The sequence below is a fragment of the Melospiza georgiana genome, chromosome 16 (assembly GCF_028018845.1).
Source record: "Melospiza georgiana isolate bMelGeo1 chromosome 16, bMelGeo1.pri, whole genome shotgun sequence".
Lineage (NCBI taxonomy): Eukaryota > Metazoa > Chordata > Aves > Passeriformes > Passerellidae > Melospiza > Melospiza georgiana.
In genome coordinates this window covers 1,917,579-2,162,367 of record NC_080445.1, presented here as the reverse complement: position 1 = coordinate 2,162,367, position 244,789 = coordinate 1,917,579, and the positions used below count along the sequence as shown (strand labels likewise).

The 244,789-nt window shown below is 49.5% G+C and overlaps 5 protein-coding genes across 6 annotated transcripts; 2 read left to right on the top strand and 3 right to left on the bottom strand.

The window, feature by feature from the left end:
* Nucleotides 1-6,300: 6,300 nt before the first annotated feature.
* Nucleotides 6,301-9,149, bottom strand: B9D1 (B9 domain containing 1). The gene is made up of 7 exons (XM_058035593.1): nucleotides 9,079-9,149; nucleotides 8,462-8,530; nucleotides 8,270-8,381; nucleotides 8,109-8,205; nucleotides 7,650-7,712; nucleotides 6,615-6,682; nucleotides 6,301-6,509 (listed from the first exon to the last, which is right to left on the bottom strand). The coding sequence occupies exons 1-7, from the start codon at nucleotides 9,133-9,135 to the stop codon at nucleotides 6,382-6,384; spliced, it is 594 nt and encodes a 197-aa protein (XP_057891576.1). The 5' UTR covers nucleotides 9,136-9,149; the 3' UTR covers nucleotides 6,301-6,381.
* A 5,890-nt stretch (nucleotides 9,150-15,039) lies between these two features.
* Nucleotides 15,040-123,759, bottom strand: CACNA1H (calcium voltage-gated channel subunit alpha1 H). The gene is made up of 33 exons (XM_058035191.1): nucleotides 123,653-123,759; nucleotides 123,115-123,248; nucleotides 119,841-119,938; nucleotides 115,189-115,348; nucleotides 107,708-108,020; nucleotides 96,149-96,241; nucleotides 92,936-93,713; nucleotides 88,082-88,497; nucleotides 64,084-64,235; nucleotides 62,717-62,902; nucleotides 61,585-61,702; nucleotides 60,011-60,166; nucleotides 57,069-57,159; nucleotides 55,514-55,722; nucleotides 52,426-52,851; nucleotides 51,179-51,279; nucleotides 50,718-50,841; nucleotides 50,531-50,599; nucleotides 50,237-50,421; nucleotides 48,252-48,378; nucleotides 47,806-47,931; nucleotides 47,236-47,325; nucleotides 46,302-46,494; nucleotides 37,560-37,711; nucleotides 35,301-35,410; nucleotides 34,437-34,570; nucleotides 33,642-33,712; nucleotides 28,685-28,763; nucleotides 26,787-26,908; nucleotides 25,009-25,314; nucleotides 21,842-22,025; nucleotides 18,465-18,610; nucleotides 15,040-17,791 (listed from the first exon to the last, which is right to left on the bottom strand). Exons 1-33 carry the CDS (start codon nucleotides 123,743-123,745, stop codon nucleotides 16,697-16,699), a joined length of 6,837 nt encoding a protein of 2,278 aa, XP_057891174.1. The 5' UTR covers nucleotides 123,746-123,759; the 3' UTR covers nucleotides 15,040-16,696.
* Nucleotides 123,760-177,885: 54,126 nt separating this feature from the next.
* Nucleotides 177,886-185,846, top strand: TEKT4 (tektin 4). The gene is made up of 6 exons (XM_058035700.1): nucleotides 177,886-178,404; nucleotides 180,401-180,471; nucleotides 181,690-181,833; nucleotides 183,176-183,398; nucleotides 184,740-184,894; nucleotides 185,559-185,846. The coding sequence occupies exons 1-6, from the start codon at nucleotides 177,886-177,888 to the stop codon at nucleotides 185,776-185,778; spliced, it is 1,332 nt and encodes a 443-aa protein (XP_057891683.1). The 3' UTR covers nucleotides 185,779-185,846.
* Nucleotides 185,847-195,689: 9,843 nt separating this feature from the next.
* SSTR5 (somatostatin receptor 5) lies at nucleotides 195,690-206,472 on the top strand. 2 transcript variants are annotated; one of them, XM_058035470.1, is made up of 2 exons: nucleotides 195,690-195,777; nucleotides 203,871-206,472. In XM_058035470.1, the coding sequence occupies exon 2, from the start codon at nucleotides 203,944-203,946 to the stop codon at nucleotides 205,054-205,056; it is 1,113 nt and encodes a 370-aa protein (XP_057891453.1). In that variant the 5' UTR covers nucleotides 195,690-195,777; nucleotides 203,871-203,943; the 3' UTR covers nucleotides 205,057-206,472. The 2 variants fall into 2 exon arrangements, with proteins under 2 accessions (XP_057891453.1, XP_057891452.1); XM_058035469.1 differs by lacking the exon at nucleotides 195,690-195,777 and adding an exon at nucleotides 196,455-196,526.
* Nucleotides 206,473-214,465: 7,993 nt separating this feature from the next.
* Nucleotides 214,466-215,990, bottom strand: C1QTNF8 (C1q and TNF related 8). Its single transcript, XM_058035709.1, has 2 exons — nucleotides 215,777-215,990; nucleotides 214,466-215,013 (listed from the first exon to the last, which is right to left on the bottom strand). Exons 1-2 carry the CDS (start codon nucleotides 215,988-215,990, stop codon nucleotides 214,466-214,468), a joined length of 762 nt encoding a protein of 253 aa, XP_057891692.1.
* Between the last annotated feature and the right edge of the window lie 28,799 nt (nucleotides 215,991-244,789).

Below are 244,789 nucleotides of genomic sequence, written 5' to 3'. Positions count from 1 at the left end.
CCCCCTAAATAAGCTCAATTATTTATTCAGTTTTATGCTCTAGAGAAACTCAGCTCTGTGGAGGGGGCAGGGAAGGGAAGCCCTGGTGGGTTGTGATGTTTTCAGTTTTTGGGAAGTCCCATAGCCAAGACAGCTCTTGTTCCCCTTGTGCCCCTTTGGAGGTGTGCTCTGTGCCTGACCATTGCACAGGTGGGGAGAAAGAGGAGATTTCCTTTTCCCAGCAGAATCTCACCCAACTCTTCCTCTCCGAGTGTTCCAATATTTCCCAAACTGCTCATAACCCCGGGAGCCAGCTGCTTTTTCTGGATTTGTGCTGACTATTGCCATTATTTACTGTATAAATAATTTATCATTTGTACTATTGTATCATAATGTCTGTATCTTTGTGTCATTTTTTTTTCTCCCCCCCCCCCCAGCAATGTCACAGATGTGATATTTAAACGATGCCATCAGAACAGTGGAAAGACGAGGGGTTTGGAGGTGACTGGTCAGAATTAAAATTGTATTGCTTCTATTCCAGCTGTGTTGCTTTTTCCAAGCTTCTCCATGGTGTTTGTTCTCCCATTCCCACCCAGGCCCTGCTTTGGTGGAGGTTTGCAGGAAGGGGATGGGTTTGGGGTTTGTGGCAGGAGCATTGAGGGTGCTGTGGATTCCTTGGATGCATCCAGGACTTCTCCCAGGACAGGAGAGAGGAGGGGTTTCTGTGGCTCACTGAGCTCAGGATCAGCTGAGACCTTACTGACTCAATAAAAATGGAGATTTGTTGTGTTGCAGGTGACTGAATTCCTTCTTTCAACCCTGGAACAGCCCCGTGGAGGCGGCAGTGCCTCGCTGGAGGCTCTGGATTTGTGTGCAGGCAGGAATGTGGGGAAGGTGCCTGTGGAAGGAGGGCTGGGGAGCTGGGACAGCACCTGGGGACTCCTCACTTCCCACTTCTGCAGCTCAGCCTGGGCTCTGTGCGTGGATCACGGGGCTGCTTCCAGCCTGGAGGAGATCCAGGCTCTAATCCCGGCTGTGTTAATTGAAGGGCACTTCATTAGCAGGCAGCAGCAGGAGCTGCCTCTCCAGAGCCCCTCCAGGTTCGTTTGCAGCCAATCAGGCTGATCACTAATCAATGGTCACTAATTAATGCTGGAGATGTGACTGTGGGAAAGGCAGCTTTGGGGAGAAAATCTCTGCTCTGGTTTCAGCTGGGGGAAGCTGCTGCCCCAGGAGGGCTCCAGTGTCCCTGGAGGAGCTGGGGCTGCCCTGGGAGTGTCCAGGGCCAGGCTGGGCAGGGCTGGAGCAGCCTGGGACAGGGGAAGGGGTTGGGGTTGGAAGTGGATGGGCTTTAAGGTTCAAACCATTCTGGGGCTCTGATTCCACTCCTGCCTCTTGGAATTGCACAATTGCAGCTGAATCTGCTCCCTGTGTGGAAGATGTGGGAATGGCTCAGGCTGGAAGCTGTGGGGACTCTGATCTTGTCCAGAGGAACTGGGTTCTGGTGGGTTCTGGTAAATTCTGGTGGATTCTGCTGCATTCTGGTGAATTCTGCTGGCAGTGTGAGCCAGGGGAGCCTGAGCTGCCCCAGCCCATGGTGAGCAGAGCTGTGCCTGTGGTTGAGCTTTCTGCTGACCTTGCAGAGCTGCTCCCCCATCCCACATTTCCTCTTCCTCTTCCTCTCCAGAGGAGCGAGGAGGATTTGCCTGCTCTGCAGAGGAAGATAAGGATTTATCTTTTGGCTTCCCCTTGCCCACACTGCTTTAAGATTTTGCTGAGGTTTGTGTTGCCTCTTTGTGCTGGGCTGAGGGTGCAGCTCTGCCCCTTCTGCTGTGGGGAAAGGGCAGGGCCCATCTCGTGCTCTGGCTTTGGCACTCTGCAACACCCTGCAGGCTGCATTTCAGGGCACCAGTGGGATTTATGAACCCCTCGTGTTCAAAACTCCCAAACCCTCCTCCCAATCCCACCCATCCATCCCCAACCCTCCTGGAATTCTCCACAGCACCACAGCTGAACCACCTCGAGTAATTCCTGCCATGGAAAATCATCAGACACCTTCATGTCCTTCTTCCCCTAGAACCTGTGAAAATCAGCTCCGCCTTCTTCCTAAAGGGTTTTTCCTGGCCATGGAATGAAATCCATGGATTTTCCAAGCTCCAGGAGCCAGTTCTGCCGTGCTGGAGCAGCCCTGGAGTCTGTGGGCTGCCTGGGGTTGTGTTGGGTGATGGTGGAGGAGGTTTTTTTTCTGCTTTTTTAATATCTTCATCAGCAAGTCTGGCACTAAATGGAGTGATGATATTCTCTGAGGTGAATTTGGGTACTTAAATATCCTGGCCTGAATAGGGAGCCAAAAATAGACACCTTCAGCAGTTCCATGTGTCTGCTGCTCTTCCCTCTGAAGGACGAGGCTGGATCCCTCAGATCCTGCTGGGAATGCAGCTCCTGTTGTTCCCTCCCGGGGGCCCAGCCCTGCTTTCCATGCCCCAGGGATGGGTTCTGAGGCATTTGTGCTGTCCTGTGCTCCCAAACCCACTGGGGCTGCCCTGGAGTTGGGTGGGAGCTGCAGCTTTGGGAGTTTTTGCTTCCAAAGGTGGAGGTGGCTCCTCGTGTGTCTCAGAATTTGGGGGTTTTGCTCCCCCACGTTTGCCTCCCAGAGGACTCAGCTGATGGAAAAGGCCCTCAGAGATCCCCTCTGCAGCCTGAGGGTGATGTTGGGAGGGGACAGGGTGGGATTGGGGTGGCCTTTGCCCAGCTCTGCTGGGGGTTGTGTGGCCTGGAAGACTGGCCTGGAAAACATCCCAAAAATGGCCTGGAAAACACCCCAAACTGGAGCTAAGGGGGCTCAGGTCTGAGGGACACCCTGGGCATGTCCTGGGTGGGTTCTCCAGGGCCACCAGCCCATCCAGCTGCTGCCAGCCCAGGGCACAGGCCCAGGGTTGGGGTTCTGCTGTTCCCCAGGAATAGGGAATGTCCCACGCTGTGGTGCCAGCCTGGCTGTGCCACTGCTCCCCCCACAGCTGTCCTGTGACCCCCAGATCTGTGCCCAGCACGATCCAGGGCCTTCATCCCCCCAAATCTCCAGTGGCACAAATGGGACAAAACACTACAAACCTGTCAAAAATTGGAGCTAAATCCCCAATTTTATTTTCTTCGTTTCTGCTCTGTGCTTGAGAGTTTGATTTTTTTTTTCCCTAATTTTGTTTCCTTTGGAGCATTTCACAGATCTCCTGCTCCCAGCCCGACACTGCTGCTGGGGAGAAGCTGCTGTCAGCTTGAATCCATCTCATTTTCAGATGGAGATCACTCCCAGCTGCCCCAGAGCTGCTGGTGTGAGGCAGCCTGGCAGCCTCTGTGGATGCTCAGATCCCTGGCTCAGCCCCCGATCCCCCGGAGGTGTTTGCTCCCTGCTCTGGGGACAAGGGGCACTGCCAGGGCAGCCAGCACGGAGCCACTTCCACGGAGGAACGGGAAAAACTCGGAATTCTTCATTCAGCCTCGGAGTTAATCGTTGTCATCACTTCCAGCGCTTTCCTGAGGGTTGGGAGCAGCCACGAGAGGGCAGGAGCTGCTGCTGCTGTTCGGGAGGAACGCGGTAAATGCCAATTCCTAAGGATTGCCCGAATGATTCTCCTTTTCCCGGAGGGTTTGATCCCCAAGCTGCTGTTCAGACCCCGTCCTTGGCTGTCTCCCTCCCTGGGGAACAGCAGGAAAACTCCCATGGAGTGACCCCAAAGCAGCTCCAGGCCAGGAGAGCTGCAGGGACCCCAAACATCTCCCAGGTCCCTGGTTTGTGATGGCCTTGGAGCCCCTCCTGTGCCAGCACTCGTTCTCCAGGAAGATTTTTATTTTTTATTTTTTCCCTTGCCCATCTGGAATTCAGAGGATAATGAGCAATTTCAGCATCTGGGAGAGATTTCAGGGGCAGGAAGCAGAGCTCCAGCTGAGAGCCTCGTGCTGCTGTTGTGGGATTGGGAATTTCAGAGCAGGTTTGAAGAGAAGGGAGAATGATTAACCAGGAAAGGGAGCAGGGTGTTCCAGCTGGGTGAGCCTCTGCTGCTGGGTTTTACTGGGATTTGGCTGTTCTTAAATCACTGCTGCTTCCAGGGTTTAACTTCCAGGTAACCATTAGGGATCCTAAATCCCTTCCTTGTCACTGCTCCCTGCTCACGGTGTCCTGTCCATCTTTATTCACAGGTTGTCCCCAGGTGCAAAGATTTCAACCAGGAAATGATGAAGGCAGCAGCAGGGCCATTTCTGGGAGAAGTTTGAGGGATATCAACTGCACTGGGTTTGGGAAACTGCAAACATCAGCCCCTGGTGATGCCCTGAGGTAAACACTCACAGGAAACTTGCCCAGTGAGGAAGGTAAGTGAAGCTCTTAGATGTGCTCAAGCAATTGAGGAGCCCCAAACCACCCCAAAATCCAGCTAAACCCAGAGAGAATAGGCAAAAAGTCTAATAATGCAGGAAGGAGTGTGGGATTTGCTTAGAGAGCAGCTTAAACACCTCAAGGTTCTTTAATCCTGTCTTACAGAGTTCAGGATTTTTGCTTTTCATTGTTTTTAACTTCCCCTCAGCTGTCAGGTCTGGTTGGTCCCACTGGGGTGAAACACCCACGAGTTCCTTTGGAACAGGAGGAATTCTGGAGCAGCAGGGTGAGGAGCTGGCTGTGAATAAAGCCCAGGTTTGGGCTGTGCCAGGCTCCTGTGCAGCTTTGCTGCATTGCAATGTGGGCAGGAACTGTGCTCCAGGGGAAATGGCTCTTGGGCAGCAGCAGGAGGTTCAGTGTTTGCCTCCCAAGCCTTTCAAACTCTGATATTTATCCTGCTTCCCAAACTGCTGAAAAGGAAACAAAATTCCTCAGGTCTCCTCTGGGCCAACAGGAAATGCTTCTGGATTTGGATTCCAACGTGACTCAGTTCAGAGATTACAAACGGCCAAAACAACTCCACTGAAGTGTGGAGTCAACAAAAACAAGTCAACGTTTCAAGGATAATGAAAAATTATCCTTAAATACGTTGGGAAAAGTATTTCTATGTCATATAAAAGGTGTGCTGCTCCCAGCAATGTTCTAGTGGCTACCTTATGATCTCAGAAATTAAATTTATTCCATCCCACTGTGGATCAGAACAATCTCTGCCCTGGTGTTTTGTTGAGCTGTGGCCTGGAGGATCTGTGGTTCATCCCTGGGTGTTTTTCCTGGGATTTCCACACTTGGAGGTCTTGGTAGTTCCCTTGTAGGGAGATGGTGTCGTTCTCCTGGGATTTGCAGTCAAACACAAGAGGTTACATGCCCAAAATTAAACAGGAAAATGACTCAGCAGTTAGTCACTGCATTGAAACACTTCTTTTTCTCCTCTACCTTTAAGTTTAGCAGAGCTCAGATGATTTAGGGCTTAAAAACATCCTGACACAAACAAAGAAACTCCTTTATCAGCAGAAAAACAAATGAATCCATTGACACAACAGAGTTTATTTATTCAGCCTAAAAAAGCTTAGAGGGGGATGCATTTCACAGGACCATTTTTGGAAGGTGCAATAATTTCAATTCCTCATTTGCCAAAAAAAAAAAAATATCACTGAAGAGAAACTGGGTTTGCAAAGTTTAACTGCAGGGAAACTGCTACAGCTCTAAACTTTGTGTCATTAACTCTATAAAAAGGTGTACAAAAGGCTGCTATAAAAATATTTTGTTACAGGCCTTACTCTGAGACAGCCTGACCCCTAAAAACACTGAATAAAATACAATAATTATCAATAAAACACTGAATGTTACCAATGACATCAATTGCCACAACACTTCAGCCTTGCTGGGAGGATCAGGCTTGGTTGTTACCCCAGATCCTCCTGGGCTGGTGTTTTTTGGAGTGACTGAGTTGGAGCAGCTCCTCCTTTCCCTCAGAAGGGTTTTGGGGGGCTCAGAGGCTGTGTAGGGGATTTGGGGGGCTCAGAAGCTGTGCAGCTCCTGGGGTTTGGGGGGCTCAGAAGCTGTGCAGGCCCTGGGGATTTGGGGGGCTCAGGAGTCATGTAGCCCCTCTGGGGGGTTCAGAGCCCCTGCAGCCCCTGTGCTGCCCCAGGGCTTTAGAGGTCTCAGAGGCCCTGCAGCCCCTGGGGTTTGGGGGGCTCTAGGGGGGCTCAGAGGCCCTGCAGCCCCTGGGGTTTGGGGGGTTTTGGGGGGGCTCAGAGGCCCTGCAGCCCCTGGGGTTTGGGGGGGCTCAGAGGCCCTGCAGCCCCTGGGGTTTGGGGGGTTTTGGGGGGCTCAGAGGCCCTGCAGCCCCTGGGGTTTTGGGGGGGCTCAGAAGCCCTGCAGCCCCTGGGGTTTTGGGGGGGCTCAGAAGCCCTGCAGCCCCTGGGGTTTTGGGGGGGCTCAGAGGCCCTGCAGCCCCTGGGGTTTTGGGGGGCTCAGAGGCCCTGCAGCCCCTGGGGCCCGGGGCTCTGAGCCTGGCCCACGTCATAGCCCAGCTTGTGCAGGTCCTTGGTGATCACGTTGAAGGAAATGGTGACAAAGCCCTGGGAGCGCACCCTGGTCACTGCACACAGGGGAGGGGATGGGATTAATTAAAGATTAATTAAAGATTAATGAAAGGGATTCACGAGGAGCTCTCTGGCAGCAGGCAGGAGCTGCCAGGACTCACCTTCCCTTCCCTCTCCCTGCGCCACCACCTTGGGGTCGGTGAATTCCGGGCGCCTCCCTGTGAACCAGCTTGGAGAAAAACACAAATTAACGAATGCAAAGTATAAATGAATGAATAAAAACCACAAAATATTGAATACAAAATTCAAATTAATGAATTCAAATGAATGAATACAAAACAATGAATACAAAAACAAAATAATGAATACAGAAAACATATCGTTGAATACAAAATACAAAATTATTGAATTCAAAATACAAATTAATGAATTCCAAATACAAATTATTGAGTTCACAATAATTAATTTAAAATACAAACTGAATGCAAAATACAAAATTATGAATGCAAAATAAAATCATTGAATACAAAATGCAAAATAATGAATGCAAACTACAAAATAATGAATTGGGTGGCTGAGATTGATCCAGGCTATGAGATGGATGTCAGTGAGACTGCCAGGAGGGTTTTGAAACCTGATTCTCTTTATTGATCTAATTCAATCAAAGGTAAGTTTTGCCTTAAGGAAAAAAAATGTAACTGGTTTCATACAGATTTTGTTAAATCCAGGGTTTTTTTCTGGGCTAGAAGAATCTTTCTGTGGCAAAGATATTGTTGAAAAATTCTTCCTGAATTTCTTAAAAAAAATTGGATTGGGAATTGTTTTTTAATGGGTTTGCTCTTCCTGTGGCTGTCCTTCCAAAACAGCCCCAAGAAGATTCAGGCAGTAATTTAGTGCAGTTAGCAGGTAATTAATATGTCTGTTGTATTATATATTAATATAATATGTTATATTACTATATATTATATTAATATAGTGTGTTGATATTACTGTAATATATGAATATAATTAATTTTGTTTTTAATAAGTTCAAAATACCCAGATACCTGAAAATGTGATTTTTACCCACAGAACACAAAGCTGGTTATGGCACAGAGCAGTGACACCTCTGCACCACTGAGTGGCTGCAAATGCCTTTGTGGCTGAGAACAGGAGAGAAATGAATTCCTTAATGAATGGAAGTCATTAATTGTTACCTGGTGAGCTGCTGCAGCCTCGAGGTGGACTCTGGGACAAACATGGCAATGATTCTTTTGTGCCTGAAACAAAGAGGAGAGCCCAGAACCTCAGGAATGAAAAAACCTCAGGATTTTTATATTTATGAAGGCACAGAATTCCTGACAAACCAGGAAATTTCCCTTCACATAGAAAGGGTTTGTTTGCACAGGAACAACAGATTTTCTTCTATTCCATCCTCCAATAAATGAGAATTTATTGTGTGAGGAACTGACCTTCATTTCTGGCCTTTTTCCAGGCCAGTTGGGGCTTTACAGGATGACCAAAACTTATTTAATGATGAAAGAATTCTGCCAGAAAATCTCTGTGAACCGACAGGGCACAGTGAGGAGATTTTTGGGAGTTTTTTCTGTTTCAGGAACAGCAGAACAACCGGCCCAGGATGTGTCTGAGCCCTGCCAGGCCAGGCTGGCACTCACCTGCCTGGCACGAAGGGCACGTGCACAGCTCCATAACCCCTGACCACATCGTGGCCAAAGAAGTCAGGCCCGTAGACACTGAGCACAATCTGGGGCCCTGCAAGGAAACGGGGGTCAGGGGGGGCTTTGGCACCAGGGCCAGACCCCCCCCCAGCACTCACAGCCGAAGGGGTTGGTGCTCTTGAAGGTGATGTCGATGGGGAAGTTCCAGACCAGCGTGGTGGGCGAGACGCTGCTCTTGGAGGTGATCTGCGAGATTCCCTCCTCCAGGCCCTGCGGGGAGCAGGGGGTGAGCCTGGGGCCGAGCCCGGGGGTGGGGACAGCGGGACACGGGGGGGGGACAGGTGCGGTACCGCCGTGGGGACCCAGTCCTGGCCGTAGACAAAGGAGAACTTGCAGTAGAGGTCATCGAATCCCGGGAACTGCGGGAGAGAGAGAGAGAGGGAGGGATTACTGGGAATTCACTGGGAATTTCTGGGGGTGAGGATCTGCCCGAGTCAGGGTGCTGAGGGCAGATGTGCCAGCGAGACTGGGACAGACTCGATGGGCTTGGGGAATGAGGCTGGGATGAGTTTGGGAGGGGTTAAGACAGGGATGGGTTAAGGGAGATGAAGCCAGGCAGGGTTATGGGGGTGCTGAGGGTGTGCAGGGTCGGGCGGGATGAGGATGGGTTGGGTTTGGGGCTCAGGGTGTGCAGGGTCGGGCAGGATGAGGATGGGTTGAATTTGGGGCTCAGGGTGTGCAGGGTCGGGCGGGATGAGGATGGGTTGAATTTGGGGCTCAGGGTGTGCAGGGTCGGGCAGGATGAGGATGGGTTGGGTTTGGGGCTGAGGCCGGCCAGGATCATGGGAGGAGATTCTCATCCCGCGCGGGCGGCCGCAGCACCGGGACCGAGACCGGCCCAGGGCGATCCCCCCTCCCTCCGCGCTGTCCCGGTGTGTGTCCCGCGGTGTCCCCGGCTCTCCCGCACCTCCCCGCTCTCGATCTCGCCGCTCACGGCCAGCAGGAACACGCTGGGCGCCGCCATGGCGGGCGCGCCGGTTGCCGTGGCGACGGACGGGGCGGCGCAGCGGCCAAACTTCCCCGGCGCCGCGCTTCGCTTCTCTTCGCGGGGCTCCCGGTCCGCGAAACGCCCCCAAATCACCCTAAAATCGCCCCAAAACGTGGCCGCCCCACCTCTGGAGCTCCCGGCAGCCCCGGCACGGGTGTTTCCGGGCGGATCCTCCTCGTTCCCCTCAGCCGCACAGCCCGCCCGGCGCTGCCCCGTTATCCTCGCACCGCCACGTGTCCAGAACTTTATTTATCATTATTATCATTTAATATCAGCCTGAAGCAACCCCAACCGGTGCTCGGCCTGCCCACAGGATGGGCACGACCCCAAAGCTGCCGGACTATAGGGACAGCGCTCTGAGGGATGCCCAGGGCGGGGGTTTGGGGTGTTTGGAGCCGGGCGGGATCCCAGGACGGGCTGGGATGATCCAGCTCGGGATATTCCCGATCCTACAATTCCATGTGTGGAGGCCATGGCCACTAGATGATGCTGCCGGGCAAGGGCCAGAGCAGCTGGTGTTGGCAGGGAGAAGGAGGGAAATGGTGGATTTTGTGCTCTCTGGAGGCTCAGCCCCAGCGCTGAGGAGAGGGTCCCGCGGTGCCCTCAGCAGGGCGGGTGTTGATCATGGCCAGCGGGAGAAACGCCCTCACACCGCTGGTGTGGATGGGGGCGGGAAAAGGAGGGAACAGCACGGTGCTGCGTTAATTATCCTGCTCTAATTAAAAAAGGAAAGGGGGAGTTTGGTGTGTAAATAAGGATGGATGTGCTGGGGCTTTCTAAGAGCTGCACCCGCTGAGATCTGCTGAGGGTGACTTGTTCTGAAGATGGCCACGGTGTGAGGGTGACAGGATGGGGCTGGCCCAGAAGAATTAATTTGTATTAAAACTCGTTATCGTTGGTGAGATTTCTTTTGGTTAACGAGCAAAATGAATTAATGAGCCAGTCAGAATAAATTGACACAGAGGCAAGGAGGGGAGAGGGTGAGGCAGACCCTGGGAGATGGTGCCCAGAGGGACAGCTGGATTTGATGGGGACATAAGGAATAAAAGCAGGAGAAGAGGGGAGGGTAAACAAGCTCCTTCTCCGGCTGGCCTGGTGCTGGGAGAGTTCTGGCCCGGTGCTGTGACAGTTCTGGACTGGTGACACCGTGATGGCCCATCAGGACTGTGGTTGTGCCAGGGAATTTGCTGCCCACACACCATGTCAGTGCCATGGAGGCTGTCCAGCCTGGCTGTGGTTCATGCTTCTCCTCCTTTCCACATCCCCGGCCACCTTCCCCTCTCCCTGAGGAATTTCTGGGGTGGTTCATTGCTGCCAGACCCTCTGGGGAAGTGTGGGAGGAGTGGAGGGAGCCCTTCCACATTTCAGTAGATGTGTTCTCTGTCAGTGCCTATTTCAACTCAGTTTTTCAGGCCAAACAAATTTGGCTGAGAGAAGAATGGGACAGGGAAGCAGGAGGGATGGGAGAGAATGCCTGAAATGTTATCCTTTCTCCACAGCCCTTCAGAAATGCTTCAGGGAAAAGAATTCATTTGAACTGAAAATGATCAGGGTTGGGGGGGGGGGGGGGGGGGGGGAAGTAGAGCAGTTCTGGAGCAGCTGTCTGGAGCAGCTAGTGAGGCTGTTTAATTAACACTGCACTTGGCTACCAGCTACCTTGGAGCCAATTTCAGGACATTTTTGTTGCCTGGCAGGTGATATACAGCTGCTGGAGGAGTTCTCCCAGCAATAGGAGACCTTCCCCATGGCAGAGAGACGGCAGGGGGGTTATTCGGCAGCCATGAGTCATCTGTACCTGCATCTGGAAGGACTCTGTCCCCTCCCAGCCATAGCAAGACTTTTTATTCCTCCCTTCTTTGCATGCCAGCCTTGTTTTAATTAGCTGTATTTTTAATCTTTGTGAGCAGAGTGAAATCCCAAGCAAGGGAGTAGTTTTATCCTGCTGGAAAACTTAATTAATGCTCCATCAGAGAGTTTGATTTCCAAGCATGATGAAGGTTTGTGGATGGTGGTGACCCCATGGGTGTTATTTAGCAATGCTGCTGTTTCTCCTGGCTGTTTAAAACATTCTCCTCTTCTCCAGGACTGTGATTTTTACAGGAATCCTCCCTGGGATGTTTGGATGGAGGGTTCCTGTAAAAAAGGAGGAAGGACAGGCTCCTGTTGATCACTGACTTGTCACCTCTTCCAGGTTGGATCCCAGCTCCTGGAGAGCCATTCCCAGTGTCCCTGCAGCACTGACCTCTGTGCTGGAGTCACAGAGTGGAACAGCTGAGGGAATTATGTTTGCTTCATTCCCAGCAAGAGCCAAGGGCTGGAAAAATGGAAAAAAAATTTCCAAAACTGCTGAGAAATGTCACTGGGAGCTCCTGAATCCGACCCAGGCGCTGTGACCTGCCCAGGCTGCCTGGCTCTGGGTCCAGGGGCTCCCAGGGACCCTGGAGAGTTGTGCTGAGCCCTTTCCCTGGGTTTCCCCTGGAATCACCTCTGGATGAGCCCTGGGGAGGGCAGGCAGGGGCTGTATCTCCTGCCCATCAGCCCAGCTCTGGGCTCATCCCCTGCAGGAGCAGCAGATCCCTGGAGAACAGAGTGCAAGGACACCCTGTGCTGCAGGGAGGGAGCAGGAGCAGCTCCTTTGTCTCCATTACCTGCTCAAGCCCCAGGGCCGATCCAGGGAGGGTGGCAGGGACACAAAAAACACCACGGTAGCACAGCAAAAACGTTTATTTTGAATCCCAAATATTTATGATCAACACCTGGTAAATGGCCAGTGAAATACATTTGACGGTGTCATTAATCTGCTATAAAGCTTTTGTATTTTTAGAGTTGTTTGCACAGCGTTGACTCATCCCTGCCTGCCAGGAGGCTGCAGGAGGCTCCCCTGCCCTTTGTCTTCCCTGCCTTTTGCTCCTGCTGCTCAAATCCAACCGGGGCTGAGTGGGATCTCACAGCAGAACACCCAGGGGGACATTCCTGCTGTAATTCCTGCTGAATACAGGTGGGAATGTGGGAATTACCTGGTGGTGGGAATGCACCTGGGTGAGGCTGGGTGGGTTTTGTGTTCCGTGGCTGAATCCCAGAATGGTTTATCTTGGAAAGGACCTTAAAGCTCATCCAGTTCCACCCCCTGCCATGGGCAGGGACACCTTCCACCGTCCCAGCTTGCTGTCCAGCCTGTCCTTGGACACTTCCAGGGATGATCCCTGTGTCCATGTGGCCGCCAGCCCCATGCCAGGGGCCCTGCTGGGCACAGACCTGTCACTGCCAAGGAGCTGTGAAGTGCCTGGTCTTCCCTGAAGAATTAATTTGTATTAGAACTCATTATCATTGGTGAGGTTTCTTTTAGTTAACGAGAAAAATGAATTAATGAGCCAGTCAGAATAAATTGACACAGAGTCAGGGAGGGGAGAGGGTGAGGCAGACCCTGGGAGATGGTGCCCAGAGGGACAGCTGGATTTGATGGGGACATAAGGAATAAAAGCAGGAGATGGGGAGGGTAAACAAGCTCCTTCTCCTGCCAGGCATGGAGCCCTCCTGCTTGTGTCCAGGGGTGGCTGCATTTTTAGGGAATAACTCAGGTGGGAGCTCTGTTTTCCATGCATCCAACAGACCCTGCAGACGTGGCCACGGGCCCTCGGCAGCTTGTGCCTCCACGTGGGGCAAAGCAGAATCAGAAGCTGCTCCAGGGGACTTCAATCAAATATTCAAATCATTAATCTGGATCTTCCCTGTGGTGTGACTTAATGAGGGTCCTTGGCATTTTCTCCCTCTCATTGTGAACAGATTTATTTTTCACTAGATAGCCCAACATCCACATTTGGAAAAAACCAACCCAGCGCTGAGCTGCAAGTGAGGGACACAGGTGAGGGGTCCTGGCATGAGGAGCAGCCCCAGCTGGGTGTGGGACACTCCTGGTGACATCTCTGCATCAGTGAATTCCAGGGAATTGTGGAATTGTAGAATATCCTGAGTTGGAAGGGACCCACAGAATCATCGAGTGGTGCCAAAATCCAGGGGATGCATCAGTGCCACTGCAGATCCCCCATCCCAAACAGCCCCTCAGCACCTTCCCAACCTCCAGAGAGAAGCTGACCCCATGGAAAGAAAGGGCTAAAGCATTCTGTGACAGCACCATAATGCTGGGAGAGGATGGAGCACTCACCTGGTGTGAGCTGGAGTTATTCCAGGGGCTCAGCAGGGCTCCAGCAGAGACACGAGCTGCTCAAAACCCAAAGAGCCACAGAGATTTCAGCTCCTGTGGCTCTGTCAGGGTGTGCTAAAATTCCTAATTAAGCCCCCTCGTCTGGAGGATGAGGTGGCCCCAGCCATTAAAACCCAGCCATGGTTTGAAAACTTAATAGGGGAAATTTAATGGATGAAGTCAATTGAATTATTCATCCCCAGAAAGCTTGTACAAATATCAAATGCTTATTAGCATTCATGCAACCTGTATGATCTCACAGCTCTGACAGATTAAGGTTGGGGCTAATTGCACCCAGGATGGCGTCAGATTTGGTGCTTGGGATTTTTTAAAGCTTTTTTTCCCTCCCCAGCGCGACAAAGAGAATTTCAGATCGATGCCATCTGAGATTTACCCTTGAAGCACAGCCCCGATGATGGTTTCCTTCCTCAGCATGGTGGTTTTTAATCCCTGCTTGGTTCCTGCTCCTCCAGGGGTGCTGAGGTGGCACTGGGCCAGCCCAGATGGACACAGCCCCCATCCCTGTGAGCTGTGGCTTTGCTGGGATGGAGAGTGCTGGGGCAGAGTCTGGCTGATTAATGGACAGGACTGAATGGCCATTAAAAATGCAAAATAGAAATCGATCCAATTAAATAATCATGACTTGCATTTAGCCCGTGCTTTTCACTTCCGATCTTAAGCGAGCCTTGCAGACGGTCCGGGGGGAAATTGCTTAATGCTGCAGAGATTTAATCAACAAAATTAACACTGCTGATGTTAAATAGTTTCTCTGGTCATGGCCGGGTTTGGGGATGCAGCTGGGGGGGTTTTGCACCTGCAATCCAGGTGAGTGTCTCCAAAAGAGACATCAGGGAGCAATCCATGGTCACTCTCTGCTCTTGGGAAATTCAGTCTGAGCTTGATTCTCCCCATGCTGCCAGGGTGTTCGTGCAGGCCCATGGGGTTGGTTTGGGTCCTGATGAGCTTTGAGGGGTTTGGGAAGGGCTTTGGGAAGGGTGGCAGGCTGAGAGAGAACCAGGAGCAAATATCCCAACTTATTCTTGACACTGCCATGGCCTCAAGCCCTTCCAAGTTGTTCCACCCCTCTCCATCACCACCATCAGCCACCAACCCTGTGGCAAGAGGATTTTCCCCCTGAAGGGAATTCAGGCACAGGGCCAGAAGGAAATTCAGGCTTTTTCCAGCAAAGCTAAATAATCCCAGCAGTAAATGACACCCTGAGTGTCCCCTGATGCTGAGGGACGCCCCAGGGCATCCCCCACCCCTCCAGGCAGCACTCAGCCTGGAGCAGAGGGATTCACCTCCCCTCCTTAAACTGCAGCAAAAGCAGCTCGCCATCCTCCCCAAAGCACTGTTAATCATGGATTTCGTGGCTCTTTTCTGGAATTCCTCGCTATCCCACCGAGACAGAATCATTATTTACAATAATTCTAAATGACTCTTAATTACAGCGGCGCAGGTGCTCCTCGGAAGCAGCCGGATCAACATATGGAGGAGAGGTGAGGGATTCTCTGAGCTCAGGGGGAGGTGGGAGAAGCCTCCAGATCCAGCAGGGACGGTTCCCACCTGGGGGGCTGCAGCTCAGAGAGGCTAAGGAAGGAATTTTCAGGGAATGCCGAGCTCTGGGAGCGGGAGGGACAGCTGGGCTCCCCCCGCTGCGGCACAAAGGGAGGCCACGCTTCCAGTTTATACAGTTTAATAGATGTGAAACAAGATACATTTCCTTTGGAGTAATGGATGCATCGATAACAGAAGATAAATGTGAAGGCATAAATATGAGGCGGCACGGAAGGAACCAAACGGAAACGATTGCATGGGTTTGTTCCCCCCTGGGTGTCCACGGGCTCCTTCCTGCTCCAATTTCCCGTGGCCAAGCTGGGCCATGGACACAGGGCCTGCAGGAGGGGTGGGGAAGGAGGGTAAAAACAAAACAAAGCTGCAAAAAAACCCCCCCAAAATGGTGTTAAAAGGTGACCTGGATTCCTCTAGAGGCTTCTGGAAGGGCCTTGGGAAGGGAACGTGTCCAGGGATGGGGAGGGAGGGACAGGGAGTGCAAACTGCCCCCAGGGGTCGGAGTTGTTCTGTCACAAGGAGGACAAATCGTCACCTTAAATGCTCACAAAGAACATCACCTACGACAGCTCTTTACACCTTTACACACTGTATCAATAATTTACTTAGAACTGCAGTAAACAAAATACATTTCTTAAATAATTTACTATTTATTTGTTCAGTTTTTTTTAATCTCTCTGTAAATGTAGTTATTTTCCCTTTTTTTCATTAGTTTTTTTCTCTTTGTAACACAAGAAACTGTCTTTGTGCACGTTAGTTCAGATTATTGCGACGTTTAACCTGAATTTCAGTTAAAAAAAAAAGGGGGAAAAAAGCAACAGGACAGTTGGACAGACAAGAAGAATGAATAACTTATTATTGCACTGGCTACAATTCAGTAGTGATTTGGTTTTTTTGTCTGTAATTAGGACAACCTCTAAAGTACAAAAGAAAATGAGCGAGACGTCAGAAGCATCAGCTGTGAGAAGAAGCTGGTGGGGTGATGGTGGAGGGCAGGGAAGCGAGGAGAGAGGAGAAACATTTGGAAAATGAATGGCTGGAATAATTAATTCCACAGAAAACCCAAGGAAACACCACCCATGTAATGCAAAAAACAGCATCTCTGTTTCTCTATAAAAATATGTGCATTATGAAGAGAGAGTTTTTGTGGGTCTATTTTTTTTCCCAGGTTTTTTGTTTGTTGTTTGTTTCCTCATTTTGTAGCTCACAAATACAGAATTTTTATTTATAGAACTGCTGATATACAGACAATGTCCAGCTCCCAGGCACTCCAGCGTAACGTGACAGCTCAAAAAGGTGCCTCAGGAAAAGTTGAGCATCTTTAAAATAAAAATAAAATTAAAAAAAAAAACAAAACAAAAAACAAACCAAACAAAACAACAAAACCCCAAGAGAATCCCACCACCACCTCAGACCCGAATCAATGTGATCGAGGCCACAGAGAGGGGTGGGAGGAACAAAGCCACCCCTGCATCAATCCACCTTCCCCTTAGAAAAGAAACCCCAAAACCTCTCGCCAAATCCCCCAAAACCCCATCCCCAGTTTCATCCAGCCGCTTGTTTGGTTTCTTTTTCCTTTTTTCACGTGTGTGTGTGTGTGTGTTTGTGTGGTTTTTTTGCAAACTTCCACAGCTCCTCCCAACGAGTGCCCGCAGCGAGGGGATGGCCCCGGTGACGGCCACCCCTGACGGCTGGGTCCCCTCGCTTTGGAACCCCCACACTGGTGACAGCCCTTGAGACCCCCCCTGTCCCCCATCCCAGCAGCTATACTGGCTCATCCGTGCCTTCTTCTGTGGCAACAGTCACGGGGCCCAAGTCCTGCTTGCGCGGGGGGCTCTTGGCAGTGCCCAGCAGCTCTTTGCCCCCCTCTTTGCCGTTGTTGCCCCGCTGAGTCTTTAAGTGCTCCTGTTTCCTCTGCTCAGCGTCCGGCCGCGAGTCCAGGGAGGCCGGCGTGGGCTGCCCGCTGTCCCGCAGCTCCGAGAGGCTGCTCAAGGAGCCGCCGCCGTCCAGCTGCTCGAAGGAGAAGTTGGGGATGCTGAGGTGCTCCCCCCCTCGGCTCTCCGGGAGCTCCAGGGATTCTCGGTAGGCCGGGAACTCGCAGGACGGGGTTCTCCTCCGCAGCAGGGTGTTCTCGGAGGGTTTGGTGCGCGGGGCCGCCGCTCCCTCGTCCTCCATGGGAGGATCTATAGAAATGCAGGGCGGGCTCATCTTCTTCTTCCTCCGGGCTCCGTGGATGTAGTCGGCCTCCGGCTGGATGTGGCCAGGGGGCCGCTGCTTGTCCTCGGCGGGCTCGGGGGCGCCGCCGGAGGGGCAGATCTCGATGGAATGCCGCCGCTGCTCGTCGGCCCAGCTGGGCTTGCTGAGGAAGCCCTTGGTGTCGGTGCTGTAGAACTTCTTCAAGTCCTTCTCCCTGCGGGAGAGGCTGCTTGTGCTGCAGTTCTTGAGGGGCACGGGGGACGGGGCCGGGGACGTGAAGGGCGAGGTGGAGCGGCTGCCGGGGTCCGAGTGCTCCTCCGCCCAGTCTTTGGCCGAGCTGTTGATGTGCCGAACCTCCTCGTCAGCCAGGTCTGAGGGCTCGGCCTGGCAGCCCTCGGGGCCGGGGGGGCTGCTGGGGCTGGGTGGCCGGCTGGGAACGCCGTGCTGGCCACACGTGTGCTTCCGTGCCAGGGGGCCCAGGGCCCGCTGTGGGGAGGATGGGGGAGAGCGTGGAGGGGTGGCTGGGAGCGGGGAATGGAGAGGGCTGGCGGTGAGGGTGCTCTGGGGCTGCTTTGCTGATGGTTGGGGCTCTCCAGGCTCTGCTTGCTGGCTGTCTTTGTGCTCTGGAGTCTGTCCGTCTACTGAGTCTGTCCGAACGGCCTCCTGGAAGGGGAGAGAAGTGGGGTGAGAGCCTGGGGATGTGCTGGGCAGCAGCACCTCCAGTGATGGACACAGAATTATAGAACCACGCTGTGTTGGAAGGGGTCTTAAAGCTCATCTCCTTCCACACCCTGCCACGGGCACCTTCCACCAGTCTAGGCTGCTCCAAGCCCCATCTGAGCTGGCCTTGGACACTCACAGGGATGGGGAGCCCATGGCACGAGGCAAAGGGGTTTGTGAGTCTAACACAGCCCACCCCATCCCTCCCTCATTGTGCCAGTCCTGTCAGACCCTCCTGTACAACAGGATAAACTTTAGCTGGCAGGAACCTTCATGTTCAGGGCTGGCATCTGCTGGGCCTTGGTCTTGTTCCAGCCCCAAATCATGAGCCAGCACACCCCATCATGGTGGAGGGCTCTCCCAAATGGAGATTGGGCACCTACTCCCCACAGTTTAGCTCTTATTTCCTGGAACAGCACAGCCATGAAGATGTAAGCAGGGAAAAAAGGGCCTTCCCACATTTGCTGGGAATATATTAAAATTTACGGCGCGTTTTGTTCTGAAACAGGAATTCCACTTTAGCTCCAAGCGCAGAAACACGAGAGAGGGCTGGGGAAGAAGGGAAGGAACCGGGTGACAAGACAGGAGTTACCTCTGTGTGCTGGTGGCCCCTCACCTGTCTGCAGAGCAGCTTGCTGAGAGCAGGGGAGCGGGGGCTGCCAGGGGGGACCAGCCCCTTCCAGCGGTGCCGCCCGTCCTCCGCGGGCACCCTCAGCGAGGAGCTGCCCCCCACGGGCTGCGAGCGCGTGGAGCTGATGGACCCTAGGGCAGGAGAGAGGAGCAGTCACTGCTGGGCACCGGGGCTCTCAGGGCTTGGGGCAGAAGCTTCAAGAGGGGAGCGAACACAGGAGGGAGAAGGGAAAACCTGTTGGGCCTGGGTGGAATGCCAAATCTTGGCATAAACCTTGGATTAAAAACCTTGTCCCTTGTGCTGTCTGCTGCTTTGAAGCTCAGCAGGGATGGCAGGGAGCTCACAGATGTTGGGGTGTCTGTGTAGGGCTCTGATCCTTGTGGGTCCCTTCTAACTCAAGATATTCTACAAATTCTGCAGGCCCAGGGCAGTTCTCCCACCCAGCCCAGCCCAGCCAGCACCAGGGGCTGTCCCCAAGGCTCAGCTCAGCTCAGCTCAGCTCAGCTCAGCTCAGCATGGTCCCACCAGGAGCTGCTCCAAGTGCTCTGACAGCCTGAGCCATGGACAGGCTGGAATCTCTCTCTTCCCAAAGCCTCCCAGGCTGGGTTTGAAGGCCATCCCTCCTCCCCAGCCCATCCGTGGTGCTGCTTTACTGCACTTGGGAGTTGTTTGAAAGATCTTCTCTGGTTTCTGGCTGCAGGATTTATTGTCCTCATTAGTTTGAAACCCAGCGTCTGTTCCTGCAGCGCTGCCCAGCTCCGTGTTACAAACACCCTTATCCATCACTCCAAGAGATCTCACCCGGGGGTCAGGGAACTTGAACCCCTGACAAAAGCCATCCAGACACATCACAGTTGCATTTCACAGACAGATTTGTTGGTGGGGACAAAGAAAAGTGAGTGTTTAATAATTTTTCTTCTGGAGCTTTTCTCGAGAACACACAGAAGGAATTCCCGCCCCCACCCTGCTTCTCCCCAGGTTTTTTTTGGGCTCTCTTACACCCAGAGTTTCAGACTGAGCCTGCGCTGTTCATGTGCTATTCCAGGCTTTATAAAGTGCTTTTTATGGTGCAGAAAAACTCTGGCATAAAGTCTGTCACAAACATGGTCATAAAATCCAGACCCAATGCTCTACTCCCTGTCCTCAGCTGGAATTTCCTCCTGTTGGACACTTTCCATTGAGCTCTCATATAGGAAACCCAAACCCCCTCCAAACTGGATGCTCAGGAGCACTGAGGATTTCTGGAGCTGGATGCTTTTTCTCTTGCTTTTCTAGGAAATCAGCAAACTGCATCTAAAACCAAAATATCCTGAGATCTGCTCATCCCACAGGATTTTCACTGTGTGGTCAGTGGAGAAGATCAGACATCCTGAAGCCCATGGAAACACTCATGGGAGTCTCCATGGGCTCAGTTTTATTTGGATATAATTTCTGGATCTGTGACTTGAAGGAGAGTTTGGGCAGCTCAGGAGCAGCACAGCTCAGGGTGCTGCTGGTTTTACCACCAGGTAAAAAGTCATATCCATCATATCCATCCCTCCAGTGGTCTTGGAGAGAAATTTAGGAATTTAGAAAACATCAGAGAATCCTTGGTGGGCTCTACCCACCCCTGCCAACGCCCCAGCAGTTTTATATGGATATAAATCCTCCTTTACAGCCTCTCCAGGGATGAAAAGCAGCCCCAGGAGGCTGCCTCTGAAACTCAACCTCTGTTTTCTTTCCCTCACCAGGAATTTGCAGGTGAAATAATAATAAACACTGAGCAGAGAACATGACCTGGCTCCCAGAGAGTCTGAACAAACACAGAGTTCCTTCTTCCAAGGAAATCAGGGTGTGCAAACCCACTGGGCAGTTCTGGCATTTCAAACCATGCTGGATCAAAGGGAACCTGGCTGGGAAGAGTTCTAGGGAGCCCCTCCAGGAGCACGTGTGCTTTTAGGGAGGCAGAATTGTGTTTCAGATCAATTTCCTGTTGTATTTTTACTTTTAACCTAATAATGAATCCCTCATATCCCACAATACAAACTTTTCTATCTAATTATAGAATACTACCCAAACCCATAAAAATAAATTTTAAAAAACCCAACCTCCACCCTAAAACCTCTATTTTACTTTACATAGATCACTATATTTTAAAACCTTAAGCTCTAAATTTACCACTACATAATATTATACACTTCTAATCCAACTACACACTCATAATCTCAATTCTATAATTTACTTTTAAAAACTTCCTCTACAACTTCAAATTAAATACAATACTCTCTTAAAAATCAAAATCAACATAAAAAATCTAAAATTCTCAGCATCCAAAATTCCAACAATTTTCCCTTCAAAGCAGCTCAAGAGAAGAGACAGAAATGCATTTTCAGGGAAATGTGCTGGGATGCAGAGGATGAATGCCCCCTCAAAGGCTCTGTGATTCCTGGATTTTGGGGTCTCTCCATGACATTCATTACAAGGCTGGACCAAGGCTGGACTCTCAGGAAGAACCAGAGAGTGGTTTCTGATCTTTCTGCTGCCAAAGAATCTCCTGCAGCTCTGAGCTCCAGGTGTGCTGCTGAAAGGCACTGCCCTGAGGCTGCAGCCTGCCTGAAACATGAGGAATTGTGCTGGAAGCAATCCCAACTCTGGCTTTTATTCCTGGGGATGTTATTGATCAGAGGGAATGCACAGCTCCCTTCCCTCAGCTAAAAACCTCTACCTGTGCCTGGGAGCTTTGTTCCTCCCCAGACACCTGAGGTTGCCTCTGGGGAGGTGATGGAAAGGTGGGATTTTGCAGGATGTGGGGAATGTGGAATTTTGCAGGATGTGGGGAAGGAAGCACTGTGGTGCTGTGGAACCACTCGGGAGCCAGCCCTGCTCAGGCCACGCTTGCTCCCCACTGAACCCCCTGTGGGTGTAACCATGGAGTTGTAAAGATTGGAAAAGGCCATGGATCCCAAGCATTAATCCTGCACTGCCAAGGCCAGTGCTAAATCAAGTCCCCAGGTGCCAGATCCACAGGGTTTGTGAACACTCCCAGGGATGATGGCCCCACCACTGCCCTGGGAACCTGTTCTGATGCTTGAACACCTTCCAGTGAAGAAATTTTCCCTGATATCCAATCCAAACCTCTCCTGGCACAACCTGAGGCTGTTTCCTCTCATCCTGACCGTGTTCCCTGAGAGCAGAGCCCAACCCTGCCCCATCCTATCAGGGATTTGTGGAGAATGAGAAGTTTCCCCCTGAGCTTCTCCAGGCCGAGCCCCCCAAGCTGCATCCCCTTCCCTGGCCATACTCCAACCCTTCCACATCCTTCTCATGGTGAGGAACCCAAACCTTTTCCCCAGAGCAGAGGAATCTGTGAGGGTGGCAGGTACCTCTTTGGGCTTTGCAGGGGTAGGTTTCCATCTCCACCTCGTGCAGGGGCAGGGGGGCCGTGGCGGGGGCCACGGGCCGGAACATGTAGCTGTCGTTGGGCAGGGAATGCATCCGGGACACCGAGATCTTCCTCACTGTCAGCAGGTTCTGGGAGTCCTGGGCCCTCAGCGAGCCCACACTGCCCTGCAGAGCAACAGGAGAGAGAGGGGGCATCACCCCTGTGGCAGCAGCAGCTCCCTGGCCACAGAGAGAGGCACAGATTTCCCAGGCATGGTCCTGGGAGAAGTCTGTGAGGAGATAAGGATGATTGTGTTTTATAAAAAATCCTTTCATTAGGATTTTTCTCCTGAGAAGCTGAGGCCTCAGAAATGATATGTAAACAATAATTATCTGCTGCTGTGGAATGCAACAGGTGCATCTGTGATTGGTCTCATGTGGTTGTTTTTAATTAATGGCCAATCACAGTCAGGTGGCTTGGACTCTCTGGTCAGCCACAAGATTTTATTATCATTCCTTTCTATTCCTTTCAAGCCTTCTGATGAAATCCTTCTTCTATTCTTTTAGTATAGTTTTAGTATATAATTTTCTTTTAATATAATATATATAATCAAATAATAAATCAGCCTTCTAAAACATGGAGTCAAGATTCTCATCTCTTCCCTTGTCCTGGCTGGACACATTCCCCTCCCAGTTTCCCCTTTTATCTCAAACACAGTGAATCCCTCTGGTTCTCCCTTCACATCAGCCTCCCAGTGACTGATTGAAAACATTTTCCCAGCTGCATGTCTTAAATTAAATGTATTTTGCTTTGCTCTCCCAGCAAACCCTGTCCCTGAGATCCCTCAGGTTTGGAGCTCACCAAGGATCTGGTTAAATCTGGTTTTTAACTTGTGTTTCTGGCTTGGAAGTATCTTCCCTCAGCTCCCCGAAGGTGCACACCCCAAGATGAATTACTCCATGCTTTTACCCTGTGGAGCTTGGCTGGGAAGAAGGGACCAGCAGGTATTTACAGATTGTTGGCATCCAGCCGTGCCAGCTGTGGCTGTGCCCAGGAGCCACCAGGGCTCTCAGCTGATGGATGAAAGCCTCAGCAGCCAGTGCCAGCTGGTCCTTGGCCATCCCAGCTCATCAGCCCCACCTGGGCTGGGGGACAGCCAGGGGCTCCTGCTCACCCTGAGCCACAAGGAGAACAAAAGGTCTCAGCACCTGAACAGGAGGATCTTGGAATTTGGCTCCTAAAGCTCAGCTTGGCCGTGGCTGGAACAAATGAACAGAAAGCCCTTCTTGACATCAGCCACTTCAATTTTTTAAAGGTTCAGCTGTTGAGAGCTGACTGAATTAGGGACGTGGGCAAATTTCAAATGAAATAAAGGCTTGAAATATGAATCATGGATGGGAAATTTGTTGGAGAGCTGCTCTGGACTGTGAGGATGGTTTGGAGGCATCACTGCTGCTTCTCCTCTTGCTGGGAAACACCTGCTGCACTCCAGAGCCTGATCCCATGCCCTGGAAATTGGGATGGGACCTGGGCATGGGGGTGAGTGGGAGCAGAGGGGGTTGAAGCCATTCTGGTTTGTTGGGAATTTCCCTGGAGCATTCCCTGAATCCCCAGCTCTGGGGATTGCTGGAAGCCTGAGGTGTTGATCCCTCCCTGCCTCAGTTTCCTCAGCATCACAAACAAATTCTTGCAATAACAACAATAAAATCAAACCTGACACTGTTTTCTCCACGAACTCTGCCTGCAGCTCTGGGTTTAACACTTGAAGTCACACCAAATGCACATTTTAAAGGCTAAAAAGAGGATTTCACTCCTATGCCACACAGGGCTGATTGCTGTGGGATTTCCCAGCTGGCAAGGTTGTGGTTGTGAAGGGACAGGTTGGGGACAGCTCTGACACAGTCCCAGAGCACAGCACCACGATGGGTGGGACATCAGCCACCCCAGTCTGGTGGCCTGGGCTTTTGTGGGGTGGTGGCAGGACATGGTGGAAGGATGAAAGGGACACTTCACCCCCTCATCACCCCCAGGGTTAAAGGGAGGCTCTGATGTGCTTGGGAAGTGTTGGAGGATGAGGAAAGCCCAAGGAGAATGAACAGTTTGCACTCCCAGCCTGTGTGAAGGGAGGTGCCCTCTCCTCCCTCAATTAGAAAAGCAACCTGTGCAGTTCCCTGCAGGAATGTTTGTCAGGAGCAACATTCAAACAGCCAATTCCCCAGCCCTGTGGAACCAAATCTTTCTCCTCGCCCTGATGGAGCCTGATGGATTTCACAAAAATCTAATTTAGTGTAATTTAATCTCAAAGCCCCCACTGATTTCGCGGTAGATTTATTTGTGATCGTGGTGACAAAGCAGTTCCATGTTCACTCTTAATCACAGGCTGCTGACATGGGGTGAGACAATTATCTCACACCCTCCCTCCCCCTGCACTTCTGATTCTTTTCCTGGAAGACTGGCAGGGATCAGAGAGCAGGCAGTGTCCCAAAAATCAACCCAGGAACCTCCAAAAATCAACCCAGGGACCTCCAAAAAATCAACACAGGGACCTCCAAAAATCCACCCAGGATCTCCAAAAATCAACACAGGGACCTCCAAAAATCCACCCAGGATCTCCAAAAATCAACCCAGGAACCTCCAAAAACCCAGGGACCTGCAGCTCCTTGCTGAGGGGCTCTGATAATTCCCAAGTTCTCCATGTCCTAAGCAGAGCCATGGGGAGCTGCAGCACTGAATTGCTGGAGGATCCTCTGGAAATCCCAAAGTGGGATTAAACAGAACCTGTGAAGGGAATTTATCCCATCCCATGCTGCAGGTGCCAGGGCTCCCAGTGCCAGCACTCCCAGGATTTCTGGGATTGCTTGTTGTTTTTGCTGCCCTGAAAAATGACAAGGACTGGCTGGGACAGCAGGACAGGGACTTTTATGGCTCTGAACTTAAAATCCACAACCTGAGAACGAGGTGGAGAGATGGTCTTTGAGCTCTCCTCTGGAATAATGGCCAGGATAGCTTTTCAACCTTGAGGAGCTCTCGGGGCTGCCTCAGGACATGGGGTGGTGGTGACATCCCTGGGGTAGGGGCTGGGACAGCTCCTTGTCTCCCTCTCTGGCTCTGTGTGGGATCTGCTGGTCAGGCTGGTGGGATCCATCCCCTCCCCAGCCCAGCTCTCACCAGGCCTTGGTGCTTCTCCTTGGGGTGCTCCAGGTTCCCGTGCAGCGCCCGGCTCTCCCCGGCCACGGCCCCGCTCCTGCTCCCGCCGGTTCCTCTGGACATCTCCAGCTCGATCTCGGCGTCCATCTCAGCGTCCTCCTTGGCCTCCTTGTTGCTCTCCTCCAGGTGCTTCATCAGCACTGCCACCACCACGTTGACCAGCACGAACTGGGCGATGAGGACGAAGGTGACGAAGTAGACGGGGGAGATGACGGGCAGGTAGCTGAGGCAGTGCTTGTCCTCCCGCGTGCACTCCCGCAGCGTGTCCTGCACCAGGGGACAGGCAGACATTACAGAGCTTTCCAGGGGCAGAAAGGGATTTATTGAAAATATGGATATTGATCTAGTACCCATATCCAACTGTGAGGGATAAAAACCCTCTAACAGTTTAAAGTTAGAAAGTTTATTGTGATGCTGGGCAGCGTGCGGGATAGCTCCCCAATACACACTGTGATTTACAGGTGATTGCAGAGCCCTTTTATCTATGCAAGTATTGAATACCCAAAATACAAATCCATATTCAGAACTTTGGTAGATCCCATTCCCAGTATGGATATTGATCTAGTACTGGTATCCAAAAACTCTCTAACGATTTAAAGTTAGAAAGTGTTTGTTTATTGTGGGATAGCTCCCAAATACACACCACAATTTACAGCTGATTACAGAGTCCTTTTATCTATGTAAGTATTGAATACCCAAAATACAAATCCATATTCATAACTTTGGTACATCTCATTCCTCGCTTTGTATAGTAATTACTTCAAAAGCTATTAAGCATGGTAATTAGTTCAAAAGCTATTAAGCATGCACAGTTTGCCCCTTGAACTGGGTTGGTGGTCCCTTTCATGGGGAGGGGTCCCAAAATGAGGAAATAAATGAAGTCTTCTCGTTCAGACCTTTCTATCTTTTCAATGCAAATATGACAAATGAACCCTTGGTAGAACTCCCATTCCCCATCTTCAGTTGGTTTCAGAATAGAGGAGGCTACAATTGTCTTATGTTCCTAAAAGCTATTTATCAGTTTCTATATTCTTCATTTTAAACCCAGCTAACCAAACATTGTGTTGACAAGCAGTCAATTATTAAACTACTAATTCTTAACTTCATCAAGGCCTATCTATTTATTTTAATTAACTCCGATAAAGCTTATCTCTAACTAAAATCTTAGCTCCTCTAAAATCTCTAAATTCCTTAAAGTTTATGTCTCAAAACACCAAAAGAACACAAAGTGGGTACAACCGAAACAGCTAAAAGGAAATATGGGGGTCATGGATTACCAGCACCTACAATAGAGGGGGATGGAATGCCCAGAAGTTTTGGATTTCTCATCTCCTGGAGTGTTCCAGGCCAGGTTGGACAGAGCATGGAGCTCTGGGGTAGTGGAAGATGTCCCTGCCCATGGCAGGGGTGGCACTGGATGAGCTTTAAGGTCCCTTCCAGCCCAAAGCATTCCATGATCCTGTGATTCTATGGCACAGCACCCGAGCACAGCATGGTTACTCCTCCCAGTCAAAAACCTGGCATCATTTTCCTTCAATATTACATCCAGGAACAAAGCTTCAGGCTGGGTGAGACTTAGGACAAATCTTGAAAACACACCTGGTTTTTCTATTAGGAAATCCCGTTTCTATATTTTAAGAGGAAACGTTTTTGTTGGCACCCAAGAGTTGCCCAAATCCATTTGAAAACTGTACCCACAGCCCTCCAGAGAGGAGGAATCCCCCAGAGACTGCACACACCTTCATGATGCCGTTCCAGTTGTCCCCCGTGGACACCCTGAAGAGGGTGAGGAAGGCCATGCCGAAGTTGGTGAAGGTGGCGTGGCGGCTCAGGCCCTCACAGGGATTCTCCTCACTGCAATCTGTGGGGCAGGGAAGGAGCAGCACATCAGCCAAGCCATGCTGGAGAACCCACAGCAGCCCCCAGAGCCACGTCCCATGGATTTATGGCACCAGGGGGTGGTGACATCCTGCTCAGGAGGAACAGGAGGGACAGGGAAAGGTGTTTTCACCTCGAGAACCCTGGCACAGGACAGCAGGAGATGTGGAAATGGTGGTGGTGGAATTCTCATCCCTGGAAACATTCAAGGCCACGTTGGACAGGGTTTGGAGCAAGCTGGGGTAGTGGAAGGCATCCCTGCCCATGGCAAGGGGTGGCACTGGATGGGCTTTAAAGTCCTTTTCAACCAAAACCATTCCTTCTGATTTCTGTGATTTTCTTTGCTCCTGTTCTACAGCCTCCTTTGTCTGTTTTCCTGTTGATTGCGCCCTTGCCTTGATGATTTTTTACATCCACCACGAGGGATATTTTCACTGAGATAAAGTGGAGCAATTTGACATTTTCCCCCTGAGAATTAATAGCCTAATGAATGCAAATTGAACATATGAAATATTCGTCTTCCCATAAAACACAGCCTCGTTAAATATCCATTAGGACAGGCAGCAATGGCTCTTGGTTGGGCATTTCGGTCTTAGGTAATTATTCTGAGGTAAATTGGAAGGAAAAACAAAAAAGTTCCAAGAAAAACCCACAAATGACCAGTCCTGAGGGAGAAAGGGCTGATGGTTCTTGTGGCTGGCATGGGCTGATCAGGAAAAAGGAAGGAATATTCCCATTAAATTGGGCTGGGAAGCAGAGTCCTGCCCCAGTGGGGTCCCCTGGGCTGGCATTGCCCAGGTGTGGGTGGAAACACCAGAAGAACCATTTTTCACCCCTGTGACTGAACAAATACACCCATAACTCCAGGGGTGGAATATAAACCCTCACTGTCTCATTCAGGGTGGGTGCAGAACTCAGTCCTTCCCCAGAATTTGTGAGAGACTGAAAAATAATTTGGTTTTGGTTGAAAGAATTATTCTGCTCTCAGGCACTTGTAATCTGAGCAGAGGGCTGGGCTCATAAAGGGGATTAATGACGGCCATAAACTCTGCTCAGGAAGGGCCTTCTGGTGCTCCTGGAGCTCTAATTGGGATGGAAATGTTGAGGATGCAGACACAGCTCCCTCCAACAGCATTTTCCAGGCTGGGCAAGGCTGGGGTTTGCTCTGATTTTAGTGATGGGCACATTCTTGAGCAGCTGCTGTCTCCTCACACTGGAGGATTAATTAATGCTGGACAAGCAGGAAGCACTGGATGCCTCCTGGTTGATGGAGAGAGGGGAAGGTGGTGCTGAGAGCAGGGGACAGAGGAGCCCTGGGAGCTGCAGGAGCAGTGGCAGCCAAGTGCACAGAACTGATGGGCTGTGGGGAAGCTGTGAGCAGGGACATGTTTATGGTGGCATCTCTCCAGCAGGAATCTGACCCCCATCCAGCTCTGCAGGCTCGTGTTCTGTCTCCAGTAGCAAACTTGAACAAATCCATGCTGGGGCAATGATATTTAAAAAGTAAAGAGTTCCTCTCCAGCCAAGGCTGGCGTTGGCCAGAGCCCTGAATGTGTGTGTGTGAGTGTCAGAAAGGTTCTGTGTTACATCCTCGTGTGTCAGCTGTGACCCTGAGATCAAGAGAAAACTTCATCTTCCAGAACATGAGTGTGAAGCTAAGGAAGGTCCAGGAATGAGAGGGAGAGGGAGAAAAGGAAGCAGGCAGATAGCAAATAAACACCAACCGGATGGAGCCAGCGGCCTGGGGCCCATTACTCACCCAGCTTGCCAAACAATTCCACTCCCAGGGCAGCATAGATAAAAAACAGGAGCATAAAAAGTAGGCCAAGGTTCCCTACCTACACAAGGAGAAAGCAGAACAAGGGTCAGGCAAGTCGAGGTCATGAATGAAATCACTCCATCACATTTTCAACACAAGCACAGCAGGGATGGGGGGCCAGAGGGAAATCAGATTTCCCCTGGGACCAGCAGCCTGGTCCCTCTCTGAGTTCTGCTTCAGGGGGCCCAGGGAGGCCTTTGTGTGGGGAAAGGAGCAGAAATGCCCTTGGGGGAAGCAGCAGCTTCTCCATCACCCTGCTCTCTGGAATTTGGCCACTTCAGGGCAGTTTGTGGGGCAGGGCTGCTTTGGGACCTGGGCTTTGGGTTGGGTTTGGGGCCTTTCCCTTTCCCTTTCCCCTTTCCCTTTCCCTTTCCCTTTCCCTTTCCCTTTCCCTTTCCCTTTCCCTTTCCCTTTTCCTTCCTGGGACTCTGAGACAGCAGCAAGCCAGGAGAGGAGCTGTTCCCAAAGGTTTCACAGGCATGGAGGGCTTGCAGTGCTCCAGGGAGATGAGAACCCCCTGAGCCTTTTCCTTTGCAGGCCCTTCTCAACCAGAGCTTCCCAGATTTCAGCTTTCTGTGTCCCACAGGAAGATCCTGATCCCAAACACCAGCACTGGCAGCTCCAGGTGCTGCTGGAGGTGTTCCAAGCCCCCAGGGTGGCTGAAGGGGGTGACAAGTGACATGAGAACACCACAAAAGTTCTTCACACCACCAGCATCACAGCTCTCCGTGCTGGATCTCATCCCAGCACAGAATCCAAGCCTCAAAAACGTCCCCTGGAGCAGATTTTTGGTGATTCAGGCAGAGAACACGAAGGGCAGAGTGACCTGACCTGCTGCCACCTGCTCCCATTTATCTCTGCTGCCACTTTAATCTCTCTGTTTGCAGCTCCTAACTGAGACAAAGTGAGTTCTCTACACCACCAGCAGGATTTTGTCCCTAAAAACAAGGAGCTGGGAGGTGATCCAGGCAGTCAGGCCCAGGGATTCCTGATCTCTGAGGTGCATTTTGGTGAACTCTGACTTTGGGAGAGTTTTCTTCTCTGAGGTGGCACAGCCACAGATCTTTTGGTTATTTGTACTGTGCTTAATTTAATCAGAAAGTTTATCAGTGTGATATCTGTCATTATGAAATTAACACAGCTCTTGCTGATGAAAGAGGGGATTTTTTATATTAAAGAAATGGGAATAGTCCAATCACCCAGTGCAGGCTGTAATTGCTATAAAGCCTAAACTGGCTCTGCAATTTCCCTAACATTATTACAATCCTCCAGGGAATAATAAAGATAAAACAGGGATGTGGATGGCTGGGCTGGGTTATTTCATCTGCCTCTGCTGCCTTCTGGAACAGCTTTTGCTGCTCCTGTCTGCTGGACCACTGATGCTTTGGGAGCCATTAGAAACGAGCAGGCACAAGCACAAGCACACCCCACACACACTGCTGGGGAGGCAAATGAGCAAATAATTACAGGGAATTAAAATAAAAGGGATAAACAAACTTTCGAGGTTGAGGCAACAGAAGAGGCTGTTGGGTTTTGCTCTAAGCCGCCTGAGTGTTTTTGCTGCCTGAAAAGTCAGCCTGGAAACTTATGGCATTGATGAAATCCCAAAGAATTTGGGGTAATGTGGGAGTTATTACCAGGTTATGTGCAAAAGGTGTTATCTGGATTTCCACAAAGGGGAGGGGGAAGAGGGAATGGGGAAGGGAAAGAAGGAGATGGAGAAGGAGAAGGAGAAGGAGAAGGAGAAGGAGAAGGAGAAGGAGAAGGAGAAGGAGAAGGAGAAGGAGAAGGAGAAGGAGAAGGAGAAGGAGAAGGAGAAGGAGAAGGAGAAGGAGAAGGAGAAGGAGAAGGAGAAGGAGAAGGAGAAGGAGAAGGAGAGGAGAAGGAGAAGGAGAAGGAGAAGGAGAAGGAGAAAGAGAAAGAAGAGGGAAAGGGAAAGGGAAAGGGAAAGGGAAAGGGAAAGGGAAAGGGAAAGGGAAAGGAAAAGGAAAAGGAAAAGGAAAAGAAAAAGAAAAAGGAAAAGGAAAAGGAAAAGGAAAAGGAAAAGGAAAAGGAAAAGGAAAAGGAAAAAGGAAAAGGAAAAGGAAAAGGAAAAGGAAAAGGAAAAGGAAAAGGAAAAGGAAAAGGAAAAGGAAAAGGAAAAGGAAAAGGAAAAAGGAGAAGGAGCCCCTGTGGGGGCAGTTCCAAGCTGTTGAAGACAGAGGAGTCTCTTGTGCAGGGAATTAATGTTCCATTCATGGATCAAGTGAGACCAGAGAAAGGAAAACAACCCAAATCTTCTGATAGGGAAGTTCCACATCTTATTGCTGTTGGAGAGTGGTATTGGGCTGGACTCCAGTTGTGCTCCCCACCAGGAAGAGCTGAGGCAGCTCAGCAGTGACTGCTGGGGGATTTGCTTCCACCAGGAACATTTGAACCCAGATCTGATGCAGGAAAGGACTTTGGAAAATATCCCAAATCTGATCCAAAAAGGGACTTTGGAAAGCTGGGAATGGGAAAAGGGAAAAATGGGAAAAGGACTAAAGAAAAACCATCAAACAGGAGCTTTAGAGAGCAGCCCTTGCTTCCAAACCCAGCAGCCACCAGACTTAGGAGCAAGGAAATGATCAGTGATGGATGAGTGGTGTAATTCATTATGGAGCCTTAACGAGCAGGAGCTCAGAAAGAAGAGGAAAACACTTGAAGCAGGTCTTGAAAAGCTGCTCTACACCAAGAGATTAAAGGAGTTCACTGCTCTCCTGTTCTCCAGACTGCAGGAGATTACTTTATCTACCACTGCTCCAAAAAGGAGAAGTGCTACAAGAAAAAAGCAAAATTACATCCAGTGAAAAACCAAACCTTTCTAATTCAGACTAAACTCACCAGATATTTTCTTAGTAAGAAGAGTAAACATAAATGTATTCCATCAACAGGAGATGGCTGATTCCCTAACACTTAGTCCTTAAAACAAGAACCAGGGACTGGGAGGAGATGGAGAAGGTGGGCAGAGAATCTGAGATCATTCCCCGACCATTCTTTCTATCTCTGTGGCCTCTCATTTTTTTTCTCTTCTCAATCTCATTTTTGCCCACAGATCAGGTGGAGGAGAAGGTTTTTGGCCTGGCAGGCAGAGGTCACCACACAAGGAGCAGGGCAGGGACACTTTGAAAAGAGCAGCTCAAGCTCAGCCTGAAATCCCAAAAGAGGAGATTAATCCTGTGACAGTCCTGGATCAAAATGCTGCATTCCCCCAAATTTGGGGATAATTGGTTCTCCAAGTGTTACTCAAATTGCTGAATAAAAACCAAATCCAAAGCTGATGAAAATCACCCCCCAGAAATGCAGTGACAGCTCCTTGTCATCGTCAGCCCATAAATGGGCATTCTCCACACACCAGACAAAGAATTTCCCCCCAAACCTGAATGAATAAACATTAAATTAGCTCTTTTTTGTCACTTAGAAACCACATTCTACAATGATTTTCCAGCTGTGGTTTTAGGATGCTAATTTAATTAGGGTAGGAACTCGTGCCCTGCCTTGGAAATGAAAGCTGCAGCTTTATGAAGAGTGATGGTTGTCAGAGAGCTCTTCTTAAAATTCCCTTCTCATTTTCTGAGATTCACTGGAGACCAAAGTGGCATTTTTTTATCTGCATGAGATCTGCTTGGAACATCCCAGGGGTTTTCCCTTGACAAGAGACCCTGCTGGGAATGCAAACTGCAGGAACACCCCAAGGAACCCAAACCCTGGCCAGGAGCCACCCTATTGTTTGGGGGGTGGGGACAGAAAACAAGGAGGGAGAGAAAATATGGGCTGTGGTGACGATGCTTTGTAAACTGAAAACCAGACACAAATCCAAGGATTTCTTGAAATGCCAGTCCAGGGGTCAGGTTGGGAAATCCCTGCTTCAGCCTCAGCCCAAATCCTTAAGGAAATCTGGATGCCAAAGGGCAAATGCTGGGATTAGAGATGTGTTCATGGCAATGATGAAGATCAAAGCAAAGGGGTCTTTGCAAAGAAAAGAAATTCCCCATTTTCCAGCTCTCCTGGAATAGATGGTGGGTTGATTTGCACTTAGGAACTGAGTCCCTGGGGTGTATTTGGGTAATTCCATGTTTTCTGCTGGTTCTCTTGTGGCCACTCATCCTCTGGAGGAGACTCCCACCCATGTGGGGTCTGCCCTTGGCTGCTCCAGGGAATTGGGATGGGCAGGGTTAATCTGAGTTAACTCCCACACTGAACAATCAGAGCTCACACCAGCACACCCACAAACGAGCAGAACACACCTTAAAAAGGATAACATTAAAAATAAAAAACCCAAACACCTTGGAATTCTGATGGAGGACTGAAAGCCAGCAAAAAGCTTCTTCCTTTCCTTTTCTCAGAGCCATAAAAAAGGGATCCCAGGAAGTGAACCTGGCAGGATCCTATCAAATTCCCTGAGTCTGGAAGTGTTCTTGTTTCTCTTGCAGCTCAGGAGAATTTGGTGATTGGTGTCCCCAAATCAAGATTTTAACCCTTAGAAGCCTCTCCCCAATTTGCCTTTCCAAGGCTGCAGCACCCCTGTCAATAACTGTGGCTGTTCCTGCCTCCCAAATTCAACTCCTGAGCTGGGAGCTCCCAGTGCTTTCTCCAAGATCCTTCTCTGTCCCTCCTGGTGTTTCCCCAACTTGCCAGTGAGATCTGGGGTTTGCACAAGCTCTGCTTACAGGAATTTGCTCTCTGGGAACTCTTCCCATCATTTTGCTTCTCCTATCAAACACACTCCAGGATGAGCCACAAAAAACTCCACTCCCAAGGCCTGGAGAAAGCTGAGACCCTCCCCAGGTGGCTTCTGGAGGCCACCAAACCCAGAGCTGTCCCCAGGCCCCAAAGGCACTCCTGTCCCCAAGGGGATGCAGGAATTTTGGGGGCTTACCTGGGGCAGGGCTTGCACCACCGTGTCCAGCAGAGCTCTCATGCCCGTGGCCATTTTCAGCAGTTTCAGCACTGAAATGAGGAGCAAAACCTGCTCAGCAGGGCTGGGGGGAATTGCAGGCAAAATCCAGGAGGGAAATCGAGGTTTAGGTCTTGCAGGGAGGGTTTAAATCTCCCTTAATGCTGTTTGGACATGTGGGGAGCTCTCTGCTGAAAACCAGGATCTCCCTGATCCCAGCAGGGCTGAACATCCCCCTGTCAGTCCCAAGGGGAATGCATTCCCACTGCCAGAGGGTTATGGGATTTTGGGAAGGAATTCCTCCCTGGGAGGGTGGAAAGGGGCTGGGATGGAATTCCCAGAGAATCTGGGGCTGCCCCTGCATCCCTGGAAGTGTCCAAGGCCAGGCTGGGATGGTGGAAGGTGTCCCTGCCATGGCAGGGGTAGGATAGGATGGGCTTTAAGGTCCCTTCCAACACAAACCATCCTGGAATTCTATGAAAATGGACAAAAACCTATGAGAACCCCAACATGCCCAGGCAGGAAAATGGGAGGCATCTCACCAGTGAGGAGCATCTTCCCAAGCCCTAATTGCCATCACTCCCCACCCTGCTCTGGACCTGGATAAAAGCTCAGTGATCCCAGGCTGGAATCAGGACCCAGCCCCAGAAGGAAACCCCATGGAACCCCCAGCTGCTCTCTGAGCTTCCATTCCATGTTCCCCACTGGAAATGAACCAGCAGGGCTGGAAGGACAAACATCCAAAGGATTTCCTGGAGAGCCCAGAGCAGGACCCACCTCTGGCTATCCTGAGCACCCTCATGATGCGGATGATGGTGGGGTTGATGGGAAGGGCAGCGTTCATCTCGATCTCCTCCAGAGTGATGCCCACAATGGACAGCAGGACTATGGCCAAGTCCAGCTGGTTCCACCTACCCAGACACGCAGGACAAACAAAATTCAAATTATACATATTTCATCTTAATGACAGGCACCAGCAAATCCCAAATGCATCTTTGTCAAATTAATTATCTAAAATTACTCCTCTTGAGTTTTAATACAATATGTCTTTTATAGTTCCAAAGTATTTAGTTTGTTTTTTTTTTTATAAAACCATCCTTTAAAACTTATTTTTATTTCTATTTTACTCTCCACAATATCTACCTTATTCTATAATATTTCCAAATCAATATTTCTTATCTTGAAGTTTATATACAAATATATACTGTATAAACTTTGTTAAGTTTTTAAAGTTTTCTACAAATTTATTTCCCACACATCTCTTCACTCTCATCTGGGCCTGTGATTTTTAGTGGTACAAAACCAGCTCAGAGCAGCTTGTACAGACATCCTTGAGCCACAAAATATGGGAGCTGACTGGGAAGGGTTTCTGACCTCTAGGCTGAGCTGCTCAGGTCTGGTGGAAAGGGAAATCCTGGGGGAAAAGATGGATCTGGAATTTGGGGACATTTCCTGAATTCCTCCTGCAAAGCACCGCCAGCAGTTCTCAGGATTTTCAGTTCTCACACTACAAAGTTTGCAAAGTTTGCACCCACTGAGAGCAAGCCCTGGACTCCTCTTGTGTCACCACAGAATCTGGCTCTGAAATTGGGTCAGTCCAGCCCTGAATCCCAAATCCACAGGGGTCCAAAATGTTCTCACCTGTCCTTAAAAAACCTCCGGAAACCAAAGGCCACCAGCTTGAGCAGTGCCTCGAACACGAAGACGATGGTGAACACGTAGTTGCAGTACTTGAGGGCTTCATCCAGGGACTGGAAAGACAGATCCCAGTTAGGCCAGCCCAGTTATCCCTTCCCAGACCCCCATGCAGGGACTGGCAGGGAGCAGGGTGAGAGCAGCTCAGAAATTTCAGGAATAAAGTCATAAAGGCTCGTGGAGCTCACTAAATCATCCAGCAGAACTCAAATAAAGGCTTAGCCCCTGAGTCAAACAAAACCCTCCAAAGCACTGAGATTAGTTCTGCTAAAAATGTCAGGTTCAAGCTCGGTGCACAAATTGTTCAGTCTGGGCCAGACAGGAAAAAATTCCCCCCTTCCCCATCTCCTGAAGATTCCTTGGTCTGAAGTGGGGAGAAGAAAAGCCTTGATGGATCATTTCTTGATCCCAGCCCTGGGGACAAAGGCTTTGCTTAAAAAGCTGAGGAAAATAAATAAACCTTGGAGAGATGGATGGAACCTTTCCTTGCTGAAAAATGGGGCATCTCCAGAGCTGGGCAAAGCGTGTCCATATTTGGTGCAGCGCTGCCGCTGTCCCCGGAGCCGCCCTCGGAAGTCAGGAATCCACAGTGTTTATACTCGGGCATGATGAGTGTTTATAATGGATTTCATTGGAGCTGGGGGCCAACAATAGCAAAGGAATCTTGTGGGGAGTCTTAAAATAGACAAGCTGGGAGAGGGGGGAGCAGCTCTTGGGGTGGGGAGGGATTGGGGGGTTTAGTTTAGTGTAGAGCAGGATTCTGAATTTTCAATTAAAAATGGGAATTGTGAGCATCAAACTGGACAAAAATGGAAATAAATGGGACAGAGGAGGCTGCAGGAAACCCCAGGGCACAGGAAAGCTCTTTTTGTCCCTCTGTGGGGTGCCTGGCTTTGCTGACCCCACACACAGTGAGGTCACCAGGGCATGGCCATGCCCTGATTTTTTGGGAATGGGAGCTGGAAGTTTCTTAGGTGTTGGCAACAACCCCTATTTTTGTACCAGTACCTAAAATAAAATGGCAGCTTAAAAAACACAGCACAATTCCCTGTTCCATCCAAAGCCCGAGCCTGACTTCTGCCATTGTTTGTGACCGTTTGCATTTGGATTTACAACTCTGCGTTAAGTGAACGTAAACCAAGAGTAAATAAAACCTAACCTGGATAAACAACATTTCCATGGAATTACCCTGGTGTAAAACACACACACACACATTACCCTCTGGCTCAGCATCCAGGAGGCATTTGCAGGTTACCATGGAATGCTGGAAAAGCAAATGCTGAGCCAGAGCTTCGTAAATGATAATGAAATGGAAAATTTATAGATGGAAAATGTATAAATTGATATAAATTTATCTATCAGCCCCTCTGATTTATGTCAAAGGTGTTCTGAGGAGAAAATGATTTTATAATACATTAAAAAAAAGTGAGGATTGTACTTTTAAATTTGGTTTATTCAGAATCCATTGAGGAAAAGAAACACTCTGCATGCCGTAACTCAGAGTTTATATCTGTTAATGGAATGTTCTAAAACTCTGGACTGGTTTCCAGTGTGAGGCTCAGTCAGGTTTGGGATCAGGGCAGGAAATATTTAGATTGGCCTTTTCCTGGTAAAAGCCTAATTAACTCTCCATTAGCTGAGGTTTTTTTACCCAAAGCAGGGAAATGGAAGTTTTGCCTGAGGCAGAGCTGGACCAGAATGCTGAGGCTCCCCAAAAACTGGGGGTGCCTTTTTGGGACTACCTAAAAACAGAGGCTAGACAAAATTAGGGGATAAAAAGTGTTTGTATTTATTGAAGGCCCTTCAGGTACATTTAGCGCGGACAAAGGCTACACCCAAAATTGGAGCACAGGTCAGGGGTTTTCACACTTTTATAAGTTTGGGCCATTTGCATATTGGGGGTTAATCTGCCAATTACAGCTTCAGGTAATGAAGTAATTTTCCTCAAGTTTGCACTTTTGTTTACATTTCTGGGGCCTGAGCCAATGAGGTGTCCTTGATTGCCAGGCCTGGAGAGGAATTGTTGTGTCTGCCCAAAATGGGAAAGCAGCAGCTCACACTGCACATGGAGTTTAGAGTTCTACACTAAAGAACTGCAGCATTACAAATACATTAAAATAATAAAATACAAACCCTAAAACATCACTAAGAGCGTCCCCATGGCCAATTTCCTCTCAAGGCAACTCTTCTGGGGGCAGCTCCTACCTTGGGCTGGTTGTAGTGCTCCATGGACATGGTGATGACGTTGACGCCGATGATGAAGGTGATGAAGAGGTCCAGGTAGTGGCTGGTGCACAGGCTGTGGATGTACCTCCTGGCCGGGGAGTAGTCGGCGTAGTAGGGCCTGCGCTGGGCCTCTGTGGGGACACGGGGGACAGCCATGAGCCGAGGGGGCTGCAGGGCTGAGGGCCACCAGCACGGGGGCTGGAGTCACCTCCCAGCTGGACACGGGTGGGGAACAAAGGTGACAAAATGTGGGGAGTGGCTGAGTGATCCCTGAGTGATTGCTGAGTGATTCCTGTGTGATCCCTGAGTGAGGCCTGAGGGATTCCTGTGGGATCCCTGTGATCCCTGATTGATTCCTATGTAATTCCTGAGTGATCCCTGAATGGCCCCCGAGTGACCCCTGAATGATTCCTGTGGGATCTCTGAGTGATCCCTGAGTGATCCCTGTGTAATTTCTGAGTAATTCCTGAATGATTTCTGTGTTATCCCTGTGTGACCCCTGAGAGTCTCTGTGTGATTCCTGAGAGATTTATGAGTGATTTCTGTGATATCCCTGAATGATCCCAGAATCATTCCTGTGTGATCCCTGAGCGATCCCTGATTGATTCCTGTGTAATTCCTGAGTGTTTCCTGAGTGATTCCTGTGTGATCCCTGTGTAATTCTTGAGTGATCCCTGATTGATTCTTGTGTAATTCCTGAGATTCTTGAGTGATTTCTGAAATACTCCTCTGTGATCCCCAGATTCCTGATTCTTGTGTAATTCCCGAAATACTCCTGTGTGATACCTGAGCGATCCCCGAGTGATCCCTGTATAATTTTTGAGTGATCCCTGTGTGATCCTGCCTCCCACCACAGCCTGAGTGGGTTTTTGGGATGAGCAGCCTCTGGTGCCAGCCAGGTCCTTCCCTCTGTCCCTGAGTCTCCTCCTGGCAGGGGCAGCAGGGGAGGAGCAGGATGGACACAGGACCCCAAGGCCAAAGGAAAAGCTCCAAACCCAGCAGAGCTGGGGCAGCACTCATCTCTCCCAGTCCTGCAGTGCCAGGATCATCCCAGCTGGCAGGAGAACATGCCCTGAGCTCCAGAAGGTTTTTTGGGACCTTTGGAAGGTTTAAGGAAAAGCAGCAGAGCATTCCTGAGGGATGGGAGCACACAGGACACAGCCACAAAGTGCTTGGCTCCGCCACGACAAGCTCCTCTGGAAAAAGAAATATACATTTGTATTTATAAAATAGGTAATTAAACAATAGATCTAGGGCTCAGGGCATGGCTGCTTCCAAATGCATGAATTTTATATCTCTGCCTCTGGCTGGGATTCCTCCTTTTTTTTTCTCTTCAAAATGTGGAAATTTCTGCCTGTGACCAAATTGCATGGAGTGCTCCAAGGAGAGTGTTTGGACCCCAGGACTGCATTTACTGCCTCTCTCCAGTGAAAGTGTGACCACAGGGATGCCTGTGGGCACTCCAATTCCTTTCAAACTGCAGCAATGTAAATATTCTGGGTTTACACAAGGCCAAGGCAGCATTACTGTGGATTTCACAAGTGGAGAGACACTGAGGTCACACTAAGGCAGAGCAGGATGGTTCCTCACAGAGAGGGGATTTTACAAATATATCAGCAAATTCAGCTTTTAATGCTTCAAGAGCTCAGAAAAAGTTGCTTCACCTTGAAATAAGGAGGGAAATCAGTTCAGAAGCACTCAGTGCCCTCCTGAAATCCATCTCCCACTCCTCTCATCCTGCTAATACCTTTCAGATGGAAGGACTCTTGAAATGTGGGAGGTTTTTTTGGGGTTTTTTTTGGTGCAACTGATGCCAGATCAGAACCCAAACCCTTAAAATTAATTGGATAAAGGGAAACAGAATCTGCAGCTGCCTTTCAACTACATTTTTTTTTGCTGGTAGTTAAAAGTACAGTGGAGGCATTTGAAAAACATTTCCTTCTGACCAGGGTCACCAAGGCTTTTTTTTTGCTCTGCTAAGGGGTGTGGAAAAACAAGATGAAAGCAACCAGAGTTGTTTTTGAATACATTTTTTTTCCTGTTGCTTTCATGTGCCTTAATCCTACGAGTCATCTTGGACTGCTGGGGCTGTCTGTGCTACTGAGCTCAGCCTGCCTGAAAAATAATAATAAAAACATTGCAGCATAATATTTATTTCAGCCTGTACAATGTGCTTTCATGTGTTTTCAGGATTACAACATCCTTGTCCTTATTTTTTTTATTATAATTTTTAGGGAAATGTCTTCTTGGGAGTGCAGATAACTCCTTGGGAGGTCTGAGAATACCCTTAATAGTTAAATATTATATTAAGGGACTATTTATCAATGAGGATTGATTAAAGGAGATGAGCAGGGATGGGCTGGCAGCACATAAGGAAAAGAGGTTGCAGGTGGTTTTCACCACCCCTCACCTGCCCAAATGCCTGATTTATTCATTATTCAGCAAAAAAATCAGGTGTTTATTCTGTTTTATCAACTAATTCCAGAAGGAGAATCACAAGAAGACATTTTCCACTGCCAGGCACTGAGCTGAAAACTTCCTAAATTCCTAAAATCAGAGCCCCTCCTGCCCATGGGCTGGGGAGGAAAAGCCAAGGAGGAAGCAGCAGACCCAGAGGTGGCTCTGTCCCACAGCACAGAGGGGTCCCACAGGTCTCTCTCAGCCCTGCCCAAATTCCTGCTGGGAAAACCCAGGCCAGGTTTGACCCCAGGGAGTGCAGGTGCAGCCTGGCTCCTCTGGGATGCACACAGCCCACAGGCAGAGCAAGGGACAGGGGAGGGACTCCAGCAGGGGAAAACATCCAAGGAGAGCTGGCAGGGAGGTGACAGGGGTGACAATAACCACATGCAGCAGGGGGGACCCCATGCAATGTCCACTCCAGGAGATGCTGCCCGTGCCAGGCTGGCAGAGGGAGCTGGGATGGGCCCAGGAATGTGCCCAGGGATGTGCGTGGAGAGAGCTGGGATGTGCCCAGGGATGTGCCCAAGGATGTGCCCAGGGAGAGCAGTTATGTGCCTGGAGGGAGCTGGGATGTGCCCAGAGATGAGCACAGGGATAAGCCCAGAGATGTGCCTAGAGGGAGAGCAGGAATGTGCCCAGAGAGAGCAGGAATGTGCCCAGGGATGTGCCCAGAGAGAGCAAGAATGTGCCCAGGGATGTGTCCAGGGATGTGCCCAGAGGGAGCTGGGATATGCCTGGAGGGAGCCAGGATGTGCCCAAGGAGTTGGGATGTGCCCAGAGAGAACAGGGATGTGCCCAGGGATGAGCACGGAGAGAGCTGGGATTTGCCCAGAGATGTGCCCAGGGATGAGCACAGGGATGTGCCCAGGGAAAAGCCCAGGGCTGTGCCCAGGGATGAGCACAGGAATGTGCCCAGGGATGTGCCCAGGGATGTGCCCAGGGAAAAGCCCAGGGATGTGCCCAGGGAAAAGCCCAGGGATGTGCCCAGGGATGAGCACAGGGCTGTGCCCAGGGATGTGCCCAGGGCTGTGCCCAGGGATGAGCACAGGGATGTGCCCAGGAATGTGCCCAGGGATGTGCCCAGGGATGTGCCCAGGGATGTGCCCAGGGATGTGCCCAGGGATGTGTCCAGGGATGAGCACAGGGATGAGCACAGGGATGTGCCCAGGGATGTGCCCAGGGATGTGCCCAGGGATGTGCCCCAGCAGCCGGGGCAGGCTCAGTGACCCCAGGGAGGCAGAGGGGCTGCAGCAGGGTGGGGGCAGAGGGGAGCAGCCCCACACAGCTCTGCCAGGACAGGCAGAGCTCCAGGGCTCCACAGCCCTGGGCATTCCCAAACCCTCCAGGGAGTTTTACCTCTGTTGGCAGCACAGCAAGCAGCTCTGGGCTCCTCTCAGATCACTTTTTTTAACTCTTAGAGGGAATTTTAAGCCCCCAAATTGTGCTGAGGGTTCACTGCACACACCCCAATGGCTGCTGGCACAACCAGAGCTGTGGGTGTGTGGGAGAACCTGGCTGAGGAGGGTTCTGCTCCACGGGATGTGGGCACAGCCACAGGGAACCCCAGATCCACTGCTGATCCATCCCAGCAGGAAAAACACAACCTGGGCTCTCTGGGAAAATGGGCTTTGGGATCAGACTCCATCAGCCAGCTGGCAGATTCCTGTCATCATGGAATGGTTTGGGGTGGGAGGGACCTCAAAGTCCCTCCAGTGCCACCCCTGCCATGGCAGGGACACCTTCCACTGTCCCAGGCTGCTCCAAGCCCCATCCTGCCTGGACACGTTGGGGTTCTTGTGGGTTTTTGTCCATTTTCATAGAATGCCAGGATGGTTTGGGTTGGAAGGGACCTTAAAGCCCATCCCATTCTACCCCTGCCATGGCAGGGACACCTTCCACCATCCCAGCCTGGCCTTGGACCATTCCAGGGATGCAGGGGCAGCCCCAGATTCTCTGGGAATTCCATCCCAGCCCCTTTCCACCCTCCCAGGGAGGAATTAATTCCCAAAATCCCATAACCCCCTGGCTGTGGGCATGCATTCCCCTTGTCCTGGCACTCTCTAAATGCTCTCCCTCCATCAAACACAGCCAAGCTTCCCTTCAGCTGCTGGTTTGAACTGGTGGAAGTGCGAGGAGGGAGAAAAAGCAACCATCAAACAGATGAAAAAAGGAAAATCCCAGCCTTTCCTCCCCCTGCTTTTAGATGCTGGCTAACACTTGAATCTCACCTCTCTGCAGAGTATTTCAACTTTGCTTGTGCTTCTGCTGACATGGAAATTAATGAAGCCCCGTCCTCCCCTGGCTTAAAAGCATTTTTAGTTGGCATTACAATTCCCAGCCCCAGCTCCTCCATTACAATGCTCTGCATGAAACATTAGAAAGCCCTAATGGGGTTATTCATGCCTGGAACAGAGCAGCTCTGTACCTGCAGCTGCCTGGAAAAACAAATAGCAGGAGCTGAGAATTCCCTGCTTGCAAACCCTGAACACTCAGGGATGCAGCACCCAAAATTTCAGTTCCAGCTCAAGTGATTCAGCTGGATACAGAGAGGGCTGTGGCACTGAGAGGGTGTTTAAATTCAAATATCACCATGTGCCACCCTCTAGAGAAAGGTTTGCAGCCACTGCTTTGAAAGGCACCTCTGCTGGGGCTTAAAATTTCTTTGAATTTCTTTGAATTTCTTTGAATTTTGAATTTCTTAAAATTTCTTTTGCTTTGAAAGGCACCTCTGCTGGGGCTCAAAATTTCCCTCATCCTTCCACAACTCCCAGCTCTGGTGGGAAAAACCTCAGAGGAACGGATTTGTGGCCACTCTCCTCTCACAGAGCTGAAATCAGGAAAAAGTATTTCTGAATTCTCATTTTTTGGGGTCTTCCTGAAGGGACACCCCTGAAAGGCAGCTAGAGCTGGGGTTTCCAGCTTTCCCAGCTTTTCCTGCTCTGCTTTCAGTGCCACCCAGACCCTCCTGCAGCCCCTGAAGGTCAGAGCTGAGCTGACAGCTGGGTCTGGATCCCACAGGCAGAGCAGATCAAGCTGCTCCACGTGTTTTTAATGAAAACCTTCAATCTGGGGAGGCTGCTCTGGGTCTGTGTCTTCTGAGAAGCTCATTAAAAGGCTGAGAGCAGCAGGGTTGTTAAATTACCCTTGGATGGAATGGATGGAGCAGGGACAGCGGCAGGAAAAATATTCTGGTTTATCTTGATTTTTCTTCTCTGCACATAAAAAAGTTCACTGAGCTTTTAAAACCACATCAAATGCATTTCTCAGCGTCCTCACCCCTTGCCCTCTGCTCTCCTTGAGCAGAGTGAACCTGCTGCCAATCCCTGCAGCAAAGTGGCCCTCCTTCCTCAGATGGGAAAGGAGAAATGTTTTGGAAAGATCTGAGGTGGTGACAGCACAGAACTGGGCTCAGAGGGACCATTCTGCTGAAAAATCACCCCAAAGCAGGGTGGTGACTCCTCATCCACCTGAGAAGGGGCTGGGTCCTGCTGCAGGGCTGGGTCCTCCATGGAGAAATCCCTCTGCCAGGTCCTAAATCCTGGATCCAGCCTGGGATTGGTGCCTAGGACCACTCAGCTGAGGTTTATCCCATTCCCGGAGTTGTATTTTCCACACAACAACCCCTCTGACAAGTCCCAAATCCTGGATCCAGCCTGGGATTGGCACCCAGATCACCCAGCTGAGGTTTAACCCATTCCCAGCCTGCCACAGCTCCGTGGTGCATTTCTGTGTGTGCAGGAAGGGACAGATCCCCCAGGGGACACCACAGACAGGGGACAGGACACACAGACAAGGTGCCAGGCAGACAGCAAGCCCACAGGGTGCACTGGTGGCCTAGGCTGGATTTTCCTCCTGCTAAAACACAAACTCCTCCTCCTCTCCTGCTCTGCCCAGCGCTGGGCATGCTGACTGAGGTGAAAGCAGGGGTCTCTGCCAGCCTCCTCACATTCCTCCCTCCTCTCCCTGGGGGGACCAGGCTGCTCCACAGGGGTGACACGGACTGCTGGGACACATGGAAGCAGAGGAAGGGACACATGGAAGCAGAGGAAGCTGCCAGCTGCTGCCACCATGCAGATCCCCCAGCTCCACGAGCACACACACACTGCCCACAGCCACAGCTCGCATCTTTCTGAGTCTGCCACGTTTTTTTTTTTTATCAAATCCATTAGTCACCTAAACCACCCAGGAGGTTCAAACCCCTCCCAACTGAAACAAAAATACATCCCTTGAAATGGAAACAGCGATTTCCCAAAAGTGCAGCAGGTATTTGGGTTCACCTTGTTAACAGCTCCAGTTTGGATGCCAAGCTGTCCTTGCAGGTAGAGCCAGACATTTTCAGGGAACCTTCTGGAAGCCCAGCACATGGCCAAATGTTTCACTTCTCAGCTGCTCTATTGACTTGATCCCCTTCCAGAAATCTGTCCTCCTCCCTGTGTGCTCTCCATGAAATGTTACAAGGCTCATCTGTGCAATGGCTGGGCTGAAATAGCTCCTTGGAGGTGGTGGATAAAGAGGGACAATGTCACAGTGTCCATCACTTTGACAGGGACTGGCTCTTTCTGTGTCTGAGCTGTGCAGTCACAGCCAGGCTTTAATAAGATTTATTTCCTAATCAGGAACCGAGCTGTGCCTCCATACCTGTGCCTCTGCCCTCTCAAAGGATGCTTAAAATTGCCGGTTTTTTTTAATTTCATATAAACTTCAAGTTTATCTGAATGTCTTTTAGGTCAGGACATTGGGGTAGAAGCTGCACAAGGAGGACCCCTGGGACCTTAAATCTGATTCTCCTCCCTGTGCTGGAAATGCTGCCTTCTGTATTTCCACCCTCACACTCCCACAGCAAAATGGGAAAAGGGGCAGGAAATTGCATTTGAACCCTTGGAAATCTCTGGAGGGACTCAGTGTCTGAGCTGGATTTCATTTTGAGCCAGGCACTGAACTCACAACCGGCTAAAATCAAAAGGGCTTGGCCCTCCCTGCGGTGCCATTGAGGTCCTGTGGGGACAGCAGTGCCACCATTTAGTGCTGAGGTGTCCCCTGGCTCCACCAAGGAGCACCAGGGGAGCAGCAGAGGGGCTGTGAGGGACACAGCTCCTGCCCCAGGCCTGGAGGGAGGCAGGGAGTGGAATGGGATGGGATTTCTCCCAGCACAGCCTGTGCCGTGTCCTTGGAGCTGGGCTGCTTTTCCAGCTGGAAATGGATATCCATGCCTTGATGTGTGGGACACAAACAATTTGTCACAATATTTGCTCCTTCCAGGAGATGACACGGCCAGGCAGAGTCACAGCACTGCTGCAAGCAGACAGGGCCAGGAAAGCTCAGCCTTACCCCTGACTAAGCTCAGCTTTGATCTTGGTGGCCAAGCCAGGTTTGCTCACTCCACAAAAATGCCTGGCAGGCTCTCCCTGCTCACTGGAACTTCTGGGAAAGCTGGGGCTGCTTTCCTGGCAGATCTCCTGGGAATACCCTCCCAGGGGAGGTGGGAATGGGCAGGTTTGGGGCAGGAAAGGAGCACAGGCTCAGGTGGGTTTGGGGTTTGATGGTCCCTATGAGATCCACTGAGAAGGAAGTTTTGGCTAAAGGCCTTTTTTGGCTAAAGGCCTTTCTTGGCTAATGGCCCTGCCCCTGGCCAGTGTTCCAAGGACAAAAGGAGTCCCAGGACTGAGTTCCAGCCTGGAATGGGACGAGCATCTCCTGTCATGGACATGTTCCCAAGAGGAATTCTCCCTGCAGCCCCACCCTGGGGCTCCCTGCTGTCCCCAGGCTCTGTCCGTGCCCCCATGCAGTGTCTGTGGCATGCGGGGCCATGCTCCAGGACTCCCAAACAGCATCAGCACTGCTTCAGATGAGAAATGAACCCCCAAATCAAAGCCACCACCATCCTCGGATGCAGGCGGCGCGTTAAGGCATGGGGGAGCCTTGGAGTGGCCTCCAGGCACGGGGGGAGCAGGGAAATAGTTCACCCCTGTCCCTCAGTGCTTGGGACAGCATGGCCTTGCAGAGAGGACTCTGCTGGAGGAGCATTTCCCCCCCAGCCAGGTGAAAAGGTGACATTTCCCACCAGGACAATCCCAAGGCGTCACCAGCCCAAGCCTTAAGGCACCGCCAAAGAGATAATGAAACAACACAACCTCGTGAACCCGAACAAAAACCACAAAAAAACCCAAAACTAAAAAGAAATCTTGCTTTGGGAGCAGGCAGGGCTCAGAAAGATTTTGGTTTGTAAGGCACTCTACCGACCAGACAGGTACATCTCCTTACTCCTGCGCTTTTTCTCCAGGCGCCGCAGCCGCTTCTCCTCCCGGCGCCGCGCCTCCTCCGCCTCCTGGTGCTGCCGGCACTTGTGGAAGTTCTCCACCACCACCCCCACGAACATGTTGAGCACGAAGAAGCTGACGATGAGCAGGAAGGAGATGAAGTAGAGCAGCATCCAAGGGTTGTGGTTCTGGATGGGCTGGGAGGGGAGGGAAAGACGAGGGAGAAGCGGCACAGAGCGGGTGGGTTGAGTCAGTTTTTTTGGAGCAGTAAGTTGTGTGGGGAGGTGGGGAGCACTGGGAGGAGGATTTTCCCCAAGGATTTTCCTCTCATTCACCTTCTCACTGACTAAAATTTTACAGTTTGGTGCGAAACCCACCCAAAAGTGCCTTACGGGATTTGATTATTTTGGTATTTATTTCACACAGCTTCAGTTAAATCTCAGTGGTAAGCATCATCCCACCAGCAAGATTGTTTCAGCTAAAGATAAGCTCCAGATTTTTAATTTTTTCAGATGTGGGCTCCTGCCTAATGTTTCTCAGTTGTTACCAGATCTTCAGAAGTGGGGGAAATGAAGTCCAAAGTGTTACTGTGGCTCTGGGTGGGTCCTACTCATGTGAGGCTCAACTTCCCACAGAAAATGCCACAAAACTCACAAACTGAATGCCTTTTCCACAACATTCCTGGTGGTTTCCCATCCTCAAGCACCCTCATTCTAATTCATTCTACATCCCCTGATGTAGGACACGCCAGAGCTTGTCCTACATGGGAAGCAGCCATGGAGAAGCAACTCCAAAAAATGGAAAACTGGCAGCTCAATGAGCAAAAGGGCCTCAAGGAGGTTCTAGAGCTCTGCTGCTTCCTGGGATTTCAAAAACCCTGGAGTGCCCAGGCCTGAGGCTGGAGAGAGGAGCACAGGTGGGCTCTGCAGGACAGATACCTGTTGGTCAATGCCCACGGCATCCAGCCCGTCGTACATGATGTTCACCCAGCCGTCCTTGGAGGAGAGGACAAACAGGGACATCAGGGCCTGCAAAATGGACAGAAGGGGTTGGTCCTGCCTTGCAGTCCCCAGAGAAGGAGCTCCCAACTCCTCCTATGGCCTGGCCTGCTTTTCAGCCATGTAAAGCACTTTATTTTCGTCATTTGCAAACAGAACAGCAATAAATTTGGAGAATAAAAGGGGCAGTTGAGGGATTGCATCTCAAAGAACAACAACATTCCTAAAACCAAGGAATTGTACAATCATAGCAAGAGATCAAGGGTTGATCTGATCCATATTTACACATTTAGGGTAAAAGACAGAGATTTCCAGATAAAGTTATAGAATGACCAAGGATGGAAAAGCCCTCAAAGATCACCGAGTGCAAATATGAACCCACTGATAGATGATTGCAAATCAGTTTTGGAAACTTCCTATGATGGAGGCTCCACACTCTCCTGAAGCCACACATTTCAGGTGTCCATCCATGAAAACTGGCACAGAAAAGCCCTGCAGAGAGGACTTTACCTGCCCCAAATTGTCAAAGTTGTACTTCCTCCGGACCCATTTGTAGTGAGCGTTGGTGCAGTCAGCCTTCGTGGTGATGTTTTTGACATCAGGGCCATCACAGTAGTAGAACTTGCCTTTAAAAAGCTGCATTTGAGAACACAAAAAAAAAAAAAAAAAAAAAAAAAAAAAAAAAAAAGAACAAAAAAGAAGCAGCTCTGAAAAGTCTGTTCTGTGGTTTATCTTTCATTCCTGCAGCAGAGTTCAGCAGGGAGGTCTGTCTGCTCTCCTAATCCTGAGATCCTTGCTGGGAGCAGCTGCCAACCCCACCCTGGATCATTTCTGCTAAAGTCTGGCTCCTCTTCCCCTGAAATCTTCCTTTGGAGGCATTTCAGCTCATTATTTCCACCTAAACCCCAGCTTGTGAGAAAAGCAGCAGTCACTTGCAGGGGAGGGAAATACTTTACCTGGACCCCTAAAATCCCAAAGATAATGAAGAAAGCACAGCAGATGAGAACAATATTCCCAATAGGCCTCAAGGAGGAGATCAAGGTTTCCACCACCAGCTTCAGACCTGGGGCTCTGCTGATAACTCTGGAAAAAAAACCACAAGACAATTAAATTTTAATTTTTATGTATGTCCTGTTATCACCCAGCTGCTTCTCCTCTGCTCTCTGGGGCTGGCCCAAACCTCCTCTACCTGCAGGCAGGGAATTCTCCAGACAACCAGAACATTCCCAATCCCATCAGATGGAATTGTGACAGCTGGGCAGAGTGAGGAGAGAAGACTCCCTTTGGGCAGGGTATCACAGAGCTCCCACTGTGGGAGGTTTGTACCTCACTCCAGATCCCTCCAAGGGCTCTGACCCCAACCCAGGGACACAGGCAGGACCCTCCTTCCTCTCCCAACACGTGAACATCTTCCCAGTGGGCCTGGCGAGCACGTCTGGTGCTCCTCCTGCACCAGTGGCCATGACAACTTTCCAAACAGAGTAATTCCAATTTGTTTCCTAATTAGCTCCTGAGCTGGCTCTTAGCTAGCAGGAGCCTGTGATCAGCAGCTCCACAGCCAAAGGGTCAGTCCTGTTGGGAAGGAGATTCCTGGTGTGCTCTGAGGCAGGTTTGGGGTGTTGTTTCCCTGGAGGAGAGCCTGGGGCATGCACTGCCCTGCCCTGGGAAGGTGGCAGTGGAACCAGCCCAAGCCAAGCTTTCCTAGGAAGGGCCAGGTGGGAGTTTTGCCTGAAAAGCATCAAAGTTGTTTTTAGGATGGGCTTGTAAAGGGTGAGTCCTTGCAGGGAGCTGCAGCTCACGTGGATAGTGATGCCTTGTGCCTGCCAAGCCCACAGAAAAGCGTTTTGTGCTGCAGCATTTCCACAGGGTCTTGTTTGAGAGAAATCATGTGGAGAGTGAACTGCACCTCCAAAGTGTTAGGAATGGTCCCTGGAGCCATCCTGTGCTCAGTGAGGCCGTGGTGAGAGGTGATGAATTCCTTTCTATTCATAGGATCTGGCCTAGTTATTCTCAAAGACCAATTCCCCCTTTCCCCCTCCCCTTTCCTCATGAACTGCCCGTGCCCTGAATTTTGTTCCCACTTCTGTGGGTCACACATGGTGACTTGTCCAGGGTGTCCTGGGGAGCCAGCACTGCCAGGGGACACTGGTGCCACCAGCAGAACAGCAAGGAGCCAGAAACACTGATTTCCTGGTCACTAAGGGGACACAGAGCACAAAGAGCTGTTGTTCTTGTGGTATAAAAGATTCCCTCTTCCTATCACTCACAAGCACAGCTTTGTCCTAGAAAGTTTCCAGCGTTTTGGAGGTGACTGCCTCATTCCCCTGAAATTTCAGAAAAAAAGGCTCCTGTTCATTGCCAAACAGGACAAAACCAGAATAGGAGCTGATCCAAATCCCCCCCAAGCATTATCCCTCTTTATTGTGTAATCATAACCAAAACACAGATTATCTTTACTCCTGTTCTCAAACTCTGGGAGCTCTGCCCTCCTGTGCCTGGCTGAGGGAGGAGCTGCTTAGCAGGGATGTTTGGCAGGGTCGGGAGAGCAGGGAAGGATGCTGGAGCTTATCAAATCCTCAGAAGGATGCTGGAGCTTATCAAATCCTCATCAGCACCTGTTCAACTGCAAATCCCTCTTTGCTGGGGAGTGCCTGTGAAGTTGTGCAGTGGAAGAAGGATTTGGGAAGGGCTGACAAAGCTGCAGTGTGGGGGAGGCTCTGACTGCCCTCACTCTGGATTCTGACCACACCTCTCACTCCAAACTCCAGCTACACATGTCCGAGCTGAAGATGAATCTGAGCTCATTTCACTGCTTTCAAACAATTTCTCCCCGAGTTTAGAGATCCCCAAAGATGTTTCTACCCACGTTGTACTTCAGTGTTTTGTGTTATTAAGCAAGACCTCGTGCATTTCCCAGACTCTCTGATTTATCAGCCCTTACCGGAGAGGTCTCAGGGTCCGCAGAAGCCTCAGAACACGAAGGACTCCCAGGATTTTGGCTCCTCCTGCTGAAGCCATGGACACAATGATGTCAATGATGGACACAAAGACCAGCACTCCATCCAGGACGTTCCAGCTGCTCTGCAGGTACGTGTTCTCCCCAGAGAAAAAGCCAAGAGCTACCACCTGCAGCCAGGAGAAGGGAGACGTTGAAATCTTCATCCAGATCATAACTCTGGTATGGTCTGGTCTTGGCCAGAACTTGCTCTGGGCCATGGGATGAAGCTCTAATTACCTTAACCATCATTTCAACCACGAAGATGGCAGTGAAGATGTAATTAGAGACACTGAGGAATATCCTCTCCTGGAAAACACAGAACAACAAAGAGACACGAGTCAGAAATCCAACATTTATCTTGCAGGCTCTGGTCCTGAGGAAATGAAGATCTGGATGGGAGATGGAGGAAGGAAATGCCTCTCACCGTGCTCAGGGGGTCAATGTCTGGTCTCTCCAGAGCTATGGTGATGCAGTTGAGGAAGATGAAGACCAGCACCACGTGGTCAAACATTTTATGGGCAATGACCTTCTGGCATGTCACTCGGAACCTAGAGAGAGGTGGGAAAAACAGATCCTTCAGAAGTTTGGGTCAGGAACAGTCTCCTCCCCAAAAATCAGCACCAGCCCAAGTGGTGAGGCAGCATCTCCACAGGATTCGGCCATGATTATCATTAATTATTAATTATTACTAATGCTGGCTAAACCACTGACAGCAACGGGGTGAACCACACAGTTCTGCCCACACTGAACGGAAAACTTCACCTCAAAATCAGGAACTGGATCCTAAAGCTCTGAAGGATTTTTCCCAAGGGGAGGCTGGCTAGGAAGGCAATATTTCATTACCTCAAACCCCTGTTGGGCTGGAATTTCCCTGGAATTTCTTACCTGTTCTGTGGGGAGAACAAGTAGAGGGACCAGTTCTCGTGAGTCTTGCACCACTGGGGTTTGTAGGGCTCCAGGGCTTTGCGGATCCGGTAGCAATAACTCTGGGTAAAAAAGAAGGAACACCTTTTCTTCCTCTTTTATTTTCCTGCCTCTTCAACTTTCACAGTGGTTTTGTGGAAGGAGGGGGCTGTAAATGGGTTTTTATTGTGTCTGTAGGCGGTCACAGCTTTTGGGACAGAGCTGTGGTGGCCATTATCACATTTGTCCAAGAAAATAAGGAGGAAAGGGGTGGAAAAAGGGAAGAGATGGACAGGATAAAGCAAGACTTCTGGGAAGGGGTCATTTTGGAGATACAGAGTTGTGCCAAACTCAAAAAGCCCTCAAGCAACCAAAAAGTGAAGTGGAAAACATCTCTTTTTAGGCTTCCAAGCTTTCATGACACCAAACAGCTCCTGTGAGTAAAGCCTATTGTGTCAGCAGCTAATTTTGGAGAGGGACAATCCCAATTAGCCCAAATATGAGGCATTTTTGAGAAAAAAAGAAAGTTTTACCTCATGGGATTGTCACAGGCCTGTGGCATTCACATTCTCTGAAAAAATTCCTTCACTCAGGATTTTTCTCCTGGGAAGCTGAGAAGCCTCAGAGAAAAGGAAAACAATTTTTATCTCATTTGCTTCTCCTGTGTTTTGCTGCTTTGGAATGTGCTTGGAGGTTGTTTACCCACAGGCGGTTGTTTAATTGGATTCTGGTGTGAGTTGTTTTGACTCTTTGGCCAATCAGCGCCAAGCTGTGTCAAGACTTTGGAAAGAGTCACAAGTTTTCATTTTGATCTTTTTAGCATTTAGTAAGTAACCTTTCTGTATTCTTTAGTATAGTATAGCATTCTTTAATATAATATAGTATCATAAAATAATAAATTAGCCTTCTGAGAACATGGAGTCAGATTCATCATTCCTGCCTTCATTGGGGCATTTCCCTGCAAATACAACACAGGCCTAAAAAGATCTCTTAAAAAAGGGATCTTTCAGGAAGCAAAGGCCCATCCCTCAGGAAGGGATAACACGTTTCCATGTCGTATTTCCATCCATCTGGCCTAAAAAAAATCTCTTAAAAAAGGGATCTTTCAGGAAGAAAAGGCCCATCCCTCAGGAGAGGATAACACATTTCCACATCAGATTTCCATCCATCCTTTTAGGAACAGAAAACCCACTGTAAAACCACGAGCCCCCATCTCCCTCGGCACTCACATCCTCCCCGTCATCCTCGTAGTCCAGCGCGTCCTCCTTGTGCCCGTCCACCCTGAGGAAGAGCTCGGCGCCCATCTTGCCGTTGCAGCCGTGGAACTCTGCGGGCAGCAGGGCGGCGGGGCCGGGCCCAAGCTGGCGCACGGAGGGCACCCTCAGCAGCTCGGGCAGCAGCTCCTGGGAGCCGCGGCGATCCAGGGACTCGGCCCGGCGCGGCGGCGAGAGCCGGCTGGGCGAGCCGGACTTGGCGTCGTCCGAGTCGTCGTCCGTGCTGCCCTTGCCCTCTCCGGAGAGCAGCGATTCTCGCTCTCCCGACTGGTTCTTCTTCTTGAGGCTCGGCGCCCGGCCCAGGCTGTTCCAGCTGGAGCGGCGGCTGCCCCAGGTGCTGCTGGTGGCCCAGTTGGCGCAGGGGGAGCTGCGGAGGCTGGACTGGGAGAGAAGGGAGGTGTGGGAATCCGTGAAATCGGAGGGTTTTGGGAAAGGTGAGAAAGGCAGGCCTCACAGAGGGGCACCATTTGTGGCTGGCCGGGGGCTATGTACAAATCACAAACAGGACAGGGCTGCTGTGGAACGTGCCTTGAGCTGTTGTATTTTCCAGCATCAGCCTCATTACATGGTTATGACAATGGGAAGATGCCAGCAGCTCACATCCCAGGCAGCAGACAAAGAGCTTAATGTTACAACTTACTTTAAAAGTTTTTTGACCAATCACAAAAATCAAGACCATATTGACAATAGTTCCATCCAACCACTATAAGCACACGTACCTTTGCTTAACAATTTGCTTATTTCAAATACCTGCTTGTAAGCCTTGAAACACAATGCACAGAGATCCATTATTAAGCTTAGAACTCCTTAATATCTCACTAGATAAACTTTTCTGTAGCTTAGGGAGTTTATTCTAGACAAGTGTTAATACACAAACCATTGTTCTATTTGTCTTTACTTTTCTACCTATATAATTTCTCTGCTGACAAATCTCATGGCTGCTGCTTAGCTCTAATCACAGTTCTGCTGTCTCTGAGGCCTGCCTTTTGCAGCTTTCCCAAAACCCTCTGATTTTAGATTCCCACAGGGAGGGAGGGAGGGAGGGCTTGTTTATCCCCAAAGGATTGGGGAGTTTTGCCCAGATTGGTGAAAGTCACGGCCTCCCCTTCCCGCCTAGTGGTTTAAGTTGTTGATTTGAGGTTTCTTGGTTAATGTACTAATTAATGTAGTGGGTTTACCTGCTTCCAAAGCAAAAGAAAAAGAGGTAAGCTTCCAACATATATATGGTTTTATATGTGTGTTCATAAAGGACTGTTGACTTTCTCAGTATTTAACAGGTTGTTAATTCTCAAACCTAATTACTAACTGTTTTTTTGTCTAACACAAAAGAAACTGTTTGCAGCTTCTGTTAAAACATCACTTCCCTGGTGCAAAACCAACACAGCACCACTCCAGTTCCATCCTTGAGATGGGAGCACCCAGTCAGGGCCACACTGAACCTGGACCACGCCTGGAGCACAGCCTCCAACCCTCCATCTCGGTGATTCCCTGGCAACACCGACTCCTCATAAAAATGAACCCAAAGACATCAATAAGTGGCATTTTGCTGAACTTTGCTCATGTTCTGGTAGTTTCAGCTCACAACTTCCCTGCCTTCCAAAGGGAACATGAGTCACCCATGCCTGGTAGGAATTGTGCCCCTGTTTCCATTACTTTTCTCCCATTTGCTGTGAGAGAAAGTGGAGTGAATGTTCCTCCTCCACAAATTTCAGTGCCTGTCTGCACTCTTGGGCAGGTACAGGCAATTCCCAGGATGAGAGAGCTTAAGGTCAGTGCAGAAAAGCCAGGAGGAAAACTCCTTTTCCTTCCACACCCTCCTCCCAGCACAAACCAAAGCAAACTGCCTTCCTCCTCCTCCTCCTCCTCCTCACTGCAGCCCTGCCTGCTTCCCCTGCCTCTGGCTGGTGGCACTGAGAAAGGATTGGAAGGATGAACATCCCTGTCCAGCAGCTTGCAGTGCCATGAAAGCCCAAGGCAAACAGCAGTCAGCTCTGTTTGCTTTTCAAAGGCATTAGGTTGACTAAGCAGCTTAGCAAGGGGGATGGTGGCTGTGCCGGGGCGTGAGGTGCCTTCACGGTCTGCTGCCTTGATTTGAACATGATCTCGCAGCTCTGGAGCAGAGGAGTGGGATGGGTAAACAGCAGCAGAAATCCACTCTGCCTGCTGCCTCTGCTCCCTGTGTGCCCACCCAGAGCTGCCCTCCCACCCCCCTGCTGCAGGCACGGCTGCCAGAGCAGCAGCTCAGCCCGATCCTGGCACTGGGTGAATGTCACAGCCTCTGTGGGAACTCAGAGCCTTCCAAAGGAATCGTGGAATTAGCTTGGAAGGGACCTTGAGGATCATCTCATCCCATCTCCTCATTCCAAACCCCCTCATGCCTTCTTGCCCTGATTTCCCCTCCAAGAGGGCTGTGGGGCTGTCACCAGAGCTCAAGGGAAAATGCTTCATTTCCCTGACACAGTATAAATTCAAGATACAACCCCAAAACACCAAGGGGCTGCAGGTCTCATCCTCACAGAACACCTGACAGCTTCTCCAAGACATTCCAAATGTCTGGTGTGGCTGGAAAAGATTCCTGCTCCTCCTCTGAGGGGTTGGGAGTAGCTGGACTCATTCAGGTTATGGCTCTCCAGTGAGATGATTTGGCAAGGGCTTCCAGGGAGGCAGGAAAACCCTGGATCATGGTACATCCCTGTTTCCCCTTTCCATGGACTCTCTGTCCCTGGCTGTTCTGCTGTCCTGGCCCAGCTCTGTTCTCCCCCTGCCTTTCTACTCATTTCCCCCCTCCACCACCCTCCTTTTCATTTTCCAGCAGTGCCTGTCCCCAGTATCCCACACGACCCTAAGCTGATCTCAGCCGGTGCTGACAACACCAAACTTATGGGATCAACCCCTGTCAGGGCCATTCCCTCAATCCTTGTGTGTCCCTTCCACCCCAGAGCATCCCACCACCACCTGGAAACCAAGACCCCACAGTGCCCTCTGACACTTGTCGACCACAAGAACCCAGGACTGGGACCATGGACAAGGACCAAGGACTTACCAAGGACTTCTGGTCGTAGCCTGTGGGGTCCAGCGAGGCGTTGCTGCCTCTCCTTGAGTCCCCAAGGGCGTGCAGGGAGTCCAGGTGTGGGGAGCACTTTGGGGTGGGCATGGGGGTGGCGGCCGTGCGCAGGATGATGGGCGGGGGCATGGCCCCCCTGCCCTCCAGGTGCCCGTTGGGGGTGACAGCCAGCGAGTACATCTTCATCTCTGCAGGGAAAGGGGACAGGGTGGCACAGTCATGTCCTCTGAAAAATTCCCTTTGCCCAGGGTTTTGCTGCTGGGAAGCTGAGACGTCTCAGGGAAAAATGAAAACAATAATTGTCTGATTTGCTTCTCCTGTGTTTTGCTGCTTTGGAATGTGTTTAGTGATTGTCTACCACAGGTGATTATTTCATTGGTTTCATGTGAATTGTTTTGACTTATTGGCCAATCAGGGTCAAGCTATGTCAGGACTCTGGAAAGAGTCACAAGTTTTCATTATTATCTTTTTAGCCTTCTGTCTGTATCCTTTCTGTATTCTTCTGTTTAATATAATATTTTCATATTTATAACATATCTTTAATATAATATAGTATCTTAAAATAATAAATTGGCCTTCTGAGAACATGGAGTCAGATTCATCATTCCTTCCTGCCACGGGGCACCCCACAAATACAATACCAGAGGACACCACGTGAGGGGACACTGCTCCTGGGGACCTCCAGGAGCTCTGCCAGGGGGAGCTGTGGGCAGTGAGGTCCCCACAAGGTGTTGAAAGGCATTGGGTGAATGCCAGGACCTCTTAAGGGGCTTTTGGGAATTCAGTGTCCTCCAAAGGAGCCATGGAATTATGGAATGGCTTGGCTTGGAAGGGACCTCTGTGTCCCCAACAGGTGACTCTGCCCCTTCCTCAGCTTAATTCCATCTGCTCCCCACAACCAGCATCTCCTTGGCTGACACAAATCCTGGTTTAGGAGCATTTGGAGGGATCCTCACAGAGCCCAAGCTGGGAATCAAAGGAAGCAGGAACTGAAGAGGCTCCTGTTTGCCATCATTCACTGTTAAAATGTGTGATCCCTTTTTGTCACCCCTCTGGCTGCAAAGTGAAGGCTGTCACCTCCAATTCCATGTTTTTGGTACAGCAGAGCAGTGTGGGCCTCCCCTCAAACCGACTGCCAGACCCTCCTGGAACACAAATGAGCAGCAACATTTTCCATCCATCAAACCTCACCCAAATGCATTTTGTGTGGGAAACCAAAAGGAACAGATGAGATCTTGATTGATTGGAAAAGCTGCCGAGAAGTGGGGTGAGAACATTGCTGTCAGCAAAGCACTCTGTGCTAATGGTGCAGGAGGAGGGAGGAGACACGGCTAAAAATTCTTGGGGAACGTTTAAATTAGAAAAACATCTGTCTAAAGGAAATATCAGTGCTCATTTAGCCTCCCCTACACTTTGCAGAGCTGCTCTGGTGACTTTGCAGTCAGATTAATTGCTAAATTAGCTGGATTCTTCCATTGTGGAAGCAGAGCTGCAGCTCCCAGATTCCCAGGAAAATGCAGACACAAAGCCCCACCTGTTGCTCTGAGGTCTTTCAGCTTCTCAAACTCGTCCTCGAAGTTGGCAGATGTCTTGTCCTCATCTGTGTCTGACCTGTTGGCATCTCCCTGCAGAGAGGAGGAGGGTAATTAACAGACCCAAGTCATTAGGATTCCTCAGCAGCTCTGAGCTGCCTCTGCTCCCCGTGGGTGGTTTGTGCCAAATTCCCTCTGAGACCACCCTGGGAATGATCCCAGGCAAGTCCCTCTCCCTTGTTTTCACTCATTTGGACAGAAAGGACCATGCTGTGGTTGTCACCGTGTCCCTGCCGTGTCACTGTGCTTCCTACACAGCTCCAGGAACAGCAAATCCCAGGGGAAAACATCCCAGAGCAGCTGGAATTGCAGGAATGACTGAGAAACTTGGCACAGTGGGGCTCCGTGTTTGCTCTCTCTGTGATCCCTGCTGAAAGCACTTAGGGTTTGATGTCAAAGGGTGTCAGAGGGATTTAATTCTCTGTTTGACAGCACTTTCAAATTGACTTAGATCTGGAGAGCCTGATTTGCACCCTCTGTGCTGGCTGGGATTGTTTTGGGAAATCTCTTGGCAACCTGAGGCAGAGGGCACGGGGCCAGTGTGCCTGGCAGCCCTGCAGCAGCTCAGGACAGGGAACAGCCACCCTCACCCTGCCTTTCCTCCTGTGATTCCAGCTCGTTTTGGACAGATCTGCTACCAGAGATGATCAGCCTGGGACAGAGGAGCCATCCTCAGGCTCTCCTTGCTCAGGGAGGGATTCCAGCAGGATGCCAGCAGGAATCTGTCTGGATTCCTCAGCGCTGCAGAAACCTGTGCAAACTGACAGCAAAGGGCTGCATGGAAGGGCTGATCCCAGAGAAAGCAGCACAGTTCCTTGCCTGGTGCCTGGACAAACCCCCCCCAGTTTCCAGAGGCACGGTGCTGAAGTGGCAATGAGCTTCACTTTGCTGTGATTTATTGCCAAGAGCTGCAGCCAGGATGACTGAACGGCTCGAGCTCCCTGATTCATCTTTGTTTCACAGCAGAAACACCAGTGCAGAGTGGATGAAAGATCTGCACAATTTTGGGAGGTTTGCCTGCTCTCCCAGAGCAGCTCTGGGGGGGATTTCAAAATGACATGGGAACGGTGTAAACACAAATATGCAATTATGGCCCTGCTTGAAGTCTGGCTACTTGTACTAAACACAAATGTACTAAAAATGGGTTTGTGGCCATTTAAGTCTGTTCTCTTCTAGGAAAACTCCTGGCAGATTTGCTCCAGAGGCAGATCAGGAGCTGGGATCAGGCTGAGAGCGTGTGCTATGCTTCACAGGACAATTTTAGTGCCCTTGCTGAAGCCCTGCTGATGGTTCTGAGTCGAGAGCAGCTCTCAGCTGTCCCAGGAGTCCCTCTCCAGATAAATAAAAGAAACACCTGAGCAAATGGAGGAGAAATTCCCCTCAGTGCCTCCTGTGACTGCTCAGAGCAGACCCTGTCAGAGGCAAAGTCAAAGAGGTCAAACCAAGAATTCCCAGCGTAGCAGCAGAGCCAGGGATGACAAAAGCAAACCCAGCTCCACAATAATTTGTCCTTGGTTTACAACCAGAGCAGCCTGGTTTGGTGGAAGGTTCCCTAGCTGTGGCAGGGGGTTGGAACCAGAACTTTAAAGTCCCTTCCAAGCCAAAGCATTCCAGGATTTTATGATTTCCCAGTGCAAGGCTTGAGAGGAGCCCTGGCAGCTGAGAAGGGTTTTGTGTAATGCCTCTCCCTGAGACAAGTGACAAGCCCACAGGCCTGATGTCAGGATTGATAATAAATGGGAGTGGAGAGCCAAATGTGCCCTGCAAATGCCATGCCTGTGGTTGCTGGCCCTTGGGGTGAATGATCCAGGCTGGGAAAAGCAGAGCTTGCACACATTTAAATCATGGTCTGAAACAGCTCTGAAAGGAGCCATTAGGGCTGGGCAGGGAAACCACAGCTTGTCTGGAGGAGCAATCAGGCACTCAGAGAGTTCTGGCTTCACATCAGCACCGGCTTCAACCTCCCACAGGGCAGGGGAGGAACGGGAGCTGCTCCCTGCAAAGATCCCTAAAGGAGAAAACTTCCTTCCACCTCAAAGCATCGTCCTAAAGATCTGAAAATTCAATGTCAGGAACCTGGGAACGGGTTTTGAGCAGCTGTGCTCCTGGCTTTAAATATTCCAGAGGGACAGAGTCCCAAGGAAAGGACAGGGCTCATTCTGCCTGGTCCTCAGGGCTGGAACATGGGGAATCACAGGATAGAGCCATGGACAGCACGGATTCCTGAGGGGAAAGTCCTGCTTAGAGCCCTGAGCTCCCTGCAGGACAAGGTAACCAGCCCTCATCAAGGGAAGCCAGCTGGTTTAATCTGTTTGCATTTCAGTAAAACTTTTGAATGTATTGAAAGCCTGAGTTCCACCACACAGGAACACAAACCATGGGGTATATGGGAGATTTGGTGAGTAAAATTAATGCTAAATTATTTCTTCTAAATCACACAGCAGACTGTGTAGGAGATCAGAGTCCTGGTCCCCCAATTCCCAGTCCACATCCAGTTTGGCTTTAAGATTGACTCAGAAGAGCTTCACATGCCCACCACAGATCTTCTGCACCCCTTAAATTTAAATTTAGGGCTGCAAAGATTGATCTAGAAGAGCTTCAGGTGTTCACACAGATCATCTGCAGCCCTTAAATTCAAATTTAGGGCTGCAAAGATTGATCCAGAAGAGCTTCAGGTGCTCAGCCTAGCTCATCTGAACCGCTTAAATTCAAATTTAGAGCTGCAAAGATTGATCCAGAAGAGCTTCAGGTGCTCACACAGATCATCTGCAGCCCTTAAATTTAAATGTAGGGCTGCCTGCATGGGTGGATGTTTTCCCTGCCATGGATCATCCCCACACGTGTGTGTCAGGTCTCTCCCCCTCCCTCAGCCTGGATGTCTCACCTCTGCCTGGAATCCTTCCACCAGGATGGCCACCAGGAGGTTGAAGAGCACGTAATTGCCAAAGGTCATCAGGGCCACGAAGTAGAGGGCGGCCCAGGAGGAGGTGGAGGCCATCCCGTTGTAGAGCACCACGTTCCAGTCCTCCTGCGTGAGGATCTGCAGGGAAAGGGAACCCTCAGCTCCTCTGTGCACCCAATCCTGCCATTCTCCCTCTCCCCCTGACCTTTCCACTGGCAGCTCTCCTGAGATGAGGCAGCAGGAATTGCCTTTGTCCGGCTCTCTGCACGTGATGTCGGATCACGTTGTAGAAATTTGCCTTTATTTAGATCTTTGCACCTCTGCTGGCCAAGCCTGCCCTCCCTGCAGGCACTGGCCTGCCCACAGAGGACACTTTAGATCCAAGATATCCCCAGGTGAAGGATGCACTGTCCTAATCCCATTATTTCCTGGAGGTGTTGCCTCCTTTGATAACCATCAGAAGATAACAGACCTGAGGCCTCAGATCTTGTCTCCTTTCAGGCTGCTCTTTAGAAGGCAGCTGGAGCTGAAGGAAAGGGTAAGGGACAGGATATTTAATGAGATAAATGACATTGGGTGGCTCCAGAACCTCAGGGAAGTTGTTTCCTTCAGGTAAAAACATTGAGAAAAAAAAATCCCCATCACTGCAAAGCTTTGCTCTGAGGGATCTTCCTCAGGGATTTTCACTCTCCAGTTTCAAAAATCTTAGAGAAATGGATGACAGGCTGATGTTCCACATTAATTCTTGCAATGGAAACAGCCTCAAACCCCCTGAACCAAGGTGGCTTTGGGGACAGGAGTGCTGCACTGAGTCATGCTGCTCAATAACCTTCCTGGGACACAGGACTGAGCCTCTGTGCTCCGTGCCAGCTGCATTTCCCAAGGGACTGGGAGGAGAAATGCAGCAATTCATGTGTTGGGAAGGGAAAAATGGGAAGCTCTGAGGCTGGGGCTGATATTGTCCTTGTTCCTTTGTGAGAATTTATATCCACAGGGAAGGCTCTGGCCTGGTTTCCACCTTGAGTGATGCTACTCTGCCTTTAGAAACTTTATTTACACTTGTTGCACTCAGATTCTAAAGCCTGAGCTTTGAAACACAAAAGTCTAATTTTTATATTTAAAATATCCTTGAAACAGCATTAACCATGATTCCTCTGTTGTGGAACTGCCAGGAATTTCAGGCACAAACCAGGCTGCAGAGGAAACACAACTTTTTATATCAAGGCTTCCCCAGCACCTCCAGCTCTGATTTTGGAGAGGATCTGTTACTCCCAGTCACACAGAATTGTTTGCAAAAGGCAGTGAAGGAGACAGAGATCTGCAGAGTAGGAGCAGGATGGGCAGCAAAAAGGAAAATAAGAGTGGATGCCCTCCTTTTACTTACAAGAGATATGGACAGTGCTGATTTTGAGTAGATTTCTTCTCCATCAGGGCTTTTAAACCCATCTCTACCCTAATAACTCTTCACTCCAAATTTGACACCTCCTGGAAGAGTTTCATGGAATAAAAACTCCTCGTGTTCCCCCTTAAAACATCCCCGAGGACGCAGAGCTTACCTGGAACACGGTCACAATGGCCCAAAGCAAGGAATCAAAATTCTTCCTGTCTGGAACCGTGTCTCCCGTGTCGGTTTTCAGGCTGAACTTGCACCCAAAAAGGTGCATGCCAAGGATGCTGCAGTGGGGAAAGAGGCAGATGGAAGGAATACCTGGGTGAAATGTGGTTGCAGGGAGGATTGCAGGGGTTTTACGGACACTTTTCCACTCCCAGTGTTTTTTTTTTTGACCCCACAATTTGGTTCTCCTGCCTCACATTTCATTCCAGTTGTCTGCACTGAAGGAAAATCCAGGATTCTCCTTTGTCTGGAAAAATGACAAACCATGCTGCCAGCTCTCTGGTTTCCACTCGAAGGATTCTGAGGGGCATTAGAGGGTCAAACAGACAGAAATCTTGGAATCTGCACGACTTCCACCCCAAGTCTAACACTGGTATGGTCCAGTCAGTGACAGGCACAGCTCAGGAGCCTCTGAGGGGCAGTGATTGCCTGTTTGTGTCCTTAATTCACCTCTGGAATGATGGCATTCCATGAAAAACAGACCAGAAAAGGGTGAATATCCCACTGTGAGCATCCCCCCTGATGCCTCAGGTTTTGGCTTTTCTATTTTTCTGGTTCTGTGCTGCTTTAGTGGGTGGGTCTGAGCTTCACATTAGGGGATGGTGAGCTCTCTGCACAGAGCAGGGAGACAAAACAATTCCTCCTCTAGCTGGGGACCAAGGACAAATGATCCAAATCTCAGGCCCAAGAGCACAAACGTGGGCTGAGGAGAGAAAAACAAGGATGGGACTGCATAACCTGAAGCTGTAATTGGACAATTAACTCCAATATGCAAATGGAGCAGAACTTATAAAAGTGAGAGACCCCGTGAGCGGTCGTGCATTTTGGGACCATTTTGGTTCATCTTGGGTGTAGCCCTGGCCAGGCCCAAGGTGGATCCATTGAGGCCTTTTAATAAATCCCTACTTTATTCTTTAACTCTGTCCAGCCTCTGTTCTATTCTTTAATTCTTCCATCCTCTGTTCTAGCCCAGCCTTCCCAAGGCATCACCCCCACACCAGCGGCGTGTCCCCATCCCTGAAGTAGAACAGCACCTCAGGAAGAGCTGAAATACCTGAAACACCAAGAAATACCTGAAGATGAAGATGAAGAGCATGAGCAGCATGCAGAAGGTGGCCACGTTGTCCATGGTCTTCATGAGCACCACGAGCTGGCGGCGCAGGGCGGGCATGAAGCGCACGAGCTTCAGCACGCGGAGCAGCCGGAACGTCCTGAGCACGGACAGGCCCCCGTCCGACTGCCCAATGATCTCCCAGACACTGTGGGGACGTGGGGACACTGCTAGCACCAGCAGTTCTGCTCCCTGGCAGCTGATCCCCCCAAGAATCTCCCCTTTTCCTGCTTCTGGAAGCAGCTTCACTCCCAGTGGCGTGGTCGCACCTCTGGTGGCACGGTTCATCTGCTTTACAGCTGGTTTTGGGGTCAATTCCCTCCTTAATTTCCTTTTTTATCCCTGAGGTTCTCCATGTCTGCACCACGATAATAATGTGGATCACAATTTTATCCCAGGAATATCCATTCCTATGATATAGGAGTATCAGCACAGCTCTATTCATTAAAACAAAATCCAGCATCTCTTAAGGGAATTAGGGAAACAAAAACCCACTTCAAGTCAATAGGATCAATAGTTCTTATGTCTCTTGAGTTATTTATCTTCCTTCAGAACATCCAGAGGGATTTTTGGGGAGGTTGGTTTGATCAGACCACAGAATGACCTTTGTTCAGAACCTTGAACCTTGTCTGGATCAAAGGGATGTGCCAAGGGCACTCTCCTGGTTTACATCTCTGTGTTCCTGGAATTCTTTGCCCCAAATTACTGATTGAGGGGTGACCAGAAAGGATCCCAGCACTGGGACAGTGTTCCTGGGGAACACAGCAAAGCAGGGCCCTCCCTTCCCCTCCTGCTTGCCCAATTCCAGCCCAGCTGGGGTCATTTGGGAGAGGAGGGCACTGCTGGGGTATGGACACTCCCAGGACCCCTTTCCCAGGACCAGCCACGCTGCACTTGAGTGGAAAATCCACCCCAGTGCCAGATGTGTGGCATAAATAGATTTTCCTCTCCATCTGCCAGGTTGATTTACTTTGGACAGCTCTCCTAAGGACAGGAATCCAAAAGTCCAGCACAATTACAGCACACCCCAACCCTGGATTAACACATGGAATCACAGAATCACCAGGTTGGAAGAGACTTTGAAGACCATGGAGTCCAACCCAGCCCTAACACCCCCTCACCAACCAAACCATGGCACTGAGTGCCAAATCCAATCCTTTTTGAAAGACATCCAGGGATGGTGACCCCACCACCTCCCTGGACAGACAGTTCCAGTGCCCAACCACCCTTTCAGTAAAAAACCTTTACCTAACACCCATCCTGAATTTCCCTTGCCATCCCTGATCCCCACCCCACTCCCCAGCAGAAAAACCACAGTGAGGGAAGAACCTGATGACCACGATGATCCCATCAAAGATGTTGTAGGGGTTCTTGATGTAGCCAAAGATGCCGAAGGCCAGGAGCTTCAGGAGCATCTCCAGGGCAAACATGCTGGTGAAGACGATGTTGCTGATCTCCAGGGCATTGGTCAGCTCGTCTGGCTGCGGGCAGAAAAGGAAAATGGTCAGAGAAAATGGGAAATGTTCCTCCTGCTGGGATTTGTGCTCCTTCTGGAAAGCCAAGGAGGGAAAAGAAATGTCTGAGGGAACAGCAGATGAACCTTCTGGAGTTCCCTGTGAGTTTTACTGGGATCACAGGATCCCAGCCCAGCTCTGGAGCAGCTGGAGAACAATTGTGCCCAACGCAAAATAATTCAAGCTAAGCAAAGGAGAGGGTTTGTTCACTGTTCCAAGCTAGAATTACCCAGGCTGGAATCTGCCTGGATTCACATGGATCACTCACTGTTCCAAGCTAGAATTATCCAGGCTGGAATCTGCCTGGATTCACACGGATCACTCTGCTTTTACTGCATTGACTCCAGCAGAACTTTATGGGTGCTGCTATATAGGAATATAGGATATTCCTGTATGTGATATAGGAATATCAGCCCTATTCATTAAAACAAAGCATTTTTCTAATGCTCCTAAGAGCATTAGAAAAAAAATACACCTGAAGTCAGTGGGATCAATAGTTTTATGTTTTTTTAGGTACTTAACTCCCTTTGGAAATTGCCCCCCAAACCCCCAAATTGTGTTTCCTGAACCCAGCAGATTTTAAGTGCCAGCAGTGTGGCCCTGAGTGCCAGGAGTGCATTCAGGATCTCTGAGTTTCTCTGGGTGCACAAGACTTTAATGCAGCAGAAACCCAAGATTTTTCCATGCCCCTCTTCTATCCCAGCACCACATTCCCTCGGGCTTCCAGACATTCCATTCCTTTCCTGGGAAGTGCAGCAAAGCCTGCCCAGCACCCAGGCTCCCTAAACTATGGGAAAAGGTGGGATTGATCTGCTCCCTCCCTGGAGCTGCTCCTTCCAACAGCACCTGGCTCTGCAATGAGCATTTCGAGTTCCAGGCCTGCTCCTTTGTGAGACAAAATGAGTCTTTTTCATTTCCTTTTCCTCAGAGTAATAACATTGTCTGGGAAAAAGTGTGATTTTCATATCTGACTCATCTCCTGGACTGATAATAATTTCCTTTATTCCCCATCCCTCGTTAGGGGGGTAAAAATCGGCAGGTTTGGGGGATGCTGTTGCACTACTTGAGGCTCTGTAACACATCCACACTCAGCAAATCCAACCCCTGGCAGTGGAAGGAGAGGGTGAAAGAGTTAACTGGGATTTGGGAAGAGCCCACACATCCCCTCCAGCCCGTGGGCTGCTAATGAGCCATCATTCACTGCTAAATTACTCCCTGCAATCGTCTGTCTGCTGCTCAACCATTTATCCAGGGGAAGAGCACTCAGAGCTCCAGGTTCTAATCCATAAACTCGGATCGCTATGGGATACCAGGAAGGGAAGGACTGGGAAATTTGCAGGGCCCAGTTCCCTCACATCAGGCAGAGCTCATCCATCCTATTCCTTGCCAAAACTACCAGGTGTCATGGTTCGGAATGAAAAAATTAAAAATTAAATCCAAATTTTAAAAATATAAAATTATCAAATCAAAGCCACTACACAAAATTACTATTTCCACCCAGTTTCCAACTCACACCTGGGGAGAGGCAAAAAAACCCCAACCTCATCAGAGGCTCAGGGCTGCTCTGGGATGGAATTTGACCAGCTCTCCACAGAGACTGATCCCAAAACAGCCCTGCAGGCTCCCAGGCTGTCCTGCTCCAAGCCACAGGTGCTGGCAGCGTCCCCGAGCTCTCTGTCAGGAGCTGGCACGTCCAGGGTCCCCCCAGGCAGAGCTGGAGAGGGAATTCTTGACAAGGAGCAAAAGAACTCATTAAGGTCTGGGGTCCCTGCAGGCACAGCTGCTGGAGCAGGGTGTGGGTGGCAGGCTGAGGCTGGGAAATGAATGGCAACTGTCAGCAAGGAATCACACTGAATCCCAGGATCTCTGAGGTGGGAAGAGACCTCCAGGACCATCCAGTCCAGGCTGGGCCTGATCCCCACCTTGTCCCCAGCCCAGAGCACTGAGTGCCACTTCCAGTTCCAGTTCCTGACCAGGCTGGGGCAGTTCCAATGCCTGACCACCCTTTCCATGAAAAAATTCCTCCTGATGTCCAACCTGAACCTCCCCTGGCACAGCTTGAGGCCTCATCATTTCCTCTCATCCTGTTGCTGATTATCTGGGAGAAGAAGCCACCACCATTCCTGACAGCTTGCTGGGGTCGTTCTGTTTTCCCTGCTGTTCCCCAGCACTTTTTCCTGGGAAACATGGAAAACCTGCCCACTGCCATTCCCAGAACCTCATCCTCTCCCACGGAGCAGCAGCCTCATGCACTGAAGGCAAATGTAGTGTGGGGTTCTCCAAATCCCCCTTGCTGCTGCCAAGAGTCACAATTTTATCATGAAAATTGGGCTTTCTGGTGGTCGCTTCAAATCCCCAATCCTGGAAAGATGTGGATATAGAAGCACAGAATGGCTAAGGTTGGAAAAGACCTCAAAGATCATCAAGTGCATCATGATAAGACAATCTCAAAGTCATCACCAAAAAAGTCAGAGTATGAAAAGCTGAACAACCTAAACACCATAAGGCAAATAAAAGGAATCTGGACATTGTAACCCTCTAAAATCCCAAGTTCCCTTAGGCAAACCCAAGATCGTCCTGTGGAGCACTGAGCCAATCCTGAATTCATTTCCCAATTCCCTTTGACGATTTGTGCCCCTTTTTTGCTTTGTCTCCAGCTCCGTGACTTTTGCCTCCTATTGAAGTGCGGGAGAAAATCTGCAGCGATCTGTCAGGGAGGGGAGAGAGGCCACGAGGGACGGGGACAGGAGAGGACAAGGAGGTGGCCTGGAACGTCAGCAGCTGCGCCCAGGAGCTGATCCAGCAGACTGGAGCGCGGCAGGACGCCTGGGAAAGGTTGACAGACGGCTGACACTGCAAAACCTCACCTCAGGGATCTTCATTATCCTTCTGGGATGCTGTTTGGAGGCAGGCAGCGCTAATGTGATGACAGGGCCAGCTGTGAGCAGGGATGTTGGAGCGGGATCCTGCCGGGACACCGGGCAGGACCCGCCGGGCACCGACAAGGACGGATGGCCCTGAACGGCGGCCAAGCGCTGCTGGGAGCTTGGGGATTGTTGGAGAGGATGCTGAGGAGCAGATGAGCCAAACATCCACTGCTCCAGCCTTCCAGTGTAATTATCTTCCCCTGACACCAACGGGAGCCGGGGAAACGGGGATATTTTTATGCCTTCTGAAATGGTTTATTGCTCGCAGCGCAAATTTCCCGCTCGCTGACGAGCACGGATCCACGAGGAGGGTCAAGGAAGGGACACTCAAGATGGATTTGGCCATTCCCCCGCAGTCAGCCACTAGGAGCCACTGTTGATTTTGTCCGAATTAAAGGCAGTCCCAGAGCAGGAATTTTTCCAGGAGTCTTTTTCTCCGGGTGAAACAAATCGTTGATTTGCTGAAACCAAAGCTTTTCATGGCGAGGATTATTTTCGTCCAACTTTCTGGCTGGGAGAAAACGAAATTGCAACAACACTTTCAAATTGCTGCAATGTCTCGTTGTGACCTGCTCAGAGCTGGAAACTTCAGACTTTTGGCTCCAGCAGTGGTTCTGTCATGAGATGCAGCTTGGGTTGGGATGTGTAACAAAGCTTGGCAGCAAAATGAGGCACTTCCAGGAGAGTTGGTCTAAAGTGGAGATTTTTGCTTTTTGCCAATTTTTTTTTCGAAGCCTCAACAATTCTGGCAGGGTAAATACCTGCCCTCCATTGGGCTCCAAGCTGCACCAGGAAAAAATTCCTTTTCCAAACACAAAGAGGGTGAGCACGACCCCGCAGGAGCTTTGGGGATCTCCACATCTTCTGCTGATGCAATTATTGACCTTTACATCAGTCCAGGATTCCAGGGCCAAAAGGTGACCATGTGGAATTGCAGGAGGATCCAGAACGCTCAGGAATCCCCAGAATGTGGGAGAAGATTGGCAATGCTGGCCTGAGGATCCCCCAGGCTGGAATGGGAATGGTCGTGCTCGAAACTGTCACCAAAAAACAGCACAGAATGGTTTAACCCCAAGTCCCACTGGCAGATCCCAGGGAACGCTCAAAAAAGTTCAGATTTCAGTCTAAACTTTACAATTTCAGATTTAAATCGTCCTTGGGCTGCAGGGTTAAACTTCCCACTATTCGAGGGAAGGGCAGGAGCTGTGTGGGATCAGTTTGGGAGGTTTCAGCATCCTTGAGTTTAAATAAAAGCAAGCCCTGACTGCAGGCAAAACACACCCCCTCTCTGCCCATTTTCAAGGCCATTTTTATGCTGCAGAATATTCCAGCGATTCCAAACTATGCTTTTATTAGGGACAAACCTCAAACAGTTCATTCCAAGTTCAGATAAACAGACCAAAAAAAAAAAAAATCCTTTCCTAAATAATTTTGGTCTGAAAACCTCAGGAGCTGAGAATCTGCCACTTGTGGTTTTAGCAAGGACCCCAGAGCCTTCCAGGAACCACGGAATGCAATAAAAGAGAAAAAAGAGAAACCCATCACGGTCCAATTATCGATGGCTCCTCCAAGCAGACAATGAAGGGTGGAATTTGCAGCCTCAGATTGTCTTTGTGCACCTGAATTCCTGCAGTTCTCCAAGGACTGGGATCTCTTTGTGCCTCCTTTTCCTCTCGCCCACCTTCTCCCTCATCTCCTTTGATTGCTGCATCCACCAGCTGCTATTTTACATAATTTAGGCTCGGTCTCAGCAGGACAACTGAACACCTTTCTGCTCTGAAACCCAGAAATAATCACACCTGCATCCCTCACAGAGGAGAAAAGGTCTCTTCCACACCACCTCCTCCCTGCTGAATGACCAGGGAAGTTTCCAGAGTTAAAAATGTTGTTTTCCTTCAGAAATCCCCCTCCAAAGCAGCCCAACTTTTCCTGAGCTGGGAGATCTGAGAGTGGCAGAGCCCCGAGGAGCAGTAAACAAACCCAGAACATTGAGTCTCATAAACATCCTTTGCACTTGGGTTGTTTTTTCTCTTAGTCCCGAGCCTAAAGCTGTCAATGGGACTTGCAGCGCTTGTTTATGTTGGCTTTTCTGCTTTGGATGTTGCATTCAGCCCACAGAGGCTCTGACCAGGCACAATAATGATCTGTCAATCCCTGCCTGGCTCCGGGGCACTCCTGCTTCCTCCCCTCGCCTCATTTTTGGGCAATTATAATTCTCCAATTACCAGGTTTTCCAGTGCCACAGAGTTCACCTGTCTGCAGCCCCATGTCAGGGAATTAAAACCCACAGAGAATGCAGAGAAGGAACTCAGGGAATTTATGGAGCATCCAGTCCCATCTAGGGGCACTTTCCAACCATCCCAGGGGGCCCCAGCCTGGCCTGGGACACTTCCAGGGATCCACAGCTTCTCTGGGAATCTGTGCCAGGCTTCCCCACCCTGACAGGGAGGAATCTGAGCATCCCCAGGAGAATAAAGAGGGGAGGAGGGATGTGTGACAGCTCCCAGTGCTCAGTTACACGCAGCAGGGACAGGCTGCCCTGCTCTGCTCACTCTGCTGGGTTTTATTTCCAGCTGTGTCATTCCCCTGCCTCTGGAGCAGCCCGGGCTAAAATCTCCTTTTCCAGGGAGTTCCAGGAGGCAGAGGAAGCAGAGCTGTCAGGGGATGTAAGTGACACCCCAGAGAAGATGAAGGCTCCGTTTTGACCTTTATTTTTCTCTCCTTCTTTGCTTGTCAAAGATCAAACTGAGCAATTCTGATATTTCTGAGGTAAGTAAACAAGCCAGCAAAGCAAACAAGCAGAACCCCCCAAGCAATTGCAGACCTGGCTGCTTCCTCCTCTGCTTTCCCTGCCTTTAAAAAAATCAAAATCAACCCCAGGAATAACACAAGTGGCTTTTCAACTCCTGCATCTGAAAATATCTCCTGTGTAAACCATTTGGACGAAGCTTATTTACTACAAGATTGGACTCTTCATGTCTGAAAATCAACTTCAAACTGGTTTAGTCCATCTAGACCACAGGAATTGCCTTCCTTTATGTGATAAAACTGCCTAAAAAAAAAAGGGTTTGGGTGGTGTTTTCCCAGGCTCATGAGCATAGTTCAAAGTTATTTCTGCTCTCTGGCCTTGGAAAGGGATCAGGGACTTGAACCAGGATATCCCAGCCTTAGAAACGGAGATATTTTGCTATTTTGGGGTGCCACTGCCCCAAATTTAACAGCCAGACACAACCACAACCTCTCAGAAGCACAAGTCCTACTCAAGAAGGGGTTCTCTGTTATTAAAGCCTCTCCTAAAAGTCATGGCTTTAAGGAGTTTGTGCTTTCCACTGAAAAAAAAAAATAAAAAAAGTGTCACTGAGATATTTCCAAATGGGCTCTGCTTCAAAGTAGGCTGGAAACAGAAGGAAAAAGAGATCTCCTCCTTGTGCCTGCTGATGGATGTTCCCTCTCTGGGTTTGGAATGAAAAGTGGAGAATTTATTCCCTCAGTCACCTCCACTCTCAGGTTTTATGCCTCCCTCTAAATGGGATCCTTCATGTGGAGCGATAACAATTTAATTGAAGATAACTGATGGTAATTTTTCCTCCTTTCAATTGACCTGCTTGATCTCCTAATGCTCTGCAGAGTTCCTTTTAACTCTCTGCTCCATGGTTAACGATTCCATCCCCAGATGCAAAACTCTGCTCCTTCCTGGAGCTGCCAAAGGGACACTGGGGGGTGGAGGAAGCACCAAAACCCCAAACCCAGCAGAGTTCAGTGACCAGATTCCAAATTCAGGCACCCCCCAAGATTTTTGTGCCGGTCCCTCCAGTTCAGGTTGGGATATTGGGAAGGAATTGTTCCCTGTGAGGCTCTGGCAGATTCCCAGAGAAGCTGGGAGTGTCCTGGACAGGGCTTGGAGCAGCCTGGGATGGTGGAAGGTGGCACTGGATGAGCTTTAAGGTTTTTCCCAACCCAACCCATCCCAGGGCACTCTGTCTCCAGGCTGGGAGTGTTTTCTCTGCAGAAGAATCCCTGGATGCCACATTTCCCTGTCCTGCAAGAAGAGCCACAGACAGCGCAGAGTTTGTTCTCTGGGATAATCAACTTCCCTCAGAAGCTTCCCTGGCAGGAGATCCCACGTGGCAGAACATATTTGCAGTATTACTTTCCCATTTCTCAGTTTCATTCAGCAAAATGCAATTTCATTTCCAGTGACATAAATGCCAAGCAGGATTAGATCAAGTGCTGCCTGCTCCAGCCTCTGGAGGACGGGACCAGGGCAATCTGAAATGTTATCAGCAGAACAGTTTGGGAAAGCAGGGCAATCAGCTGGGTTATATCTGGGTGGAGGATCACTTGGACTGACAGATGGCTCAAAAATAAGCCTTAAAATGAGAAAAACTCACCCAAACCCTGTAAAACAACGCCCCAAAGCAGGCCAGCAGTGCTCAGGTTCAGTTATTAAATGAGAAGTCATAGCAGGAAGGAGCCAGCTCTCCAAATAAGCAGGGAATGGCTCCAGCAAAGCCCCAGGAGCAGCTGGGAGAACTGGTGCCACTGTCAGGAAAAAGAGGGAAAATGGGAAATGTCTGCTGTGCTGGGTGCAGGGATCACCCTCAGGAGCATCCCAGGAGATGCTGTGGCCCCTTCCCAACACCCCAGAACCCGTCACTGGAGCCTTTTCCCTGGAAATGGGAGCAGGTTTCTCCCTGCTGCCATCCCACCCTGCATGGCCTTGGCTCCTTTAAAAGCCTCTGGCCAAAATCCAGGGAATTCATCCAGCCTGAATCATTCCCATCCATATGCTGAGCAGCACCAGTGGATCTGCTGGCCAGGACAGCTCAGAGCAGGGCCTGGCCTGACTCTCATCCAAGAAATTTGGCTTCTCCTTCCCCATAAAAAAAAATTACATTCACACAAAGAATTTTATCCACACGGTTCCTGCCCATTGCAAAGCTGTTTTTGACCATGCTCGGTGCTGAAGTCAATAATTAATGACCCCAAAATCATCAGCACAATGCCTGAAATCAGCTTTGTTTGGCTGGTTAACCACAAAGAATTAATTTTTAAAATATAATGCAGCATTCCTACTGATTTATGGTCCTTTAAAACATATATGAATAAATACACCTTTATATTTAGGCTGAAGATATCTCAAATCTCATTAATTTGAAAGAAGAACGAGGCTCTACCTTTTCCTTTTAGGTGTGAGCTGAGTCCTGGGATATGAAGAGTTGGAATATTTAAGACTGGCATACACACAAAACCCATGGAATTTGCTACAGCCCCTTGCAGGTAAAAAGGAACAACAGAGACCCAGCCTGAAGGAATCTGCACAAGAAATGAAGGTTAATTATGGATTTTTCTTGAGAAAACCCTCCAGCCTCATCCCACAGCTGCCCAAGAGCATCACAGGTGGCACCACATGCACTGAAGGTGGCAGGACACGCACACAGAGAGAGCAAAGAACCATTTCCCAGCTCTTTGATGACACTTTAGCAACGACTCCATGATCTTTATCCAGCTCCTGGCGCTCTGAAACCCCGGGATCAAAGACCTTTGGGTTGTCATTAGCAGGCAAACCCAATAGAAGTTGTTTACTCCGGCCGAGTTAATGGCACTGGAAATATTTAATCAAAAAATGGACACACTCCCCCTATTACTGCCAAGATGATTCAGAAGGGGCCACTTAAATCTGGTTTGTCAAGCCATTACTCATCCCCTGCTAATAGAGCTTTATGGAGAGTCCCTTTGAAAAATGCACTTTGGTGATGCGCGGGCATCGGGAGATGAAACGCGTCAGGGGAGCACAGCAGGGGCTGTGCTGGGGAGGAAGGGAAGGTGGGCATATGTTTAGTCTGTGTTTCAAAAAAAAAAAAAAACCCTTGTCTTAGTCATCTGTGCAGCCCAGGAGAGGAGCTGGAGAGGCTGGAGGGGGAAATGAGTTCAAGGAGAGGGTAATTCTTGAAAAAAACACGAGCCAGCCGCTGCAGCCGACCTCTGAGTGCCCAAGTGGGATATGAGGAGATGGGAGAAGGTTGGGAGAGGTTTTAAAAGGTTCAAGGGTCTTGGAATAGGAGGAGGAAATGGAAATGTTGGAGGACAGCAGGAGAAAAGCTGGGGTTGTGTCTGGTTTGGGCACAGGGAGTTCTTTAGGGGTTTTTGTCTGGGGAACTGAATTCCAGAATGGTTTGGGTTGAAGGGACCTCAAAGCCCATCCAGTGCCACCCTTGCCCTGGGCAGGGACACCTCCCACTGTCCCAGGCTGTCCAAGCCCTGTCCAACCTGGCCTTGGACACTTCCAGGGATCCACAGCTTCTCTGGGAATTGACACAGCTCCCCACCTCACAGGGAGGAATTCCTTCCCAATATCCCATCTGTCCCTGCCCACAGTCAGTTTGGAGTCATTCCCCCTGTCCTGGCACTCCAGGCCCTTTTAGAAGATCTCTCTCCACCTTTCTTGCAGATTCCCTTCAGGCACTGAAAAGCCACAATTCACTGACCCCAAATCCTCTTTTCCAGGCTGAACAATCCCAATTCCAGCTGATCCCAATTAACCAGGGCTGTTCACCTTCTCAATGCCAGGAAACCTCTGAGCACCCTGACACGGCTACACTTGATCCTGCCTTAGAGCCTGGGCATGACCAGCTGAGTTGAGCTCTATTTATTGTGATTTTTGTGGCACTGGATCAAAAAGATCCTTTGGGATCTCAGGATCCAGGTCATTCCTAGAGGGGGTAACTCACATTTTCCACACGCTGATGAAGTTCAGGGACATCCAGTGGGGACAGCACAGCTGGAGGAACCTCCAACCCTTTTATCTCTCTAGACTGGACTGCCCCAAAGAGACACAGCTTCCCAAAGAGAGAAATGCTCCCAAACTGCTGAAGATCCCAATGTCTAACAGCACAGAAACTATCATCTGCAAACCCACATCTGGAACCCAGGCAGCAGCTCCTCCCTGCTCACACCAAACACAGAGCCAGGAGAACAAATCCAGGGGAAATCCACCTTTCCTCCCCTGCAGCAAACCCACAACAACCCCAGCAATCATCCTGAGCTGCTTTTTGTCTGGGAAAACACAAAGCAGTGAGAGCCCAGGGTGCTGCAGCCCTGAGCCAAGGCAGGCAGATGGGAACCTTGGAGCTCCCCGTGAATTATTGATCTCTCCTTTCAGCCACCAGCACCAGACTAAAGCAGCAATTAAAGCCCATCCACCGGGATCAGAAAGGGAAAGCAGAAAGACAAAAAGGTACAAAAGCAGGGGCCGTGTTTGCCAGCAGCCTCCAGCACGTGCAGCTGGCACTGGGAACCAGGGGCTCTCCTGAAGCTCCTGCTCCATTTCAGCTCGGCAATTCTGGAATCATGGAATGCCCTGAGCTGGGAGGGACACACCAGGATCAGAATCCAGATCCTGCCCTGCAAAAATCCCACCCTGTGCATCCCTGGGAGTGTTGTCCCCATGCTCTGGAGCTGTGCCATTCCCTGGGGAGCAGTTCCAGACACCCTCCAGGGAAGAACTTTTCCCTAAAATCCAAACTAAACCTCCCTGGCACAGCTCCGGCAGGGAGCAGAGCCCTCAGGAGAAGCTGCAGACCACTTGTGCCTGAGGAATTTAAAAATAAATGTTAGAAAATAACAACAGCAAAATATAAATAAAATAAAATAAATATTAGAAAATAAAAATTTAAAATATAAAATAAAATAATAATAAAGAATTAAAAAAACAACAAGCACCAACATCCCTCCTGCTCGCTGAGATGAGAGGAGCTTGTTCTGCTGAGGCAGGGAAGGACTCCAGAGGTCAGGGAGGAATTCCAAGGATACCAGAGGAATTCCAAGGCAGAGCTGCCCTTCAGCACACTGGGATTCATCTGGATCTGCACTGAGTGAAATCCTGGAATTTCCAAGTGGAACCAAAAAGCAGCAGGAGAGCTCAGTGAGTCTTGCTCCTCATCCTCTGTTTGTATCCCATAATTCTATCCAGGTCCAGGGTTTGCACCTGGCAGAATTTCAGAGTCTGGAGGTGGCCCCGAGCTCCCACATTTTCACCTTCCTGACAAAAAGAAACCTCCAATGAAATGAAATTCTATGAAACCACCGCCAATACTCACAGAAACCACTGTGCTGACTTTGCATTGTGATTCTCTTATCATATTTATTCCTAACATTGGGAAAAGAACAAAAAGGTCTGGAAAACAGGACTTCAAACTGAGGAGGTGACTTTCCACTGGATTTTCGGCTTTCCATGGGATTTTTGACTTTCCACGGGATATTTCTGATTCCTTTTGCAGGAATGATGCCTCACCCCCAAGCCTGCCCTGATTTTCAGTGTGGTTTTATTGTTATGGGAACGAAATGATACAGGAAAAAATAAAAAATCAGTGGTTCTAATTTGATATAATGACATCAAATCACTGCTAAAATACAGAAATTCAGCTGGGTTAGCCCTAATAACAGCAGCACTAATTAAAATTATTGCAGTTCACTATTACTGTGGGCTTGGTGAACACCTGAGGCTCTCCCCAGGCAGGAGTGGGTGAGTTTGGGTTTTGGGGGTCGTTAGTTCAGCCTTGGTGAGCTGGGCAAAGGGGGCTGTTAAGGAGCACTAATTACCCACCACTAATTACAGCAGCAATAACAACACCTCTGCAATCACCCTGCCAGGCTCTGCCAGCCCCTGCATGTCCCACATCCAGCTGGGGAGGAGATGGCAGCAGGGACAGCTCTGACAAATAAATAAACCAGGATTTCACTGGATTCAACCCCCTGCACATCCCACATCCAGCTGGGAGGAGATGGCAGCAGGGACAGCTCTGACAAACAAACAAAGCAGGATTTCAGTGGATTCCCCATCCCTGGCAGTGTCCAAGGCCTGGAGCAGCCTGGGGTGGTGGGAGGTCCCTGCCCATGGAACAAGATCCCTTTCAAGGCTCCTTCAACCCAAACCATTCTGGGATTATTTCTTTTGTAACTTTCTCTCTTCCATGCCCCAATCAAGTGGTTTTTTTTCCTGTTTTTTCCCAGCCCTGCTGTGGCTCTGAGTGGCAGAAGTGAAGCATGAAGGAGCAGACTCAGAACCAGAGCTGCTCCAAACCCCTGCTCAGCCCAAACCCACAGCTGCTCCAAGGCCTGGATCCACCTCCTGCCCCCAGGAAAGAACCAAACCAATCCAAATCCTCCAGGCAGGGATGGAACAGGCAACACCAGGTTGAATTTGAGAGTGGGAGTGAGAGAATTCAGACTGCAGCTCCTGCCTGGTGGCTTTCATAAACTCCTAAAGCTCCACCACCAACCAACCCTGTGCAAACCCCGAGCTCCCAAAAACTCCTTTCCTGCTGGAAATCCTCCTGGTGGGCTCCCAGAGCAGGCAGGCCATGCTGAGAGCTGCCAGATGATTTTATTTGTGGCATCCACAGCGGATCTCCAGCAATAATTTGCTGCAAGCCAGGCTGGAGGAGGTGGCGAGAGTTTCCATGGCAATGAGCTGGCATTGCCTTGGTGACCACGGGCTGCTGGCGCTGCTGAAGCACCCTGACCTCTGCACAGCTGAGCACAGCACGGAATTTCCTCCTCGCCTGCCTAATGGTGGCTTTTATTGGAGCTCAGCCCCAGCCAGGAGTTGCCTCAGGTGGTTGTGCAGAGCCAGGGAAGCATCCCTGAGCCAGCCCTGAATTAACCTGTCCCTCAGTCAGCTCCAAAGAAGCCCCAGCTCCAGTCCTGGCTGCTCCTGAGCCTCAATCCACCCAGCTAGAAAATGAAACAGAGGAGACCCAGCACTTCATTAGCCCAGACATCAAAAGCAAATTAATCCATCAGCGTTTAAAGGCTTTAAGAGAGGGCACGCTGAGAGACAGATGTGTTAACAAGGTGCAGCAGTGGCTGGCACATCAAAAAGCAGCTTTGCAGCTTCCTCTCAGGTGAGGAGTTCATGCAGATTTCTGTGGGAGAGTCAGAGCTGAGCCTGTCTCCCTCCAAACCATCTCCAGATAAAGTTTGTGTCAGCATCAAAGCCTCATCCTGAGCTCACATGGCAGGAAATTGTTGCAGCTCTGCCTTTGAGAGCTCCCAGTGCCTCCTCTCCCAACTTTTCTGGTTGGACCATTCCTGGCCCAAAACCTGACCCCACTGGAGCATCCCTTGAGCTCCTTTCCAAATCCAAGCCCTGCACTCCACAGCCCCACAGTGATTTCCATGGAGATGCTAAAAAAACCCTAAAGGCATCCTTGGGGTGCAGGGCAGAAGTTTGGGAGAGAGCAAAGGCTGGGAGAGGAGTGAGGAAGGAATTGGGGCCCTGCTGCCCCTGAGCTGCAGGGAACAGGCTCCAGTTTGGCTCCCAAAACAGAATTATGGATTTATGGGATGTCCTGGTTGGAAAGGACCCACAGGAACCATCCAGCCCTGCACAGACACCCCAACACCCCCATCCTGGGCATCTCTGGAATGGTGTCCAGACACTCCTGGAGCTGTGGCAGCCTTGGGACTGTGCCCATTCCCAGGGCAGCCTGAGCAGTGCCAGCACCCTCTGGAGAAGAACCTTTTTCTAAAATCCAGCCTGACCCTCTCTGGCACAGCTCCAGCTGTTCCCTGGTCCCGGGAGCTGCAGATCCAGAGGAGTTTCCCCTCAGCCTCCTCCTCTCCAGGCTGTGGCACAGAAAAGTCCATGGACATGGCAAAAATTTCACATCCTGTTGACAAAACTCCCTGGAGCCACACAGAGCCCAAAGCAGAGTGCAGTGACTCCAAAGACACACAGCCACATGTTCTAACAAGTCCTTCTACTCCAAGCACACCATTCCCCAGTAGATTTGATACTTTCCAGGCCAAATTCCTCATTTAAACAAAAGTCAGGAGCTATTTTGTCTCCTTTGAGCAAACCTCCCTTAAAATCACCCAGCCAGGACTTCACACTTCAGCCACACAAAGGGACAGTGCAAGCATGGCAGGGGACACTGGGCAGCCTGGGGGACAAGCAGAGCATCCCTGCCTTCAGCCACAGGAATGGGGACATCTGGAGAACACACCAGAAATGTTCTGGAGCATCCTGTGCCTCCTGGTGAGTGCTCACCCCTGGGATTTGAGCATATGGCTGCTGCAAGCCTGCCCAGTGCCACTCGGATTTTTTTAACCATCAAACCAATCCCCCAGGCTCCCCAGGCTGCATTTCCCCTCCCTATCAAACAAGGGAAAAGAATTCAATTTGGGGTTTCGAGAGTTTCCAGCTAAGAGCTACAATTAGAAAAATATTCAGTGCAGATGATGATAAATAACCCTGGGCTGGAGAACCTCAGCAAGGATCTGCTCTTCAGGCGGCTGTGATGACACAAAGTCTTCTGCAGGGCTGTTTTACAAGCTTTCCCCTGAGCCCAAACTTGTTAACCTTCATTTCCCTGCCTGTTTGCAGAGGAGTGACAGCTGCAGCCATAAATCCAGCACTCAGGTTTCCTGTCAGAGTTAAAAAATCAAATATGGATGAAACCCTCTGCTGTTACACCCTGACGAGCAAGAAGGAGGGGAAAAAAAGAAAAAAAAAAAAAAAGAAGGAGTGGGAGGAAATCCACAGCTTTAAAATAATTTCTGAAACACAAAAGGACTTGTGCAAGTCGGGTGGGAAACATGCACTGCATGGTTTCCTTCCCTCATTACCTGTCTGGAGCCTGAGCCTGCCTGTCCATCACCCTCTCCAGGTTCAGCTCAGCCTCAGGAGCAGGAAAAAAACTGTTCTGGGAAGGGAATGAGCTGAGGAACATCCCCCAACCATCAAACCCTGCAGCCAGGGAGTGATTCCTGCTGCCCCGGAGTGGCTGTGTGTGCTGGGAGCCTGGCAGGGATGTAAATCCCATCGTTCCAGCCTGGAAAGGGGGGACACAGCCAAGCAGAGAAATGGGAACAGCCTTTAGGTATCCTTCAGAAATGTTTTTGGGGGTTCTGAGTTGTTCCCTGTCACAGACATCTTTTATGGAAAATCCTTTCCTTAGGATTTTTCCTCCTGAGAAGCTGAGAGGCCTCAGGAACAAAATGTAAACATTGATTATCTGCTGCTGTGGAATGCAACAGGTGCATCTGGGATTAGCCCATGTAAGGTGTTTCTAATTAATGGCCAATCACAGTTGGCTGGCTTGGACAGGGAGTCCGAGCCACAAACCTTTGTTTTCATTCTTTGCTGTTCTATTCTTAGCCAGCCTTCTGATGAAATACTTTCTTCTATTCTTTTAGTATCGTTTTAATGTAATATATATCATAAAATAATAAATCAGCCTTCTGAAACACGGAGTCAGATCCTCGTCTCTTCCCTCATCCTCAGACCCCTGTGAGCACGGTCACAGTTCCCTGCATCACCCCTGGCTCTGATGGTTCCAGAGGCACAAACTGGGATTTCTGGGATTTCTGGCTGTGCCCACCCTGCAGCTCAGCCCCCTGGCACAGCCAGCACTGGCACCTGGCAGCAGCACCAGCAGCACATCAGGAGCTGCTCCAGAGCCTCCTGAGCTGCTGATCTGTGCTCCTGGCAGCTCCCAGCTCCAGGGAGGGCTCTGCAGCACACACAGGTCACTGGCAGGAGATAATTGCCCAGCAACCCACGCTGTTCTCTGCCTCTCTGGCCCAAAATCATCTCCACAAACGACTTTCAACTCTTTGTCCTCCCAGCAGCAGCGACCGGGACAAACGATGCCCTCAGGGTGGATGCTTTGCCCCTGAACCCTTCAGGAATGAAAGGAAAATGCTGATTTCTCTCCCATATCCTGTTCTCTCCCCGGTGGTTTCGTTTATTCCCGTTTATTGATTGGGTTTGAGGCGGCTCAGAGCTGGGAAATTCCTGCCTGGGGAGCAGAGAGGGAGGGGTTGGTGCCCCTGGTCCCAGCTCTGCCCCAGGTGCAGCTCTGGGAGCTGCCAGCACCCCCTGGCCTCCCATCCCACCCCAGCCCCAAGGAACAAACCAATCCATGTATAGTCATGTCGAGAGACAGGGAATTACAGGATCCATCTGTCTGCAGCAAAGCCAATTCCCTCTGGAGTATATAAAATTAACTCATTTCCCCCCCCCCCCCCCCCTTTTTTTTTTTTGGGTGTTGTTTTCTCTGTTTTACTACAGTCACAGCTTTCAGATCCGGGTGGGACAAGGAGAGGACAAGGACAGGGAGAGAGGAGCTGTTAATCCAGACAGGGAGAAAACTCCTGGGCGAGTGGTCTCCTGGCCCATCCTCCCTGCTCTAAAAAAGCTTTGCCACTGATGCTCCGAGGGCTGTGCTCTGTGTTTTTCCCAAATTGGGAGTCAGGCTGTCTTTAGGGCTGTAAACCAGACAGCGCAAACAAAAATAGAGCTGGAAGAAGAATCTGAGCAGGGATGCCAAAGCTCCCTCATTTCCAAGAGTCTCGCTCCTCTCACATCAGCTTTCCACCCCACTCCTAAAAAAGCATCCCCACCCTGGAGCACAAACCCCAGCAGGAGCTTGCAAGGTGACATTTTCACTTCATTCATAACTCTGGGAGATCTCCCTGGTTAAAAGCTGAGGAGAATCCACAGCTGGGATGGCAGCAGTGGGGATGGAGCCCACGGGGAGAGGCTGCATTGCCACCCTGAGCATCTTTAATCCACACCTGGCTGCTCCTTCCAGGCCTTCACAAGGATTTTCTCAGTTTCTGCTTTAGAGGTGCAAGGCTCTGTTCTCATTCCCAATTTTATCATTCCTTGCAATAACTCAAAGTCACTAAAATGGGAGAAGAATTTCAAGGTCATCAACACACCACTAACCCACACCATGAAATGCCACATCCACTGATGTTTCCAGCATTTTCAGGGATGGTGACTCCACCTTCCAGTGTTTAACCACCCCTCCAAGGAGGAAATATTTCCTAAAATGCCACCTGACACATCTGCCTGGCACAGAGCACATTGCAATCCTGGTCTCAGGGAACAAAAAAACCCCAGGAAACACAAGATGGATGCAGAAACATCCTCAGCTGATGGTGTTCCAGCAGTTCCATCCCTCCTGTCTCAACCCAAGCCTCACCTTGCTTCCCAATGTGCCAAAGCTTTCCTTCCTCAGCCTTTCACAGTCCCCTCTCTGCTCTCCCTGCTTTTCCTGGAGGCTCCTGTGAGGGACCTGGCTGGGGCACTGTGACATCCCTGGGGTCCCTGATCACAGCTGGCACCAGAGCTGTGCCTGGAACTTGTCCTTTGTCACCTGTGGGACACAGATTTGCTCTCCTGCTCAAAGCCACCCTCACTCTCTTCTCCCAAAGCCAGTCCCAGATGGAAAGCAGGGATGTGGCTGGAGGAACAGAAGGAACAGACCCCACAAAAGCCCCTCTGAGGTGTGGAAGTCACTCCATGTCCCTCTGCACAAAGTGGCCAAACGGTGCCAACCCTGCCTGGCCTGAAGCTCATCAGAGCCCCTGTCCCAGCACCAGGGGCTGGCTGGGATTTCCACACATTCCTGATGGAATGCAGCTGCCAGGAGCACTCTGCTCTCCTGCTGGGGGCTGGATGCTGCTGGGTTTATTCTACCTGCCAGCTGAAACTCAAACAATCCTGGCTGCAGCTGCCAGCCCCAGTGTCACCCCGGGGCTCTGCAGTGGGGCTGCGTGGGATCAGGGCACTGGGGATGGATGCAGATGGGCAAAAAACACATCTGGGGGTCCTGTGGAACTGAGAACACCCCCAGTTTGCAGCAGGGAAAGCTGTCACTGTCACCTGCCTGTCACTGTCACCTGCCTGTCACTGTCACCTTCTATCCCAACCCCTCACCAGAGAGAACAATTGATGGCACAAGTGAGGGGAAGCAAGCACTGGGAAACATTCCTGCAGTTCCACGGGGAATTTTGGGATATTCCCGTGGCTGATGAGCACATGCAGAGCAAGCAAAGCCCCCCCTGCTCTGGCTCTGCCCTGGGGGGAGCTATGACCTCAGCCCTGCCCTGCTGAGGTGCTGCTCCTGTCTGCTCCAAGGCCCAGGAAGGGAAGGATCTCCAGGATCTCTTTCCCTTATATAGTAAAAAAAAATATCCCAAGAGAAGGAAAACAGAGCAGGGGAGGAGCCCTTAAATTGGAGAAAAGGGGGAGAGAGGAGGTTCTGTGTGGAAGGCTGTGGTTTATCCATGACCACGGTCCAGCAGCAAGCCGGGACACCTGGATTTTCCCTGCCAGCAATTCCTGCTGCCCTGCCTTGATCCCTGATCCCCTCGAGGTGGGAATGACACTTCCAGGTGGAAATCTCCACGTGGGAGCTGCTGCTGGCTCTGCTCCCCAACCTGGTGCTGACCTGACAGCAAGAGGGCCTGGATGTGCAATAAAAACATCTTGGGGCACAAAAGATGGAAAACATCCCTTTCTTCCCAAAGTTCCCCAGGAAAAGCCCTTCCCTGAGGTGGAGACAGAATTCAGGTTGTGGAAAAAGCTGAATTTCCATCACTGATGTGTTCTCCAGTGATCCAACCAAGGCTTGGGGAATCCTCTCACTGCTGGGACCTTGAGTGGGAGAGCTCAGAGTGCAGCTGGCACAGCCCAAATGACACTGGCAAGGGGGTTTATTTACCTTACCAGAAAAAAAAAATCAAGCAATAAAATTGCCTCAACCTATATTAATATACAAAATAATATACAAATATTAAAGATGCTGCTAAAAAAGTTTTGTTTCCAGTTAAACCAACCAGTACCCATATAAATACTTATACTACTATCAGACAAAATAAAACAAAATCCTAGAATTCCTTTTTAACAATCAAAAAACCCAAAGCACTCCTGAGTCTCACACCATTCCTACCACAGCCACACACACACTGGGCTGAATTTTCACATCCCAGCCTGGGCTGGGGGAATCACTTTTCCTCAAATCCTGCCAGTGTGTGAGTCCTGAAAATTGGATCCTGTGAAAATCTGGAAGGGAGAAGAAGTTTTGCCAGCTGAAAGCGTGAACCTCAGCTCAGGGTAGTATTTTATTGACTCGCAACTCAAAAGGAATTTCAGCAATTTGCTTCAAACACTGCTGAAAAATCCTGCTCTGCTTTCTGAGTAAGTGCTGAGCTTTCCATGCCAAACCAATTTTTCAAGCCAAAATTGACAAACGCTAAAGCAGGACGTCACTGCTGAAGCGAGCGCTGCCTTCAATCACACAGAATGACTTTTACTCCACAATAATGAAATGTTCTACTCAAAACCAACACTCCTCTCACTCTGACAAGCCACGGACCACTGGGTGCACCTCAAGGTCAGCTCCTGCTCCAAAGGCAGCTGCTCCCAACGAAACATGCCATGGATGAGGGATCAGAAAAGCAATTAAAAGCTCTTTGAACAGCAATAGCTTGGAACAAATACTAATTTGTACTTCTCTGCTGAGGAGAGAATATAAAATAACGTTTCTAGTGCCATTTGATGTAAATGGAGCTTTTTATGTGGAGTCATTACAAGCACCAACAGCTCCTTCAGTGAATTCTTCTGGGAAGCTGAGTGGGGGGCTCGTGGGTCATTTCCCTCTGCAGGGACCACACCAGCACCTCTCCTGGAAAAATGAGGGGCTCTGTCCTTCTCCTGGTTAATCCCAAAGCTGGGATTTGAGGCAGGCTGTAGGAACAGCAATTATTTCCTCAGAACACTCAGAGATCCTGACTCTGGGGCAAAAAGGAATCAGTTTTCCACTTAGGAATGTTCTGGGATGGGATCCCTGTGCCAGGATCCAGCCCACCAGCCCAAGGTGGTGCCTTTGGAGTGCCCTGCTCCCTGCTCAGTGCTGCAGTGCCATGGCACATTCTCAGATCCTCTGGAGAGCTGTCAGCTGCAATGAATGCAGAACAAAACTCATCCAATGTTCTGAAATGGCCTGGAAGATTAATGCAAGGATTGCTTCTCTCTTTGTACTTGGCTCTCCTCATCCGTGGGAGCGCTCCTTGTGCTGGGGATGGATGGATTAATGAATTAATAAATAAATAAAAAACAAGTAAATAAACACAGCACTGGAGGGGAGAAATAAAAGCCAGGGAGGACTCCACAGCAGGCAATTAACCTTTGAAATCCAAGCTGAGCTGCTGCTAATGAGCAGCACCCTGGAACTCTGAGTTCCCAGCCATGCCCCAGATGGAGCTGGCTCTGAACCCTGAGGATGCCCTGGGCAGGATCTGGCTGCTCCCAACGCCTGGAATGCCAAGGAAACACTTCCCATCAGCAGCTGCCCTGATCTCCTGCCACCAGTGGGCTGTGCTGCCCTGAGAAAAGCTCTGCACAGCACTTCTGGTGTCTCCTCACCTTCCCCAGGAGCTGTCACGGGACAGGATCCCCTGGAGGGTTTGGAACAATGCTTGGAATATTTGTTAGGGAGAGATTCTCCCCTGGAGAGGCCCTGGCATGGATTCTCAGAGCAGCTGTGGCTGCCCCTGGATCCCTGGCAGTGCCCAAGGCCAGGCTGGATGAGGTTTGGAGCAGCCTGGGATGGTGGAAGGTGTCCCTGCCATGGTGAGGAGGAATGAGATGATGATGATGATGATGTTTCAAGTCCCTTCCAACCCAAACCATTCCGTGGCTCCATGACTCACCCAAGCTCTGTGCTCTAAAGGGGGTGGTGCCATTTAGCCAGGAGCAGCCAGGTGAGCAGACTGGTGGGAATCTCACATTCCCATAAAAACACAGACTGAGGTCCTGAGGGGCCTTGGGTGAGGCCAGGGCTCTCTTTGTCTGGAAGCAGCACCCGAGGCTGCGGCAGTACAGCCCCAGCTCCTCCTGACAGGATCCAGGGAATGGGATGGAGCTGTCCCACAGGAGGGTCAGGCTGGATTTTAGGGAAAGGTTGCTGGGCACTGCCCAGGCTCCCCAGGGAATGGGCACAGCCCTGAGGCTGCCAGAGCTCCAGGAAGGTTTGGACACCACTCCAGGGATGCCCAGAGTGGGATTTGGGGGTGTCTGTGCAGGGCTGGAGGGTCCCTGTGGCTCCCTCCTGACTCAGGATGTTCTGTGATTCCAAAATCCAAGCAGTCCCGGGAGCCTGGTGGGTTTTGCCTCCAGCCTGGCACCTTCCAGCCAGGATTCCCTCATCCAGCAGAGCTGGACAATGATGCTCCACTGCCTCAAGAGGGCTCCGTGAGACTTCTCTGCAGAGCTCGGCCGCGTCCCAGGATGAGAGGAGGAACAGCAGGACCAGCCTGCTCTGTTCCATCTCCCCTCACCCTCCCCACACACACAGCACCGAGGCTTTGGCTCAATAAAAATCGATTTTCTGTGTCCCTCTACCTGCAAAGCCACTGGGGACTGCGGAGAAGTTTGGGGAAAAAGAAGCAAAAAAAACATGAGTAAATTGTATAAAAGGGATGGGGCATTTCCCTATGGACACTGAGGTTTGGGATGGGTTTCCCTGGGGCTGCTGCTCTCGTTTGTTTGCAGTTTGATCCAACCAGACAATGGCCTAAAAAAAGTGGTGAAAGTCAAGAGCAGAGAAGCTGCTGAAGCTGTTTCACTCTGCAGAAATGTTGGGAAGTGTTGGTGGGACAGGTTTCCTAGAGAAGCTGTGGATGTCCCATCCCTGGATGTGTCCAAGGCCAAGTTGGATAGGGAACAACCTGGGACAGTGGAAGGTGTCCCTGCCCTTGGCAAAGTGGATGAACTTTAAAATTACAACCATTCCAGGATTCTGTGGTTGTGTCCAGCAGAGCCCTTCCAATGCTGTCACCAGCAGAGCACAGGCTCCCCTGGATTCCCTAAAAACTGCTCTTGGAGTAACACGGAACAGCAAGGAAAAGAGGAGAGCTACAGTGCAGCTCCTAAATCCTTTTAACTCGGGGAACGGCCTCTGCATTTGGCAGGATGGAGAAGACAACAACAACACCCACACCTGGTTACAGCCTAGAGAGGCTCAGAACTTCCCACCTGGAACCCTCTGGGGGCAGATGCTGGGCAGCACCCAGCAAGCTGTGATGCCACTGCTGTTCCTGCCAGGCTCACGGCCCCAGAGGAGCCATTCCCCCTCCCTCCACCCCAACACGCAGCTCTGCCTCTTTACAGACACCTCCTCCTGCTCTCCACACCAACCAGCCCCACTCTGAGCCTTGCAGCCAATTCTCACACGAGAGGGGCTCCCAAATCCCTCCCACTTTGCCCACAGAAGCCACAGAGTTTTGTGCCAAAATCCAGAGCAGTTTCCTGTTGGATTTGGGCAGTCCCTCAGCCCCTGGGACACGGCTGGGAGGTGAGGTGACACCAAGCTGGGCTCTGACACTCCACACCTCATTATCCCAGTGTCCCAGGCACGTGGGGGGAGAACTTTTCCAGGTTTCACTTCCATTTGCCTCCCTTTTTATTGGGCAGTGCCTGTGAGCAGAGCTGGCAGCAATCTGCCACTCCACAGCCAAAAAGCTTCGGAATCTTTATTGCCATTGGCTTTGAGATGCCCTAAAGCCAAGCTTTTACAAGGTAAAATCCAATAAAAGCCAGCCAGCTACAGCTCTCCTTTGTTAGCAGCAAGGCTGTAATTATCCCAGTTCGCTTTTATGGGACTGATTGGGGACACACTCCATGTGATCCTGGATTTTCTCCTGCTGCCTGCCTCAGGTTTTCCCCAAGCTCCCATCACGGCAAAATCCAAGGGCTGACAAAGCTGTATCCGCCTGACAAAAGAGTATCCATGCAGAAATGAGGGATGAATGGCCTATTCAGAAGCCACTGACAAGGTGTATTTCCCAATTTTAGAACTTCTTGTGGAACAACGAAGCAGGATTCAACAGGGAGCTGACAGGGACAGCTCAATCTCTGCTGGATTTGGACACTTTGCTGTAATTCTGATTTGTCGTTGCACGGTTGAGGTTGTTTTAGCTGAGTCCTGGTTTTTTTTTTTTGTTTTGGAAAGAAAATAAGTCTTAGCCTAAAATAGGGGAGGTTAAAGCACAGGAGTGGAGAGAAAATGAAGTAGCAGCACTCCAGAGGGTTTTTTGTCATGGTCCTGAGCAGTGCTTAATCCTGGGAAATGATGGAGAAGGAGCTGCAGAGCCTCTCTCTTGTCCTGCCTTTGGGTGGATTATGCTGCTCTGCCTTTCCTCCTCATTCCCAAACAGACAGGCCATGGAAGAGAGGAGGAGCAGCTTTAAAAATAACCCTGACCTGGTCGTGACCCTGCAGGGAAGGTTTTGGGGAAGCACTGGATGCCTTTGATCCCAGAAAAACAGACCTGGCCTCGTTGGGATGCGTTTCCTGCACCTGACACAGAGTTCAGGTGACATGAGAAATTCCCAAGCGTGCCTCGACAAAACAGCAGAAAATCCCCAATTATTCCAAGATAGGAAAGCCCAGAAGAACAGAACTTTGCCAGGGTGACCAAGTGGAGATGCCCTCCTGTCTCAGCTCCCTGTCCCATGGCACAGCCCCTCCAGTCCCAGCTGTCCTCAGCTCCAGCTCTGCTTCCTGCCATCCCAGCACTGGGAAGAACGGCACCATTCCTCTAAACACTTCAATAAAGTCCTACTCACACCCTGTGAGAGCAAATTAAAGGGTTTGGAGCCTTCAGGGACACCCTAATTTCTTTCTCTTTGTTGCTTTTAGTATTGCCTTAAACTTAAATAAGTTTAAGTCTTATTTGAAGCTCCAGATCAAAGAAGAAATTTCTGCCTGGGTTATCTCCAGCACAACCATCAGACCAAAGGTATTTCCACCACAAAAATTCCTACTTGTATGAATAATTCCCAGCCAACGAGCAGCGAGGCTCTGAGCAGACACATCCACCACACACATTTCAGCTCTGCACAGCCCAGCAGCACTTCCAAGTGTCCTACACCCCAAAGCCTTCTCCTGCTCCTCACGGGGTCATCTTCAGCCCCGTTTCCAACCACAAAAATCATTGTTCCTCCTGACATTGCTTTAGAGCCACCCCAAGCCACCCTTGCAGGAGCAGCCAAATTCCAAACCCCAAACCCTGAGGGGTCACTCACCTGCTCGTGGTACTCGATGCCCATGCTGAGGGTGTTGATGAGGATGGCGATCATGATCCCGCGGTTGAAGTACTTGCTCTCCACGATCCTCTTGAGTTTGGTGCCGAACGCCTTCCAGAGCTTCACCACCTTGTTCCTCTCCTTGGCCTTCTTCTTCTTCCTCCTCCTCCTGCCGCGCTGCTGCTGGAGCTGGTCGCGGTGGTCGCCGTGGCGCAGGTCCTGCGTGAACTCGTAGACGCCGTTGCTGTCGGAGTCGCCGTTGCTGTCGGAGTCGCTGAGGGCGAACTCGGGGTCGTCCAGGAGGCTGGCACAGAAGGGACAGTCCTGCAGCTCGCAGCTCAGCCCGGGGCCACCAGCGCTGGGCAGGGCCCCGGCGGCGCTCAGCCCCGACAGCCGGCTGGGCGTCCGGCGGAGACCTGCGGGGCAAGGGCACCGTGAGACACCCAGAGACACCACTGAGAGACACCACTGAGAGACACCACTGATTGCCACCATGAGACCACCAGGGAGCTGAGAGACACCATTGAGAGTCACCACTGAAAGCCACCACGAACTGAGAGCCACGATGAGACACTGCTGAGAGCTACCAGACACTGAGAGCCACTGTGGGACTGCTGAGAGCCACCAGACACAGAGACACCACTGAGAACCACCATGCACCAAGGGCCACTATAAGGCATCACTGAAAGCCAACATGCACTGAGAGCCACGATGAGACACTGCTGAGGGCCACGAGACACTGAGAGCCACCATGAGACACCACCAAGAGCCACCATGGACCACCAAAAGTCACCATGCACTGAGAGACACCACCAAGAGCCACCATGCACTGAGAGCCACCACACACTGAGAGCCACCACCACGAGACACCACTGAGAGCCACCAGATACCAAGAGCCACCGTGGGCCATGAGCCTCTGCAAGACACTACTGACAGCTATCGTGGTGACACCACCAAAAGCCACCATGGGCAATCAAGAGCCACCGAGAGCCACCATGTGTCAGGAGATATTGTGCACCAAAAGCCACCATGTACCAAGAGCCACTGAGAGCCAGTACACACTGGGAGCCACCAAGAGCCACTGTGAGCCACACAAGAGGTTATTCCTTCTTGTCCTGTTGTTCCCTGGCAGCACAGCCTGACCCCCCTGGCTGTCCCCTCCTGTCAGGGAGTTGTGCAGAGCCAGAAGGTCTCCCCAAGCCTCCTTTTCTCCAGGCTGAGCCACCACAGCTGCTCCTCACAGGAATTATTCCCCAGACCCTAAAAAAGCCTTCCATCCATATATCCTCCCAGGCAGCTCTGGTGGTTGCCTCATTTTCCCCTCCTGGTCCCTTTTCCCACCCTCTACCCCCTCTATGGGCTCTCCACGGAGCGTGGCCTTCATTTTGTGTCCCGGGCTGAGGGAAGAGTGACAGTGCCATCCCTCCCTTTCCATTATTCCTGATTATCCCTGGGCAGCTCCCATCATTAACGATCTCTGAGCGCTATCAAGCTGTTCCACCCAATTTAGCCACCACTGCCATTTAGCTCCTAATGAGGAGGGAGAGGGAGAAGGGACCAAAGGTGGCTGCTGGGATCACAGCTCGGAGAGTCACCGAGTCCCCTCTGTCTCCTTCAGCCTTTAATAAAGCTCAGGTGGATTCGCTGCCTGAGGCACAGGGCTGAGCCTTCAGGAGGATTTAAAATCAAACACATGTTTTTTGTGGTGTGAGGAGAAATGCTGGCTGTCCTGGAGCCAGGGAATGGAAGGACAGGGACAAGAGTAACTGGGATGATTTGATGGAACAGCACCCAGATTTTATTTCCTCATATTTAGGAATCCAGTCCTTAAGTTTCCTCATATTTAGGAACCTTATTCTCAGTCTCCTTATATTTAGCAACCAGATATTAATGGCATGAGCACAGGATGCTTCCCACAGAATTCCGTTTAAGCATCGATTCCTTGAGATTCAGGGACATGAGGCAAAGGGACAATTTTCCCCTCTCCCAGAACCATGGAAAAGACCTCTAAGTTCACCTCTAAGTCAATTAAACCACATCCATAAGTGCCATATCCATGTGGAGGTGGGATGGCGACCACTTGGATCAGTTTGGAAGCAGTGGCTGCTCCTGGCTCTGAGCCCTGGAGCTTGGAGCTCACCCAGCAGGAATGCTGATTCCAGCCCCAGCTCCGAACCAAGCCAACGCATCCCTTCGCTGGAAAACCAGGATGTGGCAAGAGTCAAAACACATTTTCCTTGCCTGAATGTCACAGGGGTACCAGTGGCCTTCAGAAGGGCCTTGGAGGACGTGCCTGGCTCCCGGGCATTGCGTCACGGCCACAGCCAGGATCAGGAATGTTTCGCCCCTTGCACGGTGCTCCTGCTCAGGACTGAGCCAAGGGGGGAGAAGGCTCAGCCCAGCCCCAGGAGCAGCACAGGGAGGGGGTTTGCCAGATGGCTTTTAATGCTATCAAAGTGTTAAAAACGATATGAAAAGCCCTGGCGCCGCAGATGTCTTCAAAATACCAGAGTCTCCTTGGCTGCCTGCTAAAATAACCTCCAGCATTGCAGGGCACGGGAACACGGGGAACAGGCTGTACTCGGAGCTCTTCAAATCCACAACAAAAGAGGCAGGAGAATGCTCTCTCCCACCACTGCATCCTTCCCAGCAGACACCAACCTGGCCTCCAGCTGGGGCTGGGAGAGCCCGGGCTGTTAATGCTCCTTAAAGCTCTCAATTAGCACTTCTGTGCTCTCCCTGCACTAGTCTTGTACTGAACACGCTCTGCTTGTTGGCTTGGGAAAAAAGAAAGAGAGACAATTAAAGGCTCTTTGTTTCCCCAAAAAAGGCTGAGGGAGGGTTGGGAGAGCTTGGGATTCTTGCTCGTGGCTCCTTTGCTGATTTTTAGGGATGGAGAAATGGGAATTGAGGGCTGTGCCTGGCAGAGTTCCACTCTGGCACTTAAAGATCATCCCAAAGCTTGGAAGTCACATCCAGCACCCCTGGAAGTCACATCCATCACTCCTGGTGCAGAACTGACCCTGACCCAGCCCTGCAGGAGTGGCTGAGAAGGGCCTGGAAAGAGGCAGATCCATGGAAGGGAGGATCCATGGGCACTCACAGGGTCTCCGGGTCTGCCCCAATCCCTCCCCAGCCTGTTTCCCTCAGGGGATGGATGAGCAGCCTCTCCCCACCTTCCAGCCCTTCCCAGCTGTGAGCACACTTCTGGAAGAGACAAAACAATTCCAGGAGATTTGTTTAAAGCATTTTGGCATCCTCTGGGCTGAAATCCCTCAGTGGAAAGAGGACACTGTAATTGCATTATTAATGACAACTCAATCTAATCCCAGCTTTCAAAGAACCACCCCAGGCTGCGGGAAAATCTCCTAAATCACCGAGTTGGCTCGGGGATGTCACAGTTGGGACTGAGATTTGGGCCTTTCTTCTCCTAAAAAGGACCCCAGCAGCAAGCAGGAGGATCCAAACTCTGACTTCAACACCTCTCCTGCTCCTTTCTTTCCCAATTCCAGCCTTCTGCAGAGCCCGTGTTTTTATTTCAAGGTAAAAACGCATTCTCCTAAAAACCTTCACTAATTGGCACAGCTAAGGATGAAGCAGTGATTTATAAAAAGTCCTTGCTGAACAACAGAACTGTTGGCAGTAACCTTGCCCCCCGTGCCAAGCTCCCGAGCGTTCGGAAGCGTCTGCCCGAGGCAGTTTCTATAAACAATCCACTTTTACCCTTTTGTGTGGTCCTTAAAAACAACAAAATTAACAAAGGCAAGCCTCCCGAACCCTCTGTCAAGCAAGCTTTCCTGTGACCCCCCTCAAAGCCAGGCTTGGTATTTTTTCAGCACATCCATCGCCAGGGTAAATATTTGTGTCCATGCAGACGCAAATAAACAGTTTTGGAAAACACAGGCATTGAAAAAACCAAATGACGAGTTTGGCTTAAAGAGATTAAAAAATAGAAGCTGGATCTTTGTGACTTTTCACTGTTGGAGGGCTTAAGAGTATTTTGCAGCTTTTAGCTCCAGCCACGAGGACTGGAAAAACATTTTATAAAATAGAAATCCAAGTGTTGCGTGTAATCACTGCTCCAGTGGGTGATTTATATGTGAGGGGAGATAAAACCTCCCTGGCTGTGCTGGGGTGGCTGCATCTGTGCAGAGAGGATGGGACAGAGGCACTGAACAGTTCCCCAAAATCCTCCCCAGACTGAATGGAGCCCCAAATCTGCAGCAAAACTCAGTTCCACGTTTCTTCTGCACACAGGGAAAGCCTGAGATGCGCAGCTCTGCTCCTGTCCTGCCCTCCACACGTCCTCTGAGCACTGAAACTGCGGCTCCTCCTTGCCAAAAAGAGATTCAGAGGCTCCAGGGCCCAGCAGAGCAGAACTGGACGTGTCTGGTTCGAGTTCTTTCAGTGCCTGCCTGTATTAAACGTCTCAGTTTGCTTTATCTTATGCTTCTCCTGCAGATTCCACCTGCTCATCCTTTTCAAGAACCCCTGGGGGTTCTCTGCTGGAGCTCCAGCATCCACTGGAGCTGTAATCCCAGGGGCTGCAGAGCTCTGGGATTGGGTGGGGAGAGTGGGAGCACCTCCAGGATATCACAAAGCACACGAGAGCTCAAACCCTGATGTTGTAAGCACAGCAAAGAGGCCTCCACAGGCCTCAAGGTCCACGAGAGCTCAAACCCTGATTTTGTAACCACAGCAAAGAGGCCTCCACCATCCATGACGGCAAATCCAAGGATTTACCTGTCCCACAGCACACTCCCAACCATCCCATCCTCAGCACCACACACTAAAACCTCAACTCTGGAGCCATTTGCCCTTCTCCCAGACTAACCCCAGCTCTGTTGCCCTTACCATGCTCTCCCACCAGCTGCTGCAGCTTCCCATACGAATCCAGGCCCAGACTCCCGGGGCTGTTCCCCACGGCCGCCGGAGAATTCCCGTTCTTCTTCCCTTTGGGCAAGGCCGCCACGCCGGCCCTGCCGCCGGGCGAGGGCAGGATGGTGGGGTAGTTCATGCTGCCCTGGCTGCCCAGCCCAGCCAGTTTGGTGCCCACGGGGCTGCTGGCGGCCCTGCAGCCCCCGGGAGGCCCCTCCACGTGGCAGTCGGCGTGGTAGATGCTGTGCACGGCGCCGGCGGGGCCCTGCGGCCTGGGCGAGGCGGGCGGCGGCAGCATCAGCTGCCGGCCTGGCTTCATCACCTGCAGCTCCAGCTCGCAGAGCTCGGGGTTGGCACGAGGCCCCCGCGGGCTCCCGTTGCTGATGTGGTAGTGGTGGTGGTGATGGTGGTGGTGGTGGTGGATCAGGTGGTGGATGGAGGTGATTCTCCTCCTGCTCCGCTGGCTCTGCCCGCCGCCGCCGCTGCTGTTGGGGTTGACTTTTTTCCGGCGTTTGCTCTGCCAGTTGTTGTAGAGGCGGATGGTTCTTCTCTTCACCTTCCTGAAGATGTGGCAGATGTACTTGAGCAGTTCCTCGTAGCAGCTCCCTGGCTCTGAGAAGCTGGCGATGGTGCTGTCATTGGACAGGTAGCGCGCCCGCTGCTCCTGCATCAGCTGGTTCTCCCGCTGCTTGGTCTCTGAGAATTGGGTGGCAATCACCACCAGGCACAGGTTGATCATGAAGAAGGAGCCAACCTGTGGGGAGAACAGGGCAAGGAGTCAGCAGGTGTTGGAATTCAGGCTGTCCTGGATTGCCAGGACCCTGACAGGGGGCTCAGAGACCGTGGCACAGAGCAAGGCACCTGTGACTTTGATTATGATGCATGGAAAAAGTTACCAACCTTACATGAGGATCTGCAAGCCACAAAAGTATAAGGAGAATAATAATTAGTTTGTCACGAGGTGGAAAAATAGATTTTTTGGGGTTTTTAGAATGGGGGTTCAGGGGACAAGATGGAGGAATCTGGGCATGCCCTTTCTCCTTCTTCTTCTTGGCCTCCATCTTCTGCTGTGATGTTGGCACTTTTGGATTGGTTTAGAGTAGAAGCTCACTGTCTAACATAGGTGATAGTTATTGGAAAGTAATTGTAAATATTGTACATGTAGTTTTTAGTATAAAAAGATAAAACTTTTTTAGTATAAAAATATAACAACCCCCCAGGGGTGGCCAGAGTGCCTCTGTTTGTCCTGCTGAGCGGACCTCGGCTGGACAGGAGAAAGAATTTTATAGATAAGAAACAATAAACAACCTTGAGACCGAGAACTGAAGAGTTCTGACTCCTTCTTTGACCACTGCCCTGGGAAAAGAGACTTTCAAACTTATCTCAGGATCATGCTGAGCAGCAGAAGCCCTGAGAAGCAGGGGTGGCATGGAGTGAGGGAAGCTCCTCACCACCATACATGGTTCTTGGCAATCCTGGGATTTCCAAACGTGCCAAATCCCAGGGGCTGCTTGCCAAATGTGCTGCCAACGTGTGCCTTAGCTGCTAAACTGCTCTGAAGCATGATCAATGATTTTAGCTCCACTCTCCTCTCCTCCAAGCAGACATTTGCTAACACAAGTGTAGGAAACACACACAGTGCCCAGCACAACGTTGCTTTGGACATTCACTAAGGTCTTGGAATTCTCAAAGGTCTTGGAAAAGACCTTTGGGATCATCGAGTCAAGCCTATGACCCAACACCTCCTCATCAACCAAACCATGGCCCTGAATGCCACATTTTCCCCTCCTGGTCTTGTTAAACACATCCAGGATGGTGACTCCAGCCCCTGCCTGGGCAGAACATTCCAGGGCCCAGTCACTTACAGTGAACAACTTTTTTCCTGAAATTTGGCCAGCCAGCAGGGAAAGATGATTTCAAGTCCAGTTGGTGCTGGTTTGAAATATCCTCTTCTCTTCTTCAATCATTTCACACCCCAAAAGAGTGGGGTGAAATCATTTTGGGGGTACAGTCAGGACCCAAGGATCTGTGATCTTGTGCTCCTGTGGCTCCCTGACCTAGAAAAGCATCTCCAGGACACTCAGTGCTCCAGAGGGGCTGATTCAGTCCCTGGGTGAGCTGATCTGCTCTTGGGGGACACCAAATTCTCAAAATCAAGTCCCAAGGACAAGATGTGACCTAAAGCTGCATCCTCCCCTCAGCTGTGGAGCCCACAAAGTTATTTCTCACCACTCTGGTTCCTAAATCAGCCAGAGGGAAACGTCCAGCAGAGAATTGGTGCCTGAGGGGTGAAAAGGGAGTGACCTCAGGGCAGGGATGGATTGAACCTGGAATTGTCTGGTGAATGCTCAGGGGAGCCGTGTGGAGATGGTTTGTGGTGCTGCTGTATCAGCCTGGATGCAGCCACAGAAGCAGCAGAGGTGCCTTTCCCAGCTCCAGGTGACTTGGGCAGGAGTCACCTTCTGCCTTTTCCACATGGATCCACTTGGAGAGAACAGCTCAGTGGAGTGGAGCATGAATCTCTGTTCATGGCCCATTGCTCCAGCTCAGGAACCCCTGACTTCTCCAGGGCACTCTCACCCTGCTCTCATCCAGGTTTCCACTGCTGCTGGGAACTGGTTGGGATTCCCAAGGCCTCCAAACCCACCCTGACAAAGACAGGGTCACCTGGAAGGACTGGCCAGTCACAAAATCACTTTTAAACACCTCCATCCCATGTCTTGCCTGAAATCTTTGTGCTACCTTCCACTCCTGCCTTAAATATTTCAATTTTACACTTCCTGGAGGAGGTTGTGCCCTTTGGAAACCAGAACCTTATGGAGATGGACTGGCAGCTCCTGAAGACAACCCCCAGCACCTCCAGTGGGTGACATTTTGTTTTTAGGAATGTGAGAGCTCAGAGAGGTGCACTGCTGCTATGAGAATTATTATTATTTAAAGGGTTCCAGGTGAAATTCAAAGGTTTGAGGGCTCTCCAAAGAAATGAGGCTCCCTCTGGCACACTGAGGAGGAAAAACCTGGATTTTTGGGCACAGACACATCCAGATGACAAGACCAAGAGTGGAAAGGCAAGAGGGAGGGAAAGTCCTGAATCCTGAATCTTGCCTGGTTCTTCCCTGTGGAAAAAAACAGGGAACAACTTCACCCCCCAAGGAAAAGGAATAAGAGAATCTGCCAAGTCATACTTACTATGATAAGCAATATAAAATATATAAAATTGTAAAAAGAGTGTGCATCCATCACGTAATACATGATGTCCACCCATCCTTCCAGGGTTATCACCTGCAGGGAGACAGATAAAAAGAGTGTGAGGACAAAAGTCACCCCAAAAGTTGTTAAATATCCACATTCCCACAGGGCCAGCTACCCATCCCTCCACAGAAAGTCTTGGGATCCATCCCAAGTTTGTTTGAGAGAGAAGGAATGGTGACAAAGGGCTGGCCCGAGGTTCCTACAGGAATCTGGTACAATCAAAACCATGAAACATTCAAATAAACCACCTGAAACACTGGTTCTGAGGCAAAGAAATTCCAAGGAGGGATTAAAATCCCAAAAACAAAACCTCCTTTCCCTGCAGAGATCTGGAGTTTTACCTCAAGCTGCTGGTTTTGTAATGTAACCCAGAAAATTCCCACATTTTTAACTTGATTTTGTGTCTGCAAACCCAATTTCCTTGTTGATTCCTCCTGGCTCAGCATTCCAAGTGCACCACCACTATCATAGTGGGAGAGCATCTGAATGGAAGAGAGGCTTTAATTAAATGTAGACTTGATTTAAGGCTCGTTTTCTCAGCCTTCCTTCCACTAAAAAAAGCAGCTGAGGGTTTAATTAACACCACCCAGGCTGTGTGCACAGCAAAGCGAGCTCTGCCACGTAATTTACACTTTTTATTTAGATAAAATACCCCAAACTTTCAGTGCTGGCTTGCTACTAGAGCTGAAATTCCACCCTGGAACTGCAATTTCCATCAAAATCCGAGCTCCTGTCTGAACCCACTCCCAGGGACATCCCCCATCACCACCACCCCACCCGAGCCTGGGGGAACTTGGGAAACCCCACAATTTCAGTGGCACCATCCCTGATTCAAACCCCACAATTTCAGTGGCACCATCCCTGACATAAACCCCACAATTTCAGTGGCACCATCCCTGACATAAACCCCACAATTTCAGTGGCACCATCCCTGACATAAACCCCACAATTTCAGTGCCATCATCCCTGATTCAAACCCCACAATTTCAGTGCCATCATCCCTAATTCAAACCCCACAATTTCAGTGCCATAGTCCCTGATTCAAACCCCACAATTTCAGTGCCATCATCCCTGATTCAAATCCCACAATTTCAGGCATCATCCCTGATTTAAATCACGTTTGCAGGGAAGGAATTGCTGAGGGAAGAGAAGGGGTGTAGGGGATTTTCTGCCTGGTGTGTCCCCAAAAGCTGGTCCATAAACCCTGAAACAGTGAATAAACCTTGCAGGGAACTCAGGCATGAATCCATGAATTCCCTGGGTTTTTTTGCTAGAGGAACAGAAGGAAACTCCTGGATAAGGATCTTCAGGACACAACCACACATTCACACAACCATCAGAACCCAGAGAGCAGCTTGGGGCTGCTGCCTCTTTGGGATTTCTCACCCTCAATTCAAAATGCTGATGTTTTCCCAGCAATTTTCTGACCTTCTTCTCGTGGAGGCTCACCCCCACCGAGTGAGGAGGCAGCACAGCTAAAACCAACCAAGCTCATCTGCCAAGGAGGAGATAAATTGTGAAATTTGTCCCTGCAGCTGTTCCCCGTGTCAGGGCTGTTAAAGGCTGGTGGCGATCAGGTCTGACACCTCTGCTGCTCCTCCTCACATCCACCAGCTGCTCCTCCACATCCCACCCTTGTTGATCAGCCAGCAGGAAGGACTGGCCAGTCACAAAATCACTTTTAAACACCTCCATCCCATGTCCTGCCTGAAATCTCGGAGCTACCTTCCCCTCCTGCCTTCAATATTTCACTTTTCCACTTCCTGGAGGAGGTTGTGCCCTTTGGAAACCAGCACCTTGCGGAGATGGACTGGCAGCTCCTGGAGACACCCCCAGCACCTCCAGTGGGTGATATTTTGTTTTTAGGAATGTGAGAGCTCAGAGGGATGCACTGCTGCTATGAGAATTACAGCACTCAGCAAAGCTTGGCTTCCCAGAATTCCAGAATGCTTCAGGTTGGAAAGGACCTCAGAGCCTGTCCGTCCGTCCATCCATCCATCCATCCATCCATCCATCCATCCATCCATCCATCCATCCATCCATCCATCCATCCATCCATCCATCCATCCATCCATCCATCCATCCATCCATCCATCCATCCCACCCCTACCATGGACACCTCCCACTGTCCCAGCCTGCTCCAAACCCATCCAGCCTGGCCTGAACATTTCCAGCAGCCACAGCTTCTCTGGGAATTCCATTCCAGCCTCTCCCCAGCCTCACAGGGAAGAATTTCTCCCCAAAATCCCATCCAACCCTGCCCTCTGCCAGTTTAAATCCACTGCCCCTTGTCCTGCCACAAACAGCTTTAACCAAACCCCAGAAGATTCTTTACCCATCATTAACCCCAGGATCAACCCAGGGCAGGTTTTTATCCCCATTTTCCCCCTGGTGCTGTTATTCCCATGGGGTGGGAAGGGGTTAAACTGCCTGGGTGCTCATCCATGAGGAACAGCCCAGCAATCAAACCCCTCCTGTCCTTTCCTGCCTCTCCCTGAGCACATTTCCAGAGAACAAAGTCCTTTTGGGGCAGGTGCTGTGTCTGTGAGGGCTCTGTGCACAGCTGAGCCTCCCACAGCCCTTGCAGGGTCACGTCAGGAGGTGACACCAAATCTCTGCCCCTTTCCCAGGAATTATTCCCTCTCTCCTTTCCCTCGGGATGCTTAGAAGGCTCTCCAGCCATTCCCACTGAGGGATGAAAAACCCAAGGACCCCAAAAATATGGGATGCACCTCTACATTGGATTTGGATTTAGCTGGAAATCCTCAAATCCAATGGATTAAACCTGTTAAACACAGAGAAAGGAAAAGGAGTCACCTGAGGGCTTCTGAGCCAGCACTGAAGGCCCACCAGCCCTTGCAGGGATATTTTTGTTGCATGAGAGGCAGCATTTCCCACAGGAATCAATCAACACCCCCTGTTCCTCCTCTGGAGGGTGAAAATGCTCACCAGCTCTCTGAATATTCCAGGTGTAATTAGAATTTGTGTTATTTACTGCTCATTTGTAAAGCAGGGGGAGATGCAGGAGGGACAAAGAGACCTCTGGGGATTGTCCTGGTGTTTGGCACGTTGGGGGGTTCATTCCTGGGCTGCCAGGATCCAGGAGCAAATCTAATTTTTTTTTAACATCTCCTGGAAAAGAGGAGGCTCCCAGACATCCAGCAGGGTTTTTAATCCCAAAGCTCTGGGGAAATGCAGGACAACACGTGCACAGGCACCTGCAAGGGCTGGGCTCCTTCCAGCCTCATCCCTGCTGGGTTTCAAGGACTACCCGAGGTCATCTTTCCCTGATCCAAGGAAAAACGCACATCCCCAGCAAGGCCCTGCTGGAAATGGGAACCAGAGCACCAGGAGCTGATTTATAAACCCCCAGCTAAAGCCTTTAACTGGTTTTGGAAGCCAAACTGGGGCACCTGCACAAGGTTTGCTGCTTTGATCCCACCCTCCCATGCCTGGAAGTGTTCCAGGCCAGCTTGGATGGGCTTGGAGCAGCCTGGGAGGGTGGAAGGGGTCCCTGTCCAAACCGGAGGGGTTTTTTTGCAGCCCAAAGCCCTGTGGGATTCCATGGACTCAGACCCAGCAGCTCGGGGACGTTCATCCAGCACTGCTTTGCTCATTCCACCGAGGAGAAAGGACTTTCTCCTCTCTCCATCCCCACTCTGATTAATCCACTTCACTGCCCTTCCAAGCCCTCCAGGGACGTCCCCCAAAGCCCTGGAGCACCTTCCTGGTGTTTCCCAATCTGGGCAATCCCTGCTCAGCAATTAAAGGCTGTTCAAGACCTGCTTGTTCACACGGGGCCTCTCCAAAGGCTCCAGTTCAAAGGCTCCCACCAACACGATCCACAATTATTTATCAGCCAGATAAGAGGGTGAGAACTTGCTCCTAATTCTGCTCTGATGGGAAAGATGTGCGAGGCACAGGGAAATCAGCAGCTGCAGGGCCAGAGCTGGGAGATTCAATTAGGGTGATTGGCAGGGTGGTGCTGGAGGTGCTGCTCCTGCTCCTCACCTGGGGCACAGGAGGTACCTGGGAAAGGATTTCTGCCTTGCCAGGAGAACAGGGCTGTCCTCTCACCCCACTCAGCTCCTGGGTGATGCTCAGCTCCTTCCCTGCTCCTCCAGTTCTCTACCCCTTCCCCAGGGTTGGGATAAACCATTTCTCTCCCATTAATACCAGTAAATCTCTCAGTTTTGCCCAATTCTCTCTCCCCTCACTGCAAGAATTTAACAGAAAACTCCCTCAGGGGAACACACAGACAGGTTTTGATTTCAGTGATGCTTGGCTTGAACACTCCCCAAGCACCTGACTCACAGGAGCAGGATGAGTGTGGACAAAACCCAATCAGATTTAATTTTTTTAGGTCTTTGCTGATTCTGATCCCCCTGCTCTGCTCATGCCACAGTAATTTCATCAGCTGTAATAAAGATGCTCGTCTGATTTATAGGAGAGTAATTGGGGACAGAATCAGATCTTCTAGGCAAGCTAATCAGAGTCAATCTAAAACTCCAGAGTGAAAATCACGAGGGAAATGGAGATTAAAGCTGCTGGCAATTAACTCAGACCTCCTCAGCGCTCCCAGGGAGGCAGCAGGTTTACACTGCTTTTTCTGGGGTCACTTCAGAGCTTGCACTGAACGATTTTCTTTTATTGTGTCGAGAAGTTTTCATCATAAACCCTCTTTCCTTTGAGCTCTGCCAAAATCTTTGCAAATTCTTGGCTGCAGCCGACTCCAAGAGAGCGGGACGGGTTTGTTTGTTTTTTTTTTTTTTTGCTCCAGTGTCAGATAACAAAGAGCAAAAAGAATCATCCAGGGGGAGAAAACCTCGCTCAGACTCCAAGTTCCACGAGTCAAGGGCTGAATTCCTGGCTGCTGGAAAGCACCAAGGGCTGGTGCCAGAGCTGCAGCTCCAAACCCACCTCCAGCTCCTCGGATCAGTCGAGGGAAGGTTGGAAAGGTGCCGTGTGGAGCGAGCCTGGGATGATCAGAACCCAGCACAGGGCACACAAAACTCCAGCCTGGAGCTGTCTCGTGGCAAGATTTCCCTGCTCTGATTACCTGAACAAACTTCATTTGGAGTGACAGCCTCTCTGAGCAGGCACCCAAAATCAGCATCGCTCTCTTATTAAAATCCTGATAAAATGCAGCTCTGGCAACCAGAAATTCCTTCTGATTCCAGGGTTGCAGCTGCTAGCTGAGCTCAGTGCCTGGCTGAGGCAGGAGATGCTCTGGAAACCCAGAGAAAGCCACATTTGAAGACTTCATCTTGACTGACACTTCTAATTTGCACTCAGCCGCTTTTCCTTCGGCCTAAATTGAGTCCTTTGGGGGACAAAAAAATGGGAATTATCCGCATCCAAATCAATTATCCTGAACCCAACAGCAACTCTGAGGATGGCCATGAGTGTTTGGGGTCATTTAGTTTTTATCTCCTCATTCCCCTGGCCCTGCTATGAGGCTTTCTGATATTTTATTTTCATCAAACTTATCAAGATGGGATCCAGTGCTATAAATTGTGAGAGTTATTAATTACCCTGATGGCTTCAGGAAGTTTTATAAGGCCTTTAACTTCCATTTCTGAAAGCCTCTTATCTGAATTTCACCCTCTTGGGCAACGTGGATTTGGCTCCCAGGCACTGCCCAGTGAATATTCCAGGGAATATTGCACAGGCAGAGCGAGCTTGGCAGATAATCAAATCCCTATTTTTGAAGCCAACGTCACCATTTTAATTATTTCCTCCCGAAACATCTCGTTAAGGAACCTCTGTGGCCAGAAAAACAGGTTTATTACATTGAGAAACATCCTTTGAACAGATGCTTTTCCTTTCACTTCGAGGCCTTGTCATTTCTTTATAAATTGAGCCTTGCAGAGCAGGAATCTGCTCTGAAAAGTGGCCCTAAATGATGGGAAAAAAGGAAATTGTGCTTCTTTCCCTGCCTTGGGCTCCTGACCTGTCAAATCTGGTCCCATAAATGCAATGCCTGGGCAGTGCTGGCAGCTCTTGGTGGATTTTGAGAAGCAAAGTGGGAATTGAGGTGTGGGGTGAAGCCAGACATGTCATTGATGCTGTTGTTTGTCACACAAACCCTCATGGAATGGTAGCCCTGGCATCAAAACCAGCCCAAATCCCAGTTTGGCTCCAAAGGAAGGCAAATTATTGTTGCAAGGCCCTCATCTGACAGCAAAACACTCCCCGATTTCCCTCAGCTGCTGCTCCCACAAATCCCCCCCAGCCCATATTCCTGAGTTTGATGATGATCCCTGTCCCCATGGATTGTGAAAGGACCCTTGGCAAAGGGAAGGGTTTAACTGCTCACCTGAGCCCTGGGAGCCCCACAAATCCCAGATTTCTGCAGAGCCCAGCTGGGACAGGAAGGGTTTGCCATGAGGGAAAGGGGAAAGGGGAAAGGGGAAAGGGGAAAGGGGAAAGGGGAAAGGAAGGCTGCGATCTCCGCTTCCAGCTGAGGGGATTTTACTGATTTACTGATTCCAAACCATATCTGGGAGGATGAGGCCGGGAAATGAGGGTGAAGGAGCTGCACCTTTGGCCCAGGGGAAAGGTCACAGGGTAGATTTGGGGCAACCAAAGCAAAATGAGATTTTCCTGTGAGAATTATGGATTTATGGAATATCCTGGGCTGGAAGGAGCAGAGTTCAACCCTGACACCCCAACAACCCCACCCTGGGCCTCCCTTGATTGGTGTCCAAAGCCTCCTGGAGCTCTGGCAGCCTCAGGGCCATGCTCATTCCCTGGGGAGTTGTTCCAATGCCCCACCACCCTCTAGGGCAAGAACCTTTCCCTAAAACCCAACCTAACCCTCCCCGGCACAGCGACAGCCATTCCCTTGGATCAATTGTTGATGTTCCTCACAACCAGCAGCTTTTTGCTCTCCTAACTGGTCTCTGGTTCAGGTCCTGCTGCAGGACCCCTCTTCCTACTCCAAACACAAGAATCCACGGTTGAGCTTGGATGAAACTCTCCCAGACTCCAGAGGTTTGCAAGCCCAATCTCCATCTCCAGGAGGTTTTAATTCCATCCAGCACCCCCACGGGTCATGGAACCACTCCTGGCATCAGGGTGGCCTCTCTGCCCTGTCCTACACGACACAACTCCTCCCAACCTTCAAAACAAAGATTTTCCAAAGGCAACAAATCCCTCTTGGAAGCACGCTCCGAGCTGCTTGAAAAGGGCTGGGTATTTTTAGCTGGGGTATTCAGCCTGAGAGCTCTTCAAATGCAGCAAGTGCTGTTTATTTGGCTGACCAAATTAAAAAAAGCAACAGCAACAGAGCTCAAACCCCGTCATTTCCAGGGAAATATTTTCGGTGATCCAAAACAGATTCGAGTTGAGTGACAAAGCATCATCTCCAAGCAGTGGGAATGAAAAGCTCCAAACTCTTTTTCTTGCCAAATTCAGCACAGAGAAGCGCTGCTGACACACTCTCCAATTTAAAGGCTGAGCCATTGGAGGAAAAAAATTCCCGAATCCCAAATTTCTCTGCTCAATGAACACTGAAAACACAGGCACCCAGTGTGACAGCTCCTGAAAACACAGCCCCAAAATGACTTTGGGCACAGCTGGAAACCTCAGACCTCTTCCTCCCATTCCACCTTTTTTGGTTCTTTCCCAAAATCTGCAGGGAGTAAGGGAGCAGAGTGGGCAGAGAAGGGATTAACATCACCTTTGGACAGTGCTGCAGCCAATGGGAAAACCATCCCTCTTGGATCTGCCTGGGATCGCTTTTTCCTTCAACTTTTGCCAGAAGCATCACCCCTGGAGTAAAGTGTGAGTAGGGGCCTTGCTTTCCTACAAATCCTATGAGAAATTACCCACTCAAAGCTTCTCTGCTTTGCAAAGCAGCCGAAATATCTCTTCTTGCCAAACTTTCAGCTCTCCAATCCCTTTTTATATTATCAGGATTTCTGCACTCAGGCCTGGCCACCCGCAGGCTGCAGGTCAGGGAGGTGGGAAGGTTTTGGTTGCTGCACTGGGACTGTCAGTAATTCCAATTAAATTGGACTTTGTTGAGGTGGGTAATTCATCATCTGCTGCGTGACAACAATACCTGTAATTACTGCTCCGATTGTTGGGGCTGGAATTCATGTGCAATAAAGGGATCTTCATATCATGCCAAACCTCACAGTTAATTTAGGTTCCATCTCCTTTCATTTAGTCTGTAATAAGCTAATTAGTTCACCTAATTTGCCACAGAACGTGCCTTTGTAACGAATACAGACACGAATTAGCCTCTTGCACAACAAATGAGGGGAAGCAAAACATGAATCACTTTCAGGATTACATAAGGAATTATCATCCTTTACAGCACTCAGGGATGCAGCCATTCCCTTGATTATTTTTAATTTTCTTATTTGCACCAGCTTCTTCTGTCTCTGACTCCTCCTTGGGAGGTGGACAACACATTTCCCTGTTTTCCTGCTGTCACCTGTCCTGGCTCTGGGAAGTTCAGGGCCACTCCCTCTGAAAGAAATCTTTTAAAATCTTAGTTCTGGTGCCTAAAAGTGCTCACTTATCCTTGGGACAGCTTTGCTGGATGTTCTAGAGTGGAAATCTTCAGACTTTTCTGCTTTTTTTCTGCTTTTGGTTTGGTTTATTCGTGGTCTGAACGGCATCAAACTGCCCTGGGAAACTCCTGGGCACTTCCTGCACTTGGAAAGTTCCTCCTGGGGGCTTCATTTCATCCCCCTCCCTTCTGACAGCTCCTAAACCACACCAGATCATGGAATCCTGGAATGGGTTGGGTTGGAAGGGACCTGAAATCCCATCCAGTCCCATCTGTGCTGTGGGCAGGGACCCCTCCCATCATCCCAGCCTGGCCCTGCACACTCCCAGGGATGAGACCTGTTGCAGACAACTTTCATAAAAAATCCTTTCCTTAGGATTTTTTTCCTCCTGAGAAGCTGAGAAACTTCAAGAACAAAATATAAACAATAGTTATATTCTGCTGTGAAATGCAACAGGTGGATCTTTGATTGGCCCATCTTAGATGTTTGTAATTAATGGCCAATGACAGCCCAGCGGGCTCGGACAGAGAGCGGAGACACAAACCTTTGTTATCATTCTTGCCATTCTATTCTTAGCCAGCCTTCTGATGAAACCTTTTCTTCTATTCTTTTAGTATAGTTTTAATGTAATATATATCATAAAATAATAAATCAAGCCTTCTGAAACATGGAGTCAGATCCTCATCTCTTCCCTCAACCTCAGACCCCTGTGAACACGGTCACAGAGACCACCTCTGCCAGGGCCTCACCACCTCCCTTTCCTTCCCCCGATCCCCTCCACCCCTGCCCTGTGCCAGGGGAAGCTGTTCCCCCTTCTCCTGGCACTCCAGACCCTTTCCAGCTCCTGGAAGGTCCCCCAGGCCCCTCTTTTCCAGGCTGAGCACCCCAAGGTTCCCGGCTCATTTGGGATAAATCCTGAGGGATCTCTGTGCAGCAGCCACCTGAGCTGGCCACAATTCCCACTGGAGATCTGCCAGCCCTCGGGGCCCTCTCCCCATCTCAGAACCCCTGCACAGTGCCAGAGGTTGGGTTCATTATGCTGCAGAAAAATGGCTCAGCACAGCCAGCCCTGTCTCACCCCAGTAACTCAACCCCGATCCCCAGGGAAGCTCAGAGTTCCTAAATCCATCAGCTGGGCTTTCTGCACCACCTCCTCAGAGCCCTCATCCCGCTGCTGAGCTGGTGCTGTCCAGCTCCAGCTGTTCATTGTGCTACCCAGCACAATCCCATGGATTTATGTGCTGAACCTTCCCTGCTTCCAGCAATTGTTTGGATTCAGCACCTCACCTCCTGCACTGATGATTTCCCACGTCCAGGTTGAGGCAGCACCTTTGCTGCCTCTTTACCTGGAATTAAATCATCCCCAGCTCCTAAAAACGAGCCCTGACTTCCAGCAGGAATAAACACATGAGAAGAGCTTTTGGCTGGAAATCCTCTGGAGCCTTTGGATGGCCTGAGCAGAGATAAAACAAATCATCGACCTCCTGGCAGCTGCCAAAACCATCTGAGGACAGGAGATCCCCCTCTGCCAGACATTGTGCTGCCCAAAGGAACCAGCTGAAACCTCTCCTGGGGCTGGGGGCCCTTCCTAAAATTCAACTGGGCCTTTTAAGGATGAGGAAATCAAATGGAATGAAGATTTGCAGCCTGGAAAATTGCTCAGGAAGGGAAAAGGCAGCAGGACCCCTCTGAGGAAGCTCCTGATCCTCCTCTGTGTCCTTTCCCTGAGCAAAGGAACCAGATGGGATCTCCTGGGAACATCCCTCAGATCCTTCAAAGAGCAGGAAAAGGAGAATTCCCTCTGCCCTTTACCCAGCACTCACTAGCAGCCAGCAGCTCCTCTCTTCCTCACTAATCCCAAAGCATTTTCCCAATGGGAAAATTTGGATTCAGATCTGCCTGAACTCCTCTGGGTTTGGTTCTGAGCCTCTGGCACCAGCACAGTGACCCAAGGGCAGCTCCTGAGGAGCAGGGAAGGTGCTCAGAGCCAACATTCCCCACTCTGCAACCCCCAGGTGAAAGCTGGAAGTGATGAACTTCATGGATACCATGGAACTGGGAGGAAATCCATAAACGAAACACAGAGCTGTGGATGAGTAATTATTCCTCATTAACGAAGCTGAAAGGAGAATTCTGCTCTAGGAACAGATGTCACCTCCACTTCAGGGGGACTGAATCAACCAGGGCACCCAGCCAGAGCCAAAGAAATGCTGCAACACCAGGAAGTGCCCATTAAAAATGGGAAAGAACACCGGGATCTTCCAGCTGGGCAGCCCTGGGAAACCACAGACTCTGGACATGAGAATCCATGGAAAATCCTTCCCTTATGAAGAGTTTTATCACCTGTAAAATCTCCCCCAGTCCCAGTGAGAAGCACTTTGGTGTTTTCTGAAGTGCCTCAAAAGAGACTGAAATTCCCTGGGGGCAGAATTTCCTCTCAGGAATTTTGGCCAGAACTGATTGTTCCCCCTTCCAGCATTCCATGCTCACCAGGATCACCCTGGGATTTAAAACCAAGCCTAAGCCATGCCAGCTTCCTTCATTTTAGCGTGAAATTAAATCTTGCTTAAAAACCTCAACAGCACTTTCAGTTTCCTGACGCTCCAGCAACGAAGACCCTGCTCCCAAAAATCCCAGGGATTTATGTGATTTACAGAGGTGGAACTTGCCATGCATTTTTCTGCCTCCAGAAGTTATTTTCCCTCTTTTCGAATGATTTAAAAAGAAAAGTTTCTTCTCTCCACATGCTCTCCTGCACCATTTATTGCCTGATTCATTCATTCCCTATTTCTTGATTTCCAGTTTCACTCAGGGCTGAGCAAATTCCTTCCAACTTTGCTGCACTCACCAAAATGCAAAAACCTTCCCGAGAGCAAAAAACGACAAACCCAAAACAAGGAAAAAACAGGAAATCAACAAAAAAACCCCCAACAAAACAATGAAAAAAATCCCATTTTTGGGAGAACCCTACCTGAAAAATAGCAATCCAGGCATATCCAATATTATCAAAATTGATGGCCCCGTTGTGGGGGTTGACGTCCCCGGCCATGCAGATGTTGTAGTACTGGTTCCAGTTGATGCAGGAGTTCCTGCTGGGCTCGGGGCTGGCCAGGCTGGGGCTGTAGGACTCCATGCTCAGGGTGCACTCCACCTTGGACTCCTTCCTGCTGGGGATGTTGGAGCACCTCTGCATGCCGTTCTCCCGGTGCGAGGAGCAGATGAAGGGGTTCTCCTCCGCCTCGTCCGGCCGGTAGTAGGGGTGCAGGAAGGTCAGGTTGTATGTCCTGGATGAGGTGGAAAAGAAGGAAAAGGAGGAGGGTAAAAAAAAATGGTTCATGATTAATTATTAAGGCCATTAAAAGTGTTTTTGGTGGAAAGGAAAGGGGGAGATGTTGGGATGTTGGGGGACACAAGACAGAGGATGGATGTTGGACCTGGTTGACATCAGAGATTTGATAACAGGATGGCTTGGCAAAAGCAAAGGGAGCTTTGAAAATTAGACCTGGATTGCAAGAAGGTTCAATTGTCAGGAAAATTAATCCACAAACACCAGAGGTTTATGTCCAGAAAGGAGACAGGAATCCTTTTATTTTATTCGAACAAAAGGAGAGGCCATGGGGCATTCCCCTGGGGTCTACGGAATTTTTGGAGGACGCAGCCTCCTTTTCATCCCAATTTCCCTTCTTTCTTTCCCCATTTCTGAGGTACTTGAGAAGTTCAGACTCCCCAATACACCTGACACCAAAGATTTCCCTCTAATGTACAACCCTCCCTTTTAATTTTTAATTCTTACGTAATTTAGGGGTTTTTCTTCCCCATTGTTTCTTTCATCTTTCAATGTCTAATTTAGTTTATCAACAAAACGAAAGTTTATTTGCAAAAGCAAATATATTTTTCCATTTATCAATCAGTGGAACCCTTCCCATTGTTTCTTTTATCTCCCAGTGCTAGTTTTATATACCAGCAGACCCTCAGCTTGTTTGTGAGACAAATCTGCTATTCCTCTCACAATCAAACAGGTTTACAGGAAAAATAAAATCCCATTAAACCCTGCAAGCAAAAGATGTTGTTATATACATAAGTTTGTGGATGTGATTTTAACCTAATCATTGTAGTACACATTATTAGTGTCTCTTAAATAGTATATAAGCTTTGTATCCCACAATAAAATGGGATTCTCATCACCAAGTAAGTGTCCCCATCTCTCTCCATCACTGACTGTTCATCCCTGATTTTAGCAGCAGGAAAAGCCACTGGTTGCTATCCCTTCACCCTTCAGAAATCCCTGTCAGAACTGCAGCCCCTAAAACCAAATCCCTTTGATTTGATCAGACCCTGCTGATCTCCCAGCAAAGACCAGTCTGAGTTTCCCCAAGCAGACAAAGCAGCAAAAAGAACGAAATGAGAGAGATGGAGAGAAAATCCCAGCAGATCAGGTTCTCCCCCAGAATCCAGGGAGATTTTGGGCTCCCTGGAAGGATTTGAAGATGCTTATTTGGGTGGCAGAGCAGCTTCGCAAAAAATGCATCCCTCAGGAGGAATCTGAGCTCCCACAAGGAGAGACCCATCCAGAGGCCATCTCCCACTCCCTCTGTACCTCCATAAAGAAAGGAAGAGCCCAAATTAATGGGAAAACCATGTGCTTGCTGTATTTCTGATGGAATCGGCTCGGATAGAGCCGATGGCAGGGCAGGAGCTGCTTTTCCCGGAGCTGTGTCCCACATCTGGCACTTTCTGGGCTGTGTGCTCAGTGCTGGTGAGAGCCTGCAGCACTCAGGGCTGCATTGCTCCAGAGCCAACTTTCTCCAGTGTTTTCCCAGCTCCAGGGATCTCAGCTGCTCCATAATCGCCCCGAGATAAGGGAGAGGCAGCACACACATTATAAAAGATGTGGGCAGAAGATAACCAGGTAATTCTTCCAGCCAGGACAGCTCTATTTTTATCTCTCTCTGAACGTCCCTATCTGGTGAAGAGATTTGGCTTTAACAAGTGTTATTCCAGACAATTGCTTGGAATTGCTCCCCAAAACCCTGGAGCCAAGCAGGAATTGCTCTGCGGCTGCACTTTCAGGAGAGAACAATTGCTGCAGGGCAGAGCTGAGGGAAATCAGCCCTCAGCAACTTCCCGGGGGAATTTGGTTCTGTTCCACGATCCAATTACCCGAGGTGGGTGTGGAGGGCTCAGCAGCTTCAGGAATGGGAGAGGGAAGAGGAGCACGTCCTGGGAATTGGGAATTCTTTGTGCTCAGCAGCCCCTCCTCGCACACCCCGCAGCTCCAGACTAAACTGTGACATCACCTGCGCTGTTTCTGGGCTTGGGATCCAACAAAAACCTGCAAGATGTTTTTCCTCCCCGAGCCTTTTCCTTGCCCTCCCACCAGCTGCTTCCCCGGGAGGAAATTTCCATATGAAACAGGCTGGAGAACGGGCCAGGAGCTGCAGCAGCCGCGCTTGGGAGAACATCAGACACCACCCAGCAGTGCCACACACAGGGAGGATTAAACAGAGGATTAAAACACACCAAGATGCAGGAAAATTGGGAAGAGCTGGAGAATTTGGGAGAAGAAGCAGAGAGGAGACACCTGAGAAGTGACTTCAGCTCTCAAAACTACAGGCTCAGTCCCCATGCCACTGGAGCGAGGTCCCCACAGCTGGAGAGGCTCTGTGCATCCCAGGAGTCTCCATTCGGGAAGTTTTGGGATGAAGACTCCGGGCTGGGGTCTCAGGAGCTGCACAGAGGAGATCTGGGCACGAATCTGGAGCAGTTTGGTGGCTGGGGGAGGAAAATCCGAGCAGGAGAACAAAGCCCAGCTCTGCTGGGAGGGCTGGGTGCAGCCTGGCTCAGTTCTAAAGGATTTTATCCTCCCTTTCCTCTGCTCTCCTCGCTTTTGCAGCTGTCTTCAAAATAATTTCTCAATTAAGAGTTGTCCCTATGAGAAAATCAGTCACCTGAAGGGCACTTTGTGCCCAGCCTTCCCCTGTTCCCTGTCTTTGTCTTTCCCACTGGGAACTTCTCCTGTGGGAAGCTCCAGCACCACCAGTGAGGGGGAAAGGAACCCCAACTGGCAGCAAACACTGCAAATTTCAGAATTTTCTTAAAATCTTTCTCCCCCTTTTTTTTTTTTTTTCCTGGCAAAACCAAAAAGGGGAAAGAAGGAAGGAGAGAAGAATGAGAAACAAAAATGCTGCAGAATGAGGGAATCCCAAATATCTCCCAAGTAAAGGGATGAGATCTGCCAGGAGCTTCCACTTCTTCCTGCCTTCCCTGTTCCTTGCCAACAGGTAGAGACAAATCACTCATTAATGCTAATGAACTCGCTAATCAGCAGAGCTCTGGGGGAAAGACAGGAGAAGCCAAGCCCCAGGATGGATCTGTTATCCCACCAGAGAGGATTTCCCAGCTTTTCCCATCCGGATTTCCCTTTCTCTGTCCCTCTGCATGTCTATGTTCAGGAAGGACAACAGAGGGGCAGGAAAATCCATTTTCCTCCCACTCCTGCTGGATTATCCTCTGCTCCAGCCTCCCCCAGGGGAGGATTTCCCAGCCCATCCATCCCAACCACTGGAACACAGCGGAGCACAGCCTGCCCCAGCCGGGGGAGCAGAGGGAGAAGGGGCAGGAGCTCAGCACTCAGGGTGAATTCCCTGCTCAGCAATGCCACCACGAGCAATTAAACACCTTCCAGACAAATTCCTGAGCCTGCTTGAGGAGCTGAAGGCTGAAAGCTCCCACCACAAGTGTCCTGAGGCAGCAGAGAAACACAAAACCCTCCACAGCTCCCTCCCCTCCCCTGCTTCCGAGCCACTGAGTTCCTTGAAAGGCTCCAGCCTGGAAATGCTGCTCTGCATCCCCGCACACAGGGGCAGCCCCAGGAGAGGGGCTGGGCCTGACCCAGTTCCTTTATTTCCACCGGGAGCAGCTCAGGAGGGTGGGAAGGAGCCCGAGGGGGAGAAAACCATCCTGGAGATGTCCCCAGGAGCTGCTGGCTCTGCTTGTCCTCCCCACCCAGCACACCAAACCTTCCTCCTTGCCACCAAAGGATCCTTGGGGGATTTCTCCTGCAGCTCCCAGTGCCAGGATCTCCTGGCATCGCTCACAGCCCCTCCTGGAGCTGCTGGTCCATGCAATCCCAGCTTTTGTAGGATCGCTTTGGGTGTGGAGGGAGAGATTCTCCCATGTCCCAACGAGCAGAGCCCCAGTTCCAACCCACTCCTGCAACAACTCAGCAATTCCTTCAGAACCCCCAGTAAAATCCTTAAATAACCTCATTCCAGCCCTGTAGCAGCACAGCTCTGAAAGACAGAGAGAGAAAAGCAGAAATTCCCAGGGCACCTCCAAAAAGTCCCCAAATTTTCTCTCACAATGCACTCGACACAAAAATAGTTGCTTTACTCGGAGCTGCCAACTTTCAAGGGGGATTGAAAAGAAAAGGTTTCCATGGGGAAAGAAGAATGATGGCAAAAATCAAAGTCACTCCTTCCATCTGATGCCTCTGGAAGAGCTGAAGGCTCGGGAAGCTGCAGGGCAGAACACAGCAGGGCAAAGCTGGATTTGAAGCAGCTCTTTGGGAGCTCACTTACACCTCCTTTCATCCTGAAAATTTGGGGTTAGCGCCCTGCCTTGCTGGCCCCTGGATTTTGTCCAGATCCTGTCTTTAAAGCAGGTTTGGTTTCAGCTGGGAGGGTTTGGCAGCAGCACCGAGGGGAGACCCTCCAATAATTCAGGTTTTCCCCGTCTCCAGGGCTGCAGAGGAAATCAGAGGCAGGATCTCAGCCCCAGCCCCTCCCAGGCTCCTGAAGGGCTGGGAAACCTCTGTGCCCTGAGGAATTGAGGATTTCCCACCCCTGGATATTTTTGAGGCTGGGCTGGAGCAGCCTGGGATGAGGGAAGGTGTCCCTGATCATGGTCAGGGGTGAATGAGAATCTTTAAGGTCCTTTCCAAGCCAGCCCATTCCAGGATTCCATCATCTGCCCAACAGCAGGAGGATGGAGCCCTGAAGTGTTTTCCAGGTCATTCCATGCCCTTTTCTCCTTTACAATTTGCTGCTGGTGTGTTAACAGCCACTGCAGGGGAGAGCCGTGCCCTGACGCCTGGGTTGAGAGAATGAGTCAGAAATTATTTTAAAAAAATGGGAATAATTCCATCTGGAGTCCCTAAAACTTCCCCACCGAGCTCCAAGAAATAGGGATAGCTGGAAATGCAGGGACTGGAACGTTGCTGGGTTTCTCTAAATTTAAAATTAATGCAGAAAGCCCAACCCAGCAGCAACACTCAGGGTGGAGGTACCAGAAAATCCCACATTTGTCCTGCTGACACTGAGCTGGAAGCTGGAATTTTCCTGCCCCATTGGCACCTCCATTTCCCCAAATTCCTTTGTAATGCAGCACCTTCCATCACACTAAACCAGAGCCCAAGAGCTGGGGGGTGGCAAAACCCATCCCAGAGGGAAGGAGGGGATCCCAGACAAACCCCTTCAAACACAGCTCATCCCAAAACCCTCCCTGGCAAGGAGCAAGCCCTGATGAGAAAATCCTGCGACCCTAAAACTTCCACACTGAGCTCCAAGAAACAGGGATAGCTGGAAATGCAGGGACCGGAACATTTTGCATTAATTTGAAATTAACGCAAAATTAATAATACCAGAAAACTCCACATTTCTCCCACTGACACTGAGCTACAAACTGTAATTTTCCTGCCCTATGGACATCCCCATTTCCCCAAATTCCCTTAAAATGCAGCACAATAAACCAGACCCCAACAGCTGAACCCATCCCAAAGGGAAGGAGGCGATCCCAGCCAAACCCCATCAAACACAGCTCATCCCAAAACCTCTCCTGACAAGGAGCAAGCCCCGATAAGAAAATCCAGCGAGGCCTTTGATGCTGCTAATGGCCATTACATAACTGCTGCTTAATGTCTGTGCTTAGAGAACGCTTCCCCTGTGGTTCATCTTGAAAGCTCCACTTCGCAGAAAATCACCAGAAAATCAGCGAGCGTTTCAAAACCTGACTCGGAGAGAGCCGAGAGGGGCTCGCTGCAGTTAATTACAGCGACGGGGCCACCCAAGCAGGGCTGGAACTGCTCAGTTTGGGCTTGGGGATGGCAGCTGAGCCTGGAGGGGTTTGGGGAGCGGGAAATTGATGCTGGGAGGGGGTTTGGGGTGCGGGGAGTGGAATCACACCCATGGCAGGTTAAGGATTTTCCACCCTGCTGGGATGAATAAAAGCCACCAAGGCTGGTGCAGAGGACAGGAGAGGCTGAGGGAGCCCCGGGAGTGGCAGTGAGAGGCAGGAGCAGGACCTGAGGGATGATCCCTGCCTGTCTCGCAGTCAATCCCGGCGCGGGCAGCCGATGATTACCCAGCGATGTAATTACAGGCTCCATCTCCTCTCGCCGAGTTAGAGCTGCCCTAAGAGCTGGGCTGGGGCATTTCCTCACCTCTGAGCTGCTGACATCTCTGACAGGAGCCTTTGGAAGGATTTTTTCCAGGAAAATCCCTCTTTTCTGTGCTGGCTGTGCTTGGTTTTCATCCAGGTGTGTCCTCAGCCCTGGGAAGGGGCAGGAGCACCACAGCCCCAGCTCAGGGAGCAGCAAGGGATGCTCCAACGCCTGGCATGCCCCAAACCCATCCCAGCTCCAGCAGAACCTCCTCAATCCCACTCTGAACCCAGCTGGAAGAGCCCAGGGCTGGCAGCAGGGTGCAGGATTTATCCAGAGGGCTCAGGAGCAAAGACAAACATCAGCAGCACAGCCCAAACCAGGCCTAAGAGCCTGGGCTGGGCTTAAATTGATCAGCTGGGCCTTGGGCATGTCCCAGGTGAGGCTCAGCAGGGCAATGAAGGTTTATTATCAGAGGGGCTGCTCCACACAAGTGCCCAGCCTGGAAAATCCCAAATGAAAATTTGCCTCTGTCGGGTTGGGTTTGATGATCCTGGAGGTGTTTTCAGCCTTAATGATTCAGGTCCTGCCCGTCCCTGGTGCCTGTCCCACGCTCTGAGCTGTGTCCAAATGATTTTAATGCTTCTCACATCCAGTTTCTTATCTTAAATCCCTGACAAGGATTTATCTCTGGGTTTCAGCTGCATCTCCAAATCTCCATCCCCTGCCAGGGGTTGGGGTGTGCTCGGTGACCTGAAGTGTTTGGAGAGCTGGGAGTTTGTTCTGCATCCTCCCAGAGTCACACAGGGAGGGATCTCAGGCAGACCTAATCCAGCCCTCTCCCATCCTCGTCCTTCAGGTGCAGCAGGAATGCACAAAACCCTCAGGAAATTGCTGACAAATGGGATTTTTTTTCCCAGGCAAAAAGGACCCTGCTGAGCGCTGGGATTTTTCCAGCAGGGGACAGAAAAAATTCCCTGCTGGGAAAGGAAGAAAAAAGGGAGAGAGAAATGTGGAGAAAAAAATGAAAAAAAAAAAAAAAGGTGGAAAATTTTTGCTTTTGCTGTACTTACATGGCAAAATTCCTGTCTAGGAAGCACCTGTTCCTCAGCAGCCCTGCCCAGAGCTGGACCCCAACAATGCCAAAGATGAAGAAGACGAAGAAGCAGAGGAGGAGGACGTTGCCTAACATAGGCAGAGTGTCCAGCAGCAGCGTGACCAGGATCCTCATACCTGGGGGAGGAGGGAAAACCATGTCAGGATGGGCACAAATCACCATTCCCACCTTAGACGCACAGCCAGGGCAGGAACATCAGGACTTGGTGTTTTCCCCTAAATGCTGAGGCTGGAAAGGGAGGTGGAAATGCCAAAGGCTTGGCAGGAAATGGGAATGACAGCAATCTCCAGAGGGTGGATCCAAGGCCTCTAGTGTCAGGGAAATGCTGATTTCCATGCCAGATATTCCACCTGGAATTCTCTGACAATGGGGTTGGAACTCCTGGTGGTTATTCCCAAAAATGGGGTTGGAATTCCTGGTGTTTATTCCCAACATTGGGGTTGGAATTCCTGGTGTTTATCCCCAACAATGGGGTTGGAATTCCTGGTGGTTATTCCCAACATTGAGGTTGGAATTCCTGGTGGTTATTCCCAAAAATGGGGTTGGAATTCCTTGGGGTTTATTCCCAAAGGAGGTTTGGAATTCCTTGGGGTTACTCCCTAAAGGGAGTTGGAATTCCTGGTGTTTACTCCCAACAATGGAATTGGAATTCCTGGTGGTTATTCCCAGTGTATCCTGTCACAAATCAGGAATACCCCAGTGGGACGGGACACACCAGGCTCCTCAAACCCAGCTCCTGGCCCTGCCCAGCACTGTCACCCCCTCAGGAGCAATCCCACATTTTCCTGGCAAATCCATCTTAGGAAAAGCAAGGACAATCAATCCCCACTGAAAGACAATGCTGGGATTTTCTCCCCTTTTTTTTCCCCCCTCTCTCTCACTGATATCCTCCCTTTTTTTTTCCAAAAATGGGTAAAATTTCTCTCCCCATGCCAGACAATTTTTTTTCTGCTCAGCTCCTTTTGGTATTTGGGGTTGTTTAGTGGCATCATCCCAGAGATTGAATCCAGCTGTTCTCCAGCCACCCCGGGCTCTCCTTGGAATGCTGAGTGTGCCATGGGAAAAGAGCATCACCCAGGCTGAAACAAGGAGCAGGATCTTCATCCCCATTCCACGGGATGCCTGGTTTAAAAACCCCCAGCAGAAAAATAAAAATAAATTTTAAAAATACACAAAAATAATTAACCTCCCCCAAATATATAAAAATAAATAGAAAAATAAGCATATAAATATTAAAATAAATCTAAAAAATAAATATTAAAAAGAAATAAAAATATAATAATAAACCTTAAAAATAACCCCCAGCAGAAAAATAAAAATAAATTTTAAAAATACACAAAAATACAATAAAAAACCAACTAAAATATATAAAAATAAATAGAAAAATAAGTATATAAATATAAAAATAAATATAAAAATAAATATAAAAATAAATATAAAAATAAATATAAAAATAAATCTTAAAATAAATTTTAAAATAAATATTAAAAAGAAATAAAAATATAATAATAAATCTAAAAATAAATATAACAATAAATATAAAAATAAAGCAGTGAAATGGATTTGAAAAAAAACCCAACAACCTAATGACCACTGCTGAAAAAATATCCCTGACTCCAGCCCCTGCCAAGTGAATAAATTGCAGGAATTCCATTTTTCCAGTGGTTTGGAAGGAATAATTTCTAATAGAAATGATGTTTTTATTGGCCAGGGTTCTTCTTTCTTTTCTTAACAAACTGCATGGAGCTGAAAGAATCTCGTGGGTGAATTTATTGTGCCTGGAAGGCATGAGCTGATGGTGCTGGCTGCATCCCAGGGAAGAGCCCAGGAATCCCAGGGATAAATCTCCAGGCTGGTTCTGCTTGTTTCCCTGCATTTAGCACCAGGTTCATCTCCTCTGATCCAGCTGTGAATTTGATCTGATGGAAAATCCCATTCCCAAGTCCCAGAGCTGGGATTGGCATGGATGCTGCTGGGATGGGCTGGAATTCCAAGGATGAAAATTTTCACGGATGAAAATGTAACCATAAAAATCCACCAAAATCCAGGGATTTTCCCATCCCTTCTCCGCAGATTCTGGAATATTTTGGCCTGAAACAGCAAAATTCCCAATGTGCTGAGTGGGTGGGGTTGGAAAGTGGAGGCTGGATGATCTGCCCCTAAGGAATGGGGATATTTCTGGGAATCATTCCTAGGAATCCCAATCCTGGTGCTCAGGTCCCCTTGCTCCTCAGGCACCTCCACTCCAAACACGGATTGAACCCACTGGATTTCATCCCACAGAATATTAATTAAAAAATGGGATATTTTCTATCACCTGCCTGTTGGAAAAATATGAAAATCCCATGGGAATTGCAGTGAAAAAACCTTGGAAGGCTCGTTTGGTGTCAGGGATCAGGGAGACAAACACAAGTTGGACTCAAGAGCAAAATTCCACCTATAGCTGGAGTTGTTTGGATCCCTGGAGCTTGGTGGGAATCCTTCAGTTCCCCTGAGCCCAGCTGGGTCCCAGCTTGAGATTCCCACTGTTCCATGGGAATATTGAAGGGTTCTGTGGATTTGAAGGAGTTCAGAGGGAGCCTGATCCTCATCCCAGCCCATGGTGCTTCTGCTCCAGCCCATCCTCAGATCCCCAAATTACAGAGGGAAACTCCCCTGAACCCCAAATCCCAGAGGGAAACTTCTCTGGAACAGCAAATCCCAGAGGGAAACTTCCCTGGAACCCCAAATCCCAGAGAGAAACTTCCCTAGAACCCCAAATCCTAGAGGGAAAGTTGGTGTTGCGCTTTTCAAATCCCTGGCAACAAAACCTCGTTAGGAAAACAAAGCTCCAAAGGGTTCCAGGCCCCTTCTGGCCTCTCTTTTTTGTGGCCTTGTTTTGAACTAAGGACCTCACTGTGCAATTCACTGCTTTCGTTCCTTGTTTTCCAGAAAACAAACCCAGTGGAATTGGGAGTTCTGAGAGAAATTTCCGAGGTTTCTGGGTGTAAACATCCATCTGTTCCCTCACATTTTCCTTGGAGGGCCTGGAATCAAACCCCTTCTGGAGGAGGTTGTTTGGTTGTCACTGGATGTGCTGAATCCAGGCAGGATTTGGGGCTGGCTCACTCCAGCAAAACAGGAAATATCCTTTTTTTTTTTTAGTTTTAGTTTTCTTTTTGTTTGTTTGTTTTTTTGGGGTTTTGTTTTAGGTTTTTTAGGGTTTTTTTTTGCCAGGATCCCTGTGATTTCCACCCAATGCTGCTGCATTTTGATTGAGGTGGAGATTTGGGTTGGAAAAGGATGGAATTGCTGTGGAATGAGCACCTTGCAAAGGCCGGCTCAGCAGCTGGCTGATTCCAGCAGGGAATTATTCCAACGTGGTGCCTCGGATTTAAAATTGGATTTAGAAGCCAAGCAGCTGAAGCCACTTGAAAATGGATTTAGGAGCCACTTGAACTTCCTATCGAGGATGATCCCAATTTTGTTTCACATGGAGCAAACCCCCCTGGGGTTTTAGCAGCAAGGGAAGCTCCTGAGCTGCTAATCCTGAACATAAAGTCCTGGAAAGATCTTAAATCACTGAGGAGGGAAAACCAACCCAGCAGGGCAAGAAGATCCCTCTTGGAAGTGACCTTTTCCCTTCCTTTGGAGGAACATTGTTTACTTTACACCACTAGAGAGTTGTTTTCCCTAGAAAAGTACAAAAACCTTGGAAAACATCTCTGAGGGTCAATCCCCTGCTCCCCTGCCCTTTGCTAACACCAATTATGATAATGACGATCTTTAACTCGCCATTAAAAATTAAATTAATTCATTTCCTCTCATTAGCTGCACAAAGCAGAAAGCCAAGTGTGTGTGTGTGGGGGGCCTATTCCCATGATTTTCTGGTTTTCCCAGACTGAGCTCAGAAATTGAGGTGGGGTGGGGATATTCCCAAAGTTTTCCCAGACTCACTCCAGTTTTCTGAGCTCAGAAACCCAGGTGTGTATGGGAAGGGTTATTCCCAAAGTTTTCCCGGACTGAGCCCTGAAATCCAGGTGTGTGTGAGGGGTTATTCCCAAACTTTTCCAGTTTTCCCAGACTGAGCTTAGAAATACAGATGTGGGGAGGGTTATTCCCAAAGTTTTCCAGTTTTTCCAGACTGAGCTCAGAAATTGAGGTGGGGTGGGTATATTCCCAAAGTTTTCCCAGACTCACTCCAGTTTTCTGAGCTCAGAAATCCAGGTGTGTGTGGGAAGGGTTATGCCTGTGGTTTTCCAGTTTCCCTAGACTGAGCTCAGAAACTGAGGTGGGGAGAGTTATTCCCAAAGTTTTCCAATTTTCCACAACTGAGCTCTGAAATCCAGATGTGTGGGAGGGTCATTCCCAAATTTTTCCAGTTTCCCCAGACTCACTCCAGTTTTCTGGAGTTTCCCAGACTCAAGAAATTGAGGTGGGGTGGATTTATTCCCTAAGTTTTCCAGTTTTCCCAGACTGAGCTCAGAAATTGAGGTGGGGTGGATTTATTCCCATGGTTTTCCAGTTTTCCCAGACTCACTCCGTTTTTTTGAGCTCAGAACCCCAGGTGTGTGTGTGGGGGGGTTATTCCCAAAGTTTTCCAGAGCTGTGCCCAGGGGTGTCACTTACTGGGGACCCTGTTGATGGCGCGCAGGGGCCGCAGGACGCGCACGGTGCGGATGGCGGACAGGCTGACGTTGTGGCCATCCAGGGAATATTCCATCATCCTGCAGGGAGAACAGCACAGCAGTCAGGATGGGGGTGCTCATGAGAAGCTCAGGAAATGCTGCCTGCAAGCCCAGGGGTGCTTGGTTGCAATTCCATGAAGCAATTCCAGGCTGGATGGGGTTTGGAGCAATCTGGGATGGTTGGGGTTATCCCTGCTCATGGCAGGGGTGGAATGGGATGAACTTTGAGGTCCCTTCCAGCCTTTACTTTGGAAAGCAGGATTTTCCTTCCAGTATGTGCAAAAACCTCCAAGGAAGCTGGAGAGGGAAATCCAGCAGGGATTGTGGTGATGGGACAAAGAGGAACAGGTTCACACTGAAAGGGGGGAAATTTATATGGGATATTGGGAAGGAATTCCTGCCTGTGAGGGTGAGGAGGGCCTGGCACAGATTCCCAGAGCAGCTGTGTCTGCCCCTGAATCCTGGGAGTGTCCAAAGCCAGGTTGGACAGGGCTTGGAGCACTCCTGGGATAGTGGGAGGTGTCCCTGCCCATGAGATGATCCTTAAGGTCCCTTCCAACCCAACCCCTTCCATGATTCCCTGACTTTCCAGGACAAGGAGTTGCTCCCCAGCCTTTCTCTCCTCCTGTGACCAAACCTGAATACCCAAACCAACAAAAAAATGCACAAATCCTTTGCTTTCCATTTGATTCTTAAGAATAAAGAACATTTTCTCCTTGATTCTTCTTCCCCACTCTCCCTGAACATTTTGGATGGATTGGCACTCAGTAGGTGATTCCCTGCACTGGAAAATGGGAGGCACAAGGCTTTGGGATGTCTTGTGCCATCAACAGCTTCCAAACCTTCAGCTCTCAAACCCAAAATTTATCCTGGGACCGTGCAAGATCTCCAGGGACTGGAGGGACCAGGATACCAAGAGTGGGGTCCTGTTATCAGATTCTGCCTGCAAATCCTGAATCCCTTGGAAATGCCCCACAGAAATCCCCTGGAGCTGGGAATTTTGGGAGGATTATCCCTTGGTAGGTAATTCCCTACCCTGAAAAACACGAGACTTTGGGATCAACAGCTGCAAACCTTCAGCTGTCAAATCCAAATCATATCCCGGCAGCCTGGAGTATCTCCAGGAACTGGATGCACCAGGAACCTCTGGGTTTCAGCTCTCCTGAGCACCATCCCTGCTGCTGGGCTGCAGACACAGAGCTCACCAGTTCCACAGGGCTTGAAACGTTCCAGGGAACATTTCTGGGGCGAGGAAAACATGAAAGGACTCTGGGAGCTGGAAGGAACTTCAGACGCCGTCCGTGCTGGAGGCGGGAGCTGTGTTTATTTTGTAGTTCCTCTGCTCCCTTTGGAGCTGCTGCTGCTGAGGCAAAGCAGCTCCTCTGAGGAGGCAGAACGGGGCAAACAAAGCTCTGCTGATCACTTGTTCCCTTCTTATCACAAAAAAACCTCGGCGTAACTTCAGCACATCCATCCCCTGGCTGGAAAAAGCAGCTTTGTTGTTCCAGTGGTGAGTTCCCTGCTGAAAGCAGCTCCGGTTTTAGGAGCACACGCTGGATTGGAGGGTGGTGGTGGTGGGAGGTGAATCCCAGCCCTCAGCACAGCTTCTCCTCCTCCAGGGGTACTCCCAGCTCCAGCTTCTCGTTGGAGAGATGGGAAATCATATCCCAGGTATGGCTCAAATCCACCAAAACCATCTGGAGATGATCTAGGATCATCCAGGGAAGGTGGGAAATCATATCCAAGGTATGGCTCAAGTCCACCAAAACCATCTGGAGATGGTCCATGATTGGCCAGGGGAGGTGGGAAATCATTTCCCAGGTCTGGCTCACATCTGGAGATGGTCTGGGATCAGCCAGGGGTTGGGAAGGGGTTTTTCTTCTTCTCCTCTCCAGCCTGAGTAATGCCACACCTCCAGCAGGGTCTCCTGCTGTTTGCATCCTCCCCAAACATATTCCAGCCATGGAAGGTGGAGAAAAACCATGGAAAACTCCCAAATGGTCTCACCAGTCACTTTCCCCCTCATTCCAACAGCAAAATTCCCAGTGCCAAAGCTGCCCCTGAAGATGAGCAGAGGGCTCAGCCCTTCTGCCTCCATGGGGTGCCCCAATCCTGGGTTTGGGGAAGCCCTGAGGAGCTGGGGATTTTCTGTTCATCCCACAGATCCAGCGTGGAAAAACACCCTCAGCTCCTTGATCAGAGTTTTCCCTGCACTTCCCCTGCCATTCCTCCCTTGAACACCGCAGCAGCTTTATAGGAAAACATAATTAAGGTAAAAATAATTAATAATTAGGGTGTTTTTTTGTTGTCCCTGATGTTCCTCCTTCAACTGCACCCAAGTTCCAAGGAAGCTCCGCTCAGGAGAGCTCATGTTTTATTCAGGGCACTAAAACCATTCCTAATTGTATTCCAGACAAATAACACGGAGCACAACAAAACCCCATTAGTGCAGGGAAGATGGCACAGCACTAATGGAAAGGGAAAAACGCCCCAACATATTCCAAGGATGTTTTAATTAACCCCGGGCTGGTCATTAGAAACGCAGGAATTCAGAAGTCAGGCAGTAATTAAAGCTTTCCTTCCCTCCCCAGGATGTACTGAGCAGGTAGGAGAGCCTGGGCTTTCCAAAGCTGTTTATTTATTGGGTAAAAATAAAAGAAAAAAAAAAAAGTTAGAGCTTTGCCAAGCTTTTACTCCACTCAGTTATTCCCTGTGGGGGTGAGGGAAGTGGTGTCAAAAGCAGGAGGATCATCCTTGGAGCTGTTTATTAACACATCCTGCACAAACCAGCAGCTGGGGGAGATGGAGGGAAGCTGTAAGCCAGGAGGAGTTTGGAATTTGGGTGAACTCCCAAACAGCTTTTCCCACTGAGGTTTCAACATTCCTAACAGGGTTTTTGGGCTGAATTTCCTTGTTCAGCCCATCCCTGCCTCACTGTGCTGCTGGCACAGGGCAGGAGTGGGGCTGAGCTGATTTTTTTGGAAATAACAGCACTGGGACATTCAGGATGTGTTAGGATTAAAGGATTGCTCCAAACCCCCACAGCTCTGCCTGATATTCACCACCCACCCCCAAACCCAGCGTGGTTTTGGGGTAAGGATTTTAAAAAATCAGATTTGGGCGATTCTGCCTCCCAAGGCATTGTGAGAACCAGGCAGGGATTTGTTCCCTGGGATTTCCCTGCCCCAGGATGAAGGGATGAGGTGGTTGCTGACCCTGCCATGACGATGAAGAAGTCCAGGCGGTTCCAGGTGTCTCCAAGGTAACACTTCTGCCCAAAGATGCCCAGGGCCACCATCTTGATGACCATTTCCACGGCAAAGAAGGCGAAAATGAAGTCATCAAACGCCTGGAGAGAGGGAAAAGAGGATTTCAGTCAGTCCTGAGTGCCGCCAGCATGGAGATATTCCATGTTCCCATCACCAAAATCAAACCTGCCCCTGGCACAGCTCCTGGCTCATTCCATGCCTTGGGAAGAGCCCCCAGCTTTTGTTCATGCCTGATAAGGTGTGAGGGTATCACAGGGCTGGAGCCAGGCTGGGAGAGCTGGGAGTGTTCACCTGGAAAAGGCTCCAGGGAAACCTCAGAGCCTAAAGGGGCTCCAGGAGAGCTGGAGAGGGACTTGTCTTCATTAATCAACTTTCCCTTAATAAACTACACAGAATTTTGCTCCGTAATTTAAGTTCTCCCAGAGCGGCCACCCCAGCCCTGCACGCCACAAACCCCAGGGATTTTGGGGCCATGGATCCTCACCTCCAGGATGGTGCAGCGCTCGGACTGGCACTCCACGTCCTCGCAGGGCTGGAACATGCCCAGGGTGACGCAGTTGAGCAGGATCACCAGCATGCTCACGTGCTCGAACCAGGTGGCACCAGGTTAAGGACAGCACAGCCTCGGCAGGGGACACCTCCACACCCTCCTCCCATCCAAACCCTTCTCCCGGGCTATTCCCGGCTCCAAATCCCGAGTTTCAGCAGGGAATCGCCCCACAGCAAGAGAGAAACTCAAGGGCACCAGCAGAGCAGTGCCCAGTGCCAACCCTGCTCTCCTGGATTCCCTCTGGAGTTGGGAGAATGAGGTTCTCCCATTCCAACCCCATTCCCACATCTCCAGAAGGGAGAGATTCCACTCTGAGATCCACATCCTGATGGGAATGAGGTCTTCTCATTCCAACCCCATTCCCAGATTTCCAGAAGGGACAGAGTCCACTCTGAGATGGGAATGAGGTTCTCCCATTCCAACCCCATTCCCACATCTCAAGGAAGGACAGATTTAACTCTGAGATCCACATCCTGATGGGAATGAGATCCTCTCTTCCAAAGCCATTCCCAAATTTCCAGAAGGGAGAGATTCTACTCCCAGATCCACATCCCGATGGGAATCAGGTTCTACCATTCCAACCCCATTTCCAAATCTCAAGGAATTACAGATTCCACTCTGAGATCCACATCCTGATGGGAATGAGGTTCTCCCATTCCAACCCCATTCCCACATCTCAAGGAAGGACAAATTTCACATCCTGATGGACAAAGACAAAACAAAGCCAAGCTGATGGGGCCAAGGGTGGGAATGTTGGGATTCAGGATGCAGAGGGCATGAAAAGAAGGAAAGGGCTCCCAGCTGGATGTTTCCAGTCTCCAAAATTCCCTCATATTCCTTACAGGATCCGCCAGTGCTCAATTAACCCATAATTAATTGATCTAAGTAGGAAGTGGTGATTTTGCATCAGTGCAAAATAGGCCCAAAGTTGCTGTTTGCTGCTGGCAGGACAATTAAAAATCCCACAAAAAGATGGAATAATTCCACAAATTAAGCAGGAACGAGAGAACTGTTTCTAGGGAAAATAATTGGAAACATCTGGATGTGAATAAACCTTTGTGCTTCCAAACCCACACCTGGGGGAGGCAGAGAGAAGCACAGACATTGAATTGTTTCTGATAACAGCAGTTCCTGGATAAAAAACCTCCCATGTTTATTCCTCAGGAATATTTTAGGTGGGATTTTATCTGCTCAGGATAAAATTTACTGCAGCAGATCAGAGCTTCAGTCTCAAACTGGTTTTGCACGTTCTTATTCAGCCAGATGGAAAAAAAAAGGCAAAAATCAGTGGGGTCAAATCTTGCAGCTACCTAAAATCTGATCCCAAAGCCCAAGTTCTTATTTTAGAGGGGCTTTAACTGGAAAATAAATTTAATTTAATTTAAAATTTTAATTAAATACCTCAAAGCTGGGAACCAACAGGGCAGGCTTGGGAACCCACTTGCCCAAAATGGAAATAAATGTAGGAAGCCTGAGAAATAAATGAAATAAAATCCTGGGAATGAAGCAGGAGAAGCTCCTGATGGGATTTTTCCATGGCTGACATTCCAATGTTAGCTTAATTTCTCCCTCCCTTCCATGAATTCTTCCTGATTTTTCTCATCTTTAGGAGCAGTTTGGATGCTTTTCCCTGACTGGAAGCCCGGAGATAATCCAACCCCACGGAGCCAATACCCAAATCCTGCCCCAAAACCCCAACCACAGCCAGATTCCATTCCCAATATTCCATGGAGTGATGGGATCCATGTAAAACTCCCTATAAATACGGCTCCTGTGCCTGCAGTTCCATAAATTTCCTTTATTATATTTGTAGATTTCCCCCCCCCCCCCCCCTTTAAAGTCCTGGGAGCCCCAAAAAACTGAGATTGAACCTGATTTCCTGCTTTTCCAGAACCTCCCAAAGCCATCCAGATTCCAGCAGCCCCATGGAGATATCCCCAAAAAAATTCCCTGAGCTGGGGATGGGGTGATGCTGCTTGGCAGGGTGGGATTAGGGATGGAAATCCCAATTCCGGTAGGATGGGAAAACCCCAAGAGGAAGAAAAAAAAGTGAGGAAATGGTGAAAAAAAAAAAAAAGTCCTGGAGCAGCACAAAGAGCAAGGATGTGCCTGGAGAGGGAATTCCCACAGAACATCCTCGGGGATGTTCCCGGAGCGCTTTTCCAGCAGGGCAGGTGAGGGATGGCACAAATCCCTCCTGGAAAATCCCCAAAAAAAGGGAACGCAGCTGGAAACAGCAGCTCGGGCAAGTTCCCAAATCCTTGGGGAGGGAAAGAGCCAAGGGGGATCGGCGCTGGAGGCAGAGAGCATCCCAAAGGGAGCGCTCAGTGCTTCATCCCCCGGCAGAACTTCCAGGGAAAACACATCTCAGAACACCCGGGCCACGCTCAGATTCCCAGATTTCAAATTTCCAGATTGATTCCCAGATTGGGAAGGGGCTCCTGGTTCCTCTGAGGGATCCACAGCAGCTCTTACGCTGAAATTCCCGAGTTTAAAAGCGGCACCACAAAACCCAGGCTCTGGCCCCAAATGCTGGTGCCATTCCTGACACTCCTGACTCTGCCAGGGAAACTCTCCTGACACTCCCCGCCAGTTTCATGTGGGATTTATGGAATTTATTTTCCCATATTATTATTTTTTAAGCCACTCAGTGGATTTTAAGCTGTTATTTTCCAATGGGATTTGGCAGCCTCCTGGTTATTATGGATCTCCACCACCCCTCTCCCAAATCCTACAAATAGTCCTGCAATAAACACAGCAAAACCAATCTGGGATGGAATCACCACTGTGACAAATTCATGGTTTTCATCTCATGCTTGGAATGAAGGACACAATTCCCAAATTCCCAGGAGCTCCAGAGGGAGCAGCTCCATTTAGAAATTGCCAATCCCAATCCTCATTCCATGTGGGAGAGAGGCTGGAGCCACAGGCCTGACACCCAGGAACTGAACAGAAGCAAGATCATGGCACTATTTTCCCATAATCTTATTATTTTTAAGCCACTCAGGGGATTTTGGAGACTTAACCCATGATTTTAACCCCTGGGATTTGGCGGGATCCTGGTTATTATGGATCTGTCCCGAGGCTGAGGAAAATCCCAAAGCCCTAAATTGCAGTTTGGTTCCAAGAAAAACCAAATATTTACGGGAGGAGCCGCCAAGGGAAGTTTCAGTTTGGGTGGTTTGAGATGTGAGTAATGCACGGAATACAAACAGAAATCCTGGGAATTCCAGAGCGTGCCAGGGATGTCCTGCTCCTCTGAGAGCAGAGAGATTGGGTTGGGAATGTGGGAAGGGGAAAGGGATAAAAAAAAGGGGAGGAAAAAGGGGGAAGAAAAAAGGGAATACATAATAAAATAGAAATTATAATAATTTATTATTATTTATTATAAAGTATAATAATTTATATTATATTACTATTTTTATTATAATTTATAATAAAATAGTAATATTTTTATTAGACTTTAAATATATTATACTTTATTATTATACTTTATAATAAATTATTATAAATTGTTTTAAATTATAACAATATATTTTTATAATTTATTTTAAATTATAATATTTTATTCTAAAATTATTTTACCATTTATAATATTTATAAAATAAAACAGAACAAAATCAAACAAGAATAAAAGCTATAATAATAGTTAACAGTAATATATAATAACATGCTAATAAAATAGCAGTGCAGATAATGATTATAGTGATGATGATGACAATTAATAATTATGATAATAACGATGATCATGATGATGATGAAGTTAATAATAGCAAAGCAAGGGGATGAACAAAAGGTAGGGATGATCCAGAGGAGGAGCCACAACCCAGCAGCAGGGTCCTGTGTCACCTGGTCCCCAAATTGCCACCCTGCTGTCCCCAGCAGCCCGAGCTGAGCTGGCCCTGGGAATTAAAGGGGCAAAAAAAGGGACAATAATAATGACAATTGTTCAGGAAAATGAGGTTTTGGAGGCAGGGTCAGCACACAGCAGAGCCAAATGTCACCTGGTCCCAAAATTGTCACCGTGCTGTCCCCAGGGTCAGCACACAGCAGAGCCAAATGTCACCTGCTGCCAAAATTGCTGAGGACAGCCTGAGCTGGGGATGAGCCGTCCCTGGGAATGAGCGTGGCTGGGAAAGGTGACAAGGACCAAAAAAAGGGACAATAATAATGCCAGCCTTTCCAGGAACTGGGATTTTGGAGGCAGAGTCAGCAGAGCTACACATCCGCCCCAGGCAGGACAAAATTCCCAGGAAATGTTGATCAAAGCCAACCCAGGGCTGCTCCTGGGGTTTGTTTAGAGCAGAAATTCATTCCTGCTTAGCCCCAAGCTCTGGCAGCTCCTGGATTTGATCCTGGGATCAAACACTGGGCTGTCACTGCCTGGGTGACATTTGGTGGCTTTGGGGGTCACCGGTGGCCTTGGCAGTGCTGGGTTGAGTCCATCTCAGAGAGTTTTTCCTGAATAATTCTGGGATTCTCTCTTGGCCTTTGCTCTTAACCTGGGCATGAACCCCAACCTGAGCAGCTCCTGAGGGATGTTTTCCTTCTGCTCCCAGGGATGTTTTCCCTCTGTTCCCAAGGCTTTTTCCATGTGCTCCCCAGGGATGTTTTCCCTCTGTTCCCAAGGATTTTTCCATGTGCTCCCCAGGGATGTTTTCCCTCTGTTCCCAAGGATTTTTCCATGTGCTCCCCAGGGATGCTTTCCCTCTATTCCCAAGGATTTTTCCATGTGCTCCCCAGGGATGTTTTGCCCCATTCCCAATGCTTTTTCCATGTGCTTCCCAGAGATTTTTTTCCCTCTATTCCCAAGGATTTTTCCATGTGCTCCCCAGAGATTTTCCCCCTTTGCTCCCCAGGCAATGTCCAGGGCACAGCACCCAGTGCCCACCTGGCCACCCCAGGGCCAGCTCCTGGCACACACCCACACAGAGGGCCAGATGGATTTATCCTGTGCCATTCCCAATGATCCTTCCTAGAGTTACCCATCAGAGAAAGGATTTTACAGCCATAATTGAGGAGAAGGCAAAGCAGGCACAGCCTGGCCCCAAATCTGGGGAAGGGGCAGCAGCAGGGGGGGGCTGGCAGCATTCCCAGCCCCGGGCTGGAGCTGGAGCCAGAGCAGCCTCACGTTCCTGCTGCTCTGTCCCCAACATCTGCCACAGCCACAAATCCCTCCCAAAGCTGGCTCCAGACAGGGAATGCCCTTTTCACCCCGGGAATGGCACTCCCAGCTCCCAGGGCTCGAGCTGGGCTGGGGAATGGGATCGCCCCCAGGCCCTGCCATGCTCCAGGAGCTCTTTTCCCAACTTTTCCCAGCTTTTCCCTGGCTCTGGATGTGCAGAGCTCAGTGGGGCTTTCCCAGCCCCAGCCCTGAGCCTGGAGCGGAGCCCTTGGTGCTCTGGGCTGGGCACGGGGGGCGAGTGTGACTGAAAGAGGGGAAAAGGGACAAAAGAAAATGGGATTTTGGAGCTTTACAGCTTTCTGTTCCCTCCCTGAGCATCCTGGGCTTCCACAGGGCATGTCTGGATGTCAGGGTCTCTGTGCAGGGCCAGGAGTTGGATCCCTGGGGATCCCTTCCAGCCCAGGGGATTCCAGGATTCTGAATTTTAGCAATTTTCAATCCATAACACTCCTATAATCCTACAACCCTGGAATTCCTCATGATCTGCCCCTTCCAGGCTCCCTTTTCTAAGGCAGATCCTGGCATTTTTTTCATTTTGAATTCAGCTGGGAGAATTCCAGTGCCATTCCCAAAGAGCCAGAATCCTGGGATGGATTTGCAGGAGCAGCAGCAGCATCCTGGATAAATATTTCGCAGAAAACCACCTCTGTCCCTGCTTGGATTCCTGGATAAATATTTCCCAGGGATTCCCAGGTTCTCCCTCCTTTTCTCAGGCTGGATTTGGGATGGCTGAATCCGCCCAGGAGCTGTGACACATCCCTGAGCTGCAGCAGCACAATCCCAACATAAACACATTCCCACACATCCCAGGGATGTTGTTTCTATCCTGGGGATTCCCAGGCTGCTGTGGGATCCCAGACAGGCTCCTGATCTTTAATTCTCTGTGTGAGTAATGCCTTTCCCTGCTCCTCACCCCAAACGCTCTTTCATCCTCTCCGTGTGCTTCTCCTCCCTCTGGATTTATTCCCTTTCATCCCAGCTCTGCCAGGATGACAAACATGGCCCCAAATGCCAGAGGAAATGAGGCACAGGCAGATGCAGCAGGGATATCCGAGATAACAACTGATCCCACATCCAATCTACCCCCAAACCAGGGAATTGGCCCTGAATCTCCTCCCAGGAGCTGCTCCACAGGGAGTGGATGCAGGAATCTGGGGAGAAATCCACAGTGGCAGCTGTGAATCCCTGGGCTCCCTGCTGGAGCTGAATCTGTGGCAGGTTCCAAGAGGATGAAGGAGGAATTAATTTAGGGAAAATGAGGACTGGGATGGTTTTATCCCAAAAGCTCTGGAGGTTACAGGATATGGAGCATCCAAGCAGGATCCTCCAGTCCAGCTGTGCATGGATCACACCTGGATTTAACTTTGTCACCAGGACAAACCCATGGTGACAGATCCCCATCCCTCTGCTCCACAGCCTGGAAAGGTCCCACCACAGCATTGTGGCTGCCTGGATATCCCCAAATCCCATGGAGAACACCCCATTCAGTGCTTCTGGCAGCCTCCTCATGCAAAACCCCCCTGGAATTCCCTCCCATTCAGCCAGGGACTGGAATCCCACCTCCAAATGGGCTCAGGATGTCACAGTGGGGAGAGGGAAAATTCCCTGGAAGTGACTTTTGCAGCCATCAGTGACCCCAGAGCTGTCCTGGGTGGCCACACCAGGAAAACCTCCCACCAGCCTGCATTTCTCCCTGTGCTTTCTCTTCCTTCAGCCTCCAGCTGGAATATCCCCAAAAATAAACCCAAAAAGCCATCTCAAAAATAAACCCAAAAAAGCATCTCAAGGTGCAGCTGGCAGAAAGGAAGGAGCCCTGGCCATCCCTTTGGAGCTGAGGGAAAGGAGCCAGCAGATTTCCAGGCCACAGGAGGTTCAGCCGTGGAGTTTCTAACCCAAAATTCCAGGTTTGCAGCTGGAGAGCAGCTCCTGGAAAAGCCAGCTGGGAAAGAGGGATGCACATCCCACTGAGGGCTTGATCCAGGTGGTTCTGAGCAGGACTGGAGCTCATCCTGAGGGGGGGAATCTGGGATAAAAATGCTGCTGGAAATGGGATTTCCTTCACACAATTCCCAGCTATCTGTGCCCATCAGGCGCTGTCACACAAATGAGTTCAGTCACTCCATAAATCACCCAAAAAAGCTCCATTTTCCCATGTAAAATCCATCATCCCAGCAGCTCCTCCCAGTAACACCAGCATGGCCCAGTGGCTGCTCCCTGGGCCAGCCCCATCCATCCCCACTCCAGGCTGACACATGGGATTCCCCCCAAAAACCCTGGAATGGCTCCGAGCTCAATTCCAGCCCTAATTCCAAGGGAAGCTCTCCCAGAGCTCAGCTCCAAGAGGTTTTGTAAACAAAGCCACCAAACAAAAGCCTCCCAAAGCTCGGCATTAATGGAAAAGTTATTGGGCTGCTTTTTTTCCTTTTTTTTTTTCTTTTCACACAGCAATAAAAGAAAGCTCCTGATAAAAGTCCCCCTGCAGCGTTTGCAACCCAAACACGGAGGCTGTGGTGCCACACGAGGAGTGGGAGCTGCAAAGAGGTGACAAAATCCCTTTTTCCCACCCTTTTCCCAAGCTCTCCTACCTCAGATCCATCACAACCACCAGGATTTCCCTGCAGGATCCTCCCGGGTGCTGCCACAAACAGCACAGGGTGAGCAAAGAAATGTGGGGTTGGATGCAGGAGGAATTTGGGAGTAACTTCTCCCTCCCTCCTCCTGCTAATTAAGGCCCTGGCACTAATTAAGGCCCTGCTCGTTAGCAGGGGGCTCAGGGAGCTGCAGCTGGCACAGAGGGGCAGTGCCAGGGCTGGGGGTGTTTCCTTAGGGAGGGATCACAACAGGCTTGGTGTCTGAAATTGAGGGAAAACTCCCAAAACATCATTTACAAAATTTTTATACAATTTATAATTTTAATTATAATTAATTTAATTATAATTAAATTATTTTAATTTTAAATTGATAAATAATTTAAATGATATTAAATTAAAATTATAATTAATTTTAATTATAATTTTAATTTAATTAAGTGATGGCATAAAATTTGTACTTTTAATTTATAAAATTTATAATTTTAATTGATAAAATTAAAAGTTATAAAATTCCAGGCATGCTCGCCCTGGAGAGCAACAGGTCCCTGCCAGGCCTGGATGAGCCAGGCTTTAAACTGGGATGGAAATCCTGTGGATTTGTTCCCATTTTCCCCCGTTTGCATCCTGAGCGTGCTGCAGGGAACAAATTTTTGCTCTGAGCACTAATGGATATTTTAATGCTGAGCTGCAGCCCTGAGTGATGGCATTTAGAGTTTAGTCCTGGCTCAAGCACCTGTGTAAACCCAACCAGAGCTGGCCCAAATCCAGCAGAGCACTCAAACCAACGTTTTCCTGTGGATTTCACCCAGGTTTGGAGCAGGCTGGAAATGGGAGGATGTGATGGAGCAGCAGAGAAATTCCCAAGAACAAAGCAGGACAGGAATGGGTGGCCCAGCAAAGATGAACCTGAATTTCTCAATTTCTGCCAGGGCACTGTTCATTATCTCCATTTCCTCCTTCCAAGAGGGAATCACTCCAAGCTGTCAGCTGCAATTGGAGAATTCTGTGTGCAGGAAGAACAACCCAAATCAGGGTTTTCCCCCCTCTCAGTAACAGAGCAAAGCTGAAACAAGGCTGGGAATCAAAGCTGCAGGAATCCCAGGACTCCCAGAGCTCCAGGCTGAACACAGCCAGGCACAAACACGAGCTCCAATCAGCAATTCCCACCTCAGGCTGAACTTTCTGGAGCTGTCTGTGCCAAACTCCTTTTGTCAGATACAAATCCCAACATTAGTCAGGTATGAATTCATTTCCAAGCACAACCAGGCTGGGAAAAACCCGAGGAGGCGCCGGGAAGGAGCGGCCAGGGCAATCCTTGGGAAGGCCTTGTGCTGCTCCCCTGGGACAACACCTTCAGGGATTTAATTCCAATGTAATTCCATGTTCCAGCCATTATAAATCCAGGGAACAGCTCATCCTGTTTCTCTGGGTTAATTCTGGGAGGTTTAAGCTGCAGGGATCCAGGGTTTGGAGCTCATGGGAGGGACAGGGCCTGAATTTCCTCATGGGAATTCCCAGCCCTCAGTGCTGGGTCTGAGCTGCCCCAGGAGCTTTTCCCAGCCTGGATTCTCCCAAAATCGAGGCCATTGGGGAGTGCAGACCCTGGCACACTTCAGGTTCTTTGGAACTTTCCTTGTGTGGCTCCTCTGGGATTTTCTGGGATTTTCTCATCCCACCTGGGTAGCTCTGGCCCTGCTGAACACCCTGCAGGCTTGGGGGCCCCAAACTCATTTAGCAGCATTAATTGCAGCCCTAATGAACACAGATCCTGCCCTCACTGGGGTTTGGAGGTCATTGCCATCCCTACAGACTCCAGGTTGGATATTCCAGACTGGCTCTGGACCCAAGAGGAGTCTCTGGGGATGTGGGATGGAACAGGACAATCCCTGTGGACAATCCCTGCCTCTCCCACAGCTCCAAGGCATCCAACACCAAATCCAAGGAGATTCCCTGTCCTTATCCATGCCCTGAATGAGGTGGGAATGGCCACAGGCTCCTCCTTTCCTGGTTGGAACAGCAGGATCTGACTTTTCCATGTTTCCCATTGCAAATTCCAGTTTGGAGAGCAGGACCTGCACATCTCCTGCACATCTCAAGGGCTTCAGTCCCCTTCAGCCTGGTTGCGTCCAGCTCAGAGAATCCCAGAATGGTTTGGGTTGGAAAAGCTCCTCCAGTGCCACCCCCAGCTGGGCAGGGACAGCTTCCAGCATTCCCAGGTTTCTCCAAACCCATCCAGGCCTTGGATTGATCTGCCCAGTGCTCCTCCAGCTTCCCACCACACCCATGGGATCCACAAACTCACTGCCAACCATGAACCCAGCAGAAAACTCCCCAGCCTCAAGCAAACCCCAACCCTACAATAACAGCATCACCACCATCAGGAAAATCAGAATTCTTCCCAAAAAATCCCTCAGATCCAGCTGCAAGCAGCAGAAACCCCTCAGCACTTCATGGGAATTTGCCATTGCTTTTTCCAGCCATCAATTAGATCCCAAAATCCCCCTTTTTCCACCCAGGATGTTGCAGAAGCTGTAACACCAAGCTTGGCATGACCGAATCCCTCCATCCCTGCCATGACCTGGTGCTTCCCAGCTGGAATTTTCTGGATTCTCCCTCTCTGACTGTGCCAAACAACTTCCCCAGCGAGGAAAATATTTTGCTGTCTTCAGACTGAGTAAAAATAACCCTCAATTCCCTTCTCAATTAGGTGAGGACTGGAATGGGCTGTTAATTGGGCCTCTCTTGCCTCAGATGATCTCTGGGAAGGAGCTCGGTGGCACAGAAGCGCTGGGAAGCACAGCCAGGGTGGGATAACGGGGCAGCTCATCCTGGGGGGCTGCACAGGGAAGGGGAAAAGGGATTTGGGGGAAAAATGGGAAAGAAAAAGGTGGCAAAGGCTGGAAATTCATTGGATGCTCCAGCTGTAAAGCACGTGGAAGAACAGATTAACTTGGAAAGAAGAATAATTTAACTTGGAAGGAAAAAAAAATCGTAAGAAAACCATTTCCAAGGAGGTTGCACAGGGAAGGGAAGAGGGAAAAATGGGAAAAAACAGGTGGCAAAGACTGGAAATTCCTTGGATGTTCCAGCTCTAAGGCATGTGGAGGAATAGACTGAATTTGAAGGAAAAAACAAAAACAAAAACATTTCCAGGGGGGCTGCACAGAGAAGGGAAAAATGGATTTTGAGAGGGAAAACTGGGAAAGGAAAAAGTGGCAAATGCTGGAATTTCATTGGATGCTCCAGCTGTAAAGCATGTGGAGGAATAATTTAACTTGGAAGGGAAAAAAAAAAAAAAGAAAAAAAGAAAAGAAAAAAAACAGGAAGAAAAACCCATTTCCTCGCGGATTAGAACCCGTTAATTGCCACGGAGCTAAATTTGAGAATTCGCCTTTTGTTCCCCAAGAACCCCTCGGAAAACACGGGCAGGGCCAGGCTGCAGTGGGCCCTGTGCTGTCCCTCGGTGTCCCCTGGGTGGCTCGGTGCCAGCTCGGTGCCCACGCTGCCCGCCGGGCACCGCCGCTCCCTCCCTGCCTGTCAGCTCCTCGGCTCCCCCGGGCTGATGAATAACGGGGATAAAAAGCAGGGAAAAAAGCAGCGCGACAGTCAATTAGTGCCCGTGATGGAGCACCCCGAGCGGCTCCTGCTCCCTGGATGCTCCCGATGAATAAATGTGGGGTGCCCGGCGTGGAAACGGGGGAACAAAGGAGCTGCTGATTTGTCTCCCTGTTCTGCTATGGGATCACAGCTTCTGGAGCGCCCACGAGTCCTGCTGGATCTGTGGGGAAGGCTGGATGATGGAATGTGAGCATGGATCCTCTCAGCAGAGGGGTTGGATGGTGGGGATTGCACCTTGCTGTCATTCTCTGCTTCTCTTTCCTTCCTTTCACAGTGGCTTGACTTCATTTTGTGCTTTATAGTCCTTCCAGTTTGTACTTCATACTTCCAGTCCTTCGTGGTTTGTGGTTGAGATCTTTGGATGACACAAGAGCCACCCAAAGGGGCAAGAAATGGGACAGCACCTCGGGATGAACCCAAAATGAGGATTTTTGGCAAAGCAGCGCTTGGGCCTGGTGGCTGGGGTTTGTTGGAATGGGATTTTATAGGATATTGGGATAAATCTGACTGGAGGAGCTGTGGCTGCTCCATCCCTGGAATGTCCAAGGCCAGGTTGGAGCAGCCTGGGACAGTGGGAGGTGTCCCTGCCCTGGCAGGGGTGGCACTGGATGATTTTTAAGGTCCCTCCCAACCCAAACCATTCTGGGACTCTCTGAAGGCCTCGAAATACCCTGTTAATAAATCAGACAAAAGCCCAGACTCCAAACCCCTCCCTGCACTGGATTTTTGGGATTTCTCTAATCCAGCTGACCCAAGTGGGAATTCCTGCTTCCCCTTTCCAGCCCTGCTCCTGGATGGATGAGGGAGCCAAATGTTCCCATTTGGGGTTTTCCACCCTGGCAGATCCCACCCTGCTGAGTGAGAGCCACACTCTGGCATCAGCACAGCCAAAATATTCCCAAATTCCTGAGGCATCAAAGGGATTCCTGGGAATGCTGAGAGAGGAGCATTCCACTCCTCCACAGCAACCCCACAGGGGCAGAGCTGCCTCCAAATCCCTGTTATCCCTCCAAATCTCCATTATCCCATATAAATTCCTGCTGCAGCTCCATCACAGCACCAGGGCAGGAAGGAAATGAGGGTTTGATGGAATTGTGTTTGCAGCAGAGCAGGGCCAGCGAGGGCAGGTGCAGATATGGATCCACCTCCCACCTCCCGCGCCTCGCTGGAGCTCAGCAGCATCCTCAGATCTCCCTTTTCCATCTCTCCCGAGCGTGGATTGTGCAGGGGAGGTTCCAATTAAACCCAAACTCTGCCTGTGCTTCCAGAAAATCCCAGAGCCTGCAGAGAGGGAAGGACAGCAGGAGGACAAAGTGCTCCTGTTCTGGATGATGGCCCTGGAGATCACCTTGGGCTGTTCTCCCCATCAGGATGGAGCTGATTTTAACTCAGACCTGGGAAGGAGGGGCTGGAAGGAAGTGGCTGCACCATGGAAAGGGAATTTTGGCTCCGAGCTTTTCCCCTGGGATTTATTGCCCTGAAACCTCCAAAAGCAGCTCAAGTCCTCTGTAAACCCCAAGTCCAGTTTGCCTTTAGGATGAGCCTAAATCACCAAATAAAAGAATTTTAAATATGGGGGCAAAAGCTGAGCTTTGCCCTTTGAGGTTGGGAGCCCTCCATAGCTCCCATTGATTCTTTGGGAATATTAATATTAAATATTAATAATTAACCAAGTCCCTCTGCCTTATCTCTCCTCATCCCCTGCAGTGCCACATCCCTGTCTGGCAGATCTGAAAGGAGCTGGGAGTGACAGAAAATGGGGACATTTGGGGACAGTGTTGGAATAGATTAAAACATCCCACTCCTTCCTTTCTCCAGCTCCTGATTTATTCTGTTCTCCCATTTATTCTGTTCCCACATTTATTCTGTTTTCATATTTATTCTGTTTTCACATCTCCTTGCAGCTGTTTTGCCATGACAAAGTTGCATCTTCCCCAAAACACAGAAACACGAGGCCCCTTTGAATCAGGACTCAAGAGCCCTTTGAAGGATTAAAAATGAAGGAGAAATCAAGGAAAAATCTGAGGTTTTTTCCCTCACAAGAGCTCCCTGCACATTAGATCTCGGATGGAGGCCAAGGTGGAGAGGGAATATTTGGATATTGGGGGAAGTGGTGCCAAAGGAGATGTGGCTGCCATGGGGTGGCCAGGGAAGAGCTGAAGAAATAATGTGAAAGAGTAAAGCCAGATTCAAACTGAATCCCCACAGGTAAATCAGGCATATCAGGAATCTGCTGGGCCTGAGGGAAATGAGGAATTCTGAGCCTGTTCTCCCTCTTTCTAGGCTCCAGGAAAAAACATGGAGCAGACCCTGGTTCAAAAAATCCATCCCTGGAAGTGTCCCTGGCTTCAATTCTGGGAGCTGGTGCAGCTGTGACAACACTGAGACACATCTGGATGGGAGTGGTGCCTCCCTTCCCAAACTGCCTGGGAGCTTTGGGAATGCAGAGCCCTGATCCCAATCCTTGGATATGTCCCCCCACTCTCTCATTCAACCCCTCTCTTTTTGTTTTTAGAGGGACTGGGGAAAAAAAGACCTGGAAAATGACACATTTTCAGATCCACGAGGAATTTGGACTTGCAGAGCTTTGGGAATGTATCAGAGCAATTTATGGAGCAGCAGATATAAACCCCATCCTGGGATTCCCTCTCACCAGTGGGGAATTCTGCCTTGGGCCTTTCCTTGTCTGGGAATTGTCACTTACTGGGGGCCCTGTTACAAGGAGCAGCAATTAAATCCCATTTTTCCCAAGGATTTCCCTTCCCTGCCGTATTCCCAGGGCTCTGGCACATCCCTGGGGCTCAGCAGCTCCGAGCTGCCAATGGGTTTATCCCACAGCACCCTCTGGAAAGCTCCTTTCCTGGATTATCCCCTGGCTCAGCACAAAGGAACTGGGACATAACGAGGTTGAGTGATTGGCACAAGATCATTGATTATTCCAGGGGTTAATTATTCCTGGGGTTTTCCAGAGGGGAGCACCTGCAGGAAAGTGATGGAGAATGAAACTCCAGGGGGATGCAGTTTCAGTGGGATAGAATTCCAAGGATTTGGTGATGGATAAATCCATGGCCATGACAATCCAGGTGACCCCACTCCACCTTCCATCCCATCCATGCACAAAGAGCTCTCTCTGCACATCCTGGGAAATCTGGGATGGGGAGAGCAGCACAAGCAGGGAATAGGGACAGCTTTAGATCCAGGGGTGAGGCAAAACCCACAGGAAAAGGCTCTGCTTTTCCAGCCTGGAATTCCACAGCACCTGGACCCAGGAGTGCCCAAGCCAAGCACCAAATTCCTCCTTTGGTGGAGCCTCTCTCTGCTCCGGGTTCAATCCAATATTCTCTGGGAGGCGGAATTGCCGGTGTCGTCACAGCCTGCCCTGATTTAATCACGTTAAAAGCCACGGAGATGGAATTATTTGGGATTAGGGATGAATAAGGCTTTTAAAGCCTGACTCCAACCCCCCCGATCTGCTTACAATAAAAAAAAAAGAAAAAAAGCCTTCCAATCAGGAAAAGTCCAATTGCTGCTCCCAAATGCACTTTAAAGCAATCCAACTTCCAAATGCAGAACTGTTTGGAACAGGGGAAAGCTGGAGGAGGAGAGGACTCTTCCCAATGCAGAGCATTCCTAATCCTGGGACACAGAGCAGGTAATTCAGGTCAAGGCTTAAGACATTAAACCATTGCTCCAAAGCTTGGGATTTAACGAGCTTTGGGACTTAGTGAGCGAGGGATAAGCAGCAGAAGTTTAAATACTTCCAGGGGTATTCCTCTTCCATGGAAAACTACACCCTGGGAAGTCTGGTAAAGCAGAATCCTCCATCCCTTGGGGATGTTCCCTGGAAAGGGGAGAACTTGAGGATGGTGGGGGGTTTGGGAAGGTGATGTCCACACCTGCAGCACCAAAATTACCTCCCATCAGCTCTCATCTTTTCCTGGAATTCTAATTAATGAGGAATTTATCCTGAGCAGAGCTGCCAGGTAGGTTTTTCCTGGTCATCCAAATGACTGGAATACTCAGAGCAGCCCCCTTCCCTGAATGCAGGGAGAGACAGAAAAGAAAAGGAAAGGAGGAAAAAACCCATCCTCGTGTGTGGGCTGTTCATTCAGATCCCGGAAAAATATCAGGGGGTTAAAGGAAAAATGTCATCGCTCCAAAGGGGCTCCTGGGGAGGAGCGTGGGAGGGAAATGCTGCTCCTTCCATCTGCTCTGAGCACGGAGCTGGAGCCGCTCCTGCTGCAGATCCCGGCCCTGCCTGGGGCTTCGAGCTGCTCCTCCAAGGGATGAGTCCTGCCACGAGTGCAGGGAGTGAGGAGGCACCTCCAGCACCCTCCTGGAACTTGGCAAGAGCTGTCCCTGCTGAGGGTGAGGCAAGGGATGTCCATGCAGAGAATCCCCACCAGAAGTGGTGGTTTGGGTTGGGGAGGAATTAAAGCCTGTCCAGGTCCAACCCCAACACCCTGTCCCAGGGTGCTCCAAACCTCATCCAGGCTGGCCTTGGCACTGCCAGGGATCCAGGGGCAGCCACAGCTGCTCTGGGAATCCGTGCCAGGGCCTGCCCACCCTCCCAGCCAGGATTCCCTCCCCAATATCCCATCCAAATCTTCTCTCGGAGTTTAAAACAATCACCCCTCATCCTATAAGGAATCCAACTCCTGCCTCTCACAGGGAATTTTACACTTTGGATCCAACGTTTCCCCATCCACACCTCGTGCGGACATCCAAATCCATCCCCTCATCCCATGGGAAAACAAAGGGTGAAAACTCCAAAACCTGCAGCTCACCCTTCAGAGATGTCCTCCCAAAGCTCCCCAGAGTTTGCTGTTCCAAGATCCCAGCTTTCCAAAGGTGGTGTCACACCAAAGGAAGGAGGAACCCATTGGAGAGCGCCGAGCTCTGGCCCTGTCACTGTCCCCATCCCGGGAATGCTGCTCTCCATGGGATCCTGGAGTCACCCCCCCTTCTGCAGCCTGCTGGAGCTGCTCCAACCAACACCAGCCTCTCCCAGGCTCCCCCCACGGCTGGCACAGGCTCAGCCATCCCAGTGACATTTACTCCCACCAGGATTTGGAGATCAGCTCGACATTTGAGATGATTCCTCCCAAAAACGTTCCGGTGCCTGCTCGCTCCCAAGGGCTCCTGCTCAGCCGAGCTCTCCAGCACGTGCACGGCGGTTTGGGCTCGAGCCCATCAAGCTGAGCCCAGGATAAGCTCAGTTTGTCTCAATCCCACCCTGGCTGCTGGGTAGGGATGATCAGACAGCAGAGATTTGATTCCCAGAATCCCAGAATGGGATGGGTTGGAAGGGACCTTAAAGCCCATCCAATCCCACCAGGAACAGCAGGGGGATTGGGTGGGATGTCAGGGAAGGAGGGAGAAGGGAGGGCTGGAACTTGGAAATTTGGATAGTGGGAAGTGTCCCTGCCCATGGCAGGTCCCTCCCAACCCAAACCATTCCCTGATCCCATACTGCCACAGCACACACATCCCAAAATCCCATCCCAGGGACCTGGCAGGTTTTGGGCTCCTGGCATCATTAAAACGACCAAACAGGAGGTTTCCATCAGCAGATTCTGAGACTGCAGGGAAGGGGAACAGCACCAAAACAGCAAAATCTGGATTTGCAGGAAGTAAAACCCAAAGGAAGCTCCTTGGGGGAAAAGCTGGGTCTGGGTGGCTTCCAGCCGGGAGCCAAATCCCACAGTGGGAACAAGACTCCAAGCTGGATCTAGATGATCCTTCAGATCTCCTCCAACCCAACCCAGTCCATGATTGAACTTCCTGCTGTGTTCATCCCAGGATTTGGGATGCCCTGGGGGCAGTGGGTGCAGGAGTGGGGTCGATACACCGAGGTTGGAGCCATAGATCAATTACCAACAGCTTCCCAATGATTCCCCACAGAAAAGGGCAGGAATTCCCTGAAGAAAAGGACAGGGATTCCCAATGATTCCCTGGAGAAAAGGACAGGGATTCCCAGCAAAATCCCAGCTGTTGGGGTGGGACACAACTCACACGACACAGCCTGGGGATCACCGGCCCCTGGCCCTCCACGAATTCCTTTCATCTGCTGCTGCTGCTGCTGCAAAAAAGGACCAAAATCCCAAATAAAGCTGTTTTATGCCCAACTTGCTGCCAAAACCCCATTATTGGAATCCTCTGCTTTCCCCTCCCTCTGCGCCTGCCTGTTCCAGCTGAGTGAACAAAGGAAAATCCAAATAAAATCAAACGAGCGAGCCTGAGACAGAAATGGGCCCTTTCAAACAAACCCAGCTCGATGGTTTTAAGCCCCAGATAGAGCCACAATGGGATGGCCTAGATTCCTTCCCCAGCTCCTTTTTTCCCCTCTCCGGTTTCCTGGATTGAGAAAAGGAAAAGAAACCTTCCCTGGGAGCAGACAGACAAATTAACAAATTGAGGAGGAGAAGGAGAGCAGAGCTGGCAGGGAGCTGCCACCAGCCCAGACTGCCACGGGTTGCACACCAAGTTCATTTGTTCTCCCTTCTGCTGGAAAGCCTCTGGCATCTTTCCCGCTGTGTCAGTCATTCCTGGGGATGGGGAATGCTGGAGGTAACCCCGAGTTCAGCCGGAGCAGCAGCCGGGGGAATCCAAGCTCATCCTTGGCAGCCGGGGCCAGGCTTGGCTTACACGGTCAATCCCAAGGGTTCCCCCCCTGCCAGCTCCCCCATCCTGGGGGATATTTGATCCCTGGGACGTGGCAGAGCTAAAAATACCCCCCTGGCTGTGAAAAAAACCGGGAAAAATCCTCGGGGCTGGGGCTGTCCCTGTGGGGCCGTGGCGGGATGGCGGTGCGGTGTTTCTCCCACACACCTTGCCATTCCCGGCTCCTGCCGTTGCCAAGGGAACGCTGCCGAGGCGCTTCCCAAGGACCAGGCGGCTCCAGATGGGAAAGGGCAGCCCGGGAATGTGGGCGAGGCTCGGCGGGGGTGGGAGCTGCACCTGAGCATCCTCGGGGTGATCCTGGAGCGAGGCACCCTCGCATCATCCCAAAAAGCGCTGCGGGATGAGCCTTGGGATGCTCGGGTTTTCCCTCTTGGGGTCTCCTTTCCAACCCAGTTAAACCTGATCCAGGCTGGCATGGTGAGGAATGAGCTGCCTGCAGGCCACGGGAAGAAAAGGGATTTTCTTTGGGATGTTGGGCTTGGGAAATGAAAAGGGGCCAGGGAAAGCTCTGCTTGAGCATTGCCAAGCTCTGGAAATTCGGGATAGCAATTCCAGTGCTCCAACCTGGCATGGTGAGGAATGAGCTGCCTGCAGGCTATGGGAAGAAAGGGATTTTCTTTGGGATGTTGGGCTTGGGAAATGAAAAGGGGCCAGGGAAAGCTCTGCTTGAGCCTTGCCAAGCTCTGGAAATTCGGGATAGCAATTCTTCATGGAGCAGCCTCTGGAGGCAAATGAACCAACAGGGGAACAACAGGGTCAAGCCATGGATTTATCCCAGAGGATGAGGAGCTGGCAGGGTTTGGAAAACCTCAAGGGAAGGGAAACCCAGCTTTTGGTCAGGAAAAGCCAAACCTGAGCTGTGGGAGCTGCAGGATCTGTTAACAGCAAGGAGCAAGTGCATGGGATGCCCTGAGCCATGGAAAACCAGGAATTCCCATCAAAACAAATCCACAGGATTCCAAACAAATCCTGAGAGATGAAAGAGAGGGAGGGAGGGAAGCAGGTGATCCATCACCCTCAGGAAAATCCAGCAGGAAAACCAACACTGCCCGGGGAGCGTGTGAGGATCTGTCAGCATTGGATCCTGAGCAGATCAGTCCTGTTCTCCCGGCCTTTCCCTGATCCCACAGCTCCCAAAGGGCTCATTTGGAAAAGCCTGGCCCTCAGCCCCCCCAGCCTGAGGAACACCAGGAGCAGGGACCATAAAGGAGCACCTGGAGCTGCCTCGGGAGCCGCGCCCGGCACGCGGCTCTGCCGCCCCACAGCTGTTCCAAGGGCTCGGGAGCAGCTTATCCCAGCCATAAAACGTGGGGGAAAAAAAACCTGGGAGCGATATCTCTGCTGCTTTCTCATCCCCGCCGCTCCAGGGAACAGCTGAGAAACAGCTGAGTAATTGCCAGGAGCGGGGATGGAGGATGGGAGCCACGGAGCGGGGAAGCCCTGGAAGATGAGCTGGGAGTGGGAATCCGGCTTGTGGGGGCTGCATCCTGCTCCTGGAGGGGGGATCCTGCTCCTGGGGGATGGATCCTTGTCTTGGAGAAGAGATGCTGCTCCTGAAAGAGGGATCCTGCTCCTGGAGGGGGGATCCTGCTCCTGGAAGATGGATCCTGCTCCTGGAAGATGGATCCTGCCCCTGGAAGAAGGATCTCCCCAAATTCTACGTTGGGAAGAGCAAATTGAGGGGTGTCCATAGCTGGAATGGTGGGTTGTTATCCCAGGATAACACACGACGCAGGAAGCAGCCATGGGGTGAGGGAATGCTGGGGTGAGGGTGGGATCAGTGGAAAATGCACTGGAGATCCTGAAATGCTCCAGAAAATCCAGGTTGGTGGGGATAGTGGGAAATGCACTGGAGAGGGGCCCAGCCAATACAGAAAGGTGGGGAAAAACTGGGAAAACACAAGTGGGATCCAAAGAAAAGTTGGGAAAGGAGCAGCAGGTTCATGGCCAGAATTCCAAGTGGGAACACAAACCCTGCTCAGAAATTCTGGGTGGAAAGGAAGCGGATTTCTGGAAATCCACCAGAGGAAAACGTGGCCCTCCAAGAGTTGTTCTGTTGTTTAAACTCCCTCTGACATTTACCCGCTCTAATGTCAGCTCTCCGAATCCAAACATTCCAGCAGAATTATTTCCCAACCTTTCCTTTGGCTGCCCTGATTAAGGTTAACTGCTCCCTCTGCTCCAGCCCAGCCCCACGTGAGCCCTGTGGAACGAGGCTGGAATTCCAAGGGAAGCAGATCAGGGGCAGAGAGTGACCTTTCCTCCAAGGAGAGCTGGATTTGGGGCACACAAAAAAACTGGGAAAAATGGCCTGGAAGGGCTTGGATGGGTGGGACAGGTAGGAGAGCCCAAGGTGGAAGTTTGGGAATGCTGGAGGGAAGAGGGGATGAGGGAAGGAGCTGCCCTGCTCAGTCTGGGAACACAGGGAGCAGATCATTGAGGTGAAATGATCCCTCTGCTCCAGAGCCATGTGGAATGAGACAGGAATTCCAAGGGAAGCAGCTCCTTGCCCTTCAGGTGAAGCTCCAACCTTTCCTCCAAGGAGAGCTGGATTTTCCAGCAAGAAGCTGGAAAAAAAAGTTTGGAATGGGTGGGACAGGTGGAGAAGAGCCTGAGCTGGAAACTTTGGGAATGCTGGAAGGAGGGAGGGATGCGTGAGGAGCTGCTCTGGGAGCACAGGGAACAGATGGCCTTTCCATGGATAACGCTTTATCATCAGGGTTATTTAAAGGAACTGCCCAAACGCAGCTCCCGAGCCTTGGAAAATCGTGTTTTCCAGGAATAGCAATGGGGAAAAGGGATGGCAGCTCCTGGCAGCCCCTGACAAGGAGATCTCACCAGCTGAGGCAGCTCTGGTGAGATAGCCCAGGAATATTCCAGAATCATGGCTCTGGAACGGGGCGGGATGATGGAAAGAGACTTTAACCAGGGCCAGGACAGGAGGGAATAAGTACATTAAAATCGGATTTGAGGAAGGAATTATTCCCTGTGAGGATGGGGAGGGGCTGGGATGGAATTCCCAGAGAAGCTGTGGCTGCCTCTGGATCCCTGGAAGTGTCCGAGGCCAGGCTGGACAGGGCTTGGAGCCACCTGGGATGGTGGGAGGTGTCCCTGCCCATGGAATGGAATGGATGAGCCTCAAGGTCCCTTCCCACCCAAAACTTTCCATGATCCCATAACATCCCATGACTTGGGGAACCCCCAACTCCTCTGGGACTCTGTGGAAGTGTTTAAAGAGGAACACCAGGAGCAAGCCAGATTCATCCCAGCATTCCCAGAGTAAGGAAAACCCCAATCCACAAAGATGGAACAGCTTTGGGCACTGCCAGGGATCCAGGGGCAGCCACAGCTTCTCTGGGAATCTGTGCCAGGAATTCCTTCCCAAAATCCCATAAATCCACCCTGCCTTCACCACTGCTGGTTCATCATCCCTCCATCTCTCCTATTTTTGGAAAACCAGGAATTCTGGGGATGGATTTGATTGATTCTGTCCCCTTGGAAGCAGCAGAGATTTATCCCTGTGGATTGCCAAAGGCAGCTTTGGATCCCAACCTGGATTGGGAATTCTCCCCTCCAACCCAGCCTGGCTAATTACTGCACCCCTCTAATTACACCTCGAAGGTTATCCCTCATCAAAGTGTAATTTGCAGTGCATTAATTAATTACTTAATTAATTAACAAGCCAGGCTGACCAGCACTAATTGTTATTCTCAGCCACCTCCCCGAGCCCCTGCTCCATAGGATTCCAAGAAAAGTGAGTTTTTCCATAAAAATCCACTCCATGGAGGAAAGAGGGATAAACCCAGCCTGGGTGTGCCTTGGAAAGAGCTGAAGTGGGAAAAAGATGTTCCCAAACTTGGCACCACCCCATGAAATGGCACATCCAGGCTGCTGCTCCTGCTGCTGGCAGAGGAGCTCTGAGTGCCCAAGAAAATCAAAGAAATGGGGAAAAAAATGGGGAAAATCCATCTGGAGGCCAAAGGGGTGGGAAGGGCTGGGGTTTTGTGGCATCCAAAGGCCCCTGCGGATCCCGGCAGCTCCGTTGGGAATTTCTGCTGTTTGGGAAGGGTTTGTGATGAGTCACCCTCCAGCCAAAGTTCCTGCGGGAGGAAAGGGGGGGCCCAGCAGGGAGATTTCCAAACATGGCAATGTTTGTTTGGAATTCGGGCTGAAGGAGAGATTCTGTGAGATCCACAGGGAAGATTGGCTGGGGATGAAACCCGCTGGCTACTGGATATCACCAGAAATCCAGGGGAAAAAAATGGGATTGCTGCACAGCCCAGAGCACACGGGGACAGAAATACCTCCAGCTGTGCTTCCCTCTCCATAAAATCCTGGAATTGCTGAGGTTGGAAAAGCCCTCCAGGATTTCTGATCCCACTTTTTCAGCCCAGAGCACCTAGGGCCACATCCAGGTATTCCCTGGATACCTCCAGAGGTGGGAAATGCTCAAGAAGGAGCCACCAGGAGTGGGAATCTCTCAGTTTGGCCCATTCCATGGGGATTCTGTGCCATGTTTAGCCAGGCCAGATGTTGAGAATCTCCTCCACAGCTGGCCCTGGGCCTCTCCCAGGATTCCTGACCTGAGTTCCACCATTCTCATTCCACCACAAGGCTCTCAAGCCAAGCTCAGCAGCAAATCCTGGCTCAAGGGCATGGAAAAATGCAGGTGGGATAATGGGAGCAGGGAGCAAACTGCAACAGCAGCCTCAGCATCGTCCCCTATGGAACACCAGCATCCCCCATGGAACACCAACATCCCCCGTGGAACACCAACATCCCCTATGGAACACCAGCATCCCCCATGGAACACCAGCATCCCCCATGGAACACCAGCATTCCCTGTGGAACACCAGCATTCACAGGGAGTGGGACAGGGAGAAAGGATGGAACATGCAGGAAAATGGGAATACACCAAGGAAATGAGGATTGGAATTTCCTTCTCCACCCCTCAGCCCTAAAATCTCTTCCAGTGCATCCCAAAATGTGAAATCCAGCCGGGAATTGCAGGGTGGGAGCATCAGGGATGTTTTAGGCTGAGGTTAACGCAGGGATTGAGTCATTCCAGCAGGAATTCCCAGGTGGGAATATCCATGGGGACAAGGAACCAGCAATGAGCTCTCCCAGTCAAACCAGAGCAATCCCAAAAGGAGGGACTGAAGAGGAGAAAGGAAACTTTTGGAACAATCTTCTATTCCCGCATCAGGATGAGTCCAGCTCCAAGGGTGGGAATATCCCAGCTCCAAAAGTGGGAATTTCCCAGTTTGCACAACGGAATCTCCCCCACTTTGACATCCATGGATTTCCCATTCATCGGGAGCTCTCCTCTGCTTCCCCAAATCCTATTTAAAGTTACAAATGGATCCAGCTCCTTCTCCAGGGGATCATGGGACAGCCCTGGTGGCACAGAGTGTCCCATGTCCCTGTGTCCAGGCACAGATGGAAGCAGAGCAGGATCACAGTGGGATCTGCAGCAGCAAAAGAATGCTTGGAAAAAATCCCAGAATGGTTTAGGTTGGAAGAGACTTTAAAGCTCCTCCAATTCCAGGGGCAGGGACCTTCCACTATTGCTCCAAGCCTCGTCCAGCCTGGCTTTGGACACTCCCAGGATGGGGAATCCCCAATTTCTCTGGGAATCTGTGCCAGGGCTTCCCTCCCAGCCGGGCACAAGAACCCACGTGGCGTTCCAGGAGGATCCACACACTTTGATATTCCCTGGATCCTGAGGCTGGCCCTTCCCAACTGAGACCCCCAGAAGGTCTCAGGGAAGCCCCAGCAGGACCTGGGTGACTCCAAACGCTCTCTGGGATGAGCTTTGCTCCTTCCCACCCAGCAGCATTCCATGATCCAGCTGCTCCCATCCCACGCTGGGTGTGGACGGTGGGAATCCCGCTGGGCTGGGCTGGCCTTGGCAGCAGGAGCAGGGGGACATTCCTGCCCTGGCTCCCGTCCCTCCCGTGCAGCTGTCCCTGCCCTGCTCCTTCCCTGGGATCAGCAGGGCGGTTTGGGATGGCCCTGGGGAGCAGGGATCCCTCCCCGCCCTGGCTGCCGAGCATTCCCGCTCTGCTGGCACCTCGGGATGGCTCCACGTGGGGTGGGATCCTGCTGGAGACCCCGGCACGCAGAGTTCCCCCTGCTCCAGCCTCCCCAAGGTTGTCCAAGCTGTGCAAAAGAGGAGTTTTTTCACCCTGCTCCAGCCTCTCCAAGATTTTCCAAGCTGTGGAAAAACAGGAGCTTTTCCCCCCGCTCCAGCCTCCCCAAGGTTGTCCAAGCTGTGCAAAAGAGGAGCTGTGCTTTGGCTCACGCCCAGCTCCAGCTCTGAACACAGATATTTATCCCCTCTGGCAGGGACACCTTCCCCTGGGTCAGGTTATTCCCAGCCCAGTCCTTATCTCATTCCAAATAATTCCATGGAGCCCACCAGGTTATCAGACAAGGATCTTGGTTTACCTGGTGCTCCCATCTTGTAATATAGAGATGGCCAAGATATTTAGATATTTGTGTTTTTTTTAATGTAGAATTTATTTACCTGGCTTATATTTATAGGAATATTAAAAGGTACTATGTTAAATTTAATTAGTTAGCAATCTACTAAAATTTAGTTTATTGGTTAGTAAATAGCTAGTGTCTATGTTTATTAAAGTTTTATCTTTCAAGATCGTTTATAATCTTTTAAATGAATTTTCATGGGATAGATTTTTTTAGGCATAAACTGTTTTTCTTACAAGAGTAGATTGTTACATAAACTAATTTTCATTCTTAGAATCTTTTTCTTATGGGAACTTAATAGGCTATCTATTAATTAACCTAAAATAATAAAATATCTAATTTATAAAACTTTTATTTATAAAGGAAAACTTTTATTTTATAAAATTTCTATTTTTAAAGTTATTTTTATTTATATTTACATTTATAATTAAAGGTATAGTTATCTTTTAATTTATTATTTATATTTATTTAAATTTTGTATTTACATATTCATGGTTTATTTATATTTAATTATATATATTTATATTTAATTTTTAAATTTTTTATTTATATTTATATATAACTTTTTGAAGTTTTCTATGCTAGATCTGAGTGCCCTGGGCTGTCTCTGCTCATCCCCCCAGCACATTCCTTTGGGGACACCCATGGAGCGGCGATTCCCGGGGTGGAGGAGGGGACAGGGACACCAGCAGCTGGCCCGGAGCCATCCCGACATTCCCACATAAAAGGGAAGATTCCAGGGGCGGGGGCAGCCGGAGCCTCGCGGTGACCTTGAGACTTTCCCTGGCGCAGCCGAGGATTAAAGCGCCCGCTCGGGTTTCTGTGCCTGGGCCAGCTCCAGAGGCTCCGGGCTCTGCCAGGGGCTGGGAACGGCTGCGAAGGGCAGGGGGTGACAGAAAAGCCTCGTCCCCATCGCCATGCCATCCCATCCCCATCCCTTTCCTTTCCATACCATCCCCATCTCTTTCCTTTCCATCCCCATCCCATCCCCATCCCTTTCCTTTCCATCCCATCCCGCCCCATTATCCCATCCCCATCCCATCCCTGTCCCTTTCCTTTTCATCCCATCCCCATCCCATCCCCATCCCTTTCCTTTCCATCCCATCCCCATCCCATCCCACCCCATTATCCCATCCCCATCCCTTTCCTTTCCATCCCATCCCATCCCCATCCCATCCCCATCCCTTTCCTTTCCTTTCCATCCCATCCCCATCCCATCCCTTTCCTTTCCATCCCATCCCCATCCCACCCCATTATCCCATCCCATCCCATCCCCATCCCTTTCCTTTCCATCCCATCCCGCCCCATTATCCCATCCCCATCCCCATCCAGTGCTGCCTCTCCCAGCCCAAGGAATTTTGGATTTGCATCCCATCCCAAATCCAGGCTTAGGAAGAAGCTTTCCCTATGGAGCAGAGAGAGAGGCTTCCCTGGGGGCTGGATGAATTCCCATCCTTTAATCCTGGATGATTTTATCCAGGGATCTCCCTCCCAGCCCAGATTTTGTTGCTGGGTGAGACCTCCCCGTTCCTGCCTCGGAGGTGCCTTTTCCAAACTCTCCCCTCCCTGTAGCACCTCGGAATTCCATGGAATTCTCCAGCACGGGATTTTCCGTGCCCTGTTTGAGATGCCAAGCCAAAAAAGAGATTTTAGATCTCTTGGAATTCTCTGATCCAAGCCTGCCTTTCCCTCTGACTCCTGGCAAAAAGCAGGACCCAGCTGAGGGTGGGTAAACCCTTCTCCTTAATTCCCACTAATTCATAGGGAATTCTGCAGTGGGAGCCACCCCTGGGCTTAAACCCAGCACTAACCTCATCCATTAAATCCATGAAGATTCCTGGAATTTTCAGGGATATCCAGGCACAGTCCTGTTCCCACTTCCCATTCAAATCTCCCTTTGGAGCAACATTTCCAGCTGGGAGCAACTGGGAACAGGCAAATCCAATGGGAGAAGGAGCTGCAACGCCAGAGCTTTATCCCAGGCCTTACCTCTTCACACCTGTCACTTCCCAACCCTTATTTTACCAGGAGAAATGGGAGATGAAGGAAAATCAGCAGCTTTGCCAACTCTGCTGGGCTGGAAAATGAGGATGCTCCAGGAGCCAGAGGGTTTGGAATATTTTTTTCCTTTTGCTGAAGGGAAAGTTTCTCCTCTTGAAAATGGATTTAAAAATTAAAAAACCTTCCCATTAATCCCACAAAGTGGGATCATTCCAAGTGTTGCCTTATAAATCTCTGTTTTCCCGAATTTTATGGCTTGGGAATGAACAGAGCTCTCAGCTGGATTTTCCTCCATTTTCCCCAATTCCTTCCTTTAACCACTTTTAAGCTGTGCAGGAGGAAAAAGTGGGAATTTTTTGCTTCTTCCCCTTCCAGAGATTCCACAGTGCCCCAGTGCATCCCAATATTCCCACTGGTGGGACATGGACACTCCTCACACCCCTCAAAACCAACTCTCAAGATTCTCAGAAATTATTTTTTTTAATTTCCCTAAGAGAGTGATCGTTTTTTTTCCCCAGCATTTTCCCAGATTTCCAGGGCACACTCACTTCTCTCCACTCAGAAAAGAAAATCAGAGATCAAAATGACAGCCTTGGACACCAAAGGGTTTCCTGACATCCAAAATCGCTGGCTTTGGGTTTTTTTTCCAGGACAGAAATGCTGGATCAGGCATTTTCCCTCCTCTGGGTGCCAATCCAAAGGGATAAAGCTGACACAAATTCCGTATTTATGGCTCTGAGCAGCTGGAGACAAATTCCCTGGATCCAGCAGCTCCTGGAGAGTCTGGAAGTGCTGGGAATGGGGATTAATCATCACCAAAATATTCCCAAAGAAACCCTGGATCATGGAAATGCTGGAATTGTCCTGATCCTGCCCTACAAAACAGCTCCAGAACTGCTGGGAATCCAGGCCTGGATTTAGGAATTAAAGGAATTTTTCTGCTGTTTTCCAACCCCTTTGGACGTGCTGGGATGGGAGATCAGCCATGGAATTTTGGATGCCCTGGGGACACCACAAATCCAGGGAAATCCCAGAAGTTGTGAGGCTGGAAGAGGCCAGAATTCTGAATTTTGGGGTGGAATTGTGGAAGATGCAGCAGCCCTTGGCAGAGCTGCATTCCCAACATTTCCTCCATGGAAAAGGGGGATTTGGGATCCCTGGGATCAGGGATCAGCAGCCCAGTTTAGGCTGATCCCAAACTTTCATCCCAGTCCAAACATTCCATGCTCTTTCCCCTCCTCCTCAGCCTTAAATCCCATGGGATTTTAGATGATTCCCAAAAATCCCAATAGGAATAAAGCAGGATTTTGGTCGTGGCCAAATCCTCAAATCCCAACATGTTTTAAACTCTCCCATTCCCAGCAATCCCTTCTCCTTGAAGAGAGATTTTTCCCAGGAAAAATAACGTAGAAAAGCAGAAGAGGAGAAATTCCTGCCTGCTGAGCACCTGGTTTCTCTTGGAAAAGGCAGAAATCCCTGATTTTCCAGGAGAAATCCCTGATTTTCCAGCAGACACCAGGAACAGGCTGGCAGTGGTGTCATGTCTAACACAAAGTGACATCAGGAATGTTTTCCAAGAGCAAAAATATTCCTCGTTTTCCAACTGGGACAAAGCCTGGCCTCGTTTCAATCCTGCTCTGACCTGGCTGTGACCAGGGGTTGAACTCCTGGGAAAAGTGGAGCAGGGAAAGGCAGGAGAGGGGAGGGAAGGATAAAGGGAAAGGAAAAATCAGGTGGAAGTGTCACAGGGGAGCAGAGACAGGAGATTTTCTGGGATTTAATGGACACAGCTTAGGAAAGCAGCAGGGAAAAGCAGAAATCCCACAACACTCACAGCACCAGGGATGGTTTTCAGGGATAAATATCCCATTTTCAGGAAAAATCATCCAAATCCAGCATCTCCACAGCCAAAACCTAAATTTTTTCCAAAAGTTTGAAACCAAATGAATGCAATTCCAAAAGACATTGGCTTTTTTCTATCCCTGAGAAAAACCAGGATCAGCAGGAAGCTCCAATACCAAACAGCTCCACATGTCCTGGAGTGGGGATACCCAGAGCCTCTGAACCCAAATATTCCCAAAATCCTCAGCACCATCATCCCATGGGAGACAGGAGCCAGCCTGGAATGAGCCCAGAGCAGCTTCCAGCTCCAAACAAATCCCTCCCATCCACAGAATTCCAGCTTTTCCCGAAGCCAGATTTGCAGGATGTGTGGGAGAGCATGAGTCAATAACATTGGATTTTGAGATGATTTTCCTTCTCCAAACAAGCCAGAAAATCCCTGAGAACGGGAATTTGACTGAAATTTAACTCTGGAATGAAATTCCCAGCTCATTCTAAGCAATGAATTCCTTTCAGTGCCCACTCCTGGGATCTCAGAAGGATTTGGGAAGTGATCCAGGGTTCCTGGACAAAGGGATGCTGCATGTCCAGGGGACATGGATGTGGCTTCTGTGCCAGAGGGAAACTTTAGATGGAATATTGGGAAAAATTCCTGGCTCTGAAGGTGTTGAGGCCCCAGATCCCCAGCAAATCTGTGGCTGCCTCATCCCTGGAATTGCCCAAGGCCAGGTTGGACACTTGGAGCACCCTGGGATAGTGGGAAGTGTTGGGGTTGGAACAAAATGAGCTTTAAGGCCCCTTCCCACCCACACCATTCCATGATTCCATGAATTCTCCAGTGCCAGCCAGCCCAAACCCCACATCCCCATCCCTGATGGATCAGCCTGGTTTCCCCATTGCTCCTGAGGAAATGATCCCATTATTATCCCCAGCAGAGGCACCTTCCAAATGCCAATTCCCATTTCCTTCCCTGCCTTTCTAATCCCAGGATACTCCAGGGATCAATAGCCCAGGGATGCAGAGGAAGCTGCTCCCAGTCCAATATCCAATAATTATTGGACAACTCAGCCTCCAGCGTGGGTGGGTTGCCAGGTTATGCCAGCACAAAATTCCATTTCCAGAGGGAAAAAAAAATCCCCCTGGGGATCGGGATTTATGGTTGGAGCAGGATATTTCCATGCTGTGAAAACAGGGACAGGAAGGATGGAAAAGCTTTGGTTTTCCCACTTCTCTTCCTGCTTTTCCTCCTGTCCTTTAGGACACGAGGAGCTGATACCCATGGATAAACATCAACATATCCAGGATCAAATCCTGCCCTAATTATCCCAAATCCACCATCACAATCCAGGGGTGATCCCATTGAACTGGGAAGTTTTGGATGCTACCATTGGTCCAGACTAATTCCAGACTGGTTTGGAATTGGAAAGGACCTTAAAGCTCATCCAGTTCCAATCCCAACACTTCCCATTATCCCAGGCTGCTCCAGCCTGGATTTGGACAATTCCAGGGATCCAGGGGCAACCACAGCTTTTCTGGGAATCTGTGCCAGTTTCCCCCATGGATCAGCCCTTCCCTGCTCACACACTCGTGGAGCAGAGGGAATATTCCTCTTCCATTCTGATCCAACCCCCAAAAAATGAGGGAATTCTGGATGCACCTCTGAGTCTGCCAGCAGGAATTCTGAGTGTGATCCCTGCAGGTGCAGATTTTGGATTGCACAAAACAGGGATCCATGGAGAGATCAACTACCAGAGGCGGGAGCTTTGTACAGCCAAAAAAATGGAGAAAATGGGCAAAATTCCTAAAAAAATTCCTGCATTTCCTGGGTTCCCCTTTCAGCTTTCCAAAATACACCACAGCGAATTCCAAGCAAATTCCAGGTGGGAGTTTGACAATGACAAAAGCACAGCTTGGGATTCCGAATTCCCGAGGGCTCCTAATTCCAGCTGGAAGCTGTTCCAGGAGTTTGGAGCTGCAGAAATCCTGGGATGCTGCCACTGTTTAGATTGGAGCCCTGCTGGGAGGTTTCTCCGGGAAAAGCCCCATATATGGATGGCCCAGGGAGAACAAAAGGCAAGGAAGGAGCAGGATTTGGGATTCCTCAGCCAGGGAACGGGGCTGGATGTGTCCCCCAGCTCCCTCCAGACCTTCCCAAGGATTAACAGCTTCTCCCTCCTCCCAGATCCTGCTAAAGCTGCCGAAATTCCCAAGTTTTCTACGTTTCCCCTTGCTCCCAGGATCCATAAATAGCCCTGGCATTTCCAGTGGCACATCCTGCCTGTGGAAATTGGATTGCAAAGGAAAATTGGCTGGAGTCCTTGCTGAATTCCCGTTGTTATCCATCTTTTCTGATGTCCTTCCCTCCAAACCCCGTCAGAACTCCAGGTGGAGATGCAGAGTGAAGTTGTTAGGAAAGATTTCCTGACAAACCTCGGGAGCACCAAAGAGTTCCGGGCATTTTTCCCCTTCCACTGGATAAGCCCTGACATTTCCGTGCTCTTCCCAAACTTCTCCTTGGAGCCAATCCTGCTCCTTTCCTGCCCAGCACAGGGAAAGGCCAAGGTTTATCTGGAATCATGTGGCTTTATCCAGGATTTATGAGATTTTGGAAGAATTTTGCTCAAAGAGGGAAAAATTTAAATATTCCCAGAGTTCTTTTTCCTTTAAAAGCTTCTTCCCCCCCCCCCCCCCCCCCCCCCCCAGGAAAGGAGAATGGCTTTAAACTGGAAGAGAGGAGGTTTCAATGGATTTGGGAAGGAATTCCCAGCTGGGAGGGTGGGGAGGGGATGGGATGGAATTCCCAGAGAAGCTGTGGCTGCCCCTGGATGCCTGGAAGTGTTATTAGAGTGGTCACTGTCCCTGTGCCAAGCCAAATCCAAGGATTTCTTATTTTCCTTATCCCACCATCAGCCTTCCCTGCTTAACACAGGGAGGATGGAGCATCCAATCACAAAAATCCAGGAAAAAAAGGAAAAACACCAAATTCCAAACTCTGACAATGAAATTGAGATTAAAAATAAATACTGATGGATTTTTCCATTAAATACCTGGATAAAAAAAGCTTCTGGGAGTCCAGATCCACATCTGGGAAGGGCTGGAAGCTGCCTGGGATGTTTGGAGCTGTCACTGACGTGTGGGATGAGTGACATTGGACTGGGGACATGGAATGGGATCAAGTGATCCCAACAATTTATTGGGAATCAATGAGGCTGCACAGATTGAGCAGCACTGCCAGATTCCCATGGAACTGCAAATCAATCAGGAATGCTGGGAATACCCTCCTAATTCCTTTAAATCCTCTTTTTTCCCCTCTGTTTAGTGTGGAAAAGCTGCATTTTCCAGGAGCCTGATGGGTTCATTCCCTCGAAATTAGTGGGAAAGGGAAATTCAGAATCCACACAGTTAATGGAAGAAGTTCTCCAGGATGGAGGAGATGGAGCCAGGAAGCTTCACTGACTCCCTTGATTTTTTTAGGAATTTGGATTTTTGATCCTTGCCCGAGGATGTTGGGAGAAGGATGGGGGCAGGGAGCAATTCCCGGATTTATCTGGAATTCAAGCAAAGTCAAGGGGAAAGGACAAATTTAAACAAAATATTCCTCACACTCCATTCTGCATTTCCAGCCTGGTTTTTAATTCCAAATCCCAAAAAAAAATCCAAAAAAGCTTTAAAGCCCCTCCCACACGGAATCAATCGCCCAGGGAAAAAAAAAAAAAAAAAGAGGGATTAGAGCCGGAGGCACACGGATATGGATTATTCCATCCTTTGGCAAATGGAAAATAAATCATCCCATTGGAGCCAGAGACACGAGCGCGAGGGAGGGGGCAGAAAAACGGGAATGATCCTAAAGGGATCCTTGGGATGGGACGGATGAGCTTCCTGCAGAACCGAGCGCTCCCAGAAAAAAGCGGATTTAAAAAAGAAAAAAAATTAAAAAGGAACAACCAATAAATTAAATGGAAAAACCCAACAATGGATAATTAGCAGATGGAAAAGCAAATCTGCAATTTAGGTGTCTCCAAAGGGAAATCCCAACAAGTGGCTCCGTGGATTTATTTTCCCTTTTTCCTTTGATCTCACTGGCTGGGAGGAGAATTCCGACAAAACTGGAGCAACCCAGAGCAGGAAAAACCCGAGCGGAGACGTTCAGAGTCTCCCCCTCTCCTGACCCCTCTTCCCACCCCTGGGACTCATTAAAGAGGGAAAATCCCGCGGGATCCAAAGGTTCTGGCAGTGAGCACACAGAGATGTTTTCCAGAGCAAATGTTGGGCCATAAATAATGGATCAGGAACGGGGCTGAAATGAATGGATTTATCCCCTCTGCAGCTCCAGTGCCAGAGGAGGCTGGGATTTCACTGGATTCCAAGTAATCCAAGATTTTTTAGGAATAATCTTTTTTTCCAGGCTTTTCTTTTTCAGGCTACTTTCTGGAGTCCGGTGTCTATTCCCAAAAATTCCACATCATCCGATTCCCCCCAGAATTCCAACATCGGGGCCGGCAGCGCTCTGGGAGTTGTGGGACAATTACGGAATCTGGGAACAGGAACAGCCCCCAAATCCAGCTCCAAAATGATCTCCCTGGAAATCACTGCTGCACCATTCCTGGGTGTATTCCTGAGCTTTTCCCATTTTTTCCAGCAATGCATGAGGAATCCTGTCCTTGGATTTTCATCCCAGAATGTCAAACCCTTGGGACACTGAGCCAAGGATTTCTTGGAATGACCAAATCCAGGGATTTCTGGGATTTGGCCTCGTCCTGAAGGCTTTGGATCTTTGTCAGGATTTTGCCAGGCTCCTTTTCCCAATGTCCAACCCATTCCTATGCAATGTGGACAGACCTGCCACCAACTCTTCCCTTCGAGGTGACATCCAGCCCTGTGTCCCTGACTTCCTCTGGGATTATTTCCTTCTTCATGAACCAAAATTCCATCCTAACCTGAAATCCTGATTATTCCAGTGTGGGGGAGAAAGGATGAGAGAGAGGGAAGTGGTTGTCCAGGAAAATCCTGGATCCAGCAGACTTTGAGCCACCCTCATTCTGCCACTGGAATTTCACTGACCAGAACCTCGTGGATCCCACGCCGTGTCCCACGTCACAAATCCAGCTTGGATTCAGGGACATTCCCAGCTGGAATCTGCTGGAATGATTTGTTGGGATAAGAGAGGAGACGCCTCTTGTTTGCTTCCACTGACTTTCCAGCTTTCCCTGTAATTCCCACTTCTCCTCGTGACCTTCCGTGGAGGACAGGCACGGATACAAGGAGAGCTCCCTAAATTCCATTAACTTCCCAAAAATCCCTCTGCCTTTCAATGCAAGCTGCCTGAATTCCCAAATAATGAAATCTCCCGTCAGGATGATATGATCCAAAGTGACATTGGAGAAAGAAAAGGGGGAGGAAAAATAAGGATTAAAAAGGGAGCCAGGGAGAAATGGGTTGTCCTGGCAACTGGCAATTCCTTCCCAGCATTCCCAGATTATTTCATGGAATGAATGTTTTCCAATTAAATTGATAAAAGGTGGAATTTAGCCGAGGGTGACCACTTAAGCTTTAGTTGGAAAAAATTCCCTCTCCAATAATTGGAATGATTTTTTTTACCGTGGAAGGATTTAATCACGGCCTAGATTTGCTGGAAAAGCAAGAATTCCATCTTTTTTTAAATGGAGCCAATTTATTTTCCCTTTAAACAATCCAAGAGGAAATAGGGAATAAAGCCTAAATCAGCACCTCGGATTAGGAAGGAGCAGCTGTGCACCTCTCCCATGGAACGATCTAATTCCAAGGTAATTATCCCGGATTTTTAACGCTCCGCTAAAATCCCAACATCAGCATTTTCGGGATTGACAGGCTGGGAATTCACGCCAAGGAGCCAAGTGGGAACCTGCAGTGCTGCCCAGCTTCTCCTCCAAGGTCAAGGATGCAGGAACATCCTTGGAAAAGCTGCCAGAATCCATAAATCTCCCTCAAATCCAACCTTTCCTCTCCAGGCACCACCAGGAACCCGACACAGAATGGACACGGAGAACAGCGAGACCACACTGGCTGGGAGGGGGCATCCAGGAATAATTTTGGGGAAAAGGAAGAGCAAGAAGCACCAGATTGGGTTGCAAATCCCTAAAAATCCTCCTGCTGTTGGAATGGTGCTGATCCTAACGGGATTGCAGGGTGGATCGAGCCAGAGCCTCTGGAAAGGCTGGAAAAGCGTTTGAACTCCAGGACCTCTGAGTTAAACAGTTCAATGAAGATCCAAACATTCCCTAGCAAAGCCCTCCATTCCCAAGAAGCCTTTGGAAAACAGGGAATCCATCAGAGACAGCCAGGGGACAGGAAAACTTTGGATAATGACTCCGAGTGGCCTTCCCTGAATTGAAAGAGAAACAAACCCAACTTTCCTTGGAAAAGCAGCTCCTGGAGTGCTGCTCACCCAAAGAAATCCCTTTGGATCAAAATCCATTTGGATTCTTTGGGAAGAGGGAAAAGCTCAGGCTGGAAGGCAGGAATTTGATGGAATCTTTATCATCCAAAGGTGACAGAAAGTCAACGAAGAAAGGGAAGGGGAATTTTCCAAAGGAATGAGCAGATCCCTTTGTGCTTTGTTATCCTGCCACAAAATTCCCACTTTTCCCAGATTTTCTCCCAAAATTCCAAGGTCAAGGGGATTTCATCGTGCCTGATTATCCCACACCACAAAATTCCCACTTTTCCTGGGCTTTTCTCCCAGAATTCCAACTTCAAGGGGAGGGCGAGGAAGAGGAGGCAGCAAAGAGCACATCAGAGATGAGGGCTGGATTTGAGTTGAAAAACTCTCAAAAAAAAGACAGGATCAAGTTGGGAATTTTTACTCCAAGCATCCCAAAAATCTCTCTGGAGTGGCAGGAATTTTTTTTCCCATTAAAAATTCCCAGGATGATGGGAAAAGGAACATTTTGTGCCCTTCCAAGGCGGTGGCCTGGGAGGGATCGGCGCCATCCGTTGCCATGGGAATGATATTCCCAGGAAACGCTGCTGGAGGTGGAGAGGAAACCCCAGAGATCCATTAGCAACAGGTTGCTATGGCAACGGCTCCAAGCTCATTAATTCCTCCTTCCCTCCTCCCCATCCCAAATCAAAACCAAACCCAAAGCAACTTTTCCTGGGCGTGGGGTGGAAAATCCTTCAGGAATTTCACCAGGAACGTGCAAGGATGAAGGAACAGCACCAGAATTCCCACTCGTGTCCCCAAATTGCCTTTTCCAACTGGGATTTCAAATAAAATGAGGATTTTAGGGATAATTCCCGTTTTTTGTGGCCTGAGAGCTGCTCCCAAAGGGAAAAATGAGATTTTGCCATGAAAACTGGGGACAAGCCAAAAATTCCATGGTTTTCTCCCCACTCTGTCCCCTCATGTCCTGACAAGTCCCAATTCCTTGAACAAATTTGTTTTCCCTGTATTCAAACTGGGAATTCCCTCCTCATCCTAAAAAAAGCTGGATGGGTTCCAAGAGGAGCAGGATGTGGAAAAGACGGGAAAAGGGAGATGAGGGAGGATGAGATCCAAACTCTGGTTTGGAATTCCTTCCTGGCATTCCCAGGAAACACAAAGCACTCCTGGAAAATCCCCTGGCTGGAGCTTTTCCAGCACTTCCAGGAAATCCCATTGTCCTGTGGATATCCCAGTTCAGGTAGGAGAGGAATTGAGGGAATCTGATTTGGAAACGACAGGGAAGGAAATGGGCTTTTGATAAAAATGTGGAAAATTCACTGCTCTAACAGCAAAATTCCTGGGAATGAGGGAAGAATTGGAGCAGAACTCTCTTAGGAGCTGCTAAAGAGAAATTCCCTGGAAATTCCACACTCTGGGATCAGGCAGCACAGGGAATATTAAAATATTCCCATTTTTCCAGCCCAGCTGAACTTTTCTCCATTGTCACCACTTGTTCCCAACTGGAATTGAAGGGACAGCAATGCTTGATCCCTGAATTAGAAAATTCCTGGGAAATTCTGTCCCTTCCATACTTTTATGCCTCTTTCGATCCCCAAAATTCCAGGCAGGATTCAAGCCACGGAATTTGTGCTGCAAAAGAGCCTTTTCCTTTTCTTTTCCTCCTATTCCACAGGTTTTTCCTCCAAATTAAACCTCTGGAATTCCAAAACCTTTCCCAAATCAGAGCTAAGCCCAACACTACTCCCAGGATTTTTCCTACAGAATTCAAGGAATTAGGAAGTGCTTGGAATATGAAGTGTTCCAGAGGAGTTTTAGAATGACTGGAATTTCTTCCAACCTAGAGCTATCCCATTCCTGGTAATATTTATGGACTGTCGAGAACTTCTATGGAAAAACCAAGTTTTTCCCAACATCCAATCTAAAGGAGCTCAGGACAGGCTCCTGGTGAAAAAATGGAGCTTTTGGCTTCCCAAGGCTCTAGAAAGGGCAGCACATCCCAGAATTCCAGAGAAACCAACCCCACAGGATGCACAGCCAGATCGAGCTCATCCCTTTTGGCAGCCCCAGCCCTGGAGCCTTTTTAGGGATTCTGGTCCAGCATTCCCAGGCAGACAGAACCCCAGGGATGTCTGGAGCAGCAGGAATTGTTGGCACTGGATCGCTCCAGGAGCCATTGGAAGGTGCAGAAGTCCTGGAGAACATCCAGCAGGAGCCAGGATCAGGACACAGTGCTGGGCCAAGAGCATTCCCTGATGGGTCCCTGGTTCCTGAGGCTCCCTGATTCCCGAGTTTCCCTGTTCCCAAATCTCCCTGCTCCCAACTCCCTGATTCCTGAGTTTCCCTGTTCCCAAATCTCCCTGCTCCCAACTCCCTGATTCCTGAGTTTCCCTGTTCCCAAATCTCCCTGCTCCCAACTCCCTGATTCCTGAGTTTCCCTGTTCCCAAATCTCCCTGCTCCCAACTCCCTGATTCCTGAGTTTCCCTATTCCCAAATCTCCCTGCTCCCAACTCTCAGGAAACGCGGGGTTAAGCCTGGCTTAAACTCGGGCCTAAAGTCACTTCAGCAGGGATGATCCTGCCTTGTTTGCCCTCAGCTCTATCCCAAGGGATGCTGGAGATGGATTTGGGATCCCTCAGCAGGTCACGATTTGGGATTAAACAGCCCCATCCCACCTGAGCTGGCAGCCCTTGGAATGAGCCCTTTCCCAGTCCCAAAGAATTCCCATTTGTGGAACCAAATCCCACATTTTGCTTTGTCTCCTGTCCTTCCCTTCCTGTCATTCCCAATAAAGGAGGTGTCAGTTCCTCCTTCTCATCCTCAGAGACAGGAGCAGAAATCCATGGAAACACCTGTGTTCTGATCCCAACTCTCCCAGGAATTCCTGGGACAGCAGGAAAATCCAAACAAACAGGCAGAGAGGATCAAAGAGTTTGGGTACAACGAGCTCCACACGAATCCCACAGGATGCTCTTCCCAAAACGTCCCTGTCTGTCACATCCATCCAACATCCTCCATCCCTTGGGAATGGGGCTGATATCCCAAAAACCCACACTGCAACTCCTGCTTCCAGCAAGATCTCCCAGGATTTTTGATATCCGGGCAAATCCTCCCTGCTGGGATTGGGAGCAGTGACCCAGCTGGAATTCCTGCCTGGAATAGCTGCACACACACAGAGCCATCCCATTCCTCTGGAATTCTAGGGAAAAACAGCCAAATAGTGGGAGCATTGTGAGCTCACACAATTCCCATCTGTCCATGGAAAGATGGAAAATGAGATCCCAGAGCCGAGCATTTCATCCACTGCCAAATCCCTGCTCCTGCTGCAGTGCCCAGACCGGATTTTTATCTGGGGAAAAAAGAGGGAAAATTGTCTTTTCCAGCTGCTTTTTGTCAAAGTTTCCCAGACCACTCCAGAGTGACCATTCCTGGATTTCCAGGGAGCTCAGCACCCTCTAATTCCCTTCCCTTGCTGCTTCAGGAAAAGGATTGGAAGTTCTGGAATTAACTCCTAGCTGGGATCATGGAATAACCCTGGAGTAACTTCCCTCCTGTCCCAGGCAGCAAAATATTCCCTCTAAAATGCCTTTTCCTTAAAATCCCAACGATTAGGGATTGGGGATTTCGGGATTTGCTGCTGCCTCAAGAATTAAGAGCAAAATCGGAGTTTCCAACATCTGTGTAAATATTCAGAAAATATTCCTCACATGAAGAATTCCAGCCTTGGAATGCTGGGCAGGCCCTCTGGGGATGGAATTCTGAGGGATTAAAGGAAAAAACACCTGGATGGCATTGGATGGGCATCCCTGGAATTCCTCCTGAATTTCCAGCAGCCCGAGGAGATCCCAGACTGGGAACCAGGGGGGAAATCCAGGGAAAACTCTAAATGGGCAGCAGCAATTCTTGGCTGCTGCAGGGATTGGGAAATTAATCCCAAATCCATGCAAAAACAGGGAGAAAATCCCAATTCCCAGTTTATTCACTGCAAACAAGAGTGATCCCAGTTCCAATGGAATTGTCCCACTGGGAGCTTGGAAAAACCAGGATTTGGCTCCCAAGGAATCAGCCTGAGCTCTCAAACACAAAGCCAAGGGAAAGGTGAGTTTAAATCAATCTAATCCCATTTCTCCACTAAAAAAATTCCCTAAAAACCAGCAAAACACCCCAGAGAAGCTGGATGATCATTCAGGAAATATCCACAGAAAATTTTGGATCCCACTGCCCCAGATCCAACCCTAGGGATGAGCTGGAGCCTCGGATCTGCTGCATTCCCAGTTCCACTCCTGGGATACACTGCTCCACATTTCCAAGGAATCTGCCATCCTGAAATGCTGGAAACACACCTGGACTCAATTCCATCCCAAAATTCCAAACCCAATTCCAAATTGGAATAGGATTTGTTGATTCCCAACAAATTTGAGGGGAGGAATTGAAGGCAACTGGCAAAGCCAAGTGGAGTCTGGGATTTCCATGGATCCATGCCTCCATAAATACCATGGAAAATGAGAATTAGATGCTCTAAAATTAGTCTGGAATGGGAATAAATTGAGGATATTTCTCAGAGATTATGGGGAATCCTCAGGAAAATCCAATGGGATGAGCTGGAGGGGATTTGCCAGGGAAAATATATCACTTAAATCAGGAAAAGACGAAAACCAGTCCCAAAGCCACCCTGGAATCACTGAATTCCAATTTTTAGGAAAAACCCTGGATTTTGGGATGCGGGGATGGATAACTCTGGAATCCATTGGCAATAAAACATGGATTAGGATAAAGGGATCCTAGAAAAGCCACGCTTGGAAGCAGATTTAGTAATGTGCTTCCCATCCCTCCATCCCAGTTTTCCAGAGGGAAAACCCCTTGGAGATGTCCTGGGATGGATTCCAAGCTTTCCTCCACATCAGAGCCCACCTGGGGTTACATCCATGACCCAAAAATCCAGGAGATGCTTCCAACCCCTCCTAAAGACCTTCAGGGATTCACTCCCTCCTTGCTAACCCCAAATATTCAAGGAAACCCCATTTGACATTCCAGGTTTCCATGGATCCACTTGGGAAAAGCCAGGGAACGACCCTGGGGGGTGGCAAATCCCAAATCCCCACGGGAACAGCACAAAACACCACCCACGGCCCTCCAGAAATAAACAGACGTAGGAGATCCAATCTGAAGGAAAATAAAGAAGTTTGGTCCTAATTTTGTGTGGATTAAAAAAAAAACCAAAGGGAAATGCAAATCACAGCAGGGAAACAGAGAGAAAATCCACCCAGGTTTGAGGGAAAATCCCATTTGGATCAGGGCTTGTATCCCAAAAATGATGTTTGGGTTGTTTGTTTGTTGTGATCTGTGATTTTAGGGTGGGAATTGGGATTGGAGGTGACCCTGGAGCTCGGGAAGAGATTCCTGCACTCAGAAAATCCAGGAATAAATCCAGGAATGCCACTGCACAGCAAAAGTGACAACAGAGTGTCCCTGCTCGGATTAATTGAATTAACACCTAATTAGTGCTCCCACCCCCCAAAATCAGCGCTTTTCCCAACTGGAATATGCCACGAACCCAAACCTCTGGAAGCAGAGGGGAGGCAGAGCAGGATCTGTGCCAGGATTGCTTTTCCAGGTTGTTCTCAGCATTCCCAAAGGCAGTGGTGCCCCAACCCCGAGGTGCAGCTCCTCATGTGCCCCATCCCTGTTTCCCGCTGATGCCTCCGGCTGGGAATGTTCCCTGGGAATGCTCCCGGCTCTGTAACCTGACCCTGCCCCACCTGTCCCCTCCAGAACCCGGCTCCAGCTTTTTTTAGCCATTCCAAAGCCTCTCAGTGACCCCTTCCTGCTTAAGCTCCACACAAATCACATTTTTTGGGAAGATTCCCACCTGCTCCGGGCCACAGGGCTGGGATAGCTCCGATTCCCAAAAATATCTGGAGTGGCCGGCAGCTCCTGGAAAATCTGGGTGGGAAAGGGAGATCCCCAAGGGGTTCATTGGATGGAACACAGTGGGAATTTTGGGTGCCTCATCCAAGGGCAGCTCCATTCCCAGAGCATCCCATGGGATCAGCCTCAAGGAGCTGCTGGAAATTGGACCCTGGAGCTGGAATTCCTCACAAAAGGAGAATTCCCAAAGCAGCAAACACAGGGAAAAGAGGGATATGGGAATTGGAGGGCACGAAGTGAGACCTTCCCCTCTTCCCACCAAATCAATCCCAGTGGGAGCAAGGACAACTTCCCTGGAAAAAACAACCAAAAAGCCCCATCCAAGGAGGGCACCTCAGGAAAATCCAAGGATTTTGGGAGCATTCCCTGTTCCCATCTCTCCCGTCCATAAATCCTAAGGAAAACCCAACACCCTTTTTCCTGATTTATGGATTTGTGCTTTGGGAAGGGCAGGAAGAGAATCTAAACCCACAGAGCCAGAAATTCCCTCTGTGGGATCTTTTCCTTCTGAGAAAATCTCCCAGGAATTCCTGCCCTGATCCAGCCATGCTCCTCCTTCAATCCCCTCTTCCAGCTGCTTCACAGGTGTCCCACTCCATGGAATTTTTCCCAAGCTCCTGGTTTCCAGGTGCCCCTGGTCCAACACACCCAGACCCAGATCCTGCTCTGAGGTGGCTCCAAAAATCCCAACCAGCTCTTCCTGAAAAATTTAATCCGAGGATTTGATTTTGGAAAATGGGAATAAATCCCAGCAAGGAGCTCATCCCTGCTGCTGCCATCCAAGCACACCAGCACTGAAATCCTGGGAATTCTGTGGAATTCCTGCTTGGCTGTTCACAATCCATCCCCATTTCCAGCTGATGCTTTGTTGGATGGGGAAGTTTGGGAAAGGCAGATGCTGTGCTGGGAATTCCCAACAGGAAAATCGAAGCCCAGCCTGAGCACACCTGAACCCTCTCCCAAAACACCTGCCTTGGAATTCTCCACCTGCCAGAGGAGATTTCGGGAATGCCAAACCCAGAGACTCCCCCAAACCCAAAGGAAATGACCTTTCCTCCCACAGACTCCCAAAGTTTTCCATCACAAGCGCCTGGTTTAGGGAATAAATCCATCCTGACTCACTCCTGCCTGTGACAACACAGTGCCCACCCCAAGGCCAGCTCCATCCCGTTTTTCTTACGGAATTACCATTCTGTGGAATATTTAAGTATCAGTTTCTCCTTTCCACCCTTGCACATCCAAGTTCCCCCCCCCAGGGCTGGAAATCCTTGCCCCAAATCCCTTTTTTCCAGCATCCAGGCTCTCAGGAATGCTGGAACGAGCGCCCAGGATGGCACTGGTGATGTTAGGCCTGGCTTAACCAGCAAGAAGCACTTTAGGAAGAGGAATTTAAACCCAGACTTGCTGCAAGCAGAGACTTCACCCAACACGAGCAGAACCAAGAAATCAGCTGGGGCCAAGGAGCTCCATTTTCCAGAGGAAAAAAATGGGAAAGGGATTTTTCCCGACTAAATCCAACCCTTAATGAATCCCTGGGGGTTTTGAGGAATCACTACAGGACCAAAGTTGGTCAACATTTTGTGCAGAACAAAAGCAGCCCCAAATCCATAAAAACTGTGGGATTTTCCCTCTGAATATTCCTGCAGCTCCCAGCCCGGGGCAGCATTCCTGGGAGGAATGTGCAATTCCTGCTGGGGAGAAGCAGGGGTTTGTGTGGGGAGCTGAGGCAGATCAATAATCAGCTTATTAATAAATAATGGGCTTAATAAATTAATAAATAACGGGGAGAGAGGCAGGCAGGGATGGGGGGCAGGGAAAAGCAGGAATTCTCCACACAATGCCCGTGCTAAAAGCTCACTTCCCAAAGATTCCGGGCACAAACTGACAACTCCCGCTCGCACCCAGCATTCCGGGGAAAATTCCATCTCCTGGATGTCACGAGCCACAGGAAAACGCGGCTGGATGATTATTTAACATTCCTAAAGCCGGGAAAGGACACCGGCAACGGCGGAGATTTAAGGGATTCACTGTTCCCTTCCTTGCCTGCAAGTTGCAGCAGAACAAAAGCGGAGGGGACTTTTCGGGAATGTGCCTTTCCCAAAGCAACTCCAGCTTCATTTTTCCCCCATCGGGAAAGCTCCCGTGCACTCGCGGCTCTTATATAAACAGCGGAGGGGCTGATGCCCCCCGGCATTCCAATAAAACCAACTCGCCTTTGGAATTGCGAGGATTCCCATCCCGGCGAGCCGCGAGTGGAGTTGAGGGATTTTTTTCCCCGCTGGGAATTTCGGGGGGCCGCGGCTCCGCACCCCCCGAGCGGCCCCGTCCCGGACACTCGCACGGAGCCGCTGCGGGACCTTGGCGTGTCCCCAGCACGGGGGACACCGGTGACACCGGGGACACGCTCCGTGCGCGTCCCGCTGCCACAAATCCCCCTTGTCCCCCTCTCCGAGCCGGCACCGGGGACACACCGAGGACACGCCGGTGGCTCCGTGGCATCCCCGGGCGCTGCCGGCAGCGGGGACGCGCAGCTCCGCCGGGATGCTCCGGCCACGGGGAGGGTCCCGGGGGCGTCGCGGTGTCCCGGGGGTGTCCCGAGGGAAAGGATATGGGTTACAGACCAGCCTGAGGCACCAGCTGCGCGGGCGGGTGGTTTGCTTGAGGCAGAAGAAGGCGGTGGGTGCCAGCGCCGGGTAAGGCACCTGCTCCTCCTCCTCGGAGCCCAGCTCGGCGGGCGGCTCTCGGCCGGGGGAGCCGCTGCCGGAGCCGGAGGCGCTGCCGGAGCCGCTGCCGGCATCCTCGGGCGGCTGCTCGGCGGGGCGGCGCGGCGTTGGCAGCGCCGTGATGGGCACCCGCACCTCGGCCGGGCGCGGCGCTTCCCGGCTCTCGCCGGCGCTCATGGTCGCGGCCAGCGGCACCTGCGGGGCGAGGGCAGCGGGTCAGGGCCGGGCCGCCTCCGCCGCCGCTACCGGGGATGCTCCGCCGGGTCCCGGCGCTCCAGCCACAACAAAGGCGGGCGGGGGGAGGTCGAGCCTCCGCCCGGGCGCGGCCGCTCCCGCCCCCCACGGCGAGCCGGGGGTGCCCCCCACGCTTCGGGGAGCCCCCGGAGGAGCCTCCCGGCGTTGGATTTTGGGGGATGGCGGATTCTCGGGGGGTGTCCTACCTCAGTTGGGCGGAGCGCGGTGTCCCCAGGGGCATAGCCGTGCCTTGCAGCTCACATGGGACCGGCGACAATCGCGGCTCCCGGGGGTGGCCGAGCCCCCTCCCAGGCACGGTGGCACCCCCAAAATCCAGCGGGGGGGGGAAGGGAGGGGTTGGGGCTCGGCGTGCGGCGCCCGCCCGCGGGGATGGAGGATGGAGGAAGGCTGGGGAGAGGAGGAGGAGGAGGAGGAAGAGCAGGAGGAGGAGAAGGTGGCGGGGGCCCTTCCCGAGCCTCTCCCGACGGTAAATCCCAAGGAGCGAGGAGGAGGCAGCTCCGCCGAGCTTCGCCCGTGCCCAACAGGAAACTTCGGATTTACCGGGGGAGGAGGGAGAGCGAGGGGAGGGGAGAGCGGGGGCGGCGGGGGCGGGGGCCGGGAGGAGCCGGGGCTGCCCCGCATCGCCCCCTCCCCCGCCTTTGTTCGGGCTCCGCGCGGCGCTGCGGGACGGGAGGGCACCCATGGGTGGGGGCAGCGAGCCGGGGACCCTCCCAAAGCACCCCCGGGCGGGCCGAGAGGATTTGGAGCGGGAGGTGCGGGTTTGGTTCCGCTCCATCCCGAGAGGGCTGCGCGGCTCCGGCACCTCCGAGGGTGGGGAGATCCCAAAAAGGGGGGGATGCTCCCCTAAAAAGGGAGATGGAGCCCCAAAAAGGTGGAGCGCTCCCCCTGCCCCTGTCTGAGCCCAGGTTGGAGGTAGGAGAGGTTTAATAACTAAGCTCGGCTCTAAGCTCCTCGCTCAGCAGCTCCAGGTTTAACTCCCAAGAAACTCCCAGGGATCCCAAGGAACATCTCAGGGAAAGTCCTGACAGGCTCCAGCCCTTCAACTCCGCTCGGGAAGTTTTATCCCTTTGATTTCCTTGGAATTCCGTGAATTCTCTCAGGCTGGGCGTGCGGGGATGGGTTGGAAATCTGGGAGTGGATGAGTTCCCGTCCCCTGGAATGTTTTCAGGAGTGCGAGCTCATTATCCAGCAGCACATTCCATTTGCAAATGCAGCTCCCGATGTTCTTCCCGGTTAATAACTGGGAATTGATTGGGAAGAGAGGTCAGGCGGCTTTCAAAGCACCCAGCGCTGAGCCTAATGCGGCTCCTAAAGAGCTGGGATGTAGCGACGATCCCAGGGTTTTATGGGATAGTCCCGGGTTGGGATGAACAGGGTGTAGCGATTTTAGTGTGAGATACAAAGGGAAAAGCCTCACAAGCAGGAGAGAGAGGAATGGAAAAGACCTCGAGGATGGAATCCCAAAAATTCATCAGGATGATCCAACCTGTCTGCGGGGCTGCTTGTGGGAATGCCATGGAGATAGGAGGGATATGGGATGAAGGATTGGGATGAGGCACATGGGAAAATCCAAAAGGAATCACCAGGATCTTCTTCCAGTTGAATTCTGCTAGAATTCCTTCCCTGGGGTTGAATTCCCTCTGTTTCCTGCCCTTTTTGCCAATGTTTTCCATTAAAACCAGGGTGAGTTTGTGGGAATTCTGAAGGATGTGGGGTTTCCAGCTCACGTGGGGGTCTCAGCCACTTTGTTTCCCAAGCTTTTGGGATTCTTGACTCTGGGAAAGAGAATTCCAGAATGATGATGAGGATCCTTGCTCTGGCCACATCCCTGGAATTGTTCAAGGATAGGGCTTGGAGCATCTTGGAACAGTGGAAGGTGTCCATGTGGAAAAAAAATCAACTTTGATTCCAACTCCATGGAATTAACCCTGGAACAAACAGAGCAAGATCTGCCCTGATCCCCCCAATTCCTTGTGGGATCCTCAGGAATTATGGGAGGGAATAAATCCTCATGCCAGGAAAGGGATGGATTTGGAGATGGATCCAGCATTCTCGGAAGCATCCCACTGCTGGGAATTTTACTGCCTGCCTTTGGGATGGGGTTGAGGCACCTCCTGGCCCCTCTTTCTCCCCATTCCCATTTGACTCCACCTCCTGTTTCCCTCTAGAAGTCATTATCCCAAATGGGAGAATTCCAGAGTGGGAAACTCCAGAAGAGCTCCACCAACTCCCAACCACATCTTCCCTCTGGAATTTAGGATTTGTCCTGATTAGCTGGGAGAAAAGTGTGGAATCTCCAGTACAATCCCTGCTTTGCACCTTTCCTTTCCTCTTCCTTTCCCCTTGATGGTACCAAATCCCAAATCCGAGGGAACAAAATCATTGGAGTTGCTGCTAATTCCTGAAATTAACTATCCAGGATGCTGATGGAGGGCTGGATGTGTTGGAGGAGTTCATCCAGCCAGGGATCCATCAAGAAAATGTTATGATTAATAAATTCAGGCTGTTTTAGGAGGAATCATTGAATTTGGGATCTGTGGATCCTCCCAATCCCTTTTCCATCCCAAAAATTGATTGGCTTTTCCCTTCCAGCCTCAAAGTCAAATCCAAGATCAGGGAGTGCATCCAGAGGGGAATTTGCATCCCTGCTAAAGTTTGGGATGGAGCAGGGAATGTTCCAGCTGAGGATGGACCAGGAAGGACAAACCACATTCCAAAAGTGCCAGGGAACAACAGTCAGGACTTGCTCCTGCTCTGAGTCTCATCCGGCTCTTTCCATGATTTTTTATGGATCACTCCTGGCTCCTTTAACGCTTAAAGTTTAATGTTTTATTGGGATTTATGACATTCCCACCCAGCCTGGGAGGGAACAGCTGGGGATTGATGATCCTTAATCACACCCCAAACTCCTGGAAGTTCTGAGGGATCTCAGATCCCAGGGAAGAAGCATCCAGGGATTTCTGATCCATAACCACATCCCAAAGCCCTGGAAGTTCTGGTGGATCCCAGATCTCATTCCCGACCCTCTCCAACCTCGCTTCCTGCCTCCATTTGTCCTCTTGGAAAAGGGGTTCGGGAAGAGCTGGGATCAGGATCACATCTCCATCGATTGTGTGCCCTCTGCTGGCAGCCTCTTTTCCAGGGAAAAACGGGAAAATCCCTCTGGGAAGGATTTGGGGCTGCCCTTCAAATATGGGAAAATCCTTGGATAGGATCTGATCCTCACGGGAATTTCCTTCTGCTCTTCCAGGAGCAGGGAACGAGCTCCTGGATTTCCTTTGGGGTCGGTTGGATCCTGCAGGAGCTCCTGAATCCCTGGAATTCTCTGCTTCCAAGAGCCCTCAGTGTCACCCTATCCCTGAAATAGATGAGGGAAAAGCAGAAATTTATGGGATTTATCCTGGCTGATATCCAAGATCAACGGGAGAGCCACGGCAGGAATTCTCTGTTTTCCAGAGAAACTGGGATGCCCAATCCCTGGAAAAATCCCAGGCTGGGTTGGATGGGATTTGGAATGGGATCAGCTTTATCCTTTTCCCACCCAAACCATTCTGGGATTTTGTAAAACATGGAAAAAACAGGAGAGGGAAATTGAAGGCAATACTGGTGTTTTCCAGAAAATCCATATTTAAGGGAATTTTTCGATATTGGGAATAACCAGAATCAACCCACCTGCACTTCCTAAATGTTTCCTACAAAGTTCTTTCCCTCATCCAAACTTTGCATTCCCAAAATTCAGGTCGGCACCTCCAATTCCCAGGATTCCACTTCCAAGCTGTGATTATTTTTTGGGAAGATCAGCACTTCTCCAATTGGAATTTTCAGCCCAGAATGAGGTCAGGGAACCTTTGGGCCAGGTTAAAAACCTTGGAAAAGTTGGAGTTTATTCCTGATAATCCTCAGGGATGAGTTCAGGGAGGAATTCACCTCCTTGGGCCAGGGGTAAAGTAATTTAATTTCTCTTTGTTATCTGGGAGATTCCTTGGCCTCCTGGCCTGGATGTTCATTTTTTGGGGATAACAAGGAAGGAATGAAGCCAGAAAAAAGGGAAATAATCTTTTCCACAGATAATTGGGATGATTCCTTATCTGGCCTCTAAAACCCAGGAGCAGGAGGGGTCAAATGAGCCCAAATGATTTGGTGATCCTGAAAAATGAGGTGAGAGCTCCAGAAGCTCCGCTCTTGGCCAAATGATCCTGTTTTTTTGGGGTAGGAATGAGGAGAAGCAGCCCCAGCTCTGAGGGCCCCTGGAATTCCTGGTGCAGAGGGGCTGCAGAGCTGGGAATTCCCTCACAAATGCACAAAAAACCAGGAAAACCGGGAGCCTCCAGCCCACATGGGGATGAAATCCCAGCTGATCCCAACTCCAGAAGACAAAACTTCTCCTGTTCCAGAGCTTTCCCTGGGTGCTCCCGACCCTGAGGGAAGGACACCCCGGAAGATCTGAGCTCATCCCAGCAAACCCAGCTGGAAGATTCCAGAAAACTCCCCCTGGAGCATCTCTCATCCCTGCAGCTCTCACCAGAGAGCTCCGGCCTAAAATATTCATGGGAGGTCTCTAAAAGCCCGGTTTAGCCTCTAAAAGCCTGGTTTAGAATTTAAAAGCCTGGTTTAGACTCTAAAAGCCCGGTTTAGCCTCTAAGGCTTGGCTTTGTCTCTAAAGGCCTGGCTTTGTAAAGCCGGCCTTGTCTCTAAGGGCCCGGGGTTGGCTCTAAAAGCCCGGCTTTGTAAAGCCCAGCTTTGGCTCTAAAAGCCCGGATAAGAACAGATCTTTGGGAACGATCCAGAGGCTGAAAGGAGCCTCCCCAGAGGGACTTTAGCCAGGGAAAAGCAGGATCATGGGGTTAATGTGGGATTGGGAAAGGCAGCAATGAGCTCCCTCCGGGGCCTGGGAGTTCTTCCCATTCCCATCCCACATTTCAAGGACAATTCCGGAATTTTCCTTTTATCTCCTTTGCTTTCCTCCTGTTCTCAATGTCCAGCCTGGTTTCCATCCCAGATTTCCTTGGAAACAGCATTTTCCGTGATTTTCCCTAAAATCCCAGCATTCCCAAGGAATCCATGGCTGCCTCATCCCAGGGATGTTCAAGGCCAGGCTGGAGCTTGGAGCAGCCTGGAATTGTGGGAGGTGTTGGGATGGAACTGAGCTTTCCATCCCAAACCATTCCCGAATTCCATGATTCCAGAGGCTCAGGATTGCCCTGCAGGGGGGTTTTCATTCCAGCAGGATCCCCAGGGAAAGCTTCCCAAGATTCCGGGCTGTCCATGGGGTTCATTCCTGGTTTATTTCCTGTTTCAAGGGGATTTTGGGGATATTTTGGCTCCAATAAATCAATCTGGTGTATCCCAAAGAGAAAAGGAATAACAAAACTCTCAATCCAGTTTTATCATTACTCCTGTTTTATGGCTAAATCCATGGATTTCTTTTGGAATTCTCTCCTTGGAGAGAATTCCCAAATTTGCCCAGCCCAGAGCTGCCAGTGGAGTTTGGGAATCACCCCAAAAAATCCAGATTAATTTGACTTTTTGAGGACTAGTTATGGAATATTTTTGTCAATTCCCATTCCCACTCATCCCACTTCATCCCAGAAAACCCCTTCCCATTTTCTCCCACAATTCCAACCCTTAGGATCCACAACAGCTCCAACTTGGGAATTTTGCCTTTTTTTACTCTTTTAAATTGGATTTTCCAGCTGCATTCCTGATTTTCCTCTTCCATGGGCTTTGCAGGAAGGGAATCCCTGCTCCACTCAGGAATTCCTGAATTCCCACCTCGGGGCAGGAATTCCTGTTGCCCATGGCAACCTCTCATTGCCATGGAAAATCCTCCTTAAAATTCCTTTTCCCTCCCAAATCCAGCAATTCTGTATTTTTCCCAAGAAGAAAATCAGGATTTTTATGGATTCTTTACCTCCAAGCTCCTCTTATTCCCCTTTTTTCCTTAATTTTCTTTCATTTATCCCCTAAAATTCCTTTAATTTCCAACGAGCTCCTTGTGCCACTGATTATCCCACAGCAAAATGATTCCAAACCCTCTGGAATCTTGGAAAATCACCTGGAAGTGTCTGAACTGGGAGCGGCTCCCTGGAATTGTGCTCCACTGCCAAATATTCCTATTTATCCATGCATTCCCTGCAGGAAAAATAAAGGTGCTGGAGGGGTTCCCTCAGGATTCCCTCCCTGGGTTTTTCCCGTTTTTTTTTTTTTAAGGAATGCTGACTCGAAACTCGTGGAGTGTGAAATCTTGGCTGGGCGTTTCCATGGGAACCAGGCGGGTTTTCCTGCCGAGGATTCCCGCTGACCTCACTCCCGCTGGAATCTCCCGCTCCCGCTTTTCCCTCGCTTTCAATTCCCGGTGTTTCACTCTCCTGGATTTTCCTCTTTCCATTCCAAGGATGAGAATTCCCAGCATTAAAAAAGTGGGATAAAACAACCTTAATCTGGTTTTTCCCAGGAAAATCCCCTCAGCTGGGTGGGAATGATTGAATTGTCCAGGAAAGATGAAAAGGGAATATTCCCAAGGGTATGGAATGATGGGAAAAGGGGGAATAGCTTCCAACTGCCAGAGGGCAGGGATAAATGGGATATTGGGAAGGAATCATTCCATCCTGTCTGGGATGGAATTCCCAGAGAAGCTGTGGAATTCCTGGATCCCTGGAAGTGTCCAAGGAAAGGTTGGTTGAGGATGGGGATAATGGGAAGCATTGGGGTTGGAATGGGATGAGCTTGAAGATTCCAATCCAAACCATTCCAGGAGCAATCCAGGATCATCCTGGCCTGACCATTCCAGAGTCAATCCCACAAAAAGGGGGGATTTTAGGATTAAAAGAAAGATGGAAATAGGATAAATGTTCCATCCTGGGAACGATCCAAGCAGCAGGAGCCTCCAGGTTCCTCCTGGAATGGGAAAGCTCCTCTTGCACTTCAGATTATCCCAGCAGAAAAAGAATTCCTCTTTCTTTCCCATAAAAATGTTTTCTAGGCTGGGATGGAAGAATTCCAGTGTCCCCATCCATGGCAGGGCTGCAACGGGATCCTCCATAAAATCCCATTAATCCAAACAAATTCCATGAAGGAAATTCCCCTCTCCCACTTTTCCAGCAGTGCTTTCCCTTCCTCCAGCAGGAACAAAGGCATCAAAAGCTCCTGCAGGAAAAGCCATCCCGAAAAGTCATGGAAAGGGCACATAAATAAGGGATGAGCCAGGAGGAGGCAGAAATGCGGGAAGAGCGGCAGAGCCTCATTATCCCAGATCCCAAAATTCCTCAGGAGACTCCAGCGGAGCTGAGCCAGTGAATATTTTATAGGGAAGCCCCCGTTCCCTTCCTGCTTTTCCGTGTGGCCTCTCCCGAAAGAGCGATTTGCTTTGGAAAACAAAGAATGTTCCATGAGTGGAAAACAAGGGATGCTCCCTGAGTGGGAAAACAAGGAATGTTCCCTGAGTAGAAAACAAGGAATGTTCCCTGAGTGGAAAACAAGGAATGTTCCCTGAGTGGGAAAACAAGGAATGTTCCCTGTGTGGAAAACAAGGAATGTTCCCTGAGTGGGAAAACAAGGAATGCTCCCTGAGTGGGAAAACAAGGAATGCTCCCTGAGTGGGAAAACAAGGAATGTTCCCTGAGTGGGAAAACAAGGAATGTTCCCTAAATGGGAAAACAAGGAATGCTCCCTGAGTGGGAAAACAAGGAATGTTCCCTGAGTGGGAAAACAAGGAATGCTCCCTGAGTGGGAAAACAAGGAATGCTCCCTGAGTGGAAAACAAGGAATGCCACAAAACTCTGGGCACAGCGCTGGGATCAGAGCCAGCAACACCTGGAATATTCAAAACCCCTCCTTCCTTCCCCAAATCCCAGCACATCCGACTCTTCCCTTTATCCCGGAGAATCCCCTGCTCCAAACGCCGGGAATAAAATCCCTGTGCTCGAATCCCCCTCCAGCCAGGATAAAAATCCCTCCCTGTGGCACAGCCACATTCCCTAATCCCAAAATTCCCTTGGATGTGCCCCCGGCTGGCTCCTCCCGTCCCCCACACCGGGAGCAGGCAGCCGGGGATGTTGGGATTGGGATCGCTCCAGGTTTTTATCCCTGCTCCAGACGGGGAATTGGAGCTGCGTGGGCGAGCGGCTCCTGCACGGCGGCAGCGCCGCAGGCACATGGAGGAATGTGTGCCGGGAAAAGGGGGATGGATGGGGGAACACCGGGAACGGGGGGACACCGGGAATGGGGCTCACTTGTGTCCCTCTCCCCTCCACAGGAGGATCCATCCATCCCTGATCCTTTTATTAGGCTGGAAAACTGGGAAAGATGGGAGGGGCGGGCTCTTTTCCTTTTCTTTGAGCTGTCCCAGGCATGATTTTTGCACCCTCATCCACCCTTCTCAAATTGCTGCCAGCATCCTAAAAAATCCTCTATCCCTCTTTTCCATGAAGGAGTTAAATAAGTTACATCAGCACTTCCCTACACAGTAAACCCTGGAAATTTCTCTATCCCTCTTTTCTGTGAAGGAGCTAAATAAATTACATCAGCACTCCTCTGTACAGTAAATCCCAAAAATTCTGTCAGATCCCATTTATCCTCTGAAATGATCCTAAACCCAGAACAGACCTGGGATTATTTGCATTCCAGGGATTATTCCAAGAGCTAATCAGCTCCAGAGCATGGGGAGGATTGGGAGCAAACAGGATTGGAGGCTGGAATTCTCCCAGGGCTGTTGTAATCCAGCAGGGATATCCATAATTCAGTAGGGATATCCATAATCCTTCACAAAATTGCCCTCAAAGCTCTGAGGTGCTGGGAGAAGCTGCAACCTGAGCAATAATTCCCTCCAAATCCTGCTTTTGGAGGGAAAACATTCCGGGTTTTCCAAAATGGGAGTGATTCCCCTCTGCAGGAATGGGGAGAGGTGCTTTTAAAATCCACCTGGAGTGTGGGATTCCCTGTGGAAATCTGGGAATTTTGCCCACACCTGCCGGGTTCATCCTGAAGTTCTGCCAGCTGGAAAAAGCACCTTTCCCAAGGCAGAGAATTCCACAAATCTCATCAAGATCCACATCTCCTGCAGGAGAGCCAAACTTCCCTTCCCTTCCCTTCCTCCTTTATTCCCCTTTCTTTTCCCTTTTCCCCAACAGGACCAGAGTCACAGCAAAGGCCTCAACAATGAATATTTGGGAATCAAAGCAGAACAAAGAGCACAAATATGTTAACCAAGCAACCTAAAACCAGGGGGGCTCTCTGGAATCTTCCAGGGGAAACCAGAGGGGTTGGAACTGAGATGAAATCCTGTCACCCCTGCGCCTCCTTTTTTCCTAGGCTAAACAACCCCAGCTCCCTCAGCCATTCTTCTAAACATTGGTGTTCCAAGCCCTTCATCATGTTGCTCTCCTCTGGATAAGTTTAATATTGACGTCCTTCCTATGGTTCCATGAGGGCCGCCTGGCCACCATGACACCTCCCTCAGGCGCCTTCCCGCCTTTTCCTGTCACCATGGCAACGAGCCACCCTCACCATGGCCGTCCTTGGGCTCTTGGAAAGGGCAAGGGCCAGACCCTCAGCCCACGGGGGAGAAAAAGGCTCTGAACTGCCCACCCTGGCACATAAACCCTGCTTCCCGCACAAGGTTCTTGTGGAGGACTCCAGAAAGATGAGCAGCTTCTGGCGTCGCCATATTGCGCGTACCTAAAGCTGCCTGGGAGAAGGAATTTTGGGTCAGCTCTGCTGGCACAATCCCTCCTGGCACAGGGCAAGGGCTTTGCTTGCCGAGGCTTTGCTGCAGCCAAGGAGAGCTCCTGGCACAGGGTCACCTCTGCTGCTCAGCCAGACACCCCAAGTGTCCCAGCCACAGGAAATTGCTGGATCCGGGCCGTGCCGGTGCTGGCAAATGCCAGACCTGGGCGGTGCAGGCGCCGGCAATTTGCTGGATGTGGAGTCCTGGCACCGGCAAATTACCAGACCTGGGCGGTGCCGGGAAATTGTCAGATTTTGCCTTTCCATGCCAGCAAATTGCTGGACTTGGGCTGTGCTGGCACCGAGAAATTTCTGGATCTGGGCTCTGGCGGTGGCAGCAAACACCAGATTCCAGGCTCCAGGTGTTGCTAAGCACCCGATCTGAACCCCTCCTTTCCTTCCTGGAACGAGGTGCCCTCACCCTCCCGAAATCCCCGGCATTTCCCCTCAGCCCTCCGCAGCTCGCGGTCCTCATTCACCGCGGCCTTCCCAATTTAACTGCAACCGCCTTCCCGTTACCACGGCAACGAGCGGCGTGGGGGCGGGCACAGAGAGCACATTCACCAATCAGCGGCGCGCTCTGTGCGGATAATCCCTCTGATTGGTCCATGCTGCTGTCCATCAAGCAGCGGGCCCGCCCAGTCGTTGGTTGCCGCGGTGAGGCGAGGACGCTCGGGCGGGAGCGGCGAGCGGCGGAGGCTCCGCCATGGCGCAGCCTGACGAGCCGCACCCGCCGGTCGTTCCCTCCTGCCCGCTGCCCAGCAAGACCTGCGATGTGGTCCCCACCGAGAGGCCGCGCTCCTGCTGCGGCATGGCCCTGGCCGGCCTGCGCACCGCCAAATACCACCTGCCCGAGTGGCACCGCCGCAACGCGGGCGTCTGCTTCGAGGCGTACACGACGGGCGAGCAGGCGGAGCGCGGCCGCGGCGAGGCCAAGCACCTGATGAAGCATGCGGCCGCCAGCGCGCAGCGAGCCCAGGGCTACTCCAAGGCCACGCTGGGCCAGCGGCTGCAGGACCTCCAGTTCTGGAGGGTGGAGCTGCAGAAGGAGATCATGGAGCTGGACGCCGAGACCAACATGCTGGTGGCCCAGAAGCTGCGGCTGGAGCGGGCGCTCGATGCCACCGAGGTGCCCTACTCGGTTGTCATCGATAACCTGGAGTGCCGGGAGCGGCGGCAGCCCCCGGACCTGGTGATCGATGAGGTGGAGAAGCAGCTGATGAAGGTGAGCGGCACCCGGGCTTGGTGACAGCCCCGGCGCTGCTGCTCTGGTGGTAATAGGGGGAAATAATTCTAACAATCTCGCAATAAGGGACAATAATTGTAATAATCTCGCATGGCTTAACCTCTTCAGTACTATTCTGCTTAGCCAACACCAACTATGAATGAACTCACAGCCGAATCCTCCTACTTACACGAGGCCTTCAGCCCCTTCTATCACTCATAGCCACCTGATGACTCCTAGCTAACCTGACAAACAACAAACCTCGTAGCAGAACAAACGATTGTAATCACACTTTTCAACTGATGTGCCTTCAAAATTGTCCTAACAGGAGCCACAATCCTACTTACTGCCTCATACACCCTATACATGCTCACAATGACACAACCAGGCACTCTCCCATCCCGTGTTACATCAGTCCAAAACTCCACACGAGAACATCTTCTCACAGCCTACATCTAATCCCCATAATGCTCCTAATCCTCAAACCTGAACTAATCTCTGGTATCCCCACGTGCAAGTATAGTTTCAACCAAAACATTCGACCGTGACTCTAAAAATAGAAGTTAAACCCTTCTTACAGTGCTGAAATGAGGAGCAGCAGTGAGGAGGTGAAGCTGAGGATGCTGGAAGTGTCTCCTGTGAGTCGGGGTCTGGTGCTCCTTCCTGTGCTCCAGGTGTCACTCCAAGGAATTTTTTGAGTCCTTGCTGTGATTTAATCACTTTGGGAAGTGTGGCTGGAGGAGAGCAGATCACTCCCTCAGCCCAGACCCCAACAAAACCAACCCAGAGCTTTCCTGCACCAACACAAAAATCCTATTCTGGCATAAATTCCATCTCTACCCGCCTTGAAACCCCCTCCTTTCTGCAGGTTACACTTTAAAACTCCACAATCCAGAAGTTCAGGAACCCTGGGATATTCCTTGGCTGTTCCCATGCTCAAATTGACCAAATTTTGGCAGTTTCTGTCATTAATTCTCCCCGAGTTTTGCCAAGGTGATGATCCAACCCTGTCCCTGAGATTCCTTTCAAATTCCAGTGTCATTCTTGTGCTGGATGTTACAAAAAACACATTTTCCATTCTGGAATTACACCTATTCCAATATCCCATAAATTAATTATTGATTATTCACCTGCAGCCTCCAATCAGAATCAGTTACCAGAGGATTAATATTCAAAAAATAAGGATCAGACTGAAATGTGTAAACCTGGTGGGGTTTTGGGGATTATCCTGAGAAGAACCAGGAATTTCTTGATCCCTGTAGATCCTTCCCAACTCAGGATATTCTAGCATTCCACATAGAAGGCATGATAGGATTTAGGAATATTTTGAATGGGAATTGGGTGTAATTTCTGATTTATAATCAATATTTAAGAGATTTTCCAGTCAAAAATATAAACAGGGAAGAGTAGATGTAGGATATTTCCATGTGGGAGTTGTTACAATTTTTAGGTTGGAAAAGACTTTAAAACTCTTCAAGTCCATGGTTCCAGGCATGGGGAAATTCCCTGATTTTTCCCTATCTCAAAACTGAGGAGGGAATTAATTTATTCCATTTAATCTGATGGCATCATGGAATCCTGGAATGGTTTTGGATGGGCAGGACCTTAAAAATCATCAATTCCCACCCCTTCCCACTATTCCCACCCTCTCCCATTATCCCAGGTTGCTCCAAGCCCCTTCCAGCCTGGCCTTGGACATTCCAGGGATGGAGCAGCCACAGCTTCTCTGGGAATCTGTGCCAGGGAAGAATTCCTTCCATGACAGGATAACATTCAGACTTTTTCATGAAATCCACAAAATTTTGAAATATTCCAGGTTTTTCAGCCCCCATAGGTTTAGAGCTGAGTTCCCTCAGGATCTGGTGACTCCAAAATTCCAAGTTTTACCCTAACAAAGTGAGAGTAGATAGGGAAATGTAAAGATTTATCCCCAAGTTGCTCCTCAGGATGGTGTTTCCTGCTCTGGATCCATGGAATTCTCCCTGTTTTTCTTTAGGAAGCCGATCTGATCCGGGATATCCGGGATCTTCTGAAAAGAACCATCATCCAAGCTGCCACCCAGATAAGGTAAAACATTTCCCAGGATTCTTCAGCCAAATAATTCCTGGGATAAAGGTGGACACAGATCTCAGCCAGGCCAGGCTTAGGAGCTGAGGGAATTCCATGCAAACCCAGATTTTCAGGTAGATATAGATTTTCCTGCTCTCCACAACTGTGTTGGATTTGTTTTCCAACACTAAATTCCAGTGCTATAAAAATATTCTCTGGATATCTTCTTGGAGAAATCTTTGTATTATTAAAGGGATTTTTGGGATCAAAGGAATTTTTTTTGCCACCAGAGGTCAGTGTGGACTTTAAATCTGGAATTTCTGTGCCAGGCCAGGTATTTCTTGCCATTCCAAAGGATTATTTCCTTGGAATTTCTAACAAACCCTTTGGAAAGTTGTTATTGTATCCTAAATTCCATCAATATAAAGGAATCATGCTTGAAACTTCATATTTTAGTTTTAAAAATTCTTCAATCTGCTCCTGTTCTACCTGATAGAAGAAATATTGGTCTTTAAAAATGGCTGTAAATGCCAATTAAGATAAAGTTGCTCTGTTGTATTAATTAGAGCATGAGAGGAGCCTAATGAGGTTAATTTGGGGGTTTTAATTGTTTTAAGATAATTTTAGCCCAGTATTAGCCCCATTTTATTTCAAGTTTAGTCCCATTTTATTTCTCTTTTCCAAGAGAATTCCCAATTCCTTGGCTGAGAGTGACACCTGCTGTTATCAACTGATAACAACCCACAGGCTTTTGTAATTAGAATCATTATAATTATAATTAACTGAACGATATGTGACTCTAATTAACAACAAAGCAGCAATTTTAATCTGAATATCATTAAAGGTTATCCAGTTCCATGGGCAGGGACCTTCCACAGTCCCAGAGTTCTCCAACCTTGGACATTTCAGGGATCCAGAGGCAGCCACAGCTTCTCTGGGAATTCTATTGCAGGGCCTCCCCACTCTCACAATGGAATTTTTCCCCAAAATTCCATCTCAATCAGACTCCTCTTCCAGGCACCCTCACACTGGAATTTTTTCCCAAAATCCCATCTCAGTCAGGTTCCTCTTCCAGGAGATGGAGCTGTCAAGGGAGAGTTTGGGATTTTCCAACCTGCAAGGAATGTCACGGTCTTGTTTCCCTGTAGAGCACAAAGGGTGGAGCTGTGCTTCCCAAAGAGGGCTGGGCTGGGAATTCTCTTGCTTCCAGCTGAGCTGTGATCCCAACTTTTGCAGATCCAACCGGATCCAGAAGGAGAACTGCGAGCTGGACTGGTCGGATAAGGTGGAGACGTACAACATCGACGACAAATGCATCGGCTACTGCACCGACAGCACCGACGTCCAGTTCCACCCCAGCTCCGTCAAGTTCGAGGAGAAGTGAGTAATTCCCAGGCTCTCCTGGGACAGCACACCTGGAGTGCCCAATCCCAGCTGGGGGAAGAGCTTCGAGGCAGTGCCATGGTTTGAAGGGTCGTGCTGGATATTCTACGTGGATTATTTGGGTTGGAAATTCATCCGGTTCCAGTCCCAACACTTTCCAGCATCCCAGGCTGCTCAAAACTCCATCCTTGGGTGCTTCCAAGGGATGGGACAGCCACAACTTCTCTGGGAATTCTATTTCAGCCCCTCCCCACCCTCTCAGGGAATTCCTTCCCAATATCCCATCTCTCCATGTGAAGCCATTCCCTGTGTCCTATCCCTCCATCTCTTGTTCCCAGTCCAGCTCCCCTGGAGCCCCTTCAGGCTCTGAGCTCTCCCTGGAGCCTTCTCCTCTCCAGCCTGTCAAGATCCTGTTTTTTTTTAATTTCCAGCCTTTAAATCCTGGATATATTCCCAAGTTTATTTGCCATGACTGAACTGGACAAAAAATGTGTGTGAATGTTCTGACCAGCTTTAGCTCAAGATGGAGCACTTGGACTGAATTTATTTTAGGCCTTAGTTCCCTCTGAAGCCACAGGAGCAGGAGATTATTAATTTGGGGATTTTTTATTAATTTATTTGAGAACTTTTATTGATTTATTAGAAGTTTTTCTTAATTTATTCAAGTATTTTTATTAATTAATTCTAGGATTTTTAATGATTTCTTAAAATATTTTATTAATATGTCCAAGATCTTTAATTAATTTATTTGAGGATTTTAACTGATTTATTCAAGGATTTTAACTGATTTATTAGAATATTCTATTAATTTATTCAAGGATTTTAACTGATTTATTCAAGGCTTTTTATTACTTTATTTGAGGATTTTTATTGATCTATTAAGGATTTTTCTTATTTTATTCAAGAATTGTTATTAATTTATTGAGGATTTTTTATTGATTTATTAGAATATTTTTCTTAATTGATTCAAGAATTGTTATTAATTTATTGAGGGTTTTTTATCGATTTATTAGACTATTTTTCTTAATTTATTCAAGAATTTTCATTAATTTGTGGGAGGATTTTTATTAACTTATTAAAGGATTTTTATTAATTTATTAGAATATTCTATTAAAGGATTTTTATTAATTTATTAGAATATTCTATTAATTTATCCAAGAATTTTTATTTATTTATTTGAGGTTTTTTATTAACTCATTAAAGGATTAATCCTGTTCCTTATGAGAAATCCATACCCCAAGCAAGACCTGAACCAACCAAAAGCCAACCCCACTTTCCCAGCATTAGAACCTTTTTTAAGGTCAAAATTCCCAATTTACCCCATTCCTTGTTCTTCCAGCGCCTCCACACCGAAGTCCTGGGCCCAGTTCAGCCACGACAACATTTCCAGGGCAGAGCAGGAAAAATTGGCGTCGGTGCAGCTCCGGTCCCTGATCAACAACATCATCCACGACGCGTCCGAGGACCTGCGCATGCAGCGGGCAGCGGTCAGCGAGGCCTTTGACAGCCACTGCAGGGAGCTGGACGATGCCAAACTGCGCCTGGAGAACCACCTGAAGCAGGTCAGGGGCACTTCATGGAGTTCTGGCATCCTTAAACCAAAAAAAATTTGGTTTAATCCACACAGGAGTGAAGTATTTTTGTGTCAGATTAGGATGCGGGCAGAGGTTTTGGGGTTTTGTTGTGGTCTTGGTGGGTTTTGTTGGGATGGAGCTCAGTTAAACACCTTAATCCTGAATGAAGCACCTTAATCCTGAATTAAACTCTTTAAACCTGAATGAAACCCTTTAAACCTGAATTAAACCCTTTAAACCTGAATTAAACCCTAAAACTGACTGATCAGGCAGTTGAGCCAGGATTCCCAGATTTTTCTGGAATTGCAGTGAAGTCAATTTGGCAGTTGACTTCAGCCTCCTCCAACGTGGAGCAACTCCTTGTTTTGTGGATTTTACTGGATTTTATGTGGAATTCTGTGCTCTTTAAAAGTTATTTACTAGTTTTTTTTTAATGAAGTCCTGCTCCTTCTTTAAAAACTTTGAGAGTAAATATTTTCCTCATCTCCGGACTGAAGTCATTGGAAATGTGGAGGAAATGTCACTCCTTATCTCCTGGTGGCAATTCCTGGGGTGGGAATGTGCTGTCATCCCACAGAACACATGGAAGAGGTTTTGAGGGAATATTTCCAGCTTCTTTTTAGACTGAAAATGGGATTTTCAGCGTAATAATAATAAGAAAGCGGTCAAAACCACCACAGTACTTTTATTTTTTTCTATGAACAAGGGGTGGCTTTGGGCCTTTCTTCTTTCCAATATGGAACAGCTCCTTTTTCCTCTTTTAGCCATTGGCAAGTGTGGAAAAAGTAATAATTCCTTAGGATCTGGGAATGACAGCTGGATATCTCTATTTTTTGCATGTGTATCAATGGTTATGAAGGGAAGAATTACAGGATTTCCTGTCTTTTCCATTTTCTTTGGAAAACCAGGTATTCCCAAGCTGATCAGCATCTCTCCCTCAAAATAAATTGATTTTTTCTTGGATTTCCAGTTAAAATTCACAATTCAAAGCACTCCACGGAGGGGGGATGTGTTTTCATCCATGGGAGAGGTTTGGGATCTCTCCCATGGTTTTGGGACATGGGAGAAGCTGCAGAATATTTTCTGTTTTATTTAAAGTAAAGCTGTGCTTCTCAGTGTAATATTAAAAATAAACAGGTCAAACCCACCTTAATTTTTGTATTTAATCTTAAATAAAATAAAATTATTTGTATTATCATCTAAAATGAAAATTATACTTAATTCCCCAGACTGGTGGTAAAAACTTTAACGCTTCACCATGAACAGATATTTTTGGGGATGCTATTCATCATTGTTTGAAGATGTTTTTTCCTTGGATTTTCTCTCCAGATCCTGAAGGATATTGGGGATGAGGAGGCCAACATTGAGAACCTGAAAAAAGCCATCAGGGACAAGGAAGCTTTCCTGAAGGTGGCTCAGACCAGGCTCTACGACAGATCCTCCAGGCCCAACGTCGAGCTCTGCAGGGATGAGCCCCAGTTCAGGTCAGTAAATAACTCCAATTTACACAATTAACTCCAACTTAGGTCATTAAGCAACTCCTCCAAGGCTCCTGTTCCATCCCAAAGTGATTTGGGGCCGTTTTTAAAATTTTTTTACCTCACAACTTTTAGTTTTTTGCCTCACGACTTTCAATTTTTTGCCTCACGACTTTTAATTTTTTTTACTTGAAGTCAGAAATTACTTTCCAATTCTGTAGTTGTTCTATCTTTATCCCATATCCAATCTTGGATTTTTCTGAGGTTTTTTCCTCATAAATTTTTGATTCTGTAGCTCTGTAGTCTTTATACCAAATCTTAACTTTTTGAGCAATTTCTCTGAGGTTTTTCCCTGATGAATTTTAGATTCTATAGTTGATCTTTATCCCCAATCCAATCTTGGATTTCTCTGAAGTTTTTTCCTGATAAATTTTTGATTCTGTAATTGATCTTTATCCCAAATCTTACCTTTTTGAGCAATTTTTCTGAGGCTTTTTCCTGATAAATTTTAGATTCCGTAGTTAATCTTTATCCCAAATCAAATATTTTTTTTTACTTTTCTGAGGTCTTTTCCTGATGAATTTTAGAATCTGTAGTTGCTCTTTACCCCATATCCAATCTCTTGCTCACCATCCCCTGATTTTTCATGGCTTAACCCAACTCCTTGCAGGTTGGTGAACGAAGTGGAGGGGCTCACAGTGTTCCTGGAGGCCCTGAAGAGAAAACTGATGGAGTCAGAGCAGAACCTGAAGAATTTGGAGGAGACCAGGATGAAGCTGGAGAAGGAGATTGCTGTGAAAGCCAACAGCATTTTTATTGACAGGCAGAAGTGCATGGGCTACCGAGTTCGCTACCCCGTGGACCTGGAGGTGGCGAGTTACCAGCAGTGATTTCTGTACCCAGCCTGCAAAACCCAGGAGAAAAACTATTCCTTCTTTTCTGTTCAGCCATTGGCAAGTGTGGAAAAAAAAATATCTGTGAGCTTTCATATGAATAAATTGAGAAATTGTACATTGAAGTGTTGTGTTCACTCGGTTTTCTTCTACTTGGGATAAAATCCTTTCCTTTTTCCTTTTCCTTTTCCTTTTCCTTTTCCTTTTCCTTTTCCTTTTCCTTTTCCTTTTCCTTTTCCTTTTCCATTTCCTTTTCCTTTTTCTTTCCCGCTTAAAATCGATTTGTTCCATCTGCATTCTATCTATAGCATGTGTGCCTATTTTGGGGGATTTAATCCTAATAATTAAAAAGAAGTGAACATTTATTAGTAATAAAAAGGAATAAGAGTGGCTATTTCTTAGGAATAATAAAAATATCCAGGTGGAAATAAAATATTTATAGCTTGAAATGAGTGCAATAAAACTGAGGAACACTCATTCAGCAAGGAATTTAGGCTGCTCAGACATTATTAATAAAAAACCCAAATTTTCTACACATTTTCTAGCTTTGATGACAATTTTCCCTCGGGAAAACTATTCTCAATCCATGGCACTTGCTGAGATGAATCCAAGAGTTTTTAATTTTAAATTTTTTTCAAGAAATAAAAAGATAATTTACCAGCTTGGGGATGCAATCCTGAATTTCCACTTCATCACTGGGATGTGGAATGGAGCTGGTGCTGTGTTCTGGCTTTTCCCTGGAAGCAAAGCCTGTGGATGAGCTGTTATCCATCATTTTATCCCCAATTATCCACATCCCCAGCAAATGCCATGCAGCCATTATTGGGCATTTGTTAAATATGTGAGTGTCCAAAACCAGGGAAAAATGACCAGACCAAAATTCCATCATTTCCTGTTTTACAGGGATTTTTAACCTTTAAAAAGCAGTGGCTCAAAGGGGAAAAAAAAAACCTCCTTAAAGGCAAAATTGCCACAAAAAACCCTGGCCAGGGCCATTTGCAGAGCCCATGGATGGGGTGTGGGGTTGGAATTCCTGGGATTTTGTGTTCTCTGAATTCAGGATTATCCAGGAATTGCTTTTCCTGCTAAAAGCTGCTCCCATTCCTTTGGGAATGTCAAGGAGCATTTGAGATCCAAGAGTTTGGGTTGTTCTTTGGGGCTTTTCATGAATTTCTCTTTATGATTGTGTTTGATAGCCCTGATTTTGGATCCTGAGGGAGAAATCTGGGAATCCCGGAGTGATTGGGGCTGGAGGAGACCTTCAAGCCCATCCAATTCCAACTCCAACAAGTTTTTCCAAACTCTGTCCAACCTTGAATATTCCAGGCATGGGGCAGCCACAACTTCACTGGAATTCCATCCCAGTCTGCAATTCCTTTCCAAAAGCTTCCATTTTTTTATTGCTAAATATATTTATAATATAGAATTATTATATTTTATAGGATTATGACTGAAGGGAAAACCCTGGAGCAGCCTTTATCCCACTTTTCCCAGGACTCCAAGCAGCAAAGTTTTGCTCCCAACCCTCCCAACAAGCAGCACTTGGAAAAAGGGAAACCTGAGCGTGGGAAACCTCAGCCTTTAATCCACAAAAAGTGAAAAAACGGGTTGGGAAAAAAGAATCCAAACACCCCAAGGCATTTAAACAAATAATTCCAACACATTTATCCAATACCCTGACACATTTATCAAATATCCCAACATTAATCACCCTCTGCTGATAAGAGAGAATTTATTCCCAGCCTGTTTGAAAGTTGGAGGGGGAAAGGTTGGGAAATTCTGGTGAAATGGAATTCCTTTTATTTTGTATAAAATCCAAATAGTTTGGGTTGGAGAGGACTTTAAAATCAGCAGAATTTTGGATTTCTTGAGCATCTCTGCTGGGGAGGGGGTGGTTAAACCCATTCCAACCTTGCAAAGGGCAGGGAAATGTTGGGAGAAGGATCCCAGAGCAGTTGTGGCTCTCAGGGAGAATTCCCAGCCCCTTTCCAGCCCCTTTCCCTCCATCCCAAACCATTTCCCTCCTTTCCCTCTGGTGGTTCCTCTTGTTTTCCCACTTCTCCCGCAGGCAGCGGCGGTGCCAATCCCTGTGATTCAATTCCTGGGGATAATTGGTCTGGAGGGAAAATGGAATGAAAAGCAGAGGAGGCAGAAATGAGATTATCTCCCAGGCTCCATTTAACTGCCTGTGCCACCAGAGCACACGGATGTTCCCCAGGAACGGGCAGGGCCCATTTGGCCGCAGTGGAAATGTTTCATTCCTGGGAAAACAGAGCCAATTTGGCAGATTATTATAATGATTTTAGGCTGGATATGCTGGACAGAGGGAGCCTGGGAGCTGGGATAATGAAAAATTCTGGAAAAGCAGTGAGAAACCAGGCTGGGAAAGCTGCACAACCCCAGGGATGAGTAGCTTTGGGATGGGGTTGTGAGGCCAGGGCTCTCTGGCTTCTCTTCATCCCAGATTTTGCATCAATGGGTCAATCTTCCCTTTCCCTTTCCCCTTTCTTCCCCTTTCCCTCTTTTTTCCCTTTCTCCTCCTTCTCCATTTTCCCATTTCCTTCTTTCCTTTCCTTTCCTTTCCTTTCCTTTCCTTTCCTTTCCTTTCCTTTCCTTTCCTTTCCTTTCCTTTCCTTTCCTTTCCTTTCCTTTCCTTTCCTTTCCTTTCCTTTCCTTTCCTTTCCTTTCCTTTCCTTTCCTTTCCTTTCCTTTCCTTTCCTTTCCTTTCCTTTCCTTTCCTTTCCTTTCCTTTCCTTTCCTTTCCTTTCCTTTCCTTTCCTTTCCTTTCCTTTCCTTATAAAAGCCATAAAACAGAGTTTAAACCATCTTAAAATCAATTTATTCCATCTGCAATCTATCTATAGCCTGTGTGACTATTTGGGGGGATTTCATCCTAATAATTAAATAGGAGTGAACATTTATTAGGAATAATGAGGAATAGAAATATTTCTTAGGAATAATAACAATATAGAGGTGGAAATAAAATATTTCCTTCCCTTTTCCCCTCCCCATCTCCAGCACAGCTCTCACCTTCCCATCCCACCCCACCCCAACCCCTCCCTCTGAGCAGCTTTTCCTGCTCCATCCTCAAATTTCAGGGAACATCTGCTGGGATGGAGCTATTCCACAGGTGGAAAAAGGTGGGAATTAAATAAACACCAGCAGCTGGGAATAAATTAAACCTCATTTGGGATGATGTTCCCCGGGAAATGAATAAAAATGGAACAGCAGAAATCCACCAGGGAGGTAAACACAGTGTTCCTGTCATGTTTTCCTGGTGGGATTTGCCAGAGGGAAAATGAAATCCTAAATCTGGGAAGTGCAGGGAACAGGGCCTGAGGGATCCCATTTCCCTCTGTGGGACTGGAGCTGAGGCGTTCCCACATCCCAGGCTGCATTAAAAACAAAGGATTTTCTGTGATCATTTTAGGGAGCAATTCACGCATAAATCAAACTTTTCCCTGATTTTATTAAAATGGGAGCAGTGAAAATGGGAAGGGTTTGGAGGAATAGGAAAAACAAAAGGAAAGCTGGGATGAGGCAACTCCACTCCCAAAATTCTCAAATTGAGCCATAAATCTCCAATTTCCCAACTCTTTTTTTCATCTCAGGTTTGGCAATACCAGAATCCCCTTTGGAATAAAATTCCAGCTGGTTTTGCTGCTCTGCAAGGAGAAGTGAAGGAGTTTTCCTCTGAAAAAAACCAAATTCCTCTTGGAATTAGGGCTTGCTGTCCAACAAGATTCATTTGGGGCCAGAGATTCACCATTCATATCCAGAATTTCTCCTCCCTCCTTGTTCCCTTCCCGTCCCAGCATTTTCTGGAGGAATCACAGGTTGAGTTAAATCACCAATATAATTTTGGTGTGGATTTTTCACAGATTTTTGAATTCCCACCCCAGAACAAACAGCAGGAAGGAGCTGCCAGCTTTTCCAAGGATTCCCACGCAGGCAGGGCAGGAATTTCTGGTGTTTTCCTTAAATACCTCGGTGTTTGCAAGCTTCAGCAGATTTTTCCAGCAGGTGGCAAAGGATTTATTCCTGGAATTTTCCTCACCCACATTCCTGCTTTGCCTGCCCCATCCTGGGTTTCTCCAGAACCAGGAGAATCTTGGAGCCGCAGCTTTGGGATCAACAATTTCCTGGAAATCAGGACAGGAATGAGCAGAATTCTTGATTTTTTTTTCTCAGTTTTTGCTCCAGGTCAATCCTAATTTTGCTTTATTTTCTGGAATTTAAATCAGAAATATCCAGAAGCTTCCTTGGCTCTTGGATTTTCCCAACCAGCCCATCCTGCAGCCACTTCAGGGTTATTTCTATTTGTTTCCATAGGATTCTTGGGATTTAGCAAAGTTTTCTGTTCTTTGATGATGGGAAACAGAACCCAGGGAAAATGGATGGATCTCCCCAAAATAACCTGGGATTTTGGTGGATTTTCCCATCTTTTCTTTCCCTTTTAGGGGAGAAAATTCCCCAATTTTGCCACAAAATGAAATTATTCCATCACCCCAAAAAAGCCCTTTTTTCCCCCTAAAAATTCTTCCACTCAGCCCAAACTCCACACAAGGGGAAAATCTGGAATTTTCCAGTGGAGCAGAACAAATTCCACAAGATTCCAGAGGCTGGGCTGGGCCTTGGCACTGGGGCTATTTTTAATCTCCCCCCATTTCAAAAATGTGGGGTAAAACCCCATTTTTGTGGTAAAAAGGAAGTATTAAAATGTTATTTTTAGTACTCATGGGGGGATTTGGTGGGAGAATTTCATCTTTCTTTATTTCCAAGAGAGATTTCAAGGATGGCTCCTGAAAATTGGCTGCTCCCGGGAATGGGGGAAGCAGAGTCTTATCAGAGCTCCCAAAATATTTAAAAATCTCCTTTATTGTGCCCTGGGAAGGAGCAGGAGAGGGTTTTGCTCCTGGAATTCTTTCTCCCAGCAGATCTTTCCCCTGTGCATTCCGGAGGGATCATTAGGAAAAGGCTGCTGTTCCCAGAATTCCAATTCCAAGAGCTTTGGGCCCTTATGGATAAAACAATTTTTATTCTTTTTGGGTTTTTTAAATTTCCATAAATTGGATCCTGAGGGATTTTGATAAGAGCTGGGCATTGTTATCTTTCCAAGGCAGGACTATTCACCAAAGGTTCCCAAAAATCAGCACTTGGAATTCCTGAGGAGAAAAGCAGGAATCCTTTTCCTTTGGGGAATTCTGGGAGCCCCTTTCCCTTCCAGACCCTTCCCTTAATTTTATTCAGAGTCTGCCATGGTAGAAAATGAATTTCCAGGAATTTCACCACGTTTTGGAGGCGCTGGAAAGAAGAAATTCCAAAAATAATGGGATTTTTCACGAGTTTCACTTCGGCTTTGTCTGGGAGAACAATCCAAGGATATCAGGAATTGTCAGGACTTGAATGGATTTATTCAAACTTCATGTGAAAAACCATTTCAGTGTTGATTAACAGCCCCAATCCACGACTTTTAGGGAACAATTGCACCCGGGAATGACTCACTGGAACCAATTAGGAGTTTCAGACTTGTTTGGAAGTGGGAAAGTTTAATGGGATTTAGGGTGGGTTTAGTGGGAATGGAGCAGGAATAAGGCACAGCTGTTCCAGGATCAGCTTTCCCTGCGGAATTCTGGGCTTTGGAGAACATGGAATTCAGGCTGGAATAAATTCCTGCTGGGACTGGGAGCTGGGGGGAAAATGAGGCCAAAAAAGGGAATTTTGGTGCACCGAGAGTTTTGCAGCACCACGGAGAGCGACAAACCACGAAGCCAAGGATGGGGGATTTGGGCGGATGGGAGGAGCAGGAAAATAAAAGGGTCACAGATAAGAGAAATCCTTTTCTAGAGGCTCATCCATCCTAAAGGGGATTTAATTCTTGTTTTAGGCTTGGTTTTGAACACTCATTTAAGTCCTGACTTTAACTCATGAGCGGTGGAGGAACGGGAGGATAAAGATGATAAGGGTCACAGATAAGAGAAATCCTTTTCTAGAGGCTCATCCATCCCAAAGTGGATTTAATTCTTGTTTAAGGCTTGAATTTAATTCATGTAGTCAGGAGGAACAGGCAAATAAAGCTTATAAGGGTCACAGATAAGAGAAATCCTTTTCCAGAGGCTCATCCATCCTAAAAGGGATTTAATTCTTGTTTTAGGCTTGGTTTTGAGCACTCAGGATTGACTTTGAGTCAATGAGGCTGGAGGATCCACTCCCAGGGATGGGGCAGCTACAGCTCCTCTGGGAATCCCATCCCAGCCCTCCCAGGCAGGAAGTCCTATGAAACGAAAATGAAAATAAAAACAATTTAAAAAATTAAAATTAAAAATACAATTTCAAATAAAAATAAACGTAACCGTAAAATAAACATGATCATAAAGGTAAAACTAAAACTAAAATAAAACTAAACATGACACAAAAATAAAAATAAAATGGGCATGAATATAAAATAAAAATAAAAATAAAACAAAAATTAAAATTAAAATTAAAATTAAAAATAAAAATAAAAATAAAAATAAAAATAAAAATAAAAATAAAAATAAAAATAAAAATAAAAATAAAAATAAAACTTCCTGCTGCACGTGGAATTCCTGGGAGAAGGAAAAGCTGGGAACCAAGAGCCATAGCTGGAGGTGGTGATGGATATCTGTGGATATCTCGGGAGCAGGGAGCAGCAGCAAACACATCCATTTATTTCTATGGCAACAGGAATAACTCAGGGCTCACCAGAGCCCAAATCTCAGCTGCCTTTGGAAACTCCAAGTGATGATTCCCACTCTGATCCATGATTTTCCCAGCAATATCCCGAGCTTTTATCTCGTTCACCTCAAGTTAAAAATCAGTATTTCAAATCCTTAGAGGAAAACGTGGTGGGAATTCCAGGCAGAGGCTGGGATTGGGTTCCTCAGGAACTGGGATTGAGTCTCAAATTGACTGGAAATTCTGTGTCTGGCTGGGATTGGGATCTTCCCAAGGCCCTCCTGCACTTTGGGGAATTTTATGGGAATGAGGAGCGGACAAATCTCCAGCCCCAACCCTCTGTGTGACCAGGATCTGCTTCCCTCTTTTCCAAAGCCTCCTCAATTTTTTTTTTTTTTTCAATAAAGCTGCTCCTTCACCACTTGGGATGGTTTTGATTCTGTTGATTCCCAGCCTGGCCAAGCTTTGCAGATTTTCCCTCGTTTCCACACTGCTTCCATTGGGTTTGACCTTTTTCCTCTGCTGGATGTGAAAATTCTGTGTCCAATCCTTCCCATCCAATCCATTTTTGGAGCAAAGGCTCCAAAAACTGGGAGCAACCCAAGGACCTTCTGCTCCTTGGTCCCTCTGCTGTTCTGAGGTTTGAAGACATCTTGATTTAATTACTCCAGTCCTTAATCAGAGTCAGGATAAAATTCAGGAGGAAGGATTCAATTCCAACATTTCCATCCAATTCCAACATTTCCATCCAATTCCAACATTTCCACCCAATTCCAACATTTCCACCCAGTTCCAGCCAGGCTTGGACCCAAATTAGGGGGATTTGGGAGGGGGTTGGACACGGATCATGGAATCCTGGGTTGGGCCAGGTTGGGAGGGAGCACAGGGATCATCCCAGAGTGGGATTACATCCTGAAATTCGGGAATATCCCCAAGAGAGAGACTCCACACCCTCTGTGGGATCTGCTCAGGGCTGGGCAGGAGTTCAGAGGGGATTCCTGGGATCAGTCCCTGCCTTCCTCTGGAACAGAGCCCTCCCTGCAGGACAAAGACACCTGGGGACACTTGGGGACACCCAGGAACACCCAGGAACAGACAGGACAGACAGGGACAGACAGGGACAGATAGGGACATCCAGGGACACCCAGAGATACCCAGGAACACACAAGGACATCCAGGGACAGACAGGAACACCTGGGGACCCCCAGGAATCCATGGGGACATCCAGGGATACCCAGGAACACACAGGACAGACAGGGACACCCAGGGACAGACGGACACCCAGAGACACCTGGGGACACCCAGGAACCCATGGGGACACCCAGAGACACCCAGGGACAGACAGGGACACCTGGGGACACCCATGGATGCCCAGGGACACACAGGGACCCACAGGGATACGCAGGGACACCCAGGGATCCATGGGGACACCTGGGGACACCGAGGGACACCCGGGGACACCCAGGGCTGAGGCCCCTCTCAGCTCAGTTGGGGCTCCTCTCCAGGCTGAGCAGCCCCAACTCCCTCAGCCTCTCCTGGGCAAGGAGCTGCTCCAGGCCCTTCCTCATCCTCACATCCCTCCAGGAGCTCCTGTCCCCCCTGTGCTGGGGCCCAGAGCAGGACACAGCACCCAGAGGAGCAGGGTCACTCCTTGTCCTGCTGGGAATGCTCTTCTCCACATGCCCCATCATTCCGTTGTCCTTCACGGCCACCAGGACATGCACAAAGAGCAGAACCAACCCCAATCCCTCATTTTGAGGCCTTTATCTCCATCTCAGCTCTCCTTTCTTCCCGCAATGTCAACGTAAAAAATGTCACAAGCGCGCGGATCATCAAATGTTCCATCCAGCAAAAGGGGAGACAGAAAAATTCTAAAGACAAGAAACTCTCCCATCCCTGTGGGGCACTGTCCCCTGTGCCACCAAAGGTCTCTGTGCCACCCACGGGTGCCAGGAGCTCTTTTGCCTCTGCTCTTTGCCCTCTGCCCAGGGGAATTGGGCACTGAAATCAGGATTGCAGGGAATTCTCTCCAGGATTTGTGTTCCCTCCATTCAGCCCCAACAAGGCACTGTTGGCTCGGGTGGGTAAAGAATTTAACCAACATTGAGAGCTTTGGAAAACCCTGTGTGTCTCCCTGCACATATCCCAGCAAAATTCCTCTTTTCCCAGTGTTTATTTACAGGAAAAGTGCTGCTTTCTTCAGGGCAACTTAGACACCACCGTGTTTATCCAGCAACATTTTCCCTAGCACAAACTGCCAATAAATTCTAATAAAATAAAGATAATTCCTTCAAATTAACCCCATTTGGCTTCAAGCTGCCGCTCCTGGCGGGATCATTGCTGGGCAATAAATTGTGGGCATTTTCTGGGCGTGTTTGCCGAGCAGGTGATGCGAAGCTCCTCTCCTTGCCTGTTTATCATGCCAAATTCTATTTTTATCAGATGACTCTTCCCATTGTCATGGCGAGAGCAGGCTGGAGTCTCGCTCGCGTTTAGCAACCCATGCCCATAAATACATCAGCAGATTGAATTCCAGCCTGACATGCCAGCAGCAGCTCTGCCTCGCTTTTTTTCCCCCGTGTTCACACGTCTGACTCAAGCACCCGGCTCTAATTGAAAAGCCTCAACAGAGGATTAAGATCAGATCCATTATTATGAGCGCGATGCTCTGTGCATGCTGATGAGGAGGGGCTGAGCTCGGAGCTGCTCTGAGCCCCCCAAGCTGCTCAGAAATTGGGGAGAAAGCACTCGAGGTGATGCTGGGAGTGATGTTTGAGTGTGTGACAGCACAGGGAGGGTGCGGGGAGGAGGGGGAGAGCTCTGCCTCACTTTTATCGCACTTGTTGCATCGCAAAATACTCGAAATCCCAAATCCTTCAGCCCCTTCCTGCCCAGCAGAGTTTAGGAGGGAGCAAACCCAACACGGAGCTCGCCTCCCAGCCTGGATCTTCAGCCCCCATCTTCCCTCCAGGGAGCGATTTTAGGGCCTGACTCGGAGCCAGCTGGAGGAAATCCTCCCCACATGGGATCCCGTTCTGCGGGGATGATGGAGATGCGCCCGTGGCACTCGGGCTCGCCTTCTGCCCAGGCACGGGGGCGTGAAACCGGAGCCCCGCAGGTGCCAGAGCCCTCCCGCTGTCCCCAAACGCGCCCCGGGCTCGGCTGCCGTGTTTGAGGGTCGGGAGGGGCTCGGTCCCAGCCTGCGGGAGGTTCTAGGGGATTTCTCGGAGCTGGAGCAGGGGGAGATGCGGCTCTTCCCCCTTCGGCTCAGCCCCGGGGCTGCGGGAGCTGCAGAGCCCGGTAAGAACAGCCCGGGATGGGGATGGGGATGGGGAACGGGGACTGGGGGAACTGGGATGGGGGAACAGGGACAAGGATGGGGATGGGGAACGGGGATGGGGAACGGGGATGGGAAAGGGGATGGAGGGACAGGGATGGGGATGAAAGGACAGGGATGGGGATGGGGGGATAGGGACCGGGAAGTGGGGACAGGGATGGAGGGACACGGATGGGGATGGAGAACGGGGATGGGGATGTGGGAACAGGGATGGGAAAGGGGAACAGGGACGAGGGAACAGGGATGAGGACAGAGGAATAGGGATGGGGGAGTGGGGCAGAGCCACGGAAAAGGAGACAGACATGGGGAGGGGGACACAGGCATGGGGAGGGGGCACAGAAATGGGAAAGGGGACAGATATGAAGAGGTGGCACACACACGGGGAGGGAGCACACACACTTGAAGGTGGCACACATACAGTGGAGGTTGCACACGCACTCGCAGGTGGCACACACACGTTCGCAGGTGGCACACACACACTGGCGGGGGCACGGGCGGGCACAGCATCCCCGCTCAGCGCTCCCGCTGCCCGCAGCAGCCGCTGCCAGCCCAAGTTGGCGAGCAGGGGGCGGCCCCAGGGCTGCGGCACCCCCGGCCCCTCCGAGCCCCGTGGCTCCTCCCGGGGGAGCGGCCAGCGCGGGGAGCGCTCCCGGCGCGGCTGCGGGAGCGGCGGCTCCGGCTCCAGCCCCGGAGAGCAGCCCTGGAGCCGCAGGTGAGCACGGCCCGGAGTCGGGAACGGGAGCCGGGATGCGGGAACGGGAGCCGGGATGCGGGAACGGGAGCTGGAAAGAAGAGCCGGGATGCGGGAACGGGAGCCGGGATCGCTGCAGGGAGGATGGGCACGGGGCAGGCGGGGGATCCGCAAAGCAAACCCCGCTTGGGGGACTCGCTGGGGTGGAGGAGGCACCGGAGCCGTCGGTCCCGCTTGTGGAATTTGCCCTTCTGAGGGGGATTTTGGTGCTGGAGTGACTCCATCCTGGCTGGGGGATGCCGGAGAGAGACCCTCTGGGCAACGAGGTGACAGTTCTGGCTGGGAGGATGACAAGGAGGAACCCTCTGGGCAGTGGGGTGATAATCCTGGCTCGGGGTGCCCGGGAGGGACCCCCGGCCGTGGGGACGATGCCGCGTTTGAAGCAGGAGCAGCCTGAGCGCGGCTTTGGGGCTGGAGGGGACTGGAAACGCAGCAGCGGGCACAGCCCGGGGCCGCTGTCACCCGGGGGTGTGACAGAGCCCTGATGGGGCTCAGGGACAGAGCAGAGCCCTGGGACAGAACACGGCAGGGAGAGCAAAGCTGGGAGCTGCTCCGGGGGGGTCAGAGAGCAGAGATGTCAAGGTCGAGGTGACATCGGGGGGTCAGGCCAAGGTGACATTGGGGGGTCAGGATGGGTCAGGCTGGGAGCAGCTCCGGCTGTCCCTGGGCTGGATCCCTGCAGCTGCCAGCCCTGGAACCCAGAGCTGGGCATGAAAAAAACAGGGAGAGAACAGCGGGGCTCAGAAAGAGCTGGGCTCAGGAGGTTTGGGATCAAGCAGGGACTTTTGTAGCTCTGGAGAGGAGGAGAGCCCCAGGTGAGACCCCACAGCTGCTCCCTGTGTGATGGGACCAGTCTGGGGGTGCTTGAGGGACCCCCAGCTCCTGGGAGCAGCCTCGGTGGCTGCAGTGGAGCTGCACTGCTGGGGTGGGATGGATCCTAAAGCCAGACACCCCAAATTTCCCCCCTGGAGCTGCTGTTCCTGAGCTTCTTCCACCTTGGGGCTGGGGCTGTTCCCATTCTCCCTCAGACTGGAATCAGCACTCCTGCACCCACCTGGAATATCCCTGAAATCCCTGCCTGTCCCTGGATTGCAGAGGGGAAGGGAGGAACAGAAAAACCCCCTGGGTTTGGGGATGTGCTGGAGTCGGAGCCGGGTTTGGGAGATTCACCCCAGCCCCACTGCCCGGTGGGGGAACAGAGATGGAGCTGCACACCTCGCTCTGCGTGGAGCAAACCCAGCTTTAAATCTGGGAGCAAACCCATCTCAAACCTGGGACCTAACCCAGCCTTAAATCTGGGACCAAACCTGGTTTAAATCTGGGACCAAACTCACCTTAAATCTCGGAGAAAACCCATCATAAATCCAGGAGCAAACTCAGTTTAAATCTGGGACCAACCCCATCTTAAATCCAGGAGAAAACCCATCATAAATCCAGGAGCAAACCCAGTTTAAATCTGGTAGCAAACCCAGTTTAAATCCAGGAGCAAATCCAGTTTAAATCTGGGAACAAACCCACCTTAAATTCAGGAGCAAACATTTTAACAAAGAACATCAACATTTTAAATCCAGGACCAAACCCAGTTTAAATCCAAGACCAAACCCAGTTTAAACTTGGGACCAAGCCCAGCAGCTTTTGCTTTCCACGAGTGTTGGTGTGGCAGGAGCAGCTCAGCCTGAGTGAGTAATCCCTGAGCATGACTGAAATGTGTTTGGGGAGAAAAAAAAGGATTCAGCAAAGATTTGGGTTTGTGAGTTGTTTTATGAGTTGTTTGCTCATAAAAATAGGAGCAGCCTCTCAGAGCTGGGAAACCCTGGGAAGGGCTGAGGGGTGACAAGGTGGTGCCAAATATACAATTTAAAGAGATTTTTTTAGGGTTAAAAGCGGGAAGAAGTTGTTGAACTTCAGCTGATTGGTTTAGTCCCAATTCAGAGAGTGGAAGCAGAGGAGCAATTTCAGATGGGAAAGTTTTGTTTTCAGCAGAGAAAAATCCCTAATTTGTTTATTTCAGGGCAACAAACGCCCCCTGAGAAACATCAAAGATTTGTCCAAGGAGAAAATTCCTTTTCAGGAGAATCTGAATGGATTCCTTTTTTTTTTTTTTTTTTAACTCCAGGTGGTGGGAATGGGAAAACCGAGGTGTCCCTGCTGCATTGTTCAGAACAATTTCATCCCTCAAAGCTGAGGCAGCTCTCAGGGTGATGCTGCATTTCCCTGCTGCTCCCCCCCAGCTTTCCTGGGATTTCTGAGCTATCCCAGAGCTGCCCTGCCAGGTCTCCTGTAAGATTGAAGGGGGGTAGGACAGTGGGGACAGACGGACATGAGAGATCTCTGCAGCCAGGTCATGGAATTTGGGGTTTATTGCACAGGGCCTGGGTGCAGGGCCCTGCTGGGAGCTGCCACAGCTCAGAGCAGGCTCTAGAGAGAGAAAGAGAGGTAAGAGAGTAGTAAAGAGGATGAGAGAGTGAGGTTCCCATTACAATACAATAAATCTTCTTCTGGTCATGGAACTTGGGGTTTATTGCACAGGGCCTGGGTGCAGGGGCCTTTGGGAATTTGGGGTTTATTGCACAGGGCCTGGGTGCAGGGCCCTGCTGGGAGCTGCAGCCACAGCTCAGAGCAGGGCTGAGAGAAGAGAGGGGGAGAGAGGATGAGAGGGTGAGAGAGTAAAAGCATAAGGGAGTAAAAGGGGTAAGAGTGTAAAAGGCAAGAGCTGAGAGACAAGAGGTGAGAGTAAGAGTATGAGACAAGAGCTAAGACAGCGAAGTTTCCATTCCAATACAATAAATCTTTTTCTGTGTTGAATATTCTCATTCTCACTAACCAATCTAGTACAATATACAAATCCTACAGAATTTACATACAGCCTATAAGAATCATTACATTACCACACTGTGTTACATTTTAAACCCTAAAAACTCCTCTTTGGGCCCCTTCTGCCAAGCTGTGGGGTCTGCTCTGCCCCTTGGGCCTGTCTGCAAGCAGAGGGTGTTGTTCCATCAACAGGGGATTACCTTCAGTCTGGCCACACCATTGTTTTCCAGTTGTTCAGTAACTGAGGTATCTCAAAGCTTGCTTTCATTTCAATCTCACTTATAGTTTCCATATTCTCAAAATCTTTTGCCAGACAATCATATTTACAAGGCTTTCCTGTTTCATCTTCCCCAGCAGTCTCCCTCCCTCCCTGCCCTGCCTGCCCCATCCACCCAAACGCACCAACGAGGCCCCAGGAGCTCCCTGGGGATGGACACAACTCCAAAACATGAAAATTATGAATTTATCAAAATCCCAGGGATTTATTGCAGCCAGCTCCACGGGATGGGAACTCTGCTGCCCGGAGACAATTCCTGGAGAGTTCTCGGGGTGTTTTTCCTCCCAAGACAGTTTGAAAAGCCTGGATTCCCACTGGCTGTGTTATCCCTAATTATCCTGCTGCTGGAAGCAGCAATCTGCCATGCTGGTGCTGTAATTCCATTCCCAGCAATTATCGTGGATGAGAGAGTGATGATTCCAGAGGCAAACAGGCAGCAGGATCCAATCCAGCTTGGAAAATGAGGTTTAATTCCTGCAATTCCTGCCCCACTCTCATGCAATGTTCTCCATGGAGTTATTTTTGCTTTCCTGCTGTGACCTGAGCCCAGGGAAAGCTTCAGCCTTGATCTGTCTGGGCATTTTTAATTTTAAATTAAAAATGTTAATTCCATTTTAAACGTTTGTTTTTTCTTAGGTTGGGATGATTTTTCAGTCGCTGTTCTGCTAATGCTTGGGGGTTTTTTCACCCAGGTTTATTTAAGAGTTTTCACAAATGCGAAATTCTAGCACCATAACACCTCTGCTATTTATTCCCTGAATTTTTTTGGGAAGCAGGGACAGAGATATATTCAGCTGCTGTGGATGCTGATTTTTTCCTGGATGGTGTTCTGTCAAAACTTGGAATTCTGTCAGTGATTATTCCAGGTCCACATTCCCATCTCCTCAATTTTAAGCAAAAGACCCAGAATTTATGGACAATCCCAGGGTCGGGGCTTGGAAATCAAAGGGGAAAAAGAAAAAGCTGAATGAGAGAAAACCCCCTGGAGGCGTGTTTGTTATTAATCCCTTAATTAAGAACACTAAACAAGGCTATGAGGGATCAATCAGCGCCTCTTAATTACCTTTAATCATCATCTTTAGTCACCCTTTGTGCAGGTTCAGGGTCGTGGTGACAAAAGGAGCTGAGGCCAAATCGTGCTGGTGAGGGACAAATTGTCACCTGAGGAGGGGGGAAAATTCCCTGTGCTCCTCCAAGGCAGCCAGGAAAACATGGATTTGCAGCTGAGGGTTTTTTGGGGTTTTTTTCCCCCAGGAAAAATCCCAAAATTCTGGTGGCTGCAAGGCAAAGGCTGAGGGAAGCAAAGGCGGGATGGCGATCTGGGTTTGTTTTGCAGATCTGGGGGAATTTGGGATGTCAAATCCTGGGAATGGGGAATGTCCAGGTGGGGTAAATTCCTCCCTGGTGATGAGAACAGCAGTGAAGAGTTGGAAGGATTCACAGCAGAGCCTTAGGAAATGGATTTCCCCTCAGGAAATGCTCCGGAGCATCCCTGGAATTGTCCATATCCATGCTGGAGCGGTCTGGGATCATGGGAGGTGCTCATGGATGAGCTTGGAGGTCCCTTCCCACCCAAAGCATTCCAGGGTTCTGGGACTCCCTTCCCAATCCGCTCAGTGTGACAGGGAATGTTCTACAGTTCATCCCACAGAACAAAAATCCCGAGGGAAAGGTGAATGTTCCCACAAACCCATGGGGAGAGCCCCAAAACGCTGAGGTGACCCAGTGTCCCTAATTCCAGGAAAAGTCTGGCTGCTGAGGGAACCTGGAAATTCCTCTCTGTTGGAAAATAAAAATCCAAAAATCCACAAAAGAACCCCAAAATATCCACCCCTCTCCATGGAAAACACACTTAAGCCCTTCATGAATAACCCCTGGAATGCCCATGGATGGCTGGGAGAGCCCGAGGCCCTCTGCAAACAGGGATTTGGGGCTGGAGGATTTCTCCAGGGGGAGAAGAAATGGGAATTATCCAAATAAAAAGCTCCTCTTTCCAAGGCCTGAGCTCCAGAGGTGGTGAAAGGAGCAGGACTGAAGTCATTGTGCAATTCCTCCAGTCCTGAATCCAAGGATTTCACACTGTGGAAAGGGCACTTTGGAAAAGGTGTCCTTTCCCATTTGTTAGAGGATGAGCCACACATGACTGCCCCTCCTGACCTTCCCTGCTGAGCTCCAGCTCTGCTTCTTTCTGTGCCTTCCAACTTTTCCCAGGCTCAGATGGAAATTTGGGCTTTTTGGGCCCAGCCTGGATGTGCTGAGCTTCTCTGGGAAGAATTTCCCAATCCCAAGGATGCAGCTCTATGGATATGAGTTTATAAACCCTGCCTGCCCCATCCCACGCATTTTTCCTTCCTATCCTTCCCTTTGATGATCCCAGTGGGGTCACAGCAGGAAAATGGGAATTTCCAAACCCCTCCCAGCTGAGAATGAGGGGTCCCAGTTTTGAATTCTCCCAGAATTCCCCCACAAATAACCTGATATTTGCTACAGCTCAGGACTTCAAAACAGGTTGAAGATCGGGATTTAAAATTCCACTTTTCCAGCCAGCACTGGACTTTCCCTGTGTTATTTTACCCAGCCTCTGACCCTCTCCTGTTTAATTTATAAAGAGCTCAGGCTGAGCTCTGCCTGCAGCGGGACGCTGGGAATTGCAGGGATGCTCCCAACACCCGAACCCCAAATATTCCAGCAGCACATCCAGCTCCTCCTGCCCCATCCTCCCCATCCCCCTGGAGCTCCAGCAGCTCCCCCAGCTCCTCCTGCACTCCCAATTCCCCCGGTGCATCTCCACCCAGCCGCGTGAGACTCCTACTCCCCATCTGCACTTTCCCAAAGCAGCTCGGCACATTTGAGATTCCTCCCGGGAGCTGCAGGGGCTCCTCCTCTCCCCCAGGTTTTCTCACCCCAGGAGAAAGCCCAGCCATGGACGGAGGTGGTTTCACATTGCTCCTGGAGACAAGGAGCTTTTCCAGTGCTGTGGGCTGGCTGTTTGTGATGCCAGCCCCAAACCCCCGGATTATTGTGGGAATCTGATGGTCAGGTGACGGCAGCAAAAATTGCTGGGTGTTTCTTCCACCTTCACCAGGATTTGGTGCTTTAAATATCCATTTTCTGCTGCTTTAAATCTCCATTTTTCATATGATGTTTCCAAGTTTCTCCACCTGATAAATTGAACCCCACTTCGACAAAAAGGTGGAAAAATATTCCTGGGGATCGAGCTCGCCGCAGGAAAGGGGTGTTGGGAATTCTCCACCTTTTTCAGGATGGCTGGTAAAATTTATTCCAGCTTCAAATCTGCTCAGCTGTCCTGAAGCTGCCCAGTGCAGCTTGGATTTCCTGCAGGGAAAAAAGAGATTTTTGGGATAAAAAGCAGTTCAGGGTGAGAGGAGAGGATGCAGGAATACAAAAAATAATCTTGAGAGATGGAAAAAAGGAGTTTATTCCTTCCCTTCTCTGTGCACACACCCTGACCTGGTGGGGAAGATCTCTGACATGACCCTTTCTGTACTGGAGCTCAGGGATTTTTTTCCAAGGGTTTTCCATTGCTATTGGAAGTTTTGCTTCTTCTCCTGATCCCAGTTCCAACCCCAACACCTTCCTCTACCGCAGGGTGCTCCAAGCCCAGCCTTGGACAGTTCCAGGGATCCAGGGGCAGCCACAGCTTCTCTGGGAATTCTATTCCAGAGCCTCTCCACCTTCACAGGGAAAAATCCATCACAGCTGCACCCAGCCCTGGATCCTGTGAAAATGAAGCAGAACCTGGGATGAGCATGGGAGTTCTCCCATTGTGCAATTCCTTTGTAGGGAATTGATCCCACCCCACTCCCTGGCTGAATAATCCAACCCCAAATCCTGAATAATGGAAGAGAAAATGGAAGTGATTTTAAAATTCTGCTTTGTAAAATCCTGTCTTTTCCTTGAGTTTTTGATTTTTTGAATTTCTGAAATTTTAAATTTAAAAAATCTTAAATAATTTTAATATTTAAATTTTTAATTTTTAATTTTTATATTTTATTTTATTTTATTTTACTTTATTTTACTTTATTCTATTTCTATTTCTATTTCTATTTCTATTTCTATTTCTATTTCTATTTCTATTTCTATTTCTATTTTATTTTTTTATTTTTATTTTTCTATAATTCTATAATTTTAAAAAAAAATTATTTTTTCAACCTTTGAATTTTGACTTTTCGCATTTCGAATTTTCATTCTAGGAACAAGATGCCCATGAAGTTTAATCTGTCCTAAGAGGGGAAAAAACCACAGAGAGAGAAAACAAAAAACCCCATGGATCCTCTGTACTTCTCCAGCACGTTCAGCATGGAGGCTGCTCCCAGCCAGGTCAACTCGTCGCTGCTGCCCAACGGGACGGAGAACGGGACACTCCCGGAGGTGCCACCGTTCCAGTACATCCACAAGGTGCTCATCCCCATCTGCTACCTGCTGGTGTGCGCCCTGGGGCTGAGCGGCAACGCCCTGGTCATCTACGTGGTGCTGCGGCACGCCAAGATGAAAACGGTCACCAACATCTACATCCTCAACCTGGCCGTGGCCGACGTGCTCTTCATGCTGGGCCTGCCCTTCCTGGCCACCCAGAACGCCATCTCCTACTGGCCCTTCGGCTCCTTCCTCTGCCGCCTGGTCATGACCGTGGACGGCATCAACCAGTTCACCAGCATCTTCTGCCTGACGGTGATGAGCATGGACCGCTACCTGGCCGTGGTGCACCCCATCAAATCCACCAAGTGGAGACGCCCCAGGGTGGCCAAGCTCATCAGCGCCACGGTCTGGACCTTCTCCTTCTTGGTGGTGCTGCCCGTGATCATCTTCTCGGACGTGCAGGAGGATTTCCAGACGTGCAACATGAACTGGCCGGAGCCGGTCAACGTCTGGTCGGCGGCGTTCATCATCTACACCTCGGTGCTGGGCTTCTTCGGGCCCCTGCTGGTCATCTGCCTGTGCTACCTGCTGATCGTGGTCAAGGTGAAGTCCTCGGGGATCCGCGTGGGCTCCACGCGGCGCCGCCGGTCGGAGCGGAAGGTCACCAGGATGGTGGTGATCATCGTGGTGGTTTTCGTGTTCTGCTGGCTGCCCTTCTACACCATGAACATCGTCAACCTGATCCTCATCCTGCCTGCCGACCCCGTCCTCGAGGGGCTCTACTTCTTCATGGTGGTGCTGAGCTACGCCAACAGCTGCGCCAACCCCATCCTCTACGGCTTCCTCTCCGACAACTTCAAGCAGAGCTTCCAGAAGGTTCTCTGCCTCCGCAAGGGCGATGGGGCGGAGGATGGAGAGCCCGTGGAGCACAGGCAGGAGAACAGCAGCCGCCTGCAGGAGTCCATGCTGACCCAGAGGAACGTGGAGTTCAACGGGCACATGCAGACCAGCAAGGTCTGAGGGCATGGCCTGGCACTGCAAAGTCCCCTGAACGACCTGGGGACATCAAGGAGGGCATGGCCTGGCACTGCAAAGTCCCCTGGAGGACTTGGGGACTTCAAGCAGAGCACGGTCTAGCACTGCAAAGTCTCCTGGAAAACTTGGGGACTTCAAATGGAGCATGGCCTGGCACTGCAAAGTCCCCTGGAGGACTTGGGGACTTCAGTTCATGCAAAAGGAAAATGTGGAGCCCCAGAAGCTCCCACAAATGTACACAGAGGGCTCTTCCCTGCTTTTCCCAGCTGGAAGTGCCAAGCTCTGGTGGTGTCCTGATGGATCTGATGTCTGGGACCACTTTGGGTCCTCCAGGGAATGATTTCCAGGCTTTGTACCCCTCTAGCCATGCAAACAACACTAAGCCAGCTCTAATTCTCTTGTTAAAGCTTGGTTTAAGGCTGCTTTGCACTGCTGGGATCAGCTCTGAGCAGCAAACAGCTCAGCTGGGATATTTGAGAATTCTTCAAGGGGATTTCTGAAAGGAAAATGAGATTTCTTCAGAGTCTCATGCAAAAAAGGCACCAGCACTGCTCTGGAAACGGGTTCTGATGTGCTGGGTGCTGCTTTTGCTTTGTTTTCCTGCCATTAACCCATCCCAGGGAGCCAGAACAGCCAGGAACCCTTCAAACACAGCCAGAAAGGATAAAAAACCAAGATTAGGAAAACACTCTGGAAAGGAATCAATGCAGCCATGACATTTCCACCTTGCCACCCCATGAAATGTGCTGTGACCCCGTCATTGTGATGTCAGTGCTGATGGCCATGGGCTCCTGGGGAGGTTTGGTGTCCACTCCTTGGTTCTGAGTGCAAGTCTGGACTTAAAATTGTGTTTTCAGACACTAAACCCAGCTCAATCCCCTCTGAGCAAAAAGTTTGGACTCAAAATTGTGTTTTCAGACACTAAACCCAGCTCAATCCCCTCCTGACTGGTGCACTTACCAGGGAGTGTTTGTGCCTCAGTCCTGGAGGTTTTTTCCCAACTTTAATGATTCCATCATTCCATTTGTTCTGTTGGATGTGACACTCACATTCCCAAAGGCAGGAACTCACTGAGGCACAAGCACAGAGCCTGGCTGGGACCATGAGTAATTTACTCGCAGGTTTCTCCCAGTAGCAGGCAGTGCCCACCTGCCCTGCAGCACATTCCAATTCCCAGCACAGCCAGGTTTAGCTGATTAATTAATAAAATTAACTTTTCCTGTAGGTTTGGTGTGAGCTGGGTGGTGGTTCCCTCAGTTTTCCACCTGAGATGTTCCCTCTGGAGAGGGAAATGACTGGAAAGCTCAAGGTTGGGGCAGGAAAATCTGCTTTGGAAAAAAAAGAAAAAGATTTTAATAAATTCAGATTTCTGGGAAGGAGCTAAACCCTGTTTTGGGCAAACAAAAGTTTGCCCAAAGAGCAAAGAGCAAAGTTTTATCTGAAGGCAATAGACCCTGGAAAGGAGGTGGATAAACCTGGGCCTTGTTTTCTACTGCCTCCAGACTGATCCCACCCCCCAGATCAGGATGGGGATCCCAATTCCCAGAAAACAGAAATTCCAGCCAGCCCATCCAACATTCCCAGTGGTAATGCTGCAATCCCTCACATTTATGGAGCAAATTCAGGAAAGTCTTAAAGCCCCAATTCCCAGGAAAATTCCCTTTCCAAGCAGCAGCTCTCGTGGGAATTCAGTGCCATGGGAATGCTGCTTTGGATCAGTTATTTTTATTTTTTTCCTGGCCCAAAGAATTTTTTCTGGGAGCAGCTCTTGCAGATCATCTCTCCCAGTGCCACCCAGCCTTTGCTCCATGGGATTCCCTCCCATCCTAACAAATCTTTCCTCAGCTCTATGCCTCGGGAAGAAGCTCTGCTGGCTTTTCCCTGCATCCCAAACGCCGTTCCTGGGCTTCTCCTGGCAGCTTGGCAGAGGAATTTTGAGGAGCCAGCTGAGCTGCCAACGTCCCTGCACACATCCCATCAAAACATGTCATCCTTCCACAAAGAATGACAAATTCCAGGGAGAATCTGTCCTCCCAGCCAGCCCTTCCCAGCAGCTCCAGACAGCACCGACACTCCCCACATCCCTTTTTCTATCCACACATTCCAACCCCAATCCCTCAGCCCCAGGGACTGAGTGACATCTTTAATACCTCGACAGACAATCCTTCCAAATTCCAGCTTATTCAGCTTTTTCTTTGATTTATCCAAGGATTCCGAATGTTGGCTCTGCTCTGCTGGAAAAAAAAAAAAAAGAAAAAGACAAAACATCCACGGGAAGATCATGGAAAATTTGCCCGGTGCCCACCTGACCTTCAGGAGGTGGAAAAATCATTTGGATAAAATAAAAATGAAATAAAATAATAAATAAAAAAATAAACTGGAATTTCTGGTTCAGGCTCCAGCTATGAATATTCAATGAGATCCATGGAATAAAGGGAATTGCAGCTGCTGGATACCAAAGGATGGGAAAGAAGGGTGTGTGGAAAAAATACAGGAGCAGCTTCCTTCAGGAATTCACTTTTTATTCCATGAAAAACGGGTTTAATTGAGGGGGGGAAATAATGGATTCAGTTTGGACAAGTGGCATTAGGAGACAGCAATTCCAAAGGGCAGATTCCAGGTGGGCATACCAGAGGGATTGGGATCCATGGGCTTCACTGGGCACCTCCTGGGTTTCAGCAGGGTCACCATGGAATCCTCTGGCTTTGGGATCTTTGGGATCTCTCCTGGCTGCTCCCCAAGGGAGGGAAATCCCAGGAAAGTGCCTGAAGTGTGGAATTTATCCTGGGATTTAAGTGTGGGATTTATCCCAGGATTTATCAATGGATTGATGTTGGAGTTAGAGTAGGGCATGCATGGAATTTTTGCACCTTCCCTCCTTAACTCCCAGTTAAACTCCCAGCTCTCTGCTCCCTGAGGTTCCAGGGCTGGAACCCAAACATTCCCCGTGCCACAGAGTCCTGGGCCAGCCTTGACCCATGAGCAGCATCCTTAAATCCCACAAATCCCAATTCCCAGTGCCTGTCCCTGCTCCTTGGAGCTGCAGCCCGGGCAGGAGCAGCCGATTTCATTCCCAGCTTTATTCCCAGGGTATTTTATCCAGCTCCAGCCCCTCTCTCACCTGGAATGCCTCAGCTGCTCACCTCACCCAGCTCCTGGTGCTCCTGGGTCCCTCATTCCCTCCCCTTTGGGTGTTGTTTGGAGAACTCCATGGAAATCCGGCGCTGTTGCCATGGGATGGGCGACGCTCGGGGTTTCTGTGTTCCCTCTCCCTTTCACACTTAATCCTCCCTATCTGCCCATCATTCCCTGGAAAGTCACAGCAGGTGAAGCTGTCCCTGCTGCCTCCCTTCTCCTGAGCCTCTAAGCCCTGGATCCTGTCCTGACCTCGAGCCAGGAGTCATCCCAAACATTGGATGGATCCCATTCCCTCAGCCTGGCATGAACCTGCTGTGATTTCCCAGCAGGAAAAGTAGCAGCCCTTGGAAAATTCTGGGAATGAACAATCCTGGCCTGTGGGGGTGGGAGATAAACGGGAATTTCCGTGGGGATTTGACCTGGATGCAAACACAGCCCAGGCCTGGAAGTGCAGATCAGACCTGGGAATTTTCAGGGAAAAGTTTTCCCTTCACCTTCCATGGATCACCTCTGCTGGCTGAGTTTGGGGTTTGTAATCCTGGTGCATCCCTCTGGGATGGGAGATCCAGGATTGCAGCCTCTCCTGCCTCCAGAGGATCTCTATTTCATATTCCAGAGGGAGATTTGGGGCTTTTCCTCTCCAGAGGATCCCTATTTCATATTCCAGAGGGAGATTTGGGGCTTTTCCTCTCCAGAGGATCCCTATTTCATATTCCAGAGGGAGATTTGGAGCTTTCCCCCTCCCTGCTCCAGAGGTGAATCCCACCACGGTTTCCCCTGGAGAATCTGTTGGGAAAAAAAAAAAAAAAGGATAAAAACCCCTCCAAGGCCTCAATGAATTTATGCACTCCTGGCTTTTCCTAGCAAAACAAAGAATCGTGGAATGCTCTGGATTGGGAGGGATTTAAAGCTCATCCCATTTCAACCCCTGCCATGAGCAGGAACAATTCCCACTATTCTAGGATGCTCCAAGCTCTGACCTTGGGCACTTCCAGGGATGGGGCAGCAATCCTGGGCACAATTCCTGCATCCAGGAGGAACAGCAGAGACAGGCAGGACAAATCCCATGCACAATTTCTGCTTCCAAAAACCAAGGAGCACAAATTCCATGCACAATTCCTGCTCCAGGAACCAGGCAGCACAATTCCTGCACAATTCCTGTTTTCAAGAGGCAGGCAGCACAAATCCCATGCACAATTCCTGCTTCACCACAGGAGGAGAAGCGCTGGCTCCGGGAGCCGTGGTGACAGCAGCTCCCCTGGGCAGGGTAATTAATTAATTATGCATTCCCAGAATTAATGAGAGCATCCTGTTTGCATCCCTGTCCCTTTTTTTCCACAGATCCCAGCCCCATATGCCGGGTGCCAGACAGGGCTGACAGCCCCCATCCCACACTTGGAATTCTTTTATTTCCTGACAGGAATCAAGAGGCATTTCCATGGAATTAATTCATGGCACTCGATGGTGTTTGGATTTTTCCAGCACGTTTTCAGGGAGGGAACAGCAGATCTGTGGGTTTGTGACCTGATGGAAACATGGGAGCTGAGCTGACAGAGGCTGGGAATGGGAATGGGAATGGGAATGGGAATGGGAATGGGAATGGGAATGGGAAGGGGAATGGGAATGGGAATGGGAATGGAGGGTTCTGCATCCCTGGAATCACAGGATCACTGTGATCACTGAGCCCATCCCTGTCCTGGTGTCCTTTCCATCCTGGAAAAATTCAGGATTCTGACTTAACAGGGATGAAAACACAAAATCCAGTGAGAAATGATATGGTGGAGGAATTGTTTTGGATTCTTAAAAAGGGAGATGATTCCAATGTGATCCCTTGGGAATTCACTCAGGCTCTGTCCTGGGTTTTGGATCAGCAAAGCCCCAAATCCAGCGGCAATTCCTCAGTTTCCTGCACATGGAATTTCACTCCTGGAATGGCCTTGGGGAGGCTGAGATTGCAGCATTCCAGCCTGGAGCCAGCAGAGAGGGATTTGCTTCCAGAACCATCCAGAGAAAACCCAATTCCTTGGATTTTAATGTGATTTTCCCTGGAAATAGCATTAGGCTGTCATTCCCCATGTCTGGCAGGGATTGTTGGGTGCCCAAATCTCTGCAGCAGCTTTTGGCTGGAATACAAATGCAGCTGGGGAGGGAACATCCACAGCTTTGGGAACAGGGAAGCAAATCCCTCCTCATCCCAGGGACACAGCTCCTCTCCCTGTTTGCCCGTTCCTGAGGGGATGGAGCTTTTCCCACATCTCTGCTGGGGCCAAATCCAGCCCTGCAGGGACACAAATCCTGAGTTATCCCCACAGGAAGGCCCTGTCCCATCCCAATCCCAGGGATTTTACTGCAAAACCTGGGAGAGAACAGGAAATCTCCCCAAATTAAGCAAGGAAAATGTGCTGAGGGCAGAGAGCACACACGGATTTTCTGGCTCTTGCCAGGAAAAAATAAAACCACTGTGGGAAATCAGGAGGAGAATGAGGAATCCTCAGGATTTACAGGGACAGAGCAGGGAGCAAGAACAGGGAACACCCAAATGAATCCCACCTCTCATTCCAGGGAGGGATGGAGATTCCAGCCTGTCCTGGCTTTGGGAATTGAGATTGCCAGACTGCCCAGGGATTGGGAATTGCCATTCCCAGCCTATCCAAGGATTGGGAATTGAGATTCCCAGCCTGACCTGGGTTTGGGAATTGCCATTCCCAGCCTGTCCAGGGTTTGGGAATTGCCATTCTCAGCCTATCCAGGTTTGGGAATTGCCATTCCCAGCCTGTCCAAGGATTGGGAATTGCCATTCCCAGCCTGTTCTGGGTTTGGGAATTGCCATTCCCAGCCTGTGCAGATTTGGGAATTGCCATTCCCAGCCTATCCAGGGTTTGGGAATTGCCAATCCCAGCCTGTCCAAGGATTGGGAATCGCCATTCCCAGCCTGCAGGGAGGGTGTGGAAGGCCAAAGTCTCCATCCTGGAGCTTTTAGCCAGGATTGCTCCCTGGCTTGGAAGCACTCTCTGTTTGTTTTCCCACTCTCCCCTCCCATCTCCTGCATTTTCTCCCAATCCTTGGGGTGGGATAGATCCTTGCTGGAGCCATTAAATCCCATTCCACTCATCCAGAGGCAATCCATTAGCCTGGTTTGTTGCCTGGTTTCCTTATCAGCCTCGATGTTATCTCGCCGTTCCTGTTGTAAATCCAAAGTTTCCTCCTGGAGAGGAAGGGAAGAGTTTGCCCAAGGCACCGGTGCCTGTTGTTATTCCTGAGAAAAATCCATCCAGAGGGATGGAACCACACCCAAACAGGCTGTTTGTCCCCAAAAGGGGCTGGGAGGAGATGGGAATGAGGGGTTGTGGCATTCCTGGGATGGAGGGAGCAGAACCACACAGAGCAGAGGGGGTTTAATTTGGATTTTAGGGATTCCAGCCCCAAAAAGGGATTTTAAAAGGTGGAAGTGGGAAATTCTTTGGACATTCAGCTTTTAGAGGTTCCAATTGATTCCCAAAAAACCTCAGCAGGCTGAGACTCCTGGTGGATTTTAGGCCATCTGGATCCTGTGGGCACACTCTGGGTTTTGCCCCTGGAATTGATGCAGATTTCATGATTTCCCTCTTTATCCCCAAAATAGTTGGGGAGGAGATGGGAACGAGGAATTTTGGCATTCCCAGGATAGAGGGAGCTCAACGAGCAGAGCAGTGGAGGTTTAAATTGGATTTTTGGGAAATTTCCTTCCCAAAAGGGATGTCCAGCCCTGGAAAAGTGATTTAAAATGTGGCAGTGGGAACATTCAGCTTTGGCATATTCCAGTTTTCCCCCAAAACCTCGGCAAGTTGAGATTCCCAGTGGTTTTTAGGCCATTAGGGATAATTTGGATCCTGTGGATCCCTTTGGATGCTTGGAAAGGTCGTTGTGCCCCTGGAATCGATGTGGATTTAATGATTCCCCTGCTCCTGGCACTGGGATGAGTCATGAGAGCTCCAAAATCCAAATATCTCCCCTGGAGATGAGTTTATTCAGGGATAAAAATGATGGATTTTTGCTGCTTCCCTGGAAAAAGGAACTTCTGTGGAATTCTGTGGTTTGAAAATGTTCTGGGCGTGGTTTTTTTTCCATCCCTGGCAATAATCAGAAATATTTTTAATTGCAATTTTAATCAGTGCAGCAAATGGGAGAAGGGAATGAGCCAAAATTGTGTGAAAACTGCTGGATCTGAGAGGAATGAGGAATTCCAGAGCAGCTGGGAACGCTCCTGCTCCACCACAGAGCTCCTGCCCACCTTGGAGTTATTTCTCCAACCCAGGGATGGGACAGGGAAGGGTTTAGAAGTGGGAAAAGGAGGGGAAAAGATGTGGAGATCTCCAATGTGGCGTTAAAAATGGAAATTTTCCAGGTTTCCTTTTCAGGATGCGGGTTAAGGGAAGCAGGAGCACATTCAAGGATTCAAGGCTTGGGATCAATTTTTATCTGGAATTTTCTACTTAAAAGTCCCTATTTTCAGGAAAATTGGGAGATCTTGAAGATTTGGGATTGATTCAGAGGAAAAGGAATCGGTGGCAGCTTCCTTTTGGGAATTCTTTGGATTAAATTGCCCCCCAAGACTTTTCCAGGGTCAGTGTGGTGTTTTTAGCTAGGGAATGTGGAAAAACTTGTGGAAAAAATTATGAAAAAGAGAGAAACAACCCCAGGTACTGAAAGCAAAATCTTTATTTCAGCTACTTTTCCCAAAGCTGGGGAAGGTGAGATCCATGGAAGCATTTTCCTGGCAGGAATTTCCCTGGATTCTTTGTACAAAAGGTTTGGGAAGCAAATGAGAGACTGGGAAAAATGAAAAGAAGGAATGGGATAAAATGATGGGGTTTTGCTGCATGCACCATGGTTCTATCCATAATTTTTTAGGGAAAACCCCAAAATTCCCAAAAATCACTGCTTGAAGAAAAACTCATTTTTCTTTCCCATTTTTCCTCCATTTTCCAGAAATTATGGTGCTCCAAGATGGTAATTTCTGAGGAAAAACTCCAAATGCTCAAAAAAAGAACAAAAAACCACAACAAAAACCTTTTTCTTTCCAGTTTTTCCTCCCTTTCCCAGAAATTATGGTGCTCCAGAATGGGAACGTCCAGATGGGAGCAGAGCCTGAAGTTCCAGCTTGGCAACTCCCAAATTCCCAGCATTTTGTCCAGTTGGGAAGCACATTCCCAGGCTGGATTTTCTTCTGGGAAGTTTTCCTCTGGAGCCTGTGATTGTACCAAGATCTGTTTCCCTGGAAAAGCTTTCCTGAATCCGTCTGCTGTTATTGCTCTAATTCCACCATTCTGCTGGAACCATGGAATGTGACACAGAATGGAACCGAACTGGAACTTGGGATTAATTCCTGTGCAAAATACTGATTTTAATGCCAAAATTCCTGCCTGAGAGGAGCCAACCTGATGCTGCTGAGGGGGGTGGCTCTTATTCACTGAGATTTTTGCAGGAATAACAAAATTCCTTAATTAGCACCTGGATAACCACTCTGGTCCTCAAGGATAATTATTTTATTGTAATCATATCCTAATTATTATAATTCTTTATCTAAAGCACAGCAAAGGAGGGGGATTCTGCTGCCAACTTGGTAAATTTTTGGGGATGTTCCTGAGGGGCTACACAGGGAGCTGGGAACCTTCTGGAATTTTTGTGCAGGTGGAACAGCCACCTTTGTCCACACAGGGGTGGAACCCCACCCTTCCAAGGGCTGCAAATATGCCAAATGGAATGGGAGATGCAGAAAGAAGAGAAAATTTTGCTGCTAAGTTTGCAGCTCTTCAGGGATGCTCCTGAGGGGCTACACAGAGAGTTGGAAAACTTCTGGAATTCTTGTGCAGTTGGAACAGTTCCCTCCATCCATAAATGAGTGGAAAAAACACCCTTCCAAGGGCTGTAAATATTCCAAGTGGAATGGGAGATCTTGAAGATTTGGCATTGATTTAGAGGAAAAAGAACTGGTGATGACTTCCTTTTGGGAATTCTTTGGGTTAAAGGAGATAAAATTGCCCCCAGAGAAAGAAGGGGGCTTGATTGCTGTCAATTGGACAAACTCCAGGGATGCTCCTGAGGGGCCACAAAGGGAGCTGGGAACCTTCTGGAATTCTTGAGCAGTTGGAGACACACAGATGTGGAAAAACAACTCTTCCAGGTTTACAACCATTCCAGATGGAATTCAAGATGCACTTTTAGAGGGCAGACACTGCTGGGTGGCCCAAAGCTTTTCCCTGGAGCCGAGGAGCTCCTACTCCAGGGCGGGTTTGATCAGGTGCCCGTTGAAGATGATGTAAAGATCCGACTCCTCGCTGTAAATGGCGTTTTCCCTCTCCCTCTTGAACATCCTGACCCAAACCTCCTCTCCTTCCTGCAGATCCAGCATCAGGCTCTGGCTCTGCATGATGCTCCTGTCGCTGGGCTGGGCGTACAGGATGGCCACGGCCTGCTCGTTCCTCATCACGTGCACGTAGGTCTCCTTGAAGTTCCAGGTGTGCACGTTGAGGCTGAAGTAGTAAACGCCGGGCACGTAGCAGAAGAACTTTCCGGAGAACATGTTGAAGTGCTGGTAGAGGTTGACGAGCTCCGTGTCGAAGGTGACGAGCTGGAAGTAGTCGGAGCTGTGCAGGGGCTTGCGGCGGCCCACGGAGAAGGCGGCGAAGAGCTGCTTGCAGGGGTGGCCCTGGGGGCCCGGCTGCCCCTTCTGGCCCTTGCGGCCGCTCAGCCCGCGGGATCCGCGCTCTCCCGCCTTCCCCGCGGCTCCGGGGAACCCGCGCTCGCCCATCTCGCCCTTCTCGCCTGCCCGGGGTGAGGGGGAAAGAGGGAGAACACCAGGGTGGGGAGGTCAGGTGGTGGGAATGGCCTGGGGACAGGCACAGAGGAGGTGCTGGAGCATTTGCCCAACCTGGGAGTATCGGTCAGATATCAGCACCCTCCCAATTCCCAGAGGGATTAATCTGGGAATATCAATCAGATATCAGTAGCACCTTCCCAATTCCTCTGAAGGATTAACCCAGAAATATTGATCAGACAACAGCACCCTCCCAGTTCCCAGAGGGATTAATCCATGGTCAGATAGCAGCAGCTGCCCAATTCCCAGAAGAATTAATCTGGGAACATCAATCAGATATCGGCAGCTTCCCAATTCCCAGAAGGATTAACCTAGGGCCATGTTTGGGCACCACTATATTTTGGGGATGCCTTGACCTTGTTTTTGGCACGTTGGGATAAGTTTAGACACCACCACATTTTGGACACCCCTTGACATTGCTTGGGACACATTTTGGGCATGACAACCTTTTGGGCACCCCTCAACTCTTGCTTGTACACATTTTTGGACATTCTTGACCTTATTTTGGGCACCCCTTGACCTTGTTTTGGGCACAACCACATTTTGGGCACCCCTTAACCTCGTTTTGGGCACTTCTGGGCACAACCATATTATGGGCACTTTTGGGCACCCCTTTTGCTCGTTCTTGACTTTTGAGCTGAATTTTTCCGTAGGGAAGCCCCAAGGAAGATCAGCAAGGAGAAGGCCAAGGGGCGAGCGAGCTTCACCCACCTTTGAGGATGGTGATGTCGATGGTGGGCTGGATTTTGGGCAGGGGATATTGGGGATGGCCGCTCATCCTGGCAGACCTTTGGGAGAAGATGGACACGGGCTGCTCCGAGGGCCCGCAGCACCTGACGCACGCCAGGCGCCGCCTGGGCAGCTCCTCAGAACCGGCGTCCCCGGCGGGAAGCAGCAGCAGCAGCAGCAGGATCACGGAGCTCATCCTCCCAGGGGAGCAGCTGGGGAGGAGAGGGAACACAAACCATTAACGGGGCGATCCCAATCAGGGCCAGCTGGCGAGTGCTTTCCTTGGGGTTAATCATTGACGGCTCCTGGAGCGGCGCCGGGAGACTCCAGGTGGGAGCGGTGACCCTCGGAGCGCTGGAAAAGGCGATTCCTGGCTGGCATTACCTGTGACAGCTGCTGAGAGACACCAGGTCAACAAAAGGATGGGGGGGGGGGAAAAATCCCAAGCCAAACAAAACCTGCTGGGCAGAGAAGCTCCGCTGGAAAAGCTCCTGGAACAAGTGCTACGGGAAATTTCTGGGGAAAAGACAAAAGTGATGCTCTGTTGGTTTGTTTGGGCTTCAGTACCCCAAAAAATTCAAAATGAAGGGCAAGATATGGAATTTTATTTAAATATAAAGCTGAAACCTAATTTTTTGGGGGGAGGAAAAGCCCAGAAGAAAACCTAACCCAAAAGAAATCAAAAGTATTTCAATCTTTAAATGTTGTCTGGCAGCCTCTTGCTGGTGACTTCGTTCCATGGTTTATCCATTCCCATATTCTTGGATTTCCTGTGTGTATTTTCCAGTTTGATTGTCCCATGTGTGGAATGGAAACCCAAAGAGCTGCACCAGACTGGATTTGCTCAGCACAAACCCTGGGGTTTGGGAATCCTTGGTTCGATTTTCATCTGCTCCTGGTGAGCTCCAAAGGTTCTGGATGCTGGGAGAGATCCAGGGAGAAAATGTCTCTGATGGGGAAAAGAGAGGAATTTTCTCTGGCTCATCATTGACCTGTTCCTAAGGAAAGATTGGAGTTGACAGTGGGAGAAATCCAGGGAGAAAATTCCTCTTCTTTTCGCCTGTTCTTAGAGAGGGATTGCAGCTCATACTGGGAGAAATCCAGGGAAAAAATTGCCTCACATGGGGAAAAAAGAGAAATTTTCTCTGGCTCATCATTGACCTGTTCCTAAGGAAAATTGCAGCTGATTCTGGGTGAAATCCAGGGTGAAAATTCCTCTTTTATCTCCATCCATCTCCATCTCTCCATCTGAAGCATTTTTTCCCTGGATTCCTCCCAGATTCAGCTCCAATCCCTCCCTAGGAACAGGTGAAAAGAAGAGGAATTTTCTCTGGCTCCTCACTGACCTGTTCCCAAGGAAAGATTGGAGCTGGAGATTGGCCACTGGTTCCCATTCCGTGTGTAATTGGTGTCATTGCACTGATTGCAGTGGGGCCTCATCCAGGACAGATTTCTTGGATCGACGCCTCCGTGGATCCTCTCCAAAGTCCAATTAGTGAGACGGACTCAGGCTGACCCTGGGCTGGGAATGGCTCCTCTGCCACCAGCTGGAATTCCTGGAATGGGTTGGGAACGGGGTGCTGGATGGCCTGGATTCCATGGAAATCCAGGATTCATGGATTTCGTGGGTTTCATTCCATGGACACCCAGAGGGAGAACTTCCAGCCTTGGAGCTGCTTCCCTGGGAACAAAATGAGCCAGGGGAGGAAAAAAGGAGGAGAAACCTGTCAGGAGTGGGATTGGACCAGCATTCCTGGGAAATGTTTGCTTCCCATTCTTCCCTGCTGCAAAAGAAGTGTCACTCACACCGTTCCAGCTTCCTGGAAAGCCAAGAAATCCTTATTAGCAGGAAAATAATTACTTTGCCTCTGAGAGCAGAGAATGCTCTTTCATGAAATCCATCAGGACTGGAAATACCTTTGGATTTGTAGTTGTACCACATTCCAGGAGCAGCTGGAGGAGGGATCAATCCCTCTTTTCCACCAGCATTCATTGCTTGAATTCCACGTAATTAAATACTTTTTAAAGCCATCTTTGAGTTTCCAACTGGGAATAGAAACACAGGAAGATTAAATGGGCAGAAAATCCTAAAAACCAGCCCAGGATGGATTTGATGGTCTTGGAGGGCTTTTCCAGCCTCAGGAATTCCAGGACTCCCTGAGCCATGCTCTGAATTCCTGCTGACGTTTTCCTTCCTAGGGTTATTCCTAGGGCTTTACTTGGGAAAGAAATCCATGACAATCCTAGATTTAAATCCATGGACAACACCAGGCACTGCCCCTTTTAATTCAGGACAAACCTCGATTAAAACCCCACAGTTAAACCTGAAAAATTGATGGAAAACTCACGGATGTGCCAGCTCTGAGGCTCAGCACCATTCCAGAAATATGGAAAATATTTTGATTGTGCCTTTTTACCTTTTATCTTCTGAATCTCAGCCTGGATCTCCTCACAGCTCCGGAGCTCCTTGGATCGGGAGCAGCAGGAAACGAGGCATCCTCAGGGCTGGGATTGTCCAACACTGCTCTTCCTCTTGGAAAGGATTTCCCCGGGATTTGTTTTTATTTTCTCTCCCTGGAGGATCTAAAATTTCTTAGTGGGCAGCTCCTTGTGGAAAAGCCCAAAGCACGGGAGGATTTTGTGAGTTTTCCAAGGAAAATTCTGCTGGATTCTGTGCTGACAAAATACCCCGGAGGTCCTGCAGGAGCTGGGCTGTGGCAGGAGTGATTTGAGAACTCCCAGGCAGGAATATTTGCATCCCAAAAAGGAAGAGGGTTGGGAATTCCCACTGCCTGTCGTGGTTGGAGCATGAGCGAGGTCCTTGTCCCGGGTGTTTATCCGAGCCTGGGATGGTGGAGAAGAGGGGCTGGACACTGGGAGAGAGGCAGGAACAGAGGGGAAAACAGGACCCAGCCATGGAGAGATCCAGGAGTGGAGCTGCAGCTGGATTTGCAGTGCCTGGGTGAACATTTGTCTGGGAATTCACAGCTCTTTTTCCAATTATCCAGTTTATTTTTACTTTTCTGATGCTTTTTAGCCTAGGCCTGTTCCAGTGAGGATGATTCCCTGAATTCCTCCGTCCTGGGAGGAGCCAGCCCTGAGCAGCAACCACTGGGGTGCTCACCTGCTGGGAATTCACCAGGAATTCACCAGGAATGGCAAGAAATGAGGTTCCCAAGGAAATATCCCTGCACCCCGGGGTGATTGAAAGGATTTACCACAATTCCATGGGGATGCTGCAGGAGGAGAGGCCGTGCCTGGATGGAAACGTTCCCTGGATTCCTGCAAATTCCCAAGGTTCCGTCCTGCCCTAGCAGGAGGAGGTTTGTGATTCCAAAGGGAACAACTTTTCCCTTTTTCCCTTTATTTATCCCAAGGTTCTACCCTGCCCTAGGACAGGGAGCAGGAGGAGGTTTATGATTCCCAAAGGAACCGTTTCCCCCTTTTTCTGTCTCTTTATCCCAAATTTCTACCCTGCCCTAGGACAGGGGGCAGGAGGATGCTCCTGATTCCCAGGGAAACATGGACAGGGAGCAGGAGGAGGTTTATGATTCCCAAGGGAACAACTTTTCACTTTTTCCTTTTTCTTTATCCCAAAGTTCTACCGTGCCCTAGGACAGGGAGCAGGAGGAGGTTTATGATTCCAAAGGGAACAATTTTTCCCTTTTTCCCTGTCTTTATCCCAGGATTCCACCCTGCCCTAGGACAGGGAGCAGGAGGATGCTCCTGATTCCCAAGGAACACTGACAGGGAGCAGGAGGATGTTCAAAGGGAACAGCTCTTCCCTCTCTCCCTGCCCGTGTCCCTGCCCGCACCTCTGACTCCTGCAGTGTCTGGAATTGTCCCTGCTCCAGGCTGGGCGGCTCCCTGGCAGAATTCCCGGCTCCCGAGGCAGCGCAGGCGGTGATTCAGCAGGAATTACAGTAAAAGTCATTCCCAGGGCATCTTCTCCCGCAGGACAAACCCCCCCCGATGGAAGCGACCGATCCGTCCCTCACCTTTCCCTATGGAGAAGCAGCTTTCCCGGGATTTGGGGATTCAGCGGGAATTCGGGGCTGTCCCTGCAGAGGGTCCCGGGTGGGATTTTCTCCCCATCCCAGGATGCGGTGCCTGGATCCCATCCCGGAGCGAGCAGCACATTCCAAATGGCTGGAAAAGCGAATTCCCTGGAGGAATTCGAGGGAGCAGCAAATCCCAAGGGGCTGGAAAAGAGAATTCCCTGGAGGAATTCGAGGGAGCAGCGCATCCCAAAGGGCTGGAAAGGAGAATTCCCTGGAGGAATTCGAGGGAGCAGCGCATCCCAAAGGGCTGGAAAAGAGAATTCCCTGGAAGTTTCCACGCCTGTGGAGGCTCCGGGAAGCGGCTCCTTCCTGCCCCGTGTCCCTCGGGCACGGCGGATCCATCCCCATCCCGCTGGGAAATCTCCGTCCTGGCGTGTGCAGGGTGGATAATGGGATCGGGAATTTTAATTGAATTTTAATTGGGACAAATTGAAGCCATCCCAGCACTCCCAAACCCCCTCATTCCCGCTTTTCCCAAGGAATCTCTCAGGCAGGGTGGGAATGCTCTGCTCCCACAGGGATCCCATCCCCTTATCCCGATCCCTGGAGCTCACCTGGTCCCTCAGGATCCCTGGATTCTCCTTCCCTCGCTGTTCCCGAGCTGCTGCAGCTCTCCAGGCAGGCTGCAGCTCCCGTGCTGGGATCCAAGAGAAACACGGAAAGTCAGCCTGGATCCTTAGGAAACCTCGGCAAAAGGAATTTTTTTCCCTGCTTTTCTTTGCTTGCACCAACTTGTGCCGCGCTCCCGAGCCTTTGTCCCGCTCTGGATTCCTCAGGATTCGCTGCCAGTCTGGAATTCTGCAGGGCCTCTCCCAGGGATGGAAATAAAAAGTGAAAAAAAAAAAGGGATTATAAAAAAAAAAAAAAAGAATTAAAAAAACTCCACCACAGAACCCAAAACCACATCCAGAGTTCCAGCCAAGAGGGAAAGTGCTGGGATCACACGGAAAGAATTTTTCTTTGGGAGTTTTCAGCATCTTTTTAAGCAGGAGAAAGGGGGAAAAAAAGGAAACAAGGAAGCCACAATAAAATCTCTGGGATTTGTGCATTTCTATATTTCCAGCATGAACTGGAAAAGCAGGAATGGCTTTGAGGGGAAAGAGGGGAGATGTGGATGGGATATTGGGAAGGAATTCTGCCCTGGGAGGGGCTGGAATGGATTTCCCAGAGCAGCTGGGGCTGCCCTGGATCCCTGGCAGTGCCCCAGGCCAGGCTGGATGGGGTTTGGAGCACCCTGGGATGGTGGGGATTGTCCCTGCCCATGGACCTGGATCAGCTTGAAGGTCCCTCCTAACCAAAATCATTCCAGAATCCCATTATGTTCATGCCCACACTTTTTTTACCCTTGGTCACTTCCTTGGGAAAAACACTTTGGGGATTTATCTAAAGTCACTTTGGGCTCTGAATTTAAGTTTCCTTTTCCTTTTCCTTTTCCTTTTCCTTTTCCTTTTCCTTTTCCTTTTCCTTTTCCTTTTCTTTTTTTCCTTTCCCTTTCCCTTTCCCTTTCCCTTTCCCTTTCCCTTTCCCTTTCCCTTTCCCTTTCCCTTTCCCTTTCCTTTTTTCCCTTTCCCTTTCCCTTTTCCCCTTTTCCTTTGATTGCTTCCCATGAATTGCAGCAGGGGTGGCAGCTCCAGGTATCCCATGGCAGCTCCATCACCATTCCTTGGGCAGGGATGAGAAGGGAAAGGGAATCTTGGCTCAGCCTGGGGACGCCAGGAGGGAAAGGGGAGTTTTGCCCTCTCTGTGCCTTTCCCATCCCAGGTTTAGATATTCCCTTCCCTGGGGTTTTCCTGATCCATCAGAGCTCCCAGAAATTCCCATTCTGCCCCAATTCCCAGTGCTCCGAGCCCTGGAGCAGAGGTGGAGCTGTTTCCATGGAAAAGCTGACACAGCTCTGCAGCAGCTTTTCCAAATAAAAGAAGGAAAACAACCTTTAAATCCATGGGTGGAGCTGGGATAAATAAGGGGGAAAAAAAATCCTTGGCGGATGAGTTTTGTCAGGAATGGTTTGGGATTGGTGGAGTTTAAGGAAACGAGCAGGTGATGAATTTTTTCTAATAAAAAATATATTTTAAAAATTAAAAAAAAATTAAAATTAAAAAAAAAAGAAAATAAATTCAAAAATTGAAAAGAAAAATATTTTTGTAAGGAAAATGCTTTATGAGCGAAATATTTTATGGATAAAATAGTTTTATAAGTAAAATATTTTTATAAAGAATTGGTTTTTTTAATGAAAATATTTTTATTTTAAAAAGTTTTCCCACTGTCCTGGCGTGACCCCAAGCGGGATCCAGCTCTCCATGGGGCACCCTCTGGATCTCAGCTCCTCCAAACTCTCCAAGGCCAAGAAAAATCTGGAATTTGAGGGGCCACAGCTCTGCTTCCACAGGGGGTGAGGAACTTCCACACCTGGACAGGAAAACAGGGACTAAACTGGAGAAAAAAGAGAATTTGGGGCTCTGAAAACCTGGAAAACTGGCCCCAAACTGTCCAGGAATGGTCCAAATGGGAGCTTTTCATTGAGTCTGGGTTTTATGTAAGCAGTGCTGGTGTCTCCAGAATAAACAGGATTTTGCCTCTTGGAATGACAGCTTGCTCTTTGGGAATAATAATCCCATTCAGGGAAGGATATTCCTGTTTACACAGTGGATTTATAGGGCTTGGATTTGGTCCACGTGGGAGAAAAAAAAAAAAAAAAGGGCAAAAATCAATGTCGAAAAATAAGGAATAGAGAGTCCAAAAAAGAGGGAATTCAGCAATATCCATGGGAGAGAAGAGGCTGAGAAAATTGGGAATGTTCCCCTGAGAAAGGAAAGTTTGGGCACCTCAGAGCCCCTGGAGAGGCAGGAAAAGTGGGAATGGTTCACAGCTGTAAAATATCTTTTAAATTCCTGTGGGGACCAAGAACCCAAGGATTTTACATTTAATTTTTATTTTAAATTCATGAGAGGACCAAGAACCCAAGGATTTTACGTTTAATTTTTTTTTTTTTTTTTTTTTTGCTATTTTAAATTCCTGAGAGGACTTAGAACCCAAGGATTTTACATTTAATTTTTATTTTAAAATCATGAGAGGACCTAGAAACCAAGGATTTTACATTTAATTTCCTGCTATTTTAAATTCCTGAGAGGCCCTGGAACCCGAGGATTTTACATTTATATTTATCCTTTTGCTATTTTTTTTTTGCTATTTTAAATTCCCGAGAGCACCAAGAACCCAAGGATTTTACATGTAATTTTTATTTTGCTATTTTAAATTCCCAAGAGGACCCGGAACACAATGACTTTACGTGTAATTTTTATTTTAAATTCCCGAGAGCACCAAGAACACTGGAATGCTCCAAGCTGAGCTCACCAAGGAGCTTTTCCAGGCAAGTTTCTCAAGCCAACCGCATCCCTTGGTGCAGAAGGGATTTTGTGGAGCATCTGGAGCTCCTTTTTTCCAGGGAACAGCTTGAGCTGGAAGGTCAGGGAAGATCATTGTGCTCCAGGAAAGGAGCTGGGCCACGCCTGGAGGAGCACGGGGAGGGCACAGCTTGCCCTGCCTCGAGTCACGGCCAAGGGCACCACGTCCTTCCTGGGGCTCAAAAATAGCAATCATTGAAGGCAATAAAAGTGATCCAAAATTTATTATTTTTTTTTTAAATCTAAAAATGGGTTGATTTAGACGAGATTTAGAGGTTTTTTACAGTGGTTTTAAGAGGTTTTTTTACAGTGATTCCCAGAGAAGCTGTGGATGCCTCAGCCCTGGAATGTTCAGGATGGGGCTTGGAGAACCCTGGAAGGTGCTGATTGGGATTGGGATTGGGATTGGGATTGGGACAGGGTGGGATTTATGGTCCCTCCCCACCCAAACCATTCCCATTCCATAGAAAATGGAATTTTGTGTTTTCCTAAAGGGAAATTCCTCCTCCTCCTTGTCCAGAGCAGAGCTTGGCCATGAATTCCCACTATTCTTCCCCAGCCATGTCAGTTGAGGGAGGTTTGGCCATCATTCCCAGGAGGTTTTTGCTGTATTTCCCAGGAGGATTTTGCCATAATTCCTAGGAGATTTTTGCCAAAATTCCCAGGGGTTTTTTTACCATGATTCCCAGGAGGCTTTGGCCATCAATCCCAAGGGGGTTTTGCCATCATCCCCAGGAGATTTTGGCCATCATTCCCAGAAGATTTTTGCAATAATTCCCAGGAGGATTTTGCCATAATTCTCAGGAAGTTTTTGCCATAGTTCCCAGGAGGTTTTTATCATAATTCCCAAGAGGCTTTTGCCATAATTCCCAGGAGGTTTTTCCCATAATTTCCAGGGGTTCTGCCATCATTCCCTGGAGGATTTTACCCTAACTCCCAGGAGGTTTTTGCTATCATTCCCAGGAGGTTTTTACCATAACTCTGAGGAGGTTTTTCCCTTAATTCCCAGGTGGTTTTTCCCATAATTTCCAGGATTCTCCTGCAGATGGCTGGCTGGGTTTGCCCTGTTTTGGGCAGAGCCATTCCCTGTGCCATGGGAATATGCAAGGAACAAGGAACAGCACAACAAAACCACTGGATTTTCTGTTGTCCAGATCCATCCTTTAGGGCAAAAAGTCCCAATTTTCAGCCCCTAAAGCCAGATCCAAGCATTTCTATAAATCCAGAAAGGATTTCTATTTAACTCCTCTTCCCACATATTTTTCCCCTGTGATTGAAGGACTCTCTTAGAAATAAGTGATGCTTTTTGTGTGTGATGTCTATTCCTGATAAACCCTTGCCAGCAAACACCATCCTCACTCTTTCCCCTCCATTTTGAAAGGGAATTTGTGGGATTTGCTGCTTTACTCAAACCTCCAGAGCAGCTCAAAACGATTGTCTGTTTTTGGCACAGTTATTTATCATCATTTTCCTTCCTGCTGAACCTGAGAATAGCCAGGCAGTTGCACAAAGCAGGGGCTGAAGTTGGCAGCAAAAAGTGGGAAATAATCCAGGAATAATCCAAATAATCTCCCAGAGTGATTGGCACAGCTTTGGAGAGAGCTGGCGCTGATCACCGCTCCCAAAAGTGGTTTCTCAATGCTTTAAATCATTTATTCAGGCAGGGCTTGTCTGGTCAGGTGGGAATCAAAAGCCACTGGTGGGTGAAGGAGAGTCTGGCTCAGAGTGTTCCTGAGGGCACAGCAAATGTGGGATGTGTGGATTTATCCTGGGAAAAATGATTTTATTTTGTTCTTTGTAAGGGCTGCATGGAAATTCTGCAGCTGGGCCCTGGACATGGCCCCAAACCAAACCCCAAACCAAACCTCAAATCAGACCCCAAACCAAGCCCCAAATCAGACCCCAAACAAAACTTTGCTCAAATTCTTAATTCATTAAAAAAAAAAAAATCAGAATTATCTTTATCTCCCATTGTAAAAGCATCAAATGTCCCAAATAATACGAATTTAAAATTCACCCCATTTCAGTCTGATTTTTGATGTAAGGTTGGCGTGGGAAGATCAGAATTGATAAGGAGCAGAAAAACCATTAGGAAAAGAGAGTTGAGTTCCCAAAAGAGTTCTTAAATTTTCTATTAGGTTTTTATTATTAATTAATAAGTCCAATACCAATTATTTATTATTAATTATTAAGTTCAATCACTTGTTTTTAATATCCTGGGAAGGATGACTCAGGAGATGACACCACTAGAGGCCACTCTTGTATTTTAGGAAAAACAATTCTGAAGGAAATTCTGCTGTTAATTCCATCATTATTAATTTTTAAAAGGAACTTTTCAGTGAGTGCTGACCCTGGAGCTAAAATAGTGGATTTTATTTGTTTTTTCTTCCCAAGGGAACTGAGGTGCCACGAGCTTCCCTATTCCATTTTGCCTGGAGGAATCAAATCCAAAGCTGGAAACTGAGGAATTCTGGAGTCAACCAAAATTGCCACAAAAGCTTTAAAAAGAGAAATATTTTCCATTTCACAGACACCAGGATTTTCCCACTGATGTTATTCCCTCTCTCCCATCTTTGCAGGTTTCCCACATCTCTCTCATTTTCAGGCTTTGCTTTAGAGGGTGAACCCATCCAAAGTGGCCCAGTTGGGAATTCCAGGAGTGTTCCCAGCCCTGGATCCCAGTCCCACATGTGGGCACCCAGATGGGCTCAGCCTCCTTCTCCTGCAGGATAAAAAGTCACACAATCCCAGAATAGTTCCCATTTTTCCAGAGAGTGGGATCCAGTTGCTCTCCCAGCACCTTTGAGGCAGGTGATGCTGACTCTCCCAAGTTGCTCCTCTTCCCATCAATTTTCCTTCTCAAATTCCAAATTATTCCTGGTTTTATCCCGTGATTCTCTTCCAGGACAACGCGTTGAGATCCCCGTCCCCATCCTGGAAAAAGCAGCAGCTGGAAATGCTCCCTCCACCCTCGACGTATCAAAAATCAATTTAATAACCAAACACCACCTGGATATTCAGACTGGGAAGCAAAGCAATAAGAAAATCTGATCCCTGAGGAAGAAGCAGTTTGGATATTCAGCTGGATTTTTGTGGATGTGCCACTAGAGGGGAATAAAGATCTGTAATATTTCCCAGATTTGCTCTGAAAAACCTTCTGGAATGCGGGGCCTGGAGATTCCAGCCCCGTGTGGATGTGGCTCCTTATCTGCAGCAGGAAAACAATCAATGTTTTAATTGCAATTATCCCAGGTGAAGGAGAGCAAATCCAAGGAATCCCAGCCCTGTTAACCCTGACACCCAGAGCAGGTGATAAACGAAGGAAACCTGCCCTGATAAGGCCTTTGCTGATAACGTTATCTCGGAATGGGGTGTTGGGGATAAACACGGGGAAAACACGTGTCAAACACAGAGGGATTCCTTCCAAACCATCCATCATTTCTGTGGAGAGCTTCCCAAAGGAAGGAATCCTCTCTGTGCAGTCTGTCTGGCAATGGCAAAGGGTGATAACGTGATTAAGACGTTATTAATTAGGGAGGCATCACTCATTTGCAGTAATCTGGAGGCGTTGAAGCTGATGATCATTAATTAGGATGCTCTGGGGGAAACATGCAGGAAAGAAAAGTAGGAGGGGGTTTGGAATTCTCTCCAGAACACGAGGTCCCAGATGAAAAGGAAAGGGTCAGAAAATTAGTGATTTAATTACTTTAGAGGAAAACTAAATTATCTGGAAGGATAATGTTGGGAAGTTTTAATACTTCTGGAGGGGTTGGAATTTGGGTAATCTCAGCAGAAGTTGGGGTTTGGCAGGGATTTAAGGGGGAGGTAGGAAGATTTTGGGTATGGAGAGGGAAGGACACATCCCATGGAATGGACTTGGAGCTCAAGGGATCTCAGGGATTGAGGAGGAAAACTCAGGAGAAATGTTCTCCAAATCCTGCTCTCCTGGTGCCCCCCCTCCAGCTGCTTCTCAACCCTTCACCCCAACTTTCCCTCCTCTCTTTAACCTGCTCCAAGGAATGTCAGGAGGGAGGGGATGGGGTGTCCTTGCTGGATTGGCACAAACAGGAACTCCCTGTGCTCGTCTGGATATGAAAATCATGGACAAACCCCAAAGAGATGCTCCTGAAGATCCAGCTGATTTCTCCAGCAAAATGTCAGCTTTTTTCCCCAGGATCATGGGAAGTCCTTGCTGCTGGAGGCACAAATGGAAGTTCACTGGGAGATTTGATGGGAGGAACAGGAATGACCACCAGGATTTGGTGCAAGAGGAAGTTGGAGCTGAATTCCTCTCTCCTCAGTGTGTGATAAGGCAGAAAATCATTCCTTGGTACCCTGAGCATCCCAAAGGCTCCAGGGTGGAAGTTTGGACCCACATCCCAAATCCCTCATGGCTCCCAGCCCAAAATCTGGAAGATTCCCAGACTGGGTGAGGTTGGGATCATCTCAGCCCAATGTCAAGTGCCACCTCTAAATTAAACCATCACACCCCAAAGGTCTCCATTTATTCACAGACAGGTCCAGCTCTGCTCCAAATCCAGAGGGATTTGTCCCTCCCAAAACATTTAATCCAAATTTCCAGAGCTCGGAAAAAATCCAAGGGTATACAAAGAGATGTCCAAATCCTGACAAAACTCCAGCCCTGCATCCACAATCAGCTTTCCTGATCCTAAATCCTTTTCCCAACATTTGCACCACAACTGCCTGAAAGCCACCAGCAAAAGATCCCTTTGGAAGTGACATTTGCTCCTTCCAAAGCTGGAAATGATCCTAAAAAAGGGGCGAACTCCTTTGGGATCATCCCAATGGGTGAGGACACCACACCGGGGCACATTTTTTTGGGACACGGAGTCACTGAAAAAATAGCTGGAACTCAAATCCCAGCGAAGAGTTAACGTTTATCTTGCACCAGAGGAACGGGGAGAAGTTGGAGCACCTCAGCTGCGCTCGGGGTGAAGTGAAACTCCCAAACTTTGCGTTAAATCGGGCGCGGCGGGGGCGGCAGAGCCTCCCTGGGGACCACGGAGCTGCGCAGGAGCGGTGGCAGCTCCACCAACTCGCGCTCATTAGCGGTGTCGCTCACTCTTGTCACCTCCACAATTATTTTGGGACCTGTCACCGGGAACATTCTCCCACCACCACCACCAGCAGCAGCAAATGCTTCCCGCTCGCTCCTAATGGGGAGGCTGAGGCTCCAAGGAGAAGCTCTCCCAGCTCCCTTTTCCGAAAGCTCTGCAGGGAGGGGATGTGGGGCTCTGCAGCTCCCCAGGTTCACAGTGAGGGGGAGATGGGCAGCACCGGGATCTGGGAAGGTGAATCCAGGCCTGTGATGCTGAAATTCCAACCCAGAAAGGCCCAGATTGGAGTGGTTGGGGTCATTCCAGGCTAATGGAAAGGGAGGACAGAGAGGAGGGGAGGGGAGGGAAGTCTCCCCCGTTCTACAGTTGTCATCCTGGTCCTCAAGGCTTGGATGCACATTGTGGAGCTTCCAGGTTTTTGGAATGTTGTGGGAAATTGCAAAGCCCTGTGTCACACGAGGACAGGTCTGAAAAGACCCCGCAGATCCCTAATCCAGCCCCAAAAGAGCCACAAGCTGAAGATGAAAGGAATTCACCTAGATTAGCATCGAACAGCTCCAAGGCTGAGGATCCACACTTTTCCCGTATCCTTGTACCAGGACTATTCCCCTCTTTCCTTCTATTTTTCCCTCTTTCCCCTTTTTTCTCCCTCTTTTCACTCTTTTTCCCTTCCTTTCCCCTATTTCCCCCCTTTTTTCCCCCTTTCTTTCCTCCTCTTTCCTGCTATTTTCCCTCTTTCCCTCTCTTTCCCCCTCTCTCTTCCCATTCCACCCTACCTGAGAAGGCTCTGCCTCCATCTCCCATCAAAGCCCCCCATCTCCTCCCCACCTCTGTCCCACCCATGCTCCTGTCCCTACTTTGTCCCCACTTTGTCCCCACTTTGTCCCCACGTTTTGGCCACTCTGGGATGAGCTGTGTGTGGGGAGCAGCTCGGATTGAGTGGATGATGCTGGAAATGAGCCCTGGACAAAGCCCTGAAATGCTGACAAGAGCTGCAGCACGGAGGGGAGGCAGTGATGGATCAGCTGCAGGGCTGGAACTAATCAGTGTTTGCAGGAACTTTGGACCCGGGGAGCATCGGAGGGGAAATCCTGGGGATGTTTTCTCAATATCCTGGGATATTGACAATTCAGAGTGGTATTTTCACAATTCTCTTGATATCTTCCCAAATTACATTGATTTATTCCCAAATTACATTGATATATTCCCAAATTACATTGAGATATCCACAAATTACATTGATGTTTTCACAGATTCTATTGATGTCTTCTCAAATTACATTGATATATTCATAGGTTATATCGATGTTTTCACAGCTTATATTGATATCTTCCCATATTACATTGATATATTCTCAAATTACATTGATATATTCACAAATTACATTGATGTTTTCACAGATAATATTGATATCTTCCCAAATTTCATTGATATATTCAAAAATGACATTGTTTTCACAGATTCTATTGATGTCTTCACAAACTACATTGATATATTCACAGATTACATTGATATCTTCCTAAATTACATTGATATATTAAAAAATTACATTGATGTCTTCGCAGATTCTATTGATGTCTTCACAAATTACACTGATGTCTTCCCAAATTACATAAATGTTTTCACAATTACATAGATATCTTCCCAAATTACATCGATATCTTCCCAAATTACATTGATGTTTTCACAGATTCCATTGATGTCTTCACAAATTACATTAATATCTCCCCAAATCTCACGGATATCTCCACAGCAGGGAAAAGGGCTGATGATTCCTTTGGTGGAAGGGATGTTTTCATGGAATCATGGATTATCCTGAGCTGGAAGGGATGGGAATCATCAAATCCAACTCCTGGCCCTGCCCAGGACAATCCCACCCTGTGCCTGAGAGCGTTGTGCAAAGGCTGCTGGAGCCTTGGCAATGTGACCGTGCCCTGGAATCCCGTTCAGTGCCCCGCCACAGAGCCTTTCCCTGATATCCAGGCTTTTCCTGATGCCCCATCCATGCAGGCTCCCCTCATCCTCATCCCAGCTCCATGGCTCTGCGTGTGTCAGGATTTTGGGATCACAAGGTTTGGATGCAGCAAGGATGGAGTGAGGTGTGTGTGGCCCACAGGAACGTCCCTGTGCCAGGATTTCTGTCCCATCCCTCTATTCCCTACCATCCCATTCTCCAGCCACACATTCCCTGCTTAGCCAGGAACAAACAGATCAGAGCCCATCTTCAAATTTTCCTTCACTCCAACTGGAGCTGGAATGGGATTTTCTAGGGAAGAACACCCAATTTCACCACTCCGCAAGCCAGCAAATAAAAACCCCCAATTGCTGGCGAGAAATTTCCATCCTTTTGGAAATATTTCTGGGGAAGAGAATCCCTGGAGCCAGACCAGTGGCCCCATCTTGCCCCCAGACATCCCCAGACACCCCAGGCTGAGACAACAGGTGAAAAGCGAATTCACGGAGAATTTCTCCTTCCTCCAGTTTCCCTTTTCTCCCCCCTCTCGCCTTTTCCAGCGCAACACATGGTGGGGGTCATGTAACAACAAGAATTCCCAATGTCAGGCAAATAATTTTTCCATCTGTGGGGTGTTTTTTTCCTGCCCAGTTTATGTTTTTGAACGGAAGTGGCATCTGCGAGGTGCTGGCTGTAAATGATCCCTGCAGGAGCTCTGCTTCATGCCCAGCATCCCATTTTTGGCTGCTCCAGCTGTTGTTCTGGAGAGGGCAGGAATGGGTTCAGCTGACAGCTGCAGGCACTCCGAGAAAAGGAAAGTTGTTTTTTCCCGGTCTCCAGTTGTCTCTCCCTTCCCAGACGACCACAGAGAGGTTTTCCAACAGGCAGAGGTTAAAAATGATGAGGAATAAGCACAAGTGTCCCCTTGGTTTGAATCCTGAGCCTTTTCCCAGTCTGGTTTACCTGGTTGGGAAATGTTCAGGACATTGGGAAGGTCTGAGCTGCTCTGGGTTGGGATATTTCCCATCAGGAATGGGATAAGGGAGAGCTAAGGGAAGAAAATCCTCCAGGTTCAGAGTTCAAAATGTTTCTGTGGAAACCAGCTCTGAGCAGCAATAATTAAGGAATTGGTGCTGTTTCCCTGGAAATGGAAACATTTCCATCACTGGAGAGCCCTTGTGGGAGCTGGGAAGGGGAGGAGAGGATTGGAGACCCTCTGCTCCAGAGCCAGGCTGGGAAAACTGGGATTATCCAGCCTGGAGAAGGGTCCAGGGACACCTCAGAGCCCCTTTTCCAGAGCCTAAAGGGGCTCCAGGAGAGCTGGAGAGGGACCTGGGACAAGGGATGGAGGGACAGGACACAGAGAATGGGAGAGATGGGATACTGGGCAGGAATTGTTCCCTGGGAGGGTGGAGAGACCCTGGCACAGATTCCCAGAGCAGCTGTGGCTGCCCCTGGATCCCTGAAGTGTCCAAGGCCAGGCTGGACATTCCCCAGTCCCCATCCTGGGAATTCCCTCCAGGTGTGAAGGACCTGGCAGAGCTTTTGCCATTGACAAGTCTGAGAAATCCAAGGATTCAAGCTGTGCCAGGGGAGGCTCAGGTTGCACATCAGGAGGAATTTCTCCATGGAAAGCCTGGTCAGGACTTGGAATTGCCCAGGGAAGTTTGGGGTTCCCATCCCTGGAGGTGTCCAAGGAATTCCTGGTGCACTGGGCTGGAGACAAGGCGGGGATCAGGCACAGCTTGGACTCGATGACCTTGGAGGCTTTTCCAACCTCAGGAATTTTGGGATTCTGGGATTCTGAACCCCTGGACAAGTGGGGTCATCAGCTGCCCCCCCATCCAGAGAAGGAGAGGCTCTGGCAGAGCCCCAGCCACACTTTGTGCTCCTAAAATCACCTTAACGGAGACAATTCCCGAGGTTTGCACAGAAAACCTTCCTGCAGCTCACCAGCTGGACCCTGTGCCATGACCACATCCAAGAGGAAGCTGCCACCCCTCCTGGATCAGCCACCTGCAGCAGGATCCTCACCTGGAGCCCCGTGTGGGGACAGGAGGTGACACATCCCGCGCGCCACCATCCCGTTACACAACGCCAGCCCTCACCAGCGGCTCCTTCTCCTCCCAGGCTGGGCCTGATTCCTCCTGAAATGCCGTGAGGAGGTGGGAGAGCTCCTTCCATCGCTTCCCTGCCCACGCTCCTCCTGTGCCATCCCACACACGTGGCAATCAAAGCAGGAATTCAGCTTCTCCCCCAGCCTGGCACGGGGAGCACTGGGGAGTGCTCAGCTCCAAGGTGTCCAGGGGCTCTCTGCTCCATGGGAATGGCAGATGGAATAATTTGGAATCTGCACACGGGAGGATAATATCCCTGCAACGTCATCAGACAAAAAAAATCACATTTAAAAATATCAGTATTTGTTTATTTTCCAGCATTTGTTTTTTCCAAATCATGGAAGGATCGTTCCCTACCTGCTAAAATCCTGAGAAAATGGCAAAAAAAAAAAAAATACTCCTCATCTCTCCCTGCTTAACTGGAAAAGCATTCCCAGCATCCTTCTTTTATTAAATGCTGTTTTTTTCCAATCCTACATGAAAAAAAAAATAAAAGGACTTTATTGGGTAAATATAATGCAACAACCATGTGTTGTTTCCCACTCCACGGCAAATGTTTCCACTTCCTGCCAGGATTGATTCCAGATCGAAAAGTGCTGCTTCATCCCAGGACTTTTCACACAATCTGTTCAACTCAGCCTACAAGCCGTGGAAAATTTCCTTTTCCATTCCATTTTCCTGATTTTTATCTCAATATTTGGGGAGCCAAAACTCAAAGATTCCTTCTAGATCAATAGTTTTTCCTTCTGTGTTTCCTTTTCCTGGTTGCATATCCATGAAAAGATAATTTCCTGATCGTGGAAAACAAAGGAGAAAGGGAATTTTGTGGAAAATTTATTCCAAATTGGCCAAGTGCTGGTGTTGACCCTGACTCACCTGAGAGTGAAAGAGGAAAACCATAAAATCCTGGAGTGTGGACAGCTCAGAAAAGGCTTTTTCCTAAAAAGATATGGATTGATGGATCCTCTGGACCAGCAGAAGGGATGAAATGTCCTCTGTCTGAAGAGAAAAACCTGAATTTCCCATATTCTAACTCCATTATTTGGGGTAGATTCCATCAAGATCCAGGAAAATTTCCCTGTTGCTGATGGAAATCAAGCTGAACATCCAAACCCTCTTTGAAAAAGCAAATTTCCAACGATGTGGGATTGTGTTTTCCTTCAGGAAAGCTTCCAGAAAACACCAAATTTCTCTGGATTTGCACAGATCTGATTGAGCCATCAGGAAGGAAATCCTGGGATGGTGAAATCAGGCTCCTTTCCTTGGGAATCTCTGCTTTGGGATGGCTTCTGAAAAGGAAAACCTGCCAAGACTGAGATCTCAAAGCTCTCCCATGCCTGATTTTTGTGTGGGAACATCCAGACCTAATTCCAGGTGAAAAAGAGGTGGGAAAAGAGCTGTTCCCAACAGCTCCTTCCCAACCATCCATCACTGCCTCACCTGTCCCACCTTCCTGGAGCAGGAATTCCACTTGAAGGGATGCCTCACCTCAGCACCCACTGCATCCCTCCTGGATCCTCTCCCTGACTTCCAACACTGGCAAACTCCAGGCAAGGAAATGAGATTGGGAAGAGCCAATTTAGGCTGGGAACAGGGTGAGGGTGCTGGGATTGGGGCATGGAATATCTGCCACCATGGAATATCTGCCACTCATGGAATATCTGCCATCCATGGAATAGCTCCCATCCATGGAATATCTGCCATCCATGGAATATCTGCCACTCATGGAATATCTGCCATCCATGGAATAGCTCCCATCCATGGAATATCTGCCACTCATGGAATATCTGCCATCCATGGAATAGCTCCCATCCATGGAATATCTGCCATCCATGGAATATCTGCCATCCATGGAATATCTGCCATCCATGGATATCTGCCATCCATGGAATATCTGCCATCCATGGAATATCTGCCATCCATGGATATCTGCCATCCATGGAATAGCTCCCATCCATGGAATAGCTCCCATCCATGGAATATCTCCCATCCATGGAATAGCTCCCATCCATGGAATATCTGCCACTCATGGAATATCTGCCATCCATGGAATATCTGCCATCCATGGAATATCTGCCACTCATGGAATATCTCCCACCCATGGAATATCTGCCGCTCATGGAATATCTGCCATCCATGGAATATCTGCCATCCATGGAATATCTGCCATCCATGGAATAGCTCCCATCCATGGAATATCTGCCATCCATGGAATATCTGCCACTCATGGAATATCTGCCATCCATGGATATCTGCCATCCATGGAATAGCTCCCATCCATGGAATAGCTCCCATCCATGGAATATCTGCCATCCATGGAATAGCTCCCATCCATGGAATATCTGCCATCCATGGAATATCTGCCATCCATGGAATATCTGCCACTCATGGAATATCTGCCATCCATGGAATATCTGGCATCCATGAAAGCCAGAGGGTTTTCCTCCTTGGTCCTGGGGGGATTTTCCACCCCATCCCTCACAGCTTCTCTGGGGGTTCCCATTCCTGCTGGATTCTCCTTCCTTGGCTCTTCCTCCCCACGTGTCCAACCAAACCTGCTCTGATCCATGATGTAATCCCCGATCCATTCCCATCTTTTTGTCCCTTTTAGCACAGACAAATGTCCCACCTCCTCCATCCAACGTGTTGGGACACAACTTCCTCCAGGCTGGGAAAATCTTGGCGTCCACATCCCAATGCAATTGTTTTTATTTTTTTTTCCTGTTGTTTTAAGCTGTTGATTTCTCGAGGGCTCCACATCTCCTCAGCATTCCCAAACATCTGATGATTTTATTCCAGTTGCCTGGTTATCCACAGCCAGGCTGCTTTTCCACTCACCCAAGCCTCCTTCGGTTATGAAACACAAAAACCATGGAATGCTGGATGTTTATTTGATCTCTTCTCCCCAGAGAAGGAGTTTAATAATTTAACAGCAAATCTGAAACTGCTCCATGAGGAACAATTTGCTTTAGGGGGGAAAAAATGAGAGGATTTTTTTTTCCTCCCTCTCCCACATTCCCAAATAAAGGTCTGGTTTGCTTTGGATCATGTTCACTCTCCGAAGACTTCGTTTTCCTATTAAAATCTTTATTTCACTCCAGATTATTCTACCATTCCTTTGTCTCTCTGCCTTTGGAATGCAGCTGTCACCATGGCTTTTAGGATCCTTCTTCCCATTGGTTCCTGGGAATGCTTTATATCCCCTTGGAACGAGCCCATAAAGGAATTCAGGTGCTTTTGAACCTGCCAAGTGCAGCTCATCAAGGGATGCATGGAAAGGAAGGGCAGGAAGCAACAGATTTGGGGTCACGATTTATTTACTGAGAGCATTTTTTGGGAGTTTATTGCTTGTTTGGGCTCCTCAGGAATTGTTTTTCCATCTGGAACAGCACCTCCTTGCTTAGAGTGTCCCAAAATGAGGGATCTGTGTGCCCCTGTGCATCCAGAATATCCCTGCATCCCCTCCATGGACAGCCAGGATCCATAAATCACATTTTGAGTGTCAAAGCCCTTCTACACAATTCCCAAAAATGTTTGAAGTTGAACAACTTCTGAAATCACCAAGATTTTCCCAAGATCTGTTCCCAGGGGATCTGTAAGACCTGGAATCTCAATGACAGAGCCATACAAGGAAAAATCCCAATCCCTGCACATCCACGCTCGGCTTTTCCCCAGGATCCTCAGCCCAGCCCAAAACATTGATCCATTTTGCTCCCAAATGTTTCCTTCCTCCTCGAGGACACCCCCAGGGAAAAATATCAGGAATAAATCATCAAATCACAGCTTTTCCAACTGCAAACTCCTCCATAAGATTCAGTTCCCAAATGGCAACTCTGCTTTATTTTATTTTTCAAAATATAATAATTATTTATATAATAATTATAGATATAATATATCTTTAGTTTTTTTTTAATTTGCTGTTTTTTTTTAATATTTCTCATGGGTCTCCTCTTCCCCTCAGTAATTTTTAATGTGTGGCACATAAAAATATGAAGCTGAGGATGCTGTTCCAATAATTCCTTGGAAAACACTCTCCAGATGTGTTGCTTTTCCGCAGGGGGAATGCATTGTGTGTGTCTGGAAAAAAAAAGGGGGAAAACAGGGAATTTTTCCTTAATTTGGCTTTTGGTTTGAAGTAAAGGAAGATGAGCCACAGTTGGGGCTGGAGATGAAAGCCAGCACACCCAAAACTTCCAGAACGTAATGAGGATCCAGGAGAGGTTGTTTGAGGAAGGAAAAGAGGGAGAGTAAAGAAGTAGGGGAAAAATCCCACCCAAGCTTAGGAATCAGGAGCAGAAATAGGAGCCTTGTTCCCTTTAAGCTCAGCTAATCTGAGTCAAAACCTACATGAATCAAGTTAAGCTGAGCTCAACTGCTGTTCCTGCCCACTTGGATGCACTCACATGAATTTCCCAAGATTTTAGCGGCTCCTGCTTTGTTGGGAATCACATTTGCTTTGTTGGGAATCACAAATCCCACTCCCGAGGAGGGCTGGGATTGCTTGGATTTTCCAGTAATTGGGCTTTCACCCCCTGAGTGTTTTCAAAGCATTGTCCAATGATCCTCGAGGGAGGTGGGAAAAGTTGGGATTGTCATTCCTGTTTTACAGAGCAGGGAGAAGCCAGGATAGGGGGGATCCTTGCCTTGCCCAAGGACAGGGCAGGATGGGATTAATCCTAAAAATCTGCAGGCTCATGGCCCAGGATCCACTGCCCAAGCTTCCCTTGGGATGGGTATGAAGGGAAAGATGGAACAGAGGGAGGGATGAGCAGGAATTCTGCACCACAACGAGTCATTCCAGGGAATTTTTGGCACCAAAAGGATGTGCCAGGAAGCTCAGCTGTGCCAGCCCAATCCTGTCCTGCAGGATGCTGACATTGGGATGAGGGAAGGAGTTTTCCCAAGGTTCTCTCTGGCCCAGCTCCTTCGGACAAACCCAAGCTGAATTCCAAGAGGGAATGAGCAGCAGGTCCGCGCTAGCGGAGCTCTCCGGACAGAGATGGATGAGGGAGCGCTGACCCCGGCGGCCCCGCTGGCAGGGGAGCGGGGACAAACAGCTGGGAGCTGCAATTCCCTCCCCCGGAACAGCTGGATCTGAGGGAGGACATCTGTCTGCACTCTGGGTGGTTTGGGAGGAACAACAAGCACGGAGCGAGCCGGGATCCGCGGGATCCGCCACTGGGATGGGGCCACGGGGCAGGGATGGGGATGGACTGGGCCTCCCACGGAGCAGAGGGGGCAGGAAGAGCCCTGTAAGGGGGTCGTGCACTCCAGACCCTCCTCAGTGTCCTGGGATTGCACGTGATGCACCAAAATTCCATAAATCCAACGGCACACATGGAGATTCCTCACTCTACCAGGGCCAAAGAGCCAAACAGGTGGAGGGAAAGTGGGAAATATCTCCAAACTTTTTCCACAGCCTCCAGCCCTGGCTTAGCAAAGCTGCTGGAAGCTTCTGCAGCTCCAAGAGGGATTTTTTCCCCAATGGATGTGCCAATCCCACATCTCATGGCTGTGCCCGGAGCCTCATGGGTGATGCAAAAGCACCCGAGGATCCCAATTCCAGGAGTTTTCCAGTTCCTCCCTGGCTCCCAGCAGCAGGTGAAGCTCCACACACTGCCCAGCCTCTCCATGCCAGATTTTGGGAAACTCACAGCCACTTCTGCTGAGCTTTCCCTGCTCCAGAGCTGCTTCCCGACTTCCCAGAGCAAGATCCCAATGCAGTACTCCTCAAAAATCCCTCTAAAGGCCAGAAAATCCAATTGGTTATTCATCAGGGAGGAAAATGAAGGCAGAGTTTTGCACCTCCTGAGACATCAAAGCCTCAGAAGGGCAAGAAAACCATGTAGGAAACCAAGCTCTGGAGCTCAGGGTTGTTTCTTACCAAGATTATAGGAAATTCCCTTGGGACATCCTTCTCCACACGAGCAGGAATGTTGGTTAAGGATTAAACCCAGCTCTGTTTCCTCAGAATTTAACTGTCTGGAGCAGTATTTGCATGGAATTGCTGTGTTCACCCTGAGAGAAACGAAACATTCCCTGTTGGAGGCACCTTCACCTCAATCCCAGGTGACAGCATGTGGATGACAAACCTTATTCCAGCCAGATTCCAAAGCCAGGAACAGCTGGACATAGGAGTGTCCTACCAGCTCCACCACCCTTTCCAAACTGGCACCAGACCCCACCAGGAATTCAGGGTAGGAATTTGACTACAAATCCATGTAAAGCTGAGCTGGACATGAGTCAGGACCAGTGGACACCCCACCAAGCAGCTCCCAAAAGCTGGAATTCCTTCTCCTAACTTTGGCTGGAAGTTCATCCCAGTTCACAGCAGTTGTGTTTTCCCTTTGTTCTGCTTCCCTGTGCACGAGCCCGTGGCCTAGAGGGAGAAATGCTGCTTGAATATGCAGGAAAGCTGGGCTAGATTCCCGTTCCTTTGCTCCTCCAACTCCTTTAAAAGGAAAAGGAGCGGGGTTTTCCAGGCACAGGGGTGTCACATCCACGGATCTCGCTGGGAACTCGCTCTCCAAGCCTCATTCCCTTTTGTCTCCCGTTCCAGGAGCGGGGCTGGGGGTGCTGCCAGACCGTGGAATGCAGCGCTCACCCCTTGAAAAGTCTTTCAGGAATTCCAACTTTGCACAGGCGTTTGGAGCCAGCCCAGCTGCCAATTCCACATGAGACAAGCCGGAGATAAAGGGATGTTTGTGATCCTCCAGGTGCTGGAAAAGGGAGGAACCGTTCAGGTGAGGAGTTGGTTGAGTTTACCTGCTCGGGGTGATTGAACTGCAGGGTTCACCCACACCTGCCCACACTTTCTGCAGTGCCACTTCTGCCCTGCTCAAGACTGCAATTACCTTGATTCCCTTCCCTTTCCTGGTGTTCCCAGCTTTGGGAAGCCTGGAGAGCTTGGCCAGGTTTTCCATCACTGAGTGGAAAATGGTTCTGCAACTGGGAATTTGGGCTCCTTGTCACTGTCAGGGGGAGATAGCCAAAAAAATAAAAACGAAACAATGGTTTGGCTTGAGAAATCCCACAGCACATTCCTGGGATGTGCCTGGATCCTTCTGAGGGAAGGAGTGACCCTCCCTGGTGACCCTCCTGGCCCTGGAGCACTCAGAGGAGAACTTCAAGCAGGTAAAACTCACCTGGCGTGGGGATTTCATGGCAAACCCATCTCCAGGGCCAAAAGTTGGCTGTGTGGGGGGAATCTTTCTGAAGTGGGATTTGCTGGCAGGGAAAGGCTCAGCCCCAAACTGCTGGAGCCCTCAGGCTTCACTTAACCCCTGCCTGGCCCCCTCAGTCTGAGCCCACGCTAAGCCCAGCTTTGATACAGCCCCGCACCCCCCGACAGCTCAGGGGGCATCAAATAAACCCCAGAGCCCCAGGGGCTCACCCTGCCCCCTCTGCCAGAGCCCATGGGGAATGTGGGGCTCATGGAACATGTGGAGCCGGTGGAGACCATGGAGCACATGGAGAACATGGAGCACATGGAACATGTGGAGCGTGTGGAGACCATGGAGCATATGGAGCATATGGAACACATGGAGAACATGTGTTCCCTAGTCCATGGAGCACATGGAGCACATGGAGCACATGGAGAACATGGAGAACATGGAGCACATGGAACACATGGAACATGTGGAGCATGTGGAGCCCATGGAGAACATGGAGCACACAGAGACTGTGGAGTCCATGGAGCACATGGAACACATGGAGCCCATGGAGAACGTGGAGCACATGGAGCCCATGGAACATGGAATATCTGCCATGGACAGATGTTGGGACAGGGAAATGCCCAGCATCCCAAGAAGTGTCTGCCATGGACAGATGTTGGGACTGAGCATTGCTCTGCTCCTTGTGTGTATCCTGCAAGGTCCACTGGCTGCTCCTGGCACTGATTTTTGGGATATTTGCAGGTTTGGGATCAAACATCACCCTGCCCTTTCTGAGCATCCTGCAAGGTCCATTCCCTGCTGCTGGTTCCCAGTTGGAGATTTGCAGGAACCAAGTGCAACAGGAGCAGATGGACACACTGAATCCAGTTCAAAGCACTTCTGGAACCACGACCTCAGTTAACCACACGTGGCTTCCTCTGAGCTGACATCTCCTGATGGTGCAAATTTCTTGCAACTGGACGGGCAAGAGATGGGGAACACCATCAGAAAACCATAAAATCCTGGAATGGTTTGAGCTGGGAGGAAATTTTAATGGTCATCTAAGTTTCAACCCTCCACCATGGGCAGCGACACCTTCCACTATCCCAGGTTGCTCCAAGTCCCATCCAACTTGGCCTTGGGCACTTCCAGGGATGGAGCAACCACAGCTGCTCTGGAAATCTGTTCCAGGTTCTCCACACCCTCTGAGGAAAGGCCTCAGGTGTCCCCTGGTGGGGCAGATGTCACTCCTGCTGTAAGGGGACACTGATCCAGCCATGGCCATGCTCTGGAGGGTGGCACTGACACCCTGGACAAGCCATTGAGCCTGCAAGCCTTGGGTCTCTCTCCTTGTCCTAATCCACGCTGGATCAGCTGATTTCATTTCTAATTTCCTCACACATGTGCTACAGCACAGCTGTGGAACATGAGCCGAGTCTGCAGAGGAAATCCTGAGATTTACACAGGCCCCAGTGGATTATAAAAACCTGGAAACCGGACAGATAACACTCATGGAACAGACTCGGAACATGCTGGGGAGAAAAAAACCTCACAATAGATTAAAACCTGCTGTTCCCTGCTAAATGTAAAAGTGTCTTTTCCAACACTTTGAACTACTGTGGTGAAACTTTGTAGGTAGCTGTCATTTCAAAGGTGCAATCTTCAGGAGGATTGTTTTCCTCTTTTTTTTTTTAATGGATTTGTGAAAGCTGCAATAAAAGAGTCCTTAAAAGGCCTTGACCCGGAGGCCTGCGAGCCTTTAGCCTGGCGAGGTTCAGCCCTAAACCCTGTGCAGCTTCCAGAGCTTCTGAGAACTTCCAAAAGCCGAGCTGGCTGCTGATGTTACAGCCCAAGGTGGTGGGAGGAAGAAGTAAACAGTTCCTATTGGGAGATGTTGCGTTTTCCATCCCACTGGAGCCAGTTGGACACTCCGTGGGTTTCTGACAGGGGACAGGGCTGTTTTCCCAGCTTTTCCCTGCCTATGGAAAGGCAGCTGGAAGGGGAATTATCCTGGAGAAAAGGAGGCTCAGGGGGGACCTTCTGGCTTTGCAATACTCCTGACAGGAGGGGGCAGATGGGGCGGTTGGGCTCTGCTCCCAGGGAACACGGACAGGAGGAGAGGAAAAAGCCCAAAGCTGCATCAGGGCAGGGTCAGGTTGGACATCAGGAGGAATTTCTCCATGGAAAGGGTGCTCAGGCATTGGAGCTGCCCAGGGAGCTTTGGAGTGCCCTTCCCTGGAGGTGTCCAAGGAATTCCTGGAGGTGGCATTCACTGCTCTGGGCTGGGGACAGGGTGGGGATCAGGCACAGCTTGGATTTAATCATCCTGGAGATTTTTTTCCAACCTCAGAGATTCCATGATTTTATGATTTTGAATAAATTCAGCCAACGATCTCAGGGATGCTGCTGTCCTGGAGACACATTTTCCTATTCCCCATCTCAGCAGGATGGATTTTTTCCACCCATTTTCCAGTGGGCTGCTGGCTCAGAGCTGCCATTTTTGTGCTCCTGCAGGTCTCCAGCTGCATCAGTGGGATCAGAACAAAGCCCAAGGTCAGACTGGCTTTTCTTGAGCTGTCAAATGGATTTATTGCCTTTCCCAGGATCAATGACTTCAGAATTTGGGCTGCCAAGCTGTGCTGGGTCACGTCCATCCAGGGCCAGAATCTCTTGTTTTGAGGCCTCTTCTTCCCCCAAGAATTGTGGGAATCTCACTCCCATTTTATCTTGAGCATCAAAAGAATTTCGAGGAGGGGTCAGATGAAAGTTTGGGGGGTTTCCTCCCTCATTTCTGTGAAGAACAAACCAGGATGGTTTGGGGTTTGTGAAAGCAAACTCAGCTTGAGTTGGATCTCAGATCTATTTTATCTCAGTCCCTAATCTTTCATTTGAATTTGGGGTTTCCAAACCAAAACCCAGGGAAGACTTTGTGAAAAAACCAACCTGAACTCCAACCTCCTCCACACATTCCAGGCGGTTGCTGAGAGGAATTCTCCTCTAAGTTCATCTGGATCAAACTGTGACAAGGAAAAACCTTGGCTGGCACCCACCTCCCCTCAAAAGGATCAAATGCCACCCCAAGAGCGGCAGGAAGAGAAACAGGGAAAGGCAGACAAGGCCTGCCTTGGTGTCTGTGCCACCAAAATGCACCAAGCTGAAATTGTTCCAATGCAAAACACCAAGTCCAGGCATCTCCTGACCTTCAGCACGGTTTGAGACACTCAAAAAGTTGCAATATCCTGGGACAAGAGAGGGGAGAAGCTGCTGAGATTTCCCTGGAATGCCAGAGTTATTGAAGCAGCCAAGAGAACAGAGTGGTTGGAGTCTGGGCTCTTCATAAGGTCATGGAGAAGGTTTGAAGATGCCTCCTGTTGGTTTTTTTGAAGGACTTTGTAATGTTGTTCTCAAAAAGGGCATCACTTCTGTCCCAGATGAGTTCAATTTTAGGATTTTCATTTGGGATGTGGAGGAAGTCGAGCAGTGCACAAGGCTCAGGTTTAAACGTCTTCCAAAATCCAGTTTGGATTTTGAACCTTTAATATCCAGAAAGAATCAGGTCTTGGCAGATGGTCAGTGACACAAAGGAGGAACTCAGTCCCTGCAGGTCAATTTTTCCACCAGTAACATGATCCCACACTAAAAAAAAAGGTAATTTCCATCCTCTCCCCCTGGAATCTGTGTGTCTCCTCTTGGATCCAACTCTTTACAAAAATCACTTCCCATTTGAAAAATTGATTTCCTCAATCCTAAATCTGCATTAAGTCCCTCATACTGTGTTTTCCGAATTACCCATTCTGCTTCTCGCGTCAAAAGTCGTCCCCCGAGGGGTTTGTGACATAAACTGTTGCTTTTGACCCAGAATTGGAGCTTCCTGGGGTAGTTTTATTTGCAGCTCTCCCACTCCAGGAACTAAAAAGTAGCCAAATGAAAACCTGCCCATTTTATGCAGCCATGACACGTTCGCACAAATCATCTTTTTATTTTTTGCTGTAATTTTTAGTATTTATTTGCTGCATGTCACTCAAATTAAATGGGAAATAGAATGAATTAAGCAGAATTTGTGGTGATGCCTTTATAATTTAATTTTGTGTTTCAAAATTTTGCGGTGACTAGTCCAGAGCAGGGATCCTGTGACGGCCTCAAGGACAAAATTAGGGTGGAGTTGGACATTTATTTAAGTCCACAGGGAGGGATTTTCACACTCACAGCATCCCTTGAGTTGACATTTCCAGCCCTTGGACTTCTCTACCATTTTTCCATGGCCTTGTCCATCATTTTTTCATGGCCCTGTCCACCTCTTTTCTATGGCCTTCCCCACCCCTTTCCCATGGCCTTGTCCACAACTTTTCCATGGCCTTGTCCACCATTTTTCCATGCCTACTCTGCTCTGGGCACATTCCAGGTGACACCAGGCTGTGGATTGTCCCCCAGGATCCACATTTTTGCAGGCACAGAATCAGAATTCCCAAATCTGCCCCAGACCCCATGCCCAGCAAAGGGGACAGTCCCCAGCTCAGGCACTGCACTTCCACACGGATCCAAGCAGGATCATTTTCCCTCTGGAAAACCAAAGCCCAGACTTGGGGATTTTATTGGAGAGTAAACTTGGACAATGGAACTCTTCAGGGAGGAGATTTCTCGAGGCAGTTTTGTCAAGCAACTTTTTCCAGCCGAGCATGGGCCCCAAAATAACGAGAGCCCAAACACAGAGCCGCTGTTTGCCGGTCGGGAGCGCGGTCCCGGGAATGTCAACCGGGAGCCTGGTGAGTTTTCCTCCTTAATGAGGTGTGAAAAGTCAACGGAGCCTCGTGGTTCTCGCAGGGGAGCCGTGGGGAGGCTGTTCCAGGGCCAGCCCCTTCCACCCTGCCCTGCTCCAAACCCCACAATCGCCCTTTGACAACCACGGATCCAGCCCTGCTTCCCTTCTCCAGGGGCCAAACAAGGAGCCTGGAAATCCTGGAAATCCCTGGAGAGCCCAGCAGCACCTGGCTCCATACATTCCTCCAAAGGTTTCTCTGATGAGGGGATTCAACTCCCAAAATTTGGCTGATTTGGGATGTATTTCACCCCAAATTTTGGACGTATTTCAGTGCCTTTCTGCAGGCACTCAATTTTTGTTCTCCTGATCCAACTGGGACTGGATTTTGTTCTCCTGATTTTGTTCTGATTTTGTTCTCTTGATCCAACCAGGAGCATCCTGGTCATGGACAGGAGAAACACTAAGACA

Coding starts and splice junctions, on each gene's coding strand:
- SSTR5 (XM_058035470.1), top strand. CDS start 203,944: ATGGATCCTCTGTACTTCTCCAGCACGTTCAGCATGGAGGCTGCTCCC.
- CACNA1H (XM_058035191.1), bottom strand. CDS start 123,745: ATGCTGGTGATCCTGCTCAACTGCGTCACCCTGGGCATGTTCCAGCCC. Junction 88,498..92,935: donor GCAGCTGGTGGGAGAGCATG/GTAAGGGCAACA, acceptor CTTGCCCCGCAG/GTCTCCGCCGGACGCCCAGC. Junction 34,571..35,300: donor CGGAGGTTTTTTAAGGACAG/GTGAGAACATTT, acceptor GTGTCTGGGTAG/GTGGAACCAGCTGGACTTGG.
- C1QTNF8 (XM_058035709.1), bottom strand. CDS start 215,990: ATGAGCTCCGTGATCCTGCTGCTGCTGCTGCTGCTTCCCGCCGGGGAC. Junction 215,014..215,776: donor CGACATCACCATCCTCAAAG/GTGGGTGAAGCT, acceptor CACCCCGGGCAG/GCGAGAAGGGCGAGATGGGC.
- B9D1 (XM_058035593.1), bottom strand. CDS start 9,135: ATGGCGGCGCCCAGCGTGTTCCTGCTGGCCGTGAGCGGCGAGATCGAG. Junction 8,382..8,461: donor AGGACTGGGTCCCCACGGCG/GTACCGCACCTG, acceptor TGCTCCCCGCAG/GGCCTGGAGGAGGGAATCTC. Junction 6,683..7,649: donor AGGCTGCAGCAGCTCACCAG/GTAACAATTAAT, acceptor TTTTTCTCCAAG/CTGGTTCACAGGGAGGCGCC.
- TEKT4 (XM_058035700.1), top strand. CDS start 177,886: ATGGCGCAGCCTGACGAGCCGCACCCGCCGGTCGTTCCCTCCTGCCCG. Junction 180,472..181,689: donor CAAGCTGCCACCCAGATAAG/GTAAAACATTTC, acceptor CAACTTTTGCAG/ATCCAACCGGATCCAGAAGG. Junction 184,895..185,558: donor AGGGATGAGCCCCAGTTCAG/GTCAGTAAATAA, acceptor AACTCCTTGCAG/GTTGGTGAACGAAGTGGAGG.